This window comes from Eurosta solidaginis, chromosome X, assembly GCF_040869045.1.
Source record: "Eurosta solidaginis isolate ZX-2024a chromosome X, ASM4086904v1, whole genome shotgun sequence".
NCBI lineage: Eukaryota > Metazoa > Arthropoda > Insecta > Diptera > Tephritidae > Eurosta > Eurosta solidaginis.
In genome coordinates this window covers 120169221-120457578 of record NC_090324.1, presented here as the reverse complement: position 1 = coordinate 120457578, position 288358 = coordinate 120169221, and positions in this window count along the sequence as shown.

Here is a 288358-nt window from a genome sequence, read left to right as displayed (position 1 = left end):
ATATCTCAAAAATTTAGGGACTAGTTTGCATACAAACAGACAGACGGACAGACGGACAGACGGACATGGCTAAATCAACTCAGCTCTTCAACCTGATTATTTCGGTTTACTTAATGGTGGGTCTATCTATTTTCCTTTAAGGACTTACAATTTTCGGTTTCGTGACGAAATTAATATACCATTTCATTTTCATGAAAGGTATAAAAATAGGTAGGTAATCTGTGTGAGGATGCAAAGCTTCACGTTTTTTGTGGTCTGCATGTAAAAAGTATGACTACGAATCACGTAATTCAAAAATTTTTTCAGGCAACAATATGTGCAATATACGAAAGTATATGGTGAAGTTTGAAGCTTCAATCTGTTGAATTGGGTAAGATATTACAAAAATTTTCATGAAAGGTATAAAAATAGGTAGGTAATCTGTGTGAGGATGCAAAGCTTTACGTTTTTTGTGGTCTGCATGTAAAAACTATGACTACGAATCACGTATTTCAAAAATATATGACGTAAACGTAACTATTTGATGAAATTTGATGAATTTTGAAGCTTCTAGCCGTAAAAAAGGGGCAAAAATGACAGTTTATATGAAGTATATAATATATATACCACCGATCTCTATGTTTTTTTCAGACAACAATATATGCTATATACGTAAGCATATGGTGAAATTTGAAGCGTCTAGCTGTTAAAAAGGGGCAGAAATTGCGCAAAGTTTCTTAACTGAACAATCGGTTGTATGAGATATATACTATATATACCATCGATCTCAATGATTTTTTCAGACAACAATATATGCTATACACGTAAGCATTTGGTGAAAGTTGAAGCTTCTAGCTGTTAAAATGGGGAAGAAATTGCGCAAAGTTTCTTATCTGAACAATCGGTTGTATGGGATATATACTATATATACCACCGGTATCTATGATTTTCTCAGACAACAATATATGCTATACACGTAAGTATTTAGTGAAATTTGAACATATCTAAACGATTTTTAAGATAAATATAAAATAAAAAATAGGTAGGTAATCTGTGTGAGGATGCAAAGCTTCACGTTTTTTGTGGTCTGCATGTAAAAAGTATGACTACGAATCACGTATTTCAAAAATATATGACGTAAACGTAACTATTTGATGAAATTTGATGAATTTTGAAGCTTCTAGCCGTAAAAAAGGGGCAAAAATGAGAGTTTATATGAAGTATATAATATATATACCACCGATCTCTATGATTTTTTCAGACAACAATATATGCTATATACGTAAGCATTTTGTGAAATTTGAAGCTTCTAGCTGTTAAAACGGGGCAGAAATTGCGCAAAGTTTCTTATCTGAACAATCGGTTGTATGAAATATATACTATATATACAACCGATCTCTATGGTTTTTTCAGACAACATAATATGCTATATACGTAGGCAATCGGTGAAATTTTAAGCTTATAGCTGTTAAAATGGGGTAGAAATTGCGAAAAGTTTCTTATCTGAACAATCGGTTGTGTGAGATATATACTATATATACAACCGATCTCTATGATTTTTTCAGACAACAATATATGCTATATACGTAAGCAATCGGTGAAATTTGAAGCTTATAGCTGTTAAAATAGGGTAGAAATTACGAAAAGTTCCTTATCTGAACAATCGGTTGTGGGGGATATATACTATATATACAACCGATCTCTATGGTTTTTTCAGACAACATAATATGCTATATACGTAGGCAATCGGTGAAATTTTAAGCTTATAGCTGTTAAAATGGGGTAGAAATTGCGAAAAGTTTCTTATCTGAACAATCGGTTGTGTGAGATATATACTATATATACAACCGATCTCTATGGTTTTTTCAGACAACATAATATGCTATATACGTAGGCAATCGGTGAAATTTTAAGCTTATAGCTGTTAAAATGGGGTAGAAATTGCGAAAAGTTTCTTATCTGAACAATCGGTTGTATGAGATATATACTATATATACAACCGATCTCTATGATTTTTTCAGACAACAATATATGCTATATACGTAAGCAATCGGTGAAATTTGAAGCTTATAGCTGTTAAAATAGGGTAGAAATTACGAAAAGTTCCTTATCTGAACAATCGGTTGTGGGGGATATATACTATATATATGACCGATCTCATCAATTTTTTCAGGCAACAATATGTGCAATATACGAAAGTATATGGTGAAGTTTGAAGCTTCAATCTGTTAAATTGGGTAAGATATTACAAAAAACCCCTTTTTCTGAAAAATCGGTTGTATGGAGGATATATGCTATAGTGGTCCGATCCGGTCGGTTCCGACAAATGTCTAATCGGACACCCAAATACACCCGCTCGCCAAATTTTATCAAGATATCTCAAAAATTGAGGGACTAGTTTGCATACAAACAGACAGACGGACAGACGGACAGACGGACATGGCTAAATCAACTCAGCTCTTCAACCTGATTATTTCGGTATACTTAATGGTGGGTCTATCTATTTTCCTTTAAGGACTTACAATTTTCGGTTTCGTGACGAAATTAATATACCATTTCATTTTCATGAAAGGTATAAAAATAGGTAGGTCATCTGTGTGAGGATGCAAAGCTTCACGTTTTTTGTGGTCTGCATGTAAAAAGTATGACTACGAATCACGTATTTCAAAAATATATGACGTAAACGTAACTATTTGATGAAATTTGATGAATTTTGAAGCTTCTAGCCGTAAAAAAGGGGCAAAAATGAGAGTTTATATGAAGTATATAATATATATACCACCGATCTCTATGATTTTTTCAGACAACAATATATGCTATATACGTAAGCATTTTGTGAAATTTGAAGCTTCTAGCTGTTAAAACGGGGCAGAAATTGCGCAAAGTTTCTTATCTGAACAATCGGTTGTATGAGATATATACTATATATACAACCGATCTCTATGATTTTTTCAGACAACAATATATGCTATATACTTAAGCATTTGCTGAAATTTGAAGCTTCTAGCTGTTAAAATGGGGTAGAAATTGCGAAAAGTTTCTTATCTGAACAATCGGTTGTGTGAGATATATACTATATATACAACCGATCTCTATGATTTTTTCAGACAACAATATATGCTATATACGTAAGCAATAGGTGAAATTTTAAGCTTATAGCTGTTAAAATGGGGTAGAAATTGCGAAAAGTTTCTTATCTGAACAATCGGTTGTATGAGATATATACTATATATACAACCGATCTCTATGATTTTTTCAGACAACAATATATGCTATATACGTAAGCAATCGGTGAAATTTGAAGCTTATAGCTGTTAAAATGGGGTAGAAATTACGAAAATTTCCTTATCTGAACAATCGGTTGTGGGGGATATATACTATATATACGACCGATCTCATCAATTTTTTCAGGCAACAATATGTGCAATATACGAAAGTATATGGTGAAGTTTGAAGCTTCAATCTGTTAAATTGGGTAAGATATTACAAAAAACCCCTTTTTCTGAAAAATCGGTTGTATGGAGGATATATGCTATAGTGGTCCGATCCGGTCGGTTCCGACAAATGTCTAATCGGACACCCAAATACACCCGCTCACCAAATTTTATCAAGATATCTCAAAAATTTAGGGACTAGTTTGCATACAAACAGACAGACGGACAGACGGACAGACGGACAGACGGACATGGCTAAATCAACTCAGCTCTTCAACCTGATTATTTCGGTATACTTAATGGTGGGTCTATCTATTTTCCTTTAAGGACTTACAATTTTCGGTTTCGTGACGAAATTAATATACCATTTCATTTTCATGAAAGGTATAAAAATAGGTAGGTAATCTGTGTGAGGATGCAAAGCTTCACGTTTTTTGTGGTCTGCATGTAAAAAGTATGACTACGAATCACGTATTTCAAAAATATATGACGTAAACGTAACTATTTGATGAAATTTGATGAATTTTGAAGCTTCTAGCCGTAAAAAAGGGGCAAAAATGAGAGTTTATATGAAGTATATAATATATATACCACCGATCTCTATGATTTTTTCAGACAACAATATATGGTATATACGTAAGCATTTTGTGAAATTTGAAGCTTCTAGCTGTTAAAACGGGGCAGAAATTGCGCAAAGTTTCTTATCTGAACAATCGGTTGTATGAGATATATACTATATATACAACCGATCTCTATGATTTTTTCAGACAACAATATATGCTATATACTTAAGCATTTGCTGAAATTTGAAGCTTCTAGCTGTTAAAATGGGGTAGAAATTGCGAAAAGTTTCTTATCTGAACAATCGGTTGTGTGAGATATATACTATATATACAACCGATCTCTATGATTTTTTCAGACAACATAATATGCTATATACGTAGGCAATCGGTGAAATTTTAAGCTTATAGCTGTTAAAATGAGGTAGAAATTGCGAAAAGTTTCTTATCTGAACAATCGGTTGTATGAGATATATACTATATATACAACCGATCTCTATGATTTTTTCAGACAACAATATATGCTATATACGTAAGCAATCGCTGAAATTTGAAGCTTATAGCTGTTAAAATAGGGTAGAAATTACGAAAAGTTCCTTATCTGAACAATCGGTTGTGGGGGATATATACTATATATACGACCGATCTCATCAATTTTTTCAGGCAACAATATGTGCAATATACGAAAGTATATGGTGAAGTTTGAAGCTTCAATCTGTTAAATTGGGTAAGATATTACAAAAAACCCCTTTTTCTGAAAAATCGGTTGTATGGAGGATATATGCTATAGTGGTCCCATCCGGTCGGTTCCGACAAATGTCTAATCGGACACCCAAATACACCCGCTCACAAAATTTTATCAAGATATCTCAAAAATTGAGGGACTAGTTTGCATACAAACAGACAGACGGACAGACGGACAGACGGACAGACGGACATGGCTAAATCAACTCAGCTCTTCAACCTGATTATTTCGGTATACTTAATGGTGGGTCTATCTATTTTCCTTTAAGGACTTACAATTTTCGGTTTCATGACGAAATTAATATACCATTTCATTTTCATGAAAGGTATAAAAATGTCATAGTACCTTTAAATCGCGGGCCCCTCAGAAACAACAACACAACACAAGAAACACGACAATATATACTATATACGTAAGCAATTGTTGAAACTTGAAGCTTATGGCTGTTAAAATGGGGTAGAAATTGCGAAACTTTTCTTATCTGAACAATCGGTTGTATGAGATATATACTATATGTACCACCGGCCTTTATGATTTTTTCAGACAACAATATATGCTATACACATAAGCATTTGGTGAAATTTGAACATATCTAAACGATTTTTAAGATAAATATAAAATAAACAAGGAAGGAAGGCTAAGTTCGGGTGTAACCGAACATTACATACTCAGCTGAGAGCTCTGGAGACAAAATAAGGGAAAATCACCGTTTAGGAAAATGAACCTAGGGTAACCCTGGAATGTGTTTGCATGACATGGGTATCAAATGGAAGGTCTTAAAGAGCATTTTAAAAGGGAGTGGGCCATAGTTTTATAGGTGGACGAGTGGGCCATAGTTTTATAGGTGAACGCCATTTCGGGATATCGCCATAAAGGTGGACCAGGGGTGACTCTAGAATGTGTTTGTACGATATGGGTATCAAATCAAAAGCGGTAATGAGTATTTTAATAGGGAATGGGCCTTAGCTCTATAGGTGTACGCCTTTTCGAGATATCGCCATAAAGGTGGATCAGGGGTGACTCTAGAATGCGTTTGTACGATATGGGTATCAAATGAAAGTTGTTAATGAGTATTTTAAAAGGGAGTGGGCCTTTGTTCTATAGGTGGACGCCTTTTGGAGATATCGCCATAAAGGTGGGCCAGGGTGACTAGAATGCGTTTGTACGATATGGGTATCAAATGAAAGGTGTTAATGATTATTTAAAACTTAGTGGGCCTTAGTTCTATATGTGGACGCCTTTTCGAGATATCAATATAAAGGTAGACCAGGGGTGACTCTAGAATGTGTTTGTACGTAATGGGTATCAAATTAAAGGTATTAATGAGGGTTCTAAAAGGGGGTGGCCCTTAGTTGTATATATGACGGCGTATTCGAGATATCAACCAAAATGTGGACCAGGGTGACCCAAAACATCATCTGTTGGGTACCGCTAATTTATTTATATATGTAATAACACGAAGAGTATCGCTGCCAAGATTCCAAGGGCTTTTGATTTCGCCCTGCATAACTTTTTCATTATCTTCTACTTAATATGGTAGGTATCACACCCATTTTACAAAGTTTTTTCTAAGGTTATATCTTGCGTCAATAAACCAATCCAATTACCCTGTTTCATCCCTTTTTTCATATTTGATATAGAATTATGGCATTTTTTTTTCATTTCTCGTAATTTTCGATATCGAAAAAGTGGGCGTGGTTATAGTCCGATTTCGGCCGATATACTAAGATAAATTGAGTTCAGATAAGTACGTGAACTAAGTTTAGTAATGATATATCGATTTTGGCTCAAGTTATCATGTTAACGGCCAAGCGGAAGGACAGGCGGTCGACTGTGTATAAAAACTGGGCGTGGCTTTAACCGATTTCGCCCATTTTCACATAAAACAGTTATCGGCATAGAATCTATGCACCTACCAAATTTCACCAGAATTAAATGAAAAAAGGCGGAGCCACGCCCATTTTGTAATTTTCTTTTATTTTTGTATTTTGTTGCACCATATCATTACTGGAGTTGAATGTTGGCATAATTTAGTTATATACTGTAAAGATATCAAATTTTTTGTTAAAATTTGATTAAAAAAAATTTTTTTTTTAAAAGTGGGCGTTTTCGACATCCGATTTTGCTAATTTTTATCTAGCACACAAATATTAATATGAGTAATGTTTCTGCCAAATTTCATCACGATATCTTCAACGACTGCCCAATTACAGCTTGCAAAACCTTTAAATTGCCTTATTTTAAAAGTGGGCGATGCCACGCCCATTGTCCAAAATTTTACTAATTTTCTATTCTGCTTCAAAAGGTCAACCCACCTACCAAGTTTCATCGCTTTGTCCGTCTTTGGTAATGAATTATCGCACTTTTTCTGTTTTTCGAAATTTTTGATATCGAAAATGTGGGCGTGGTTGCAGTCCGATTTCGTTCATTTTAAATAGCAATCTGAGATGAGCCCCCATGAACCCACATACCAAATTTCATCAAGATACCTCAAAATTTACTCAAGTTATCGTGTTTACGGGCAGACGGACATGGCTAAATCAACTCAGCTCTTCAACCTGATTATTTCGGTATACTTAATGGTGGGTCTATCTATTTTCCTTTAAGGACTTACAATTTTCGGTTTCGTGACGAAATTAATATACCATTTCATTTTCATGAAAGGTATAAAAATAGGTAGGTAATCTGTGTGAGGATGCAAAGCTTCACGTTTTTTGTGGTCTGCATGTAAAAAGTATGACTACGAATCACGTAATTCAAAAATATATGACGTAAACGTAACTATTTGATGAAATTTGATGAATTTTGAAACTTCTAGCCGTAAAAAAGGGGCAAAAATGAGAGTTTATATGAAGTATATAATATATATACCACCGATCTCTATGATTTTTTCAGACAACAATATATGCTATATACGTAAGCATTTTGTGAAATTTGAAGCTTCTAGCTGTTAAAACGGGGCAGAAATTGCGCAAAGTTTCTTATCTGAACAATCGGTTGTGTGAGATATATACTATATATACAACCGATCTCTATGATTTTTTCAGACAACAACATATGCTATATACGTAAGCAATCGGTGAAATTTTAAGCTTATAGCTGTTAAAATGGGGTAGAAATTGCGAAAAGTTTCTTATCTGAACAATCGGTTGTATGAGATATATACTATATATACAACCGATCTCTATGATTTTTTCAGACAACAATATATGCTATATACGTAAGCAATCGGTGAAATTTGAAGCTTATAGCTGTTAAAATGGGGTAGAAATTACGAAAAGTTCCTTATCTGAACAATCGGTTGTGGGGGATATATACTATATATACGACCGATCTCATCAATTTTTTCAGGCAACAATATGTGCAATATACGAAAGTATATGGTGAAGTTTGAAGCTTCAATCTGTTAAATTGTGTAAGATATTACAAAAAACCCCTTTTTCTGAAAAATCGGTTGTATGGAGGATATATGCTATAGTGGTCCGATCCGGTCGGTTCCGACAAATGTCTAATCGGACACCCAAATACACCCGCTCACCAAATTTTATCAAGATATCTCAAAAATTGCATACAAACAGACAGACGGACAGACGGACAGACGGACATGGCTAAATCAACTCAGCTCTTCAACCTGATTATTTCGGTATACTTAATGGTGGGTCTATCTATTTTCCTTTAAGGACTTACAATTTTCGGTTTCGTGACGAAATTAATATACCATTTCATTTTCATGAAAGGTATAAAAATAGGTAGGTAATCTGTGTGAGGATGCAAAGCTTCACGTTTTTTGTGGTCTGCATGTAAAAAGTATGACTACGAATCACGTATTTCAAAAATATATGACGTAAACGTAACTATTTGATGAAATTTGATGAATTTTGAAGCTTCTAGCCGTAAAAAAGGGGCAAAAATGAGAGTTTATATGAAGTATATAATATATATACCACCGATCTCTATGATTTTTTCAGACAACAATATATGCTATATACGTAAGCATTTTGTGAAATTTGAAGCTTCTAGCTGTTAAAACGGGGCAGAAATTGCGCAAAGTTTCTTATCTGAACAATCGGTTGTATGAGATATATACTATATATACAACCGATCTCTATGATTTTTTCAGACAACATAATATGCTATATACGTAGGCAATCGGTGAAATTTTAAGCTTATAGCTGTTAAAATGGGGTAGAAATTGCGAAAAGTTTCTTATCTGAACAATCGGTTGTATGAGATATATACTATATATTCAACCGATCTCTATGATTTTTTCAGACAACAATATATGCTATATACGTAAGCAATCGCTGAAATTTGAAGCTTTTAGCTGTTAAAATAGGGTAGAAATTACGAAAAGTTCCTTATCTGAACAATCGGTTGTGGGGGATATATACTATATATACGACCGATCTCATCAATTTTTTCAGGCAACAATATGTGCAATATACGAAAGTATATGGTGAAGTTTGAAGCTTCAATCTGTTAAATTGGGTAAGATATTACAAAAAACCCCTTTTTCTGAAAAATCGGTTGTATGGAGGATATATGCTATAGTGGTCCCATCCGGTCGATTCCGACAAATGTCTAATCGGACACCCAAATACACCCGCTCACAAAATTTTATCAAGATATCTCAAAAATTGAGGGACTAGTTTGCATACAAACAGACAGACGGACAGACGGACAGACGGACAGACGGACATGGCTAAATCAACTCAGCTCTTCAACCTGATTATTTCGGTATACTTAATGGTGGGTCTATCTATTTTCCTTTAAGGACTTACAATTTTCGGTTTCGTGACGAAATTAATATACCATTTCATTTTCATGAAAGGTATAAAAATGTCATAGTACCTTTAAATCGCGGGCCCCTCAGAAACAACAACACAACACAAGAAACACGACAATATATACTATATACGTAAGCAATTGTTGAAACTTGAAGCTTATGGCTGTTAAAATGGGGTAGAAATTGCGAGACTTTTCTTATCTGAACAATCGGTTGTATGAGATATATACTATATGTACCACCGGCCTTTATGATTTTTTCAGACAACAATATATGCTATACACATAAGCATTTGGTGAAATTTGAACATATCTAAACGATTTTTAAGATAAATATAAAATAAACAAGGAAGGAAGGCTAAGTTCGGGTGTAACCGAACATTACATACTCAGCTGAGAGCTCTGGAGACAAAATAAGGGAAAGTCACCGTTTAGGAAAATGAACCTAGGGTAACCCTGGAATGTGTTTGCATGACATGGGTATCAAATGGAAGGTCTTAAAGAGCATTTTAAAAGGGAGTGGGCCATAGTTTTATAGGTGGACGCCATTTCGGGATATCGCCATAAAGGTGGACCAGGGGTGACTCTAGAATGTGTTTGTACGATATGGGTATCAAATCAAAAGCGGTAATGAGTATTTTAAAAGGGAATGGGCCTTAGCTCTATAGGTGTACGCCTTTTCGAGATATCGCCATAAAGGTGGATCAGGGGTGACTCTAGAATGCGTTTGTACGATATGGGTATCAAATGAAAGTTGTTAATGAGTATTTTAAAAGGGAGTGGGCCTTTGTTCTATAGGTGGACGCCTTTTGGAGATATCGCCATAAAGGTGGGCCAGGGTGACTAGAATGCGTTTGTACGATATGGGTATCAAATGAAAGGTGTTAATGATTATTTAAAACTTAGTGGGCCTTAGTTCTATATGTGGACGCCTTTTCGAGATATCAATATAAAGGTAGACCAGGGGTGACTCTAGAATGTGTTTGTACGTAATGGGTATCAAATTAAAGGTATTAATGAGGGTTCTAAAAGGGGGTGGCCCTTAGTTGTATATATGACGGCGTATTCGAGATATCAACCAAAATGTGGACCAGGGTGACCCAGAACATCATCTGTTGGGTACCGCTAATTTATTTATATATGTAATAACACGAACAGTATCGCTGCCAAGATTCCAAGGGCTTTTGATTTCGCCCTGCATAACTTTTTCATTATCTTCTACTTAATATGGTAGGTATCACACCCATTTTACAAAGTTTTTTCTAAAGTTATATCTTGCGTCAATAAACCAATCCAATTACCCTGTTTCATCCCTTTTTTCATATTTGATATAGAATTATGGCATTTTTTTTTTTCATTTTTCGTAATTTTCGATATCGAAAAAGTGGGCGTGGTTATAGTCCGATTTCGGCCGATATACTAAGATAAATTGAGTTCAGATAACTACGTGAACTAAGTTTAGTAATGATATATCGATTTTGGCTCAAGTTATCATGTTAACGGCCAAGCGGAAGGACAGGCGGTCGACTGTGTATAAAAACTGGGCGTGGCTTCAACCGATTTCGCCCATTTTCACATAAAACAGTTATCGGCATAGAATCTATGCAAATACCAAATTTCACCAGAATTAAATGAAAAAAGGCGGAGCCACGCCCATTTTGTAATTTTCTTTTATTTTTGTATTTTGTTGCACCATATCATTACTGGAGTTGAATGTTGGCATAATTTACTTATATACTGTAAAGATATCAAATTTTTTGTTAAAATTTGATTAAAAAAAATTTTTTTTTTAAAAGTGGGCGTTTTCGACATCCGATTTTGCTAATTTTTATCTAGCACACAAATATTAATATGAGTAACGTTTCTGCCAAATTTCATCACGATATCTTCAACGACTGCCCAATTACAGCTTGCAAAACCTTTAAATTGCCTTATTTTAAAAGTGGGCGATGCCACGCCCATTGTCCAGAATTTTACTAATTTTCTATTCTGCTTCAAAAGGTCAACCCACCTACCAAGTTTCATCGCTTTGTCCGTCTTTGGTAATGAATTATCGCACTTTTTCTGTTTTTCGAAATTTTTGATATCGAAAATGTGGGCGTGGTTGCAGTCCGATTTCGTTCATTTTAAATAGCAATCTGAGATGAGCCCCCATGAACCCACATACCAAATTTCATCAAGATACCTCAAAATTTACTCAAGTTATCGTGTTTACGGACGGATGGACATGGCTAAATTAATTTCTTTTTCGCCCAGATCATTTTGATATATAGAAGTCTATATCTATCTCGATTAGTTTATGCCGTTACGGATTGCCGCTATGCGAACAAAGTTTATATACTCTGTGAGCTCTGCTCAGCTGAGTATAAAAATAGGTAGGTACTTTGTGTGAGGATGCAAAGCTTCACGTTTTTTGTGGTCTGCATGTAAAAACTATGACTACGAATCACGTATTTCAACAATATATGACGTAAGCGTAACTATTTGATGAATTTTGAAACTTCTAGCCGTAAAAATGGGGCGAAAATTACAGTTTATATGGGATATATAGTATATATAACACCAATCTCTATGATTTTTTCAGAAAACAATGTACGCTGTATACGTAAGCATTTGGTGAAATTTGAAGCTTCTAGCTATTAAAATGGGGCAGAAATTGCGCAAAGTTTCTTATCTGAACAATCGGTTGTATGAGATATATACTATGTATACCACCGATCTCTATGATTTTTTCAGACAACAATATATGCTCTACATGTAAAATTGAAGCTCCTAGCTGTTAAAATGGGGCTGAAATTGCGAAAATATATATATGTACTATATATACCACCATATATATACTATATATACCACCATATATATACTATATATACCACCGATCTTTACTATTTTTTTAGACAACAATATATGCCATATACGTAAGCATTCGTTGAAATTTGAAGCCTCTAGCTCCTAAAGTAGGGCAGTAATTACGAATAGTTTCTTATCTGAACAATCGGTTGTGGGGATATATACTATACTAGCAGACCCGACAGACGTTGTTCTGCCCTAAATTTGGCCTACCTGCATACATTTTAAAAAGCTTTTTCGGTCTAGCTCTGCCTTCCCCCTCTTCACTTTTTCCTAATCCTTTTATTCACTCCTCCCTCCGTTTTTTTCGCTTCACCTATCTCCATCTTCGTCTCATTCTATCTCTCTCTCAGTCTATCTCTTTTGTTCCAGTCCCAGTCCCAGACCCACTCCGAGTCTCAGTCCCAGTCCTAGTCCTAATCCCAATCCCAATCCATCGCTGGTCGGAAAAAAGGATCGTAAACACTAATATAGCCAAATTTATATACCAAATTTTAGGAAAATCGAATAGGATGTATGTAAATAGGTATGTCGGTATTATTAATTCGTGTCTTTATTTAGGTTTCGCATGCATATTTATCAGTTTTGCCAGGTTGATGCGAGTAAATCGAATATCACAATGAATATTACTTTAAAGCTCTCAGCAACAGCTTTCATTTGATATCCATAATACACACACATTCTAGGGGTATCCGCGTCCATGTTTTGGCCTATATCTCGAGACTCAAGTCACCCAGCGCTGTAAAGCTTACTCTGTATTAAAGCACACATCAACAGCTTCAATTTGACACCCATAAAGTAAAAACACATTCTAAGTGTATCCGAGTCCATGTTTTGGCCTATATCTCGAGGCCCTAGTCACCCAGGGGCATAAAACTTACTCTGTACTAAAGCACACATCACCAGCTTCAATTTGATATCCATAATGTAAAAACACATCCTAGTCTTACCCTGATCCACGATTTGGCCTATATCTCGATTCCCCAGTCTCTCAGGGGCATGAAAATTACCCTCTACTAAAGCACTCATCAACAGCTTTCATTTGATATCCATATTCTTTGAACACATTCTAGGGGTACCCGGGACACAGTTTTGGCCTATACCTTGAGACCCTGTGCGTCGATCCTGAATTTGCTTTGCTATAGACCTCGCGGAGTCCGAGACCTTTCCAACGAATGCAAAACCGTAGATATCGGTTAGTGCCTTCTGGAGTTATAGCGTCAGGAAGGATAACCCGACTTATTTTTATATTATAGATGAAAACGTATAATCCGCTGGCTAAGTGGGATGAATGTGACCAAACAAATGGGTTTTTGGTGTGTTTTTCAAAATAATTTCACCATACATTGAGCGCTTTTCAGCACCTTCAGGTAAAAATATTATATTGTTATGTGATTGAATATACCATTTTAACTGGTTGTAGTACATACATAAGAATGCAATCTCTTAACCTGAAGGCGAGTTCCCAATTGGTCTATATCTCGAGTCCTTAGGTACCCAGCGAAAAGAAAAGCCTTCTTTTCATTAGCATTTATCAACAATTTACAATGGATACTCATGTGATTCAAACACATCTTAGGGTTACCCGGGTCCACGTTTTTGCCTATATCTCGAGACCCTGGTATCCGATTCTTAAAATTTCAAAACACAAACCATCTACTGAATAGTCAGAACAAAGCCTAAACATTTGGTCTGGATAGATGAGCCCGTTTTTGAGTTATAAAATCACAACGAAAAATGGCATTCATTTTTATATATATAGATATACGACCGATCTCATCAATTTTTTCAGACAACAATATGTACAATATACGAAAGTTTATGGTGGAATTTGAAGCTTCAATCTGATAAATTGGGGAAGATATGACAAAAATCTCCTTTTTCTGAAAAATCGGTTTTATGGAGGGTATATGCTATAGTGGTCCGATCCGGCCGGTTCCGACAAATGTCTAATCGGACACCCAATTACGAATCACGTATTTCAACAATATATGACGTAAACGTAACTACTTGATGAAATTTGATGAATTTTGAAGCTTCTAGCCGTAAAAAAGGGGCACAAATGACAGCTTATATGGGGTATATAATATATATACCACCGATCTCTATGATTTATCAGACAAGAATATATGCTATATACGTAAGCATTTGGTGACATTTGAAGTTTCTAGCTGTTAAAATGGGGCAGAAATTAATCAAAGTTTCTTATCTGAACAATCGGTTGTATGAGATATATACTATGTATACCACCGATCTATATGATTTTTCAGACAACAATATATTCTATACACGTAAGCATTTGGTGAAATTTGAAGCTTCGAGCTGTTAAAATGGGACTGAAATTGCAAAAAAATATATATATATGTACTATATATATATACTATATATATATACTATATATATATACTATATATACCATCATATATATATTATACTACCGGCCCGGTACGTGCTTCGCTACGTATAAAGTGAAATATTAAATCAAACTCATTTATTACAAAAAAAAAAAATATTTTATTATTTATATGAATTATTTCAGGCTTGGCTGATCCATTTATTTTGGTGCAAATGAAAGAATTCAATTCACCATTCTGCCCAACGTTTCGCTGACAAATTTCAGCATCATCAGGGGCAACTCTGTTTATTTTTAAAAAACAAAAGACATATATCAATTATACATTCGCACAAACAGAAGAAATAAATGCACTTGCATTTTCGCAATACTCACTACAATATTAAACAATTATATTAGAGCTTAAAACTAGTACCATCAGTACCACTTCTTGTGGTAGTCTTGTCTAAACTAAATTGCTGTTCATTTTCTTAAGCATAACAAATAAGCTGAAGCTATATTATCGGTGTCCTCTTTTTTGTTTATCGTCTCCTTCCTTCTTTGTAATATTCTTAGACTCTCTAATGTGTATCGCGTTATTTCTCTCTTTTCTTTGTCGATGATTCTGGTGTTGGTAAAGTCAGCTGCGTGGCCACTACTTAAAATGTGTTGAGCTAAGGCTGTGCTTTGTTTTTGCTTCTTTATATCCGATTCATGTTCGGCTAAGCGGACGCCTAATGCTCTTTTTGTTGTTCCGATATACACTTTATCACAGCGTTCGTCGTCGTTGCCTTTGCATTTTATTTCATAAACAACGTTGCTTTGTTGTCGTTTTTCTATTGGGCTTTTCATTTTCGTATAAATGCTGGATATTGTTGCATTCGATTTGTATGCAAGCGTAATATTTTGTTGCTTTAATATTTTCTGATCAAAGTTCTCGCTGAGTTTTGGTATGTATGTGACGCTATAATATTTTTTTGACACATTAGATGTTTCTGGGTTTTGTTGCTTCGTTTTCTGTTCTCCTGTTATTATTTTCTCTTGTGTGATCAGTTCGCGTATCAATTGCACTGGGTAGTTGTTGCTTTTTAATATGTTGTATATTTTTTCTATGTTAGTTTCGTGGAATTTTCTATGGCTTATTGTCAATATTTTACTAATTAAATTTTTCGCTGTGTTGATTTTATATTTCCTAGGTTGGGAAGAGAAATAGTTGATCAGACGTCCAGAGGAGGTGGGTTTAGAGTACCAGTTTAGAATTATATTGTTTTTGTCTCTATGTATACGGACATCAATAAAGGGCATGCTTTCGTTTTCCTCCATTTCTATTGTAAACTTGAGTTTTGGATGATATTTGTTAAGTGTCTCTAGAATCTTGTTCGTGTCGCTTCGTTTTGTTATTGCAAAAATGTCGTCTACATATTTGTTGATAAATTTGATGTCAATATTGTAGTGTAGTTTCAGCTCCGAGATGGTGTTGTCAAGTAGTTCGTCCATAACAATGTCCGCAATGGTTGGGGAGAGGGGATTGCCCATTGGCATTCCAAATGTTTGGAAGTATAATTTGTTATTGCACTTAAAATAATTGTTGTCTTTGAGACAAAAGTCCAGGATTTCTTGGAATCTTTTCTTTGGAATTTTTGTTGTTTCTTGTATTCTGTCCCATTTGTTCATTATAATCTTAGTTGCAAGCATTGTCGGTATATTTGTGAACAGGGAAATGACATCGAATGAGACAAACACTTCATCATCGGACAAACATATATTAGTTAGTCTATCTTTCAATTCATATGCATTTTCCACATTAAATCTTTCTGAAATAAGTGGCTTGAGAATTTCTCCAACATATTTTGACAAATTGTAACAGGGGACCAGGACAGACGAGGCAATGGGACGTAAAGGAACTTGAGGTTTATGAACTTTTGGTAGTCCATAAAGCCTTGGCACGATGGCTGCTGTGCATGTGAGAAGTTGTTTTTCTCTTCTCGTTATGTGTTGTGCTTTGTAAAGCTCATCTACTATTTTATTGTTTTTTCTCTGTAGAGTGTTCGTTGGGTCTACCCGTATGGTTTTGTATGTGTTTTTGTCTTCTAGTAATTCGTTCATCTTGTTTGTGTATTCCGATTCGTACATTGCTACCGTTTTGTTGCCTTTATCAGCATCTGTTATGACAATGTTTTTGTGGGATTTCAAAAACTCCTTTGTGTGGGCGAATGATGCTAAAATGAATTTTTCCGCAGCGTTGTGTTTTATGTTTCTTTTAAAGAGTGTTATTCTGTTACTTAGCATATTTCTTGCCGATTCTTTCTCTTTTTCGTCTTTTATACCTGTGATAACTTGCTCCATTTCAGCTATAGTATGTATTGGTGAGAAACTTGTTTTTGTTGTTGGTAGTGTGAATTTTCTACCAAGAGAGAGTACCCACCTGACTTCGTCGGGAAAGTCGACGGTTGTTTTGTTAACAAACCAATTGTTGTTCTTGTGTATCCCTAACTTCTGCATCTGTTCGTATTTAAGTCTCTCTATTTTTGTCATAAGTGTTGATCGTTTTTCGTTGGCTTTGTTTTGACTTTGGAGGTTCTGTTGATTGGTGAACGCGTCTACCTCGGAGTTTGTTAAAGATGCTTTCAGTTGTTGTAGTGCGTGGTGCAAGTAGTGTTTGGTTGTTTTGATGTTAATGTTTGTCTGACTTATTTCGATGTTTAGAATTTTTGTGAGAAAAACCCGTTTTGAATTTTCCAGTTACTGTTTGATTTTTCCAGATGTTGTTGCTGCCTTTACATTCTTTATGGAATTTGATAAGTAATTTGGGATTAACCCGTATTGCTTGCATTGCAGTAAAAACTTTAACTGTTCGATCTGTTTTGCTAGTTTGTGTTTTTGTTTGCTATAGTGTTTCAGTGTAATGCATGTATTTTGTCCATATTTGTATTTCATGTGTTTGTAGTATTGCTTCATCTTGTTTTCCCTTGTGTCTTTGTTTTTCCTTTTAATTTTGAATTTTAAAAATAAACCGTGTGTAGTGTCGGCAGGCCTTCCGAGAGTAAATTCCTGTAATTTTTTCGATCAGTTCGAATTAAGATTTATATGAATTATTTCAGGCTTGGCTGATCCATTTATTTTGGTGCAAATGAAAGAATTCAATTCACCATTCTGCCCAACGTTTCGCTGACAAATTTCAGCATCATCAGGGGCAACTCTGTTTATTTTAAAAAAACAAAAGACATATATCAATTATACATTCGCACAAACAGAAGAAATAAATGCACTTGCATTTTCGCAATACTCACTACAATATTAAACAATTATATTAGAGCTTAAAACTAGTACCATCAGTACCACTTCTTGTGGTAGTCTTGTCTAAACTAAATTGCTGTTCATTTTCTTAAGCATAACAAATAAGCTGAAGCTATATTATCGGTGTCCTCTTTTTTGTTTATCGCCTCCTTCCTTCTTTGTAATATTCTTAGACTCTCTAATTTGTATCGCGTTATTTCTCTCTTTTCTTTGTCGATGATTCTGGTGTTGGTAAAGTCAGCTGCGTGGCCACTACTTAAAATGTGTTGAGCTAAGGCTGTGCTTTGTTTTTGCTTCTTTATATCCGATTCATGTTCGGCTAAGCGGACGCCTAATGCTCTTTTTTGTTGTTCCGATATACACTTTATCACAGCGTTCGTCGTCGTTGCCTTTGCATTTTATTTCATAAACAACGTTGCTTTGTTGTTGTTTTTCTATTGGGCTTTTCAACACCAGAATCATCGACAAAGAAAAGAGAGAAATAACGCGATACACATTAGAGAGTCTAAGAATATTACAAAGAAGGAAGGAGACGATAAACAAAAAAGGGGACACCGATAATATAGCTTCAGCTTATTTGTTATGCTTAAGAAAATGAACAGCAATTTAGTTTAGACAAGACTACCACAAGAAGTGGTACTGATGGTACTAGTTTTAAGCTCTAATATAATTGTTTAATATTGTAGTGAGTATTGCGAAAATGCAAGTGCATTTATTTCTTCTGTTTGTGCGAATGTATAATTGATATATGTCTTTTGTTTTTTAAAAATAAACAGAGTTGCCCCTAATGATGCTGAAATTTGTCAGCGAAACGTTGGGCAGAATGGTGAATTGAATTCTTTCATTTGCACCAAAATAAATGGATCAGCCAAGCCTGAAATAATTCATATAAATCTTAATTCGAACTGATCGAAAAAATTACAGGAATTTACTCTCGGAAGGCCTGCCGACACTACACACGGTTTATTTTTAAAATTCAAAATTAAGAGGAAAAACAAAAACACAAGGGAAAACAAGATGAAGCAATACTACAAACACATGAAATACAAATATGGACAAAATACATGCATTACACTGAAACACTATAGCAAACAAAAACACAAACTAGCAAAACAGATCGAACAGTTAAAGTTTTTACTGCAATGCAAGCAATACGGGTTAATCCCAAATTACTTATCAAATTCCATAAAGAATGTAAAGGCAGCAACAACATCTGGAAAAATCAAACAGCAACTGGAAAATTCAAAACGGGTTTTTCTCACAAAAATTCTAAACATCGAAATAAGTCAGACAAACATTAACATCAAAACAACCAAACACTACTTGCACCACGCACTACAACAACTGAAAGCATCTTTAACAAACTCCGAGGTAGACGCGTTCACCAATCAACAGAACCTCCAAAGTCAAAACAAAGCCAACGAAAAACGATCAACACTTATGACAAAAATAGAGAGACTTAAATACGAACAGATGCAGAAGTTAGGGATACTCAAGAACAACAATTGGTTTGTTAACAAAACAACCGTCGACTTTCCCGACGAAGTCAGGTGGGTACTCTCTCTTGGTAGAAAATTCACACTACCAACAACAAAAACAAGTTTCTCACCAATACATACTATAGCTGAAATGGAGCAAGTTATCACAGGTATAAAAGACGAAAAAGAGAAAGAATCGGCAAGAAATATGCTAAGTAACAGAATAACACTCTTTAAAAGAAACATAAAACACAACGCTGCGGAAAAATTCATTTTAGCATCATTCGCCCACACAAAGGAGTTTTTGAAATCCCACAAAAACATTGTCATAACAGATGCTGATAAAGGCAACAAAACGGTAGCAATGTACGAATCGGAATACACAAACAAGATGAACGAATTACTAGAAGACAAAAACACATACAAAACCATACGGGTAGACCCAACGAACACTCTACAGAGAAAAAACAATAAAATAGTAGATGAGCTTTACAAAGCACAACACATAACGAGAAGAGGAAAACAACTTCTCACATGCACAGCAGCCATCGCGCCAAGGCTTTATGGACTACCAAAAGTTCATAAACCTCAAGTTCCTTTACGTCCCATTGCCTCGTCTGTCCTGGTCCCCTGTTACAATTTGTCAAAATATGTTGGAGAAATTCTCAAGCCACTTATTTCAGAAAGATTTAATGTGGAAAATGCATATGAATTGAAAGATAGACTAACTAATATATGTTTGTCCGATGATGAAGTGTTTGTCTCATTCGATGTCATTTCCCTGTTCACAAATATACCGACAATGCTTGCAACTAAGATTATAATGAACAAATGGGACAGAATACAAGAAACAACAAAAATTCCAAAGAAAAGATTCCAAGAAATCCTGGACTTTTGTCTCAAAGGCAACAATTATCTTAAGTGCAATAACAAATTATACTTCCAAACATTTGGAATGCCAATGGGCAATCCCCTCTCCCCAACCATTGCGGACATTGTTATGGACGAACTACTTGACAACACCATCTCGGAGCTGAAACAACACTACAATATTGACATCAAATTTATCAACAAATATGTAGACGACATTTTTGCAATAACAAAACGAAGCGACACGAACAAGATTCTAGAGACACTTAACAAATATCATCCAAAACTCAAGTTTACAATAGAAATGGAGGAAAACGAAAGCATCCCCTTTATTGATGTCCGTATACATAGAGACAAAAACAATATAATTCTAAACTGGTACTCTAAACCCACCTCCTCTGGACGTCTGATCAACTATTTCTCTTCCCAACCTAGGAAATATAAAATCAACACAGCGAAAAATTTAATTAGTAAAATATTGACAATAAGCCATAGAAAATTCCACGAAACTAACATAGAAAAAATATACAACATATTAAAAAGCAACAACTACCCAGTGCAATTGATACGCGAACTGATCACACAAGAGAAAATAATAACAGGAGAACAGAAAACGAAGCACCAAAACCCAGAAACATCTAATGTGTCAAAAAAATATTATAGCGTCACATACATACCAAAACTCAGCGAGAACTTTGATCAGAAAATATTAAAGCAACAAAATATTACGCTTGCATACAAATCGAATGCAACAATATCCAGCATTTATACGAAAATGAAAAGCCCAATAGAAAAACAACAACAAAGCAACGTTGTTTATGAAATAAAATGCAAAGGCAACGACGACGAACGCTGTGATAAAGTGTATATCGGAACAACAAAAAGAGCATTAGGCGTCCGCTTAGCCGAACATGAATCGGATATAAAGAAGCAAAAACAAAGCACAGCCTTAGCTCAACACATTTTAAGTAGTGGCCACGCAGCTGACTTTACCAACACCAGAATCATCGACAAAGAAAAGAGAGAAATAACGCGATACACATTAGAGAGTCTAAGAATATTACAAAGAAGGAAGGAGACGATAAACAAAAAAGAGGACACCGATAATATAGCTTCAGCTTATTTGTTATGCTTAAGAAAATGAACAGCAATTTAGTTTAGACAAGACTACCACAAGAAGTGGTACTGATGGTACTAGTTTTAAGCTCTAATATAATTGTTTAATATTGTAGTGAGTATTGCGAAAATGCAAGTGCATTTATTTCTTCTGTTTGTGCGAATGTATAATTGATATATGTCTTTTGTTTTTTAAAAATAAACAGAGTTGCCCATGATGATGCTGAAATTTGTCAGCGAAACGTTGGGCAGAATGGTGAATTGAATTCTTTCATTTGCACCAAAATAAATGGATCAGCCAAGCCTGAAATAATTCATATAAATCTTAAATCGAACTGATCGAAAAAATTACAGGAAAATATTTTATTATTTGCTAGTTTTTTTAAAACTTAATCCAAAACATTTGGATAAACAATATTTTTTGTTTTTCCATTTTGAGCATGAATAAACAAACGGCAGGACGTACCGACTCTGGAACAGGCAACATAAAGTTGGCCATGTGAAAAACATGATTCCTCCAAATTCACACCACAAACGATAAGTCCCTTGGGCTTTGTTGATGGATATCGCAAATGATAAACGAACAGGATATTGTAATCGTTTGAATTCAAATGGCATACCAGTTGGAATCATAAGGATACGCGGTATTAAACAAACTTCTCCTTTTGATTTACCAGTTAAGATCGTAGCTTCAATCAAATTTGACAATAAATTTTCTCTGCCAATCTGGTGCCATTACACAGTTTTGGTGGGTTAATATTTCGCAATAATATAATCAAAGAACCCACTTTCAGATTCAAACAATGCGGTGGCATACCAGCCGGTTCTAATGAATTTAAAAATTCAATTGGATAATTCATTGCCTCATCTTGATTCATAGCACTGTCAATTGATTTATATGTCGTGACTACACCTGGGAGTTTTGCTTTAATTTGAAAATTAATGGCATTGCTATGAATGTTCTTCGGTGCTAAAATGGCACGTTCTCTCAACCAATCATGATATCTGTAATTCTGAAGAATATTTTGAAAACACATTCAATCAATTCATCTATCGATTTCGTAATTGTACAAAATTTATTCGGTACATTGATCAATCCGTGGGTTCTGTAGATGTGTATTTTGCCATCACCAATTTCTAACTGAAAACTCATGGGCAGCTGGATCATTTTGTAGGTGAATACGCATATTAACGTTCAGTGCCAATTTTTGTACATATATCCAAAGAACTGATGACTTCAAACAGGCATTTATTTCATCAGCAGGAGTTGATCGAGGAATGACAGGCAATGTTTGTCGAAAATCCCCTGACAGTAATATCAAAGCACCACCAAAAAGCTGTTGATTACCACGTAAATCTTGCATTGTTCGATTAAATGCTTCTAGTAATTTTTTATTCCCATTGTACACTCATCCCATAAAATAATTGACGTTAATCGCAGAACTTTTGCCATAGCATAATTTCTTGAAATATTGCAAGTTGGAGTTTCAATCATCTGTACATTCAATGGCAATTTTAATGCAGAGTGTGCTGTCCGACCACCTTCTAATAATGTAGCAGCAATTCGCGAAAATGCAAGTGCCAATGCAATTTTCTGTTCCGATCGAATTGTCGCTAAAATCAGTGATATAACGAACGTTTTGCATGTACCACCAGGTGCATCCAAGAAATATAATCCACCTGCATTATTGGAAATGGCTTGCATGATTGTGTCATATACATGTTTTTTCTGAATATTCATTTTGGTTATATTCGATTGTAAAAATAAAAGCAAATCATTAGAATTGAATTCCTGCTCACGTTTCAATTCACGATCAAACAGATCATGCATCTCACGATTTGGTGCGATCATATCCAATTGTACAAATATTTTATTTGCAATCGTTAGACACATATCTTCAATTATTATCAAAGATTCGTTGTACATTTCCAAAGTTATCAACAAATAAGCATTTCTTGCATGATGACGCACACGAATTAAAATATCTTCTGCAATATAATGTTTATATTTGTTCCATAATTCAAGTGGATTTGATGGCATACATGTTGATAATATAATGGCAAATAAAATTCGTAGTATATTTAATAATTTGGGAAAAATTTAAACAACCTGACATCAGGACGGACAAGGCGACAGCTGTTTCGATTATACCTTGTAAATCTCTTCAAAGCTTTTTCTCCCGGGAGTGGGAGTCGAACTCGCACCCCTACGATAGTTGAAATGGTTGTAAACGCATTCAGCTACGTCATGCCTGTTGTGAAGTCTTTCCCAATTGCCTTCTTTATGCATATTTTAATCTTTTACACATTGCATACTTCGTATGCAATTATGTGTTAAAGCTATGCTTGGTACGGCGGTTTTCAAAGAAACTTTGGTTTTTGTTGCTGTTTTCGTTCTATTTATAGAACTACAACGAATTAACCAATTTTGTCTGTTTGTATGATTTTTAATAATCGGGGATTGCCCATATTGCTTTTTTTTTTAAATGTATGAAAACATTTACTTGAAGCAATTTTTTAATTTTATAATTTATTTAATAATTTGGGATCCCAAATTATTAAATAAATTATAAAATTATTAAATAAATTATAAAATTAAAAAATTGCTTCAAATAAATGTTTTCATACATTAAAAAAAAAAAAGCAATATGGGCAATCCCCGATTATTAAAAATCATACAAAATTCGTAGTAGTTGAGGATGAGCCGAAATAGATGCATCATGAAGTGCTGAATCCCAATGTGCATCGTCCTCCAACAAATGCAAAAGTTGGCATGCTTCACGGTATGTTTGACACAAATGACCGTTGACTGTTCTCAATTCTTGAAATAATTTTGGGCCATTCACGTTAACTAATAACAGTCTCAAATAAAAACACTCACCATTGTTTGGATAAAAAAAAAAATAAATGTAAGGCGCGATAACTTCCGAAGAGATCTAAGGCCGAGCTTCTCTTCCAGTTTGCGTCGTGCTCCTCTTGATTTTTCCCTACAAATTGGCCGGACGGGACCTACATGTTTTATGCCGACTCCGAACGGCATCTGCAAGGCAGATGAGTTTTCACTGAGAGCTTTTCATGGCAGAAATACAATCGGAGCGCTTGCCAGACACTGCCGAGGGGCGACCCCGCTAGAAAAATTTTCTTCTAATTGAAAAATCTTATTTCTAAAATTTTGATGTTGCTTTGCCCGGGAGTTGAACCCAGGGCATACGGCGTGATAGGCGGAGCACGCTACCATCACACCACGGTGGCCGCCATTGTTTGGATATACTATATATATTCGACCAATTGCATCTGTTTGGAAAATGCCAGGATGCCCATGAACTGCTGTTCCTTGTTTACGTCTTTGAAATTTTTTCGAAGACATATTTCATGTTTAAAACTGGGGCACTTCAGAATATAACAAATATCGCAAATGTATCAGTTTCGCATAATTTGAAAAAATTTTTTGACGTAGTTGCTGGTGGTTGTGCTGCTCTTTCCAATACATTAGCTACATTAAAATAAACACGTTGGCCATTCTCAAGATGTACAGCCAAGTGAACAACCGTAGGATGTCTTTCAAGCATTGGAAACGACAAAATCCTCCATACAGCTTCATTGCTACCAATAAAGCGCCCCAATTGATACTAAGTAATTTCATCATTTGTATTATCACCAGCAACACCGAAAATTGCCATATCGCTCCCTTTATTTACATATTTGCAAATATATTTAATGGATTTGAGAGAATTACAATATTCTACATTTATATGACCATTGAATATCTTCGATAATAATGGACAATACGGAACCACCCAACAATTATCAACTTCAACTTCCTGGTTATGCATTCTAATGGTTGCCGTTTTGCCATTATCATTAGGTGATCTACGTCGATACAATGGATATCCGTCATTGTCCGTTATTGTGTCTGAAGTAAATTGCCTTGGGTATCGTTTCGAACACTTCCCATCAATCATACATGGTGAATTCACATTTAGTTCACCGCACGGTCCATGTATCATGTTTTCAACGACAACTTGAAATAACTCAGGATCAGCAGTGTGATCAGGAATTTCAGCTGATATAATGTTATCGATTTGATCCGGAGTTATTTTATGTACCAACCAAATTAGTATAAGTGCGTGCGGAAATCCCCCTTTCTGCCATTCGATGGAGTACATATGGCAACGCACCTCCCCAAATACTATAATTTCACAATTAAATCTATAAGTGCTTTACATTTTTGCCGAAAAACACGCGCAGTAATGTCATGACGATCGGTTGTCGACTGTCCTGCAAATAAATTGTTTTTGATGTCATCCCACTGCGGATTACATGTAAATGTAATGAACAGATCCGGTCGACCGTATTTTCGTACATAACACATTGCGTCTTGTGCATATTCGTTCATATTCCGTGGGCTACCAATATACGAAGATGGCAATATAGTTAAACGTCCGATGTCATTAAAATTAGCATAATTCGCCATCGCATCTTGCAAATGAATATATTGTTCAGATCTTAATTTTGCTTAGTTGAAACGTATGAAATTAAGACGTTCTGTTTCTATTTTGGTATACATATCAACGATGTATTTATGATATAGTTTACCACATCTCAAGATATAATTTTGTTCTTGTGGACGAACCATCAATAGATACGAATAAAAATTCATGGCACTAACTTTTTTCTGTACATGTAGACCTGAAAATAAGTGCAAAATGTGGCTTAAGAAATTTATACAAATGATGAAATGTCAACACACTGAAAATATTATTTACCTGTTCGTAGATCAATCATTGGTATATTGATATGGTAGTCATGGTCACCTTTCCAATGCAATATTGGGTATTGTAATGCGTCGTAACTATGATGAAGTTCCGAAACACGTTGCAATTGCTCATTTCTGCGATGAAGTATAATATCACGGGGTTGAAACTGATAACCAAGAATTACAATTGCCACCTCATCAACTGTCGGTGCGTTGAATCGCCTTTCATGCTCTCCAAAAGGTGTTCTATCAGCCCTTATTACGCTTTTGTGATTATCAGATGGCATACGATCGAGAGCAATTTTGAACAATTGATCTAATTCGTTATGCTGATGGAAACACCTTTGTAGCTCACAAATAATTTCTCGTCATGTATTCAAAGCAATTGCACAACGTTGATCCAATTCACGATTTTCATCACCAATAAAATAAATTTGCCAAAATTTATAATAAGCGTCGGGGTATGGCAATAACGAACCAGCTTGATGATAAATTTGGCCCTGAATCTGCAACATGTATGCAATTTTAGGTATATGTTGCATAATAATTTTAAAACTATAGAATACTTTTATGATTCAGATTGATTGGGACAATCCTGTTTAAATATTTACCTTAAACGTCGGCATAAAATTATCTCTAATAATGTTAGTATTTGGTCATTTGAAATGCCGAATTGTTTTGTTGAATATGAATCAAAAAGTGCTTCGAATTTTCAGAAGTCCCAAAAATTAATGAAGACAGTGTTTCGGGCGGAGTTTCTAATGCTGGCAAACTCAACTTGCCATTAGCACAACACATGCCGAACGTTTCACCTGGAAATTTAGCCGCATCACAATATGGACATATTGCGTCCATTATTCCAATATATCCGTACATACTGTAATCAATCTGACTGTTGTAATTAAAAGCAGCACGCATAATTTAAGGTACAACAGATCTATTTCGTGCATTACGTTCACGCTGCGATGCATTAGCTTGTGCTCGTCAATCTGGAGTCTGTGATCGCCTTTGTAATGCCGCAGCATTTGCATGACGCGTTCGGCGACCTATATTTCCTCGTATGGGTCGTGGCATTTTTATTACAATTAAAAAAGAATAAATTAAATTTTAAAAAATTTCTACATTAATAGTGGCACACCATATGTTTTTTCAAATAAGGAAACACACATGCATTCGTGTAACGAATTCACTTCAACAGTTCAAAACTTACCGTTTATTGCTCGGAAATTCGCTTTGCGCTATATTTTTTCTTTTCACAAATTCACACAAACTTCAATAATTATTAAACAAAAACACTATTTGCATTTTTATGTAGTAATTTGCACCGCGGTAATTTCGGACACTACTGAACATATTGGGCTGCTTCGTTTATTCTGCTAACGAATGGTGTTGAGGCCAAAGAAAACGCTCCAGCGATGTTTACACTCCAATGTCATTTATTCTCCTAATTTGAATTTTCTTAATGCTAAGAGCCATGTATTTCTCTATGAAAAAAATGCACCGTAATATTGTTCGATGTCTTTTCAAAGCCTACTTTGTTTGTCGATCTGCCTGCTACATACATACATGTTGATATAAATATAATGCAAGTAAGTTTGTAAGCTAGTTAAGACGAAAGTAAATAAATTTTGAGAGCGAAAGAACGTAGCTAAGTAGGTAAAAATCGTTTTCTAAATGATTAAACTATTATTGATGTATGTATGTTAATATGAAAACGTAATTCGCTGGCTAAGTGGGATGAATCTGACCAAACAAATGGGTTTTTGGTGTATGTTTTCAAAATAATTTCACCATACATTGAGCGCTTTTCAGCGCCTTCAGGTAAAATGATTACATTGTTATGTGATTGAATATACCATTTTAACTGGTTGTAGTACATAAGAATGCAATCTCTTAACCTGAAGGGAGTTCCCAATTGGTCTATATCTCGAGTCCTTAGTTACCCAGCGAAAAGAAAAGCCCTCTTTTCATTAGCATTTATCAACAATTTACAATGGATTCTCATGTGGTTCAAACATATCCTAGGGTTATCCGGGTCCACCTTTTGGTCTATATCTCTAGACCCTAGTCACGGAGGGGCATGAAAAATAATCAATACTATAGCAATCATCAACAGCTCCCATTTGCTACCCATATTGTACAAACACGTCCTAGGGTTACCCGGGTCCACGTTTTTGCCTATATCTCGTGGCCCTGGAATCCGATTCTCAAAATTTCAAAACACATACCATATACTGAATAGTCAGAACAAAGCCTAAAAATTTGGTTTGGATAGGTGAGCCCGTTCTTGATTTATAAAATCACAACGAAAAATGGCATTAATTTTTATATATATAGAAGATATATCACCGATCTCTATGATTTTTTCACACAACAATATATACTATATACGTGAGCAATCGGTGAAATTTGAAGCTTATAGCTGTTAAAATGGGGTAGAAATTACGAAAAGTTTCTTATCTGAACAATCTGTTGTATGAGTATATACTATATATACCACCGATCTCTATGATTTTTTTCAGACAACATTATATGCTATATACGTAAGCTTTTTGTGAAATTTGAAGCTTCTAGCTGTTAAAATGGGGCTGAAATTGCGAAAATATATATATACTATATATATACACTATATATACCACCATATATATGCTATATATACCACCGATCTTTATGATTTTTTCAGACAACAATATATGCTATATACGTAAGCATTCGTTGAAATTTGAAGCCTCTAGCTCTTAAAATAGGGAACTTATTACGAAAAGTTTCTTATCTGAACAATCGGTTTGTGGGGATATATACTATATATACGACCGATCTCATCAATTTTTTCAGACAACAATATGTGCAATATACGAAAGTATATGGTGAAGTTTGAAGCTTAAATCTGATAAATTGAGGAAGATATGACAAAAATCCTCTTTTTCTGAAAAATCGGTTGTATGGAGGATATATGCTATAGTGGTCCGATCCGGCCGCTCACCAAATTTTATCAAGCTATCTCAAAAATTGAGGGACTAGTTTGCATACAAACAGATAGACGGACAGACGGACATGGCGAAATCAACTCAGCTCTTCATCCTGATTAATTCGGTATATTTAATGGTGGGTCTATCTACTTTTCTTTAAGGACTTACAATTTTGGGATTCGTGACGAAATTAATGGTATATTTCATTTTCATGAAAGATATAAAAATAGGTAGGTACTTTGTGTGAGTATGCAAAGTTTCAGGCCTTTTGTTGTCTGCATGTAAAAACTATGACTACGAATCACGTATTTCAACAATATATGACGTAAACGTAAGTATTTGATGAAATTTGTTGAAATTTGAAGCTTCTAGCCGTAAAAAATGGCCAAAAATAACAGTTTATATGGGGTATATAATATATATACCACCGATCTCTATGATTTTTCCAGACAACAATATATGCTACACACGTAAGCATTTGGTGAAATTTGAAGCTTCTAGCTGTTAAAATGGGGTAGAAATTGCGAAAAGTTTCTTATCTGAACAATCCGTTGTATGAGATATACACTATATATACCACCGGTCTCTATGATTTTTTCAGACAACAATATTTGCTATACACGTAAGCATTTTGTGAAATTTGAAGCTTCTAGCTGTTAAAATGGGGTAGAAATTGCGAAAAGTTTCTTATCTGAACAATCGGTTGTATGAGATATATACTATATATACCACCGATCTCTATGATTTGTTCAGACAACAATATATGCTATACGCGTAAGCATTTGGTGAAATTTGAAGCTTCTAGCTGTTAAAATGGGGTAGAAATTGCGAAAAGTTTCTTATCTGAACAATCCGTTGTATGAGATATACACTATATATACCACCGATCTCTATGATTTTTTCAGACAACAACATATGCTATATACGTAAGCAATTGGTGATATTTGAACTTCTACCTGTTAAAATGGGGTAGAAATTGCGAAAATTTCTTATCTGAACAATCGGTTGTATGAGATATATACTATATATACCACCGACCTCTATGATTTTTTCAGACAACAATATATGCTATACATGTAAGCATTTGGTGAAATTTGAACATATCTAAACGATTTTTAAGATAAATATAAAATAAACAAGTAAGGACGGGACTGTCTGCGGCTGTGCCGAAGACTTTATACCTTTTAGCTAAGCGTGGGGCAGTTGAGGGCGAGCAGTTTAATATGAGTTATAAGGGACTAATTTGATGCGCTTGTAGGCGTATGAGTCGTGGCACAGTGGACGACGTACCCGACTCACACGTTTGGGGTTGCGGGTTCAAAGCCCACTGCAAGCAAGCATTTTTTTAAATTTATTATCTTTTTTATTTTATAAATTACTATTTTAATGGACTGTATGTTATTTTACTTTGTTTATGGTTATTTAAAATACGGGACGATGCAAAGCATCGGTACACCTTATTTATGATATCTTTATTTTAATGTATTTGTTTGTTATTTTTAAATTTGTTTAGAGAGAGGTCACTATGTACCTGTTACACCTTGTATTTATTCATTGGGGTGAGTACTGGGGGCTCCAAGGTATTGGCTGCGGGATGAGCCACCTTGTTTTGCTTTGAAAAACCCCTTGTATTTATTCATTGGGGGCGAGCACTGGGGGCTCTGAGGTTTCGCTCTAATGAGCCACCTCATCTTCTATTTGAAGAACCTCTTGTATTTATTCATTGGGGGCGAGCACTGGGGGCTCTGAGGTTTCGCTCTAATGAGCCACCTCATCTTCTATTTGAAGAACCCTTAAAAAATGTGATATGGAGGCGAGCACTGGGCTCTGAGGTATTGGCACCCCATCTTCTTCTCGAAGAACCTCAATTTTAAATTAAAAACTAAAACTATATCTTTAGAATATTTCACTAACAAGGTGAGAATTACAAGCACACTCAATGGCTAATGAAACAAACGAAAGAAAAAAGTCATAGTTTAAGTCGCTTAAACACCTTTCATGAATGGGGCTGAACAATAATCTTATCCCGTTCGTAATCTCCAAATAATCGGATGTATGAGATAAGAAATATATAGTGAACAGATGTACATACCTAAACGATTTTTAAGATAAATATAAAATACAAAATGGCAAAATTATCTGAACGATCGGTTGTATGCGATATATATTATATATAGCTCCGATCAAAATGATTTTTTCATGAAATCTTCTATGATATATTAGAATACATATCACCAAGTTTAACGTTTTTATATTGGAAATTAAGGGAGAAATTGTCAAAAATCTTTCTATCTGAATGATCGGTTGTATGGGATATATACTATATATAGCTCCGGTCAAAGTCATTTTTTCAAAAAATCTTCTATGATATATTAAAATATATATCACCGATTTTCACGTTTCTGTTTTCTAAATTAAGGGAGAAATGGCCAAAAATCTTTCTATATGAACGATCGGTTGTATGGGATATAACTATATATAGCTCCGATCAAAGTGATTTTTCAGGATATCTGCTATGATATATTAGAATATATATCACCGAGCTTCACGTTTATGTTACAGTATTCCGATCCTACCGGATCCGACAAATATCTAATATAATACAAAAATACATCCTTGTGCCAAATTTCATTGGGATATCTCAAAATTTGAGGGACTAGTTTGCGTTCAAACAGGCAGACGGAGGTGCCTGCGCTTCGTCTTACTACACATTACCCTTGATCGTTCCCTCGCACTCTGTTGTTTGGCCAATAAACTACTTTGTAGAGCATGCTCTTGACGGATTGGCTTCACATAATCAGTAACGTTCCGACGTTTCCCAAAATTAGTGGGCCTTGTCATGAAACCACCCTTGCATTCTTGCTGGGAATTTCTTTCGTTCGTTTTAGTTCGTCCATTACGGCTTTTCAATCCCAGTATTTCTCTCGCAGGTACCTTCGGTTTGGATTTGTTTGGCTCTTTCGTTCCATCAACCTTTTCCCGATCTGCTGCCTTTGACTTTTGTGGTTTTTGTCGAATCTCTCTCACTAGCACTCGATTACTGCTGAACCCTTTTTCCAAACTGAAGTTAAGTGGCACATCCTGGTTCTTATAGCGCATAACCCTTCTCCGCATATCGATCCTGATGTCATGGTAAACTAAGAAGTCCACTCCCAATATGCCTTCATCAACAATCTCCGCCACGATGAAATTGTGTAGAACCATGACCTTCCCAACTAAGACTTCACATATCACTTCTCCCTGGACTTGATTATACTCCCCTGTGACCGTACGCAACCTTGCTCCAGGTAACGGTTTTATTCTCCTGTTCACCAAGTCAGATCGGATTAAGGAATGAAATGCACCCGTATCTACAGTCAGTACACGCTCCTTGTCATCCACATTCCCTATGACGGTAAGACAGTTGATTTCATTCCAATTTGCGAGATAGATATCACAGGACATTCAACAGCTGGAGCTAGCTCTCGATCTTTACATCTGGCACGCTCTTGCTCATCTCTTCCAGCTTTGCGTTTACGGCCACCCAAAGTGGAACTACCAGGACGAAGATCGCAATGACGTGCAATGTGACCGGGCTTCCCGCATTTGAAGCATTTGATAACTCTTTCTCTCCACTTTTGCGATCCTTTCAGCGCCTCCAATATTGCGTCTACCCACTCTGGCCTTTCTCCTTCCACATGGCGTGCTTTGAAAACTGGCTTACACAGAAGCGACGCTGTTTCCTGAATCAGAGCATGTGACACCGTTTCTGTGAATATAGATTTTGGGTTTGCGTATGTCGCTCGCTTCGTTCCCACGTCCCGTATGCCATTTATAAAGCTCTGGATTTAAACCTTTCGGTGTATTGCACGGATACGTCCGCATTCCTTAAATGTGTCAGCCTTTAAACATCCGACGCAAACTCTTGCAAAGCTTCACCAGGCCTCTGGAAGCGGTTCAGTAACTCCATTTGGTATATCTGTCTTCTATGCTCAGTTCCGTATCGTCTCTCTAGAGCGCCCATCAATGCTTCATAACAGTTCCGTTCGCCCTCTGGAAAGGTTTGTAAAATTTCAGCTGCAGGCCCTTTCAATGCCATGAACAATGCAGCAACTTTATCTTCAGCATTCCAGTTGTTCACTACTGCGGTCTTCTCAAACTGTAGCTTAAAGGCCTGAAAAGGAACAGAAGCGTCAAAGGATGGTGTCTTTATCTCTGGATTACTCGCTGAAGCAGCCGGACGATTATGTTGCAACTCCTGGATACGTCCTATCAAACCATCCACCTCGGCCTCGAGTTTTTTCTCAAACTGCGTTATTTTCTCGTCCATACGCGCTTCCAATTGTGCAGAGATCTGCGATGATACCTGTGCTGAAATTTGTACCGACATTTCAGATATTTTTGCGTCTTGTGCTTCAATTTTAGATGTTATTTCTGACGATATCTCTGAGATACGTGTCTCATGTGATTCCAGTTGGGTTGCCATATATGTCTTTTGCTCTTCCAGCTGGGATGCCATATATGTCTTCTGCTCTTCCAGTTGTGATGACTTATTTGTGGATCCTTGTGATGACATTTCTGTTATACGCGTTTCTGGTGCTTCAATCTTCGCTGTTATACGGTTCTCCTGCGATTCCAGCTGAGATGACATTTGCCTTTCCTGGGCTTCAATCTTGGACGTTATGGGTGTCTCCTGCGATTCCATATATGTCTCCTGTTCTGCCAGTTGAGATGACACTGTCGATGTTTGAGCAGATATTGTAGCTAAAATCATGTTCAAGCCTGCGCTCGTAACTGTTTGCGATGTTTCATTTTTCTCTTTATTTTTGTTGGCTCCTCGCCATCAAGATGAAAGGCATACTCTTCCACGTTAATTCCCTCTAATTCCAATACCTCTCGTAGCCGTGCCTGAAGTTCGATCTTATTGCCGGTTGCATTCAATCCAACTCCTTCTGCATTTACTGGATCTTCAATTCACTCAACTTTGCCATGTCCAAGTTGTTTTCAAAATCTTCGGAATTTATTCAACAATCCCACTACTTTCACCAATTGTAACGAATTTACTGAAATTCAGCTTATTCCAAATCTTCTGATAACGTTCGAATCGCTAAAATGTTGAATAAATAACTCCAATATTAAGTAATGCAAAAACGCCCTTTATTAAAGTACTTCACAATAACACTTATACTTCGCAACTAGTAGCTTGCTTAAACCAAACTGATTGTCGTGCCTCTACTGTTGCCGCCTTTTATACTCTGTGATTTCTCGTTCGCATACTTCCAAGCGCTTCCATTTCTAGAACTTACTAGTTAGTTATCAGCTATAAAATTACTACGTTTATAGCTTCTCTTATGGGCGTGTATATGTCAGTGATACTTGCACATTTATAATTGCCTACTTTTGGGAGCATCTCAGATAAGATATATGCATGTGTTTGTGCGTCTCTTCTCCGATGCGTGTACATATATGTAGACATAACGATTCATTTATTGATGTGCATACAAGTCACTGCTTAGCATCGGCTTAGAGATGATAGTACCCCTTAGTGTTGCTAATATTCGTCCCAATACTATGTATACCACCGATCTCTATGATTTTTCCACACAACAATATATGCTATACACGTAAGCATTTGGTGAATATTGAAGCTTCTAGCTGTTAAAATGGGGCTGAAATTGCAAAAAAATATATATATATAAAATATATATATATATACTATATATACCATCATATATATATTATATATATCACCGATCTCTGTGATTTTTTCACAAAACAATATATACTATATACGTAAGCAATCAGTTCCATCAAATATCTAATCGGACACCCAAATACACCCGCTCACCAAATTTTATCAAGATATCTCAAAAATTGAGGTACTAGTTTGCATACAAACAGATAGACGGACAGACGGACATGGCGAAATCAAATCAGCTCTTCATCCTGATTATTTCGGTATATTTAATGGTGGGTCTATCTATTTTCCTTTAAGGACTTACAATTTTGGGATTCGTGACGAAATTAATGGTATATTTCATTTTCATGAAAGGTATAAAAATAGGTAGGTAATTTGTGTGAGGATGCAAAGTTTCAGGCCTTTTGTTGTCTGCATGTAAAACTATGACTACGAATCACGTATTTCAACAATATATGACGTAAACGTAAGTTTTTTATGAAATTTGTTGAATTTTAAGCTTCTAGCCGTAAAAAAGAGCCAAAAATAACAGTTTATATGGGGTATATAATATATATACCACCGATCTCTATGATTTTTTCAGACAAAAATATATGCTATACACGTAAGCATTTGGTGAAATTTGAAGCTTCTAGCTGTTAAAATGGGGTAGAAATTGCGAAAAGTTTCTTATCTGAACAATCGGTTGTATGAGATATATACTATATATACCACCGGTCTCTATGATTTTTTCAGACAACAATATATGCTATACACGTAAGCATTTGGTGAAATTTGAAGCTTCTAGCTGTTAAAATGGGGTAGAAATTGCGAAAAGTTTCTTATCTGAACAATCGGTTGTATGAGATATATACTATATATACCACCGATCTCTATGATTTTTCCAGACAACAATATATGCTATACATGTAAGCATTTGGTGAAATTTGAAGCTTCTAGCTGTTAAAGTGGGGTAGAAATTGCGAAAAGTTTCTTATCTGAACAATCGGTTGTATGAGATATATACTATATATACCACCGATCTCTATGATTTTTTCAGACAACAATATATGCTATACACGTAAGCATTTGGTGAAATTTGAAGCTTCTAGCTGTTAAAATGGGGTAGAAATTGCGAAAAGTTTCTTATCTGAACAATCGGTTGTATGAGATATATACTATATATACCGCCGATCTCTATGATTTTTTCAGACAACAATATATGCTATACACATAAGCGTTTGGTGAAATTTGAAGCTTCTAGCTGTTAAATTGGGGTAGAAATTGCGAAAAGTTTCTTATCTGAAGAATCGGTTGTATGAGATATATACTATATATACCACCGATCTCTATGACTTTTTCAGACAACAACATATGCCATATACGTAAGCAATTGGTGAAATTTGAAGCTTCTACCTGTTAAAACGGGGTAGAAATTGCGAAAAGTTTCTTATCTGAACAATCGGTTGTATGAGATATATACTATATATACCACCGGCCTCTATGATTTTTTCAGACAACAATATATGCTATACACGTAAGCATTTGGTGAAATTTGAACATATCTAAAATATTTTTAAGATAAATATAAAATAAACAAGTAAGGACGGGACTGTCTGCGGCTGTGCCGAAGACTTTATACCTTTCATGAATGGGGCTGAACAATAATCTTATCCCGTTCGTAATCTCCAAATAATCGGATGTATAAGATAAGAAATATATAGTGAACAGATGTACATACCTAAACGATTTTTAAAATAAATATAAAATACAAAATGGCAAAAAACCTTATCTGAACGATCGGTTGTATGGGATATATATTATATATAGCTCCGATCAAAATGATTTTTTCATGAAATCTTCTATGATATATTAGAATAAATATCACCAAGTTTAACGTTTTTATATTGGAAATTAAGGGAGAAATTGCCAAAAATCTTTCTATCTGAACGATCGGTTGTATGGGATATATACTATATATAGCTCCGATCAAAGTGATTATTTCAAAAAATTTTCTATGATATATTAAAATATATATCACCGAGTTTCACGTTTCTGCTTTCTAAATAAACGGAGAAATGGCCAAAAATCTTTCTATATGAACGATCGTTTGTATGGGATATAACTTATATAGCTCCGATCAAAGTGATTTTTTCAGCATATCTTCTATGATATATTAGAATATATATCACCGAGCTTCACATTTATGTTATAGTATTCCGATCCTACCGGATCCAACAAATGTCTAATATAATACAAAAATACATCCTTGTGCCAAATTTCATTGGGATATCTCAAAATTTGAGGGACTAGTTTGCATTCAAACAGGCAGACGGAGGTGCCTGCGCTTCGTCTTACTACTCATTACCCTTGATCGTTCCCTCGCACTCTGTTGTTTGGCCAATATACTACTTTGTAGAGCCTTGCATTCTTGCTGGGAATTTCTTTCGTTCGTTTTAGTGCGTCCATTACGGCTTTTCAATCCCAGTGTTTCTCTCGCAGGTACCTTCGGTTTGGATTTGTTTGGCCCATTCGTTCCATCAAACTTTTCCCGATCTGCTGCCTTTGACTTTTGTGGTTTTTGTCGAATCTCTCTCACCAGCACTCGATTACTGCTGAACCCTTTTCCAAACTGAAGTTAAGTGGCGCATCCTGGTTCTCATAGCGCATAACCCTCCTCGGCATATTGATCCTGATGCCATGGTAAACTAAGAAGTCCACTCCCAATATGCCTTCATCAACAATCTCCGCCACGATGAAATTGTGTAGAACCATGACCTTCCCACTTAAGACTTCACATATCACTTCTCCCTGGACTTGATTGTACTGCCCTGTGACCGTACGCAACCTTGCTCCAGGTAACGGTTTTACTCTCCTGTTCACCAAGTCAGATCGGATTAAGGAATGAAATGCACCCGTATCTACAGTCAGTACACGCTCCTTGTCATCCACATTCCCTTTGACGGTAAGACTGCTTGATTTCATTCCAATTTGCGAGATAGATATCACAGGACATTCAACAGCTGGAGCTAGCTCTCGATCTTTACATCTGGCACGCTCTTGCTCATCTCTTCCAGCTTTGCGTTTACGGCCACCCAAAGTGGAACTACCAGGACGAAGATCGCAATGACGTGCAATGTGACAGGGCTTCCCGCATTTGAAGCATTTGATAACTCTTTCACTCCACTTTTGCGATCCTTTCAGCGCCTCCAATATTGCGTCTACCCACTCTGGCCTTTCTCCTTCCACATGGCGTGCTTTGAAAACTGGATTACACAGAAGCGACGCTGTTTCCTGAATCAGAGCATGTGACACCGTTTCTGTGAATGTAGATGTTGGGTTTGCGTATTGTCGCTCTGGATGTTTAACCTTTCGGTGTATTCCACGGGTGCGTCCGCATTCGCTAAATGTGCCAGCCTTTCAATATCCGGCGCAAACTCTTGCAAAGTTTCACCAGGCCTCTGGAAGCGGTTCAGTAACTCCATTTGGTATATCTGTCTCCTATGTTCAGTTCCGTATCGTCCCTCTAGAGCGCCCATCAATGCTTCATAACAGTTCCGTTCGCCCTCTGGAAAGGTTTGTAAAATCTCAGCTGCAGGCCCTTTCAATGTCATGAACAATGCAGCAACTTTATCTTCAGCATTCCAGTTGTTCACTGCTGCGGTCTTCTCAAACTGTAACTTAAAGACCTGGAAAGGAACAGAACCGTCAAAGGATGGTATCTTTACCTTTGGGTTACTCGCTGAAGCATCCGGACGATTAAGTTACGACTCCTGGATACGTCCTCTCAAACCAATTACCTCGGCCTCGAGTTTTTCCTCAAACTGCGTTATTTTCTCGTCCATACGCGCTTCCAATTGTGCAGAGATCTGCGATGATACCTGTGCTGAAATTTGTGCCGACATTTCAGATATTTGTGCGTCTTGTGCTTCAATTTTAAATGTTATTTCTGACGATATCTCTGAGATACGTGTATCGTGTGATTCCAGTTGTGTTGCCATATATGTCTTTTGCTCTTCCAGCTGGGATGCCATATATGTCTTCTGCTCTACCAGTTGTGAGGACTTATTTGTGGATCTTTGTGGTGACATTTCTGTTATACGCGTTTCTGGTGCTTCAATCTTCGCTGTTATACGGTTCTCCTGCGATTCCAGCTGAGATGACATTTGCCTTTCCTGGGCTTCAATCTTGGACGTTATGCGTGTCTCCTGCGATTCCATATATGTCTCCCGTTCTGCCAGTTGAGATGACACTGTCGATGTTTGAGTAGATATTGCAGCTAAAATCATGTTCAAGTCTGTGCTCGTAACTGTCTGCGATGTTTCATTTTTCTCTTCAATTTTTGTTGGCTCCTCGCCATCAAGATGAAAGACATACTCTTCCACGTTAATTCCCTCTAATTCGAATACCTCTCGTTGCCGTGCCTGAAGTTCGATCTTATTGCCGGTTGCATTCAATCCAACTCCTTCTTCAGTTACTGGATCTTCAATTCACTCAACTTTGCCATGTCCAAGTTGTTTTCAAAATCTTCGGAATTTATTCAACAATCCCACTACCTTCACCAATTGTAACGAATTTACTGAAACTCCGCTTATTCCAAATCTTCTGATAACGTTCGAATCGCTAAAATGTTGAATAAATAACTCCAATATTAAATAATGCAAAAATGCCCTTTATTAAATTACTTCACAATAACACTTATACTTCGCAACTAGTAGCTTGCTTAAACCAAACTGATTGTCGTGCCTCTACTGTTGCCGCCTTTACTACTCTGTGATTTCTCGTTCGCATACTTCTAAGCGCTTCCATTTCTAGAACTTACTAGTGAGTTATCAGCTATAAAATTACTACGTTTATAGCTTCTCATATGGGCGTGTATATGTGAGTGATACTTGCACAATTATAATTGCCTACTTTTGGGAGCATCTCAGAGAAGATATATGCATGTGTTTGTGCGTCTCTTCTCCGCTGTGTGTACATATATGTAGACATAATGATTCATTTATTGATGTACATACAAGTCACTGCTTAGCATCGGCTTAGAGATGATAGTACCCCTTAGTGTTGCTAATATTCGTCACAATACTATGTATACCACCGATCTCTGTGATTTTTTCACACAACAATATATGCTATACACGTAAGCATATGGTGAAATTTGAAGCTTCTAGCTGTTAAAATGGGGCCGAAATTGCAAAAAAAAAAATATATATATAAAATATATATATATATACTATATATACCATCATATATATATTATATATATCACCGATCTCTGTGATTTTTTCACACAACTATATATACTATATACGTAAGCAATTGGTGAAATTTGAAGCTTATAGCTATTAAAATGGGGCAGAAATTGCGTAAAGTTTCTTATCTGAACAATCGGTTGTATGAGATATATGCTATATATACCACCGATTTCTATGACAAAAATATATGCTATATACATAAGCATTTGGTGAAATTTTAAGCTTGTAGCTGTTAAAATGGGGCTGAAATTGCGAAAATATATATATACTATATCTTTATATATAAAAATCACGTGTCACTATGTTTGTCCGCGAAGGACTCCTAAACTACTAAACCGATTTTGAATTTGTTTTGCACCCTGTGTGTAGTTTGGTCCAATTTGAAATATAGGATAGGTTATATTTCATATATGTATGTAAAGTTAAATAAGCACGTGCACAAATATATCCATACCAACTGAAAAGAGGTGCACCACTACGTATACGTAATATTTTATCTATATATATAAAATAAAAAGGTGTTAGTTACACTATTTATAACTCAAGAACGGATGACCCGATTTGGCCGAAAATTGGTGGGAAGGTAGCTTTGAACCAGGAGACGGACATATAATACTTTTTATCCCGTTATGGATATGTTCTTGAGATCAAAACATGGATCTGGGTAATCCTGGGATGTGTTTGTAACAGAGTCAGATGGAAAAAGATTATTAAAATATTTTTGGTAATTTTTATAGCCTTATGCGTTTACGTTATGTTAATAATAATGAGCTTAAAGGCCGTGGTTAAATAAAACACAATGTTTAAAATTTCATTGGTTTTTTTAATTTGTCAATATTTCGGCTTCAGTCTGAAGCCATCTTCAGGACTGTAAGTAAACACAAATGTATAAAAAGGGGGCATTCATTTCAGATACATGGTCATTAAAATTTACGTTATGCAACTAGGTATACATATAAACGAGACACAACTTACACTTGTGGTTATTCTTTATCGACTGATCATATGTTCGGAAAACAAAAGTAAAATAAACATCAAAAATGTATACAATTTTAAAGTACAGTAAGTGTAAACTTAAATATGCACAAACAAATATTTAGGGATACAAACAATAGATCAACGAATATGTCGTCATCCAACATTATGATTTGTTGATCCCAAGTATGCTGCTAGCGGAATAATTTCTGTACGCTGCTTTCTTTCATGTGCGCCGTGAGACTTGCATTTTGTGTTGTTGCTTAAGCAATAAATTGCGATATGCATATGCGCATTGGTCTGTGTTACTTTTAAAATTAATTCTCTTATCATTAGGCGTGTTCATAATGTGGAGCATTTCCATGGTGAAGCGCTTATTATATTGTTTCTCTATGTCCAATATAGTAACACTCTGGAAATCGGGATAGTGGCCCGTATCCTTACAGTGGGCCGTTAAGGCCTTTTTATTTTCCGAAGCGTTGTTTCTAAGTTTAATATTGGACTTATGGCCGGAAATCCTTGTCTTTAATTTTAATTTTGTTGTCCCCACATATACCTTCTCGCATAAGTGAGACCCGTCACCGTTGCATGGGATTCTGTATATTAGGTTGGATTTCTCATCCTTTGGAATTCTGTCCTTTGTATTACTGTAAATTTGTTTCAATGTATTGTTGTATGTGAACGCTATTTTGACCTTTTCTTTGTCATATAAATCCGATCTCTTGATCCTCTCTGCTATTCTTGGGACATAGGTTATCGCTTTGTATATTTTGTTATTTGCTTCTTCAGGTTTACGTTCATTACGTGCTCTGGTATAGAAATTTCGGACCAGTTTATTGACCAAGCTACTTGGAAACTCATTATCCTCTAGAGTTTTTTTGATGATCGTGATATTCTTCTTGTGGTACATTCTGTCGCTTATTGTAAGTACCCGTCTTATGAAGCTTTTGGCGGTATTTATTATTGTACTTTTTTCGTGTTTTGAATAATATTTAATTAGTCTTCCCGAAGCTGTGGGTTTTCTGCACCAGTCAATATATAATTTGTTGTTTCTCCTATTGATTAACGTGTCCAAGTACGGTAGTTACCCATCTTTCTCAACCTCTATTGTAAATTTAATGTTTCTGCTGTAGCTGTTGAGTTCAGTGAGAATGTTTCCAATTTGTTCAGTTTTTACAATGGCAAATAAGTCATCTACATACTTTGTAAGTAGGCGTGGTTTGCTAGTAGTTTCATTTTCGAATCTTGTTAGCAGCTCCTCCATGACAATGTCAGCTATGACTGGGAAGGCTGGTGAGCCCATGGGCATTCCTGTACGTTGTTCGTATATTTTTTCATTGTATTTAAAATATCGATTCTCTTTTATGCAAAATTTCACCATTGTGATAAATAGTTCCCTTGTTAAGGATGTATATTCTTTTATGTTTTCCCACTTTGCGGATATGATTTCAATGGCTAAATCAACCGGAATGCTTGGGAACAAGGAGACTACGTCCAAGGAAACAAGGCTTTCATCATCATAAATATATGTGCCATTGACCTTACTTTTAAATTCTGTTGAGTCATCGACATTATATTTAGAAGAACAAGTGATATTTTTGAGTATTCTCACGACATATTTACAGCGTTGTATGACGGGGAGTCGATAGATGAACAAATAGGTCGGAGTGGTATACCTTCTTTATGAATTTTTGGTAATCCATAGATTCTGGGAGTAATAGCATTTTTACACAGTAGCTTGTTCTTTTCTTGGATATCTATGGCACCGCTGTTGAACATCCTTTGAACAATCTCATTGTTTTTGTCTTGTAGCTTGTTCGTCGGATCGCGTTGCAAAACTCTGTAGGTAGAGATGTCGTTCACCAGTGTCTGAATCTTTGTATCGTATTCGTTTTTGTCTATCACCACTGTAGCGTTGCCCTTGTCGGCATTGAGTACAAGTAATTGTTTGTTGTGTTTGAGTAACCGTTTTGTCTCTTCCAGTATTTTGCGTGTGAATTTGTCTCGTGTGGAAATCGTATTGTTTTTTAGATGGTCGTGTATCAGTGTCGTGAAGTTGTTTCTTGCCACTTCTTGTGATTCCTTATCTTTCGCCGTTTGTATAATGTTTTCCCCGTCTGCTATAAACTTAAATAGGGGAAATTTCTTGTTTTCGGTCGAGAGGGCATATTTCGGGCCCAGCGATAACAGCCATTGTATATCATGTGGTATTTCAGTTTGTGTGGTATTTCGGAACCATTGTGGTACCACCCTAATATTGAGTTTTTCCTTCTCTTGTTGTCTTAGTTTTTCGTACTTTTTTGTTTGTCTCTGTTTAATCTTGCTTGTGAGGTTGTCCAACAGTATATTTTCACTTTCGTAGAATTTGGTTGAATGGTGAGAATTAAGAGTGTGATCGATTTCTGTTCTCAGTCTATTTGCCTCCCTTCTGTTTTTTCTTAGGAGGTCATGTTTGATACATATTATCATATTTAAAAGCTTCGCCTGCACTTGATTAATGAATGTGACATCTTTGTTTGTGTACTTCATAAGACGGGTACTTACAATAAGCGACAGAATGTACCACAAGAAGAATATCACTCAAAAAAACTCTAGAGGATAATGAGTTTCCAAGTAGCTTGGTCAATAAACTGGTCCGAAATTTCTATACCAGAGCACGTAATGAACGTAAACCTGAAGAAGCAAATAACAAAATATACAAAACGATAACCTATGTCCCAAGAATAGCAGAGAGGATCAAGAGATCGGATTTATATGACAAAGAAAAGCTCAAAATAGCGTTCACATACAACAATACATTGAAACAAATTTACAATAATACAAAGGACAGAATTCCAAAGGATGAGAAATCCAACCTAATATACAGAATCCCATGCAACGGTGACGGGTCTCACTTATGCGAGAAGGTATATGTGGGGACAACAAAATTAAGATTAAAGACAAGGATTTCCGGCCATAAGTCCAATATTAAACTTAGAAACAACGCTTCGGAAAATAAAACGGCCTTAACGGCCCACTGTAAGGATACGGGCCACTATCCCGATTTCCAGAATGTTACTATATTGGACATAGAGAAACAATATAATAAGCGCTTCACCATGGAAATGCTCCACATTATGAACACGCCTAATGATAAGAGAATTAATTTTAAAAGTGACACAGACCAATGCGCATATGCATATCGCAATTTATTGCTTAAGCAACAACACAAAATGCAAGTCTCACGGCGCACATGAAAGAAAGCAGCGTACAGAAATTATTCCGCTAGCAGCATACTTGGGATCAACAAATCATAATGTTGGATGACGACATATTCGTTGATTTATTGTTTGTATCCCTATATATTTGTTTGTGCATATTTAAGTTTACACTTACTGTACTTTAAAATTGTATACATTTTTGATGTTTATTCTACTTTTGTTTTCCGAACATATGATCAGTCGATAAAGAATAACCACAAGTGTAAGTTGTGTCTCGTTTATTTGTATACCTAGTTGCATAACGTAAATTTTAATGACCATGTATCTGAAATGAATGCCCCCTTTTTATACATTTGTGTTTACTTACAGTCCTGAAGATGGCTTCAGACTGAAGCCGAAATATTGACAAATTAAAAAAACCAATGAAATTTTAAACATTGTGTTTTATTTAACCACGGCCTTTAAGCTCATTATTATTAACATAACGATTATTAAAATATATACAGATAGACCAAATTTAGGGCAGAACAATGTCTGCAGGGTCTGCTAGTATATATACTATATATACCACCATATATATACTATATATACCACCGATCTTTATGATTTTTTCAGACAAAAATATATGCTATATAAGTAAGCATTCGTTGAAATCTGAAGCCTCTAACTCTTAAAATAGGGCAGTAGTTACGAGTAGTTTCTTATCTGAACAATCGGTTGTGGGGATATATACTATATATACGACAGATCTCATCACTTTTTTCAGACAACAATATGTGCAATATAAGAAAGTATACGGTGAAGGTTGAAGCATCAATCTGTTAAATTGAGGAAGATATGACAAAAATCCTCTTTTTCTGAAAAATCGGTTGTATGGAGGATATATGCTATAGTGGTCCGATCCGGCCGGTTCCGACAAATGTTTAATCGGACACCCAAATACACCCGCTCACCAAATTTTATCAAGATATCTCAAAAATTTAGGGACTAGTTTGCATACAAACAGACAGACGGACAGACGGACATGGCTAAAGCAACTCAGCTCTTCATCCTGATTATTTCGGTATACTTAATGGTGGGTCTATCTATTCTCCTTTAAGGACTTACAATTTTGAGATTCGTGCCAAAGTTAATATACCATTTCATTTTCATGAAAGGTACAAAAAGGCTGGTGTTGGGGTGCCTGCAACTGTATTTGTGGATAATAAACTGGCTAACTCTCCCATAGACATTGCTAATTTGTTTGCCGAATTTTTTCAATCCAACTTCACAATTGATGAAGTAGTTTCACCAAACGACCATAATCATTCTAAACATCAGGCAGAATTACAATTTATTTTGCGTTTGAGGAAATTTACAATTTATATGTTTATTAGAGGCGTTTGTATAGTTAGGCGGATGACGATTAACTAACCTAAAAGCGGTCCGTTGCATGCCGTTGGACCGCTTTCTTCTTAACTTAAAGAGAGAGGATGTAAATATGTATTTATCTTTTAGAATATGCAGAGTTAATGAAACGCTAATATAATTTAGTTGTTACAGGGTGCATGAAGGGATTTTTAAAATGCAAATAGATACTTAAGAAGTAAGTATTTAGAGAATGGGTAAGTATTCAAATAAGGGTAAGTATTTATGAAATGTATATACATAATTAAAGAAAGGGTAAGTATATTACAAACTGAAGGTATGTGAGTAACAAAATGTAAGTATTGTATATATTAATATTTGTATACCAATATATGTTGGTCCTGGTACTTGATGGAATTTGATTCATATCTTCAACATGGCGGCCGGCCTGCTGAGCTGAGAGATGTAGGCGCTCCCTGAGATCCTCGGAGGTTCCGCCGACTTTGTTGAAGATTCTTCGCTGATGTAGAGAATTGCTATGGCGGCAGTTCTTCAGATGGGAGTAGGTAGAGTTTAGTAATGTTTCGTGTGACTATACCTGCTTGGGTGCGCACATCTACCGCACGAACCCGTTGAACGGCGCACGCATGGAGTTTGGTGAAGCGACTCAAGCGCCATTCATTTGGGGGATGTGGGTCGCCTTTGATAACGACCATATCTCCTTCGCGAACATTTTATTGGGGATGTATCCATTCAACCTTTGCCATTTTGTGGTGGGAGATACGTTTTCGGCATTTGGTTCTGGCAGTGATGTTAAAGGGGCTCCTCGAAGGAAATGTCCCGCAGTCAGGGCTAGTAAGTCACTTGGGTCCTGGGACATAGCAGAGAGAGGGCGAGAAATAAGCACTGCTTCGATTCGAATGAGGAGAGTGGTGAATTCTTCAAACGAAAACTTGTGATTTCTTGCTACCGTAGTGAAATGTGTCTTGAAGCTTCTGATTGCTTCTTCCCATAGGCCCCCCATGTGTGGAGAGTAATGAGGTATGTATTGCCAAGAGAGACCTTGTACCGCATATCTTTCAACGACATCTACAGCTGCTTCTTTGATAAATATTGCGAGCTCCCTTTGAATAGCTCGTTGAGCACCAATGAATGTCTTTTCATTATAAGACATTACTTTTTGGGGTAATCGCGTCGTCCATCGAAGTGAGGAAAGGCTGCTCTAAAGGGATCAGTTGTTAGGCTTGAGCAGGATTCGAGATGAATCGCCTTTGTAGAGAAACATACGAATACGCAAACGTTCGCTTTGTTGTGGGAAGAGTAAGTGGCATGTTCGGGGGGTAGAGGGGCCATTATTTGTGAACGCATTTGTTGTTTATGTATAGTGCACGTTTTGCAAGGAAATATACATTTTTTCACTTCTTGTTTGTGTCGGGAAATATAGTACTTCTGCTGTATCATGCGGTCATGAGTTGTTTTTCAGCATGTAGCAAAACCTTATGAAGGAAATCTAACAGCAGGGAGCAGAGCTTCGAGTCATCTGGGATTATTATTGGATAGCGTTCGGTATAACTCATATCGGCATTAGCTAAACGACCTTCAAGCCGCAGGATGCCATCATCTAGCATGAGATTTAGGGTCAGCAAGGAGCTTTTATTGCTGATGTGGTTTGAGGCTTCCAGTTGAGCGACATATATCGGCATTAGCTAAACGACCTTCAAGCCGCAGGATGCCATCATCTAGCATGGGTTTTAGGGCCAGCAAGGAGCTTTTATTGCTGATGTGGTTTGAGGCTTCCAGTTGAGTGATTTCTGCTGGGAAATGATGGCGTTGTGTTAAAATGATGTGCCTCATTTTTGCGCGGTACAATTCTCCGTGAGCGAAGACAATCAAATCGGGAACCGGGTGTTTTTGAGTGTGACGAATGAAACGGTACATATACGCTATTACTCTTAGAGAACGCGGGTATGATGAAAACCGCTCGAGTATTTCGCCGTGATTGATGGCATGAAAGGCCTTGATATGCTTCTTCTCCGGGGGGTTGGATTGGAAGGCGTGTATCTTGGCCAGGATGTATTTGGCTTAGAGAGCCAGTAGGGTCCATTTCACCATAACGAGCAGTCAACCAAATCTTGCGGCTTGCATCCTCGGGTTCCTAGGTCTGCGGGATTATCACCACTGGGTGCGTGGCGCCAAGTGTTGTTGCTTACGTTTTGAAGAATTTGGGTGATTCTGTTTGTCACATAGGTTTTCCATGTATGTGGGGGTTTTTCTTGCCAGGCCAACACGATGGAGGAATCTCAGTGTCAGCTCGTGGGGTGGCAACTTCAATTGAGATTGAGTTTGAGCTATTAATTTCGATAGTAACGCGGCTCCGCAGAGTGCAAGTCGTGGCAAAGCTAACTGTTTGCAGGAGTGCAACTTGGGTTTTTGCCACAAAGAGGTGCGTTGAGGCAGAGTTCTCATCGTGCTGCACTCTAGTGTACATACATGCGGTAAATGCTTTTTCGGATCACCAGAGAAATCGTGGATTTGGATGCATTTATCAGGGGAGAATCGGACCATCGAGGAACGTTTATACTGCTTATGGCTTGGAGACTTTTGGAAAGGTGTTCCACTTGTAAAATGATTCCGGACTTCTTCATCCCAGCCTGTTCCCTCTAACCAGAAATGTCGGAGGAGGATTTCGGCTAAGATCATTATTGGCGATAGCCATCCTGCCGGGTCAAAAAGTTCCGCTACGGCTGAGAGTATTTGCCGTTTTGTATTTGACTTAGAATCAGGAATTGGGTCGTATGAGTAAGAAAATGAGTCGGTTAATGCGTTCCATCTTATTCCTAGAGTTTTAGTGGAACTCGTGTCGTGGAATTTGAGGAATTCCGCATCTAAGGCATCAGAGTTTAGGATTACTTCGAGAATTTCTGTTCTGTTTGCAGTAATTTTTTTCAATGGAAAGCCCGCCGTTTTAAGAGCTTCGATAGTTTGAGTTATAGAGTAGAGTGTGGACTGTATTTCATGCCTGCCAGAGAGGACATCATCTACATAGGTTTCTCGTAGTATGATGTTTTTGGCGAGTGGGTATGTTTCTGCGCAATCCTGGGCGATTTGGCGGAGTGTGCGGATTGTGAGATATGAGCGCAGTTAACACCGAGAGTGGCGGTTTTAATTTAAATTCTTCTATCGGCTTGTGTAGGGCTTTTATAAAAAGAATTCTTTGAAAGTCTTGGTCTTCTTCCTTGACCAATATTTTGCGGTACATTTTCTCTATGTCGCCATTGAAAATGAACTTGTAGAGGCGCCAATTGAGAATTATTGACGTAAAGTCGTTTTGGAGAATTGGGCCTGTATATAGTACATCATCCAGAGAGTTTCCTGAATGCGACGTCTTAGAGGCATTGAATACGACACGGACTTTTGTCGTTTCGCTGTCGGGCTTGAGAACAGCGTGATGGGGCAGGTAAAACGAGAAGTATTTACCCTTTTCGATTATTTCCGTAGGAGGGTCGGGTTCCATGTGATAGTGTCCAAGGGCTAATGATTTAGGAAACCGGGCTTAAACGGCAGTTTTACACCATAGCATCCATCCTCCATTCTTGTGGTTGTGGTGATATAAAGGGCCTCACAAAATTAGTCTTCCTCGGTTCTGGAGGGAGTTTTTGGTATTTCTTCCCGTTCCAGAAGCGCTTGAGAAGGCTGCTGAGATCCGGTTCTGTTGCCTCACTGACTTGAGTGGTGAAGGTAGAAACTAGTTCCCGGACTGGTCCGCTGAGTACCCATCCGAATATCGTGTTTTTGCTATAAGGGTTTCTTGGGGGTTTCGTTGTAATCCTTCGAGTAGGATTTGTGGGATTATATCGCTGCCAATAACCGTATCGATTTTTGAGGGGGTCAGGCAGTTAGGGTCAGCGATTTGGAGGGAACGGAATGCATCTAAGCTGACTTTGGATAATTTATTTGTTGGGAGAAATTGAGTGAGGGGGGGAGAAAAATGGCAAAGAGTGATATCGCAAATTTTGTTGGACTTCTGCACTACCATCCGTCCCATACCCGAGATTTCGAAGTGTACATCTTTTGTGGGGAGGGCTAACTGTTTTTGGATTCGGGATGCCAAAAACGTTTTTCGAGAGCCTTGGTCAATAAGCGCACGAATTTTATGGTATTTCCACGTAATATATAGGGACGATTGCCGTGGGGAGTAGGGTTGTTTCGCAGCTCCCGGGGAAATGTGATGACATTGTGTTGGGAGTGGGATCCTGAGGTTCCTGCGCCGCTGCTTAGTTCGCTGCTTGAGCCAAATTTTCCTGAATTGAGGTCCTGACTTGGGCTACGGTTCTTAGGGGTCTTGAGGCGGTCGCTTGAGGTGCGTTTGGTTGGTGTTGAAAATGTAGGAGGGAGTGATGTCTTTTCTGGCAATAAACGCATAAAAATTTGCTCTGACAATCGGTCTTTAGGTTGGAGTATAACAACAATTCTCTCAATAATTATTGTCTCTTAAAAATTTGACCGTGAGTGCTTTAAATTTTAGGCAAAACTTCATTGCATGGTTCGAATTACACAGCTTACAGGAGACTTGCTGTGGTTCTGTGTGGAAGTTATTCGTTCTGTTGCTGTTTGAGAATGTGGAGTTACGGGTAGACTTATTTGTGGACCTAGTGAAAAGTTTGAAGGAATAAGAAGACGTTGCAAGTTAAAGGTTGCGATTTAAATCTTCCACTTTATTGAATAAATTCTTGTCTTTTATACTAATTTGCTTAACCTATACATTAATAAATATCTAAATACTAATAACTAAAAATAAGTACATAGGGAATGGAGAATGCATACATGTCTGTTTGTATACGGTCTTTGTGTACATGTATTTTTGTATGCATAACTCCATACATGTAGTTTTGTACATTTAGCAGCGTCAGCAGATCAGTTTGAGTGTTTCGGTATTTTCCCAAAAGAGGCTTGTATGTTAGTATGTATAATTACAATGCGTTGTATGTTTATATGTATAATTGATTACCTGTGAATGGATATAGAGGTCTCATGTTCGGCATTCCATATCGTCTGGGTTAGTTCAATAATTTATGTTGAGAAAAATATTGTAATATGATTATTACTAAAATATATTTGGAATTTATACAGCGTAATACCGCAAGTGTGTTACAGTCGTTGTGAGGTATAATGGTACCTTACAGTGGGTATGACGTATAATGCTACACTAGGAGTGAAAGTAGGTGTAGATGTTTTCGGTTTACCCGCCCGTAAGTATGGAGTTTCTCTACTACTTCATATCTGGATGTCAGAAATTTGTCCATATCTGTCCAAAGGGGTAACTCTTTTCGGGAAATAAGAGACCGTTCCCATAGAGAGAGAATTTCAGGGGAAAGTTTCGACGAGCATATATACACAAGGATGGGGTCCCAATTAGAGGTTGGGATACCTTGTGCGGCCTGGGTGCATAAACAGTTATTTATTGTAGTTTGCAGTTTTTGTGTCTGCTCACCATTTTCAGAGTATATTTGCTGAAGACTGAAGAGGGTCTTCAGCCGATTATCAGCCAATATTCTTCGGTTTTCGTACCGAGCTTTGAGGGCGTCCCATGCTAGTTGGAAGCTGTCATCTGTTAGGGGGTATTGGTTTTCAAGTTGGCCTGCCTGACCTCTTGTTTTTTGTCGCGGGTGATACAGTTTTTGAGCTTGAGTTGAGCAAATATATCCCTGAATGCCGGCCAATCTTCGTAATATTTCAGTATCACCGTAAAATATTTCAGTATCACAGGGTGGTACTTTGAGGTATACTTGTGATGAGTTATAAGTATTTGTGGGGGACTAGGTTGAGATACTTGAAGGGAGGGTCTCAACAATTGCATGGCGTCCATAAAATGCGACATGCAACTTTCGTAGCCTTCAGAGCACTTTTGATATTTTTGCTCTATTGAGTCGATGGACTCCTTATGGAATGAGGAAAGGGATACATTTTTATAGGAATCTACGAGTGATTCCCATAGTCGTTGGAGTTGTTGAGTTTTTTTTTAGGAGAGATACTGTTTGGTCACCTATCAGGGTTGCAGACCATTTAGAGTAAAAAGCCCTCATCTTATTACTTTCGAAAATGAAAGGCTTGTATCTGATCCGCTTGCGGGGAGAGATTCATTTTTATTTTCCAGTCCCATTTTTCCGCCTTGAGTAATACACGAAATATAATTTATTGGAAAGAGGTAAAAAAATAAATTGTGTATTGGGCGGGGAGTTCACAAATTTATTTTTGATATTTTGACTGTGACTGTGAATAATTTCTCTTTTGCTACACTGCACTACTATAACACCCCTTATGTATCTAACAACAGTGATTGATTTGAGACTGAGCACTGTGGGTGGCGCTTACGTATATGAGTACGAAAAACGGCAGAAAAATTAGACTGGCCCTTTTTTATATATTATTCAACCCGAAAATATTATTTGAGAAAATATTTTAACGAATGTGTACCCCAGCCGGGCTGGCGAAAATCCTTGGGCTGAACCCTCCACGAGGGTACCGGCTGGTAATAGTCACTACTGTACCCCGCTAGGGGAGTGCTAGCCTTAGCTCCTCAATAGCTCTGGCATATGGTAGTGGCTCTTGAACGTGGCCTCAAGGTGGAGGCCGGTGGTGTTATGCGTTGCCGTGCCGATGGTCAACCTGGTTGGGGGCCCCCTCAAATATCTCACTAGCTAACGGAGCCCTCTGGGAACCAAGCCACACCTAGTTGTAATTTAGGACTTACCCCAGGTACAGCGATCTCTGCCTGGGGTGGACGACCTTGTTCTCCGCAAATCGTGGGATTATAAAAACAAAAACAAAAACAATTGTAACGAGGCCGGAACTCATAAAAAGCCGGAAGGGGAAAGACTCATCAAACTGGGAGCTCGTGCGATGCAGGGCCCCTCCACCGGCCGCGGCGCGGCTATTGCGGGTGGTGCGAAAAGACTTCAGGCGGCGCCGGAGTCTTTCACATCGCCCATCGATTCCTCTAGGGGAGCTTTGTGGGCGACGACTGGACCCGCTGCCTCTGTTAGTAATCTTCTCGGTAGGCAGTTTGCTACCAGGGAAGCTGCTAGCACGGGGGAGCGGCTCGACCGCCTGCCTCCGGCTACGCCAACGGCGTACACCCAGGAGAAGGATAGGCCACCTCCCTCACAGATGTGCAGTAGGTATAGGCAGGTGGCTATACGAATCCTGAAAAGGATGGCAAACGTCCCTAATTTGCTCTCTATGGCGTTGCCTGGGGATGTTGATGAGTTAGGGGCGGAAATCGAGTGGGCGAATTCTATAGTGCCCAATTTTAAGAAGTCTACTCCGGTGAAGGAACAGGCCTCCTGTAAGCGCAACCGTTCAATGGAGGTTGGCAGAACGCTCCCAAAAGGTTTAGAGTCAAAGGCCCCTCATTCGCTGATGTTGCTAAAAGTATCATCCTTGTGGATGTCTGTGAATGTAATCCTGAGAAGGAGCAGGTCTTCAAAGACAAATGGGACTGGATAAGGACCTAAATGGCCAATTTTGCAGTCGCCTTGGTAAGGGAGAACCCTGGGTTGGTACCAGGGGCAAGTTAAGTTGGTGGGCTGCGATGATCAGAGGTCAGCCGACTTATATAAAAAGACGGTGGCTAGGTTGGGTGAGTTCTACCCTGGTACGATGCTCAGGGCTGTAGAATTTACGGACATCCCATCTAGGCAGAGAGCTAGGGTCTGGATTCCATCGAAGTCGGATGATCCAGAGGGAGTCCTTGAGGTCATAAGGACTTTCAACCCGGAGCTACCTTGCTCTGGGCAAAGAGTTCTGCAGTTGGAGCATAGCACCAGGGCGACGCGTTTGGCGATACTCCTGCTCTACAAGGAGTCACTCCCTTTTTTGGAGCGCGCGGATGGCGCTATTAAATTTGGTTTTGACACGGTGAAGATCAATGATTTAAAGGCGGCCTATGATCCGGAGTTGGAGATAGAGCCTGAAAAAGTGGAGAGCGAGGAGGAGGAGGATGCAAAACCTAACAGGGTCAGTCCGACGGATGACGCGCTGGGAGGGGACGCGTCTTCGCTCTCCTCGCAAACGATGAACAGACTCAGTGGTTACACTGGAGAGGAGCCAATGTCTGATGAAGACGGCGATTCGACAGTGGTGGAGGTGGTCGGTGCTCAGCTTAGTGCGAGTCCTACCAACAAACCTCCACCACTGTAAAGCAGAATCTGCTGCGCTGCTGCTCCAGTTTTTCAGTGCGGTGGCTGACATAGCCCTTATCCAGGAGCATTGGATAGCAGGGCACAAGATATGCGGGCTGAAGGCAGCAGGATTGACGTTGGTAAGTGGTGCCACTTGTGGGAAACCGAGAGCTTGCATCTTGGTAAGATCTAATATAAATTTTCTTTTTCTTCCCCAGTTTAGCGACGAAGATGCTACAAATTTGATGTTGACGGTCGGTGGTACGGATGTTACACTGTCGTATTTCTACTTCCCCCATGATTTGTCGGATCTAACGGAGTTAGTCTGTAAGATAGCTCGGGAGGCGAAGGATCCACTATTACTAGCGGGAGATGCCAATGCGCACCACGATGCTTGGGGCAGCGAAGAAACGAACGAGAGCGGTGAGTCACTCTTTGATTTTGTTATTTATCATAAGGGTTCGGTACCCACGTTTATTAATAGGAGCAGACAGGAGGTTCTGGACGTCATCCTGATCTCGGGCAGCGGGGAATCCTTGATAAAAAAAAACTGGATGGTGCTTGAAGACCACTCATTTCGGATCATAGATTTGTTCGCATCGACCTTGGCGGGGCGGCGCTCAGAACTGGCTGGCACAGAAATCTAAAAACGCTAATTGGCGTATCTATAGTGAGGACTTTCAAAAGAGGCTCTAAAGATCTATTGTTCATATTCCCCAGAACTCTGCAGTGCTGGATAATATGGTTCACTTATATACGAAGGCTTGCGGCAGGCTCTTAATAAGGCCTGCCCTAGGAAGAAATCTAGGGTTAAAACCAAGCCACCATGGTGGAACGCGGACCTAGAAAATCTGCGCAAGGCTTGTCGGAAAGCATTCAATTTTGCTAAAGCCTCCAGCGAGGCTGAAAAGTGGAATGCATACAAAATGATGCTCAGGGATTATAAGAAACTGCTAAGGTCGTCGAAGAGGACCTCCTCGCGGAAGTTTTGTAGCGAAATGGAGACGGTGTCTAATGGATCCAGGCTCAGATAGGTGCTCTCTGGTGCTCCAGAAAGTGTCACTGGATGCCTGCAAGGATCTGATGGGACATAGACGGATTCGGCAGAGAGATCCCTACGCCTGCTCCTTAGTACGCACTTTTCGGGCGCTAGTGATGAAGAAATGAACTGAAGGGAAACTCATACTGGCGAACCGTTTGAGGGGAAGTTCATTACTATGGGTAAAGTTAAAGGGGCTATAATGTCGTTCAAGCCCTTCAAAGCACCATGGCCGGATGGATTGGCCCCGGTACAACTCCAGCAAACAATCAAGCTGAGCTCTTAGTGGTTGTATAACATCTGCAAAGGAGTTTGTGCTCTTAACCATATTCCACGGGGTTGGAACGATTCAAGGGTCACCTTTATACCAAGAGCTGGAAGGACTGGTCACGCGGCCCCTAAAGACTTCAGACCGATATGTCTGACATTCTTCCAGCTGAAGCCACTCGAGAGGTTAATGGACTCCACATTAAGGGAGTCCTTGGAGAGAAAGTTGTCTACATCCCAGCATGCGTATATGAAAGGTAAGTCCACGGAGACAGCCCTGCATGCAGTTGTCTCCCAGATCAAGAAATCCTTGGCGTTCAAGGAATTCACACTCATAGCTTTCCTCGACATTGAGGGAGCTTTTAACAACGTTACGCCCTCTGCGATAACTGATGCACTAACCGGCTTGGGCCGATTCGGGGCTAGTGAAACTTGTTCAGCAGTTGCTGTTGCGAAGAAAGGTTCCCGCCGACCTATGGGGATACTTTCTCCACTTCTATGGGTTGCCACACTTTATGAGCTCTTGGTTCTTCTTGTGAAGGACGGACGCAGCAAGCTAATCGCATATGCAGTTGACCCCGCGCTGTTAGTCAGCGGGGAGTTTCCGCAGACACTATGCGATCAAATGCAAACTAAGCTGAGATTGGTGGAGGACATGACCAGAAGTAAAGCTCTATCGGTCAATTCAGCCAAAACTGAACTGGTTTTGTTCACTAGGAAATATAAGATTCCTGTGTTGCAGCTGCCGGTGCTAGCGGGTGCGACCCTGACGCTTGAGGACTCTGCCAAATACCTAGGGGTAATTTTGGACAGGAAATTATCCTGGAGAGAAAACGCTCAGGAGTGTGTGACGAAATCAACGGTGGTACTGTACAGCTATAGGGGAGCTGTTGCACGAAGATGGGGACTATCATCGGATATTACCCTGTGGCTCTACACTGCTGTGGTTAGGCCAATCCTTCTATACGGGGCTTTGGTCTGGTGGACGAGCTTAGATACAAAATCGAACCTACGAGTATTCCAGAAGGTACAAAGAAGTGCTCGAGTCTGCGTGGCGGGCGCTCTACACACCACCCCTGGGGAGGCGCTGGATACCCTTTTTAATGTGTTGCCAATAGATTTAATGGCCAAGCAATGTGCGGCCTTTTCTGCTCTACGGCTGCGAGAGTTATCCGGCTGGAGAGATAATGTGGTTGGCCATGCCGCCATCCATAAGAATTTGGATTCGCCTTCGTCGGACTATTGCGCTCCGACTGCATTTTTCGATATGAAGAACGAAGTTGTTATCCCAGATAGGGATTATTGGTCGAAGGAGCCGCCGGACCTGAACGATAGGCTGCAGATTTATACTGACGGCTCCAAACTGGATAAATATGTGGGCAGCCGGGTATTTGCACCTCAACTAGGGTGGAACATATCCTTAAGCCACCCGATCATTGCAGCGTCTTCCAGGCGGAGGTGGCTGCTATAAATGAGGCCGTTGATCACTTGAGGAATGCTGTTCACGGTTATAATAAAATTTGTATTTACTCTGACAGCCAGGCTGCACTAAAAGCGCTTGGATGGGTCACATGTAAGTCCAGGACAGTGGATAAGTCCCGCAAATCTCTTAACGAAATCGCTGAGCAAATTTCCCTCAGTCTTGTATAGGTGCCTGGACACTCGGACACTCGGAAATATCGGGCAATGAGATGGTTGACGAACTTGTAAGAGGGGGCACATCAGTTCTGCTTTCGTCGTCCTGGAAGTGATTGAGCATGCCACCCGCTACCTGTAAGCTCACTTTGAAAGGCATTTTCCTTAGGAAAGCGGATGTGAGATGGAGCGATCTCGTATCCTGCTACCACACTAAGCTCGTGTGGCCTGAATGGGACGCGAGACGAACAAGAAGTCTCCTTCTTCTTAGAAGGGGGACATATCTCTGGTTGTTGGACTTATAAACGGCCACATAGCAATCGGGAAGCATGCACAACGGCTGGATTACCACAGGAGCTGCAAAGACGAAGAAGAGATAGAAACACTCAAGCATTTTCTGTGCGACTGTCCTGCGCTTTGGTGCAAGAGGAAGGAATCTCTGGGATCTTCCTTCTTTGACGACCTGGCTAAGTTGGAACCTAAGAAATTCCTGACATTTGCTGAATCGACCTGTTTGTTTGAGTAGGGGAGAGATCCACGTGGTGTCACAAAGGGACCTTTGGGCCTAAGTGCACTGGTGCTCGCACAAGTGGCCACTCTAACCTAACCTGTACTCGAGCTGGAGACTACTATTAAATTGTTAATATGAGTAAATATTTTATATTTAGGGTTTTATTGGGTCACTCTAGTAATGGTGTTTTATTATACCTTTCCCTGATGAAGGGCTTTTGTACAATGCAAGTAGATATTTAAGAAGTAAATATCTATTTAAAAAATGTGTATATATTCAAATAAAGGTAAGTATTTATGGAATGTATATACATAATTAAAAAAGGGTAAGTATATTACAAATTGAAGGTATGTAAGTATTAAAATGTAAGTATTGTATATATTAATATTTGTGTACATATATATGTTGGTCCTGGTACTTGATGGAATGTAATTAATGCCTTCAACAGTGAGTATGTGTATATATATTTTTTTCTTTCACTTTTTTGACACTTCTCTTATTTTGTAAATTTTTCTTTTACCTTTTCAGCAATAACGCACAATTTTGTTTTGCCGATATAACATTCGGTTTTTTTTTGTAATTCTAAGTACATTCAAACCAACTAGTTGTATACTAGAAGAACACTAGTTTGCCAAAAATATAAACTAGTTAGAGCTCTGTCTTTTTTTTATATTAGCAACTGGCATTTTTAACACGGTGATATCCTACGAAATATCAATTACCAGTCTCTGCATCAGCACTATACTAGTTTGCCAAAAATATAAACTAGTTAGAGCTTTGTCTTTTTTTTTCATATTAGCAACTGGCATTTTTAACACGGTGGGGACCTACGAAATATAAATTCTTTCATATTAGCAACTGACATTTTTAACACGGTGATGCCCTCGAAATATAAATTGCCAGTCTGTGTATCAGCACCATACGGACAGACGGACATGGCTAAATCAGCTCAACACGTCATCCTGATCATTTCAGTGTACTTATTGGTGGGTTTATTTCTTGTCATTTAAGGTCCTTTAAGGAGTTTCATGATAAACTTTATATACCATTTTATTTTCATGAACGGTATAATTCTCAAAACCATATCCATTGAGAGTGCATCAGATTATACCCTACAGTCAAACCAACTAGTTTTATACTAGAAGAGTACTAGTTTGCTAAAAATATAAACTAGTTAGAGCTCTGTCTTTTTTTTCATATTAGCAACTGGCATTTTTAACACGGTGATATCCTACGAAATATCAATTGCCAGTCTCTGCATTAGCATCATACGGACAGACGGACATGGCTAAATCAACCCAACTGGTCATCCTGACCATTTCAGTGTATTGTGGGTCTATCTTTTCTCCTTTAAGGTCCTTTAAATATGTTTATAACTTCACTAACACAGCACTGTATTTATAACAAATAAGGAAGGCTAAGTTCGGGTGTAACCGAACATTACATACTCAGCTGAGAGCTTTGGAGACAAAATAAGGGAAAATCACCATTTAGCAAAATGAACCTAGGGTAAGACTGCAATGTGTTTGGGTGACATGGGTTTGAAATGGAAGGTATTAGAGAGTAGCGTCGGGTACCGCTGATTTATTTATATATGTCATACCACGAACAGTATTCCTTCCGAGATTCCAAGGGCTTTTGATTTCGCCCTGCAGAGCTTTTTAATTTTCTTCTACTTAATATGGTAGGTGTCACACCCATTTTACAAAGTTTTTTCTAAAGTTATATTTTGCGTCAATAAACCAATCCAATTACCATGTTTCATCTCTTTTTTCATATTTGGTACAGAATTATGGCATTTTTTTATTTTTCGTAATTTTCGATATGGCCAGAGCGATTCTCTTGCATGCGGGTCAAGCAGCTCACTACTGCCGGTCGCTTGCGGCCAAGTATCCTCTGGGTAGCCGCTAAACACCCGTTTAGCGGTGAGCTAATGTGAGAAGGCGACAACCTGGCTAGGCCACTCTGACATAATCGGTTTAAGGGCTAGCAGGGGGAGATCGCATCGGCAGCGTCTGTACACCTCTAGGGGCAGCTGCAAGCGGGCTTCTGTCTTGGAGCAAGCGGCTCGCTATATAAACGTGCCAAGTAATATTTTTCACCCCCGATGAGCGGGTTATGCGCTGGGCTTGGGACCCGCCACGTAAAACCATACTCCAATGAAATATAACAACAAGCCTAGGATAAATACACTCTTTATTGATTACAACCATGGCAAACTTTTGAAGGACAATGAATTGAGGGCATGCACCTGGAACGTCCGCTCCCTGAATGGGATTGGTGCAGATGCCCGGCTGGTTGATGTCCTCGTCAAAGCAAAATCTGACATCACCGCCATCCAAGAAATGTGTTGGACGAAGCAAGGAAGAAAGAAGATCAAAAATTGTGACATATATTGGAGTGGCCATGCGAATAAGCGCAGTTTCGGCGTCGGATTCGTGGTGAGAGAGAGACTTTGTCGCCAAGTGCTGGCGTTCACGCCTGTGGACGAGCGTCTCGCCGCTATCCGAATAAAAGCAAAATTTTTTAATATATCATTCATCTGCGCCCATGCGCCGACAGAGGAGAAAGACGATGAGGTGAAAGACACTTTTTATGAACAATTAGAACGCACATACGAGCGCTGCACCCGTCATGATATAAAAGTCGTGCTTGGCGACTTTAACGCCAGGGTGGGCAAAGAAGGTGTTTTTGGCCCTACAGTCGGAAAGTTCAGCCTACACAATGAAACTTCTCCTAACGGACTGAGACTGATTGACTTTGCCGGTGCTCGAAACATGGTAATATCCAGCACGAGGTTCATGCATAAAAAGATACATCAAGCTACATGGCTGTCTCCTGATCGAAATACTCGCAATCAGATCGATCACGTTGTGATAGACGGACGGCATGCCTCCAGTGTTTTAGATGTGCGCACGATCCGAGGACCTAACATCGATTCGGACCATTATCTCGTTGCAGCCAAAATACGCACCCGCCTCAACGCGGCTAAAAACAAGGAACAAAAAACACAAGGAAAGCTAGACGTCGAAAAGCTTCAATCACAACAGACTGCCAATGATTTCGCAACTCGACTCTCACACCTGCTCTCTGAGGGCACAACTCACAATACAGGAGCAAGACCACGAAAAAACAACTGGTATGATGAAGAATGCCGCGTTGCAACCGAAAGAAAAGACGCTGCCGACAGGGCTACGTGAAAAGCGAGCGCGACAAGAGGAGTGTGTGAACGCTATCGTGAGTTAACAAGGGAAGCGAGACGCCTTTTCAGGAAGAAAAAAAGCAGAAGCAGAAAGGCGTGAGTGCGAGGAGCTTGAGCTGCTAGCCACCAGGAATAACGCCCGAAAATTCTACCAAAAAATACGGCGACAGACGGAAGGTTATAAGACCGGGGCAAACTCCTGTAGGAATGAAAACGGCGACCTTGTAACTGATGTCCAGAGAGTACTTAGATTATGGTGGGAACACTTCTCTGCTCTCCTAAATAGAGGAAGCAATTCACCGCGCAGAGATGAAGAACCCGATCCCGCAATCGATGATGATGGAATATATGTCCCCCCGCCCGATTATGACGAAGTTAGAATAGCAATAACCAGATTGAAAAACAACAAGGCCGTGGGCGCTGATGGATTGCCTGCGGAGCTATTCACGTTCGGCGGCGAGGAGTTGGTAACGCGCATGCAGCAGCTTCTTAGCAAAATATGGGCGGACGAAAGCATGCCCGACGGTTGGAATCTAAGTGTTATTTGCCCAGTCCACAAGAAGAGGGATACTGCAAAATGCACCAACTATCGTGGAATCAGCCTTCTTAATATCGCATATAAGGTCCTTTCAAGTGTATTGTGCGAAAGATTGAAGCCCACCGTGAACCGGCTGATTGGACCTTATCAGTGCGGCTTCAGACCTGGTAAATCTACCATCGACCAGATTTTCACAATGCGCCAAATCTTGGAAAAAACCCGTGAAAAGAGAATCGACACACATCACCTCTTCGTCGACTTCAAAGTCGCCTTCGACAGCACGAAAAGGAGCTGCCTATATGCCGCTATGTCTGAATTTGGTTTCCCCGCAAAACTTATACGGCTGTGCAAAATGACGTTGAGCAACACCATCAGCTCAGTCAGAATTGGGAAGGACCTCTCCGAGCCGTTCGAAACTAAACGAGGTTTCAGACAGGGTGACCCCCTATCGTGCGATTTCTTCAATTTGATGCTGGAGAAAATTATACTAGCTGCAGAACTTAACCGCACTGGAACAATATATTATAAAAGCGTGCATTTACTGGCATATGTTGACTACATTGATATCATCGGCCTAAACACCCGCGCTGTTAGTTCTGCTTACTCCAAACTGGAAAAAGAAGCGGTAAAGATGGGTTTTATGGTGAATGAGGACAAAACGAAGTACCTGCTGTCATCGAGCAAAGAGTCAGCGCATATGCGCCTTGGCAACCACGCTACTGTTGGCAGCCATAATTTCGAAATAGTAAAAGACTTCGTTTATTTGGGAACCAGCATCAACACTAGCAACAACATCAGCACTGAAATCCAGCGAAGAATCAATCTTGTCAATAAATGCTACTTTGGACTAGGTAGGCAATTGAAAAGTAAAGTCCTCTCTCGGCGAACGAAAATCATACTCTACAAGTCACTTATCGTACCCGTCCTGATATATGGGGCAGAAGCATGGACCATGACAACAGCAGATGAAGCGGCTTTGGGAGTGTTCGAGAGAAAAGTTCTTCGAAAGATTTATGGACCTCTACGCGTTGGCGATGGCGAGTACCGAAGAAGATTTAATGATGAGCTGTACGAGCTATACGCAGACATCAACATAGTCCAGCGAATTAAAACGCAGCGGCTACGCTGGCTAGGCCATATTATGCGAATGAAAGATGATGCTCCGGCCAAGAAAGTGTTTCTATCGGAACCCGCCTATGGAAGCAGAGGTAGAGGGCGGCCCCCACTCCGTTGGAAGGACCAGGTGGAAAACGATTTAAGCTCCCTTGGTGTGACCAATTGGCGCCGGTTGGCGGAGCGAAGGAGGGACTGGCGCGCCTTGTTGGACGGCCATAACCGTTTAGACGGTTAAGCGCCAATTAAGTAAGTAAGTAAGTAATTTTCGATATCGAAAAAGTGGGCGTGGTCATAGTCTGATTTCGGAAATTTTTTATACTAGGATAAAGTGAGTTCGGATAATTACGTGAACTAAGTTTAGTAAAGATATATCGATTTTTGCTCAATTTATCGTGTTAAGGGCCGAGGGGAAGGACAGACGGTCGACTGTGTATAAAAACTGGGCGTGACGAATTAATTGAAAAAGGGCGTCGCCACGCCCATTTTGAAATATTCTTTTATTTTTGTATTTTGTTGCACCATATCATTACTGGAGTTGAATGTTGACATAATTTACTTATATACTGTAAAGATATTAAATTTTTTGTTAAAATTTGGCTTTAAAAAAATTTTTTTTAAGTGGGCGTGTTCGTCATCTGATTTTGCTAATTTTTATTTAGCACACATACAGTAATAGGAGTAACGTGCCTGCCAAATTTCATAATGATATCTTCAACGACTGCAAAATTATGCTTGCAAAAATTTTAAATTACCTTCTTTTTAAAGTGGGCGGCGACAAGCCCATTGTCCGAAATTTTACTAATTTTCTATTTTGCGTCATAAGATCAACGCACATACCAAGTTTCATCGCTTCATCCATCTTTGGTAATGAATTATCGCCCTTTTTCTGTTTTTCGAAATTTTCGATATCGAAAAAGTGGGCGTGGTTGTAGTCCGATTTCGTTCAGTTTAAATAGCGACCTGAGATGAGCACATAGGAACCTACGTACCAAATTTCATCAAGACACCTGAAAATTTACTCAAGTTATGGTGTTTACGGACGGACGGACAGACGGACGGACGGACATGGCTAAATTAATTTCTTTTTTCGCCCAGATGATTTTGATATATAGAAGTCTATATCTATCTCGATTAGTTCATGCCGTTATGGATTACCGTTATGCGAACAAAGTTAATATACTCTGTGAGCTCTGCTCAGCTGAGTATAAAAAAAGGGCACGAAGGGCACGGAGTTAAATTAAAATATGTACTTTATTCACAATTCAAAACCTTTAAAATCTAAACAAAGGTATAAAAAGTTATTTTAATTATTATTTAAAATGAAATAAAAACTGCACGACGTCGGGCGGGCAATAATTCAAAAAAACGAGGCGGGCACGATCGATGCGTGTGGGCGGGTAGTTTTATTGAAACTAACTATGATAGTGAGCATGGTGGTGGTTACAGGCAAAGCTGTGCGCTTGGCCGCACTGGCCGGGTGTTGTCAGACTGAGGGGGCGGACTTAGTACGAAAATTGGATCATGTCTTCAACATGCTTCCCCCCCCCCCTCCCCCGCCCGACGCGTGGTTGGGATGAGGACGGCATCGACCCTTTCCAGGGCCGCCCGTGCCTCTTCGACTAATTTACGAAGTTTTTCCTCCTTTTGCTAAGCTGATCGGCTTTGTACCGCTCTCTGACGGTTTTGCGCGCGGGTTCGTGGTGTTGTCTTATGTAGCATTATGCGTCATACCCATCTATGTAATACACTTGCGGCATTACGCATCATGAACTTCTATGCCAAATACATTTTAGTAATAATCATATTACAATATTATCCAACATAAATTATTGAACTAACCCAGCGGTTAGCTAAAATCAATGGAATGCCGAATATGAAACCCTTGTCCGTTCACAGCTAATAAATTTTGGTTGTATGTAAATACCAATTATGGGAACTAACCAAAATACTCGCATCGATCTGCTGACGTTGCGAACAGGCACACAAAACTACATGTATGCATAGCATTAACCAAATTACTCGCGTTGATCTGCCAACGTTGCGAGCAAGCATACAAACTTACATGTATGCATAATATTAACAAAATTACTTGCATTGATCTGCTGACGTTGCTAATAACGTATACAAATCTACATGTATGGAGTCATGCATACAAGTCTACATGTATGCAAACCCTGTTTACAAACTTACATGTAGGCATACTCCATTACCAATGTACATATTTTTAAAGAGAAAGAATTTATTTAATAAAGGCAATGATTTTCAGACCATAGAAGTCTTCACTCCTATTTATTCAAAGTAAATATTTCATGGCGATCCTGCCAGTCTAGGTCAATAATTAGCACAACTGCTAAAAGATCTAGCTGGTCAGAAGAGCCTGTTAGTTCGGGAAAATAAATAAAGCTGGATTCGCCTGTAAAGTAAAGCAAAGTAAATATTTCATGGCGATCCTGCCAGGTTGATCTTAATTTAGCTGAAAATTTGCTCATTAAGCAAAATTCGCTAGATCTTGCTGCCGAGAGATCCTGCCCAGTTTTTTTTTTTAAGTTAAAGAAAAAAAAGTTTTATTAAAGAACAAAAGGGAAGCAAAGAAATCGCAGCAATCATAGAAATCAAGCACAAGCAATATTCAAGAAAACTGAGCAGTAAGGAAGTGTTCTGGAGCGATATTTGGAGATACGAATTTATAAAAATAAATACTACAAGGAAATTCAAAATTTTAACCGGCAGCAGGCGAGCATATAAAGAGGTGGAATATCATAAGGAATAAATACTACAAGGAAATTAAAATTTTTAACTGGCATCATGCGAGCATATATAGAGGTGGAATATCATAAGGAATAAATACTAAAAGGAAATTAAAAATTTTAACTGGCAGCATGCGAGCATATATAGAGGTGGAATATAATAAGGAGTAAATATTTCATGGCAATTTTGACAGGCAGCGAAATAGAACCCTCTGAAAACAAGACTGGCAGCAATAGAGAATAAATATAAAAATTAGAAACAAATTGGGCGGCCTTTACGGACGCTAAACCATTAGCTAAAACGAGGGTTTTTGCTTTGGAATTTTTTTTAGAAAAAAAAATAAGACATGTGAAAAAAAAACACATAATGTAAAATTTAAACAAAAGTATGTACAAACAATTTCTTTTGAACTTGAAAAAAAATATATAATATAAAATTTACTTTGTTAAAATTTAAAGAAAAATTTTTCTATAAAAAAAAGAAGTAGCAGGAAAATTAAAATTTCTTATAAAAAAAAGGCTAAAATGCTAAAAATCTTAAATTAAACAAAACTTTGCTTAAGCTTTTATAAAGAAATATATTCAAGTCAATTGGAATGTTTAGGACACTCCTTTAAAATAGTCAGTTAACTTCAGACAGTTTCACCTTTCCTTTGGAGAAATCCTATAGGACATTTTTATAAGGTTTAAAAATAAAATTACTCTGTTAATAATAAATAAAAATGCAAAAAGATTCCTCAGACATTCCTCTCTATTGGTGGGACGAAAATACCCCACACACTAGGGACCTACCCAAAGAATTAGAGGGTTTAAAGAAATTGTGGAAGATAATAGGTATGGAAAGGGAACCCACAATTGAGGACATTATAAAACCCATTACCAGGGTGGAAGAAATAATGCGTATGATGAGGAGAGTGTTCCCCAACAATGCCAAATGTTAAGTAGCATCTGAAAAAAAATATTAAAAGTTCGTTTAATACAAATAGATAAGAATATTTCCAAATATATTATAAACTACACTAAGAAAATTTTTTTTAGAATATTAAAATTTTTTTATATATATAAAAATATTTTTAATCAACAATATACACAAAATAAAAGTTATAAAACAAAATATTTAACTTCTTATTAAAACCAGAAAACTTTCAAAATGTCTTGGTGGACAAAAATAGCCCAAGGCATTATGGTAGCCATAGCTGGCTACGAGGTAGGAAAAGAAAGCTCTGAAACAAGAGATAACAAAATAATCAAGTATGAGCCATCAACTAGGGTAGATACAGAAAATACTCCGAACATCCCAGATGTTTGGTTAGCAATTATAGGTTGTGTATTCATGCTATTGATCATAACAATAGCTATGATGCTCAAAAACTATATGAAGCATAAATTTAGGCAGGTAAACCCGCCACAACTCGTATCTAACCCTTTACCAGTACCAAACCCAAAGCTGAGGAAGAGCCATAAACAATTCAATTATTAACCCTCAAAATGTAGCAAACGACCTTAAAGGCAGCTTCATTAGACCTAATAACAAATCAATAATTTGCATACTTCAAAGTAGTAGTGTTTTGCGGGGCAGTGGACCCGGGGAAGTCGGGCGTGTGTGTTGCAAATAAAAAGAAATAAAACACCGAATTAGTATCAAAACAATAACAATTTATTCACTGTGCAAAGAAGATGTGGTTAATAATTATCAAAGGTTCGGTAAGGTGAAAGTTCAAAACACAAAGGGTGTGCAAGAGTACACTCGCGGTATGTAATGAAGGGGCCTAATTAATTCCAACTCAAAGTATTGGGTAAAGAAAGAATTAATTAAATCGCACGCTTCACTATGCACAAATAATTACTTGCAATATTAATTCACGTAATTTAAAGATGGGAATTAATTTAAGGCACAAAGATGAAAATAATTATTTGCAAATCACTTCAAAATACAACTTCTTACAGCGTACAAAAAATGGTTGGTTTTTATTTTTACTCACCTGGGGCTAGCTGCTGGCTCGTTGACGTTCCAAAATAGAAAGAAAGATTTAAAAACGAAAAAGCTCCGCACCACCTGCCGATAGCCAACTTTCGTCGAGTTTTTCCCCTTTGAAGTTAGCGCTCGGCAGGGGTGGGCCGTTACCGGTAAATAATAATATTGCCAAAAAATGTGCATTAGGGTGGTAGCGAATATTTAGGCTGGTGGCCTAAACATGCCGGCCCCCTTGCGGCGAGCAACTCGAAAGAGCAAAACAAAAAAAAAAAAACTGGTGAGTACGCCAGCAACGTTCCCAAGGCAGGATAAACTAAATAAATTAAAACTATGATATGTATGTATAGTTGGATCGTAAGTACGATCTCCGGCGAACATCCGTGCTCGCAGTAATGCAGCCTCGCTGAACTGTGGATGAAAAAGAAAAGCGTTAGTATTCAAGTACGTGGGGTTGCTTGGTTTAAAATGCACCTTGTGGTATAATTAAAGTTTTTTATAGGGGGTGGTCTCCGGACACGACGAGGCCGAAAATTGTGGCTTGGGTGAGGATCCCGCCGACAGTTGACGTGGGTGTGCCTCCGATCATAATACTGGCGTAGACGTCGGCGCCCAAAGTGAGCAACACTGGGGACGATCGGTAAAATGTCGGATCGGCCAGCTTCATGAACTGGATTGGGCCGCTGCCGACGGGTCCAGATTTGCCGTGGGGTTTAACCTGGCATAGTTCGATATTACGGTGGCTTGGGTCGTGATCTTTCCCGCTACCCCATACTTCCCTCGAAGAACGACGGTGCACCTCGAAAGACGTGCGGTATTGTTACGCTACAGGTGTAGATCCTTGCACAGATTGGCATCGATAATGCTGGTGGGAGCGCAAGCATCTAACAGGGCGCGGACCAGGTGTATACGGCCTCCTGCCTCAATTCGGACTATGGCTGTCGGCGCGATGGCGATCAATGCTCGAGTTATAGTCGGTGATGCTAAATTGTCCCGGAGTCTACCACTCCTGAAGCCAGTGGGGGTTTGTTGTTGCCTCACGAGAGCTCGATGGTTGTTGCGCATCTTATTAGGGGCCGCCCTCCCAGTGAACTGTCGTGACGAGCGGGACGGACGCGGTTCCGCGTCGTCACGCTGGTTACCAGTAGGGCGGTGCGATGGGCGGAAAGGACGTGTCTCCGCGCCATCCCCGGTTTGTAAGCGCGCGAAAGCGCCGTGCAAAAGCGAGCGGTTCTCGGGTCTCTCATGACGAAATGGGGGCCGGAATCGCGGCGTTTCTAAGCTGCCCGATTCGGCTACCTCTGCTGCATTGGCCAGCTTCTCTTCTTCCTCTTCTTCCTCGACTTGCTGGGCCCATGATTTAGTTTGCTCCGTGACATGGATGAAGAAGACCCCGTCCGAGCTCGCATCGTCGTCGTTGTGCTTGCTTTGAGGTGGCGACGGCTGATTCTCGTCCATATGTAGCGTCGTGTGATATGGTTCACTGCAACGTCGGCATCGGTCTTGGCTGGGGCAGATTTCCAGGCGGAGGAACGGGGATAGGCAGTTGGGACAATAGCGGTGGATGAGTATTGCACGTAGTCGCTCCTCATTCGACATACCACGGTAAATTGGGCACAATCGCACTCCGTGCGGTTTGGTGCACAGACGGCAAGCGATGGTGAACGCATTTGGGCGTGCCTCGGTTTTGGAGCGTTTGAATGCAAATCCAGGCATATCTGGAAATTGTAGCGTTTAGTAATATCGCTGCATAGGTTGGTTGGGTGGCTAATTGCCGGAGACCCGGGGTCGATTCTGGCTGAGCTATTGGTTGGCTTACTCGGGATAAGGGTTCATTTGGGATGAATAATCTGGTTAGGTTATTCTGCCGAGGTAGTGACGTGTAGTGGTTGAACCCACTGTTAGGTTTAGTAAACTTTGATTGACATACGCCTAAAATGACCTTGCTCGAGTTATAGTCGGTGCCGCTAAATTGTCCCGGAGTCTACCACTCCTGAAGCCAGTGGGGGTTTGTTGTTGCCTCACGAGAGCTCGATGGTTGTTGCGCATCTTATTAGGGGCCGCCCTCCCAGTGAACTGTCGTGACGAGCGGGACGGACGCGGTTCCGCGTCGTCACGCTGGTTACCAGTAGGGCGGTGCGATGGGCGGAAAGGACGTGTCTCCGCGCCATCCCCGATTTGTAAGCGCGCGAAAGCGCCGTGCATAGGCGAGCGGTTCTCGGGTCTCTCATGACGTAATGGGGGCCGGAATCGCGGCGTTTCTAAGCTGCCCGATTGGGCTACCTCTGCTGCATTGGCCAGCCTCTCTTCTTCCTCTTCTTCCTCGACTTGCTGGGCCCATGATTTAGTTTGCTCCGTGACATGGATGGAGAGGACCCCGTCCGAGCTCGCATCGTCGTCGTTGTGCTTGCTTTGAGGTGGCGACGGCTGATTCTCGTCCATATGTAGCGTCGTGTGATATGGTTCACTGCAACGTCGGCATCGGTCTTGGCTGGGGCAGATTTCCAGGCGGAGGAACGGGGATAGGCAGTTGGGACAATAGCGGTGGATGAGTATTGCACGTAGTCGCTCCTCATTCGACATACCACGGTAAATTGGGCACAATCGCACTCCGTGCGGTTTGGTGCACAGACGGCAAGCGATGGTGAACGCATTTGGGCGTGCCTCGGTTTTGGAGCGTTTGAATGCAAATCCAGGCATGTCTGGAAATTGTAGCGTTTAGTAATATCGCTGCATAGGTTGGTTGGGTGGCTAATTGCCGGAGACCCGGGGTTGATTCTGGCTGACCTATTGGTTGGCTTACTCGGGATAAGGGTTCATTTGGGATGAATAATCTGGTTAGGTTATTCTGCCGAGGTAGTGACGTGTAGTGGTTGAACCCACTGTTAGGTTTAGTAAACTTTGATTGACATACGCCTAAAATGACCTTTCGTTTTGAAAATAGTTTCATCAGAATGAAATTGCTGGTATTGAAAGCCACCAATAGTAAGATTAAGAATTATTAAATATAGACTTAGGCATTTTTTGGTGTTTGCCTAAGGCAGGCAATACGCGACAATATACGGTATATCACGGTAAACTCGTGTGTTGTCACGTATTGCCTGCCTTAGGAAAACACCAAAAAATGCCTAAGTCTATATTTAATAATTCTTAATCTTACTATTGGGAATTAATTTAAGGCACAAAGATGAAAATAATTATTTGCAAATCACTTCAAAATACAACTTCTTACAGCGTACAAAAAAATGGTTGGTTTTTATTTTTACTCACCTGGGGCTAGCTGCTGGCTCGTTGACGTTCCAAAATAGAAAGAAAGATTTAAAAACGAAAAAGGTCCGCACCACCTGCCGATAGCCAACTTTCGTCGAGTTTTTCCCCTTTGAAGTTAGCGCTCGGCGGGGTGGGCCGTTACCGGTAAATAATAATATTGCCAAAAAATGTGCATTAGGGTGGTAGCGAATATTTAGGCTGGTGGCCTAAACAAGTAGTTTCCACGGAAGTTATCAAAATAACATCCTTGAAGTCTGTCAAAGGAAAAGATTTATAAAACAGCCCTAGTAAACTTTGAGTCAGTGGACATATGAAAAAAAAAAACAAAAATTTTACAACCAGCCGATATTAACAACAAAAATGAAGAAAAGTCACAAAGAGAACCTATAAAAATATAAGCGAAGCGCTATATAAATTTGCAGCAATAAGACATGTCGCGCTCGTTTTCATATTAGGATAGAAAAGTGGTAGCGTAGGAAATACAAGAAACCTGATTGTAGATGATAAAATTGACTTAGGACAATTACTAATCACTTATCACACACGTTGTACAAATGCCGCCAATACAGGACTTGGTATTTATAAGAAAAACACAGTTATCCTCAGGGACAAATTGGTGGAAAATGATTGATTATTTACTCGAGTAGGCAAATGTAAAATAATAATTGATAGTTCTCTAAAATCATATAGATGCATTAACAAAGAGGTTGTGCATGTGACAAATCCCGGTATAAAAATAAAAATTAATTCTTCATTAAAGTCATGACGATTCTGTCCTGGTGGCCGCCGCAGAAATCGCATGACAAATAAGATCAAAGAAATTGCTGGAAAATATTAAATTATTGAAAATATAAAAAGAATATTTAACAAGTAAGGAAGGTTAAGTTCGGGTGTAACCGAACATTACATACTCAGTTGAGAGCTATGGTGACAACATAAGGGAAAATAACCATGTAGGAAAATGAACCGAGGGAAACCCTGGAATGTGTTTGTGTGACATGTGTATCAAATGAAAGGCACTAAAGAGTATTTTATGAGGGAGTGGGCCATAGTTCTATAGGTGGACGCCATTTAGGGATATCGCCATAAAGGTGGATCAGGGTTGACTCTAGAATTTATTTGTACGATATGAGTATCAAATGAAAGGTGTTAATGAGTATTTTAAAAGGGAGTAATCCTTAGTTCCATAGGTGGACGCCGTTTCGAGATATCTCCATAAAGGTGGAACAGGGGTGACCATAGAATTTGTTTGTACAATATGGGTATCAAAAGAAAGGTGTTAATGAGTATTTTAAAAGGGAGTGATCCTTAGTTCCATAGGTGAACGCCGTTTCGAGATATCGCCATAAAGGTGGACCAGGGGTGACCCTAGAATTTGTTTGTACGATATGGGTATCAAATTAAAGGTATTAATGAGTGGTTTAAAAGGGAGTGGTATTAGTTGTATAGGTGGTCGCCTTTTCGAGATATCGCCATAAAGGTGGACCAGGGGTGACTCTAGAATGCGTTTGTACAATATGGGTATCAAACGAAAGGTGTTAATGAGTATTTTAAAAGGGAGTGGACCTTAGTTCTATAGGTGGACGCCGTTTCGAAATATCGCCATAAAGGTGGACCAGGGGTGACTCTAGAATGTGTTTCTACAATATGGGTATCAAACGAAAGGTGTTAATGAGTATTTTAAAAGGGAGTGGGCCTTAGTTCTATAGGTGGACGCCTTTTCGAGGTATCGCAATAAAGGTGGACCAGAGGGGACTCTAGACTTTGGTTGTATGATATGGGTATCAAATTAAAGGTATTAATGAGGTTTTTAAAAGGGAGTGGTGGTAGTTGTATAGGTGGCCGCCTTTTCGAGATATCGCCATAAAGGTGGGCCAGGGGTGACTCTAGAATGCGTTTGTACAATATGGGTATCAAACGAAAGGTGTTAATGAGTATTTTTAAAGAGAGTGGGCCTTAGTTCTATAGGTGGACGCCGTTTCGAAATATCGCCATAAAAGTGGACCAGGGGTGACTCTAGAATGTGTTTGTACGATATGGGTATCAAATTAAAGGTATTAATGAGGGTTTTAAAACGGAGTGGTGGTAGTTGTATAGGTGGTCGCCTTTTCCAGATATCGCCATAAAGGTGGACCAGGCGTGACTTTAGAATACGGTTGTACAATATGGGTATCAAACGAAAGGTGTTAATGATTATTTTAAAAGGGAGTGGGCCTTAGTTCTATAGGTGGACGCCTTTTCGAGGTATCGCAATAAAGGTGGACCAGGGGTGAGTCTAGACTTTGTTTGTACGATATGGGTATCAAATGAAAGGTGTTAATGAGTATTTTTAAAAGGGAGTGGGCCTTCGTTCTATAGGTGGTCGCCTTTTCGAGATATCGCCATAAAGGTGGACCAGGGGTGACTCTAGAATATGTTTGTACGATATGGGTATCAAATGAAAGGTGTTAATGAGTATTTTAAAAGAGCGTGGGGCTTAGTTCTATAGGTGGACGCCTTTTCGATATATCGCCATAAAGGTGGACCTGGGGTGACTCTAGAACCTGTTTGTATGATATTAGTATCAAATTAAAGGTATTAATGAGAGTTTTATAAAGGAGTGGTGGTAGTTGTATATGTGAAGGCGTTTTCCAGATATCGACCAAAATGTGGACCAGGGTGACCCAGGACATCATCTGTTGGATACCGCTAATTTATTTATGTATGTAATACCTGCCAAGATTTCAAGGGTTTTTTATTTCGCCCTGCAGAACTTTTTCATTTTCCTCTATTTAATATGGTAGGTGTCACAACCATTTTACAGAGTTTTTTCTAAAGTTATATTTCGCGTCAATAAACCAATCCAATTACCATGTTTCATCCCTCTTTTCGTATTTGGTATAGGATTATGGCATTTTTTTCATTTTTCGTAATTTTCGATATCGAAAAAGTGGGCTAGTCCAGATAGTCGGATTTCGTTCATTTTTTTTACCAAGATAAAGTGAGTTCAGATAAGTACGTGAACTAAGTTCAGTAAAGATATGTCGATTTTTGCTCAAGTTATCGTGTTAACCGCCATGCGGAAGGACAGACGGAAGACTGTGTATAAAAACTGGGCGTGGCTTCAACCGATTTTGCCCATTTTCACAGAAAACAGTTAGCGTCATAAAATCTATGCCCCTACCAAATTTCAAAAGGATTGGTTAATTTTTGTTCGACTTATGGCATTAAAAGTATCCTAGACAAATTAAATGAAAAAGGGTGGAGCCACGCCCATTTTGAAATTTTCTTTTATTTTTGTAATTTGTTGCACCATATCATTACTGGAGTTGAATTTTGACATAATTTACTTATATACTGTAAAGAAATTACATTTTTTGTTAAAATTTTACTTAAAAAAAAAAATTTTTTTTAAAGTGGGCGTGGTGCTTCTCCGATTTTGCTAATTTTTATTAAGCATACATATAGTAATAGGAGTAACGTTCCTGCCAAATTTCATCATAATATCTTCAACGACTGCCAAATTACAGCTTGGAAAAATTTTAAATTACCTTCTTTTAAAAGTGGGCGGTGCCACGCCCATTGTCCAAAATTTTACTAATTTTCTATTCTGCATCATAAGTTTAACGCACCTACCAAGTTTCATCGCTTTATCTGTCTTTGGTAATGAATTATTGCACTTTTTCGGTTTTTCGAAATTTTCGATATCGAAAAAGTGGGCGTGGTTATAGTCCGATATCGTTTATTTTAAATAGCGATCTGAGATGAGTGCTCAGAAACCTGCATACCAAATTTCATCAAGATACCTCAAAATTTACTCAAGTTATCGTGTTAACGGACGGACGGACATGGCTCAATCAAATTTTTTTTCGATCCTGATGATTTTGATATATCGAAGTCTATATCTATCTCGATTCCTTTATACCTGTACAACCAACCGTTATCCAATCAAACTTAATATACCCTGTGAGCTCTGCTCAACTGAGTATAAAAATACGCAAATTTTGTTTTGCACCCACTGTACCTTCCACTACTATCAATACATAGCTACCCCGCTCTTCCATCAGCAACCCATCTATTGTCTATACAATCTATTACAAACTCATCTTATTATGAATGAAAAAAAAAAAAAATGTCAAAGAAAAAAGAATTGAATAATATGCGGAATTAGTTTACTAAATAAAATAAATACATTCATTTATTGCCTAGGTCTCATAAGGTCATATTTTTACATATTAGGAAAATAGTTTACTTTAACCCCAATTGATTAAAAAATATTAATAGGAAAATATTGTTACTCTAACCCTCGGTAAATAGATAAACAATAAAAAATTTTACGGTAAATCATATACATAGAAAATGTCTATAGGAAAATAGTGTAGTATAATTTAGAAAATAATGATAGGAACAATAAAGACAAGGAAATAATAGTCCATACATTCATAACTTAAAGCAAACGTCATTCCAATTTACTCAATTTGTAAAAACATGTCGATTTTTAAGTGAGTCGACGCTCTCAAAGACCGGCTATGCAAAAACTAATTAAAAAATTTTCTATATATAAAAATTTAAAATTTTGAAAAAGGACTTGTACAAAAACAAAAGAAAAAATATATGTAAAATGTAAACATTTTTGAAAAAAAAAGGGGATAAGCATAAAATGTAAACAATAAAAACATCAAGGTCAGCAAATCAGAAGCAAAGCAAACAACCTCTTTCACTACAATATCAAGTAACAGTAAAATATCAAAATCATTAAAAATACGACAAAGAGTCTTATAAAATTGTTCCCAAGACAATTATATAACACTCTTTTTCTAAGGCAGATGGTGTAGCATTATGCGTCATACCCATCTATGTAATACACTTGCGGCATTACGCATCATGAACTTCTATGCCAAATACATTTTAGTAATAATCATATTTCAATATTATCCAACATAAATTATTGAACTAACCCAGCGGTTAGCTAAAATCAATGGAATGCCGAATATGAAACCCTTGTCCGTTCACAGCTAATAAATTTTGCTTATTATTTACATACAACCAATTATGAGAACTAACCAAAATACTCGCATCGATCTGCTGACGTTGCGAACAGGCACACAAACCTACATGTATGCATAGCAATAACCAAATTACTCGCTTTGATCTGCCAACGTTGCGAGCAAGCATACAAACTTACATGTATGCATAATATTAACCAAATTACTTGCATTGATCTGCTGACGTTGCTAATAACGTATACAAATCTACATGTATGGAGTCATGCATACAAATCTACATGTATGCAAACCCTGTATACAAACTTACATGTAGGCATACTCCATTACCAATGTACATATTTTTAGTTTATTAGTATTAAGATAATTACGAATGTATAGAATAAGAAAATAACTATATAAAGAGAAAGAATTTATTTAATAAAGGCAATGATTTTCAGACCATAGAAGTCTTCACTCGTAATTATTCAAAGTAAATATTTCACTTGTCTCGGCGTCGACTATCGTTGTCCTGGCGTCCCGCGTTGTTGTCCTGTCGACCTCGGTGTAGTAACGTGTGGTGGCCGAGGGAGCATTATCTGCAGCTGCTCGGGGGTTCGCACGCCCCCGTGGTGTGAGAAAATGCGAGGCAGTTGAGACAGTGCCGGTGGGGTTTCGCACGCTGGTATCTCTCCTCGGTTTGCATAGTTAAAAATGCCCGGCACTGTCTCAACACATGCCGTTGACTACAGAGGCGACACTTTGGTCCCTCGGTTGTATTGCGGGTCCTGTAAAGACAGGAAAAGAAAAGTACGTATTTCTCAAAAAATGGTTTAGGAAAATACGTGGGTGAGGGTAGCTTATATATCTTTCCAGATCGTTAGGGGCATGAACCAGAGGGTACCAGAAGTAGGGTTAGCACTGCTAGGCAGTTGATAGCACGCACAGTTTTTCAATATTCCGGGTTATTAGTCCGTTTTGGGCTTTGAGTTCAACAACTCGAACATGGTTATCAGATCCAGGGTCTAAACTGATTACCCGCCCCAAACGCTATTAGATCGGGGGTAGTAAATCAGCCTTTACCACGACTAAATCTCCAACTTGAATATTGCGTTGAGGGCATTTCTATTTGTAGCGCTTGTGCACCTCCTCGAGGTACTCGTTCTTCCTTCGTGTGCTGAACTGATGGTGAAGCACTTTCAGAGTCTGCCATTTATTGACCAAGTTGAGATGGTCGGCAGTTGGCTCCGGCAATGATAAGAGTGGCGCGCCACGTAGGAAATGCCCTGGGGTTAGGACTAGGGGATCCATTGAATCTTGGGACATAGAGGAGAGCGGTCGGGAGTTGAGGACCGCCTCTATGCGTATTAAGAGGGTAGTGAGCTCTTCGAAGGCAACCTTCTGGTTTCCTGCCACCTTCGTAAAGTGTATCTTGAAACTTTTCACGGCCACTTCCCATAGACCACCCATATGTGGAGCGAATGGTGGGATGAACTTCCATGAGAATTCGTGAGTTGCATAATTCTCTGCGACGTCTGTAGCAACTTCTTTGAGGAATCTGGTGAATTCCCTTTGTAATACGCACTGTGCGCCAACGAACGTCTTTCCGTTGTCGCAAAATATCTGATGGGGTAGGCCACGGCAGCCAGTGAACCGGGCAAACGCTGCGTTGAAGGCGTTCGTGATAAGATCAGAGCAAACTTTTAAATGAACAGGCTTAGTGGAAAAACAGACGAACACACAAACATAAGCTTTCACATACGAAGCTCGGCGAAGGGAAGAAGTTTTTACCAAAAATGGTTCCGCAACTTCGCCTCCTGTTATATGGAAGGGTAGGGGATATTTTGACCTCTCGGGTGGCAAGGCTGTCATTATCTGCGTTTTCTGCGTTTTCATCTGCTGTTTGTAGATGGTGCATGTTTTGCAGTGGAAGATGAGCTGGTTTACCTTTTGCTTCAAACGTGGAATGTAGTACTGTTGCTGTACCATTCGGATCGTAAGCTGTTTTTCGGCGTGCAGCAGGTTGGAATGGAGGAAGTCCAACAGAAGAGAACAAAAACGAGAGTTTTCGGGTATGATAATTGGGTGCCGCTCATTAAAGCTATATGTGGCATAGGCTAATCTTCCGGAAACACGCACGATTCCGGAGTCATCTAGCATGGGGTTTAATGTCAAAAGAGTGTTCTGTTTATGTAAGGGTCCTGATGTTTGAAGCAGCCTATCGTTTTGAATGATGATTTTGATTTGGGCATCATTCACATATATGCCACGTCTCTACGTGCTGGAGAAAACGAAGAAAAACAGTCGAGTATATCTCTATTTTCTTCCCGCAGGGTCTGGAATACCTCCACAAGTCGTTGTTCAGGGGGGTTTGGGTGGTGAGATATATCCTTTGGCCACGAGCTTGATGGCCTTATAAGCCAATTAGGTCCTTCCCACCATAATGGACATTCGACTAAGTCCTGCGGCTTGCAGCCTCGGGTGCCCAAATCCGCTGGGTTATCGCTGTTGTAAACGTGTCTCCAACTGGCGTTTGTGTTTTTAATAATTTCCGATGTTCTGTTGACGACGTACGTTTTCCAGGTATGGGGTGGTTTTTCTAACCATGCCAGTATGATGGCAGAATCGCACCATAGAACGAGTTCGTATTGGGGTATATTTAGCTCATTCGCAGCTGTTTCACTAATTTGGAGATTAAGACTGCTCCTCAGAGTTCCAACCGTGGCAGATTCACGGTTTGAAAGAGTGATACTCCGAAAGAAATGTCTCATGAAAAATTAACATTTCTGCATTATCATTTTCACATTTCGGCGAAAAATGTCATCTTAACGTTGAAAATGATCGAATCAGCAGGTTTCACGTTAAATTGATATGATAACTATTAAATGAACATTGGAATGTATTACATTGTCATATCAATTTCTCATATTAATAATACATTTTGCCATTTAACATTTAAATGATCAAAACAAGGGATTTCACTTTAAATTGATATGATAACCATTAAATCAAAATTGTCATGTATTACATTGTCATATCAATTTCTGATGTTAATAAAACATTTTGCCATTTAACATTTAAAATGATCAAAACAAGGAGTTTCACCTTAAACTGATATGATAACTATTAAATCAAGATTGTCATGTATTACATTGTCATATCAATTTCTCATGTTAATAAAACATTTCAACATTTAACATTGAAAATTATCAAAGTAACAGCTTTCGCGTCAAATTCATATGAAAACTGTTAAATCAGTCTGTCATGTTCACGGTTGCCATAGCCTGTTTGCATTTGGGACAAAAATTCGTCGCAAAAAAGGGCAAAATTTCAAAAAAAAGGACCAAAATTTGTTTTCATTTATTGGTATAAAAATAATGTAATAATGAACAACTTAAAAGGTACAAAACAACACGGCGTTACAAACAAACAAAAGGTGCTTCAATTAAAATTGATGATAATTACTATTATCACATATAGTCATATTTTTCAGTATTATACACATACATATGGATGTATGTCTATATATTTAAAAACTTAAAGCAAATATATATATGTTTGTTTATTGGTGTGTTCAGTTTATACTTATATTTAAGAATTCATGAGCTTAACACCGGCTTATAATAATTGAATTTCAATTATTATGTTTTCTAAGAGAAACTGAAAAGAAAGAAACATTTACGGGCATATTGCGATGCACCCATTTCAAAAACCGCCAACGTAATCATCATCAGGCAATTTTGTAATGATATCAAAGGTTTCACCGGGAATCGAACCGTGAATCACATGGTGAAACTGCAGTAGCCTTTAACCACTAGGCCATCCTGCTGGTATTTGTTTTCATGCTTAATTCAGTTTTTCTCATTTCTACACTAACAACACAATTGAGACATTCTTTCTCTATATTGATTTGTGTGCCATGTAGATTTGTTTTTGTAAAGTTCTTCTTCGTTGCGAATGAGAAGCTTTTGTAAACTCGGGCTCAGTTTTACATATTTATGTATGTTTGTTTAATGGTGTGTTCAGTTTATACTTATACTAGCAGACCCGTCAGACGTTGTTCTTCCCTAAATTAGGTCTATCTCCATACATTTTAATAAGCTTTTTCCCTTCTAGCTCTCAGCAACAACCTTCATTTGATATCCATATTACACACACATTCTAGGGGTATCCGGGTCCAGGTTTTGCCCATATCTTGAGACCCTAGTCACCCAGCGGTATAAAAATTACTCTGTACTAAAGCACTCATCAACAGCTTCAATTTGATACCCATAATGTAAAAACACATCTTAGTGTTATCCTGATGCACGTTTTGGCCTATATCTCGAGACCCTTCACAAATAGGTATGAAAACTACCCTGTAATAAAGCACTCATCAACAGCTTTCATTTGTTATCCATATTGTATAAACACATTCTAGGGGTACCCAGGACCACGTTTTGGCCTCAATCTCGAGACCCTAGTCACCAATAGGTATGAAAACTACCCTGTACTAAAGCACTCATCAACAGCTTTCATTCGTTATCCATATTCTATAAACACATTCTAGGAGTACCCGCGTCCACGTTTTCGCTTATATCTCGAGACCCTAGTCCACGGTTTGATCTCAAGACCCTATCCAGAACAGGATACAAATTAGCCTATGCCTGTCTCCTGGTTCTAAGCTACCCCTCCACCAATTTTCAGCCAAATATGTTCATCCGTTACTTCCTCTTCAATCACTCTTTTTCTATTAAAAAAAGCGCATCAAAATCCGTTGCGTATTTTTAAAGGTTTAAGCATTCAAAGCGACATAGGGACAGAAAAAGTGACTTTGTTTTATACTATGTATTGATGTACATCCATACATACCTATAAACATACGCCCAAGTTAAATAACGCAGCGAATGCTATATATTTACGTATGGATGTGTCGCATCAAGCCTCACTCAAAAGCAATTAGCGCGGACAGTTCACAGCGAACAAACACACATACGCATTTTTTAGTAAAAATGTTACTTTTGTTTAAACAATTTGGCTGATATAAGAAAGGAATCAAGTAGTTTTTTTTGATGCAGATCGAAGGTAAATATTTCAAAGTTTTACTGAAAAGTAGAGTTTTTGAAATCCATCCATCCGTTTATGAGTTATAGCTGTGTAAACAAAAATTTTATGATTTTTTGCTACATTCTAACAATTTGCCACGCCCCTAAAATATATATCTTCAAATTATATTAACTGTACCATCTCACGTAGGTAAGCTTTCAAATTCAAAAAAACCGTTTTAAAATCGGAGTATTCTGTGTGAAGTTGTGTGCATACTTGGCATTTAGGGACTTTATTTTATAAGATTTACAGATTTAAGAATTCATGAGCTTAACACCGGCTTATAATAATTGAATTTCAATTATTATGTTTTCTAAGAGAAACTGAAAAGAAAAAAACATTTACTGGCATATTGCGATGGACCCATTTCGAAAACCGCCAACGTAATCATCATCAGGCAATTTTGTAATGTTAACATAGGTTTCACCGGGATTCGAACCGTGAATCACATGGTGAAACTGCATTAGCTTTGAACCATTAGGCCATCCTGCTGGTATTTGTTTTCATGCTTAATTCAATTTTTTTCATTTCTACACTAACAACAGAACTGAGATATTTTGTCTGTATATTGATTTGTGTGCCATGTAGATTTGTTTTTGTAAAGTTCTTCTTCGTTGCGAATGAGAAGCTTTGTAAAATTGGGCTCAGTTGTACATATTTATGTATGTTTGTTTAACGGTGTGTTCAGTTTATACTTATATTTAAGAATTCATGAGCTTAACACCGGCTTATAATAATTGAATTTCAATTATTATGTTTTCTAAGAGAAACTGAAAAGAAAGAAACATTTGCTGGCATATTGCGATGGACCCATTTCGAAAACCGCCAACGTTATCATCATCAGGCAATTTTGTAATGTTATCAAAGGTTTCACCGGGATTCAAACCGTGAATCACATGGTGAAACTGCAGTAGCCTTTAACCACTAGGCCATCCTGCTGTTATTTGTTTTCATGCTTAATTCAGTTTTTCTCATTTCTACACTAACAACACAATTGAGAAATTTTGTCTCTATGTTGATTTGTGTGCCATGTAGATTTGTTTTTGTAAAGTTCTTCTTCGTTGCGAATGAGAAGCTTTGTATACTCGGGCTCAGTTGTACATATTTATGTATGTTTGTTTAATGGTATGTTCAATTTATACTTATATTTAAGAATTCATGAGCTTAACACCGGCTTATAATAATTGAATTTCAATTATTATGTTCTCTAAGAGAAACTGAAAAGAAAGAAACATTGACACACAAATCAATATAGAGACAAAATGTCTCAATTTTGTTGTTAGTGTGGAAATGAGAAAAACTGAATTAAGAATGAAAACAAATACCAGCAGGATGGCCTAGTGGTTAAAAGCTACTGCAGTTTCACCATGTGATTCACGGTTCGAATCCCGGTGATACCTTTGATAACATTACAAAATTGCCTGATGATGATTACGTTAGCGGTTTTCGAAATGGGTCCATCGCAATATGCCAGTAAATGTTTCTTTCTTTTCAGTTTCTCTTAGAAAACATAATAATTGAAATTCAATTATTATAAGCCGGTGTTAAGCTCATGAATTCTTAAATAAAACATATATGTTTATAATATATTCTGGGCTACATCGAAAAGAACGTATGTACAAATGCGGGGTGGCAACGGCGCGCACCCACGTATTTGTTAAAGATTAGTTAGGCGAAAAAAAGGGGAAGAAAAATAAAAACACCAAAAAGGTTTCGTATTAATAAAAGGAATTCACAGTGTTTTTTTTTTTTTATTCAATGTGTATAAATACAACAAGTGTTAAGGGAAAAGTTAACAAATGTTGTGAAAAGTTTAAAAATATTAAATATATTTTTGGAAATTGGCAACTTACGTGAGCGTGTGATTACGTGTTCCTTTGCTGGCTGCTGGATTAAAAGAGGACGAGACTCTTTTCCAGATGAGCCGATGAACCCACGATACAGCTCCTTCGTTGGGTTTCCCGGCAACAAAGTTGCTGTACCGCGGGCTCACAGCGGTAAACATCTAAGATACATACGTACTACCACTCACACATGCCTGTGTGTATAGTGATCACAAGAATATGCGGGTGGTAGTAACGAAGAAAAATAAACAAAGAAAGTTATGTTACGAGGGGAGGGGGGGGGGGGGGGGGGAAAGATATATTTAGGCCTGTGGCCTAAACATACCGGCCCCCTTGCCGTAAGCAACAAAGAAAAAAATGAAAAGGAAAAAAAGGAATGACACGTGATCGCACGTCCAGTAAGGCGTTATGTCGATGTGCAGATGCGGACTGCAAGCACTGCACGTCGCACGATGGACTTCGTGTCTCGTTGTCCCGTGAAGAAAAAGAAAAGATGTTATTAAATACACGTACGTGGTTTTAAATTCCGTGCTGTAATTACTTAGTTTTTATGAAACGCTCCTATTTTTGGCAGGCTCTTGAGACTACCAGCCCGAATACGGTCAGTTGGGTCAGGAGACCGCCAACTGTTGTTGTTGGCGTTCCGCTCACCATCAGTTCGGCGTATAGATCAGCGCCGAGTGTAAGACGAACTGGCGTTGAGCGGTAGAACTGCGGATCTGCAAGCCGCATAAATTCAAATGGAACGGCAACCTTTGCATCCATATTGGATGGCGGACTCAACCTATAGTGACCGTTGACCACGGTGGCTTGGGTAGTGACACGAGTCGTTGACCCGAACTTGCCGCGCAGAATAAGTGTGCATTGCCCTGGTCCTTGGCGCTTTAACTGCAAATCCCGTACCAGCTCTGCATCGACGATGGTGCTGGCGGCGCAGGGATCAATGATCCCACGAACCAAGTGTGGGTGCCCACGCGATTCGACGCGTACGATGGCCGTCGGCGCAATGGGCACGAAAGACCGCATGATGGGCGCTGGAGTGGCTGGGAGCAGCCGGCCGGTTCGGAAGCCTTCCGGTGTACCACGCGATAGTGCTTGCATATTTTGGGCGTCAGAATGGTATGGCGTCGATTTATCTCGCCGCTGCTGTCTTCCGCGTTTGTATGACTTGGTCCGGCCTCCTTGGAGTCCAATGTCGCGGTGCCTCCAGTTGTCTCGTTCGTTTCGACGTTTGTTTGCTTTCGCCGCGCTTCTTTCATGCTGTAACAGCGGCCGGAAACTGCGCATCCCATGGTTGACCGTTGACGGTCTTGTTGTCTCCGTTTTACTTCTTTCTTCCTCCGCCTTTTCTCTCTCCTCCTCCATTTCTTCCTCCTCCACCTGCTGAGCCCAGGATTTAGCCGGTCCCGACAGTTTGATTGACAACGCGTCCTCGGACGTGTTGTCGTCGCCATTTGTGGCTGTCTCGTCGCATACCGGCCGACGCTCATCTAAATGAAGCATGGTGTGGTGCTTCTCTTGGCACCTCTTGCAGCGATACTTGCTGCTACACTTGTTTACCCGGTGGAAGGGTGACAGACAGTTCGGACAGTACTTATATAGAAGCACTGCCCGCAACCTCTCTTCTGGAGATTTTTTCCGATATTCGGGACAGATTCGGAGACTATGGTCCCTGCCGCAGAGCTGGCAAGCGACGTCGAAACGCGTTGCGCCTCCCTCTGACTTGGCCAGTAAAGTTTGGTAGCGGGTCATGATCTGAAAGAATATTGATATCATTGATCATGCCCTAATTGAGGTTGGCGGAATGTTGTTTGGGTGGCGTAACCAAAAAAAAGTTATCTATAATATATTATCAAAAAAAAAAAACATTTTATTGAAATAAAATTTAATTTAAATAAAATTAAAGACCATAAGTAAATACTTATGCGCGCAAAGAAACGAAGAAAAAAACGGCTTTAGCACGCATCCATGCGATGTGGCTGGTGCTTTAGTCATTCCACGTCATTTGTTTAGTCATTTTACGGTCCTAGGTTATATTCCTAGTCACATTTGCATGGGCGTGATTAGGTTTTGTGACCAATTTTTTTTTTTTTGTAGGGATTTTATAATTTATTTTATGTCGGTAGATGTCGCCGAAGTAGTCCTAAAGATTTATTTTTGATTTGTGGCGAACTTTGTTTTCACAACAAGTGGCCTGCCACCACACGGAACGTTTCGAAACCTGGCAGAAAAGGTATTACAGAGTTGCACTTCCACCATTCAACATTATTTTACGTGTATTGTCGATAATGTTGAGGTTCGTGGAATTAAGTATTTTAAATCTCGACCAAATGAATGATTGGTCGATATATGTAATACGCGATATGTGTGGCGTGTTGTGCTCGATATGTCGTGCGGCATGTTATGCGTGACGTGTAGTGCGGCGTGTAGTGCACGACGTGTAGTGCGGCGTGTAGTGCACGACGTGTAGTGCGGCATGACAGTCAAGCATTAAATGTAGAGATTTTGACATCTGCTACGCTTTTCCATTTCCTGAATGGAAAAAAAATGTCATTGGTTTAAAACACGCGGTGAGTATAGTTACCGTTCGTATAGTAAAATTTGCTAATTTTCACCTTATTTATTTCTTTTCATTAATCACTTTTGCTTTTGCATTTTCAGGTTAAAATATTGCAATGAACAGTCATGTTACCTTAAAATACTTCATATGCTACTACCGGCGGTGCACTTAATTGCAAATTAAATGAACATTGGTAACTTGGCGAAAGTGGCCCTGTGTTTGATGCCGATTTGGCACGATTTAGACCGATAAACCAAATACGACTTGAAGTATGTGCATAAAGATCTATTAATGGGTAATTCCGCTATGAGCTGTTCCCACGAAAACAAGAAATTCGAAAACGAAATCGTTTTGGCCACGAATTACAATAGTATTTGTATAACAAATGTGAGCAAAGATCCGTCATATTAGATGTAATAAATCGTTTGCCTACCCTTTCATAAGTTGTTTTAACAAAAGTTGTACAAGAACAGTGTCCGGTGAAATTAGTATAATAAAATAGTGATTCAATTAAGCTCACTATATTGTGGAATAATTTCATTTTGCTACATGCAAAGTGCATCATAATCGGCCATATATAGAATCGACAACAAAATAGCAATAACTACATTAGAAAGTATCGACGATCAGCCGACGGTGTTTATAAGTTTGCATTGGCTGCTGCCATTTTTAAGTGCGTATATTGTTGTTAGTGGTCGCCTTGTGTGTTGTTCGTTGTTCGGTAGCTCGACATTTTAAAAAGAGTCAGGTTGAGGAAAAATCAACTTTCTTGAATTGTACTGCAGAAGATGGCTGACCACACCTAAACACCATAACGTAGACGTTTTCAAAAAATGTAGGGGACCATATTAACCTTATATTTATGTTTATGTTTTCAATATCTTTACATACTATTCAATTGAAAGGTGTGCTACTAACTTGACAAAAGCGAAAATCCGTTTTTGTTTTTTGTTTTTTTGGGCTCGGGCGCTGTGTCACAGTGCTACAGGTTTTGGGCGTATGTAAATCTTTGCTGTTGCATTATCGTCCCCACGATTGGTCACTTTGTCATCCTCTTTAACGCCAGTTACAATGGCTATATTACTACCAGCACAAGCACTATCAGGGAGAGCAGAGTTGAGCGTAATCATGCGACATATGCCACTTCCATAGCCATTTGTGACACCCTCGAGAGCAAAGAAAACCTGCGTCAAGAGGTACACTTCGTAGCATTGAGATATATCATTTTAATTGTTTCTTCAATATAACTGAAAAACAGTTTCGATTTTAGGTATCTAATTTATCGCCGGTTATAAGTTCCTATGAACCACATAGAAAACAGAAATCGTTTAGCGCCGAGGAGAGAATCGCAATAACATTAAAGTATTTGGCAACGGGTGAAGTGCATTCATGTCGTAACTATTGCTTCCGTGGCTCGAAACCTGTGATACTAAAAATGAAAACCAATGTATGCCTCAACATATATGAATTACTCAAGAACCTATTCGTATCACTACCAAAGACTGATGAACAATGGCAAAATGTGGCTAACGAATTCCAACGAAATCTCTGTATGCCAAATTGTGCTGGACATCTGGCAATGCAAGAAATCAAGTTCCATTCAACGTCACTTGCGGAGGAACAAATGGACTATATCAAGCGGGTGCTTTCGACGAAATATATGAAAACTCAACAATCAGAAATATGCTTGAAACGTATAAAGTTAAACTTCCAGTGAGTAATGAGGCACAAGATGGCGTAGGACAATCCTATTATTTTGCAAGTAAGTGTGGATTACCATTGAAGCCTTACCTCCTGAGCGGAACAACCGATGTGCCAAATGACTCGCGGGTTATCTATAGTAATATTATGAGTTTGGTTAATAGACATACAATAATAATACATAGTCTTATTAAATGGGGAAAACGTTTAAATTCTGGCGCTCAATGGCGCTGAGTTGTTGAACAATAATCGAGCATATAATCACCAGCTGTTGGTGATTTACGTATAATTCCATCGTATATGCGTTATTCTCATTTGCCGCTGGTTCGTCATAATCTTTAGCAATTATTTAACTGATGCTTTTCGGTATTAAGACGCCAAATAACTGCACAGCTGCATTATATTTCGTGCGCTCATGATTTTCGCATCGAGTTGCCACAAGCGCTGTCGAGTATTACTGGCATACTAGGTAGTTTATTTGATGAGAATTTTCTGATGAGGTTACCTTTCACAATTGGGGGAGAAATATTGCGCTGACAACATGAAAGTTTGCATACAATAATGCAGGTTTCAAAGAGCTTATACGAAAATTTTCATTGACGAACTTTAAGTTGTCGATACACCATTATAAACCTATACGTTAGCACAATTTTTGGCTATATTTTGTATTGTCTTAAGAGGGACGATAAAATTGTGGAAAAGCAGTTTAATAATTCGGCTAACAGCGACTCTATTGGTGGTGGCGTATGGCAGCAAGGCGCAGCGAAATTGAGCTAAGGAGTCTATACTACAACGACTATTTATTCAATGGACGGTTCATTTGGATAAAATAAGGTATTTTACAAATCAATTTTATATATATATTAGGTATACACCTACGCCTATATTCGTAAAAAAAAAATATTCAGAGCAACTTTACATTAGTTTCTTTGTTGTTCAAATAATGATAAAGCGTCTTTCGCAGATATTGCCGAACTTTTCTTTAACTCGCATAATTCCGCCCACTCTTTTGAATGTTTCTTTTTACGATGTGAATACATATGTGCATTTGATTAAAATGTTTGTGGACAGAAACTACAGGTATAACACACCTCTCCAGTATGTGTAGCCATATGCTCTTTAAAATCGGTGAGCGGTTTAAAAGCTTTGTTGTACAATTTGCGTATATGTTTTCTTTGTAGAGAATACGTATATTTGATGTGGCTCTTATGAGCTTGTAATGGTAGCGCTTCGCCTGCCACATCCTGGGTTCACGCCCCGTGCTAAGCAACATCAACTTTTTAGAAACAAGTTTGTTCCATTAGAAGAAAATTTTTCTAAGCGGGGCCGCCCCTCGGCAGTGTTTGGCAAGCAATACCATAGTAAAAATTACTTAAAATTTGATAAGACCCGAATCCTCATATATTTTTTAATCCTTTCCTTAATAGATCGGTTTTAAAACAATTGCACCAAACTACTGAATATGTTCTACGCGACTTTATGACTCAGTGACTGGGTCATATCATTTTTTACAAAGGGAATTTTTTATGAGTAATGCATGTAATCGCACATCACTTTTTATCCAAATAAATATAATTTTAGGGCTTTAATGTGTAACTGTTGTGTACGGTTGGAGGAGCGATCTTGCGTTCTATAGGAGTGGCTTTGCGCTTTGTTGGGGTTAACCTATGTGGTGAAGTCTTAGGCTTAATTTTTGCTGGACTTACTGCACTCTTGGGAATGGTTTTCAATATTTTGTTTTTCGGCTATTTTCTTTTCAAATGACTCAACTAATTCCTTACGTAAAAGTCTTTCCTGTTCCGGTAGACGACATTGCATTTCAAACTTATATAACAGCTTTATTAAAACAGCAACCAGGTATAAAGCAAAGCTGGATAATGAAGGGCTTGTCAGTGATAGTTTGTTTCTGTATCCTTTTAAAAAACATAACTTTAAATACAATATATAACCAAAAGAAGCAAGATCCCTTAAACTTAAACGATTTAAGTTGTGGCCGCAATATGCCAAATATGGTAAACACGCAAAGGAAAAGAACTTTGAGGGATTTCGCAATACGCAGGGAAACCTTTCTTCGGCTGTTATGAATTTCTATAACTCCGAAGAAAATCTCCATGCATATTAGCCAAAATTCCTTTTTGTAGAATCGATATCTGTGTAATTTGACAGAGTTTCGATGGATTTTGGGGGGTGTACTTGCTGCTTAAATTGTATTCTGGGGCAGATAGTTTATCTGCGTTAGGGTGTGTTGGCCTCGTTCGGGGGAACGAGAGCTGGGTTATCGGATGTGTTGGCCTCGTTCAGGATGAACGAGAGCTGGATTATTTGGAATTGAGGAATGTGGACTATTAAAGTTCATTTTCCTCGTCGTTGGGCGGAAGTAGTACCAATTTCGCGATTGGTCTCGTAATCTGTCCTTTAATTGTATTGACGTCAACAACACGTACACGGTTATCGGAACCTGGGTGTGTGTTGACGATTCTCCCCATTCTCCACTCGTTTGGTTGTAGGTTATCTTCTTTTATGACGACTAGGTCCCCGAGTTTTAAGTTGGATTGTGGATGTTTCCATTTATACCGTTTCTGGATCTCGGTGAGATATTCCGATTTCCATCTTTTGCAGAGTGTTTGATGTAGGGCTTTCATTTTTTGCCATCGATTGACGATTGAGGCAGGATTTTCACTACAATCGAGTTCTGGTGGAGCTAAAAGATGTCCACCTACGAGAAAATGGCCTGGAGTAAGCGGCTCCATGTCGGAAGGGTCGTTGGATGAGGGACTTACAGGTCTCGAGTTGAGGCAGGCCTCAATTCGACATAAGAGGGTTGTAAACTCTTCGAAAGTATATTTATGATCAGACGCGATCTTTTTAAAAAGGGTCTTAAAACTTTTTACCCCCGCTTCCCACAAACCTCCCATGTGGGGAGCGCTTGGCGGTATAAAATGCCATTCTAAAGTGTGATGGCTATATTTATTCAAAGTTCCTTCCCTTGCTTCACGCAGAAATACTTTAAACTCGGATCGTAAAGATCGCGAAGCTCCGACAAAGTTCGTACCATTGTCGGAGTAAACGTTTTTCGGACAGCCTCATCGGGATACAAATCTGGCGAAGGCAGCTAGGAAGGACCCGGTACTAAGGTCGTTTGTCGCTTCTAGATGGATGGATTTCGTCGAAAAGCAGACAAACAAGCAAACGTATCCTTTTGAAATTCGACATCCCCTCCCTCTGTAGGATTTTATATCGAATGGTCCCGCGAAATCTACCCCGGTGTTGGTGAAGGCCCTAGAAAAGGTGGTGCGCTCCTTCGGAAGGATCCCCATAAGTTGCATTTGTGTCCGCTTCCTGTAAATAGTACAGACCTTACAGTTGTGGATAACAGACCGTATCATGGCTTTAACGCGTGGGATCCAGTACTGACTGCGGATATGACGTAGCATCAGCTGGTTCCCTCCATGCAGGGCGGTCTCATGAGAGGATTGAACTATAAGTCTGGATAACCTGCAAGTGTAAGGAAGGATGATGGGATGACTTTCGTTATTGGACATGTCTTTGGATGCCCCAGTCCGCCCCCCAGTTCGAATTATGCCTTCTTCGTCTATATATGGATTCAGGGGTAAAATCTCACTCTTGCCATTTATTAGTTTTCCTGACTTCAAATTTGCGTACTCTTCTTGATAATGTTGCCTTTGGCATACTGTTATCAATCTTCGTGTTGTTTTTTCTATTTCGTCAGAGGCTATCGAATGAGAATCCCTTTTAAAGGATGCTTTAGTTGTTGGGTGCGTATTCTGGAAAAACCGAAGAATATAGGATATAACCCGCAAAGCCCTTGGTAAATCGGAAAACCTATCCAGAAGATCAAAGTTGTTTTTGACCGATGTTGCATGAACTTTCACCCCCTTTTCTTCGATATTCGTGTTGTAATCTTCTTCTTGTGTTGGCCACTTTTCGTTGTCTTCTTGTAACCAAGAAGGTCCCTACCACCACAAAGAATTGTCGATTAGATCCGAAGCGAGGAGGCCTCTGCTCGCCAAATCTGCAGGATTTGACGCGGAGTCTACATGCCGCCAACTTTGTCGATGATTTTCGTTATTCGACGTGCCACAAACGTTGACCACGAACATGGTGGTTTTCGGATCCATGCCAGTACTATAGTCGAATCTGTCCAAAGGGTTACTTTAATATTGGAAAGTTGCATATTTTCTATGGCCGACTCTATCATTTCTGCAAGTAGGACTGCGCCGCAGAGTTCCAATCGTGGCGATGATATAGTTTTGACCGGGGCTACTCTCGTCTTGGCCATCAGAAAGTTGGTGAAGACTTGATCCTTCGTTTGTACCCTCAGGAAAACAGTGGCGGCATATGCTTTTTCCGAAGCATCGCTGAATCCGTGTATTTCGACGCTGTCCTTTGGGGTAAAATTAACCCATCGCGGTATGCAGATATCGTTGATTTTTCCGTATTTTTGCATAAATGCGGTCCAACGATCTAGAGTAGTTGGTGATACTTCTTTGTCCCAACGGCACAAAGCAAACATTTTGCATTATAATTTTGGCTACAATTACGACTGGTGCCAGCCAGCCAAGAGGGTCGAAAAGTTTTGCTATCGCAGACAGTATTGACCTTTTTGTTACAGTAGGGTTATTATCAAATGGTTTCGCTGCAAAGTAGAAGTAGTCGAAATGAGCGTTCCATCTGATACCGAGTGCTTTTGCCATGCTGGTGTCTTCAAACTCAAGAAAATCCTCGCTTAATAAGTGTTGCTTTGGTATACCCTGTGGAATTTTCTTGCAGTTGGACGTCCATTTTCGCAATGGGAAACCTGCCGATTGCAATGCCGATGATATTTCGTCCCTTGCCTTGATTGCAATTTCGATGCTGTGTCCACCGGCGAGTACGTCATCAACGTACATGCAATTTCGCAGGATATCTGCTGCCATTGGATGCGATGTCTCCACGTCATCAGCCAGTTGGTGCAGCATTCGAATCGCAAGATACGGAGCACAATTAACACCAAAGGTTACTGTTTTCAATTCGTAAATGTGATTCGCTGATACTTTGTTTGGTCTTCATTGACCCATATTTGGCGATACATTTTCTCTATGTCGCTGTTAAATACGTATTTTAGCAGCCGCCAACGTAGTATAAGAATTGTCAGGTCGGATTGAAGAATCGGACCTGGATATAAGGCATCATTTAGACTTTTGCCATTAGTGGTAGGACAAGATGCATTAAATACGACTCTGACTTTTGTCGTTGTACTTCCCTCCTTTATAACAGCATGGTGAGGTAGGAAGTAACAGTCATTTGAGTCTGGCGAAATATTGCCTATTTGTTTCATGTGCCCTAAAGTTTCATATTCGAATACAACTCTATTGTATTCCGTTTGAAGGACTGGCTTTTTCGCAAGTCGTGTCTCGTTGCGATAGAATAGAGAGCACGCACTTCTTAATGAGGGGCCTAAGCTAAACTCTTTCCTAAAGGGTAAGGAGACTACGTATTTGCCATCGTTGTTCCGAACTGTTGTGGATTTGTATAGCTCCTCGCAATAAGTGTCATCGTTATTGATGCTCTTCTTCTTTGGAATTTCCTCTATCTCCCAGAAAGCCGCCAGTTGTTTGTCTAAAGTGACCTCGTTGAAATATGAAACTAGGGTTTTGTTTGTATCAACCGCATCTGTACGGCCTGTCAAAATCCGGCCGAACACCGTTTCCTGTGCTATTAATGTGTTTAGCACATCTTTCCTAATGCCGCCTAACATAATTTGGGGGTATATGTCTCCGCCCAGAATTAGATCGACTGGCTCATTGACAAAGAATTGTTTGTCAGCCAGTACTAAGTCAGGGAATGCTTGCCTAGTCATTGCGTTTATTTGGCAAGTTGGAAGATTCCCTGTCAATTGTGGTAAAACCAGCATGATTGTATTCATCTCGATTAATGGGTCGGTTGGTGACCGCAGTTTTATGTTGCACGCTTCTTTTACTTGTACAAACATTGTATTATTGATGCCCGAAACTTGGGCATGCAGGTGTTTGGATGGCAGATTAATTCTGCGCTTTAGTTTCTCCGTAATGAATGAACATTCAGATCCCGAGTCTATTAGGGCTCTCGCCGAGTAGTCAACACCATTAAAATGAATATTAACCTGAGCTGTTCCTAGTAATACCCCTTTATTTGTATTAGCAAAACATGAGTTCACATTATTAATCGGAGCATTTTCCTTTCAGCATTGCGTCGTATTTGAGCTTCCCGTGAGGTAGATGCTCCGATAGTGTCTGAAGTATTTGTTGGTTTTGGCTGATTCGAAATATGAAGCAGCGTATGATGTCTTAAATGACATGTGGCACAGTTCATTTGACTGGTGCACTTTGTTACCGAATGGCCAGCAGGAAGGCAGTTTATACATCCACGGCTGCTCTTAACTTGTTCAAACCGTTTATTGGGTGTTAAACGTAAGAACTTTTCACACTTTGAAATTCGATGTGCAGGACTTTTGCACATCTTACACGTAGGTTTGGCTACACTTGCACTTGCCTGATAGGAACCTAATTTTTTAGCCGATGTATCTGTTGTCGAACGAGATACTTGTGGCTTTGAGGTTTTGGAAACTGTATCCCCTCTCAGATCAGTCACGGTTTCTAGGGTTTGGAAACGATTGGATAAGAATCTATCCATATCAGCCCATTTTGAAATTTCCGTTTTGTTTTCAATTGTTTGTTCCCTAGTGCCAGTGTGGTTTCTGGCAGTTTTGTGGAACATAGATATGTTATAATTGCATCCCAATTTGATATGTCTATATGATGACATTGGAGCGCCGAGATGCAATTATTTATTTCACGTTGCAGTTTCTTTATAGAGCTACCGCATTCACTCTCAACTGCTTTCCAACTAAAAAGAATTTTCAATTGGGCGTTTACTAAGACACGTTTATTTTCGTATCTGTCACAAATATTTTTCCACGCTGTTTCGAAACCGTCTTTCGTTAAAGGATATCGCCCAACTATCTCTTTGGCCTCGCCTTGACTGTTTTGGTTTAAATAATATAATTTTTCTACTGCTTCGAGGTTTTTGTTACGTAGTGAACATGTCTCTAAATGAAGGCCAAGAAACGTAATCTCCTTTGAAAATGTCCGTATCACACGGTGGCAGGCGCACGCGATATTCCCTGTCTCCTGAGCTTTCTTCTTTCTTTTAGGCTTTCTCAAGTTTTTCCGAAAGTTCAGCCATCGCTGCCTGGCACTTGAGAAAGCTGAAGTATGCAATTTTGTGCTTCTTTTTGATGGCCGACAGCTCTTTTGCCTCCAGTTCTGAGGAGCTCAAAAGCTCCTCATATGTCTGCTTCGCCTTCTCCCATAGCGATTTCAACTCCTCCCTTTGGACTAAGAGGGTGTGTTTTGTATGGTCTGAAGGGGACATATCATGATAGTCATTTTCAAACTCAGTCACTGCCTCTGCTTGGCGTATATAGGTATCCATTATATTAAATGAAAATTTATTTAAATATTAATTAATTAATTGCCTTTGCAGAGAGTCCTGATTGAAAATGAACTGGAATGCAGGAATGTATTCGAGAGAGATTTCTCGGTGAAGTGGCCTCGAAGCTTGCAAGAAAGCTAGTAGTTTGAGGGAATGAACAAATGCGTGGTGGCAACGGCGCGCACCCACGTATTTGTTAAAGATTAGTGCTAATGCAGCTGTGTTAACAAATTGTGTAAGCCAATAAGTAATGGCTAGTGAAAAAGTGGTGTTAGTGAAACAATATATAAACGCTCGTTATGAACTTTTAGAGAGCCTAACCAAGGACTGTATTAAGACTTTAAAGTGATTAGTGTCTTTATATCACCAAAAATAGATCAGTCAAAACTGATTTTTGTGTTGCCGCAATTGAAAAATAAAAATAATTCAATTTTAAAAAATTGAACCAGAAATAAGCCTTTTGGCCACCCAAACAACAACAACAATATATGTGTATGTAACTAAGTGCACTTTGTACTATAGCACCAAACTAAATTGCAAAGGTTTTGCCCGTGCAAATAAGTGCATGTGAGAAAAAATTTTATTTAATTTAATGTGCGCCTAAATTAAATTTACAGGTTTCTGAATAAGTAACCTTAACAAATGGAATTTTTGTGCTGTGGATTTATGGAAGATTAGTTAGGCGAAAAAAAGGGGAAGAAAAATAAAAACACCAAAAAGTTTCGTATTAATAAAAGGAATTCACAGTGTTTTTTTTTTTTATTCAATGTGTATAAATACAACAAGTGTTAAGGAAAAAGTTAACAAATGTTGTGAAAAGTTTAAAAATATTAAATATATTTTTGGAAATTGTTAAATATGTTTTTGGAAATTGGCAACTTACGTGAGCGTGTGGTTACGTGTTCCTTTGCTGGCTGCTGGATTAAAAGAATTTTTTCAGATAAATCCTGCAAATGTGAAAATAGAAAAGTGGCGCAAAGCGGTGTTTGAGGTTATGTTAACCTTTTAGAGCAGTGTTGTGCTACCTTGAGCTGTGTCCGGAAAATCTTACCGCTGGTGGGGGATTGTTCCGGATAGTCACAAGGCGTGTTGCACAAACTTTATATAACTGCGTTAAGCGCCTTTTGTCCTATTTTTGCACAAAATAATACTTCTCATTTTACGAACAAAAAATCACTTGCACTGTTTAATATAAAGAGTCACTTTGTAATTTGTAATTTTATTTTGAAATTTTATTAAAAGTGAAATTAAAAGAAAACCCTACCTAGAACGGAATATTTTTAAACCACGTACCTTTTATCAAAGTGTTGATCCGGAGTAATCGAATGTGATTTAAATATTGTTGTTGGATGTTTCCGAGGTACCACCAAAAGTGTATCAGTTGTATATATTGGCTGTATCAGTTGTTGTCTTCAATATAAACTCGCCTGTGGCCTAAACATACCGGCCCCCTTGCCGTAAGCAACAAAGAAAAAAAAAGAAAAAAAAGGAGTGCCACGTCATCGCACGTCCAGTAAGACGTTATGTCGATGTGCAGATGCGGACTGCAAGCACTGCACGTCGCACGATGGACTTCGTGTCTCGTTGTCCTGTGAAGAAAAATAAAAGAAGTTATTAAATATACGTACGGGGTTTCTGATTCCGTTCAGTAATTACTTATTTTTATGAAAAGCTCCTATTTTTGGCAGGCTCCTGAGACTACCAGTCCGAATACGGTCGGTTGGGTCAGGAGACCGCCAACTGTTGTTGCTAGCGTTCCGCTCACCATCACTTCGGCGTATAGATCAGCGCCGAGTGTAAGCCGAACTGGCGATGAGCGGTAGAACTGAGGATCCGCAAGCCGCACGAATTTAAAAGGCGCGGCAATCTTCGGGTACATATTAGACGGCGGACTCAAGCGATAGTGGCCTTTGACCACTGCGGCTTAAGTGGTGACGTGCGTCGATGACCCGAACTTGCCGCGCAGAGTAAGGGTGCATTGCCCTGGTCCTTGGCACTCCAATTGGAGATCAAGTACCAGCTCTGCATCGACGATTGTGCTGGTGGCGCAGGGATCAATGATAGCACGAACCAGGTGTAAATGCGAGGCGCGTCTTTTGATTCCACGTTTGATAATTTTTGATAAAAATTAGGTGGTGCACCGTCTTTTAAATTGTTACCATATTAAGTTGTATAGAATCGACGGGATGGCATACAAGATTTCATGTCATACTAAATCGCTCCCGATATGGTCGGGCTAGTACTTTAATGGTTCCCGGAACGTACCCGATCTGCATCCGGCAAAGGACCAACAAAGTAGATAACGGGGAGTGTCCTTATCGCTACAACAACAACACCAACATTATTTACTTTCTGATTTTCATTCATACGTATGTGCATTTTTAAATAATAAAAAAAAATGTTATATTATTCTAATAGATAGCGTCTTCGCCGGGTTGCGATTCAGCTCAGAATATGCCAAAATCAGTGGAAATCTACAACTAAATGCAGATTCACGTGTCATTTGCCAAGGATACAAGGTACTTTACAACCAACATGCTTTGGAATACGGTACCAAACTGGTTGGATGTATTTCCCTACAAAAGGGTGGAACTACGCATCTTGGTTTGCCAGTATTTGCTTCGGTAATTTATATTGATTTGTATTGATTAAAAATTGCAATAGTAGATAATGTAATGTGAATTAAAATTGAATAGGTAGCCGGAGCATAAAAGCCAACTGATTGGCATGCAACTGTTATTTATGTGGCGCCACCGGGAGCTGCTGCTTCTATCCTAGAAGAATTAGAAGCAGAACTGTCTTTGATTGTTTGCATAACCAAAGGTGTGCCATAACATGATATGGTTCGCGTTAAGCACGCTCTCTTAAAGCAAAAAAATTGCGTCTAATAGTCAGGCCCGATTGTCCAGGAATCATCGCACCAGAAAGGGTAAGTAAATTGGCTACCATTTTATATATATAAGCAACATGTGTGAATTTTTTAGTGATAATTTGTCATGCTTTTGTTGATAATCAACTGAAGAATGCAAATACGACAGAGTTCGAAGTTCATGTGAAAACCAATTAATTTTTTTAATTAGCGTTTGGAGAGAAAAATACATATGTATGTATGCATAGAACTGCATAGAAGGGGATGAATTAATTAATTAATATCAGTAGATTTGCAAGATTTTTGTCATTTTCCCTGCATCGCAGTTGTCATTACATTGCATTAAGAGAGGACATCAACACCTTAATACCCACAGCCAGTTAACATTTTTGTAAATTTTGCTCTTTTCATCGCTGTTTCAAAACGTGGAAAATTATATATCGAGCGTTCCATGGAGAATGGTAGATTTTAGCAGACTTTCGCATTGCGGTCATTAATATTCAATCCCTAGAAGGTTTAATGTAGTCATATCAATAGTTTCCGAGATGGTGGGGCTAGTACCACAATGGTGCTTGTTACCAGAACGTAGATTATCTATTTTTATTGAGGATTGCACAGTGACTTGCACATCTCCTTCACAGCACCTCATCCTAGCCGACTTCCTTAATGAACCCCAGCAGTGTTCTTGGCTTGAGGAATTAAATGTGGGGATGCTCTGGCCATGGTGAGCCCATAAACTTAGAACTACGTCTTGAAATTGCTCCGCAATCTAGAAGGATATGGTCCGTCGTCTGCTGATCCATCACAAAATCGGTATGTGTTGTTCGATATTATACCCAGCTTTTGCATGTGACTGTTCAGTCTACAGTGTCTTGTAAGAATACCCGTTAGGGTTCTTAGGTTATCTTTTTGAGAGGCCTATTAATGCCCTATATCGAGTTGTGATGTAACCCCCTAACAGTAACATAGATTTACTCAGGCCTGGCATATTGCGCCAGTGTTCTCTCTTTTCCCTCCCTTCTGCTAATAAATACCCTGTGAGCCAACTGGCAGGAACGGCTCGGGATCGATGGGTCATGCAGTTGCTGCCTCTCTTTCCGTGTTGTCCGCCTGCTGTTGTTGTTGTAGCTGTGCTTCGCCCCATCCAATAGGTGCGACCAATCACAAATTGTCATCAATGTCCTCTAATGGGAGTCCAAAGAAATTTTCTGTTTCAACAGGGGTGGACCATAATGAGAGGAGCGTTAGAGGCGTTTGTTCCACAATACAGTTAAAGAGATGGTTGGTGTCATGTGGGGACACATTACAAGCAGGACAATGTTTTGTATGTCGGGGTTGATTCTGGATAGGTAAGAGTTTAACCTGTTACGGTATCCAGATCGAAGTTGAGAGTGACTACTCGGGTTTCCCTAGGGATAGTGCGTTCCTCCTCTGCTAGTTTTGTTCTTTGAGTACAGGAATCACCGGCATAGAGGTCAAGCGCCTGTTTGTTGAGTTCACTGAAGACATGCTTGTGTTTTTAGCTTCATACGGCTGTGTTCTCAGGTGCCGTATTTCCTCATAATGTAATGCGAGTGATTCCTATCAGCAACAGCAAATATCGGCTGAAAATACCGAATTCCAGCGAAATTAGTTTTTGGAACTGTTTAGAGTTACAGGTGGCGACCGATTTTCTTTTTCATAGGGCCGGATGCATTGTATTTTGCTGCTTCCAATATTACCATTCCCTTTTCGCGCTCCAGTATAGGATATATCATGTAAAAAATAAGAGTAAAACTTTATCTTATTGGAAGCGTTTTAAAATGCTGCAATAAACTTTTTTTTAAAGTATTGAAGTTATTACTACTTTTTATGTGATTAGGAAGTTCATTGAAATATTTCAAGCTCTTATATATATGGCCGTCCTAAAAAGATTCTTTTCCGGCAAATGCAGCAAACCCATTTCTCAGTACCAGGGTCAGGAGAAGGACCCGGATTGGGGTCGATACCTTCCCGGAAGAGGAAAGTATGGCGCAGACCCGCTGCAAGGATCTGCTGGAAGGTTGACAATTTGTGGTAGAGACGCAACAAATTAAACACTGAGTCCGCCTGCTCATTACACTCCACTCCCCTGTGGCCTAGGACACAGGGCAACAGTACTACGTTGTGTGCTCCTAATTGATTCAGCTTTTCTACGCACTGAAGGACCAGTGCTGACTTTAATTTGAACGCCGCAAATGCCTTTAGTGGGGACTGACTGTCTGACTGAGTATGGCAATTGTTTCATTGGGGTATCAGCGCTGAAGGTTCAGCTTAGCGCACTAACTTATGGCGAATACTTCCGCTTGGAAAATGCTCGGATGTGCTTTGAGATGTATTGATAATTTGGCTCTGGGTCCGAAAACTCTGGCTCCAATCCCCTCTGGCGTCTTCGAGCCATCTATGTACCATACGATCTTGAGCAGACTAGTAATATATTGCACCCACCTACACCTATACAGCCGATCCAAGAGACAGAGCAGCCCATTACATATTGGCACAACCGGAGCACTGCTGGACATCCATCCTATATGAAAGCTATGCATTCAAAAGTGTTTGTACCAGTGGCTGGTGCACACCGAACTGGACCAATGTATGATATATTGAGGCCTGCACAAATACCAAGCTATGTTTATGTAAATAATGTTACTGCTAATGTCAATTTGCACGATTGAGCACATAGAGTGCCTACGTTTATACAAGGTGGAACACCACACTACCCACATGCCGATGTAGCCACCGATCAGGTTGTTGTAAGAGATTAATTAAAATATGTTATTCATAAACACTGATTCTTATATTTCCATTATCTCTAAACTGTAGACTAGACTCATGACGGGTATTCGTACTGGACACTGCCTTCTGGCGTCACATGCCTTTAAATTAGGCTTGGTCAGTGATAGCAGATGTAGGAAGTGCGGGTTGGAGAAGGAAATGATCGATTACGTTCTGTGCTCGTGCCCTGCGCTTGCCAGGCTAAGACTCCAGCTGACAGCTGTCAGATCTAGAAGCAGCAAGTGGCTTAAGTTCTAGGAAGCCGCTAACCCGCTGGAGCCATGAGAAGCATGAGTGCATTTTGGGTGTCCCAAGACAAGTTCGGTACCTGCTCCGAATAATTTGTAGCTACCTAAGCGACAAAGTACTCCCTTTTGATACGTATGAGGGACTAATAAAGCACAACACCACGGGCTGTGTCCCTCAGGGATCTGTTCTAGGTCCAACTCTTTGGAATGCGATGTATGACGAGGTGCTATAAATCGACCTTCCCGGAGGCACGGAAATTGTCGGCTATGCAGATGATATTGTCGTAGTAGCAGTGGCCAAGAAACTTGATCTGCTCCAAGCATTATGTAATGACGCCGTGGGAAGAATAAAGGAATGGTTGACGAACATGGGGCTGGAGGTGGTTAGCAATAAGACAGAAGAGGTTCTGATGAGCTCAAAGCGGACTGTGGATGAGTTGGTCCTAACCATAGGAGATTATCAAATAAATTCAAAGCCCTCCTTGAAATATCTAGGAGTAATCATTGACTCAAAACTAACTTTTAGGGAGCACTTCAGGGCGGTGGGGGAGAAAGTTTCTAGAGTTAGTGGAACCCTAACGCGAATAATGCCCAACATCGGCAGCCTACCGCATTACTGCTATACGAATAGCATGTGCTGTTCCGACGACGCGATCCATGTTTTATCCAGGAAAATCCCAGTAGATCTACTCTCAGGTGAAATGGCCGATCTGTATGGCATTGGATTCAGCCGACCATCTGAAGATGCTAAGAAAAGCGCAAGATCACGAACAATAGTTAGATGGCAAGAACGGTGGGAAGATTCGAGAAAAGAGCGCTGGACCTTCATGCTAGTCCTGAATATAGCGGAATGGTACGAGCGAAAACACGGCGAACTAAATTACCATCTCACTCAGATATTGAGCGGGAACGGTGGCTTCAAGGAATATCTACATAAGCGTGGGATAGAGGAGGATCGTTTCTGTCCAGCTGTCCGTCCGAATTGGAAAGCGCAGAACATGTCATGTTTCACTGCCCTCGTTTTCAAGGCGAAAGGCTGTCTGTAAACAGAGTTTTTGGAGAGGAACCTTCCATTAGGAATTTAGTTCCACGAATTTGCGGACAAATAGATTGTTGGATTGCTGTGAGCAAGATGGCCTTTATAGTAATGACGAAATTGATACATGCCGAAAGGGAGCGCAGAGAAATGCGCATACGAAGTAGTGGCGACTAAATCGCCTTTCCCCCTGACGTCATGCCTATCGGCGGTCCAACGGGGTGCGGACACATGAACAGGATTAGCCTGGTTTCATTGGGCCGCTTGAGGGTAGTGCGCTACCACAACGTCCATTAAAAAAGATAAGTTCCGGCGTGCCTGGTGGTGTTGGGTGAGCGGCCAGACACCAGGGTGCAACAAATGCACCTTTCAGGGGAAAATTAGATGTAGCAAACGAGTATATTCTGTATCATATAATCAACTTGGAGCCAACCAAACGTTTTTTTTCCTGTCCAAAACAGAACTGGTGCACGGCACTGATGCTAAAGAAGGATAGGCGTAGTCATATAAATTCGTTCCCGGGTTAGTCGGAGAAAACAATTTTAGCATTAATTTGCCCTTTTGAATTTGAACATCCATTCAAGAACTTCGCATAATAGATTTAACAGTCATCTGTATTTATTTGTTATTGTAGCACATCTTATTTACTTCGTAACATTAATCAATTGTCCCTTGTTATAATTTTATGTTCTCTATGAATGCAACAGCAAAGTATCTTTGGGTACCCCTGCCATCGGAAGATGCATAGGCATGGTGGAGATTCATTTGAAGTTTCTTTACCAGGTCCTGATTCTAGTTATTTGAAATTTCTCTTGTGCCTTTGCCCTCTCAGAAAAGAGCTAATTGTGGAGCCCTATTTATGGAACACTTTTCGGCTTATATTAAAAACTTTTAATCTATTCTTACTGATATGAGTTTCTTTTTCATTCTAGGTAATTTGATTTTGACGATGTGCGGATAGAAATATCCCAAATATTCCAGCTGTGGCTGTAAGAACATACATTTGCTCAAATTAGAAGAAAACTGCACGGTTGAGCACATTCAGTACCTACGTTTATACAAGGAGGAACACCGCACTACTTTCACGGGGATGTAGCCGCCGATCACGTTGTTGTAAGAGCTTATTTTAAATATGTTATTCATAAAAACTGATTTTAATATTTTGTTTTGGTTTTTACTTTAGACTCAACCGGTCATATAAGCGATGTAAGCTATGCCTGTAACTTAAGCGCCTTCAGATGTAATAGTTAACGCGGACGCGGTCACAGGAGTAGTTCACTACGTGGGGGTTTCAGTAATCAAAGACTTTCAATATCGGAAGGTTTTCCAGCACCATAACAACACCAACAATATGTGCAAGCACCCGAATAAATTGTACAACAAACGTTAACAACACATCAGCAGCCAGCCACAACAACAACAATCGCAACAAGTTGAAACTTCCAAACAATTAATGAATAGTGAACCACCAACATATCCGCAATATGCGCATCCATCAACACCAACATATGTCGCCTTCTTTGCAACACAAAATCCAATGCTTCATCCCGCTTCAGCTGCATAACAAGCCACTGGTACACCGTTATATGTTTCACGTATGCAAAATATGTATGCGAATGCACATCAGGTGTGCAATCATAAGTGGTCCATTTGTTTATTCGCCCGAATATCAATATATACCCGGTGAAGATGGCCAAGGCCATTCTGATTCTAATACTGATAAAGGCGAACCATTGGCAGATTTAAAAACTCAAACAAACTACGAAAAATGTTGATGATGGTATTAATTCTAATACGGATAGTGAAGAATTTAAACCTAGGAAAAAAGCTAAACTTGATAAAAACTTAACAGAAGATGACGATGTTTCTAATTCTAATACTAAGGAAGATGAACCTTTGATAAATATGAAGCTTAAAACAGAGTTATCAAAAAATTACGATGATGATAATGATGTTGATGCAAAGTCCAATGTTGAAAATGATGAAAATTATGAAACATAATCTGAAACTAGTATGAGTGTGGACTATAACCTGAAGCAAAACTATCATATCCGGTACGACCAGAATTAGATGTTAAGAAAAGAGCCTACATATAGAGGCTCCTCATGGAACTTGGGGGTGGGGAGGAAGGGATGGCCTGAAGGTTTAATTTGGCCATATAAATCGTTCCCGAGATGGTCGGGCCAGCACCTTAATGGTGCTGTGTTACGGGAGCGTATCGGATCTGTATCCGACAAACGACCATCACATCGATAACACTCCCCAAAGCCTTCGGGGAGTAACTAATCGCTACAACAACAACAACAACATTGGACCATGAGATTTCTCATATGCTCAATAGTCATTATTTAAAATGTAAATTATGCGATTGGAAGACGAAAATACATTCAAGTATGAATTTTCATTTACGTATAATACACGCTGAAACAATTGATGTAACAACGAAAAGTTTAGAATTAACTGTTTGTCCATTCTGTAATCACAATGGTATTTACGCAAATACTTAATACAGGAACATGAGAAATCAGTGGATGAAAGAACATATTTTCTATGTTTAGAATTGGGTGAACAATGTGGAGTCCAAAGAAATTTTCTGTTTCAACAGGGGTGGACCATAATGAGAGGAGTGTTAGAGGCGTTTGTTCCACAATACAGTTAAAGAGATGGTTGGTGTCATGTGGGGACACATTACAAGCAGGACAATGTTTTGTATGTCGGGGTTGATTCTGGATAGGTAAGAGTTTAACCTTTTACGGTATCCAGATCGAAGTTGAGAGTGACTACTCGCGTTTCCCTAGGGATAGTGCGTTCCTCCTCTGCTAGTTTTGTTCTTTGAGTACAGGAATCACCGGCATAGAGGTCCAGCGCCTGTTTGTTGAGTTCACTGAAGACATGCTTGTGTTTTTTAGCTTCATATGGCTGTGTTCTCAGGTGCCGTATTTCCTCATAATGTAATGCGAGTGATTCCGATCAGCAACAGTAAATATCGGCTGAAAATACCGAATTCCAGCGAAATTAGTTTTTGGAACTGTTTAGAGTTACAGGTGGCGACGGATTTTCTTTTTCATAGGGCCGGATGCATTGTATTTTGCTGCTTCCAATATTACCATTCCCTTTTCGCGCTCCAGTATCGGATATATCATGTAAAAAATAAGAGGAGTAAAACTTTATCTTATTGGAAGCGTTTTACAATGCTGCAATAATCTTTTTTTTAAAGTATTGAAGTTATTACTACTTTTTATGAGATTAGGAAGTTCATTGAAATATTTCAAGCTCTTATATATATGGCCGCCCTAAAAAGATTCTTTTCCGGCAAACGCAGCAAACCCATTTCTCAGTACCAGGGTCAGGAGAAGGACCCGGATTGGGGTCGATACCTTCCCGGAAGAGGAAAGTATGGCGCAGACCCGCTGCAAGGATCTGCTGGGAGGTTGACAATTTGTGGGAGAGACGCAACAAATTAAAAGCTGAGTCCGCCTGCTCATTACACTCCATTCCCCTGTGGCCTAGGACACAGGGTAACAGTACTAGGTTGTGTGCTCCTAATTGATTCAGCTTTTCTACGCACTGAAGGACCAGTGCTGACTTTAATTTGAACGCCGCAAATGCCTTTAGTGGGGACTGACTGTCTGACTGAGTATGGCAATTGTTTCATTGGGGATCAGCGCTGAAGGTTCAGCTTAGCGCACTAACTCATGGCGAATACTTCCGCTTGGAAAATGCTCGGATGTGCTTTTAGATGTATTGATAATTTGGCTCTGGGTCCGAAAACTCTGGCTCCAATCCCCTCTGGCGTCTTCGAGCCATCTATGTACCATACGATCTTGAGCAGACTAGTAATACATTGCACCCACCTACACCTATATAGCCGTACCAAGAGACGGAGCAGCCCGTTACATATTGGCACAACCGGAGCACTGCTGGACATCCATCCTATATGAATGCTATGCATTCAAAAGTGTTTGTACCAGTGGCTGGTGCACACCGAACTGGACCAATGTATGCTATATTGAGGCCTGCACAAATACCAAGCTATGTTTATGTAAATAATGTTACTCCTAATGTCAATTTGCACGATTGAGCACATAGAGTGCCTACGTTTATACAAGGTGGAACACCACACTACCTACATGGCGATGTAGCCACCGATCAGGTTGTTGTAAGATATTCGTTAAAATATGTTATTCATAAACACTGATTCTTATATTTTCATTATCACTAAACTGTAGACTAGACTCATGACGGGTATTCTTACTGGACACTGCCTTCTGGCGTCACATGCCTTTAAATTAGGCTTGGTCAGTGATAGCAGATGTAGGAAGTGCTGGTTGGAGAAGGAAATGATCGATTACGTTCTGTGCTCGTGCCCTGCGCTTGCCAGGCTAAGACTCCAGCTGACAGCTGTCAAATCTAGAAGCAGCAAGTGGCTTAAGTTCTAGGAAGCCGCTAACCCGCTGGAGCCATGAGAAGCATGAGTGCATTTTGGGTGTCCCAAGACAAGTTCGGTACCTGCTCCTGTACCTAAGTGACAAAGTACTCCCTTTTGATACGTATGAGGGACTAATAAAGCACAACACCACGGGCTGTGTCCCTCAGGGATCTGTTCTAGGTCCAACTCTTTGGAATTCGATGTATTACGGGGTGCTACAAATCGACCTTCCCGGAGGCACGGAAATTGTCGGCTATGCAGATGATATTGTCGTAGTAGCAGTGGCCAAGAAACTTGATCTGCTCCAAGCATTATGTAATGACGCCGTGGGAAGAATAAAGGAATGGTTGACGAACATGGGGCTGGAGATGGCTAGCAATAAGACAGAAGTGGTTCTGATGAGCTCACAGCGGACTGTGGATGAGTTGGTCCTAACCATAGGAGATTATCAAATAAATTCAAAGCCCTCCTTGAAATATCTAGGAGTAATCATTGACTCAAAACTAACTTTTAGGGAGCACTTCAGGGCGGTGGGGGAGAAAGTTTCTAGAGTTAGTGGAACCCTAACGCGAATAATGATCAACATCGGCAGCCTACCGCATTACTGCTATACGAATAGCATGTGCTGTTCCGACGACGCGATCCATGTTTTATCCAGGAAAATCCCAGTAGATATACTCTCAGGTGAAATGGCCGATCTGTATGGCATTGGATTCAGCCGACCATCTGAAGATGCCAAGGAAAGCGCAAGATCACGAACAATAGTTAGATGGCAAGAACGGTGGGAAGATTCGAGAAAAGAGCGCTGGACCTTCATGCTAGTCCGGAATATAGCGGAATGGTACGAGCGAAAACACGGCGAACTAAATTACCATCTCACACAGATATTGAGCTGGAACGGTGGCTTCAAGGAATATCTACATAAGCGTGGGATAGAGGAGGATCGTTTCTGTCCAGCTGTCAGTCCGAATTGGAAAGCGCAGAACATGTCATGTTTCACTGCCCTCGTTTTCACGGCGAAAGGCTGTCTGTAAACAGAGTTTTTGGAGAGGAACCTTCCATTAGGAATTTAGTTCCACGAATTTGCGGACAAATAGATTGTTGGATTGCTGTGAGCAAGATGGCCTTTATAGTAATGACGAAATTGATACATGACGAAAGGGAGCGCAGAGAAATGCGCATACGAAGTAGTGGCGACTAAATAGCCTTTCCCCCCTGACGTTATGCCTATCGGCGGTCCAACGGGGTGCGGACACATGAACAGGATTAGCCTGGCTTCATTGGGCCGCATGAGGGTAGTGCGCTACCACAACGTCCAATAAAAAAGACAAGTTCCGTCGTGCCTGGTGTTGTTGGGTGAGCGGCCAGACACCAGGGTGCAACAAATGCACCTTTCAGGGGAAAATTAGATGTAGCAAACGAGTATATTCTGTATCATATGATCCACTTGGAGACAACCAAACGTTTATTTTCCTGTTCAAAACAGAACTGGTGCACGGCACTGATGCTAAAGAAGAATAGGCGTAGTCATATCAATTCGTTCCCGGGTTAGTCGGAGAAAGCAGTTTTAGCATTAATTTGCCCTTTTGAATTTGAACACCCATTCAAGAACTTCGCATAATAGATTTAACAGTCATCTGTATTTATTTGTTATTGCAGCACATCTAATTTATTTCGTAACATCAATCAATTGTCCCTTGTTATAATTTTATGTTCTCTATGAATGCAACAGCAAAGTATCTTTGGGTACCCCTGCCATCGGAAGATGCATAGGCATGGTGGAGATTCATTTGAAGTTACTTTACCAGGTCCTGATTCTAGTTATCTGAAATTTCTCTTGTGCCTTTGCCCTCTCAGAAAAGAGCTAATTGTGGAGCCCTATTTATGGAACACTTTTCGGCTTATATTAAAAACTTTTAATCTATTCTTACTGATATGAGTTTCTTTTTCATTCTAGGTAATTTGATTTTGACGATGTGCGGATAGAAATATCCCAAATATTCCAGCTGCGGCTGTAAGAACATACATTTGCTCAAATTAGAAGAAAACTGCACGGTTGAGCACATTCAGTACCTACGTTTATACAAGGAGGAACACCGCACTACTTTCACGGGGATGTAGCCGCCGATCACGTTGTTGTAAGAGCTTATTTTAAATATGTTATTCATAAAAACTGATTTTAATATTTTGGTTTGGTTTTTTACTTTAAACTCAACCAGTCATATAAGCGATGTCAGTTATGCCTGTAACTTAAGCGCCTTCAGATGTAATAGTTAACGCGGACGCGGTCACAGGAGTAGTTCACTACGTGGGGATTTCAGTAATCAAGGACTTTCAATATCGGAAGGTTTTCCAGCACATCAGCAGCCAGCCACAACAACAACAATCGCAACAAGTTGAAACTTCCAAACAATTAATGAATAGTGAACCACCAACATATCCGCAATATGCGCATCCATCAACACCAACATATGTCGCCTTCTTTGCAACACAAAATCCAATGCTTCATCCCGCTTCAGCTGCATAACAAGCCACTGGTACACCGTTATATGTTTCACGTATGCAAAATATGTATGCGAATGCACATCAGGTGTGCAATTATAAGTGGTCCATTTGTTTATTCGCCCGAATATCAATATATACCCGGTGAAGATGGCCAAGGCCATTCTGATTCTAATACTTTAAACTCAACCGGTCATATAAGCGATGTCAGTTATGCCTGTAACTTAAGCGCCTTCAGATGTAATAGTTAACGCGGACGCGGTCACAGGAGTAGTTCACTACGTGGGGATTTCAGTAATCAAGGACTTTCAATATCGGAAGGTTTTCCAGCACATCAGCAGCCAGCCACAACAACAACAATCGCAACAAGTTGAAACTTCCAAACAATTAATGAATAGTGAACCACCAACATATCCGCAATATGCGCATCCATCAACACCAACATATGTCGCCTTCTTTGCAACACAAAATCCAATGCTTCATCCCGCTTCAGCTGCATAACAAGCCACTGGTACACCGTTATATGTTTCACGTATGCAAAATATGTATGCGAATGCACATCAGGTGTGCAATTATAAGTGGTCCATTTGTTTATTCGCCCGAATATCAATATATACCCGGTGAAGATGGCCAAGGCCATTCTGATTCTAATACTGATAAAGGCGAACCATTGGCAGATTTAAAAACTCAAACAAACTACGAAAAATGTTGATGATGGTATTAATTCTAATACGGATAGTGAAGAATTTAAACCTAGGAAAAAAGCTAAACTTGATAAAAACTAAACAGAAGATGACGATGTTTCTAATTCTAATACTAAGGAAGATGAACCTTTGATAAATATGAAGCTTAAAACAGAGTTATCAAAAAATGACGATGATGATAATGATGTTGATGCAAAGTCCAATGTTGAAAATGATGAAAATTATGAAACATAATCTGAAACTAGTATGAGTGTGGACTTTAACCTGAAGCAAAACTATCATATCCGGTACGACCAGAATTAGATGTTAAGAAAAGAGCCTACATATAGAGGCTCAGTATATTTATGGAAAATTTATCATGAGACAATGTCCAATGTATGTATTTCATTTAAATTCAGCACATTGTTGAAAAAAGGATCTAAATTTTATGCATCGTGTAGAGAAACCAGAACATTTACAATCTAAATATAACGAACGTGGTGCAAAATGTAAATTTTGTGATATTCAAGCAGCTACACCAAGCTTCAACAAATTATTGGACCATGAGATTTCTCATATGCTCAATAGTCATTATTTAAAATGTAAATTATGCGATTGGAAGACGAAAATACATTCAAGTATGAATTTTCATTTATGTATACAACACGCTGAAACAATTGATGTAACAACGAAAAGTTTAGAATTAACTGTTTGTCCATTCTGTAATCACAATGGTATTTACGCAAACACTTAATACAGGAACATAAGAAATCAGTGGATGAAAGAACATCTTTTCTATGTTTAGAATGTGGTGAACAATGTGGAGTCCAAAGAAATTTTCTGTTTCAACAGGGGTGGACCATAATGAGAGGAGCGTTAGAGGCATTTGTTCCACAATACAGTTAAAGAGATGGTTGGTGTCATATGGGGACACATTACAAGCAGGACAATGTTTTGTATGTCGGGGTTGACTCTGGATAGGTAAGAGTTTAACCTGTTACGGTATCCAGATCGAAGTTGAGAGTGACTACTCGCGTTTCCCTAGGGATAGTGCGTTCCTCCTCTGCTAGTTTTGTTCTTTGAGTACAGGAATCACCGGCATAGAGGTCCAACGCCTGTTTGTTGAGTTCACTGAAGACATGCTTGTGTTTTTTAGCTTCATACGGCTGTGTTCTCAGGTGCCGTATTTCCTCATAATGTAATGCGAGTGATTCCGATCAGCAACAGTAAATATCGGCTGAAAATACCGAATTCCAGCGAAATTAGTTTTTGGAACTGTTTAGAGTTACAGGTGGCGACCGATTTTCTTTTTCATAGGGCCGGATGCATTGTATTTTGCTGCTTCCAATATTACCATTCCCTTTTCGCGCTCCAGTATCGGATATATCATGTAAAAAATAAGAGGAGTAAAACTTTATCTTATTGGAAGCGTTTTACAATGCTGCAATAAATTTTTTTTTAAAGTATTGAAGTTATTACTACTTTTTATGTGATTAGGAAGTTCATTGAAATATTTCAAGCTCTTATATATATGGCCGTCCTAAAAAGATTCCTTTCCGGCAAACGCAGCAAACCCATTTCTCAGTACCAGGGTCAGGAGAAGGACCCGGATTGGGGTCGATACCTTCCCGGAAGAGGAAAGTATGGCGCAGACCCGCTGCAAGGATCTGCTGGGAGGTTGACAATTTGTGGGAGAGACGCAACAAATTAAACACTGAGTCCGCCTGCTCATTACACTCCACTCCCCTGTGGCCTAGGACACAGGGCAACAGTACTACGTTGTGTGCTCCTAATTGATTCAGCTTTTCTACGCACTGAAAGACCAGTGCTGACTTTAATTTGAACACCGCAAATGCCTTTAGTGGGGACTGACTGTCTGACTGAGTATGGCAATTGTTTCATTGGGGTATCAGCGCTTAAGGTTCAGCTTAGCGCACTAACTTATGGCGAATACTTCCGCTTGGAAAATGCTCGGATGTGCTTTTAGATGTATTGATAATTAGGCTCTGGGTCCGAAAACTCTGGCTCCAATCCCCTCTGGCGTCTTGGAGCCATCTATGTACCATACGATCTTGAGCAGCCTAGTAGTACATTGCACCCACCTACTTCTATACAGCCGTACCAAGAGACGGAGCAGCCCATTACATATTGGCACAACCGGAGCACTGCTGGACATCCATCCTATATGAATGCTATGCATTCAAAAGTGTTTGTACCAGTGGCTGGTGCACACCGAACTTGACCAATGTATTCTATATTGAGGGCTGCACAAATACCAAGCTATGTTTATGTAAATAATGTTACTGCTAATGTCAATTTGCACGATTGAGCACATAGAGTGCCTACGTTTATACAAGGTGAAACACCACACTACCTACATGGCGTTGTAGCCACCGATCAGGTTGTTGTAAGAGATTAATTAAAATATGTTATTCATAAACACTGATTCTTATATTTTCATTATCACTAAACTGTAGACTAGACTCATGGCGGGTATTCTTACTGGACACTGCCTTCTGGCGTCACATGCCTTTAAATTAGTCAGTGATAGCAGATGTAGGATGTGCGGGTTGGAGAAGGAAATGATCGATTACGTTCTGTGCTCGTGCCCTGCGCTTGCCAGGCTAAGACTCCAGCTGACAGCTGTCAGATCTAGAAGCAGCAAGTGGCTTAAGTTCTAGGAAGCCGCTAACCCGCTGGAGTCATGAGAAGCGTGAGTGCATTTTGGGTGTCCCAAAACAAGTTCGGTTTGGTCCTAACCATAGGAGATTATCAAATAAATTCAAAGCCCTCCTTGAAATATCTAGGAGTAATCATTGACTCAAAACTAACTTTTAGGGAGCACTTCAGGGCAGTGGGGGATCCCAGTAGATCTACTCTCAGGTGAAATGGCCGATCTGTATGGCATTGGATTCAGCCGACCATCTGAAGATGCTAAGAAAAGCGCAAGGTCACGAACAATAGTCAGATGGCAAGAACGGTGGGAAGATTCGAGAAAAGAGCGCTGGACCTTCATGCTAGTCCGGAATATAGCGGAATGGTACGAGCGAAAACACGGCGAACTAAATTACCATCTCACACAGATATTGAGCGGGAACGGTGGCTTCAAGGAATATCTACATAAGCGTGGGATAGAGGAGGATCGTTTCTGTCCAGCTGTCCGTCCGAATTGGAAAGCGCAGAACATGTAATGTTTCACTGCCCTCGTTTTCACGGCGAAAGGCTGTCTGTAAACAGAGTTTTTGGAGAGGAACCTTCCATTAGGAATTTAGTTCCACGAATTTGCGGACAAATAGATTGTTGGATTGCTGTGAGCAAGATGGCCTTTATAGTAATGACGAAATTGATACATGCCGAAAGGGAGCGCAGAGAAATGCGCATACGAAGTTGTGGCGACTAAATAGCCTTTCCCCCCTGACGTTATGCCTATCGGCGGTCCAACGGGGTGCGGACACATGAACAGGATTAGCCTGGTTTCATTGGGCCGCTTGAGGGTAGTGCGCTACCACAACGTCCAATAAAAAAGACAAGTTCCGTCGTGCCTGGTGTTGTTGGGTGAGCGGCCAGACACCAGGGTGCAACAAATGCACCTTTCAGGAGGAAATTAGATGTAGCAAACGAGTATATTCTGTATCATATGATCAACTTGGAGACAAGCAAACGTTTATTTTCCTGTCCAAAACAGAACTGGTGCACGGCACTGATGCTAAAGAAGGATAGGCGTAGTCATATAAATTCGTTCCCGGGTTAGTCGGAGAAAACAATTTTGGCATTAATTTGCCCTTTTGAATTTGAACATCCATTCAAGAACTTCGCATAATAGATTTAACAGTCATCTGTATTTATTTGTTATTGTAGCACATCTAATTTATTTCGTAACATCAATCAATTGTCCCTTGTTATAATTTTATGTTCTCTATGAATGCAACAGCAAAGTATCTTTGGGTGCCCCTGCCATCGGAAGATGCATAGGCATGGTGGAGATTCATTTGAAGTTACTTTACCAGGTCCTGATTATAGTTATCTGAAATTTCTCTTGTGCCTTTTCCCTCTCAGAAAAGAGCTAATTGTGGAGCCCTATTTATGGAACACTTTTCGGCTTATATTAAAAACTTTTAATCTATTCTTACTGATATGAGTTTCTTTTTCATTCTAGGTAATTTGATTTTGACGATGAGCGGATAGAAATATCCCAAATATTCCAGCTGTGGCTGTAAGAACATACATTTTCTCAAATTAGAAGAAAACTGCACTGTTGAGCACATTCAGTACCTACGTTTATACAAGGAGGAACACCGCACTACTTTCACGGGGATGTAGCCGCCGATCACGTTGTTGTAAGAGCTTATTTTAAATATGTTATTCATAAAAACTGATTTTAATATGAACAAACTTAGGTCTTTCTTCGCTACACTCTTATAAACAATAAATAGATTTTTGAGGTTTTTCGAAAACGTTATAAAATTCACTGTTCATTTATTATTAATGAGAATGCAAACGTTAACACAATATTAATTTGAAAACCGACATTAATTTGGATATTTAAAATGTACAAAATTTATGCAATATGAATGTAGAATGGAGCGCGTCCGCGGTTGCCGAGTAATAATGCTTGACCGCCTCCAATAAGATCCAGACGGCGGCGAAATTCTTATGCGCAGCCGTGCGCGGCGAGTGGAAAGGCGCAATTTCACAAGAACTGCCATCGTCAGCAACGATCCTTTTTCCAACGAATTAGTCAAGCATTATTACTCGGCAACCGCGGACGCGCTCCATTCTACATTCATATTGCATAAATTTTGTACATTTTAAATATCCAAATTAATGTCGGTTTTCAAATTAATATTGTGTTAACGTTTGCATTCTCATTAATAATAAATGAACAGTGAATTTTATAACGTTTTCGAAAAACCTCAAAAATCTATTTATTGTTTATAAGAGTGTAGCGAAGAAAGACCTAAGTTTGTTCATAATATTTTGTTTCGGTTTTTACTTTAGACTCAACCGGTCATATAAGCGATGTCAGCTATGCCTGTAACTTAAGCGCCTTCAGATGTAATAGTTAACGCGGACGCGGTCACAGGAGTAGTTCACTACGTGGGGATTTCAGTAATCAAGGACTTTCAATATCGGAAGGTTTTCCAGCACCATAACAACACCAACAATATGTGCAAGCACCCGAATAAATTGTACAACAAACGTTAACAACACATCAGCAGCCAGCCACAACAACAACAATCGCAACAAGTTGAAACTTCCAAACAATTAATGACTAGTGAACCACCAACATATCCGCAATATGCGCATCCATCAACACCAACATATGTCGCCTACTTTGCAACACAAAATCCGATGCTTCATCCCGCTTCAGCTGCATAACAAGCCACTGGTACACCATTATATGTTTCACATATGCAACATATGTATACGAATGCACATCAGGTGTGCAATTATAAGTGGTCCATTTGTTTATTCGCCCGAATATCAATATATACCCGGTGAAGATGGCCAAGGCCATTCTGATTCTAATACTGATAAAGGCGAACCATTGGCAGATTTAAAAACTCAAACAAACTACGAAAAATGTTGATGATGGTATTAATTCTAATACAGATAGTGAAGAATTTAACCCTAGGAAAAAAGCTAAACTTGATAAAAACTTAACAGAAGATGACGGTGTTTCTAATTCTAATACTAAGGAGGATGAACCTTTGATAAATATGAAGCTTAAAACAGAGTTATCAAAAAATTACGATGATGATAATGATGTTGATGCAAAGTCGAATGTTGAAAATTATGAAAATTATGAAACATAATCTGAAACTAGTATGAGTGTGGACTTTAACCTGAAGCAAAACTATCATATCCGGTACGACCAGAATTAGATGTTAAGAAAAGAGCCTACATATAGAGGCTCAGTATATTTATGGAAAATTTATCATGAGACAATGTCCAATGTATGTATTTCATTTAAATTCAGCACATTGTTGGAAAAAGCATCTAAATTTTATGCATCGTTTAGAGAAACCAGAACATTTACAATTTAAATATAACGAACGTGGTGCAAAATGTAAATTTTGTGATATTCAAGCAGCTACACCAAGCTTCAACAAATTATTGGACCATGAGATTGCTCATATGCTCAATAGTCATTATTTAAAATGTAAATTATGCGATTGGAAGACGAAAATACATTCAAGTATGAATTTTCATTTACGTATACAACACGCTGAAACAATTGATGTAGCAACGAAAAGTTTAGAATTAACTGTTTGTCCATACTGTAATCACAATGGTATTTACGCAAACACTTAATACAGGAACATGAGAAATCAATGGATGAAAGAACATCTTTTCTATGTTTAGAATGTGGTGAACAATTTACAACAAATACAAGTTTACGCGTACATGTTTATGAAAAGTTTGCACATTGTACACCACAAGATTTGAACGGCAAGATCTTAAGGGTATGCTTACACCTATGTGGCATCTACAAGCTATTTATAATGACTAGTATGGAATGAATCCGGATATGGAAGAAAACGGAGGTGACGAAATGAATCACCATGCTTCTTTGGATTCTGGTGATACTCCTAACATGCTTCCTAATTTCGCTACGTCTGATCTTACTATACCTACCAAACTAATATGACTCTGCAAACTGATGAGCAACATTACCAGCGCAGGAAAAATAAGAACTTCAAAACAAGGTTTCGGAAAGGGCACGACTATAAATAGACGTTAATGTATTTATATAGTTTATAAATATAAAAATGCACATATGTAAAAATTACTAGTATACTAGCACATGATTTTAACTGTATAAACCATTTTAAACATGCACTATTTATTAATTAAATATTATTTAAACAAAAAGGACGCGTTTCATTCATACAAAAAGGGAATTGACAGAAGGTAACCGGTACGGGTAACCGATAGGCCAGTTACCCGTGTTGTTGTTCTTGCATATGTTTTGGTATGCGATAACGAAAACATACCTAATGAAGTAACTTAAAAATGTGAATAACTTCGAGCGAGAAGGAATGTCGAAAACACAATAGGTAAGAGCGAGAAAGCGAGTCACACGTACACTATTTTGAGAGAGCGCATGCGTTACCTTTTTCACGACAGCAATGTAAAAGTCATTAAGGCGATAATTGGTGACCAAGTTATTGGTGACGATTAAGTATTCGATTAGGTAACGGGTACCTGTCTTGTAGGGGAGCTACGATTCATTGTCTACGTATTCCCAGTGCTCAATGTGGCAGCTGCATGGGCGTGTAGTCGATTGTGATTGAATATCGCGAACTCGTTATGGCATGAAATTATTGCGTTTGCGATTGGTGCGCATCTATTTATTAATGTTTGAGTTACTATTTTCTGTTTGGTTGTCTCAAGTACGAATTATCCAGGTGGTATGGCATTACCGCGTCTGCATCGGTTAGAAACAAATCCATCGAATGCATCTGTGCATATAGCGAATTTACAAATTCACGATTCAAAGGATGAGTCGTTAACTTACAAGCCCAATGAGATGAAGCATTATACACACCCATTGGTGGAACCAAAAAGCAAAGATGATTTGCCATTGTGGTCAATGCTTCAACAGGACTTTGAAACCATGGAATTTGTAAATTGTTTTAGTAATATTGGTATAAAGTATAGTTCGTTTGTGCAGACACGCATTAAAACCAACCTACGCCAAGTATTATATCATTAACAATTGGATGTGAAATGATGTAACGTTGTGCAGCTGATTCACCAAAGTGGAAGAAAGCTGCAATTTGCAAGTAGTGCATGATATTCTTTATGTGTGACAAAGTTTCACTCAGTACAATCATCATGACTTTCCCGGCAACAGCGTCGTGCCGCGCACTTTTCTTGGTCCGCTTGTAATATCAATATTATCTACACCGTTTGTCATACTCTTCGAAGCAGTGCATATGAATAAATTTTGGGCGCAATATGTAGTGGGGTTAGTGTTAGCAGCTGTGGGAACTATATCATGGCATAGTTTGAGAAGTGTAATAACCAAACAGCGAGGCGCTGCAGTACGGTTTGGTTTACTATAATAGCGTTGACTCAGCTCTATTTCATATTTTATATGAGCCGTCCATTGCCGAATAGCCTTCTGGTTACAAGATCAAACGAAACATTTTATATTTTGTTCGGGGATCGCCATATTAGTTTTCCGATCAGGACTTTTAATATTCTTGGGGTTGTTGTTATTTTACGATATACTATTTTGAAAAGTTAGGATAGCAAGCGTATTAAAAATAGCATTACCTACAGGAGGTTAAGCAAATTTTGGAACGTGTATGTTGCGCAAACGCGGAGATGCACTTACACAAATCTGCTACACAAAGGGATCTCGATAAAACGTATGATGTAGTTACCGAAAATATTTTCTACAAATACCGTTTACATCAATTACGTACAAAATTTGAGGATTTGGATACAATTGAAACATTTTTTTTTTAACTGAAAATGATGAACCTAAAACGTGAGATAAATTCTGGGTAGATTCCAAGTGCACACAGCTATTACCAGCATCATTTGGAGTGCTTTCCATTATTTCAAAAAACGCTGACATTTTGTAATTGAAGTATGTCCATTATTTTTACATTTTGAAATTGAATAAGCACCACTTTAACGACCCATAGGACTTTCAGCGATAAACACTAGAATTTATGAACATCTTTTCCTAAAAACCCTAAATGTAACTGATTTAATTAGGAATCGAGAAATGTATGCATTGTCCTTTGATACCTTAACTTGCAATCAAGACTTTCTTGCATGCGCTATGCTAAATAAGGAAAGAACACTTTACATTAAACTCAAAACGCGAAGTAATTCTATTATATTCGAACATCTAATTTGTAAAAGCTTCCACTTTAAAGCATTTGAACGGAATTTAAAGTACACGAAGGCGAAATTAGCCATAAACTCAATCCTGATGCCGATTTAAATGGAGATCAAAGTATGAACCCAACTCAAGCGTACATTGCAACAGGAATTTGCTTTAATAATGATCCTACGTCATTGTGGTATGGTTCAATGGTTGTTAAAACAACTTCATTTATGGATGAGGAAGCCAATCAGGTGTGGAATCTGTATTCATATAATAAAGAAAAGGCTTTAGTTCGCCTTAAATCACTTTTAAAGAAACTCAAAAATTGCACGACTTTTCAGGACACCCAAAAGGAAATTGCGTCATTTGCTATTTGGGATACAACCATAAAATGCAAGGGCATGTGGTTAATTTATAAACAATTTACAAATTGTATAAGCGGATATTACACGTAGCAGGTTAACTCGGAAGTAAATTCGACAGTTTTACAGAATACAGAATACACACGATTAACGAGCAGATGCAACGGCCGATATTCTTACATTACTTCCAATTTTCCAGCACTACATCATCGCCAGTTTCAAAAGATGTGAGTATATAAATTTTTGCTTCTTTCTTTTCAGCTTTCTCAAGTTTCTCCGAAAGTTCAGCCATCGCTGCCTGGCCCTTGAGAAAGCTGAAGAGAGGTTTTCTTTTTCGCTTTTAAACGATAGAATAAATATAAAAGTGATAACGCATAATGTTCATCCGATTCGTAAGAATTATCTGCTCTGATGGATTTATTGAAATCATCACTAGGAATATGCTAATTTTCCACATTGGAAAGCATCTTTGTTGCAGTTGCTATATTAATATTGTTGCCTTGTCACTTGTTGAATCAATATTTGACATAGTGGGTAATTCTATTTGTTATGATGATGTGCTGCGGGAGTTATAGTCCTCAACCGCCTATGTGTTCTGGTAATGCCGATCAGAATGCCCATTTAACATTGGACCGGGTTCTAATTCTTGGGCACAACTTGCCAATACATAATATAATATAGGATTTAGGACTGATAAAGGTAATTGCGACCGCCGCGTACACTTGGATGTGGAATTAGTACTGCATGCCTGTGGAAGTGCTTCTTGGTAACCACTTTCTATGATATATTTGTCCCGGGTTTGAGTGTTTGTAAGATTTTTCCAGGTTTTATTTCCGCGACTTAGTATCCATTGTGTGCGACGCGGTTCATCGGACGGTAATTTCAAGAAAGAACCTGCGCTAGATAGGCGCTGGTTGCAGGTCTGTCGTGACACCACTAGGGTAAATATGATTATTGATCGCAGAAATTGCGTTTATCAAATTCGTCAAAAATTCAGAGAGCGAAAAAAAGGTTATTGTTAATTTTTGAGGCTTATCAGCTGCACGTGATCTTGAAATTGATTGCCATGCTACTGCAGGACTCTTCGAAGCCTTTGATCCCGGGAGTGGGATTTGAACCCGCACTCATACGATGGTTGAAGTGTTACAAGCGCATTCAGCCACGTCATGCCGTAGTTGTTGAAAAGTTTTCCCAATTGCCTTCTTTGCATATTTTATTCTTTTACACACTACATACATCGTATGTAATTATGTGTTAAAGTTATGCTTGTTAGTAAGGCGGTTTTCAAAGAAACTTGGTAATGTTGCTGTTTGTGTTCCATTTATGGAACTACAACGAATTACCCAATGTTGTCTATTTGTATGTGAATTAATCGGGGATAGCCCGTATTGCTTTAAATGTATGAACATTTATTTATTTTAATTTTATAATTTATTTAATAATTTGGGAAAAATTTATACAACGTGACATCAGGACGGACAAGGCTCAGTATATATAGGTAGTTAATTTTATTTAACTGTTGCTAAGAAATGTAAATAATACATTTGGATACTCATTAAAGTGATCACAGTTGAGAAAAAATTATTATACATTTAATCCCAAGCGGTTGCGGGTGCAATGTGTCAGATATAGCAAACCCAAAAACCCGTTTAAGGAATTTGGCAATTGGCAAGTTGAATTTTTATGATAATGTGAAAAAAATTGATTCAATTGTATTCTGCGGCAGATAGTGCATCTGCGTTAGGGTATGTTGGCCTCGTTCAGGGGAAAGAGAGCAGGGTTATCGGTGTGTTGGCCTCGTTCGTGGTGAACGAGAGCTGGGTTATTTGGGATAGAGGAATGTGGACTACTAAAATTCATTTTCCTCGTCCTTGGGCGGAAGTAGTACCAGTTTTGCGATTGGTATGGTAATTTGTCATTTAATTGTATTGACGTCAACAACACGTACACGGTTATCGGAACCTGGGTGTGTGTTGACAATTCTCCCCATTCTCCACTCGTTCGGTTGTAGGTTATCCTCCTTTACGACGACTAGGTCCCCGGGTTTTAAGTTGGGCTGTGGATGTTTCCATTTATACCATTTCTGGATCTCGGTGAGATATTCCGATTTCCATCTTTTGCAAAATGTCTGGTGCAAGGCCTTCATTTTTTGCCACCGATTGACGATTGAAGCAGGATTTTCACTATAATCGAGTTCAGGTGGAGCCAAAAAAGATGCCCACCTACGATAAAGTGGCCTGGAGTAAGCGGCTCCAGGTCGGAAGGGTCGTTGGATGAGGGACTGAGGGGCCTAGAGTTGAGGCAGGCCTCAATTCGACATAAGAGGGTAGTAAATTCCTCAAAAGTATATTTATGAACGGACGCGATCTTTTTAAAATGGGTCTTAAAACTTTTTACCACCGCTTCCCACATACCTCCCATGTGAGGAGCGCTTGGCGGTATAAAATGCCATTCTAAAATGTGATGGCTATATTTATTCACTGTTCCGTCCCTTGCTTCACGCAGAAACGCTTTAAACTCGGATCGTAAATATCGCGAAGCTCCGACAAAGTTAGTACCATTGTGGGAGTAAACGTCTTTCGGACAGCCTCGTCTGGATACAAATCTGGCGAAAGCAGCTAGGAAGGACCCGGTACTAAGGTCGTTCCTCGCTTTTAGATGGATCGCATCCTTTTGAAATTCGACATCCCCTCCCTCGGTAGGATTTTATATCGAATGGTCCCGCGAAATCTACCCCAGTGGTGGTTAAGGCCCTAGTAAAGGTGGTGCGCTCTTTCGGAAGGATCCCCATAAGTTGCGTTTGTATCCGCTTCCTGTAAATAGTACAGACCTTACAGTTGTGGATAACCGACCTTATCATGACTTTAAGGCGTGGGATCCAGTACTGAGTGCGGATATGACGTAGCATCAGCTGGTTCTCTCCATGCAGGGTGGTCTCATGAGAGGATTGAACTATAAGTCTGGATAACCTGCAAGTGTAAGGAAGGATAATGGGATGACTTTCGTTATGAGACATATCTTTGGATGCCCCAGTCTGCCCCCCAGTTCGAATGATGCCTTCTTCGTCTATATATGGATTCAGGGGTAAAATCTCACTCTAGCCATTTATTAGTTTTCCTGACTTCAAATTTGCGTACTCTTCTTGATAATGCTGCCTTTGACATATTGTTATCAATATTTGTGTTGTTTTTTCTATTTCGTCCGGTGCTATCGAATAAGAATCCCTTTCAAATGAGACTTTAGTTGTTGGGTACGTATTCTGAAAAAACCGAAGAATATAGGATATAACCCGCAAAGCCCTTGGTAGATCGGAAAACCTATCCAGAATATCAAAGTTATTTTCGACCGATGTTGCATGAACTTTCACCCTCTTTTCTTCGATATTTGTGTTATAATGCTCTTCTTGTGTTGGCCAATTTTCGTTGTCTTCTTGTAGCCAAGAAGGTCCCTGCCACCACAAAGGATTGTCGATTAGATCCCAAACGAGGAGACCTCTGCTCGCCAAATCTGCAGGATTTGACGCGGAGTCTACATGCCGCCAACTTTGTCGATGATTTTCGTTATTCGACGTGCCACAAACGTTGACCACGAACATGGGGGCTTTCGGATCCATGCCAGTACTATAGTCGAATCTGTCCAAAGGGTTACTTTAATATTGGAAAGTTGCATATTTTCTATGGCCGACTCTATGATTTCTGCAGTAGGACTGCACCGCAGAGTTCCAGCCGTCGAACTGCGCAAACGCGGAGATGCACTTACACAAATCTGCTACACAAAGGGATCTCAATATTTCACGTGATCTTGAAACTCATGGCTGTAATTATATACGAAATGAGAATCTGGAGGAAGGGCCAATGATAGCACGCTGTGGCGACATGTGGTCACGTTTTGTCACCAATAGTTTAACATTGCTGAGAATCTTGAAACCAATTTTGAAAACGTATGATGTAGTTACCGAAAATATTTTCTACAAATACCGTTTACATCAATTACGTACAAAATTTGAGGATTTGGATACAATTGAAAATTTTTTTTTTTTTAACTGAAGATGATGAACCTAAAACGTGAGATCAATTCTGGGTAGATTCCAAGTGCACACAGCTATTACCAGCATCATTTGGAGTGCTTTCCATTGTTTCAAAAAACGCTGCAATTTTGTAATTGAAGTATGTCCATTATTTTTACATTTTGAAATTGAATAAGCACCACTTCAACGACCCATAGGACGTTCAGCGATAAACACTAGAATATATGAACATCTTTTCCTAAAAACCATAAATGTAACTGATTTAATTAGGAATCGAGAAATGTATGAATTGTCCTTTGATACCTTAACTTGCAATCAAGACTTTCTTGCATGCGCTATGCTAAATAAGGAAAGAATACTTTACATTGAACTCAAAACGCGAAGTAATTCTATTATATTCGAACATCTAATTTGTAAAAGCTTCAACTATAAAGCATTTGAACGGAATTTAAAGTACACGAAGGCGAAATAAGCCATAAACACAATAGTGATGCCGATTTAAATGGAGATCAAAGTATGAACCCAGCTCAAGCGAACATTGCAACAGGAATTTGCTTTAATAATGATCTTACGTCATTGTGGTATGGTTCAATGGTTGTTAAAACAACTTCATTCACGGATGAGGAAGCCAATCAGGTGTGGAATCTGTATTCATATAATAAAGAAAAGGCTTTCGTTCGCCTTAAATCACTTTTAAAGAAATTCCGAAATTGCACGACTTTTCAGGACACCCAAAAGGAAATTGCGTCATTTGCTATTTGGGATACAACCTTAAAATGCAAGGGCATGTGGTTAATTTATAACCAATTTACAAATTGTATAAGCGGATATTACACGTAGCAGGTTAACTCGGAAGTAAATTCGACAGTTTTACAGAATACAGAATACACACGACTGACGAGCAGATGCAACGGCCGATATTCTTACATTACTTCCAATTTTCCAGCACTACATCATCGCCAGTTTCAAAATATGTGAGTATATAAATTTTTGCTTCTTTCTTTTCAGCTTTCTCAAGTTTCTCCGAAAGTTCAGCCATCGCTGCCTGGCCCTTGAGAAAGCTGAAGAGAGGTTTTCTTTTTCGCATTTAAACGTTAGAATAAATATACAAGTGATAACGCATATTTTTCATCCAATTCGTAAGAATTATCTGCTCTGATAGATTTATTTAAATCATCACTAGGAATATCCTAATTTTCCGCATTGGAAAGCATCTTTGTTGCACTTGCTATATTAATATTGTTGCCTTGTCACTTGTTGAATCATTATTTGACATAGTGGGTAATTCAAGTTGTTATGATGATGTGCTGCCGGAGTTATAGTTCTCAACCGCCTATGTGTTCTGGTAATGCCGATCAGAATGCGCATTTAACATTGGATCGGGTTCTAATTCTTCGGCACAACTTGCCAATACATAATATAATATAGGATTTAGGACTGATAGAGGTAATTGCGACCGCCGCGTACACTTGGATGTGGAATTAGTACCACATGCCTGTGGAAGTGCTTCTTGGTAACCACTTTCTATGATATATTTGTCCCGGGTTTGAGTGTTTGTAAGAATTTTTCGAGGTTTTATTTCCGCGATTTAGTATCCATTGTGTGCGACGCGGTTCATCGGACGGTAATTTCAAGAAAGAACCTGCGCTAGATAGGCGCTGGTTGCAGGTCTGTCGTGACATCACTAGGGTAAATATGATTATTGATCGCAGAAATTGCGTTTATCAAATTCGTGAAAAATTCAGAGAGCGAAAAAAAAGGTTATTGTTAATTTTTGAGGCATATCAGCTGCACGTGATCATGAAATTGATTGCCATGCTACCGCAGGGCTCTTCGAAGCCTTTGATCCCGGGAGTGGGATTTGAACCCGCACTCCTACGATGGTTGCAGTGTTACAAGCGCATTCAGCCTCGTCATGCCGTAGTTGTTGAAAAGTTTTCCCAATTGCCTTCTTTGCATATTTTATTCTTTTACACACTACATACATCGTATGTAATTATGTGTTAAAGTTATGCTTGTTAGTAAGGCGGTTTTCAAACAAACTTGGTAATGTTGTTGTTTGTGTTCCATTTATGGAACTACAACGAATTACCCAATGTTGTCTATTTGTATGTGAATTAATCGGGGATTGCCCGTATTGCTTTAAATGTATGAACATTTATTTCAAGCAATTTTTAATTTTATAATTTATTTAATAATTTGGGAAAAATTTAAACAACGTGACATCAGGACGGACAAGGCTCAGTATACATAGGTAGTTCATTTTATTTAACTGTTGCTAAGAAATGTAAATAATACATTTGGATAATCATTTAAGTGATCACAGTTGAGAAAAAATTATTATAATTATTATGCAATGTGTCAGATATAGCAAACCCAAAAACCCGTTTAAGGAATTTGGCAATAGGCAAGTTGAATTTTTATGATAATGAGAAAAAAAAATGATTCAATTGTATTCTGCGGCAGATAGTGAATCTGCGTTAGGGTATGTTGGCCTCGTTTAGGGGAACGAGAGCAGGGTTATCGGTGTGTTGGCCTCGTTCGGGGTGAACGAGAGCTGGGTTATTTGGGATAGAGGAATGTGGACTATTAAAGTTCATTTTCCTCGTCCTTGGGCGGAAGTAGTACCAGTTTTGCGATTGGTCTGGTAATTTGTCCTTTAATTGTATTGACGTCAACAACACGTACACGGTTATCGCGTTTTGAGTTCAATGTAAGGTGTTCTTTCCTTATTTAGCATAGCGCATGCAAGAAAGTCTTGATTGCAAGTTAAGGTATCAAAGGACAATGCATAAATTTCTCGATTCCTAATTAAATCAGTTACATTTAGGGTTTTTAGGAAAAGATGTTCATAAATTCTAGTGTTTATCGCTGAAGGTCCTATGGGTCGTTGAAGTGGTGCTTATTCAATTTCAAAATGTAAAAATAATGGACATACTTCAATTACAAAATGTCAGCGTTTTTTGAAACAATGGAAAGCACTCCAAATGATGCTGGTAATAGCTGTGTGCACTTGGAATCTACCCAGAATTGATCTCACGTTTTAGGTTCATCATCTTCAGTTAAAAAAAAAAAATGTTTCAATTGTATCCAAATTCTCAAATTTTGTACGTAATTGATGTAAACGGTATTTGTGGAAAACATTTTCTGTAACTACATCATACGTTTTCAAAATTGGTTTCAAGATTCTCAGCAATGATAAACTATTGGTGACAAAACGTGACCACATGTCGCCACAGCGTGCTATCATTGGCCCTTCCTCCAGATTCTCATTTCGTATATAATTACAGCCATGAGTTTCAAGATCACGTGAAATATCGAGATATCTTTGTGTAGCAGATTTGTGTAAGTGCATCTCCGCGTTTGCGCAGTTCCACGGCTTGAACTCTGCGGCGCAGTCCTACTTGCAGAAATCATAGAGTCGGCCATAGAAAATGTGCAACTTTCTAATATTAAAGTAACCCTTTGGACAGATTCGACTATAGCACTGGCATGGATCCGAAAGCCCCCATGTTCGTGGTCAACGTTTGTGGCACATCGAATAACGAAAATCATCGACAAAGTTGGAGACAAAGTATGGCGGCATGTAGACTCCGCGTCAAATCCTGCAGATTTGGCGAGCAGAGGTCTCCTCGCTTCGGATCTAATCGACAATCCTTTGTCGTGGCAGGGACCTTCTTGGCTACAAGAAGACAACGAAAATTGGCCAACACAAGAAGAGCATTATAACAAAAATATCGAAGAAAAGAGGGTGAAAGTTCATGCAACATCGGTCGAAAATAACTTTGATATTCCGGATAGGTTTTCCGATCTACCAAAGGCTTTGCGGGTTATATCCTATATTCTTCGGTTTTTCCAGAATACGCACCCAACAACTAAAGCCTCCTTTAAAAGGGATTCTCATTCGATAGCCCCGGACGAAATAGAAAAAAACATACAAATATTGATAACAATATGCCAAAGGCAACATTATCAAGAAGAGTACGCAAATTTGAAGTCAGGAAAACTAATAAATGGCAAGAGTGAGATTTTACCCCTGAATCCATATATAGACGAAGAAGGCATCATTCGAACTGGGGGCGGACTGGGGCATCCAAAGATATGTCTCATAACGAAAGTCATCCCATTATCCTTCCTTACACTTGCATGTTATCCAGACTTATAATTCAATCCTCTCATGAGACCACCCTGCATGGAGGGAACCAGCTGATGCTACGTCATATCCGCACTCAGTACTGGAAGTAATTCTATTATATTCGAACATCTAATTTGTAAAAGCTTCAACTTTAAAGCATTTGAACGGAATTTAAAGTACACGAAGGCGAAATAAGCCATAAAATCAATCCTGATGCCGATTTAAATGGAGATCAAAGTATGAACCCAACTCAAGCGTACATTGCAACAGGAATTTGCTGTAATAATGATCCTACGTCATTGTGGTATGGTTCAATGGTTGTTAAAACAACTTCATTTACGGATGAGGAAGCCAATCAGGTTGGGAAACTGTGTTCATATAATAAAGAAAAGGCTTTCGTTCGCCTTAAATCACTTTTAAAGAAACTACAAAATTGCACGACTTTTCAGGACATTCAAAAGGAAATTGCGTCATTTGCTATTTGGGATACAACCTTAAAATGCAAGGGCATGTGGTTAATTATAAACAATTTACAAATTGTATAAGCGGATATTACACGTAGCAGGTTAACTCGGAAGTAAATTCGACAGTTTTACAGAATACAGAATACACACGATTGAAGAGCAGATGCAACGACCGATATTCTTACATTAGTTCCAATTTTCCAGCACTACATCATCGCCAGTTTCAAAATATGTGAGTATATAAATTTTTGCTTCTTTCTTTTCAGCTTTCTCAAGTTTCTCCGAAAGTTCAGCCATCGCTGCCTGGCCCTTGAGAAAGCTGATGAGAGGTTTTCTTTTTCGCATTTAAACGTTAAAATAAATATACAAGTTATAACGCATATTTTTCATCCGATTCGTGAGAATTATCTGCTCTGATGGATTTATTGAAATCATCACTAGGAATATCCTAATTTTCCGCATTGGAAAGCATCTTTGTTGCAGTTGCTATATTAATATTGTTGCCTTGTCACTTGTTGAATCATTATTTGACATAGTGGGTAATTCTAGTTGTTATGATGATGTGCTGCCGGAGTTATAGACCTCAACCGCCTATGTGTTCTGGTAATGCCGATCAGAATGCCCATTTAACATTGGATCGCGTTCTAATTCTTCGGCACAACTTGCCAATACATAATATAAAATACGATTTAGGACTGATAGAGGTAATTGCGACCGCCGCGTACACTTGGATGTGGAATTAGTACCACATGCCTGTGGAAGTGCTTCTTGGTAACCACTTTCTATGATATATTTGTCCCGGGTTTGAGTGTTTGTAAGATTTTTCGAGGTTTTATTTCCGCGATTTAGTATCCATTGTGTGCGACGCGGTTCATCGGACGGTAATTTCAAGAAAGAACCTGCGCTAGATAGGCGCTGGTTGCAGGTCTGTCGTGACATCATTATGGTAAATATGATTATTGATCGCAGAAATTGCGTTTATCAAATTCGTGAAAAATTCAGAGAGCGAAAAAAAAAGGTTATTGTTAATTTTTGAGGCTTATCAGCTGCACGTTAACATGAAATTGATTGCCATGCTACCGCAGGACTCTTCGAAGCCTTTGATCCCGGGAGTGGGATTTGAACCCGCACTCCTACGATGGTTGAAGTGTTACAAGCACATTCAGCCACGTCATGCCGTAGTTGTTGAAAAGTTTTCCCAATTGCCTTCTTTGCATATTTTATTCTTTTACAGACTACATATATCGTATGTAATTATGTATTAAAGTTATGCTTGTTAGTAAGGCGGTTTTCAAAGAAACTTGGTAATGTTGCTGTTTGTGTTCCATTTATGGAACTACAACGAATTACCCAATGTTGTCTATTTGTATGTGAATTAATCGGGGATTGCCCGTATTGCTTTAAATGTATGAACATTTATTTCAAGCAATTTTTAATTTTATAATTTATTTAATAATTTGGGAAAAATTTAAACAACGTGACATCAGGACGGACAAGGCTCAGTATACATAGGTAGTTCATTTTATTTAACGGTTGCTAAGAAATGTAAATAATGTATTTGGATACTCATTTAAGTGATCACAGTTGAGAAAAAATATAGCAAACCCAAAAACCCGTTTAAGGAATTTGGCAATAGGCAAGTTGAATTTTTATGATAATGAGAAAAAAAAAATGATTCAATTGTATTCTGCGGCAGATAGTGAATCTGCGGTAGGGTATGTTGGCCTCGTTTAGGGGAACGAGAGCAGGGTTATCGGTGTGTTGGCCTCATTCGGGGTGAACGAGAGCTGGGTTATTTGGGATAGAGGAATGTGGACTATTAAAGTTCATTTTCCTCGTCCTTGGGCGGAAGTAGTACCAGTTTTGCGATTGGTCTGGTAATTTGTCCTTTAATTGTATTGACGTCAACAACACGTACACGGTTATCGGAACCTGGGTGTGTGTTGACGATTCTCCCGATTCTCCACTCGTTCGGTTGTAGGTTATCCTTCTTTACGACGACTAGGTCCCCGGGTTTTAAGTTGGGCTGTGGATGTTTCCACTTATGCCGTTTCTGGATCTCGGTGGGATATTCCGATTTCCATCTTTTGCAAAATGTCTGGTGCAAGACCTTCATTTTTTGCCATCGATTGACGATTGAGGCAGAATTTTCACTACAATCGAGTTCAGGTGGAGCTAAAAGATGCCCACCTACGAGAAAGTGGCCTGAAGAAAGCGGCTCCAGGTCGGAAGGGTTGCTGGATGAGGGACTGAGGGGCCTAGAGTTGAAGCAGGCTTTAATTCGACATAAGAGGGTAGTAAACTCCTCAAAAGTATATTTATGGATGGACTCGATCTTTTTAAAATGGGTCTTAAAACTTTTTCCCCCCTCTTCCCACAAACCTCCCATGTGAGGAGCGCTTGGCTGTATAAAATGCCATTCTGCGAAGCTCAGACATAGTTAGTACCATTGTGGGAGTAAACGTTTTTCGGACAGCCTCATCTGGATACAAATCTGGCGAAGGCAGCTAGGAAGGACCCGGTACTAAGGTCGTTTGTCGCTTCTAGATGGATGGCTTTCATCGAAAAGCTGACGAACAGGCAAACATATCCTTTTGAAATTCGACATCCCCTCCCTCGGTAGGATTTTATATCGAATGGTTCCGCGAAATCTACCCCAGTGTTGGTGAAGGCCTTAGTAAAGGTGGTGCGCTCTTTCGGAAGGATCCCCATATGTTGCGTTTGTGTCCGCTTCCTGTAAATAGTACAGACCTTACAGTTTTGGATAACCGACCTTGTCATGATTTTAACGCGTGGGATCCAGTACTGAGTGCGGATATGACGTAGCATCAGCTGGTTCCCTCCATGCAGGGTGGTCTCATGAGAGGATTGAACTATAAGTCTGGATAACCTGCAAGTGTAAGGAAGGATAATGGGATGACTTTCGTTATGAGACATATTTTTGGATGCCCCAGTCCGCCCTCAGTTCGAATGATGCCTTCTTCGTCTATATATGGATTCAGGGATAAAATCTCACTCTTTCCATTTATTAGTTTTCCTGACTTCAAATTTGCGTACTCTTCTTGATAATGTTGCCTTTGGCATATTGTTATCAATATTTGTGTTGTTTTTTCTATTTCGTCCGGGGCTATCGAATGAGAATCCCTTTTAAAGGAGGCTTTAGTTGTTGGGTGCGTATTCTGGAAAAACCGAAGAATATAGGATATAACCCGCAAAGCCCTTGGTAGATCGGAAAACCTATCCAGAATATCAAAGTTATTTTCGACCGATGTTGCATGAACTTTCACCCTCTTTTCTTCGATATTTTTGTAATAATGCTCTTCTTGTGTTGGCCAATTTTCGTTGTCTTCTTGTAGCCAAGAAGGTCCCTGCCACAATAAAGGATTGTCGATTAGATCCGAAGCGACGAGACATCTGCTCGCCAAATCTGCAGGATTTGACGCGGAGTCTACATGCCGCCATACTTTGTCTCCAACTTTGTCGATGATTTTCGTTATTCGATGTGCCACAAACGTTGACCACGAACATGGGGGCTTTCGGATCCATGCCAGTGCTATAGTCGAATCTGTCCAAAGGGTTACTTTAATATTACAAAGTTGCATATTTTCTATGGCCGACTCTATGATTTCTGCAAGTATGACTTCGCAGCAGAGTTCCAGCCGTGGCAATGATATAGTTTTGACCGTGGCTGCTCTTGTCTTTGCAATTAACAGATTGGTGAATACTCGACTCTTTGTCTGAACCCTCAGGAAAACAGTGGCTGCATATGCTTTTTCCGAAGCATCGCTGAATCCATGTATTTCGCAGCTGTCCTTTGGGGTAAAACGAACCCATCGCGGTATGCGGATATCGTTGATTTTTCCGTATTCTTGCATAAATCCGGTCCAACGATCTAGAGTTGTTTGTGATACTTCTTCGTCCCAACCCGTGCCCCCCAACAAAATATTTTGCATTATAATCTTGGCTACAACTACCACTGGTGCCAGCCAGCCCAGAGGGTCAAAGAGCTTTGCAATCGCAGAAAGTATAGCCCTTTTTATGAAGGCATCGCTGTTTTCAAAAGGTTTAGCAGTAAAATAGAATAGGTCGGAATGCGCGTTCCACTTAATGCCTAGAGCTTTAACCATACTAGTATCTTCAAACTCTAGGAAGTACTCTGTTAATAAATGCTGCTTCGGTATACCCTGCAGAATTTTCTTGCAGTTGGACGTCCATTTTCGCAATGGAAAACCTGCCGATTGCAATGCCGATGATATCTGATCCCTTGCCCTTATCGCAGTTTCGATGCTGTGTCCACCGGCGAGTACGTCATCAACGTACATGCAATTTCGCAAGATATCTGCTGCTATGGGATGCGAGGTCTCCACGTCATCAGCCAGTTGGTGTAGTGTTCGAATCGCAAGGTAGTGAGCGCAATTCACTCCAAATGTTACTGTTCAGTTCATAAAGGTTGATTGGATCCTTGGGGCAGTTGCGAAATACGATTCGCTGGAATTTAATTTGATTTTCGTTAACCGATATTTGGCAGTATATTTTTTCTATGTCGCTGTTAAATACGTATTTGAACAGCCGCCAACGTAGTATAACGATCTTCAGGTCGGATTGAAGAATTGGACCTGGATATAAGGCATCATTTAGACTTTTGCAATTAGTGGTAGGACAAGATGAATTTAATACGACTTTGACTTTTGTCGTTGTACTTCCCTCCTTTATGACAGCATGGTGAGGTAGGAAGCAACACTCATTTGAGTCTGGCGAAATATTACCTATTTGTTTCATGTGCCCTAAGGTTTCATATTCTGATACAACTCTATTGTATTCCGTTTGAAGGACTGGATTTTTCGCAAGTCGTGTCTCGTTGCTATAGAATTGAGAACACGCATTTCTTAATGAGAGGCATAAGTTAAACTCTTTCCTAAAGGGTAAGGAGATTACGTATTTGCCATCGTTGTTCCGAGCTGTTGTGGATTTGTATAGCTCCTCGCAGTAAGTGTCATCGTTATTGATGCTCCTCTTCTTTGGAATTTCCTCTATCTCCCAGAAAGCCGCCAGTTGTCTGTCTAAAATAACCTCGTTAAAATATGAAACTAAGGTTTTATTTGTATCCACCGCATCTGTACGGCTTGTCAAAATCCAGCCGAACACCGTTTCTTGTGCTAGTAATGTGTTCAGCACATCTTTCCTAATGCCGCCTAATATAATTTGGGGGTATATGTTCCTCCCAGAATTAGATCGACTGGCTCATTGACAAAGAATCTTTTGTCAGCCAGTACTAATGTAATGTATTTATTTATTACGGCTTTCCTAAGCCTAACTTAAATATATTTTACATGTTTATAATTGTCTTCTGGACTATGCAATCTAGATTAGTTACATCTATGTCCTACCTTGGTGTACTATGGATGGGAGACCTCCAGATCATGCGAACAAAGCGTTGTGCTTCTGTAGTATGTAGGCATTTTACGCATGTTAGTAAAGCGCGAAGGAAACATCTGCACGGCGATGCACTGAGTTAATCGAGTGATGCGTTTCAGTATGTGCTTCGGCAACCTTTTTTGTATGCGTGCAAGAGCTTGGAAGTGTTGGCGCTACATAGAAGTATAGTTTCGCTGCACTTCTATCGATGCTATGGAAGTCCGCCTGTGCAGCACTAAATTGGTGGTGTTCTGCAATAATTGTACAATTTTTGTTTAAATTTATTGGAATGACATGATTTAATATCATTCAGTAGTTCATTATAGGATTTAAGACCTTTATAATACAGATTACATTTGTCTGCTTCAGTTTTATAAGCCGGCAGATTAAAATCATTTTTATACTCAGTTGAGTAGAGCTCACAGAGTATATTAGCTTTGATTGGATAACGGTTGGTTGTACAGGTATAAAGGAATCGAGATAGATATAGACTATATCAAAATCATCAGTATCGAAAAAAAATTTGATTGAGCCATGTCCGTCCGTCCGTCCGTCTGTCCGTTAACACGATAACTTGAGTAAATTTTGAGGTATCTTGATGAAATTTGGTATGTAGATTCCTGGGCACTCATCTCAGATCGCTATTTAAAATGAACGATATCGTACTATAACCACGCCCACTTTGTCGATATCGAAAATTTCGAAAAACCGAAAAAATGCGATAATTCATTGCCAAAGGCGGCTAAAGCGATGAAACTTGGTAGATGGGTTGACGTTATGACGCAGAATAGAAAATTAGTACGATTTTGGACAATGGGCGTGGCACCGCCTACTTTTACAAGAAGGTAATTAAAAAGTTTTGCAAGCTGTAATTTGGCAGTCGTTGACGATATCATGATGAAATTTGGCAGGAACGTTACTACTATTACTATATATGTGCTAAATAAAAATTAGCAAAACTGGATGAAGAACACGCCCACTTTTTAAATTCAAATTTTAACAAAAAATTTAATATCTTTACTGTATATAAGTAAATTAGGTCAAAATTCAACTCCAGTAATGATATGATGCAACAAAATACAAAAATAAAAGAAAATTTCAAAATGGGTGTGGCTCCGCCCATTTTCATTTAGTTTGTCTAGAATACTTTTAATGCCATAAGTCGCACAAAAATTTGCCAATCCTTCTAAAATTTGGTAGGGGCATAGATTCTATGACGGTAACTGTTCTCTGTGAAAATGGGCGAAATCGGTGAAAGCCACGCCCAGTTTTTATACACAGACCTCCGTCTGTCCTTCCGCTCGGCCGTTAACGATATCGAAAATTACGAAAAATGAAAAAAATGTCATAATTCTATACCAAATACGAAAAAAGAGATGAAACATGGTAACTGGATTGGTTTATTGACGCAAAATATAACTTTGGAAAAAACTTTGTAAAATGGGTGTGACACCTACCATATTAAGTAGAAGAAAATGAAAAAGTTCTACAAGGCGAAATCAACAGCCCTTGGAATCTTGGCAGGACTACTGTTAGTGGTATTGCATATATAAATAAATTAGCAGTACCCGACAGATGATTTTCTGGATCACCTGGTCCACATTTTGGTCGATATCGCGAGAACGCCTTCACATATACATCTAAGGGCCACTCGCTTTTAAAACCCGCATTAATACCTTTAATTTGATATCCATATCGTATCATTCTAGAGTCACCCCTGGCCCACCCTAATGGCGATATCTCGAAAAGGCGTCCACCTATAGACCTAATGTCCACTCCCTCTTAAAATGCTCAGTAACACCTTTCATTTGATACCCATATCGTACAAACATTCTAGAGTCACCCATGGCCCACCCTAATGGCGATATCTCGAAAAGGCGTCCACCTAGAGACCTAATGCCCATATCGTACAAACATTCTAGAGTAACCCCTGGCCCACCCTAATGGCGATATCTCGAAAAGTCGTCCACCTATAGACCCAATGCCCACTCCCTCTTAAAATGCTCAGTAACACCTTTCGTTTGATACCCATATCGTACAAACACATTCTAGAGTCACCCTGGCCCACCCTAATGGCGATATCTCGAAAAGGCGTCCACCTATAGAACTAAGGATTACTCCCTTTTAAAATACTCATTACCACCTTTCATTTGATACACATATCGTACAAACACATTCTAGAGTCACCCTGTCCCACCCTAATGGCGATATCTCGAAAAGGCGTCCACCTATAGACCTCATGCCCACTCCCTCTTCAAACGCTCAGTAACACCTTTCGTTTGATACCCATATCGTACAAACATTCTAGAGTCACCCTTGGTCCACCTTTATGGAAATATCTCGAAAAGGCGTCCACCTATAGAACTAAGGATTACTCCCTTTTAAAATACTCATTACCATCTTTCATTTGATACCCATATCATACAAACACATTCTAGAGTCACCCCTGGCCCACCCTAATGGCGACTTTTCGAAAAGGCGTCCACCTATAGACCTAATGCCCACTCCCTCTTAAAATGCTCAGTAACATTTTTCGTTTGATACCCATATCGTACAAACATTTTAAAGTCACCCCTGGCCCACCCTAATGGCGATATCTCGAAAAGGCGTCCACCTATAGACCTAATGCCCACTCCCTCTTAAAATGCTCAGTAACACCTTTCATTTGATTCCCATATCGTACAAACACATTCTAGAGACACCCCTGGTCCACCTTTATGGCGATATCTCGAAACGGCGTCCACCTATGGAACTAAGGATCACTCCTTTTCAAAATACTCATTAACAGCTTTCATTTGATACCCATATCGTACAAACATATTCTAGAGTCACCCCTGGTCCACCTTTATGGCGATTTCTCGAAAAGGCGTTCACCTATAGAACTAAAGCTCATTCCCTTTTAAAATACCCATTACCACCTTTCATTTGATACCCATATCGTGCAAACACATTCTAGAGTCACTCCTGGTCCACCTTAATGGCGATATCTCGAAAAGGCGTCCACAGATAGACCTAAGGCCCACTCCCTCTTAAAATGCTCAGTAACACCTTTCATTTGATACCCATATCGTACAAACAAATTCTAGAGTCAGCCCTGGTCCACCTTTATGGCGATATCCCTAAATGGCGTCCATCCATAGAACTATGGCCTACTCTCTCTTAAAATACTCTTTAATACCTTCCATTTGATACACATGTCATACAACCACATTCCAGGGTTACCCTAGGTTCATTTTCCTACATGGTGATTTTCCTTATTTTGTCTCCATAGCTCTCAACTGAGTATGTAATGTTCGGTTACATCCGAACTTAGCCTTCCTTACTTGTTATTATGAGTATTTACAGAGTGCATATCTTTTACATATTTTATATTAGTTCTCAAATACGCAGGCAAAGTTTCTTCTATTATGTTTTTAATAAATTTTATGGTATAATTAAAAAATTTGCTGTCTAATGCTAAGCCAATTAAGAGAGCATAGCATGTCTCTGATAGGTGTGTCATACCGTTTTTTGAGAATGAATCTCATAGCGCGGTCCTGTTGCTTTTGTAGCTTGTATATCTGACTATCTCGCAAGATGAAAAATATAGTTGGGCAATAAATAAAATGAGGATCGATTATAGATCTGTAGACCATGACTTTATACCTTCTATTTAAATATTTGCAGGTTCGTTGTGTAAAATATAACTTTTTCGCTATTTTTCCTACCGTATAATCCACGTGCTCGTTGAAATTCACCTTATCATCTATTTTTATTCCCAAGTATTTTATGGTGCTGACTTTTTCAATTAGTTCGTTATTTATATATAAGTTTTGTAGCTCATTGTTTTGAAAATTGTGTCTAGATATAACCATAAACTTCGTTTTATTGACATTCACTTTTAGTCTGTTTACGCATAACCAACCATATACGCTGTTAGGATCTTCTTGCAGCTTAGCATATATTTCAGTAGTATTGTTCCCACTTATCATCAGCAATGTATCATCAGCAAACAATTTTATTTCACAGTGCTTAATGGAGCTAGTTATATCATTAATATATATATTGAACAGTATGGGTGCCGGCACAGACCCTTGAGGTAGACCAACAGGTACTTCCCTTTTATCCGATACGGACGTTCCAATCACTGTTCTTTGGTATCTGTTAATTAGGAAGTCTTGAAACCATTTTAGTTCTATACCAGAAACGCCAATGCAAGAAAGCTTTTTCAGCATTAAGTTTTGGTCGATCGTCTCGAATGCACGCTTTAAATCCAAAAACACAGCTAATATGTGTTTTTTCCTGATTAAGTCTTCTTTCCAGTTAGCTACAACCAAATTCAAAGCACTTTCACATGAATGTTTCTTTCGAAAACCAGATTTTTGAGGTATAATAATTACATTATCTTCTAAATATTTTACCAGCTGATTTTTTACCACTGTTTCTAAAATTTTTTCATCAGATTGTAACGTGTTAATAGGTCTTATCTCCTCAGCTTTGATGGTATTTTTAACTTTTTCTAATGGCACAGCTATAGAAGATTTCCATAAACTAGGAACGAGACCTTTATCTAAGCTCTCATTAACAAGTTGAGAATAGAAAAAACCTGTATACGTTATGGAGTCTTTAACGACTCCTTCCGACACAAGTTTCTTCCCTCCAATTTTATTTTTAAACTTACTAACTATATCAACTATCTCTGAAGTGGATACTTTCTGAAACTTAAAAACATTAGGGCTATTTTGCTCATCAATAGTACCTTCATTACTAAAAGAAGTAGGAATATTCATGCTAATCTCCAATATACTATCAATGAAATAGTCATTCAAAGACTGCGCTATTTTATTTTCCTCTGTGTAGAGTTGGTCGTTTATTTAAATTTTTTTAATACCATTATTTTCTTTAGCCATGCTTATGGAATTTTTCAAGTTTTTCCACATGACCTTACTATCACCAGCACTATGGTTGATTTTGTGTTCCATGTACTTGGCTTTTTTTATCTTAATTAGCCGTTTATATTGGCGTTTCGCACTATAATATTCACTCCATCCTCCAGTGGATAGGCTGATCTTGTAAAGATTTAGCTTACGTTTATTTATTGCCTAGTTTATGCTTGCCTAGTCATTGCGTTTATTTGGCAGGTTGGAAGATTCCCTGTTAATTGTGGTAAAACCAGCATGGTCGTATTGATCTCGATGAATGGGTCTGTTAGTGACCGCAGTTTTATGTTGCACGCTTCTTTTACTTGTGCAGACATTGTTTTATTGATGCCCGAAACTTGGGCATGCATGTGTTTAGTTGGCAGATTTATTCTGCGCTTGAGTTTCTCGGTTATGAATGAGCATTCAGATCCCGAGTCTATTAGGGCTCCCGCCGAATAGTCAACACCATTACAATGAATATTAACCTGAGCTGTCCCTAGTAGTACTCCTTTACTTGTATTTGCGAAACATGACTTCACATTATTAATCGGAGCATTTTATCTTTCAGCATTGCGTCGCATTTGAGCTTCTCGTGACGTAGATGCTCCGATAGTGTCTGAAGTATTTGTTGGTTTTGGCTGATTCGAAATATGAAGCAGCGTATGATGTCTTAAATGACATGTGGCACAGTTAATTTGACTGGTGCACTTTGTTACCGAATGGCCAGCAGAAAGGCAGTTTATACACCCACGGCTGCCCTTAATTTCTTCAAACCGTTTAGTAGGCGTTAAACGTAAGAACTTTTCGCACTTTGCAATTCGATGCGCAGGACTTTTGCACATCTTACACGTAGGATTGGCTACGCTTGCACTTGCCTGATAAGACCTTAATTTTTTAGCAGATGTATCTGTTGTCGAACGAGATACTTGTGGCTTTGAGGTTTTGGAAACTGTATCCTCTCTCAGATCAGTCACGGTTTGTAGGGTTTGGAAACGATTGGATAAGAATCAATCCATATCAGCCCATTTTAAAATTTCCGTTTTGTTTTCAATTGTTTGTTCCCAGAGTGCCAGTGTGGTTTCTGGCAGTTTTGTGGAACATAAATATGTTATAATTGCATCCCAGTTTGATATGTCTATATGATGACATTGGAACGCCGAGATGCAATTATTTATTTCACGTTGCAGTTTCTTTATAGAGTTACCGCATTCACTCTCAACTGCTTCCAAACTGAAAAGAATTTTCAATTGGGCGTTTACTAAGAAACGTTTATTTTCGTATCTGTCACAAAGATTTTTCCACGCTGTTTCGAAACCGTCTTTCGTTAAAGGATATCGCCCAACTATCTCTTTGGCCTCGCCTTGAGTGTTTTGGTTTAAATAATATATTTTTTCTACTGCTTCAAGGTTTTTGTTACGTATATATATAGCAGTGAACATGTCTCTAAACGAAGGCCAAGAAAGGTAATCTCCTTTGAAACGTCCGTATCACACAGTGGAAGGCGCACGCGATATTCCCCATCTCCTGAGCTTTCTTCTTTCTTTTCAGCTGTCTCAAGCTTTTCCGAAAGTTCAGCCATCGCTGCCTGGCACTTGAGAAATCTGAAGTATGTAATTTTGTGCTTCTTTTTAATGGCCGACTGCTCTTTCGCCTCGAGATCTGAGGAGCTCGAGAGTTCTTCATATGTCTGCTTCGCCTTCTCCCATAGCGATTTCAACTCCTCCTTTTGGACTAAAAGGGTGTGTTTTGTATGGTCTGAAGGTGACATGTCATTATAGTCATTTTCAAACTCAGTCACTGCCTCTGCTTGGCGTATATAGGTATACATTATATTAAATAAAGATTTATTGAAATATTAATTAATTAATTGCCTTTGCAGAGAGTATTGAGTGAGAATGAACTGAAACAAAGGACTGTGTTCCAGAGAGATTTCTCGAGGAAGTGGCCCCGAAGCTTGCGAGAAAGCTAGGAATTAATTTAAAGAATGTGCAATTTCGTGGTGGCAACGGCGTACACCCACGTAATTGTTAAAAGAATGCTCTAATACAGATGTGCCAATGACTTGTGTAAGCCAATAAGTACTGGCTAGTGAAAAAGTGGTGTTAGTGAAAATAAAAACGAATCACTCGTTATGGATTTTAAATAGCCTAATAAAGGACTGTATTCAGCTTTTATCTTGTACAGTGATCTTTTATATCTCACCAAAAAAAAAAAGTCTAAAATGATATGTGTATTGCCGCAAGTGGAAATAATAAATTCTTAAATTTTTTGTTGAAAAAAAATTTATGAGAAATAAGCCTATTGGCCACCCAAACAACAACAACAATATGTGCAGTTTAAAAACAAGTGCACTTTGCACTGAAACAACAAAATAAATTGCAGTCGTACTGCCGGTGTAAATAGGCGCAAGTGATTTTTGTGTGGAAAAAATTTAGCTAAATTGACTTGTGCTCGTCAATTAAAAATTACAGATTTTGCTTCGATACGCTTACCAAATCAAAAATTAATAATGTGAAAAATTTTTTGAAAATGAAAATTCTGCAAAAGTGAAAGCTGAAAATTGGCGCTAAGCGGTGTTGAGGTTATGTTAACCTTTTAGAGCCGTGTTGTGCTACCTTGAGCTGTGTCCGGAAAATCTTACCGCTGGTGGGGGATTGTTCCGGATAGTCACAAGGCGTGTTGCACAAACTTTAAATAACTGCGTTAAGCGCTTTTTCCTATTTTTGCACAAAACAAGACTTCTCACTTCACGAAAAAAATCACTTGCACTGTTTGATATAAAGAGTCACTTTGTATTTTGTAATTTTATTTTGAAATTTTATTAAAAGTGAAATTAAAAGAAAACCCTACCTAGCACGGAATATTTTCAACCACGTACCTTTATTGGTTTCGTTGATCCGGAGTAATAGAATCTGATTTTTTTTTTGTGGATGTCGGTGTTGTTGATGTTGGTGTTGCCAAAAGGTTGTTGTGTGCAAACGCTGACGATTATATTATCACGATTGTAAAGGATGTTTAATATTATCTTCCGTGTAATATCGGTCTATATTGCGTTGAAAAAATACGAAATTTTGAATGGTGCTTCTGATTAATTGCCTAGGGAGTGGAGTGGACTGTAATTATGTGACTAGTTCTCTTTACCGGCGTGGTAAGGACCATGCACAAATGCGTGGTGGCAACGGAGCGCACCCACGTATTTATTATAGATTGATTAAGGCGAAAAAAAGGAAGAAACTAAAAAGACCAAAAAGGTTTCGTGTTAATAAAAAAGGGAATTCACAGTGTGTTTTTATTTAATGTATATAAAGGAAACAACAAGTGTTACGAAAATACTTTAACAAGTGTTGTGAATATTCAAGTGTTAAATATATTTGGAAAGTCGGCACTTACGTGGACGGTCGAATCGGTGTTCCTTCGCTGGCTGCTGGATACAAAGAGATCGAGCCCCTTTGCCACATGAGCCGATGAACCCACGATACAGCTCCTTCGTCGGGTTTCCCGGCAACAAAGTTGCTGTACCGCGGGCTCACAGCGGTAAAAGTCTAGGATACATACGTACTACCACTCACAGATGCTTGTGTGTATTAGTGATCACAAGCATATGTGGGTGGTAGTAAACAAAGGAAAATAGAGTAAAGAAAATTATGTTGGGATGGGGGGGGGGGGGGGGGGGGGGGGAGGGATATATTTAGGCCTGTGGCCTAAACAACGATCAAAGTAACAGCTTTCACATCAAATTGATATGAAAAAGGAATATTTATAAAAAAACGCTAGCTCCATAGAAAATCGCTTAAATCGTCGTGTCCCCATTTGAAAAGTATAAAATTGAGAGTGTTGGTTAAAGAACAAGGCGAAGGCATTAAATAAAAGTGAAAATTAGTGATGATTGCTTTTTAATTGGAGAAACCGTTTCGCTGGCAATGAATAACGCTGGGCAGGATATCTTTCTAGAAGAAACACTTGTAAAAATTGGTGAAAATGTAGAGACGCAAGGTGCTCCGTGTGGAAATTTACAACTGGTAAGAAGTGATTTTTTATAAACGACTTGGTTTTTATATGGTTAATTTGAAGGCCATCCATTGTAAATGCTATGCAATGTATGGAGCATAGAGCAGAGCCGTAGCATAATACAGTGATAGCATTCCTTAGGCTATGAATTACGTCCCGTTTTAGAGATGGGCAAATAGCAGAAAAAATGCAGGGACTAAAAAGTTCTATCAATTTTTGTGCTACGGCTCTGCTGCTTACTCTGTTCATGTTCAGAGCCGGAGCAGTAGCAGGGCATATTTTCCGTTGGTACTGCTGCTCTGGAGTACCTTAAAGCTGTAACGACATTGACCATACCATAATTTTTTTTGCCTACACTGTCCAAACTCAATCAGGAGAGGACCCGTGTTCAAAAAGCTTATTGAAAGAGATGAATGTAGAAGCCGCTTATGACAAGTTTTATAGTAATGGTTTATCTTATTTATAATAAAAAGCTTTTCTAACTAATCATGTTTTAACTGACCCAAATAAAGCTTATGGAATTACATATGACCGGTTAAAGTACATATACTGCGACGACTTGGCGTTGGCATTTCCAGGCAACGAAAATATAGGTTATAGAGCAGAACTTAGGGAAAAATTGGGCCTTGGAAACACACGAACGTAATATATTTCCTTAAAAAGTTTTACATAGTATATTGTGTTTTAATATTAAAAATTTTCTGTTTAGAGAAGAATCTCTTTCGACTCTTAGTATGAACTCAAATGTACAAAATTGGCTTGAAAATCAGCCTCTTCACTCACCAGCTAGCAAATCCAATTCGGCGAAAGTTACGGTAAGGGTTGTTTGGAAGCTGTGGATATTCTTTAAATTTAATTTTTTGGCGAATGTAATTGACATTGTGAAAAACTCAAAAAGCGGCCAATCTCTACTAAGCTTGTATCAAATGAAGAAAATATTTGATATGGATGATAGAAAAAGATTGCTTAACATTATTGTGGAATACTTCTTCGCTTCTAATTCACGAAAGTACATTATACCGCGTCAGTATGATATGAATAAATTGGCTGAAGAAATTGTAGAAATTTTTCCGACAGAAATAAGGAAATATATTACATATATCGCAAGGAGGGACGTCGAACCAATGCATCTGGTATTTTATACAATCGCTTCAATAACCTGAATCGCAATAGCTTAAAACTTGAAAGCACCACATCAGAGGAAGATAATGCATCTGATAAGGAAAAACTGCTCCACTAATTACACTGGTTTACAGCCAAAATGCACTAGAGACGCCATTATGAAATTCCTATGTAAAATCACCCCCTGATTCCAAAAATCAAGGTTATTTTTAAATTCATGGTAACGTTTTTGAGATATTTACGAATAACGGTTTAAAAAAAAAAAAAAAACTTGGGTCCACTTAATCATATATATCTCAAGAACGAATTGAGCAATTTCGAAACGGGTTGAAGCTTTTACAATTTGCTTTAAACTGTGCATACAACACTTTTGCTAGGCCCTGCTGATTCAAAGATAACGAAGAATCATTACGGATTTTTTCAATTTTTTTTGTAAAAATATAAAAAAATTTGTACTTTGCGAGGGAGTATCTCGAAATCTCGAAGACCTTTTATTTTTTTGCAGATTTTTTTTCTCTCCAATCTCTGGTTTATTACAAAAAAATGAGCTTTCATTCAACAAAATCGATGAACTAATATAAATGTTGTAAGCATTCAAATAAATATATCCATATAGTAAAACTTAAGTACCCTACAAATAATAGCATATGTAAACATAATTCTGTCTTAACTCTATGATCTTATTTTATAAATGAAAAAGTTATGTGTCTTGTTTTGACGCTTATTTAGATTAGGATCGGTTTCTCTTATGAGAAACCAACAGTAGTCACCAATCATAGCGACATCTCAGAATCCTTGACACCGAATGCCAAACATTTTCATTTGCTGGTGAAACCTTTCGCCGTGGTCGTCACTTTCGTCGCCAAGATTTTGCGGGAAAAATTTAAATGGGAGTGTAGAAAATAAATTTTTAAAGACATATTTACTCCTGAAAGAAAATAAAATAGTATATTAGATAAATACATAAGTGACACTTTAGTATATAATTTTCCTAGGCTGGATTTATCTTTCAATTCAGAACAAATTTTTTGTTTACATTTTTTTCGTTCTTGCTTGTTCGGAACTGGACGATGAATCCAGATTTAGGGCTATATATTCTCATGTAAATTTAAAAATTTTCATAAAAATTTTTTCTTTATGGGGCAGATAGGTTTTAAAGTTAACTGAGAAAACGGTCTTAAATATATTTTTATTTACCAGTTTCCGCATAGTTTTTGATTAAGTCGTTCACTATCATCTCGTAGTTAGGGCTTTTGTGTTTGCCTAAAAAAGAAGTAACGAACTTTTCAAAAGAATCCCACGCTGCTGCCTTCACTGGTGACAATACTTCTTTGAAAAGGTTATTGGTCATCATTTTCTTCATTTGCGGTCCCACAAAAATCCCCTCCTTTATTTTTGCTTCTGAAATCTCTGGAAAGATAGTTTTCAAATGTTGAAGAGCTTGGCCTTCTTTTTCCAAAGCCTTCACAAAGTTTTTGATAAGGCCGAGCTTCATGTGGAGTAGATGTAGAATTATTTTTTCCTTCTTTATAAGTGGGGAGTATTTTATGTTATCCACCCCAACTTGAAACTCGATTCGTTCTGGCCAATCCTTTATGATGTAGTGGTCTTGATGAGCTCGGCTATCCCATTTGCATAGAAAGCAACAGTATTTTGTGTATCCACTTTGTAGGCCACATAGCATTCCAACGACTTTAAGATCGGCACATATTTTCCAATCATGTTTTTCATATTTGATTAATTTGTGCAATTTTTGCATTTGAACAATCGCCACTCTTTTGAATCATATGGTTCACCAAACTGTTTGAGTAAACCAGCAATGTCTTTGCAGTAATAAACACTGTCCTCCTTCGTATAGTACTTGGAAAATTGTTCGTGATGAGTTCTATAATATGTTACGTTAACATCGGATGAAACAAATTTAAACTGTTGCATTCGAGAGGCGTGTAGTTCGGCCTTTTCCTTTGACAATTCCAAATCCCTTATCCAATCATTGAGTTGTGCTTGTGACAAACAGTTTCTTTCGTTTTCCGTTTGAAATCCAGTACAACATGATGTCGCGTAATCAGATACTGCTGTTGACAATGAAACTGGGGCCGGAACAAAAGTTAAATTTGATTCTGGCAATGTAGCTTCCGTTGAATTTAGTTCTGGTAATGACACTGTAGATACGCTCGCATAGGTTACTTTTCTTGACTTTCCAACCCCAAGTACTTTTGTAGTACAAATATAGCAGTCCGTTGAATGGCAAGTTGGTTCCCTCCACTTCATTGGTGTAGTAAATTTCATATGTCGCCTAAATAGATAGTTTCAGAAATTAGTCAGCTATGCATTAAAAGGGAGCAAATTCCTAATTTTTACAACGCACCTTTTTGTTCCGGTTTCCGAAAAAATCAATTCGACTCGACATGTGGTGCACACATTATTCGGTGTCCATGGTTTTTCATTGTTTTTTTTGCTCAATTCCAAAATACTTATAGTACGTAACTTTCAAAGGATTTGAAAACACACGTCGCATCCTTTTAACGATAAATTTACCGCAGATGAAACAGAACATATCTGGATCATTTGTGCACTCAAACTGTCGAGCCCTTTTATTCATATTATATTTTCAAGAAAATGACGGGTTATAAACTGCAATTATAAACTGAACAGTATCTGGGGAGCCTTGCGGATATTATGAAGGAAAATGCAAGCCTACCTAGACAAAAAGGTTCCCTAGTTCTACAAAGAAAACACTACCTCCCTTAAAAATATGCTCTTGCTTGAAATGTACCTGGGTTGGAGAAAAAGACACTAAAAGTTTTTTGTATCTAATAACCCTTCGAAAATCTACCTGCTAACTAACTGATATACGAATACTAACACATATGTACCAGTAAGGTACTTAAGTATTAAATGGATATATTTACTTGAATGCTTATAACTTTTGTATTAGTCCATCGATTTTGTTGAAAGAAAGCTTATTTTTTTGTAATAAAACCGAGCTTAGAGAGAAAAGAGAAATCTGCAAAAAAATGAAGAGTTTTCGGAATCCTTCCTCGCAAAATACATTTTTTTTTATACATTTACAAAAAAAATTGAGAAAATCCGTAATGATTGTTCGTTATCTTTGAATCTGCAGGGTCTAGCAAAAAGTGTTGTATTCACAATTTATATACATTTTTTTGCCTTATAAAAACTTCAAACCCTTTTGGAATTGTTCAATTCGTTCTTGAGATATATATGATTAAGTGAACCCAATTTTGTTTTATTTTTTTTTTTGAAAACCGTTATTCGTAAATATCTCAAAATCTTTACCATAGAATTATTAGAATGGCGTCGCTGGTGCAGAAAAAAACTTGGAATTTGTGATCCAGTGTTACATTTCATTTAAGAATAAAATGAAGTTTATGAGTGGTGACGAAAGCGATGCAATCAATTTATGGAGCGAGACATATAAATACCGCGTTAATGATATACGTCATTTAAAAGACTTGAAATCTATTCTGGAAGAGTGGCCATTCTACAAGCAAGCTACATAATGAAAATTTGTACGTACTAAAAGTTTTTCAAAACACATTAACGTACTTACACTAACACAAGCATATTTTTCATTTAATTTATATATGTAGCTCGATTTCGATTTTCAAAAAATATACCCAGAAGAAAGGTTTCATCTAATTAACAATTGGATAGATGTGCGGAGCCAACTTTGCGAACTTTATAAAGATTTTTTGATTGATAAACATTATGGAGATCTGCGTTATCGACAGTGAGTATCATTACTATATACTTACACTGGCTGTCATAAAGATTTTCACTATTTATTTATAAAAACATGTACGAATATATGTATTAAAACCAATATAAAGTAAAGCTCAATATCTAACCCAATATCTGAGAAAATTCGAATTCGAAACAAAAACCTTCAGTAAAATTTTAAAATTTTTGCCAAGAATTTTTAGAATTTGTCGGAGTATGAAGTTTTGTAGCTCATTGAATTTAAGTATAATAAATTGTTAACCTTAAACCTCTAAAACAATTTCCTGATTTTTGACAAATTTTTAGATAAGTTGAACATTTTCTTCCTTATAAAACAATTACGTTAAAAATTTTGTATCGAAGAAATTTCTCAACCCATCTGACAAATTTTACTGAAGATTTTTGTTTCGATTTCGATTTTTCTCAAATATTGGGTTATATATTGAGCTTTACTTTATATTGGTTTTAATACATATATTCGTACACGTTTTTATAAAGAAAGAGCGAAAATTATTTTGCTTAAGCAAAACAAAGTGAAAACAGCAAAAAAGCCCTTGTGCACATCTTTATGACCGTTAGTGTCCCTTCATATTTATGTATTCACATTTATAAGACACTTCTTAAGCTAAAACATTTTTAACACGCTTTTATTAGCTTGGCCTGTATGTAACGGAATTTTTGAGCTTAGTTTTCACCGGTTTCTAGAAGTCTGATTAATTTGAAACTTTGCATACGTATCAAGGCTCGATGACAATGCATTAATGTGGTGGTGTGGTGACATAAGGTCAATTGGCCTTATTATCCATTTGAATGGCCATAAGTTTGATTGAAACTTTGCACACGTATCAAGGCTCGATGACAATGCATTAATGTGATGGTGTGGTGACATAAGGTCAACGGCCATAAGGTCAATTGGCCTTATTATCACTTTGAATGGCCATAAGTTTGATCGAAACTTTACACACGTATCAAGGCTCGATGACAATGCATTAATGTGATGGTGCGGTCACATAAGGCCAACGGCCATAAGGTCAATTGGCCTTATTACCACTTTGAATGGCCATAAGTTTGATTGAAACTTTGCACGCGTATCAAGGCTCGATGACAATGCATTAATGTGATGGTGTGGTGACATATGGTCAACGGCACAAAGGTCAATTGGCTTATTACCACTTTGAATGGCCATAAGTTTGATTGAAACTTTGCACACGTATCAAGGCTCAATGACAATGCAATGGTGTGATGGTGGGGTGACATAAGGTTAACGGACATAAGGTCAATTGAACTTAAGACCACCCCAAATGGCCATAGATTTGAAACCTTGTACATAATGCGAAGGACGCATACCTTTATTAATTATAAAAGGGGATGCATGGCACATCTACGAAAGAGCATACTGGAGCCCTTTTTAACACGCATTTATTAGCTTGGTCTGTATCTATCTATGTATCTATGTATCCATGTATGTACGTAACGGAATCTGAAGTGGAACCGAGAGCCCCGGTAATGCAGAGCTCCGAACTCCGTTGCACCTTTTGAAGCATTTTAAGATAGATACTTTTAGCTAGTGCAGGCCACCAGACCAAGGCACCATAAAGAAGAATCGGGCCCACAATGGTTGTGTAAATGCAGTAGGTCACTTTGGGGGAGAATCCCCAGGAGGTGCCAAATGCCCTCTTGCAGGTGAACAGCTCTGCTGCTGCCTTCATAGATCGCTCCACTATATGGTCACTCCATAATAGCTTCCTATTCAGAATGACTCCCAAATACTTGATTTGATCGCTAAGCGCTAAGAACGTATCCCCAATTCTTGGCGGTGTAAGATTTGGTACTTTGTACCTCCTCGTGAAGAGGACAAGCTCGGTTTTATCCGGGTTGACTTCCAAACTTGTGGCGGGTTGTAATCCTGGAGCAGCGCCAGGATGTCAGCTGGGTCCGTTGGCGGCACTGAAACCCAAGCTCTGGCCCTTGGTCGTGAGGAGATATCACGCACCTCCCCCTGATCTCTCCAGTTTTTTCGCCTCGCGAAACCTGGCATTGTCACCGACTAAATCTTCCGCGACCTTATTTACAACATGGACGCCCCAAATGTCGACCATATTGAACATCCACGTCGATGGCACTACGCTACCGACTGTCCTACACCCCAAAATCTTGGGTGTGACGTTTGATCAGGATCTACATTTTGGTGCGAACGCAACCGCAATTGTTCCAAGAATTCAGAGCCGTAATAAAATCCTCAAATCCCTTGCTGGCAGTACCTGGGGAAAAGATAAAGAAACGCTCTTGACCACATACAAAGCAATTAGCCAGCCGATTACGTGCTACGCGTCACCCATATGGTCGCCAAGCCTAAAAACCACCCACTGGACAAAACTACAGGCCTGCCAAAATACTGCTCTCAGAATCGCCACGGGCTGTCTTCTTATGTCCCCAGAACACCATCTGCATAATGAGGCGAGAATACTCCCCATCAGGGAGAGAAATGAGATGCTGACCAAACAGTTTCTGTTGAATACCCAGAAACCTGGGCATCCCAACAGACATCTGATCGACGAGCCAGCACCGCCTAAGGGCCTAAGGAGTCATCTCCGTAAGCATTTTGAGGAAATACGGCACCTGAGAACCCAGCCGTATGAAGCGGAAAAACACAAGCAGGTCCTTGGTGAACTCCAAAGACAGGCGTCGGACCTTTATGTCGGGAATTGCCCGGTGAATCCAGTACTTGAAGAAAAATATCCAGAACTCGCAGAAGAGGAACGCATACTCCCCAGGGAAACGCGTGTCACTCTTGCTCAACTTCGTTCTGGATTCTGTAACAGGTTAAACTCTTACCTATCCAGAATCAACCCCGACATACAAAATGTATGCCCTGCTTGCAATGTGTCCCCACATGACACCAACCATCTCTTTAATTGTAATGTGGAACCAACGCCTCTAACACCCCTTTCCTTATGGTCCACCCCTGTTGAAACGGCAAGTTTCCTTGGACTCCCGTTAGAGGATATTGATGACAATTTGTGATCGGTCGCGACTATTAGGTGGGGCGAGCATTGCTACAACAACAACAACAACAACGCACCTCCACTACCTTGAGGCGCGCGCCCGGATATACCACCCCTATCAGCATGACGGCGGCCATATAGAGGTTTACCGACCTGGCGTCGTCACAGGCAATTAGCTTGACATTAGCCTGGAACCACCCTGCATCGGTGTAAGATGGCGGTGGACCAGGGTTGTCTTTCTTAATCTTAACGGCCACCGTAGCGAGCGCAGCCTCGATAAACTTCCACTATTGTTTCGGGATCCTGCCATCTGCGCTGCTCTCGTCTATAATGCCAATGATCTGCCGACCCTTGGAAATTTCAGTGATAAACTTTATCATCAGTGATACGATATACCATGGAAAAAATATAGAAATCATTACGAAAATTCTGAAAGACAACGATTTTCCTTTAGGTCTAATAAGAGGCTATATTCACGACTATTTTATAAAAGCTAACACCAATCAAACCTTTAATGATAAAACTAATAAAATATATAAGACATCCACGCATGTTTCGGGGCTATCAAATAGAATGAAATATTCCAAAATGTATGACCGTGAGAGATTTAAAATAGCATTTACTTATAATAATACCGTCCAGAAAATATTCAGTAATACAAAAAACAAACTAGAAAAATATGACAAATCGGACGTTATATACCGGATTCGTTGCAAAAATGACGGGTACTACGTATGCCCTAAGGTATATGTTGGTACAACTAAGTCCAGACTAAAAACAAGGATTTCCGCCCATAAATCAAATTTAAAAAATCGCGACCACCCTAATGAAAACAAAACAGCTTTAAGTCAGCATTGCAGAGAAACCGGGCACACTCCAGATTTTGAGAACGTAGCAATAATGCAACAGGAGAAGCATTACAACAAAAGATACACACTTGAGATATTGTTTATTATTAACGAACCGAGAGAGAAACGAATGAACTACAAAGCAGATACGGAAAAATGCGCGTCGGCATACCGCCAACTGATCAACAGGAGTAACAGGAGAGCACTATGAGAGTTTCGCCTATTATTTAGTTAGTTTAATGTATTGCTGTTTGTGTAAAAATTTGTTTACCATTACTGTATATTTTTTGGATGTTTACTTTTTCGGTTCTATTGCCTTCATGTACTTATGTTTAATATTGTAAAATTAGTCGACAAGCTACACCCAAGAGTGTAAGTTAATAAATAGGTTTTTATATTATTTATGATTTTAATGTTTCATGTTTGTTTTTTACAGTCTTGAGAATGACCGCAGATTGAGGTCGAAATATCGACTAAATAAAATTTAAAATATATACATATATATAAAATCTATCCGGGTTTTAATCTGAATATATATGTATATGGCCTCGAGCTCGTTAAATATTTAAAATTTAAAAATAAATAATAGTTTAAAAAAACTAAAAAAATACTCTTTTATAGTTAACCGAACTAAAACATAGAAAATAATTTTCCATTAAAAAGAGTTTATATAACATTAGTAGAAGGTCAAATAATCATTTATAGTTAATCACCTCAAAAAAATTATAATAAAATCTAATTTATTAACAGAATAATTTAATTCACAGTAAAAAGCGTGGGGTGCTTGATATTGAATGTTACAATCATCCTATTGGCAACTATCTGAGAGGAAAGATATGAAATGTAGTCAAATGCACCCCACGCTTTTTACTGTGAATCAAATTATTCTTCTTATAACTTAAATTTTATTATAATTTTATTTTGAGTTGATTAATTATAAATGATTGTTTGACCTTCTACTACTGTTATATAAACTCTTTTTAATAGAAAATTATTTTCTATTTTTTAGTTCGGTTATCTATAAAAGCGTGTTTTTTTAGTTTTTTTTAAACTATTATTTATCAAAGCTGCGATAAATCGTCAAACAAAGGCGGTGACTGCTAGCAATTTGTTGAGATTTGAATACTTGGAAAGTAGTGCCGTTAAAAACGAGGCAGAGTCGCTTAATGGCGTTGTGACCAACGACGAAACAATTCCATCACTCTTAGCTGGTTCACGGTGAGTTTGTGTGGGCCATTGGTGAGGTGGCAACTGAAGCTATTTTGGTCCACCCCACCAAGTAGAGAGCTCTATTAAATGTGACGTCATGCAACCACGCGATGCTACGTCTGCAGGATTGCTTGCTGTTGGAACGTATTTCCAAGAGTCAATCGATGTGTAGGCTTGAATTTTGCTTATTCGGTTACTGACATATTGTTTATATTTTCCAGGATTTGATCGGATCCAACTGAGTACAGTTTTTGAATCAGACCAACAATACTTTTCAAGAGACTGTAGCTGAAGCGTTTCAGAAAGTTTGCTTGCAGGCTTGGCTGCCAAGAGACCACCGTTTAATTCCAAGCAAGGAATGGTTATTTCCATTAGGGGAGCTACCTTTGTCTTTGCTGCTAAAATCGAAACTTGAACGTTGCTATGACATGTGTTGATTCTGAGGTATGCTACCGCATCATTTGCAATGTTAGACGCGTCGGAAAATACGTGCAGTTGAAAACTTCCAGACTTGGGTTCTACACCAAGCCACCTGGGAATCCTTAGACGTTCCATTTAACCTGACTCTTTTCTAAATCGTTGGAAAGTTGAAAACTTCCAGACTTGGGTTCTACACCAAGCCACCCGGGAACCTTTAGACGTTCCATTTCACCTAACTCTTTTCTAAATCGTTACCATTCCAGCTGCATTGGGTCGGGGATGGGATCATCCCAGTCTAAACCTGCTAGCCACAGCTTTTGACACATAGCTTTTCCAGTTACAGTTATGGGAGCTAATAGGCCTGGAGGGTCATACATTTTTCCGATGTCTGATAATTGCTGACGTTTGGTGATTTGTGTCGGTGAAGAAATCAAGCTAACTTTGTATGTCAAGGAGCCTGAATCACACAGCCAATAAATACCAAGAGCTTTCGTCTCGCGGTCTAGATTTAGGGTACAGCAAATGGTTTTCTACTAGTCATCTATGCTAAACGCTGAATGAAGTCTGCGGAATTTGAGCTCAATTTACGAAGAACGAACCCACCTCTTTCGAGTAACTGTCGGAGTTGGTGTTGCACTCCCAATGCCGCTTCAACGGTGTCAGCTCCATGCAAGCAGTCGTCGACATAAAACGACTCTCGTAAAACCTTTGACCCCTCCGGGTAATCTTTCCCTTCATCGTCAGCTAATGTTCGCAGTACTTTAATTGCAAGGTATGGTGAGCAGTTCAACCCGTATGTGACGGTTAGCAACCGATATGCTGCTGCCTTACCCTCGTCATTTCACCAGATAATGCGCTGCATGTCAGCGTCTTCTCGACTTACCAGAATCTGGCGATAACACTTATCTATATCTGCCATGAAAACAATGCGATGTAGTCGCCATTGCATAATTATTCGGCTTAAATCGCTTTGCAACTTCGGCCCGTCACGGAGACAGTCATTTAAAGAGATGTGCCCTCCCGGTTTACGGGACGCGTTAAACACGGTACGCAATTTAGTAGTAGAACTTGATTCCTTGTACACGCCATGATGCGGAATATAGCAAACAGCTTTTGGTTCGTCGTTTTCAACTACTTTTTCCATATGCCCTAAAGATAGGTACTCTGTCATGAAGGCCGTGTACAACTGATTCATTTCAGGGTTATTCCTAAGCCTACCTTGCTGAGAATGGAAGAGATTGATAGCGTCAGCTTTCGATCTTGATAATTGTGTAAGATCACAGTCTTCTTTGAATTTGACACCGCCCTAAACTGGTTCTCTGAACTGTGGATTTGAAAAATTCTTCGCAGAATAGTTCGTCTTGTGTCATCGTGGACATAGGTTGAAAATCATCGCATTCACGGAACTTCCACATCTGCTTGACTAAACTGCTTAAGTCATCCGAAATTATTGTAGTACACAGCGTTGTACATAGCTGGGGAGATGCAGAGCTGGGTAAACGCCCATAAACAACCCAACCAAGGTGCGCATTTTGTGCTATAGACGCACAACAGGCGGTGTGCTTAACATCACCTTTTAATAGTAGACCATAGAGGTCTGCGCCAATGATGACGTCTATCGAGCCTGGCTCGAAGAAACAGGGATCTGCGAGTGTAAGGCCTAAAAAGTCCGTGTATGTTTTTGGATTGACTCTCTTTAATGGTGAAAGATTTCCAAACCTTGGCAAAATGAGCGCAGAGCAAGTGACCCTAAACGATGGTTCTGTAGGTGATGTTAAAACGAATGAGGTTATACCTTTTGATTCGCCAACGCTACGACCGCCAACGCCTGTTATGGGAATTTGCATCCGATTCCTACGAAGTCGTAATTGTTGAACGGCATACTCGCTTATAAAGGATGCTTGCGAGCCGTTGTCGAGTAATGCCCGCAGTTTTATGTAATGCCCCGTCAATGACTAAGCTTTTATATACGCCGTAGCTAGCAAAACAGCTGCAACACTGATTTTAGCATGGCTAGAAGTTTGGTTATGGCATTGAACTGGACACATTTGAAGTGCAGCGACGCTACTACGTGGTGACGACAGGCTGTCGTGGAGAAGACTGTGGTGCTTCAGAGAGCACCTAAGGCAAGTATATGATGATTGACATTCGTCCACGGAGTGATTTGTTTTAAGGTAGTTTTTACGTAGCTTGAATTTTAAGACCAGTTCAAGCTTCAATGCTGTTTGTTTCTTCTTAAACTCAGTGCAGTACATTAACGCATGCTTACCTGCACAACATACACAACGTCCGATATTGGTTTGATGAGTACGAACTGTAGCAAGGGCTATTGCCTTACTACTGAATGATGCTTCTTTCGATTTGGTCTTATGAACCGAAGATTCATCCCTGAATACGTTTTTCGAGAAATTGTACCAGTATTTTATATTCGGGTATAACATTCGCAGATTCCAATGATATTTTCCATTCCTTAACTGTTGCAGGATCTAACTTCTCAGTTACAAGTAGGACAAGCCAATTACCTCAATGTTCTGTGGGTCGTCCAAGCTGTTGTAGTGCGAGAACTAATTCGGTGACAGTATCTAATAGTTTTCGCTTGGCAACATATGACTCATAGCTGATTGTCGGAAGTTTGGTGATATTTCGAAGATACGACTTAACGAGGCGACTCTTGTTATCATAACGTTGTTGAAGCATTTCCCAGGCTATTGTAAAATTCTTCTGCTGTACAGTGACACTGCGAATAGCGGCTTCGGCATCACCAAGGAGACTGCCTTTCAAGTAATACATACGTTGTACATCCGATAAATTAGATTCGTTTATAACGCATGTTGTGAACATGTCCTTGAAACTTAACCATTTGTCAAAGGAGCCATCGAACTTGGGCAGCACAATCTTCGGCAGTTTGGACATAGATGTGTTGGTCGACCCACCACATGTAGTATTAAGCATAGCTGATCGAGAATCTTCACAATGATTGCGGTCGAGTTCATCGATTTCATCGTGTATTTCGCCTAGTGTTTCGCAATATGCCGACTCTATAGTTGCTAGCCGAGTTTCATTTAAAATCGTCTTAATTTTTTCTTTTTCCCCATCGGGAATGTCTGCTGAACCCAATTCATCGCGAGCGTCATTGTAGCGCTCCCAATAATCCGATAATAGATTTCGCCTGGCCACCAGGTAACCCTTCGTCCTCTTTTGTTTCGAGACTTTTTTGTTGTTTGCAGCAAAGTTAAGAATTAACCTGGATAGGCCTTCCTCCTTTTTAATAGACATATCTAAATGATTGCGAACATTTGTAGTGGACTTAATTGTTTTACGAGCGTAGCTAACAATTAAACAACTGGCGAGAGACGGTTCCCCGCAAGGGATGCCAAAATGTTAACTTTTATTAGAAAACGGTATAATATTTATATCTGTATCAAGCTAATTTTTACATTTGAATGACTTGAGAGACAACATGTATCTGAATAATAAGAAGCATGTTTTTCGCCTGCTGTCGCTGATGTTCCTTTTGTTACGGTTGTTGGTTTTACATATGCGCATATAGAGCGGAGATCGACCAATCAAAGGCTGCGAACACATCAAAAGCTCTTGTTAACGAAAGACAAAGCATAGCTACCGATGGTAGGTGCACTCTCAGCTTATATTCATGCGTTTTTATTAGGGTTTCTGTGCTGCCTGATTGTATTGATCTTTGACAACCAGTGAGTATGTTCTCGGACATTGTGGACCGTAACCACGTTTTCAACCGGCGAAGTGTCGAAAAACTGCTTTCAGCACAAGCATTGCCAGCTGGAAGCGTGGCCAGAATTTTGATAAGAGCATTTATTGATTGAAACGCATATTCATTGCAATCATTTAAAACTCTTTCAGCTGATAGTGGAATTTATTTTTTGTGTTGCTTATCAGACCAGCGTTCTGGCCACTCTCGTACTCTCCATCTAGATTTATTTTATTTCCTCCAATTATAGATGCGTATCCTTTACCAAGATCTAGAACAAGCTCTTAAGACAATTTTTTTTTTTGCAGTGTATTATCTTTGATGATTCGCGATGGGAATAGCAAATTAAGATTAAAAACTTGCAACGTATCTTTAGGTAATGTACCTTGTAAATCAAGAATGATATGATCAAGAAGAGTTACATATATAAATTGCTTTTCGATAATACTCTTCAGCGTCTGATTAAGTGTAATTCGCTCGATGAATTTGCTTTTTAACAATTCGTTGGAGGACAATATCAAACATTAACCCATCTGCTAAAGCGACTATTTTTTGTAAAGACCCGAAAAACGACTTTCTGTTTCAAGTCTATGGTTTTTTAATGTTCGCAAAGCGTCACTCCGTGGTGTGATGGTAGCGTGCTCCGCCTATCACACCGTATGCCCTGGGTTCAACTCCCGGGCAAAGCAACATCAAAATTTTAGAAATAAGATTTTTCAATTAGAAGAAAATTTTTCTAAGCGGGGTCGCCCCTCGGCAGTGTTTGGCAAGCACTCCGGGTGTATTTCTGCCATGAAAAGCTCTCAGTGAAAACTCATCTGCTTTGCAGATGCCGTTCGGAGTCGGCATAAAACATGTAGGTCCCGTCCGGCCAATTTGTAGGGAAAATCAAGAGGAGCACGACGCAAATTGGAAGATAAGCTCGGCCTTAGATCTCTTCGGAGGTTATCGCGCCTTACATTTATTTTTTTTAAAGCGTCACTCAGTGCTTCAGAAGCTTGATTCAAATCTATTGATGGTGTTTGCAAAAGTAAGCTTAGTGGTCGTGTAACAGAAAGTACATTGCTCAAACAAATCATTGAAATCACGAACTCTGTCTCGCAAATAGATTTCACCATAGAACGGGCCTCAGAACTTGTTGTTGAATCTTGCCAATTAGAAATTTCTTGAAACGAAGCAACAATTAATGTAATATATCGCCCCTGCGCCCCCCTCAAATCCGCTACTGACGACAGCTCTAGAATAGTTGCTCAAATAGCAGACTCAAACAGACCTTGCAACAATACGGACGAAATGACAGAAAGTAAGTTAGGTTAGGGTGGCTGCCCGAGGGCACACTTAGGCCAGTAGTACTAGGCCCGTTGTGATACCACAAAAAACACCGTTACCTTTCCTCTTCGAACCATTTTGAGGACCTGATGAAAGCAACCAGGTCCTTGACGTCATGCTCCATAACCTGACTCATGGTATCAAGAAATGGAGCTCCCAGAAAGCGCTGCTGTGCTCCGCTTAGTGCTGGGCAGTTGCAAATGAGGTGAACCACCGTTTCCTCCTCCTCATCCTCTTTACAAATCCTACAGCAATGACGATAAGGCGCTGCTAGCCTTTCTTCATGCCTACCTATGAGGCAATGACCCGTTAGTGCCTCCACAAGTGTGGAAATTGTATCCCTTCTTAGGTTGTACACGTGACGGGACCTTTTAGGATCCCATTTAGGCCAGGTTTCTTTCCATGTTCGACACCCCGGTGTTTGTAGCAATCTTTTGTCGGCTTGACGGTAGATGTGCTTTTTTAGCATTTGATTTCATGTGGACAGGGGCATACCTAAGCGTTCTTGTCCAGGAAGAACCTGCTTGGTTGTACCCTGCCTAGCGAGTTCATCTGCAATGCAGTTTCCCTCGATATTCCTATGTCCAGGGACCCATGTGAGGTGTACACGGTTCTGTTGAGCCATCTCTTGAAGAGATCGGCGACAGTTTAGTGCTAGTTCAGAATTGAACGAGTTGGAGCCCAGAGATTTATGGCAGCTTGGCTGTCGCTGAAGATAAAAATTTCTTTGCCGACAATGTATGTCCCTATCCTAGCTGCAACTTCTGCCTGGAATACACTGCAGTGGTCGGGTAGTCTGAATGAGAGCTGGAGGTCAAGGTCCCTTGAGTATACTCCACCTCCAACTCTACCGTTTAGCTTGAGTGCTGTTGCTCATAGCAAGGCACTTATCCGGCTCCGTCCAGTGATCCCTGCTGGGTATGTTTATCTTAAAGTTGGTTTCCGCAACTGTTGTGGTCGCACAGCGATCCGTGCTAGGAGGGAGAAAACTGTATTTGTTTAGTATACTTGAGTGTCTTGTGGTCCTGTTGTTCCAACACGACAACTCCCTTAGACGCAGGGCTGACGTTGCCGCTGCTCGATGACCAGCCAGATCGAATGGAAAGATGTCAAGAATGACCTGAAGAGCTTCGCTAGGCGTTTTTCTTAGAGCCCCGCTTATGCTTATCATGCTGGATCTGTGGACTTTACCCAACAAGTTTAGGTTTGACGCCTTGCTCAAGGCTGGCCACCATACGACTACCCCATACAGCAGTATAGGTCTGAGAATCGCGGTATAAATCCATCTGCATATGTTGGGGGTGAGTCCCCATTTTTTGCCAATGGCTCTTTTACACGTATATAATGCAATGTACGCTTTCTTTTGTCGCTGGATAACGTTGTCCTTCCAGTTCAGCTTTTTGTCTAAAACTACGCCTAGAAATTTGGCTTTTTCTGCCAGGCTTAGGCGCACCCCATTTAGTTCTGGTAGGTTCAACGATGGTATTTTGTATCGTTTGGTATATAAGACAAGCTCTACTTTATCGGAGTTGACGCTGAGTCCACATCGGGAAGCCCACAAGGAAACCTCTCGCAATGCTACCTGCATCAAGTCGCATAAAGTTTGAGGGAACTTGCCTCTGTAGATAATCGCTAGGTCATCAGCATATGCCACGACCATCCCGCTCCCCCAACTAGTATCTCTTAATAGCGAGTTTACCGTTAGGTTCCATAGTAAAGGGGAAAGGACATCACCCTGGGGCGTGCCCCTTGCGACAAATCGTGTTATATCAACCTTCCCCAGTGAGGAAAGCACTTTCCTTCCCCTGAGCAGTTGATCAATTAGTCCCACTAGAAAGTAAGTTAAATGTATCGAAAAAATGTCAATCGTTTTTACTAGATTTACATACTAATAGCAACATAAGCAGAAAAAACGCCCTATCGATTCAGGAGTGTGCATCTGCTATAATTTCTAGTGTTGTGGAGCCGTTCAAAAATAAACTTCTTAGATATACTCCTGAAATTGAGAGAAAAGATATTATACAAAATGTTAATTTTTGCGAAAACCAGCTCAAAGACGTTAAAACCAAATATAAGTTCTTAAAAAGCGTTGAACGATCAGACGAATTTTCAAAACCACAGTTTTTTAATATAAACAATGAAATGTGTGAAGTTATATTAAATAATAGACCAACAATAGAAGCAGGTAATGTGTTTGTCTGCATTATGCCGATTAAACTTCAAATCAGAAAATTTTTCGAATTACCATCAGTTCTGGAAATTACTTTAAAAAATATAAATGACCTATTTAATTCATCCTCGATAACGCATTTCATAAACTCAGCGTCATTTAAAGGGAAGTTAAAGTTTTTTGCTGGTACAACTGTAATACCGTTTTTTGTTTACATGGATAGCTTTGAAATTAATAATCCGTTGGGTAGTCATGCAAATGCAGATCAAATTTGTGGTGTTTATTATATATTTCCAACTTTGCCGCAATATCTGTTACCTAATTTAAACTATATATTTGAAGCAGCTTACTTCAAAAGCAAAGAACAATAAAAGTTTGGTAATGAGCCTTTTATGAAACCTCTAATTGATATATTCAAGTCTCTTAAAGAAGGCGGTTTAGAATTTAATTTAAACATGTAAGGAAGGCTAAGTTTATTTATTTATTTATTTATTACGACTCTTAGAGCCTAGATCAACACTTAAAAATATTATTGCATTAATTGACAATATGTACTATGTATGAAATTGAATTTAATTAGTATTTGAATTTGAAACATGAATTTGAATTTGAAACATGTAACTTAAATTCATTCGAATCTTAATATTTATTTTATATTCATTGATTTCGCGTGAGCATATATTCTTTTCTTAAATAAGTTATTATCACAATTCTTAATATTTGCATATATGATTAATAATATTTATAAAATTGATTTTATCACAAGTGGGCGGTGCCACGCCCATTTTCAAAAAAATTTGATTGAGCCATGTCCGTCCGTCCGTCCGTCTGTCTGTCCGTTAACACGATAACTTGAGTAAATATTGAGATATCTTCACTAAATTTGGTACACGAGCTTATCTGGACCGAGAATAAGTTGGTATTGAAAATGAGCGAAATCGGATGATAACCACGCCCACTTTTTATATATATAACATTTTGGAAAACCTGATTATTTAGTAAATAATACACCTAGAATGTTGAAATTTGACATGTGGACTGATATTGAGACTCTTGAATAAAATTTGAAAACAATTTTTTTAATTGGCGTGGCACCGCCCACTTGTGATAAAATCAATTTTACAAATATTATTAATCGTAAATCAAAAATCGGTAAACCTATCGTAACAAAATTCGGCAGAGAGGTTGCCTTTACTATAGGGACTGCTTTGAAGAAAAATTAGCGAAATTGGTTGAGTACCACGCCCACTTTTATATAAAAGATTTTTAAAAGGGTCGTGGACGAATAAAATAAGCTATATCTTTGCAAAAAAGAGCTTTATATCAACAGTATTTCGTTTCCCAAGTAGATTTATAACAATAAATAGGAAAAACTACTAACTTTAAAAAATGGGCCTGGCATTGCCCCTTTTATGACTAAGCAATTTTCTATGTTTCGGGAGCCATAACTCGAAGAAAAATTAACCGATCGTAATAAAATTGGGTACACAAATTTGCCCTATAGCAAGAAATATTTCTAGAACAACTGGACTGGATCGGTTAAAGGCCACGCCCACTTTTATATAAAAGATTTTTAAAAGGGTCGTAGACGAAAATATTAAGCTACTAGCGGCCCGGTAGGTGCTTCGCTACGCATAAAGTGAAATATTAAATCAAACTCATTTATTACAAAAAAAAAAGATATTTTATTTTATGCTAGCTATTTTAAAACTTAATCCAAAACATTTGGATAAACAATATTTTTTGTTTTTCCATTTTGAGCATGAATGAACAAACGGCTGGGGGTACCGACTCTGGAACAGGCAACATAAAGTTGGCCATATGAAAAACATGATTCCTCCAAATTCACACCACAAACGTTAAGTGTTTGCCTTGGGCTTTGTTGATGGACATTGCAAATAATAAACGCACAGGATATTGTAATCGTTTGAATTAAAATGGCATATAAGTTGAAATCATAGGGATACGCGGTATTAAACAAACTTCTCCTTTTGATTTACCAGTTAAGATCGTAGCTTCAATCAAATTTGGCAATAAATTTTTCACTGCCAATCTGTTGCCATTACACAGTTTTGTTGGATTCATATTTCGCAATAATATAATCAAACAACCCACTTTCAGATTCAAACAATGCGGTGGCATACCAGCCGGTTCTAATGAATTTAAAAATTCAATTGGATAATTCATTGCCCCATCTTGATTCATAGCACTGTCAATTGATTTATATGTCGTGACTACACCTGGGAGTTTTGCTTGAATTTGAAAATTAATGGCATTGATATGAATATTCTTCGGTGCTAAAATGGTGCATTCTCTCAACCAATCATGATATCTGTAATTCTGAAGAATATTTTGAAAAACACATTCGATCAATTCATCTATCGGTTTCGTAATTGTACAAAAATTATTCGGTACAGTGATCAATCCGTTGGTTCTGTAGATTTGTATTTTGCCATTACCAATTTCTAACAATTGTTCATTTTGTAGGTGAATACGCATATTAATGTTCAGTGTAAATTTTTGTACATATCTCCAAATAACTGATGACTTCAAACAGGCATTTATTTCATCAGCAGGAGTTGATCGAGGAATGACAGGCAATGTTTGTCGAAAATCCTCTGACAGTAATATCATAGCACCACCAAAAACTGTTGATTACCACGTAAAGCTTGCATTGTTCGATTAAATGCTTCTAGTAATTTTTTATTCTCCATTGTACACTTATCTCATAAAATAATTGACGTTAATCGCAGAACTTTTGCCACAGCAAAATTTCTTGAAATATTGCAAGTTGGAGTTTCAATCACCTGTACATTCAATGGCAATTTTAATGCAGAGTGTGCTGTCCAACCACGTTCTAATAATGTAGCAGCAATTCTCGAAAATGCAAGTGCCAATGCAGTTTTCTGTTCCGATCGAATAGTCGCTAAAATCAGTGATATAACAAACGTTTTGCCTGTACCACCAGGTGCATCCAAGAAATATAATCCACCTGCATTATTGGAAATGGCTTGCACGATTGTGTCATATACATGTTTTTGCTGAATATTCATTATGGTTATATTCGATTGTACAAATAAGCGCAAATCATTAGAGTTGTATTCCTGCTTGTGTTGCAATCCACGGCCAAACAGATCATGCATCTCACGATTTCGTGTGATCATACCCAATTGTACTAATGTTTTATTTGCAATCGTTAGACACATATCTTCAATTATTATCAAAGCTTCGTTGTACATTTCCAAAGTTATCAACAAATCAGGATTTCTTGCATGATGACGCATACCAATTAAAATATCTTCTGCAATATAACGTTTATATTTGTTCCATAATTCAAGTGGATTTGATGGCATACATGTTGATAATATAATGGCAAATAGCATTCGTATTAGTTGAGGATGAGCCAAAATAGATGAATCATGAAGTGTTGAATCCCAATGTGCATCATCCTCAAACAAATGCAAAAGTTGGCATGCTTCACGGTATGTTTGACACAAATGACTGTTGACTGTTGAAATAATTTTGGGCCATTCACGTTAACTAATAACAGTCTCAAATAAAAACACTCAACATTGTTTGGATGTACTGTATATATTCTCCCAATTGCATCTGTTTGGAAAATGCCAGGACGCCCATGAACTGCTGTTCCTTGTTTACGTCTTTGAAATTTTTTCGAAGACACATTCCATGTATATACTGAGGCACTTCAGAATATAACAAAGTTATCGCAAATGTATCAGTTTCGAATAATTTGAAAAAAACTGTTAACGTAGTTGCTGGTGGTTGTGCTGCTCTTTCCAATACATTTGCTACAATAAAATAAACACGTTGGCCATTCTCAAGATGTACAGCCAAGTGAACAACCGCAGGATGTCTTTCGTGCAACGACAAAATGCTCCAGATAGCTTCATTGCTACTAATATAACGCCCCATTTGATACTGAGTAATTTCGTCATTTGTATTATCACCAGCAACACCGAAAATTGCCATATCGCTCCCTTTATTTACATACTTGCAAATATATTTCATGGATTTGACAGAATTACAATATTCCACATTTATATGAGCATTGAATATTTTCGATAATAATGGACAATACGGAACCACCCGACGATTATCAACTTCAACTTCCTGGTTATGCATTCTAATGGTTACGGTTTTTCCATTATCATTAGGTGATCTACGTCGATACAATGGATATCCGTCATTGCCCGTTATTGTGTCTGAAGTAAATTGCCTTGGGTATCGTTTCGAACACTTTTCATCAATCATACATTGTGAATTCACATTTAGTTCACCGCACGGTTCATGTATCATGTTTTTAACGACAACTTGAAATAACTTAGGATCAGCAGTGTGATCAGGAATTTCAGCTGATATAAGGTTATCGATTTGATCCGGAGTTATTTTATGTACCAACGCACCTCCCCAAATATATATAATTTCACAATTAAATCCATAAGTGCTTTACATTTTTGCCGAAAAACACGCGCAGTAATGTCATGACGATCGGTTGTCGACTGCCTTGCAAATAAACTGTTTTTGATGTCATCCCACTGCGCATTACATGTAAATGTAATGAGCATATCCGGTCGACCGTATTTTCGAACATAACACATTGCGTCTTGTGCATATTCGTTCATATTCCGTGGGATACCAATATACGACGATGGCAATATAGTTAAACGTTCGATGTCATTAATATTAGCATCATTCGCTATCGCATCTTGCAAATGAATATATTGTTCAGATCTTAATTTTGCTTGGTTGAAAAGAATAAAATTAAGACGTTCTGTTTCTATTTTGGCATGTATATTACCGATGTACTAATGATATAGTTTACCATATCTCAAAATATAATTTTGTTCTTGTGGACGAACCATCAATGTATACGAATAAAAATTCATGGCACTAACTTTTTTCTGTACATGTAGACCTGAAAATAAGTACAAAATGTGACTTAAGAAATTTATACAAATGACGAAATGTCAACACACTGAAAATATTATTTACCTGTTCGTGGATCAATCATTGGTATATTGATATGGTAGCCATCGTCACCTTTCCAATGCAATATTGGGTATTGTAATGCTTCGTACCTACGATGAAGTTCCGAAACACATTGCAATTGCTCATTTCTGCGATGAAGTATAATATCACGGGATTGAAACTGATAACCAAGAATTACAATTGCAACCTCATCAATTGTCGGTTCATTGAAGCGCCTTTCATGCTCTCCAAAAGGTGTTATATCGTCCCTTATTACGATTTTGTGATTATCGGATAGCATAGGATCGAGAGAAATTTTGAACAATTGAACTAATGCGTTATGCTGATGGAAAAAATTTTGTAGCTCACAAATAGTTTCTCGACTTGTATTCAAAGCAATTTCACAACGTTGATCCAATTCACGATTTTCATCACCAATAAAATAAATTTGCAAAAATTTATAATCAGCGTCGGGGTATGGCAATAACCAACCAGCTTGATGATAAATTTGGTCCGAAATCTGCAACATGCATGCAATTTTAGGTATATGTTGCATAATAATTTTTAAAACTATAGAATACTTTTATGATTCATATTGATTGGGACAATCCTGTTTAAGTATTTACCTTAAACGTCGGTATTCGGCCTGGGTGCGTCGTAAACCGGCAGTGGGTAGGCGCACACAGGTCGATTTCGGAATGGATGGGTCACTCGAAATAAATAAAGAAGAACGCAAAGAGGATTTCCTCGTTATAAAATAATATTTAATTCAAAAGTGAAAGAAAATGTACAATAGGTATAATGTTACCTTAATGTCGAAATTGACGATGGTGATCCTCGGCGATGTGTGCTGGTTGGCGGTCGATCGAAAAAAGGCCGGTTGTCCCATTGATGACAACCGCTAAGCCGTGAAAAATGTCCTCTGGTGTTAATAAGGGGAAAGCCACATACGCCATCACGTGCATGGGTGCTGCACACACACATTCATGTGTATGGAACGCATGCATGTGCATGCAAGCACACAAATGCGGGCGTGAGAGTGTGGGTGGCTGGAAGTGTTATTAAAACATTAGTAAGTGGCGGCGTCAATCAGGTAAAAGTTAGGCATTTGGCCTAAACCTGCCGCCCCCTTGCGGTACGCAGCCTCACAGTCCTCCAAGGATCACCGACCGTAAAGAGGAGGAAAAAATAAAAAACTTATAACTAATTATAACTAACTTAACTTAGCGACGGCAGGTCCGCCGGCTTTGCGGCACACAAGATGGTTTTTATAGTGTGTAAGCTTGGCTGCTGATGCCTCGGCCATTGGCCATTGGTCCCGTCATGGTTAGAGGTTGACGAGCCATATTTGCCTACAGCTAGGGATTGAGAAAATAAGTAAGAAGATATACGTGGCCGTTGACATAAAACTTCATTTATTTCGATAAAGATACTATTTACATGTGTAAACTTTTAATAAGCTAAATAACCCTAAATCACCATTAAGGTATACTCGATCGTGTAGATCCCCGAGAGTACCCACCCGAATATCGTGCTTTGCGCGAGCAGCGATCCGAAGGATGGTGGTAATGTGCCCGGCGTTATGCTTTCGGAGTAAACGTCGCCGCCAAGAACGAGGCGAATTGGTGTGGACGCATAAAAATGGGATCCGCCAGACGAATATGCTCGTATGGAGCCGCGACGCTGGGGTCGACGTTATATGTGGGGCTGACGCGCCTGAAATCATGGGCGCAGACTGCGTGCGTCGCCACCGTCTTGCTCTGCCCATATTTGCCTCTAAATCTAATGAAACAGCCGGTTTCGCCGCCGGCGTGGATCGTCGGCAGTGCTAACTCTCACGCCAGCCTACGGTCGGTCGTTGTGCGGGGGGAACATGCATCAAGGAGTACACGAATGTGGTGCAACTGCCCCTCGGCTTCCACCTTCACTGCAGTTGGCGCCATAGTAGTCATTGGGCGAAGGGTTGGGCCGGCTGTAGTGTGGGGCGGAATGATTCCGTTCCTAAAGGAACTATGTTGTGGTAGCTGGCGTGGCCGAGTGGCCAGTCTACCGTTTCGGTTGTGTTCGTGCGAGTTTCGAATAGCGCGTAACTGTCGCGGCCGCGGGCCAGTCTACGCTCGCGCGTTTTCCGTGGTGCTCTCATGCGTCGTTGCGTGGGTGGGCGGAAAGGCCGTGATCCTGCTCCACTTTCTCTCGTCTTTCGTGCGCTAATAGGGGTCGGAACGGCTGTGGGTACAATCCCCTAGTGTTTGTTCGACCTGTATGGGAGCCCGCCCTACTCCCGGATGGTATCTGTAGATCCTCTTTAAGGGCCGACTCGGACGCATGGAGAGACAGTGCCTCATCCATAGTCCCGTCGTCCACCTGTTGCGCCGTGGGCATCCTTTCATAGCCCTCCTCCTCCTCTTCTAAGACCAGCTGGTTCCAGCTCTTGGGCTGCTCTGGCTCCGTTGAAATGTCTTCCATTGAACCACATCTTCGGCACCTGCCCTTACTCGTGCAGTCTCTAGCGCGATGCATCATCGAAAGACAATTTTGGCAGAAGTTAGCTCTGATAATTTCGCACACCCGTTGCAGCGGGGACTTTTCGCGATAGATAGGACACGACCTGATCGGAAGATGCGCGCTGCATAGATGGCACGGCTTCGGGTAACGAGTGGCTTGGCGGTCGGTCCTCTTGCGTAGCGACGCGTAACGAGTCATTCTGTTCAGAGAATGTGGAAGAAAAAGGAACGGAAACTCAGTTTATTTGTTATGACTGTGTCACGCGTTCGGTGGAGAGTAGGCCCTAATTTTATTATCGATATTTGGGAAATTTTATTAGCGCGTGCGTAGGGGGAAAACATCTGTAGCAGCATAAAAAAAATATTCATATTTGGCGCGCATTATGTGCATGGCCTCTTTCCCCGCACGTTAAGTGCCTGGGCTTTAGTGCCTTATTTGTCTATTTTTTTGTGTCACTCGGTAGCGTTTTAGCTAATCAAGCATACTAGTGCTGCAGAAAAATGAGCATATACTTTATTCGGTACTCACATTTTGGTACCGAGAGAGTGTGTTATGTGGTTGTTTTTGCGTCGTTGTTGTTTGTGTTGTTGCTGCTAAAACCCAACAACTTTCCTGCCCCCACGCAAAAAAAAAAAAACAAGTAAGGACGGGACTGTCTTCGGCTGTGCCGAAGACTTCATACCTTTCATAAATGGGGCTGAACAATAATCTTATGCCGTTCGTAATTCTCCGAATAATCGGATGTATAAGATATGAAATATATAATGAACAGATCTACATACCTAAACGATTTTTAAGATAAATATAAAATAAACGATTTTTAAGATAAATATAAAATAAAAAATAGGTAGTTACTTTGTGTGAGGATGCAAAGTTTCAGGTTTTTTGTGGTCTGCGTGTAAAAACTATGACTACGAATCACGTATTTCAACAATATATGACGTAAACGTAACTATTTGATGAACTTTGAAGCTTCTAGGCGTAAAAAAGGGGCAAAAAAATACAGTTTATATGGGGTATATAATATATATACAACCGATCTCTATGATTTTTTCAGACAACAATATATGCTATATACGTGGGCATTTGGTGAAATTTGAAGCTTCTAGCTGCTAAAAAGGGGCTGAAAATGCGCAAAGTTTCTTATCTGAACAATCGGTTGTATGAGATATATACTATATATACCACCGACCTCAATTATTTTTTCAGACAACAATATATGCTATACACGTAAGCATTTGCTGAAATTTGAAGCTTCTAGCTGTTAAAATGGGGAAGAAATTGCGCAAAGATTCTTATCTCAACAATCGGTTGTATGAGATATATACTATATATACCACCGGTCTCTATGATTTTTTCAGACAACAGTATATGCTATACACGTAAACATTTGGTGAAATTTGAACATATCTAAACAATTTTTAAGATAAATATAAAATAAAAACAAGTAAGGACGGGACTGTCTTCGGCTGTGCCGAAGACTTCATACCTTTCATGAATGGGGCTGAACAGTAACCTTATCCCGTTCGTAATCTCCGAATAATCGGATGTATAAGATAAGAAATATATAGTGAACAGATCTGCATACCTTAACGTTAAAATGGGGAAGAAATTGCGCAAAGATTCTTATCTCAACAATCGGTTGTATGAGATATATACTATATATACCACCGGTCTCTATGATTTTTTCAGACAACAGTATATGCTATACACGTAAACATTTGGTGAAATTTGAACATATCTAAACAATTTTTAAGATAAATATAAAATAAAAACAAGTAAGGACGGGACTGTCTTCGGCTGTGCCGAAGACTTCATACCTTTCATGATTGGGGCTGAACAATAATCTTATGCCGTTCGTAATCTCCGAATATTCGGATGTATAAGATAAGAAATATATTATGAACAGATCTACATACCTAAACGATTTTTAAGATAAATATAAAATAAAAAATAGATAGGTACTTTGTGTGAGGATGCAAAGTTTCAGGTTTTTTGTGGTCTGCGTGTAAAAACTATGACTACGAATCACGTATTTCAACAATATATGACGTAAACGTAACTATTTGATGAAATTTGATGAATTTTGTAGCTTCTAGGCGTAAAAAAGGGCCAAAAATGACAGTTTGTATGAAGTATATAATATATATACCACCGATCTCTATGATTTTTTCAGACAATATATGCTATATGCTTAAGCATTTGGTGAAATTTGAAGCTTCCAGCTGTTAAAATGGGGCCGAAATCGGAAAAAAAGTATATATATACTATATATACCATCATATATATATTATATATATCACCGATCTCTACGAATTTTTTACACAACAATATATACTATATACGTAAGCAATCGATGAAATTTGAAGCTTCTAGCTGTTAAAATGGGGCAGAAATTGCGCAAAGTTTCTTATCTGAACAATCGGTTGTATGAGATATATACAATGTATACCACCGATCTCAATGATTTTTTCAGACAACGATATATGCTATACACGTAAGCATTTGGTGAAATTTGAAGCTTCTAGCTGTTAAAATGGGGAATAAATTGCGCAAAGTTTCTTATCGCAACAATCGGTTGTATGAGATATATTCTATATATACCACCGGTCTCTATGATTTTTTCAGACAACAGTAAATGCTATACACGTAAACATTTGGTGAAATTTGAACATATCTAAACAATTTTTAAGATAAATATAAAATTAAAACAAGTAAGGACGGGACTGTCTTCGGCTGTGCCGAAGACTTTATACCTCTCATGAATGGGGCTGAACAATGCCGTTCGTAATCTCCGAATAATCGGATGTATAAGATAAGAAATATATAATGAACAGATCTACATACCTAAACGATTTTTAAGATAAATATAAAATAAACGATTTTTAAGATAAATATAAAATAAAAAATAGGTAGGTACTTTGTTTGAGGATGCAAAGTTTCAGCTTTTTTGTGGTCTGCGTGTAAAAACTATGACTACGAATCACGTATTTCAACAATATATGACGTAAACGTAACTATTTGATGAAATTTGATGAATTTTGAAGCTTCTAGCCGTAAAAAAGGGGCAAAAAATACAGTTTATATGGGGTATATAATATATATACAACCGATCTCTATGATTTTTTCAGACAACAATATATGCTATATACGTAAGCATTTGGTGAAATTTGAAGCTTCTAGCTGTTAAAATGTGGAAGAAATTGCGCAAAGTTTCTTATCTCAACAATCGGTTGTATGAGATATATACTATATATACCACCGGTCTCTATGATTTTTTCAGACTACAGTATATGCTATACACGTAAACATTTGGTGAAATTTGAGCATATCTAAACAATTTTTAAGATAAATATAAAATAAAAACAAGTAAGGACGGGACTGTCTTCGGCTGTGCCGAAGACTTCATACCTTTCATGAATGGGGCTGAACAGTAACCTTATCCCGTTCGTAATCTCCGAATAATCGGATGTATAAGATAAGAAATATATAGTGAACAGATCTGCATACCTTAACGATTTTTAAGATAAATATAAAATAAAAAACAGGTAGGTACTATGTGTGAGGATGCAAAGTTTCTGGTTTTTTGTGGTCTGCGTGTAAAAACTATGACTGCGAATCACGTATTTCAAAAATATATGACGTAAACGTAACTATTTGATGAAATTTGATGAATTTTGAAGCTTCCAGCCGTAAAAAGGGGGCAAAAATTGAGTTTATATGAAGTATATAATATATATACCACCGATCTCTATGATTTTTTCAGACAACAATGTATGCTATATACGTAAGCATTTTGTGAAATTTGAAGCGTCTAGCTGTTAAAACGGGGCAGAAATTGCGCAAAGTTTCTTATCTGAACAATCGGTTGTATGAGATATATACTATATATACAACCGATCTCTATGATTTTTTCAGACAACAATATATGCTATATACTTAAGCATATGGTGAAATTTGAAGCGTCTAGCTGTTAAAAAGGGTCAGAAATTGCGCAAAGTTTCTTAACTGAACAATCGGTTGTATGAGATATATACTATATATACCATCGATCTCAATGATTTTTTCAGACAACAATATATGCTATACACGTAAGCATTTGGTGAAAGTTGAAGCTTCTAGCCGTAAAAAAGGGGCAAAAATGAGAGTTTATATGAAGTATATAATATATATACCACCGATCTCTATGATTTTTTCAGACAACAATGTATGCTATATACGTAAGCATTTTGTGAAATTTGAAGCTTCTAGCTGTTAAAACGGGGCAGAAATTGCGAAAAGTTTCTTATCTGAACAATCGGTTGTATGAGATATATACTATATATACAACCGATCTCTATGATTTTTTCAGACAACAATATATGCTATATACTTAAGCATTTGGTGAAATTTGAAGATTCTAGCTGTTAAAATGGGGTAGAAATTGCGAAAAGTTTCTTATCTGAACAATCGGTTGTATGAGATATATACTATATATACAACCGATCTCTATGATTTTTTCAGACAACAATATATGCTATATACGTAAGCAATCGGTGAAATTTGAAGCTTATAGCTGTTAAAATTGGGTAGAAGTTACGAAAAGTTTCTTATCTGAACAATCGGTTGTATGAGATATATACTATATATACAACCGATCTCTATGATTTTTTCAGACAACAATATATGCTATATACGTAGGCAATCGGTGAAATTTGAAGCTTATAGCTGTTAAAATGGGGTAGAAATTGCGAAAAGTTTCTTATCTGAACAATCGGTTGTATGAGATATATACTATATATACAACCGATCTCTATGATTTTTTCAGACAACAATATATGCTATATACGTAAGTATTCGGTGAAATTTGAAGCTTCTAGCTGTTAAAATGGGGCTAAAATTTGCGAAAATATATATATATATATTATATATATATACTATATATACCACCATATATATACTATATATACCATCGATCTTTATGATTTTTTCAGACAACAATATATGCTATATACCTAAGCATTCGTTGAAATTTGAAGCCTCTAGCTCTTAAAATGGGGCAGTAATTACGAAAAGTTCCTTATCTGAACAATCGGTTGTGGGGGATATATACTATATATACGACCGATCTCATCAATTTTTTCAGGCAACAATATGTGCAATATACGAAATTATATGGTGAAGTATGTCTAATCGGACACCCAAATACACCCGCTCACCAAATTTTATCAAGATATCTCAAAAATTGAGGGACTAGTTTGCATACAAACAGACGGACAAACGGACAGGCGGACATGGCTAAATCAACTCAGCTCTTCAATCTGATTATTTCGGTATACTTAATGGTGGGTCTATCTATTTTCCTTTAAGGACTTACAATTTTCGGTTTCGTGACGAAATTAATATACCATTTCATTTTCATGAAAGGTATAAAAATAGGTATGTAATCTGTGTGAGGATGCAAAGCTTCACGTTTTTTGTGATCTGCATGTAAAAACTATGACTACGAATCACGTATTTCAAAAATATATGACGTAAACGTAACTATTTGATGAAATTTGATGAATTTTGAAGCTTCTAGCCGTAAAAAAGGGGCAAAAATGACAGTTTATATGAAGTATATAATATATACCACCGATCTCTATGATTTTTTCAGACAACAATGTATGCTATATACGTAAGCATATGGTAAAATTTGAATCGTCTAGCTGTTATAAAGGGGCAGAAATTGCGCAAAGTTTCTTAACTGAACAATCGGTTGTATGAGATATATACTATATATACCATCGATCTCAATGATTTTTTCAGACAACAATATATGCTATATACATAAGCATTTGGTGAAAGTTGAAGCTTCTAGCTGTTAAAATGGGGAAAAATTGCGCAAAGTTTCTTATCTGAACAATCGGTTGTATGGGATATATACTATATATACCACCGGTATCTATGATTTTCTCAGACAACAATATATGCTATACACGTAAGCATTTAGTGAAATTTGAACATATCTAAACGATTTTTAAGATAAATATAAAATAAAAAATAGGTAGGTAATCTGTGTGAGGATGCAAAGCTTCCCGTTTTTTGTGGTCTGCATGTAAAAACTATGACTACGAATCACGTATTTCAAAAATATATGACGTAAACCTAACTATTTGATGAAATTTGTTGAATTTTGAAGCTTCTAGTCGTAAAAAAGGGGCAAAAATGAGAGTTTATATGAAGTATATAATATATATACCACCGATCTCTATGATTTTTTCAGACAACAATATATGCTATATACGTAAGCATTTTGTTAAATTTGAAGCTTCTAGCTGTTAAAACGGCGTCGAAATTGCGCAAAGTTTCTTATCTGAACAATCGGTTGTATGAGATATATACTATATATACAACCGATCTCTATGATTTTTTCAGACAACAATATATGCTATATACGTAAGCAATCGGTGAAATTTGAAGCTTATAGCTGTTAAAATGGGGTAGAAATTGCGAAAAGCTTCTTATCTGAACAATCGGTTGTATGAGATATATACTATATATACAACCGATCTCTATGATTTTTTCAGACAACAATATATGCTATATACGTAAGCAATCGGTGAAATTTGTAGCTTATAGCTGTTAAAATGTGGTAGAAATTGCGAAAAGTTTCTTATCTGAACAATCGGTTGTATGAGATATATACTATATATACAACCGATCTCTATGATTTTTTTAGACAACAATATATGCTATATACGTAAGTATTCGGTGAAATTTGAAGCTTCTAGCTGTTAAAATGGGGCTAAAATATGCGAAAATATATATATATATATACTATATATATATACTATATATACCACCATATATATACTATATATACCACCGATCTTTATGATTTTTTCAGACAACAATATATGCTATATACCTAAGCATTCGTTGAAATTTGAAGCCTCTAGCTCTTAAAATGGGGCAGTAATTACGAAAAGTTCCTTATCTAAACAATCGGTTGTGGGGGATATATACTATATATACGACCGATCTCATTAATTTTTTCAGGCAACAATATGTGCAATATACGAAAGTATATGGTGAAGTTTGAAGCTTCAATCTGTTAAATTGGGTAAGATATTACAAAAATCCTCTTTTTCTGAAAAATCGGTTGTATGGAGGATATATGCTATAGTGGTCCGATCCGGTCGGTTCCGACAAATGTCTAATCGGACACCCAAATACACCCGCTCACCAAATTTTATCAAGATATCTCAAAAATTGAGGGACTAGTTTGCATACAAACAAGCAGACGGACAGACGGACAGACGGACAGACGGACATGGCTAAATCAACTCAGCTCTTCAACCTGATTATTTCGGTATACTTAATGGTGGTCTGTGTGAGGATGCAAAGCTTCACGTTTTTTGTGGTCTGCATGTAAAAACTATGACTACGAATCACGTATTTCAAAAATAATGACGTAAACGTAACTATTTGATGAAATTTGATGAATTTTGAAGCTTCTAGCCGTAAAAAAGGGGAAAAAATGACAGTTTATATCAAGTATATAATATATATACCACCGATCTCTATGATTTTTTCAGACAACAATATATGCTATATACGTAAGCATATGGTAAAATTTGAAGCGTCTAGCTGTTAAAAAGGGGCAGAAAGTGCGCAAAGTTTCTTAACTGAACAATCGGTTGTATGAGATATATACTATATATACCATCGATCTCAATGATTTTTTCAGACAACAATATATGCTATACACGTAAGGATTTGGTGAAAGTTGAAGCTTCTAGCTGTTAAAATGGGGAAGAAATTGCGCAAAGTTTCTTATCTGAACAATCGGTTGTATGGGATATATACTATATATACCACCGGTATCTATGATTTTCTCAGACAACAATATATGCTATACACGTAAGCATTTAGTGAAATTTGAACATATCTAAACGATTTTTAAGATAAATATAAAATAAAAAATAGGTAGGTAATCTGTGTGAGGATGCAAAGCTTCACGTTTTTTGTGGTCTGCATGTAAAAACTATGACTACGAATCACGTATTTCAAAAATATATGACGTAAACCTAACTATTTGATGAAATTTGATGAATTTTGAAGCTTCTAGTCGTAAAAAAGGGGCAAAAATGAGAGTTTATATGAAGTATATAATATATATACCACCGATCTCTATGATTTTTTCAGACAACAATATATGCTATATACGTAAGCATATGGTAAAATTTGAAGCGTCTAGCTGTTAAAAAGGGGCAGAAATTGCGCAAAGTTTCTTATCTGAAAAATCGGTTGTATGAGATATATACTATATATACAACCGATCTCTATGATTTTTTCAGACAACAATATATGCTATATACGTAAGCATTTTGTGAAATTTGAAGCATCTAGCTGTTAAAACGGGGCAGAAATTGCGCAAAGTTTCTTATCTGAACAATCGGTTGTATGAGATATATACTAAATATACGACCGATCTCATCAGTTTTTTCAGGCAACAATATGTGCAATATACGAAATTATATGGTGAAGTATGTCTAATCGGACACCCAAATACACCCGCTCACCAAATTTTATCAAGATATCTCAAAAATTGAGGGACTAGTTTGCATACAAACAGACGGACAAACGGACAGACGGACATGGCTAAATCAACTCAGCTCTTCAACCTGATTATTTCGGTATACTTAATGGTGGGTCTATCTATTTTCCTTTAAGGACTTACAATTTTCGGTTTCGTGACGAAATTAATATACCATTTCATTTTCATGAAAGGTTTAAAAATAGGTAGGTAATCTGTGTGAGGATGCAAAGCTTCACGTTTTTTGTGGTCTGCATGTAAAAACTATGACTACGAATCACGTATTTCGTAACGTAACTATTTAATGAAATTTGATGAATTTTGAAGCTTCTAGCCGTAAAAAAGGGGCAAAAATGAGAGTTTATATGAATTTTATAATATATATACCACCGATCTCTATGATTTTTTCAGACAACAATATATGCTATATACGTAAGTATTTTGTGAAATTTGAAGCTTCTAGCTGTTAAAACGGGGCAGAAATTGCGCAAAGTTTCTTATCTGAACAATCGGTTGTATGAGATATATACTATATATACAACCGATCTCTATGATTTTTTCAGACAACAATATATGCTATATTTTTAAGCATTTGGTGAAATTTGAAGCTTCTAGCTGTTAAAATGGGGTGGAAATTGCGAAAAGTTTCTTATCTGAACAATCGGTTGTATGAGATATATACTATATATACAACCGATCTCTATGTTTTTTCAGACAACAATATATGCTATATACGTAAGCAATCGGTGAAATTTGAAGCTTATAGCTGTTAAAATGGGGTAGAAATTGCGAAAAGTTTCTTATCTGAACAATCGGTTGTATGAGATATATACTATATATACAACCGATCTCTATGATTTTTTCAGACAACAATATATGCTATATACGTAAGCAATCGGTGAAATTTGAAGCTTATAGCTGTTAAAATGGGGTAGAAATTGCGAAAAGTTTCTTATCTGAACAATCGGTTGTATGAGATATATACTATATATACAACCGATCTCTATGATTTTTTCAGACAATAATATATGCTATATACGTAAGTATTCGGTGAAATTTGAAGCTTCTAGCTGTTAAAATGGGGCTAAAATTTGCGAAAATATATATATATATACTATATATACCACCATATATATACTATATATACCACCGATCTTTATGATTTTTTCAGACAACAATATATGCTATATACCTAAGCATTCGTTGAAATTTGAAGCCTCTAGCTCTTAAAATGGGGCAGTAATTACGAAAAGTTCCTTATCTGAACAATTGGTTGTGGGGGATATATACTATATATTCGACCGATCTCATCAATTTTATCAGGCAACAATATGTGCAATATACGAAAGTATATGGTGAAGTTTGAAGCTTCAATCTGTTAAATTGGGTAAGATATTACAAAAATCCTCTTTTTCTGAAAAATCGGTTGTATGGAGGATATATGCTATAGTGGTCCGATCCGGTCGGTTCCGACAAATGTCTAATCGGACACCCAAGTACACCCGCTCACCAAATTTTATCAAGATATCTCAAAAATTGAGGGACTAGTTTGCATACAAACAGACAGACGGACAGACGGACATGGCTAAATCAACTCAGCTCTTCAACCTGATTATTTCGGTATACTTAATGGTGGGTCTATCTATTTTCTTTTAAGGACTTACAATTTTCGGTTTCATAACGAAATTAATATACCATTTCATTTTCATGAAAGGTATAAAAATAGGTAGGTAATCTGTGTGAGGATGCAAAGCTTCACGTTTTTTGTGGTCTGCATGTAAAAACTATGACTACGAATCACGTATTTCAAAAATATATGACGTAAACGTAACTATTTGATGAAATTTGATGAATTTTGAAGCTTCTAGCCGTAAAAAAGGGGTCAAAATGACAGTTTATATGAAGTATATAATATATATACCACCGATCTCTATGATTTTTTCAGACAACAATATATGCTATATACGTAAGCATTTTGTGAAATTTGAAGCTTCTAGCTGTTAAAACGTGGCAGAAATTGCGCAAAGTTTCTTATCTGAACAATCGGTTGTATGAGATATATACTATATATACCACCGATCTCAATGATTTTTTCAGACATCAATATATGCTATACACGTAAGCATTTGGTGAAATTTGAAGCTTCTAGCTGTTAAAATGGGGCCGAAATCGTAAAAAAAAAATATATATACTATATATATATACTATATATACCATCATATATATATTATATATATCACCGATCTCTATGATTTTTTGACACAACAATACATACTATATCCGTAAGCAATCGGTGAAATTTGAAGCTTATAGCTCTTAAAATGGGGTAGAAATTGCGAAAAGTTTCTTATCTGAACAATCGGTTGTATGAGATATATACTATATATACAACCGTTCTCTATGTTTTTTCAGACAACAATATATGCTATATACGTAAGCAATCGGTGAAATTTGAAGTTTATAGCTGTTAAAATGGGGTAAGAATTGCGAAAAGTTTCTTATCTGAACAATCGGTTGTATGAGATATATACTATATATACAACCGATCTCTATGATTTTTTCAGACAACAATATATGCTATATTTTTAAGCATTTGGTGAAATTTGAAGCTTCTAGCTGTTAAAATTGGGTGGAAATTGCGAAAAGTTTCTTATCTGAACAATCGGTTGTATGAGATATATACTATATATACAACCGATCTCTATGTTTTTTCAGACAACAATATATGCTATATACGTAAGCAATCGGTGAAATTTGAAGCTTATAGCTGTTAAAATGGGGTAGAAATTGTGAAAAGTTTCTTATCTGAACAATCGGTTGTATGAGATATATACTATATATACAACCGATCTCTATGATTTTTTCAGACAACAATATATGCTACATGCGTAAGCAATCGGTGAAATTTGAAGCTTATAGCTGTTAAAATGGGGTAGAAATTGCGAAAAGTTTCTTATCTGAACAATCGGTTGTATGAGATATATACTATATATACAACCGATCTCTATGATTTTTTCAGACAACAATATATGCTATATACGTAAGTATTCGGTGAAATTTGAAGCTTCTAGCTGTTAAAATGGGGCTAAAATTTGCGAAAATATATATATATATACTATATATACCACCATATATATACTATATATACCACCGATCTTTATGATTTTTTCAGACAACAATATATGCTATATACCTAAGCATTCGCTGAAATTTGAAGCCTCTAGCTCTTAAAGTGGGGCAGTAATTACGAAAAGTTCCTTATCTGAACAATCGGTTGTGGGGGATATATGCTATATATACGACCGATCTCATCAATTTTATCAGGCAACAATATGTGCAATATACGAAAGTATATGGTGAAGTTTGAAACTTCAATCTGTTAAATTGGGTAAGATATTACAAAAATCCTCTTTTTCTGAAAAATCGGTTGTATGGAGGATATATGCTATAGTGGTCCGATCCGGTCGGTTCCGACAAATGTCTAATCGGACACCCAACTACACCCGCTCACCAAATTTTATCAAGATATCTCAAAAAGTGAGGGACTAGTTTGCATACAAACAGACAGACGGACAGACGGACATGGCTAAATCAACTCAGCTCTTCAACCTGATTATTTCGGTATACTTAATGGTGGGTCTATCTATTTTCCTTTAAGGACTTACAATTTTCGGTTTCATGACGAAATTAATATACCATTTCATTTTCATGAAAGGTATAAAAATAGGTAGGTAATCTGTGTGAGGATGCAAAGCTTCACGTTTTTTGTGGTCTGCATGTAAAAACTACGACTACGAATCACTGATTTCAAAAATATATGACGTAAACGTAACTATTTGATGAAATTTGATGAATTTTGAAGCTTCTAGCCGTAAAAAAGGGGTCAAAATGACAGTTTATATGAAGTATATAATATATATACCACCGATCTCTATGATTTTTTCAGACAACAATATATGCTATATACGTAAGCATTTTGTGAAATTTGAAGCTTCTAGCTGTTAAAACGTGGCAGAAATTGCGCAAAGTTTCTTATCTGAACAATCGGTTGTATGAGATATATACTATGTATACCACCGATCTCAATGATTTTTTCAGACATCAATATATGCTATACACGTAAGCATTTGGTGAAATTTGAAGCTTCTAGCTGTTAAAATGGGGCCGAAATCGTAAAAAAAAATATATATACTATATATATATACTATATATACCATCATATATATATTATATATATCACCGATCTCTATGATTTTTTGACACAACAATACATACTATATCCGTAAGCAATCGGTGAAATTTGAAGCTTATAACTGTTAAAATGGGGTAGAAATTGCGAAAAGTTTCTTATCTGAACAATCGGTTGTATGAGATATATACTATATATACAACCGATCTGTATGATTTTTTCAGACCACAATATATGCTATATACGTAAGCAATCAGTGAAATTTGAAGCTTATAGCTGTTAAAATGGGGTAGAAATTGTTTCTTATCTGAACAATCGGTTGTACGAGATATATACTATATATACCACCGATCTCTATGATTTTTTCAGACAACAATATATGCTATATACGTAAGCAATCGGTGAAATTTGAAGCTTATAGCTGTTAAAATGGGGGTAGAAATTGCGAAAAGTTTCTTATCTGAACAATCGGTTGTATGAGATATATACTATATATACAACCGATCTCTATGATTTTTTCAGACAACAATATATGCTATATACGTAAATATTCGGTGAAATTTGAAACTTGTAGCTGTTAAAATGGGGCTAAAATTTGCGAAAATATATATATATATACTATATATATATACTATATCTACCACCATATATATACTATATATACCACCGATCTTTATGATTTTTTCAGACAACAATATATGCTATATACGTAAGCATTCGTTGAAATTTGAAGCCTCTAGCTCTTAAAATAGGGCAGTAATTACGAAAAGTTCCTTATCTGAACAATCGCTTGTGGGGGATATATACTATATATACGACCGATCTCATAAATTCTTTCAGGCAACAATATGTGCAATATACGAAAGTATATGGTGAAGTTTGAAGCTTTAATATGTTAAATTGGGTAAGATATTACAAAAATCCTCTTTTTCTGAAAAATCGGTTGTATGGAGGATATATGCTATAGTGGTCCGATCCGGTCGGGTCCGACAAATGTCTAATCGGACACCCAAATACACCCGCTCACCAAATTTTATCAAGATATCTCAAAAATTGAGGGACTAGTTTGCATACAAACAGACGGACAAACGGACAGACGGACATGGCTAAATCAACTCAGCTCTTCAACCTGATTATTTCGGTATACTTAATGGTGGGTCTATCTATTTTCCTTTAAGGACTTACAATTTTCGGTTTCGTGACGAAATTAATATACCATTTCATTTTCATGAAAGGTTTAAAAATAGGTAGGTAATCTGTGTGAGGATGCAAAGCTTCACGTTTTTTGTGGTCTGCATGTAAAAACTATGACTACGAATCACGTATTTCGTAACGTAACTATTTAATGAAATTTGATGAATTTTGAAGCTTCTAGCCGTAAAAAAGGGGCAAAAATGAGAGTTTATATGAATTTTATAATATATATACCACCGATCTCTATGATTTTTTCAGACAACAATATATGCTATATACGTAAGTATTTTGTGAAATTTGAAGCTTCTAGCTGTTAAAACGGGGCAGAAATTGCGCAAAGTTTCTTATCTGAACAATCGGTTGTATGAGATATATACTATATATACAACCGATCTCTATGATTTTTTCAGACAACAATATATGCTATATTTTTAAGCATTTGGTGAAATTTGAAGCTTCTAGCTGTTAAAATGGGGTGGAAATTGCGAAAAGTTTCTTATCTGAACAATCGGTTGTATGAGATATATACTATATATACAACCGATCTCTATGTTTTTTCAGACAACAATATATGCTATATACGTAAGCAATCGGTGAAATTTGAAGCTTATAGCTGTTAAAATGGGGTAGAAATTGCGAAAAGTTTCTTATCTGAACAATCGGTTGTATGAGATATATACTATATATACAACCGATCTCTATGATTTTTTCAGACAACAATATATGCTATATACGTAAGCAATCGGTGAAATTTGAAGCTTATAGCTGTTAAAATGGGGTAGAAATTGCGAAAAGTTTCTTATCTGAACAATCGGTTGTATGAGATATATACTATATATACAACCGATCTCTATGATTTTTTCAGACAATAATATATGCTATATACGTAAGTATTCGGTGAAATTTGAAGCTTCTAGCTGTTAAAATGGGGCTAAAATTTGCGAAAATATATATATATATACTATATATACCACCATATATATACTATATATACCACCGATCTTTATGATTTTTTCAGACAACAATATATGCTATATACCTAAGCATTCGTTGAAATTTGAAGCCTCTAGCTCTTAAAATGGGGCAGTAATTACGAAAAGTTCCTTATCTGAACAATTGGTTGTGGGGGATATATACTATATATTCGACCGATCTCATCAATTTTATCAGGCAACAATATGTGCAATATACGAAAGTATATGGTGAAGTTTGAAGCTTCAATCTGTTAAATTGGGTAAGATATTACAAAAATCCTCTTTTTCTGAAAAATCGGTTGTATGGAGGATATATGCTATAGTGGTCCGATCCGGTCGGTTCCGACAAATGTCTAATCGGACACCCAAGTACACCCGCTCACCAAATTTTATCAAGATATCTCAAAAATTGAGGGACTAGTTTGCATACAAACAGACAGACGGACAGACGGACATGGCTAAATCAACTCAGCTCTTCAACCTGATTATTTCGGTATACTTAATGGTGGGTCTATCTATTTTCTTTTAAGGACTTACAATTTTCGGTTTCATAACGAAATTAATATACCATTTCATTTTCATGAAAGGTATAAAAATAGGTAGGTAATCTGTGTGAGGATGCAAAGCTTCACGTTTTTTGTGGTCTGCATGTAAAAACTATGACTACGAATCACGTATTTCAAAAATATATGACGTAAACGTAACTATTTGATGAAATTTGATGAATTTTGAAGCTTCTAGCCGTAAAAAAGGGGTCAAAATGACAGTTTATATGAAGTATATAATATATATACCACCGATCTCTATGATTTTTTCAGACAACAATATATGCTATATACGTAAGCATTTTGTGAAATTTGAAGCTTCTAGCTGTTAAAACGTGGCAGAAATTGCGCAAAGTTTCTTATCTGAACAATCGGTTGTATGAGATATATACTATATATACCACCGATCTCAATGATTTTTTCAGACATCAATATATGCTATACACGTAAGCATTTGGTGAAATTTGAAGCTTCTAGCTGTTAAAATGGGGCCGAAATCGTAAAAAAAAAATATATATACTATATATATATACTATATATACCATCATATATATATTATATATATCACCGATCTCTATGATTTTTTGACACAACAATACATACTATATCCGTAAGCAATCGGTGAAATTTGAAGCTTATAGCTCTTAAAATGGGGTAGAAATTGCGAAAAGTTTCTTATCTGAACAATCGGTTGTATGAGATATATACTATATATACAACCGTTCTCTATGTTTTTTCAGACAACAATATATGCTATATACGTAAGCAATCGGTGAAATTTGAAGTTTATAGCTGTTAAAATGGGGTAAGAATTGCGAAAAGTTTCTTATCTGAACAATCGGTTGTATGAGATATATACTATATATACAACCGATCTCTATGATTTTTTCAGACAACAATATATGCTATATTTTTAAGCATTTGGTGAAATTTGAAGCTTCTAGCTGTTAAAATTGGGTGGAAATTGCGAAAAGTTTCTTATCTGAACAATCGGTTGTATGAGATATATACTATATATACAACCGATCTCTATGTTTTTTCAGACAACAATATATGCTATATACGTAAGCAATCGGTGAAATTTGAAGCTTATAGCTGTTAAAATGGGGTAGAAATTGTGAAAAGTTTCTTATCTGAACAATCGGTTGTATGAGATATATACTATATATACAACCGATCTCTATGATTTTTTCAGACAACAATATATGCTACATGCGTAAGCAATCGGTGAAATTTGAAGCTTATAGCTGTTAAAATGGGGTAGAAATTGCGAAAAGTTTCTTATCTGAACAATCGGTTGTATGAGATATATACTATATATACAACCGATCTCTATGATTTTTTCAGACAACAATATATGCTATATACGTAAGTATTCGGTGAAATTTGAAGCTTCTAGCTGTTAAAATGGGGCTAAAATTTGCGAAAATATATATATATATACTATATATACCACCATATATATACTATATATACCACCGATCTTTATGATTTTTTCAGACAACAATATATGCTATATACCTAAGCATTCGCTGAAATTTGAAGCCTCTAGCTCTTAAAGTGGGGCAGTAATTACGAAAAGTTCCTTATCTGAACAATCGGTTGTGGGGGATATATGCTATATATACGACCGATCTCATCAATTTTATCAGGCAACAATATGTGCAATATACGAAAGTATATGGTGAAGTTTGAAACTTCAATCTGTTAAATTGGGTAAGATATTACAAAAATCCTCTTTTTCTGAAAAATCGGTTGTATGGAGGATATATGCTATAGTGGTCCGATCCGGTCGGTTCCGACAAATGTCTAATCGGACACCCAACTACACCCGCTCACCAAATTTTATCAAGATATCTCAAAAAGTGAGGGACTAGTTTGCATACAAACAGACAGACGGACAGACGGACATGGCTAAATCAACTCAGCTCTTCAACCTGATTATTTCGGTATACTTAATGGTGGGTCTATCTATTTTCCTTTAAGGACTTACAATTTTCGGTTTCATGACGAAATTAATATACCATTTCATTTTCATGAAAGGTATAAAAATAGGTAGGTAATCTGTGTGAGGATGCAAAGCTTCACGTTTTTTGTGGTCTGCATGTAAAAACTACGACTACGAATCACTGATTTCAAAAATATATGACGTAAACGTAACTATTTGATGAAATTTGATGAATTTTGAAGCTTCTAGCCGTAAAAAAGGGGTCAAAATGACAGTTTATATGAAGTATATAATATATATACCACCGATCTCTATGATTTTTTCAGACAACAATATATGCTATATACGTAAGCATTTTGTGAAATTTGAAGCTTCTAGCTGTTAAAACGTGGCAGAAATTGCGCAAAGTTTCTTATCTGAACAATCGGTTGTATGAGATATATACTATGTATACCACCGATCTCAATGATTTTTTCAGACATCAATATATGCTATACACGTAAGCATTTGGTGAAATTTGAAGCTTCTAGCTGTTAAAATGGGGCCGAAATCGTAAAAAAAAATATATATACTATATATATATACTATATATACCATCATATATATATTATATATATCACCGATCTCTATGATTTTTTGACACAACAATACATACTATATCCGTAAGCAATCGGTGAAATTTGAAGCTTATAACTGTTAAAATGGGGTAGAAATTGCGAAAAGTTTCTTATCTGAACAATCGGTTGTATGAGATATATACTATATATACAACCGATCTGTATGATTTTTTCAGACCACAATATATGCTATATACGTAAGCAATCAGTGAAATTTGAAGCTTATAGCTGTTAAAATGGGGTAGAAATTGTTTCTTATCTGAACAATCGGTTGTACGAGATATATACTATATATACCACCGATCTCTATGATTTTTTCAGACAACAATATATGCTATATACGTAAGCAATCGGTGAAATTTGAAGCTTATAGCTGTTAAAATGGGGGTAGAAATTGCGAAAAGTTTCTTATCTGAACAATCGGTTGTATGAGATATATACTATATATACAACCGATCTCTATGATTTTTTCAGACAACAATATATGCTATATACGTAAATATTCGGTGAAATTTGAAACTTGTAGCTGTTAAAATGGGGCTAAAATTTGCGAAAATATATATATATATACTATATATATATACTATATCTACCACCATATATATACTATATATACCACCGATCTTTATGATTTTTTCAGACAACAATATATGCTATATACGTAAGCATTCGTTGAAATTTGAAGCCTCTAGCTCTTAAAATAGGGCAGTAATTACGAAAAGTTCCTTATCTGAACAATCGCTTGTGGGGGATATATACTATATATACGACCGATCTCATAAATTCTTTCAGGCAACAATATGTGCAATATACGAAAGTATATGGTGAAGTTTGAAGCTTTAATATGTTAAATTGGGTAAGATATTACAAAAATCCTCTTTTTCTGAAAAATCGGTTGTATGGAGGATATATGCTATAGTGGTCCGATCCGGTCGGGTCCGACAAATGTCTAATCGGACACCCAAATACACCCGCTCACCAAATTTTATCAAGATATCTCAAAAATTGAGGGACTAGTTCGCATACAAACAGACAGACGGACAGACGGACATGGCTAAATCAACTCAGCTCTTCAACCTGATTATTTCGGTATACTTAATGGTGGGTCTATCTATTTTCCTTTAAGGACTTACAATTTTCGGTTTCGTGACGAAATTAATATACCATTTCATTTTCATGAAAGGTATAATAAACGCGCAAGGTCAACAAGATCACACCAAAAGCAAAAAGGCGAAGATCATTGACTTCAACTTGCCACAACCTACCGCACCAGTCACCAAGGCATAAAAACAGTTACATACAATTGATTGATGAAGATAAACCAAAACCAGGTTTCGGCAATACCAATGACGGCAACACTGCTAGTAGGTTTTTCGAAAATTCTGAGGCTAGTGCTGAGATTACGGGATTGGATGTAACGCTCATCAAAATATTCGACACTCTCCTTCGCGCATTAGCATCTGGGTACAATATAAATATCCAAAAATTTGAAAAATTTGCGGTACAGACTAAAAAACTATAGGTAGATCTCTATCCATGGTTTAATATGCCTGTTACAGTTCATAAATTCTTAGTGCATAGTACTGATATTATAAAATCAGCAATTTTACCTATTGGTCAACTTTCCGAGGAAGCACAGGAAGCCCGTAACAAAGATTTGAGACGATTCAGGGCTGAAAACACACAAAAGCAGTCGCGTGAAGCCACGAATAGAGGATCTTATGAATATGTTGCTTATAACATCGGATTCTTTAGTTAACAGTTTTAGGGAAATACCTAAGAAAAAATTTAAAAGTCTGACTTCAGAACTCTTAAATTTACTGTCCCCCGATAATGTTGAGGAACCATAAATACCCCAGTTGTTTCAAGCTTTCACAGTAGTGTTGCTGATGTTCATGACTATTCCACAAGTGACTCATCCAATGAAAGTGATGATAGCGAATAATAACATAATTATAAAAGATAACCTACCCTATAACTTTTTGTTGGATCAGGTTTTATTCAATTTAAATCTATTGTCTTTTCTACTTTGTATGATACTTTACTTTTAAGTTTTTGTAATAAGTAATTTTCACATAATTAATTTAATTATTTACATTGTTATTATTATTATTGTAATTCACTTTTACATTCCTGACTGGTACTGTAAAATAATTCTGTAAAAATTGTAGTGCCAGGATAAATACTCAAATAAACACAAAATATGTATGTACATATGTACAGTCACTCACATAAATAAGTAGACACCCCTTTTTGGATAATTCTTACAATTTTCACTTTCGCAAATTTATTTTAACTAATTTCCCATAAGAAAATTTGTCACGATCTATAACAAAAACTAAATTATATTTAAATAATTCGTCGAATTTTCATAAAAAATTTAAATTTTTTTTTCCGAATTTTTAGAATTTTTTAGAGTATTGAGATTTGTATTCCATTCAATTTAAATACAATAAAGTAATATTCTTAAGTCCTTTAAATTTTTTTGGATCTATGTCACTTATTCACATGAGTTACTGTATATGAAATAAGCAAATGTATGCATATGAAGTAAAATTTTGGAAAAAAATAAAAAAAAAGAACATATGGCTGAAAAAAATGACTTAGTTGTAATAAATGACTGCATATGAAACGGAAAATCTCATAAAATAATTTTGTCCAGCTAGCTTGTTCTACACGAAACACTGTGCGATGGTTGAGGTATTACAAACGCATTCAGCCACGTCATGCCTTAGTTGGTGTAAACCTTATCCCAATTGCCATCTTTCCATATTTTCTTTATTCATAGTCCATTTTTCGTATGGCATCATTATGTATCGAATTTTCTGCAATTCCCCTTATTTGCAATCTTCTGCTAACTTTCGTATCGCTAAATTGTTGAATAAATAACTCCAATATTGAATAATGGAAAAATGGCCTTAATTAAAGTACTTCACAATAACACTTATACTTTGCAACGAATAGCTTGCTTAATAACCAAACTGATTGATAGCTCAAATGAAACTCACTCTCAAAATAATACTGCTATGGCTCGCTAGATAGCGTCTTAATCGAAACTGCTTGATAGCTCAAATCAAACTGAATTCCAGCGCCTCTACATTTCCTGCCTTTTATACTCTCTGATTTCCACGTTCGCATTTTCTAGGCGCTTCCAGAATCTACTAGTTGCCATCAGCTCTCAAACTTCTCGGCTGTAACTACAATTGCACGATTTTATAGCTTCTCTCACTGCATATTTTCAGGAGTATCTCAGATATATGCATGTGTTTGTGCATTGATTCTCCGCTGCTCGTATACGTACATGGTACATATGTGTAGACGCAATTATTGTTTCGTTTATGTAGATACGTAATGATTGATCTATGGATGTGCATGATATCACTGTTTAGCAGCGGCTTACAGATAGCAGCACCCCTTAGTTTTGCTAATATTCGTAACACTGCCCTCCAACTAAGTCTGATCGAGCCGATTAGACAAATCTGCCAAACTAAACGTTGCCAGCCTTTCCATATGGACCACTTTCATTTTGGTTCGTGGTTTACCGATGCACAGTGTTTCATGTAGAACAAGCTAGCTGGACAAAAAAAAAGTTCTTATTCCAAGAAAAGTGTAATGAGGAATGAAAGAAAACAAACAAAATAACGGGATTTTTGCTTTTTTTTTGATATTTTTGCTCATATATTGATTAATTTGCAAAAATCTTGTTGAATATTAAGCTTCATATTTCTTTTAAATGAACACTTTTATATAATTTTTTTGATGGATTCTAAGCTCGAAGGTAATTAAAATTTTTTAACAGTAATTCTTTCGCAATTAGAGTATTTTCAATATATTTAACATTCTGTTATTAAGAAGAAAAGGTATTTTTTCTCTATATTTTTAACTTTAGGGACAAAAAAGGTACATACATCCGCGGACACCCGGGCTAAATTTTACGTATGTTATAGTCGCAAGTATTCTCTAATAGTCGAAAGAAAAAACCATTGCGAATTCTTTGCACATCTATTTAAAGTTTTTTTTTTTGTAGATTTAGTTATCTCTACATATAAAATAGGATGTATGTACGCACCAGCTCCGACGAGATATTTGAACCTTTAAAGCTGACCTACAAACGGCAAAACCAATTCCCAGGCACAGGGAACAAACGTAGCCATAAAACACACAAAAATAAACGCGCAAGGTCAACAAGAGCACACCAAAAGCATAAAGGCTTCTGACTGACTTCAACCTGCGACAACCTACCGCACCAGTCACCAAGGCATAAAAACAGGTACATACAAAGCAATCCTAATGCAGGTATAACCACACAGGAACGCTACACAAAACAACCCCATTTGGTAACATCTACGCCAATACCTGAATGTAATATAAATACTGCGCAACTGATAACAAATCAGAACGATCAACCACACTTAAGATGGAAGCACAACAATCATCAACTATTCACCCTGTCGGAAAATCAGCAACACAAAGCAGTTTAGTTATAACCGTACCAAGAACGGAGTTTTTTGACATTTGGGTTCAACATTCTAAGGAAACCAGATATAAAGAATTATTGAGTTTTGTTGTACTTAAGTACGATTTAAGCGAAGCAGCCGAGTATTCGATAAAAAGTTTAAGCTTAAAAATATCGGCATATTCGTCGAAGCTGGATCAAAAATGGAACACTTCTGAAAGACATAAGGAGCGATTTTTTAATAAAAACTCGTAGTGGCTTTAGGTTCCAGACTTCACATTTACAATAACGGTCGATTCAAAGTTTCCATCAGACCAACCAACCACTTCTTCAGGTAACCCCGGCCCCTGAAGACGAAAGAAGTACTTTGTTGGCTGCAGTGAAAAAACCAAACGGCATCGAGTGGATGACCTCTTGCAATGTAGAAGTCCTGGTGAGTTACTTTATGCGGCAGAAGTATCAACGCGTATGTCCGGCAACAGAAATGTTGCTAACATTATAAAAAAATCACAGGAAACCACTCAAATATCCGGCAAAAAGATGACACGTGAGCCAGATGCAAGATGCTTGAGCAATGTAGAAGCTTTAGCATACTACGTAGATAGCAAGTCGACGACTCATGGGTACAAAATGACTCGGAAGTGGAGCATCAAGGCAGGCCATAAGGTTTATCCATCATTTTATAGTCTAAGAAAAGCTAAGGCAGAATGCTACCCAAATGAGATTGATGTGGGTGAAACACGTGCGGAAATTGAAGTCCAGTCCGTATTAGATAAAACTGTTGAGCGTTTAGTTTTAGCAAATCAAAAAGTTTTTGTTAGTTTGTTACCTACAAACTTGACGTATACTTTAATCAGCAAGTGGGGTTGCGATAGAAGCTTACATGCAGCTCTGACACTGATGAGTTTTTGTTTATATTTTCTTTCGTTCCTCTTCAATTACAGGATAAATAGGTAACATTGTTTGGCAGAATCCTCGACTTTCTTCTACCATGTATTGTCGTCCAATTAAATTTATTTTTTCTAAAAAAACAAAAGATTTTATTGTTTTGAAACGAACAAAGTTTTAGAGGAGATAAATGCGTTGTTGCCAACAAAGTACATGCTCGAAAAATACGAAGTTTCCACAAATCCCAATATGCTTCTAACAATGATTGACGGAAAAGTTTGCAATGCTTTGACTGAAACTTCTTCCACACAAAAGTGTTATATTTGTGGTGCCACTCCAAAAGATATGAATAATGAGTTACGGGACTTTACGCCTAACCGAGATAATCTTGGTTTTGGTTTGTCTACTCTCCATGCATGGATAAGATGTTTTGAATGCTTGCTTCACATAAGTTATCGCCTCGAAGTAAAAAATGGCAGCTTAGGAATGAGACAGATAAAGAGAGTGTAAAGCTATGTTCCAATGAAATCCAGAATAAATTTAAAAGTGTACTTGGATTGATAGTAGATAAACCAAAACCAGGTTTCGGCAATGCCAATGACGGCAACACTGCTCGTAGGTTTTTCGAAAATTCTGAGGCTAGTGCTGAGATTACGGGATTGGATGTAACGCTCATCAAAAATTCGACACCCTCCTTCGCGCGTTAGCATCTGGGTACAATATAAATATCCAAAGATTTGAAAAATTTGCGGTCGAGACTAAAAAACTAATCATAGATCTCTATTCATGGTTTAATATGCCTGTTACAGTTCATAAAATCTTAGTGCATAGTACTGATATTATAAAATCAGCATTTTTACCTATTGGTCAACTTTCTGAGGAAGCACAGGAAGCCCATAACAAAGATTTGAGACGATTCAGGGATGTTAACACACAAAAGCAGTCGCGTTAAGCCACGAATAGAGATCTTATGAATATGTTGCTTATAACATCGGATCCTTTAGTTAACAGTTTTAGGGAGATACCTAAGAAAAAATTTAAAAGTCTGACTTCAGAAGTCTTAAACTTACTGTCCCCCGATAATGTTGAGGAGCCAATAAATACCCCAGTTGCTTCAAGCTTTCAGAGTAGTGTTGCTGATGCTCATGACTATTCCACAAGTGACTCATCCAATGAAAGTGATGATAGCGAATAATAACATAATTATAAAAGATAACCTACCCTATAACTTTTTGTTGGATCAGGTTTTATTCAATTTAAATCTATTGTCTTTTCTACTTTGTATGATACTTTACTTTTAAGTTTTTGTAATAAGTAATTTTCACATAATTAATTTAATTATTTACATTGTTATTATTATTATTGTAATTCACTTTTACATTCCTGACTGGTACTGTAAAATAATTCTGTAAAAATTGTAGTGCCAGGATAAATACTCAAATAAACACAAAATATGTATGTACATATGTACAGTCACTCACATAAATAAGTAGACACCCCTTTTTGGATAATTCTTACAATTTTCACTTTCGCAAATTTATTTTAACTAATTTCCCATAAGAAAATTTGTCACGATCTATAACAAAAACTAAATTATATTTAAATAATTCGTCGAATTTTCATAAAAAATTTAAATTTTTTTTTCCGAATTTTTAGAATTTTTTAGAGTATTGAGATTTGTATTCCATTCAATTTAAATACAATAAAGTAATATTCTTAAGTCCTTTAAATTTTTTTGGATCTATGTCACTTATTCACATGAGTTACTGTATATGAAATAAGCAAATGTATGCATATGAAGTAAAATTTTGGAAAAAAATAAAAAAAAAGAACATATGGCTGAAAAAAATGACTTAGTTGTAATAAATGACTGCATATGAAACGGAAAATCTCATAAAATAATTTTGTCCAGCTAGCTTGTTCTACACGAAACACTGTGCGATGGTTGAGGTATTACAAACGCATTCAGCCACGTCATGCCTTAGTTGGTGTAAACCTTATCCCAATTGCCTTCTTTCCATATTTTCTTTATTCATAGTCCATTTTTCGTATGGCATCATTATGTATCGAATTTTCTGCAATTCCCCTTATTTGCAATCTTCTGCTAACTTTCGTATCGCTAAATTGTTGAATAAATAACTCCAATATTGAATAATGGAAAAATGGCCTTAATTAAAGTACTTCACAATAACACTTATACTTTGCAACGAATAGCTTGCTTAATAACCAAACTGATTGATAGCTCAAATGAAACTCACTCTCAAAATAATACTGCTATGGCTCGCTAGATAGCGTCTTAATCGAAACTGCTTGATAGCTCAAATCAAACTGAATTCCAGCGCCTCTACATTTCCTGCCTTTTATACTCTCTGATTTCCACGTTCGCATTTTCTAGGCGCTTCCAGAATCTACTAGTTGCCATCAGCTCTCAAACTTCTCGGCTGTAACTACAATTGCACGATTTTATAGCTTCTCTCACTGCATATTTTCAGGAGTATCTCAGATATATGCATGTGTTTGTGCATTGATTCTCCGCTGCTCGTATACGTACATGGTACATATGTGTAGACGCAATTATTGTTTCGTTTATGTAGATACGTAATGATTGATCTATGGATGTGCATGATATCACTGTTTAGCAGCGGCTTACAGATAGCAGCACCCCTTAGTTTTGCTAATATTCGTAACACTGCCCTCCAACTAAGTCTGATCGAGCCGATTAGACAAATCTGCCAAACTAAACGTTGCCAGCCTTTCCATATGGACCACTTTCATTTTGGTTCGTGGTTTACCGATGCACAGTGTTTCATGTAGAACAAGCTAGCTGGACAAAAAAAAAAGTTCTTATTCCAAGAAAAGTGTAATGAGGAATGAAAGAAAACAAACAAAATAACGGGATTTTTGCTTTTTTTTTGATATTTTTGCTCATATATTGATTAATTTGCAAAATTCTTGTTGAATATTAAGCTTCATATTTCTTTTAAATGAACACTTTTATATAATTTTTTTGATGGATTCTAAGCTCGAAGGTAATTAAAATTTTTTAACAGTAATTCTTTCGCAATTAGAGTATTTTCAATATATTTAACATTCTGTTATTAAGAAGAAAAGGTATTTTTTCTCTATATTTTTAACTTTAGGGACAAAAAATGTACATACATCCGCGGACACCCGGGCTAAATTTTACGTATGTTATAGTCGCAAGTATTCTCTAATAGTCGAAAGAAAAAACCATTGCGAATTCTTTGCACATCTATTTAAAGTTTTTTTTTTGTAGATTTAGTTATCTCTACATATAAAATAGGATGTATGTACGTACCAGCTCCGACGAGATATTTGAACCTTTAAAGCTGACCTACAAACGGCAAAATCAATTCCCAGGCACAGAGAACAAACGTAGCCATAAAACACACAAAAATAAACGCGCAAGGCCAACAAGAGCACACCAAAAGCAAAAAGGCTTCTGACTGACTTCAACCTGCGACAACCTACCGCACCAGTCACCAAGGCATAAAAACAGGTACATACAAAGCAATCCTAATGCAGGTATAACCACACAGGAACGCTACACAAGACAACCCCATTTGGTAACATCTACGCCAATACCTGAATGTAATATAAATACTGCGCAACTGTTAACAAATCAGAACGATCAACGACACTTAAGATGGAAGCACAACAATCATCAACTATTCACCCTGTCGGAAAATCAACAACACAAAGCAGTTTAGTTATAACCGTACCAAGAACGGAGTTTTTTTACATTTGGGTTCAACATTCGAAGGAAACCAGATATAAAGAATTATTGAGTTTTGTTGTACTTAAGTACGATTTAAGCGAAGCAGCCGAGTATTCGATAAAAAGTTTAAGCTTAAAAATATCGGCATATTCGTCGAAGCTGGATCAAAAGTGGAACACTTCTGAAAGACATAAGGAGCGATTTTTTAATAAAAACTCGTAGTGGCTTTAGGTTCCAGACTTCACATTTACAATAACGGTCGATTCAAAGTTTCCATCAGACCAACCAACCACTTCTTCAGGTAACCCCGGCCCCTGAAGACGAAAGAAGTACTTTGTTGGCTGCAGTGAAAAAACCAAACGGCATCGAGTGGATGACCTCTTGCAATCTAGAAGTCCTGGTGAGTTACTTTATGCGGCAGAAGTATCAACGCGTATGTCCGGCAACAGAAATGTTGCTAACATTATAAAAAAATTACAGGAAACCACTTAAATATCCGGCAAAAAGATGATACGTGAGCCAGATGCAAGATGCTTGAGCAATGTAGAAGCTTTAGCATACTACGTAGATAGCAAGTCGACGACTCATGGGTACAAAACGACTCGGAAGTGGATCATCAAGGCAGGTTTATCCATCATTTTATAGTCTAAGAAAAGCTAAGGCAGAATGCTATCCAAATTAAATTGATGTGGGTGAAATACGTGCGAAAATTAAAGTCCAGTCCGTATTAGATAAAATTGTTGAGCGTTTATTTTTAGCAAATCAAGAAGTTTTTGTTAGTTTATTACCTACAAACTTGACGTATACTTTAATCAGCAAGTGGGGTTGCCATGGAAGCTGTGGCCATAGCATATATAAGCAAAAGTTTACATGCAGTTCTGACACTGATGAGTTTTTGTTTATATTTTCTTTCGTTCCTCTTCAATTACAGGATGAAAAAGGTAACATTGTTCGACCTTCTTCTACCATGTATTGTCGTCCAATTAAATTTATTTTTTCTAAAGAAATAAAAGATGTAATTGTTTTTGAAACGAACAAAGTTTTAGAGGAGATAAATGCGTTGTTGCCAACAAAGTACATACTCGAAGAATACGAAGTTTCCGTAAATCACAATATGCTTTTAACAATGATTGACGGAAAAGTTTGCAATGCTTTGACTGAAACTTCTTCCTCACAAAAGTGTTATATTTGTGGGGCCACTCCAAAAGATATGAATAATAAGTTACGGGACTTTACGCCCAACCGAGATAATCTTGGTTTAGGTTTGTCTACTTTCCATGCATGGATAAGACGTTTCGAATGCTTGCTTCGCATAATTTATCGCTTCGAAGTAAAGAAATGGCAGCTTAGGTATGAGGCAGATAAAAAGAGTGTAAAACTAAGTTCCAACGAAATCCAGAATAAATTTAAATGTGTACTTGGATTGATAGTAGATAAACCAAAACCAGGTTTCGGCAATACCAATGACGGCAACACTGCTCGTAGGTTTTTCGAAAATTCTGAGGCTAGTGCTGAGATTACGGGATTGGATGTAACGCTCTTCAAAAGATTCGACACTCTCCTTCGCGCTTCAGCATCTGGGTACAATACAAATATCCAAAGATTTGAAAAATTTGCGGTCGAGACTAAAAAACTATACATAGATCTCTATCCATGATTTAATATGCCTGTTACAGTTCATAAATTCTTAGTGCATAGTACTGATATTATATAATCAGCAATTTTACCTATTGGACAACTTTCTGAGGAAGCACAGGAAGCCCATAACAAAGATTTGAGACGATTCAGGGATGATAACATACAAAAGCAGTCGCGTGAAGCCACGAATAGAGATCTTATGAATATGTTGCTTATAACATCGGATCCTTTAGTTAACAGTTTTAGGGAGATACTTAAGAAAAAATTTAAAAGTCTGACTTCAGAAGTCTTAAATTTACTGTCCCCCGATAATGTTGAGGAGTCAATAAATACCCCAGTTGTTTCAAGCTTTCACAGTAGTGTTGCTGATGTTCATGACTATTCCACAAGTGACTCATCCAATGAAAGTGATGATAGCGAATAATAACATAATTATAAAAGATAACCTACCCTATAACTTTTTGTTGGATCAGGTTTTATTCAATTTAAATCTATTGTCTTTTCTACTTTGTATGATACTTTACTTTTAAGTTTTTGTAATAAGTAATTTTCACATAATTAATTTAATTATTTACATTGTTATTATTATTATTGTAATTCACTTTTACATTCGTGACTGGTACTATAAAATAATTTTGTAAAAATTGTAGTGCCAGGATTAATACTCAAATAAATACAAAATATGTATGTACATATGTACAGTCACTCACATAAATAAGTAGACACCGCTTTTTGGACAATTCTTACAATTTTGTCTTTCGCAAATTTATTTTAACTAATTTCACATAATAAAATTTGTCACGATCTATAACAAAAACTAAATTATATTTAAAAAATGTTTGAAAAATTCGACGAATTTTCATAAAAAATTTTATTTTTTTTTCGGAATTGCTAGACTTTTTTAGAGTATTGAGATTTGTAGTCCATTCAATTTAAGTACAATAAAGTATTATTCTTAAGTCCTTTAAATTTTTTTTCTATGTCACTTATTCACATGAGTTACTGTATATGAAATAAGCAAATGTATGCATATGAAGTAAAATTTCGGAAAAAAAATAAAACAAAGAACATATGGCTGAAAAAAATGACGTAGTTGTAATAAATGACTGCATATGAAACGGAAAATCTCATAAAATAATTTTGTCCAGCTAGCTTGTTCTACACGAAACACTGTGTGTTGGTGTAAACATATCAACGGCCAGTGCACGGACTTTACCGCATTGGTAGATTTACAAACTTTTTGACCCATTTTCATTTTCTACTATTTCTATCGCCAAATCCCAAAAATCTACCAACATTTCAATATATTCGCATTGAAACTAAATACTGTGATCATTTGGTAAACATATTGATTTGCCCAGCACATGAAATGTATTGGTGGGTGATATTAACCAAACGAATCAATTTTGAAAAATTCGTGAACAAACTCAAAACAAGAAATAAATTTGTTTCTGAAGTAAATGTAGCAAATGATCACACATCACACATGATCAATTGGCGTTGTCTTTTTTTTTTTTTGTCAATAATTTTCCGAATAACATGCCGAAATCGGTTATTTTGTGGCAGTATTTTTGGTCCACTGGAATATTGTTGTTGTAATTGGACGTTGTGGTAAATTTTCGTGAGTGTTTATAGCTCGAAATACTGGAAAAAGGCAAGTATCATAAGCTATGTATCTACACATTTACATGGATTTTGGTTTTGTTTGCAAAATTTTATTTTTTTTTTTTTGTTGAGAGTGTTATTTCCGTGAAATGTGCTTTGTTTCGTTTTGACAACAAATTATGAATTGTTTTGTACAAATATACACTGTAATTTTGTTTTCTTGGCCAAAATCTACCAACTACTACTATTTTAATTTTTTTGTCTACTACCATTCCCTTTTTAGAAGTCCGCTCACTGGTACCAGCATACCAATGGCAAAGACAAAAGAAAAAAAACGCACATTCATACATACCCGTGTATAGAATGCAAAATTCCTATGAATTGAAACAACGGGAAATGTTTCAAATGATTTTCCGTTCTTTCCTTCTCTACTAGGGCGTGTGGCTGGTCATTTGGTGGTCATTGGGGACAAGAATAATGGTAAGTGAATTGTAATATTTTGAATTAATTTTATTAATGATAAATATTTCCTTTACTTCATCTTATTAATTAATTATTTTAATTTTAGGTTGTTGGCGTGGAGATCCCGGCTATCAATTTGATGTTGTATTAATTTTTTGTTGTTTTTATTGCATGGACTGGCATCGCAAAGGGGTGCTCCAACTGCGGCGTCGGCCGTGCCGTCAGTGATGAACGTGTGGGACATTTAGATGCTACGCCAGTTAAGATAATTCTACAGGTTATATATGGGTTGGGTGTGCTGCGTATGAACAATGAAAGTTAGGGAGGTGTACCCTTTATATTGCGTTGTGGTAAAGCATTGAAAGAACGTAAGGCGGAAGTGCATGTCTTTCATGGCAAGGGTAATCGTAAAATAAAGAAAGTGTCAACTGAAAATGCATTTTAATCCTTCCTTCGAACAGTTCAAAATAGGATGCAAAATGCTGAGTATATTGAGATTGGCGCGAATCGAATGTGTGGTGTCGGGCAACCTTTGTTAAGGATTGCATAAAAAGTTTTCTACGTTTCGCAGACGGCCAAGTGCCAACGTTACAAGGGCGCAGCAGACGCGTTTGCAAGAAGTTAGAACGCCACTACGGGAAGACCTTTATGGCGGGTCGGTGAGTCGAGATGAAATTGAAACAGCACTCTACTTAGGTAAGCGTAATATAGAGATAGAGTAGACTTTATGTTTGAAATTTTGAGATAGCGATAAAGACACTCCCCGATGGTTTTGTGCAGTGTTGTCGATGTTGATGGCGCTTTCCCGTATAGATCCGTCACGTTCCCATAGCACGCACCATTAAGGTACACGCCAGACTACCTGAAGAACCATTCAGTAATACGATATTGAAACTTGTAGGTCATCCTGCCCACCTGCCTTTTATTCCAAGATGATAAAGAGACAGAATTCGCTACGGGTAGGTGAAGGTTGACATCTATGTTGGAGAAGCTATAAACTGCGCTGGAAACCCCCTTGAATGGGTTGCACTTTAATAATTTTGGTATTGTAGTCTCCTCTTACGACGGGTACTGTCTAAGCCCCCTAAGTAGCTGGGAAAAAATTGAGGTGGACACTTTGTTTAGATACTATTCCGATGATAACGTTTACAGTTCACAACTTCCGTGGCCCGTTCCTATTAAAATCAATAAACTTAATTATTACCTTTGTTGACTAAATAATGAATTTTATACTTGTTGAACCTAAACTTTTGATGGAAAATCCGATTTGTCTTCATATGCTCACATTTTCTCAATCATAAGAATTCAGAAAAAATTACAAATATAAAAAACAATTAAAGGCTTTAAGAAGTTTAAATGCTGTTGTTGTAGCAACAGGCGAAGCACTGCTACAACCACAACAACATGATGATCATAAATGCTGTTGGATGTTGTAGTCGTGTATGAACACATCGGTCCAGTTCATTATTGCCAATCAACTGCGGTTCAAATAGCTCATCTTGGAACGTCAGGATGCGTAGGGTTATTATATAATATTTAATTATTTATTAAATATGATGGAAAAATGAATCGTAATCGTGTTTAAGAATATGAATCATAAATGATTATTCAGGAATAATCACATCTATGGTACACTTTCCTCCCGACGATACCTTGATGTTTCGAATAAAAAATACTTTTAAATTTGAACCTTTTCAATCATCTGGGGTATGACATTTGAATATCCTTTTTTTTGATGAGTCTAGCAATGTTCTTAGCGTATTGAGCACATTAAGATTTCTAAAAATCTAAATACTTTAGTAACCGTAATATCTGTGGCAGATGGGTTTTCCATCTGCGTTAGGCTTGCGATGGGCCTCGTTGTGTTCAGCTGTTTTCTGTGGCAGATCGGTTCGCCCTTCTGCGGTAGGCTTTTCTGGTGTCCTCGCTCTGGGTGAGCGAGTGAATTTGGGTTTGCTTTGTAAGATTAAGAATAGAATGGGCTGAGTCCCTTTAGATTCTGGTGCAGATAGCGGATCTGCGTTAGGTTATTGGTTGGCCTCGTTTCGGATGAACGGGAGCTGAGTTTTGTATTTATAATATATAATGGACCGAGTGCCTTTGTTTTATGTGGCAGGTAACCGATCTGCATTAGGGTTGTTGGTGTCCTCGCTCTGGGGAGCGAGTGAATTTGGTTTTCACTTTGTAAGATTAATAATAGAATGGGCCGAGTCCCTTTAGGTTCTGTGGCAGATAGAGGATCTGGGTTAGGTTATTGGTTGGCCTCGTTTCGGGTGAAAGTCTCTGCCCCCCCCCCCCCCTCACTCGATAGGAAGGTGGAATTTGGAAAAGAGGGAGAGGAACGGGGGGATTATTATGAGGAGCTCTTGGGCTTCTCGCAATCCATCTCCTCCGTTGGAAGTTTGATCAAAGGTCGTCTGACTTCACCCTTCTCGGTTATTAGGTCGACAACGTTGTTGTGGCGTACGTTGACGACTCGACCTAACCTCCATTCGTTTGGAGATAAGTTGTACTCTTTGAGGACAGCGAGATCTCCCACGTTTATATTTTGTTTGGGATGCTTCCACTTCACTCGTTTTTGAAGTTCGGATAGATATTCCACCTTCCATCGTTTGCAGAAAGTGTGGTGGCTTTGAGTTTCTGCCACCAATTGATCATCGAAGCAGAGCTCTCACTCGCATCTTGTTCTGGCGGAGCCAGTAGGTGGCTGCCCGTTAGAATATGTCCTGGGGTCAGTGGCTCCAGGTCCGTTGGGTCATTAGATGACGGGCTCACCGGCCGTGAGTTCAGGCATGCCTCGATCCGGCACAAAAGTGTATGGAATTCCTCGAATGTGAATTTGTGTGGTGAGGCTATCTTCTTGAAGTGGTTTTTGAAGCTTTTCACTCCGGCCTCCCACAGCCCTCCCATATGGGGAGCGCCCGCAGGGATGAAGTACCACGTTAGAGACTGGGGGCTGTATTTGTAAATAGTTATATCTCGGGCGTCAGAGATGAAAGCCTTAAACTCCGCTCGAAAAGAGCGTGAAGCTCCGACAAAATTTGTACCGTTGCCGGATTACATGTTCTTTAGACATCCGCATCTAGAGATAAAACGGGCAAATGCCGCTAAAAATGATGGGGTACTGAGGTCTCTAGTGGCCTCCAGATGAATCGCCCGTGTGGAAAACACACAAAGAGGCAAACATAGCCTTTGGATAGGCGACACCCCCTGCCGCGGTAGATTTTGATTCCGAAAGGCCCCGCAAAGTCTACCCCGGTATTGGTGAACGCGCGGGTAAAAGTGGTACCTTCGCAGGGAAGGGTACCCATAAGTTGGGACTGCGCCTGCTTTCGGTGAATAATGCATGTTTTGCAATTGTGTATGATGGCTCTGATGATGGTCTCGGTATCCAATATTGGGTTCGGATAAGACGAAGCATGAGCTGGTTCTCGCCATGAAGGGAATCATGATGAAACATCATGACTGTAAGGCGAGACAGCCTACAATTGTAAGGTAAGACGACCGGATGACGCTCGTTTAATAACAAGTCTTTTGAAGCCCCTAGACGACCCCTTGTTCGAATAATATCATCTTTGTCGAGGTATGGGTTGAGTGACAATATCTCACTCTTTCAATCAATAGGTTCCCTATTTTTCAATTTTAAGTATTCTGTACCATAGAATGGGTTTTGGCATACTTTGGTTAACGATTGAGCCGTTGCTTTCATTTCATCGGCTGAGATTATGCACGACTTTTCGTGGAACGGGGCTTTTGTTCTTGGGTGAGTTCTTTTATAAAATCTCCTAACATAGGATAGAACCTTCAAAGTCCTGGGTAAATTTGAAACTCGGTCGAGAATGTCTATATGATCGACCCTTGTCGTGGCATATGATTGTGCCCTCTTCTCCTCAACGGACGTTTTGTATTCGGTGTCTTGTGCAGGCCAGTGGGAATTGTCTTGTTGCAGCCAAGAAGTTCCCTGCCACCACAACGAACTGTTGACCAAATCTGATTGAATTATTCCTCCGCTTCCCAGATCCGCTGGATTAGATTCCGAGTCCACGTGAAGCCAGTCGTTGCTACCGACCATGCCGATGACCTTAGTGATTCGGTGTGCGACGAATATTGACCAGGAACAGGGCGGCTTTCGTATCCATGTGAGTACGATGGTTGAATACGTCCAGAGGTGAACTTTTGCTGGTCCCAAATGAATGTTTCGGAATATTGATTCCATGATTTCTGCGACCAGCACGGCGCCGCAGATTTCTAAGCGTGGTAGCGAGATGGTTTTCACTGGAGCTACTCTGGTTTTTGCTAAAAGTAAGTGAATGAAAACTTGATGGTCTCTTTTCACGCGTATGTATACCGCTGCCACATATGCTTTCTCGGACGCGTCGCAGAAGCCGTGAATTTCTATGTCGTCTTCCGGTGAAAAATTTACCCACCGCGGTATCCTAATGTTATCCATTTTGCTATAGTGTTGGGTGAAGTTTTCCCACCGTTCTAAGGTAGTTGGGGAGACCGAATCCTCCCACCCGGTGCATTCTAAGCAGATATTCTGCATTAGGATTTTTACCACTATGACCATTCGTGCAAGCCAGCCTAAAGGGTCGAAAAGTTTGGCTATAACGGATAGGATTGCGCATTTGGTGATGTTCTCGCCATTCTCTGAAGCTCCTGCTTTGAAGTAAAACATGTCTGAGTGCGCGTTCCCACGTATTCCGAGTGCCTTCGCCGAGCTAGCCTCTTCCAACGCTAGGAAGTCCTCGCTGAGCATATCCATTTTGGGGATGTCCTGAAGGATTTCCTCACAATATGGTGTCCACTTGCGCAATAGAAAGCCAGCTGAGTGTAATACTTTCTCGAAATATACCCGATGCTATTGGGTGGGTATTTTCTACATCATCCACCAATTGTAGAAGTGACCCTATCGCGAGCTAGGGGGCGCAGTTTACACCAAATGTGATAGTCTTTAGTTCGTAAAGACTGATGGGTTCGTTGGGGGATGTTCGATGCACAATTCTTTGAAATTTGGCGTGAATATCGGCCACCCAAATTTGCCTATACATCTTTTCTATGTCACTATTAAACACAAAGCGGTAAAGTTTCCAACGTAGAATTAAAACGGGCAAGTCTGCTTGGAGTACTGGGCCTGGGTGGAGTATGTCGTTTAGACTAATGCCATGTTCCGTCGGACTTGAACATACTCTTTCCCTAACTCTGGGTTTTTTTGTAAGCGTCCTTCATTTCTGAAGAATTGTGAACATGCGCGCCTCAGGGACGGTCCTAAATTAATATTCGCAGAGTAATCCTGCCTGAATGGCAGTAAAACTGTATATCATCTACTTTCATCACGTTTCGTTGTGTCTTTAAATAATTGTTCACAATACCTTTCTTCTTCATTAAGCATTTTATTTTTGGGGACATTTTCTATCTTCCAGAAAGCTTTTAATTGATTGTCTAACGCAACCTCATTGTAGAATGACATGATGCCCTTCGTTGGACTCGGTGTATTTAGTACATTCTTTTTCAGACCGCTCAGTATAATTTGGGGATATACATCTCCTCCAAGTATGAGGTCTACGTTTTCGTTGACGTAGAACCTCTTGTCTGCCAAAACCAAGTGTGGGAATGCCTGCATAGTCATGGCGTTGATATGGCAGGATGGAAGATTCCCAGTGAGTTTGGCTAGGACTAGAACGGGTGTAGTCATGGTGAAGCAGGCATCCACTGGTGAACGTAATTCAATTTTGGATGCTTCTTTCACCTGAGCTGACACCGCATTTGTGATGCCTGAAACTTGGGCATGCATTTTCCTCGCTGGCAAATTGATTCTACGTTTCAGTATTTCAGTTATAAAGGAACATTCAGACCCTGAATCTATTAATGCCCGCGCGGAGAAGTCTGTACCATTATGGTGAATGTGTACGCGAGCAGTTCCTAATAGCATGCCTGTGTTGGCATTGGCATGACAGGATTTTACATTCTGGCTTGCAGATTGTCGCGCCTGTGCCGATGTTGTTGAGATATTATCCGCATCTTTGAAAGGATTGCGCACAGCAGTTTGCTGAGATTTATCCGCATGCAGGAGCATGTGGTGACGAGAGTGGCATTTGGAACAGTTGTAGGAACTGGTGCACTTCGTCACGGTGTGTCCTGGGGATAAACAATTCAAGCAGCCGCTTGTGGATTTTATAAATTTAATCCTTTCTACCGGGGTTAACTCGCAGAAGCGTGAACAGTTGAGCAATCTGTGCTCAGGGGACTTGCATAATTTACAGATTGATTTTATTGTTTGCTTAGATACTTTTGTTTGAAAAGCACCAAGTCTTTTCGTAGGGGTTTCTGGCGATTGTCGCGACGCGTTTGGTTTTTGGGCTTTCGAAGTGGCATGCTCTGTAAAACCAGACACTGTTTCAAGTGTCTGAAACCGATTAGACAGGAATTTGCCCATTTCCTCCCACTTGGATATGTCCATTTTATGATCTATAATTTGCTCCCATAGAGCCAATGTGCTCTCTGGTAACTTGTTTGAGCAGAGATAAGTCAGGATTGCATCCCAATTGGAAGTGTCAATTTTGTGGCATTTGAGGGACGAAATACAATTATTTATATAATTTTGCAGCTTCTTGATTGAACTGCCGCACTCACTTTCTACCTTTTTTAAGTTAAATAGAATTTGTAGTTGTGTGTTTACTAAGATACGTTTGTTCTCGTATCTTTCACACAAGTTTTTCCAGGCCATCTCGAAACCTTCATTTGTCAGAGGGCATTTTTTAACGATGTCTTTTGCTTCGCCCTGCGTTTTGTTGTTGAGATGGAATAACTTTTCCACCCCTTTCAAGCTAGAATTGTTTATATAAATTGCCGTGAACAAGTCACGAAAAGTTGGCCAAGACAGATAATCCCCTTTAAAAACTTCCGTGCCGCAAGCAGGGAGGCGAATTTTATGCCCATGAGGTTCTTGCTCAGGGTTGACGTTCTTGTCCTCTTTCTTATATTTTTCTGCCTCAGCAGATATAGACGCTAAGCATCGCATGTAGATTGCGTATGCTGCTTTTTGCTTCTTTATTATCGCCATAACGTCATCCCCTGACACCTCATCAGACCCCAGTAGCGAATCAAATGCAGACTTTACCTTCTTCCACAAGAACCGCAACTCTTTCTGCTGTATCGCAAGGGTGTGTTTGCTATGGTCGCTTTCGGGAATAAGGCTGTCATCTGTATCAAACTCTGCGATTAATTCTACTAACCTGATGTACGTTTCCATTGTTTTGATTACGTTTATTAATGAGAAAATTGCCGATTAGAGAAATAGAACTCTTCAGAGTTAAAATACCTGCCCAGCCGTAAATACAAACTATTGAATTTCGAAGTTTTATTATTTATTTTTATATTGCAGACTTTGTCAGAGTAGCGACAACGAAAAGGGTTTGTGTTATAGAATTTTGTCACAGCAGCGACCACAACATAGGGTGTACTTTACAGATTTTTGTCTCAGAGGCAACAACAAAAAAGGGGACCACTCGCCACCTACACAGTTTAATGGTTGAGTTGTAAAAAACAAGGAAAAGTGCGTGCGATATTGTTTTCGGAATTGAAATTAAGCAGAAAAAAAGTGTTTTAAGTGACGTGAGCGCTTGCTTAATTAAATCGTACTTGATTTTGTGTCTGTTATTTACCAATCAACAACAACAAAAATGGCTAAATATCGTGAGGTTGTTTGAAAGTCAGGTTATGTTATCCTCTTCCTTGTGTTGTGTCTGGAAAACCTTACCACTGGTGGGGGATAGACCAGATAATCACAAGGACCGAAATAAAATGAAAAACAAGTGATTTAAATTTTGAACCAAGGAATGAAACAATTGGCGCTCACAAATATAAACTTCACTGTGTACACTTTTTTTGTTTGAACTCAATTTTTAGCGCACAGTACATGTTTTTCTTTATCTTTAAATAATCAGCACTCGAAAACAAAAAAAAAAGTGGCAAAAAATATAAACTTACTTCTTATTTTGTTTTTTGTGTAGAAATTGATTGTTGCAATGGGCTGTGGCAAACCTTTGGCAAATTGTGCTGTGTTTCCGGTGGGTGCAAATATCATGTATTATATGCTCCCAAACTTTTTGTGGTTTTGTTTGTATGTGCTGTGGCAAATAAATTTTTGTGGCAAATCCTTTGGCAAAAATTTCAGTAGTATGTAAATTGTGCTGTGCAGGCAGATAGTCTGGTGAAGTTGACTGTATAATAAAAGTTGCTTTAAGTTCCTTTTTCGGGGATTAAGGACCAATGTTCGGCCTGGGTGCGTCGTAAACCGGCAGTGGGTAGGCGCACACGGGTCGATCTCGGAAATGAACTCAATTCTTCGCGCACAATACGTGTTTTGCTTTATTTTTCAATAACCAGCACTCGAAAACAAAAAAAAAGTGGCAAGAAATATAAACTTACTTCTTATTTTTTTTTTTTGTAGAGAAGTTGATTGTTGCAATGGGCTGTGGCAAACTTTTGGCATATTGTGCTGTGTTTCCGGTGGCTGCAAATATCGTGTATTATATGCTCCCAAACTTTTTGTGGTTTTGTTTGTATGTGCTGTGGCAAATAAATTTGTGTGGCAATCCTTTGGCAAAAATTTCAGTAGTATGTAAATTGTGCTGTGCAGGCAGATAGTCTGGTGCAGTGGACTGTATAACAAAAGGTGCTTTATGTTCCTTTTTCGTGGACCAATGTTCGGCCCGGGTGTGTCGTGAACCGGCAGTGGGTAGGCGCACACGGTCGATCTCGGAATGGATGGGTCACTCGAAATAAATAAAGTAGAACGCAAAGAGGATTTCCTCGTTATAAAATAATATTTAATTCAAAGAAAATATACAATTGGTATAATGTTACCCTAATGTCGAAATTGACGATGGTGATCCTCGGCGATGTGTGCTGGTTGGCGGTCGATCGAAAAAAGGCCGGTTGTCCCGTTGATGACAACAACGCATGCATGTGCATGCATGCACACAATTGCGGGCGTGAGAGTGTGGGTGGCTGGAAGTGTTATTAAAACATTAGGGAGGGGCGCTGTCAATCAGGTATAAGTTAGGCGTTGGGCCTAAACAGTCGGCATAAAATTATCTCTAATAATGTTAGCACCAAAAGAAGTTATTTGAAATGCCGAATTGTATTGTTGAATATGACTCAAAAAGTGCTTCGCATTTTCAGAAGTCCAAAAAATTAATGAAGACAATGGTTCGGGTGGAGTTTCTAATGCTTTGCCATTAGCACAACACATGCCGGGCGTTTCACGTGGAAATTTAGCCGCATCACAACGTGGACATATTTCGTCCATTACTTCAATATATCCGTACATACTGTAATCAATCTGACTGTTGTAATTAGAAGCAGCACGCATAATTTCAGGTACAACAGATCTATTTCGTGTACTACGTTCACGCTGCGATGCATTAGCTTGTGCTCGTTCATCTGTAGTCTGTGATCGCATTTGTAATGCCGCAGCATTTGCATGACGCATTCGGTGACCTACATTTCCTCGCGTGGGTCGTGGCATTTTTTTTCAATTAAAAATGAATAAATTAAATTTAAAAAATGTCTACATTAGTAGTGGTACACCATATGTTTTTTAAAATGAGGAAACACACATGCATTCGTGTAATTCACTTCAACAGTACAAAATTTACCGTTTTTTGCTCGGAAATTCGCTTTGCGCTATATTTCTTCTTTTCACAAATTCACACAAACTTCAATAATTACTAAACAAAAACACTATTTGCATTTTTATGTAATAATTTGCACCGCGGTAATTTCGAACACTACTGAACGTACTGGGCTGCTTCGTTTATTCTGCTAAGGAATGGTGTTAAGGCCAAAGAAAATGCTCCAGCGGTGTTTACACTCCAATGTAATTTATTCTCCTTATTTGAGTTTTCTTAATGCTAAGAGCCAAAGCTCTCCTATCTATACAAAAATTTCAAAATATTCATGTATTTCTCTATGCAAAAAAATGCACCATAATATTGTTCGATGTCTTTTCAAAGCCTACTTTGTTTGTCGATCTGCCTGCTACATACATACATGTTGATATAAATATAATGCAAGTAAGTTTGTAGGAGGGAATAATAAGTAAGCTAGTTAAGACGAAAGTACATAAATTTTGAGAGCGAAAGCGCGCAGCTAAGTAGGTAACAAATCGTTTAGTAAATGATTAAACTATTATTGATGTATGTATGTATGTATGTTAATATGAAAACGTATAATTCGCTGGCTAAGTGTGATGAATCTGACCAAACAAATGGGTTTTTGGTGTGTTTTTCAAAATAATTTCACCATACATTGAGCGCTTCTCAGCGCATTCAGGTAAAAATATTATATTGTTATGTGATTGAGTATACTATTTTAACTGGTTGTAGTACATAAGAATGCAATCTCTTAACCTGAAGGCGAGTTCCCAATTGGTCCATAACTCGAGTCCTTAGTTACCCAGCGAAAAGAAAAGCACTGTTTTCATTAGCATTTATCAACAACTTACAATGGATACTTATGTGGTTCAAACACATCCTAGGGTTGTTCGGGTCCACGTTTTGGTCTATATCTCGAGACCCTAGTCACGGAGGGGCATGAAAAATAATGTATATTATAGCAATCATCAACAGCTCCCTTTTGCTACCCATATTGTACAAACACATCCTAAAGTTATTCGGGTCCACGCTTTGGTTTATATCTCGAGACCCTAGCCACGGAGCGGCATGAAAAATATTCTATACTATAGCATTCATCACCGGCTCTGCGGACGAGTAACCAACCTTTTCCGGCTTACTCGTGGGACCAACATGAACGAAAACACAAATTACCAAACAAAAAAAAAAAAAAAAAAACTCGGACGAAACGACACTGGACGCAAACGACTCTAAAATGGGCATTACGCTGACGAAGGCGGAGACGGCGACGACGATAAGGACAACGACTACGGACATTATTTCTCACAGGGCCCCGTTGCCACATGTGACGGAGTCTGAAGACGAGACGCTTCTCGCCTCCAGTCAGGAGACGATTACCAGCGCTGGCGGTAGTACCATCCACAGTACACCAAAGGCTCAATCAGTATCAACAACAACAGTAAAAAAGTTCCAGATGGGTACCAACCACAGCACCCAGGGACCAGCTTCCAACCCTAAAGAGGCTGGTGGTACCAACCATAGTACACAGGCCTCCAAAGGAAAGAAGAGGAAAAAAATTAAGGAGAGATTAGGCGTAACAGGTACCAGCGAGCGCTGTATACTCTACGGAGAATACAAAGTGGTGAGATCGCAAGCGGTTCTGTTGACGTCGCATCTCTCACATCGGTTGTGGAGGAGTACCAACGCTTCCAAAGGGAGCCTCCGACTCCTCAACAACCTAGACAACCAAGCTCGGCTGGGGACATTTCTCAAAAGAGAAACAGATCCGGCCATGAAAATAGCAGTGAGGCTGTTTCGAAAAAGCCCAAACGGGCGAGCAAGGAACAGACATCCAGGAGACACTTCAGTGAAGTCGCCAGAGACCACCTGCAAGTGGCCATAGTGGATGCTGACAGTCGATCGCCAGCAACAATTCAGCAGAACTGGGTGGAGATCGAGGTCGGACTGTCGAAACTTGCCATGCGGCACGTGCGCGACAACCCGACTGAACCTCTCCCAGTCTTTGACTCCTCCGAGACCCTGAGAGGATACAGGATTTTCAGGTGTGCGGACCACGTCTCGTTGGAATTTCTGACAAGGTGTGTAGCACAAATTAGCGGAGAGGTAAACAACATCCAGCTAAGGCTAATACCTACCTCAGAGGTTCCGAAGAGACCTCGTGCGCGCATTTGGCTTCCCCCCCTGGAGGACTCGGGAGAGGAGTTGCTGGATTGCATCAAGCTTTATAACAGCAACATTCCGGCCATTGCAGAATGGCAGCTAATAAAAGAGGAAACGCCGTCGAAAACAGCAAACCAATCCTGGTGGCCATTTGCGAGGAGTCCCTAGAGGCTCTGGCCAAGGTGGACTACAAATTTGCCTTTGCTTTTCGCATGGCCAAGGTAAAGGTATTCCGCGGCGACTCAAACCCTGCTGAAGACGACCCTGATGAAGTTGAATGGACAGGTAATCTTCTTCAGGGTGTCAATATCAGGGACGGGGATACAGAAGTCTAAGAGTACGCAGATTAATCTGCAGCACTCTAAAAGTGCTACAGATAATCTCAAATTCCTTCTCGGTGCGGAGGACATCCACATCACCTTAATCGAATAGCCCTGGGTCCACAATCAGGAAATCAGGGGGCTAAACATCAGCACACACAATCTTTTCTTCAAAACGGATGCAGGTAAGCCAAGAGTAGGCATTTTAATCAAAAAAGGTATAAATGCTTTTTTATGGTCAAATTACAGCACAGCAGACCTAACAGTGGTAAAGCTAGAGGGCGTTTCCAACCAGGCCATCTACGTGGCCTCGGCCTACATGGCCCATGGCAGGATGGCTCAACCTCCAGAGCTGGTACACCTTATAAATAATAGCGGCGGGTGCAGCATAATTATCGGCTGCGACGCCAATGCAAGAAAAACGATATGGGGCAGCTCCTCAAACAACGAGAGAGGTGAGTCCCTTCAACAATTTATTCTTAATTCTAACCTCAGTATTTGCAACAGCGGCCACAAGCCCGCTTTTATATTCCCTAGTTCAGACAGGTTTCAGGGCTGGGAGGATGTCCTAGATCTAACTTTGACAACCGACGATGACCCGGCGCTAGTGGAAAACTGGAGAGTGTCAGACAAAGCCTCTCTCTCGGACCACCGCTGGATCTTCTTCGACATCAAATTTGGATCTGGCCATACTCACCGCTACAGAAACCCAAGAAGAACAAAGTGGGATAAATTTGTAAGGCTATCTACGCCAGTTTTAGAAATAAGCGAACCTAACATAAACTGCCCGCAAAAGCTCGATGAGCTAGTCGGCAAAGTAGAGCTCGCGTTATCTACCTCTTGCAACAAGTGCACCCCATTTAGTATTCGTAAAAGAAGTCCCCACCCTGGTGGAGCGGGGACCTTAGGAAACTTAGAACGACAGTACGGAAGGAATTTAATGAGTACCTCATAACCAAGGAGTGGCAGCCATATAGGGAGGCGCTCAAAGCATACAAAAAAGCTATAAGGGTAGCGAAGGCTGTGTCCTGGCAATCATTCTGTTCCTCAATAGAGAACACTCGTGAGTCCTCCAGACTGAGTAAAATTCTGTCCAAAGAACACCACAATAATCACCTCGTAAGAAGTGAGGCAGGCCTATCGACAAACCCAGCAGATGACTCCCTGGGCACACTCATCATTACTCACTTCCCTGGATGCGATCTGGCACCAGTAAAAGAATCTCAGAAGGCTTACTGGACAGGATAATAGACAGCGAAAAGATCAGGTTTGCTATAAATGGCTTCTCTCCATTCAAATCTCCCGGTCTTGATGGCATTATCCCGCCAATGCTACAAAAGCTAGGTGATCCAATGATCCTCTGGCTGGAAGTGGTATACAGAGCGAGAACCGCCCTGACCTATATCCCACAAAGCTGCAGAAAAACAAAAGTAATCTTTCTCCCATAAGCGGGCAGACGCACACACGAAAATGCCAAAGACTACAGACCAATAAACCTCACATCCTTCATGCTTAAGGTCCTTGAGAGGCTTCTGGATATATATATTAGATCAATAATAACAGGACCAAACCTGTCAAAGGCACAGCATGTCTACATGAAGGGAAGATCTACAGAGATCGCCCTCCATGTTATTGTTGTTGTTGTTGTAGCAATGATTAGCCCCACCTAACAGTCGCGACCGATCACAAATTGTCATCAATATCCTCTAACGGGAGTCCAAGGAAACTTGCCGTTTCAACAGGGGTGGACCATAAGGAAAGGGGTGTTAGAGGCGTTGGTTCCACATTACAATTAAAGAGATGGTTGGTGTCATGTGGGGACACATTGCAAGCGGGGCATAGATTTTGTATGTCGGGGTTGATTCTGGATAGGTAAGAGTTTAACCTGTTACAGTATCCAGAACGAAGTTGAGCAAGAGTGACACGCGTTTCCCTGGGGAGTATGCGTTCCTCTTCCGCGAGTTTTGCATACTTTTCTTTAAGTACTGGATTCACCGGGTAATTCCCGGCATTAAGGTCCGACGCCTGTTTATGGAGTTCACCAAGGACCTGCTTGTGTTTCTTCGCTTCATACGGCTGGGTTCTCAGGTGCCGTATTTCCTCAAAATGCTTACGGAGATGACTTCTTAAGCCCCTAGGCGGTGCTGGTTCATCAATCAGATGTCTGCTGGGATGCTCAGGTTTCTGGGTATTCAACAGGAACTGTTTTGTAAGCATCTCATTTCTCTCCCTGGTAGGGAGTATTCTCACCTCATTATGCAGATGGTGTTCTGGGGACATAAGAAGACAGCCCGTAGCGATTCTGAGAGCAGTATTTTGGCGGCCTGTAGTTTCTTCCAGTGGGTAATTTTTAGGCTTGGCGACCATATGGGTGACGCGTAGCACGTAATCGGCTGGCTAATTGCTTTGTATGTGGTCATGAGCGTTTCTTTATCTTTTCCCCAGGTACTGCCAGCAAGGGATTTGAGGATTTTGTTACGGCTCTGAATTCTCGGAACAATTGCGGCTGCGTGCTCACCAAAATGTAGATCCTGATCAAACGTCACACCCAAGATTTTGGGGTGTAGGACAGTCGGTAGCGTAGTGCCATCGACGTGGATGTTCAAAATGGTTGACATTTGGGACGTCTATGTTGTAAATAAGGTCGCGGAAGATTTAGTCGGTGATAATGCCAGGTTTCGCGAGGCGAAAAAACTGGAGAGATCAGGGAGGTAGCCGTTTATTTTATTGCATAGCGCATCGATCTTTGGGCCTGGGCCTGTGGCCATTATTGTGCAGTCATCGGCGTAGGAAACGATTGTGACTCCTTCCGGTGGTGAAGGTAGCTTAGATATGTAGAAATTAAACAAAAGTGGGGATAGGACACCACTCTGTGGCACCCCTTGTTTAATTCTCCTTGGTTTTGATGTTTCGTTTCTAAATTGCACCGATGCCTGCCGACCACCCAGATAATTTGCGTTCCACCTTTTAAGACATGGAGGAAGGGTAGCCCCTTCCAGGTCTTGCAGTAACGAGCCATGGTTGACCGCATCAAAAGCTTTTGATAGGTCTAGCGCTACGAGTACTGTTCTATGGTAGAGGTATTGATTTAAACCGCAATTTATCTGGGTGCTAATGGCATTTAGCGCGGTGGTAGTGCTATGGAGTTTTCTGAAGCCATGCTGATGAGAGGCTAGCTGCAGATTTGCTTGGAAATAAGGGAGTAAAATGGCTTCAAGCGTCTTTGCTACTGGCGATAGGAGAGATATCGGACGATACGACTCACCTATGTTAGCTGGTTTCCCAGGCTTTAGTAGGGGGACCACCTTGGCCATTTTCCATTTCTCGGGTATGACAAAGGTGGAAAGAGACAGGTTGAAGACATGCGCTAAATTTTTGAAACCCTCTTTCTCAGGCTTTTAAGCATCGGCATGGCTATGACGTCTGGGCCCACTCTTTAGCGGTGATGGTGATTGGTGACGCGCTGAATTTGTGTTTATGTGCGTGTCTATTGGCTCTCCGTCTATCTTTGTCGACCGTAGGATGCATTATATATTGTCGGCAGAAAGCGCACGCACATTTTTTCGCATCCGACAGCACTTTGTCGCCAAAGGCGATGGAAACTTTGTCTTTGTGCTTAGTCGGATTCGATAGGGACCGCCCTCCATGTGCTAACGTGCTTTGTGGAAAGATCACTACACTACAAACAATTCCCTCTAGCAGCTTTCCTAGATATAGAAGGCGCCTTCAACAACATCGAAACCGGCACAATGCTGGAAAACAGAACCATGCAAGCGGATATGGGCTCATTGACAATGACCCGCAAAGTTGGTAGAGGGTGTAAAGCGGGGTCCTCTCGCCACTACTCTGGGTCATTGCACTGAACGAGATACTACTCGAACTCGACAAGAATGGTGTTAAGGCAGTAGCATATGCAGACGACGTGGTAATTGCAGTCTCGGGGGCTTTTCTCTCCAAGCTAAGCGACATCCTTCAGGGTGCGCTAAGCAGGCTAAATACCTGGGCGGCATCGTGCGGCCTCAACATCAGTCCTAGCAAAACAGAACTGATACTGTTCAGCAACAGAACGAAAATACCAACATTTCGACTGCCCTCACTAGATGGTACGAAACTCTCGCTCTCAACTAGAGTTAAGTACCTAGGCGTCGTAATAGACAACAAGTTAAATTGGAAAACCAATATCGAAAAAAGGGTAGAGAAGGCGTATATCGCATACTACTCTTGCAAGAGAATAGTCAGCAGAAATTGGGGGCTAAAGCCAAAACTCATAATGTGGCTCTACACAGCGGTCATAAGGCCCATCCTGACGTACGGAGCCATAGCATGGTGACCTGCCCTGAACAAGCAATACAACACTAAGAACCTGGAAAAAATACAAAGGGCAGCATGCGCAGGGGTAACAGGTGCACTAAGATCGTGCCCGACGGACGCACTAAATGTTATACTTAACCTGCTGCCACCGGCTCTCCACACCAGATATACAGCGATCAGCACAGCCATCAGGCTAAGGGAGTCTGGGTGCTAGACAGAAAAACGATATGGCCACAGTGACATCCCAACAGGGCTCGCCGATGTGGATTCAACAACAGATTACCTCTCAAAAACACTGATCTTCCACAAAAATTACAAGGTGCAGGTACCCTCTAGAACGGATTGGTCGGCCAACAAAGTTGGCAGGGAGGGGGTCACCTCACTCTACACTGACGGATCCAAAATGGACTGCGGCGTCGGCGCAGGTGTCTCCTCCAACCAACTAAATATCGCAATCCCCATCCGCCTTTCAGATACAGCTAGCATCTTCCAAGCAGCGCTGCAAGGAGCAGAGAGGGCCTGCATCTTCCTGCTGCAGACGGTGAGGTAGTCATATACTCCGACAGTCAAGGGGCGCTAAAAGCTCTAAAATCACCGTACACATCCTCAAAAGCCGTCGATAACTGTAAGAGGGTGCTACGTGAAGCGGCTAACCAGGCAGCTATCACACTCAGCTGTGTACCCGGCCACAGTAACATTGACGGCAACGAAAAAGCGGATGAAATAGCAAAGGTGGGAGCATCGTTAGACATCACATCAATTAAAAGAGACATTCTAACCTACTACTCTACGGACACCTGTAGAACCACCAAACTAATCTGGCCAGAGTACAACCAGAAAAGAACCGATGATCTACTAAATAGGTATAGGCAGGAAATATACAGAATCACGGCCACTATTACAGGGCACTGGCCGTTTGGTCCGCACGCGAATAGAATGGGTATCCCAAACAATGTGAGGTGTAGGAGCTGTAGACAGTATTTAAGCATGCATATTGAGTAGACGTGTTTTTGTAGAGTGCTGCTTTGTTATTAAAAAAGTGTTTTGCCCACCGTTTAAAAGTTTTTAAATAAGACTAAAGCCAATCAAAGTGATAATACCAAGTCGGTTAGTGCAAATCTAAAGCATAATATTGAATTCTTAATCAAAATTCTAAGAAGTTATTTAAAAAAAAATTTTTTAAGTTGAAAATGGATGGGCGCCCGGGTACAAGAGCAAAAACGGCGCGCATTGCTAATTCTTCGCCAACTACTCAGAAAAATATATATCTTGTTGAGAGTTCACCGCCAAATGGATGGATAATACAAATTGAGGAGAGGTTGGAAATGCAAAAAGAGAGCATCATTTCTGAGTTATCTGAGCGTATGCGAAAATCGGAAGAGCACGTCATGCAGCGGTTCAGTGAACTAACGACCGACGTCTCTAACCTAAAGCTATCACTAAAAAACATAGAAGCCCGCGTAGCTAAAGCTAAGTCTGAATGTGTGCAGGTTGAACATCTACGCGATGATATTGAAACAATTAAAGCTAAACTCGAATTGCATGAGCCGTCAGAGAACGAAATAATTCAACAATTAACATCTGAAATGAAATCTCTGCGCGTTAACCTAGAAAATGTGAAAAAACTCTGCTGATATTGTTGTGAGAGGCATTCCAGAAGCAAGTGGTGAGAGTTTAACTGAAATTTTCTTTGGTCTATGTGGCGTTATTGGCATAAATGCTCCACCAGTACGTGCTGCCTACAGAATATCGCACAAAGTAAACAAGAAAAATGGAGCTGCGTTGATTGTTTTCAACTGTGCTCGTCGAACGACCGCACGCTAGTGATGAGTACAATAGCGCGTTTCTGCAAAACAAAAAAAGAGCAATCGCCCTAAGAGAAATCGGTATTAATGTAGATGGTACGATGGAAATTTATGAGAGCCTCACTAAGCACAGCCGTGAGGTCGTTCAATTCGCATCAAAGCTAAAAAGGAATAAATAAATAACATCTGTTTTCTCCATGCGAAGCCAGATATGTATATGTTCGAGTTAACCCCAATAGCAAAGCAATAAAAGTATCCAGCATAAGTGATGTCCAAAAATAGCAGCAGCCAATAACAGTGAACAGGTGTAGAACAAGTAGCGACTTTTCTCAACATATGAATATTCGTTACATACATATTTACACATATACATTTACTATTTCTCAGCATATGAATTTTGTTACATACAAATTTACACATTTACATTTAAACTTTCATTTCACAATGTATGAAAACTTAGACTTAGACAGGAGGGTGCCAAGGAATCGGTTACCCCCTTCCTCTGCGAGTGCCCAGCCCTCGCGAACTTTCGGTCCCGAACTCTAGGCAACTATGTGTTTCCCGACTTAAGGGCGGTGTCAAACTGCCGCATCAAGGACATCAGTAAGATTATAGTTTTAACCAAGTGGTTTTGAGTAAAGCAATACGCAGGGTACATCAGCAAACATATAATTGGTTCCAGGGGAAAGTGCATCAAAATGGCGTCTAGAGCGCTACTTGGGCCCGGATGCATAGCCGGGCAGCACAGCAACCAACCAACCATAGCATTCATCAACAGCTTCCTTTTGATACCCATATTGTACAAACACATCCTAGGGTTACCCGGGTCCACGTTTTGACCTATATCTCGAGACTCTGGTATCCGATTCTTAAAATTTCAAAACACAAACCATCTACTGAATAGTCAAAACCAAGCCTAAAAATTTGGTTTGGATAGGTGAGCCTGTTCTTGAGTTATAAAATAACAACGGAAAATGGCATTAATTTTTATATATATAGATATCTTAGCGAAAAAGAGCTTTGTATCAATAGAATTTTATTTTCTAAATTGAATTATAACATTAAATTGGAAACACCTTTTATGACTAAGCAATTTTCTATGTTTCGGGAGCCATATCTCGAAGAAAAATTAACATATCGGAATGAAATTGTGTACACATATTTTCCTTATAGAAGAAAATATTTCTAGTAAAAATGGACGGAAGCGGTTAAAGACCACGGGAACTTAAATATAAAACAAATTTAAAAGGGTCCTAGACTAGAATAATAAGCTATAACTTAGCAAAAAATAGTTTTGAATCAATGATATTTCACTTATCAAGTTTTATTATAAGGGGAAATGGGGAGACATTTTTTTTTTTAAACGGGCGGTGCCACGTGTTATGTAGGAAAGTAATTTTTCTGAAATGTACAATTGAAGCTCACGCTGAGTATATAATGTTCGGTTACATCCGAACTTAGAGCCTTTACTTGTCGTTATTAAGTTCTTCTTTCCATTCAGCTATAGCCATGTTTAAAGCTGTTTCGCAAGAATGATTCTGTCGTAATCCTGACTGTTGTGGTATAAATATCTTATTATTTTCTAGATATTGAACTTATTGATTTTAACCAACAGCTCTAAAATTTTCTCATCACTGCCCAAAGTATTTATTGGTCTCAGCTCCTCTGCTTTAATAGTATTTGCCACTTTTCCTGTTAGGACTATAGTCGAGGTTTTCCAAATGGTTGGAAATATGCAACTGCTTAAATTTTCATTTATAATTTGAGCATAGAAAAAAACTAAATATGGTATTACGTCTTTCAAAACACCATCTGATAACAATTGACTTTGCCGATGCTCGAAACATGGTCATATCCAGCACGAGATTCATGCATAAAAAGATACATCAAGCTACATGGCTGTCACCTAATCGAAATACTCGCAATCAGATCGACCACGTTGTGATAGACGGACGGCACGCCTCCATTGTTTTAGATGTGCGCACGATCCGAGGACCTAACATCGACTCGGACCATTATACCGATGCAGCCAAAATACGCACCCGCCTCAGCGTGGCTAAAACCAAGGAACAAAAAACACAAGGAAAGCTAGACGTTGAAAAGCGTCAATCACAACAGACTGCCAACTCGACTCTCACACCTGCTCTCTGAGAGCACAACTCATCCTGAAGGAATAAAGAAGCAGTGGCAGCATATCTCCAAAACACTTCGTACTGCCGCCGTGGAAAAAATTGGTTACCGGCGGCCACGAAAAAACAACTGGCATGATGAAGAATGTCGCGTTGCAATCGAAAGAAAAGATGCTGCCTACAGGGCTACGTTAAAAGCGAGCGCGACAAGAGGAGTGCGTGAACGCTATCGTGAGTTGAAAAGGGAAGCGAGACGCCTTTTCAGGAAGAAAAAAGCATAAGCAGAAATAACGCCCGAAAATTTTACCAAAAAATACGGCAACAGACGGAAGGTTTTAAGACCGGGGCAAACTCCTGTAGGAACGAAAACGGCGACATTGTAACTGATGTCCAGAGAGTGCTTAGATTATGGAGGGAACACATCTCTGCTCTCCTAAATGGGGGCAGCAATTCACCACGCAGAGACGAAGAACCCGATCCCGCCATCGATGATGATGGAATATATGTCCCCCCCCCCCACCGAAAAAACTTAACCGCACTGGAACAATGTACTATAAAAGCGTGCAATTACTGGCATATGCCGATGACATTGATATCATCGTCCTAAACATCTGCGCTATTAGTTCTGCTTACTCAAAACTGGAAAAAGAAGCGGTAAAGATGGGTTTGATGGTGAATGAGGACAAAACGAAGTACCTGCTGTCATCGAGCAAAGAGTCAGCGCATACCTGCCTTGGCAACCACGCTACTGTTGGCAGCCATAATTTCGAAATAGTAAAAGACTACGTTTATTTGGGAACCAGCATCATCACTAGCAACAACATCAGCACTGAAATCCAGCGAAGAATCAATCTTGCCAATAAATGCTACTTTGGACTAGGTAGGCAATTGAAAAGTAAAGTCCTCTCTCGGCGAATGAAAATCATACTCTACAAGTCACTTGTCGTACCCGTCCTGCTATATGGGGCAGAAGCAGGGACCATGACATCAGCAGATGAAGCGGCTTTGGGAGTGTTCGAGAGAAAAGTTCTTCGAAAGATTTATGGACCTCTACGCGTTGGCGATGGCGATTACCGAAGAAGATTTAATGATGAGCTGTACGAGCTATACGCAAACATCAACATAGTCCAGCGAATTAAAACGCAGCGGCTGCGCTGGCTAGGCCATGTTATGCGAATGAAAGATGATGATCCGGCCAAGAAAGTGTTTCTATCGGAACCCGCCTATGCAAGCAGAGGTAGAGGGCAGCCCTCACTCCGTTGGAAGGACAAGGTGGAAAACGATTTAAACTCCCTTGGTGAGACCAATTGGCGCCGGTTGGCGGAGCGAAGGAGTGACTGGCGCGCCTTGTTGGAAGGCCAAACTCGTTTAGACGGTTAAGCGCCAATTAAGTAAGTAAGTAATCTGATAACAATTTTTTTCCGCCTCTTTCGGCTTTAAACTTACTGACAAATTCTACGACGTCATCCGTGCTAACTTGGTCAAATTTAAAAACACAATTAGTTGGACTAGGTATATTGGCATCTATATCAAATACTTCTATATTGCTACAAATCTCTTGAATGCTATCTACAAAATATTTATTTAAATTGTTGGCAATTTCCAATTCATTATCATATATTAAACCATTTATTACTATTTTCTTTATTGAGGAAGATGCCTTTCCCTTACTTATTTCCTGTTTCAAATGTTTCCACATCATTTTAATATCATGGCTATTACTATTTATTTTATGTTCCATATGTTTGAATTTTTTAATTTTCACAAGCTCTTTGTTTTTTTTTTATGTTTCTTTAATCCTCCCATTCTCCTGAAGTTTGCGCCAGTTTATACAGTTCAAATTTATATTTATTCATATCGGCTAACTCATTGTCATACCATTTATTCATTAATTTTATTTAAACTACTTTTTCGTAAGTTAGATTTTGCATAACACTCACAATATTGGTATTAATGATCGAAACTTTATTATCCAAACTTGCTCTGTCAAAATTGCTAAAATCACATATGCTCCAATGACGTTTTCTATAGGGCTCCTCATTCTAAATTTAGGGCTTATTTTTATCTTAAATTGTATTGTTTCATGATCGGAAATTTGGAGATCATCTAACTTTTCACACACACTTTTTCTTTAGTATTCTAAAAAAGTAAATCAATTTTTGTTTTGGATACATCGGTGTTATACGAATATCAAAATCAATTGTTTGATATATACAGTATGATTTAAAAAGTTCAACTAACTGTATGCTATATGTTAACATATTATTTAAAATAATATTGAAATCGCCTACAGGAATGTTATTTACAGACAGCTCACTAGTATTACCTAAGACGGTATGTAAGTAGTTTATGAAATCCGCATCGCTTGTGCTCGGTGAGTGATAAACCACACCGATTTGCCATTTTGGTTTAAAATGCTTCAATTTAATAAAAATACACCACATATTTTTGCCTATTGCTTTATTATACTTAATGCTATATTCGATTGAATCAAGCACATATACCAGAACACCACAAGTATGCCAACTATGTGAATCACATCTGACTAGGTTATAAGTTTGTATGCTCAACTCCTGATTGTTGGTTCGATCACTGCTTTTAGCGCTACTTTCGCATGTTTGTTTTTCTTAGCTTTATCTTTTGGTTTAATAACTATCCTATTTTCATTTAGTGCGGCTGCTTGTGCATATGTAATTTTGTTTTTAACATTTGTGTTGCTTGCATTATTGCCCGAAAAAAGTTGGCTTAATTTTTTGTTATTTGTTTCTATTGTTTGCGCCAACTCTACTAATATGTCTTTTCTCATTTGATTTATTTTAATTTCCACATTATGTTCTAAGAGTGAATTGAAATCCGTCATTAGACTTTCAACTGTTTAATTTTATTAAATAATGCTTCTTCAATAATGTCCTTCATTTCTACTTTTCCGAGCCTCATTTGGTCACAATTTTCTATCAAATGTTTGATTTCAACGAATTTGGTGTTTTTATCACATAACGAACATTGATTGCAAAACCACTTTATATTCGCATTTTCACTCAGCAATTTAATTTCTTGTCTTTTCATATTGCTGCATTTTATGCAGAAAACGAACCACAGCCCCCCGAACATGAAATTTAATCGTCTATTTGCACTAATTTTACCATGCACTCTTTGCACTCGGATGGCGACATTTTGCCATCAATTTCTTAATAAATATATTTAAATCACTGTCTTCGCACTTTTTCACTTTAACTTTATATTGATTGTTCATCAGTGGATTTTTTATAACTTTTAAATTAATAATAAGGCTTATAATTCGCATCAATTTAAAAACTGACACGGATCTAACAAAAAAAACGTCTCGGGTGTAACGGAACATTACATACTGAGCTGAGAGATTTGGAGACAAAATAAAGGAAAATCACCATTTAGGAAAATGAACCTTGGATAACCCTGGAATGTGTTTATATGAAATGGGTATCAGATGGAAGGTATTAAAGGGTATTTTAAAAGGAGTGAGCCATAGTTCTATAGGTGGACGACTTTTCGATATAACGCCATAAAGGTGGAACAGGGGTGACTCTAGAACGCGTTTGTACGATATGGGTATCAAATGAAAGGTGTAAATTATTATTTAAAAGCTAGTGGGCCTTAGTTCTATACTAGGACGCCTTTTTGAAATATCGCCATAAGGTTGGGTGACTCTATAATGTGTTTGTATGATATGGGTATCAAATTATAGTTATTAATGAGGGTTTTAAAAGGGAGTAGCCCTTAGTAGTATATGTGAAGTCGTTTTCGAGATGTCGGGTACCGCTAATTTATTTATATATGTAATAAAACGAACAGTATTCCTGCCAAGATTCCAAGGGCTTTTGATTTCGCCCTGCAGAACTTTTTATTTTCATCTACTTAATATGATAGGTGTCATACCCATTTTACAAAGTTACCATGTTTCATCTCTTTTTTCATATTTGGTATAGAATTATGGCATTTTTTTCATTTCTCGAAATTTTCGATATCGAAAAAGTGGGCGTGGTCATAGTCGGATTTCGGCCATTTTTTATACCAAGATAAAGTGAGTTCTGATAAGTACGCGAACTAAGTTTAGTAAAGATATATTGATTTTTGCTCATGTTATCGTGTTAACGGCCGAGCTGGAGGACAGACAGTCGACTGTGTATAAAAACTGGGCATGGCTTCCATCGATTTCACCCATTTTCACAGAAAACAGTTATCGTCATAGAATCTATGCCCATACCAAATTTCACAAGGATTGGTAAATTTGTGTTCGACTTATGGCATTAAAAGTATTCTAGACGAATTAAATGAAAAAGGGCGGAGCCACGCCCATTTTGAAATTTTCTTTTATTTTTGTGTTGCACCATATCATTACTGGAGTTGAATATTGACATAATTTACATATATACTGTAAAGATATTAAATTTTTTGTTAAAATTTGACTTAAAAAAATTTTTTTAAAGGTGGGCGTGTTCGTCATCCGAATTTGCTAATTATACCTTTCATGAAAATGAAATGGTATATTTACTTTGGCACGAATCTCAAAATTTAAGTCCTTAAAAGAAAATAGATTAGACCCACCATTAAGTATATACCTAAATAATCTGGATGAAGAGCTGTGTTAATTTAGCCATGTCCGTCTGTCCTGTTTGTATGTAAACTAGTCCCTCAATTTTTGAGATATCTTGATAAACTTTTTTAACAAAAAGAACATTATCGACATTGATTTAAAATCAACCAATTTATTGCATGCGTGAATATATGCCCCTGTTACGGTATACAACTCAACTTAGTTGGGTTATAATTAGAACAACTCAACTTTCAGACAACTCAACTCCTGTTTGGTATTACGAATTACAACTTATTTCAGTTGACGTTGAATTGAGTTGCCAACTTCAGAAAGTGATGATTTGACAGATAAATGAACAGCTGATCAATTTGTGGCGGAAATTTAAGCATTTGCAAAAGTGTTTTTTGTTATTACAAGATATTATATGATATGAAATCTATTTTAAATGCCGAAAATGTTGGCGATTGACATGTCGCGAATACGGAAAACATTTGCGTGATCATTCCAATCCCTTGGAACTATCAAGCACCAAGTAAGAAAAAGTTTAATTGGCAAATGATGAGCTTAAAATGAAGTTATTTTGCAGATTTGAAAGGAAGCATTTAACTCATTACTAAACAAAATTAAGGACCATTTCCGCAAACGCTTTCGAGGGAAGGTTTTACCCCTATTTTAAAATTATGCGCCACACTCAGATTCCTTGCTGATGGCAGCTATAAAAAATGCTGTGGAAATGATTTTGGTGTTGGACTGGTTTTAGATATTATTGAGGAGCATATTTGTGCGAAGTGAATTAAAACCCAAACAGCAAAAATTGTATTTAACTCTAAAACAGGAATCCCAGGAGTAGTGATTAGTATCATAGGGACTCACGTTCGCATTATTTCACCTATTTGGGCTGCATCCGAACTGCGGCCAGCCTCGTCCAGCTTCGAAATATCGCTCCATAAAGTCAAAAAGTTATTCAATGTTATCCTTCGTTTAAACGTTGTGTTTTCTATAAATTTGTACAAAATTGTTGATTATTGTTTGATTAAAAAAGGTTTAACTACCGGCTTTAATTTTTTTTATTAACGTTTTATGAGCCCGTGCACCAACTAACTCTTATCAAAAGTGGTATCAAAAGATGCGTTTCGATCTCCGTTTTTAGGATTCGAAAGCGGAAATTAAAAATTTTATTTCTGTCGAAAAATATTTACAAAAACCACAAAATGGCCAGAGGGTCCAAAATATGAGGCCCGATCCACAGTTTTTTTTGCACATAACATCTTTCTGCGTTGGCGGTCTTTGGCCGCGATTTGTAAAAATAACCCTGGGTGGGTCCAACGCCTTCCTGCATTAGTGTGTACAAAAAATCTGTCAAAATACAACAACCACATGAAATTAGATTTTATTAGAAATTTATTAGAAATCAAATTTTTAATTTTTTTTTTCGGATTCTTAAATCGGCGGTCGAAACGTGTCTTTTGACTCCAACTTTGAAAATTTTCGTTAAAAATTAGGTGGTGAACCGTCTTGTAAAACGTTACATTTTTTCAAAACAACTGCAAAATTGTATGAGACAACTGCTAGTAATCAGTTGTAAGATTTTGACGTCTTTGACAACTACACCAACACAAGGTTGTAAACGGTAATGCCACAATAAGTTGTTAGACTAGACAACCCAACCGACATTTTTTTTGACAGGTTGAGTAATACGAAATTGCGAAATTTCAACCCAACCAGAGTTGAGTTGTAAACGGTAAAAGGGGCAATAATCAATTCAGGCGTTTGCTCGTTTGCCTCAACCGCGATTACATTCATCGGAATGAAAAGGCAAATATGAAAACTACATGCGTCTGAATATTTGCATGATTCTTCTGCCCTTACGTCACGGCGACAAGCTACATATAAACATACATATAAACATTGTAATATCTACATTTTTTTTCAAAAACACATTTCAAAAATGTAAAATTCAAATTATTTGATAAATGAAAAAATAATAAAAAACATTAGTGTTATTTCCGTGTAGATATGGCTTTTTTAAATACAATTTTTTTCTATTCGATCAGTTTTTCTTTTGAATTTTATATACGTATACGTTAGATCTCATGCATAGGCTCAAAAAGCATGAATTCTACTTATTCCTGAAGGAGGTACTTCGGTTTTCTTTTTTTATCAATTAATCTATGATTAATATTACAGGAATGCGATTCTGTGGCTTTTCGAATGTTCACATATTGTTGAAAATCTTGTGTACGCTTCCAGTAACAACGGCAATGAACGAGAGATCTTTTTTAACTCTTAGGCTGATTAAAAACTATTTGAGAAACACGACAAGTGAAAATCGATTGAATGGCTGTGCATCACTAAGCATCCACTGTGATCAAATTGTTACCGTTGATGAAGTTTTAGATGAAATGGCAATGAAAAGCCGACGCATGCGCTTGAGTTTTTAATGTAACCTTTTTCATATCATATTCTCACGTACTTTAATAAACGTACCTTAATATTAAAGCTAAAGTTAACATTTTTTTTTTTTATTTAACTGAAAAAAAAAATTTTTTTTGACAAATACCGCTTCGTTTTAATACTCACATACATACATACCTTTTTACCTACTCAGCAAGCGCACAGTGGCGCCTTTTGGGTTTTTCCTTTGCAAAAATCGTAACTTTTGAACCGATGAAGACATTTAAAAAATTTTAAATGCAAATGAAAGCTAAATATTTGAAGTTTTATTGTGTGGAACCTCAGTATGTCACATATACAGGGTGCTTCAAAAAAATTCGTCAAAGTCGAAAATTTTTATAAAAATGCAAAAACAAAATGTTTTTAGTTAAAAATAAAAAAATAAAATAAGATTTGTCTTATAATGACGTATTTAAGCATTAAATAAGATAAACTAATGATTTTGATAAGATAGCGTGGCACTGCCCACTTATGATAAAAAGTTGTATCTAAGTAGTCACGTAATCAGTAACTACCAAAATCGACAGACGTATTGTTTCTTTTAAATGGCAATACTCTTATAAAACTCAAATGTCCTTTTTCGGTGCCACAATAACAAGGTGCTTCAAAATTCATCGTAAAATTTTACATGTTTTTTTCTTTTAATTTACAAGCCAAATATGTATTCTATTAATAACTAAAAGTTATTGAAAGTGGTTCAATGAAATTTTATTTGATCTAAAGATTAAACAGCCAACGAATTTTTGAAAAGGGGAGGGGCACTGCAAATTTATGCTAAGAAGTTTGATCTTAGTAACCACTTCACCAATTTGTACCAAACTGGATTGACGTATTGATTTCTATAAAAATTTAATACTCGTTTGAAGACGAAATGCCTAAGCTTTAAAATAAATTTGATAAACTTTTTGAGAAATGCAATAACGAAAAGTATATATTTATAAATTACTAAATTAATTAATTCTTTTATTTGAAATAAAAAATTAACTTGTACATAGATATCTAATTTTTCAATAAAGTAACAAAATTGATTAGTAAATCTCTTTTTCATTGTTGTGATAAGAAGTGAGAAACTTATTTTATATTAACATAGTCATCGTCACTGGAACATATATCTAACAAAGCAACCATTTCTGAGCTATACGCATCTGTAAGAACTTTTTGTGTTCTTACATACCTTATAGATGATATGACTGGATCAGAAGAGATAGCTAACATGTTGAAAAGCTCTTCGTTTTGCCTAACTCGTGCAGGTGTTCATACATCTATATCTTTTGTAGTCCTTGTTCTTAAATTCTTGAGCTTCTTCAGACAATTCTCCTAATGGTAGGCACTGGTACTCTATTAAATCTTTTCCATGTGCTAAAATTTTATGTACCCTTGGTGTAAGTTTCTTCTCAGGATAATTTTGATGCAGCAACTCTGTAGTTTTAGATGCATATTCTCCAAATTTGGGTCCATTAACTGGTTCATGGCAGTTTAAAATATTTTAAAATTACTCCCAATCTTTTCACAATATCTCTATCAACTCCTGTTATGTGAGCAGTAACTCCATCGTTTTCAAAAAATCTTCTTGAGGAGTTACCATCATTAGTATTTCTTTATCCATACTTTGGACAGTCAACTCTAAGGCCAATCTCTTTAAAGAATGCATCCTGATTTATTATTTTTTCTCCTGTTTTGTTTCTCCTTACATGTTGTATTGTCGTCGAAAACTTCTCCTTGTTGTGGTAGTGTATAAGCCAGCTTCAAAACAAATTCCATACATCTTATCCTAGCATGCAAAGGAGATATTCCATACTCATAATTTAGTTCATCAGTTATTGAATCATCAAGATTTTCAAAGTTCTTTTGGCTCTTCTTACAAATTGGACATTTCATTGTAGATGTCGTATTTGTTATTAAGTTCAAAACTTTTCCATCAACCATTGTTAAAAGAAAGTCATGCTTTATTGTAATGACATTTGCCTCTTCAATTTCAATTACTGTTGGTTCTAATTTGGCAATTTGATTTTTTATATCACTCACTGTAGCTTTTATGAGTTCCGAAGACTCCTTCTCTTATTTAAATAATATCGGGCGGCACAATATAGTTGATGACGGACGTGGATTTTTCCAATAATCTGAAGCTTCATCTTTTAGTCGTAATGGAACAATAGAAGCATATACATATTACTATCTGTAATTGTTTCATCGTCTACATTTATTCTTTGCTTATGTGCGCTTTGTCCTGATGATCCATCACAGCCCTACTTAGTTATCAATGCTAGCTCCTTTGACAGTGATTTAAATTTTTCTTCAGTAAAACTTTGAAGGAGTCGTGTAGACGTATGATCCATTAGGTTTTGTAGCTCAATTTCAGCTGATACTTCGGTTATTTTGGGACTTAGAGGAACTGCTTCTTTCTTGGCTTGAGTAATTGGTTTGTGTCCAGGTAAAATACCGGCATTACGTTGCAATAATAACTTACGCAATGCAATATATTTTTCTTCGTTAAACCGAGATCTATAAACAGCACCAAAGCTTCTTCGGGAGTGTATTTCGTAGGTAGCGCATTTGGTGGTGTGGGAATGCTGTTTTTGATCCTAATCAGTCGCACTGGACTTGCTACCGCAACTGCTTCTGTTATAAGAGACTTCACGTTTTCTTCGTCTTTTTTATATTTAATAGCCAGTGCTTCTGAAAGTTGAGTCGTGGCCATAGCTTTTGTGGTATCAGACAGCTTCCTTTTCCTTGTGTAGGTAGAACACTCTAATATAGGTTATGTTGGTCTCCCTCTAGTTGGATTGGTGGAAGTGCTAGGCGTTTCTTCGTCCAAAAAAGTTTTGTCAGCTAGCCATTTTTTATAAGCTTTTATTTACTTTCACTTTTGTTGTCTGTAATGGAATCTTGCAAGTTAAATTTGATACACTTCCCGGTGTCCGATTGAGCTGAAATTTTGCACACATGTATAACTCCGATGACAATGCAATATTACTTTGTTAGAATTCGATAAATTAATCGATAATACAGTTATCGGTAAAGATTTGTATTTACTTTGGCATAACAGCCTAAGTCCCATACAAACACGCCGGTACCTATCCGTGGATTGTGATATTTGGACGTGGTGAATCACGTGTCACGCGTGGTGAATCTCATCGCTTGCGAAAAGCGGAGACACAACCCTCTGTTGTATTTCTGTGTATAACCAACATAGCTGAATTTTTAAGGCTGTTTAACCCTGTAATCTTTTCTGTAATTTATTTTGCTTTTGGAAAAATTACCTATTTGAAAAAAGCTGGCTGAAAAATATTGGCATAACAGCTTAAGTTAAATCAAGAATGGAAAATCTTTGGAAAATTTGAGCAGATGTGGCAATTTCGCGCGTCCGTTGAACGAAATATTGGCAATCTGCTGATCATCGCTAAGAAATTAGCGACATTCCATCAACTAAGCAGCACTTTAGCAATACTACTGTTATTATTTGGCCGCTCAAACACACAAATATTAATTGTGCATTAAATCTAAAATATACAAATACACCATAATAATTTACACGGCCAAAGCCATAATAATTCACACGGGTCATCAATTCTTTCTCTGATTCAAAATCTGAACTACCAGCGCTACCGTCAACAGCTCAGTGTCATCACTGCCAGTAGCGCCAATAACACCAAACTCGTGCCTGACACACAAAAGTCGTTTCACTCAATAGCGCAAGTAAAATGTACTACGCACTCACTACTAAGAAGCGTCAAAAATTCGCTTGGAGTAATTTCGTCAATTAGCTACCTTTGAGCTGGCACCCCATTGGCGCTGGCGCCATGCAATTTACATCACTAAAATTGCGCGAATGCCCAGGCTCATGACTTCAATACTTATATTTACAATGCTTTAAACTTTAAATACACCTCTGAAGTTGCTGCGCATAAAATGTGTACTAATAAATTCCAATACGCATTATACGCAGATGTAACTGATATATGTGTTTTTGTTTCACCCCCTATACTTATATTTAAAGCTTTTATAAGAACAAGCTTCTATTACTTGTTAATAAAACGAACTAAAAAGTAAAAAATAAAATTAAAGAAAAAAACACTTTTTTAAAAATAAGCTTTTATTATTTTGGTTAATAAAATTAACTAAAAAGTAAACAATAAATTGACTCTAAAGAAATATAACACTTTATAAGTTCATTGTAAGCTTAAACGATAATTAGGCTTTTTCGTCTGCGACAAAAAAATTCTATATTGTACATAATTATATATTTTTAACATTAAAACTTTACACCTAAATTATTAAATCTTACAGTTTATATCACAGTCCTAATTGTTCTAATAAAAGCGTGTTACATTGCGATAGCAAGAAAAGGAGATCCTAAATGTTCTTAATTATACCATCAAAATTTAACACGTTTTTTATTAGAACAATTAGAACTGTGATATAAACTGTAAGATTTAATAATTTAGGTGTAAAGTTTTAATGTTAAAAATATATAATTATGTACAATATAGAATTTTTTTGTCGCAGACGAAAAAGCCCAATTATCGTTTAAGCTTACAATGAACTTATAAAGTGTTATATTTCTTTAGAGTCAATTTATTGTTTACTTTTTAGTTAATTTTATTAACCAAAATAAAAAAAGCTTATTTTTAAAAAAGTTTTTTTTTCTTTAATTTTATTAATGCTTACTTAGAAATTTTGAATTGTTACGTTAGACGTCCCTCCATTTTCTTTCTATCATAATGTATTGTAAACCAATTTTTTCTTCCAGGCTTTCCTTTTCTTTAATGCTTGTTTCACTCGCTAATTCTCTCACAATAGCCTCAACGAAGTCCCGTCTTGACTTTGTAGAGTTAAACACCGCAAATAGTTTCGAGTTTTCTAGATACATATTAGAATTGGTACGTTGCTGCATTGTATGATGGATAGATTTATATACCTACTCAAATTATTAAAATGAATTTCAGGTATACAATTCGTAACTAAAAAAGTTTATGTTGTTAACAAGTTCCAATAACAGAAATGACCTTACGGCCGTACTGAATTATATATACCTGCTTAGGCGCGTATGTATGCCCAAGGTTGCTTAACTTTATTTGATGTAAAAGGTGAAGTTGCAGCTGGACGCAGGTAGACTTTATGAATTTAGGTAACTGAATATTTCACAAATAACTACTGTTAATTTGACGGAGCACATATTTTAACATTTTTATTTCCATCAAAGTTTAAAAAAGGGCCTAAAAATAGGCATTTCGAAAAACAGGTATATCCGCCAAATTTAAAAAAAAAAACAACTTTTTTTGTTTCAATCCTAAATTAAATTGGCTTTAATTGTTATACAAGAAAACGACAACCGGCCGCCTTATTTACTCACAAAACCATTTTAAATACAACGAAAAAGAAGAAAAATTTAAAATTTTTCCCAACGTTGAAAATTGGTCAACTTTGAGCGGCTCTACCTGGTAAACTATAATTTTCTGCGTTCTCTGTTAGAAACATGTATTAGATTTAGCGAACGCTTTCATGATTTTTTTGATTTTTGCCATGCTTTTACGGCAGAGGCGCCACTGTGAAGCGGTTTAGCGGACGACCAAAAAACTGATGGTAGTCAGTTGTCGTTGAGCGCGCGCACATAATTGTACTCCTTTCGATCTTTATTAAAGTGTAATTTTGAAAATCGAAAATTAAGCAAATAAAAGCTAGTAATTTAATAATACAAGTTTCTGGTGTTTTTCTTAATAAATCGCATAGGAGTTAAAGTGTTTCAATAAAAAGAAGGACGCAGTAAAGCTTGATACGCGACCGAATAATTTTCGTGTCATGTAAATATACTGTAATGAATTTACTTGCAAATCCTCTTATTTGCAATCCTCCGCTAAGTTCGTATCGCTAAACTGTTGAATAAATAACTCCAATATTGAATAATGGAAAAATGGCCTTTATTCAAGTACTTCACAATAACACTTGTACTTTGCAACGAACAGCTTACTTAATAACCAAACTGATTGACAGCTCAAATGAAACTCTACTATTCAAAATAATACTGCTATAGCTCGCTAGATAGCGCTTAATCCAAATCTCAAATCAAACTGAATTACTTCTTACTCGCTTGCCCCGCTTTTATAGTTTACGCTGCATTCTTCTAGGCTCTTCGATTTCCAGAACTTACTAGTTGTTTCGGCTATAAAATCGCCAGCCACAACTACGTGCACAAATTATTGCTCTCTCTTGTGACAACTCAGATAAGATATATGCATGTGTTTGTAGTTTACAGTCTCCCGCACACACATAAGCGTATAAGTAAATTCATCGGTGTGTGACATCTCATCTCTCGCCGCCTTGTATGTAAATGTTGCTCGTCGGAATGTGTACATATGTGTAGACGTAATTATTGATTCGTTTATGTAGATACATAATGATTGAATTATTGATGTGAATTCACGTCACTGCTTAGCATCGGCCTGGAGATGGCAGCACTCCTCAGTTTTGCTAATATTCGTAACAATACTTTACATTTTTAATAAAATAAACTGCAATTGAAGGAAGTGGTTACACAACAACAAGGCCAGCCGTGGGACTTAAGGTATGCATATACGTGAAAACTTAAGCATGGTCCTTCGAGCCGGATTTGAACCAGCAACCTATGGATACTTATATACATATATAAACGACGTATATAACCCTTTGCCTACCCTTGAATGCCCCTGCAAAGAAATTATGAAAAAAACCCTTTATTTACCTCAACGAAGTTATTTACTTACCCGTACATAGCTCATATTCTCCGATAGTTTTTCACATCATCCTAGCCCAGCAACAGCCTATGTAATTTTTTGCATACTTATGTATGCATGCATTTACCCAATACTTAATTTTCGATCCGATAATATTCGCCTGACGACACTTTGCCTAATTAGCTTCAAAAAAAATCAAAAACAAAAGAAAAACCATTTACTTACATATTTTTACTTGTACTCAGAAGCGCTGAGACATCCATTAAACTCCATAATTCGTATACATGTTAACATAATAAATGTTAACTCCTACATAAATATGTAAACACTTGTCAGCAACAATAAATCGGTACACCGGAAATGCAACTCCACTTTCACAATGTTTTCCATACCTGAAGCCAGACGCATCGTCAGCAAAAAGCTTATTTTCAATTGTGACGGGAGTCAATTGCACCGTCAGCAAAAAGCTTATTTTCGATGGGAGCGGAAGTCTTCACACGCGCAGCCCAAATTGGCAAATTTGGAGAATTAGCAAAACAACAACAGCAAGTGGCCAGCGCAAGTTAGCTTAGCTGTTAAGTAAATTAAATTCTAAAAGTTAGTCTTAGTTTTGAAATCATTAATAAAAGGTCGGTTGACCAAAAAAAATTATATTTTTTTCGCTCCTTCAATAAGGAATGCATTAACTGGCGCCCAACGTTTAGGGGCCTTTGTTGTCGAGTTCGCGTTCGTGTTAAAGTAAAATGAATCGTAACAAATTCCGAAAAAATCCAAACCGTTCAAATAAAACAAAAACGCCAGAATTAAACTACACGCGCAACAACAGGGCCCTCGGCAGGAAAACACCCAAAATCGTGCCGGAAAACCAATAATTATACAAGAGGAAAAGAGGCCCCCAGTACCGGCCAGCAGGACCGAAAACAGGGCTCTGGGATGTTAGCACGCCATTTTGGAGTTTTATAACAAAACATATGCCAAATAATTGGTCACTAATTGGTCAGCAGGTTTCAGTAATTGGTCAGCATTAGAAAAAATTGTATAAACATTTTAAAATTTCCATCATCGGGTGTGGGATGTTAGCACCCCATCGGTGGATTTACGAATCGAAAGGTATGCCAAATAATTGGTCACGAATTGGTCAAAATTGGTCAGCGGGTCCCACTAATTGGTCAGCCATCGAAAATTTTTTATGGTCAAAGTCGAAAATTTTTATAAAAATGCAAAAACAAAATGTTTTTAGTAGAAAATAAAAAAATAAAATAAGATTTGTCTTATAATGACGTATTTAAGCATTAAATAAGGTAAACTAATGATTTTGATAAGATAGCGTGGCACTGCCCACTTATGATAAAAAGTTGTATCTAAGTAGTCACGTAATCAATAACTACCAAAACCGATAGACGTATTGTTTGTTTTAAATGGCAATACTCTTATAAAACTCAAATGTCCGTTTTCAGTGCCACAATAACAAGGTGCTTCAAAATTCATCGTAAAATTTTACATGTTTTTATACTCAGTTGAGCAGAGCTCACAGAGTATATTAACTTTGATTGGATAACGGTTGGTTGTACAGGTATAAAGGAATCGAGATAGATATAGGCTTCCATATATCAAAATCATCAGTATCGAAAAAAAATTTGATTGAGCCATGTCCGTCCGTCCGTCTGCCCGTTAACACGATAACTTGAGTAAATTTTGAGGTATCTTGATGAAATTTGGTATGTAGATTCCTGGGCACTTATCTCAGATCGCTATTTAAAATGAACGATATCGGACTATAACCACGCCCACTTTTTCGATATCGAAAATTTCGAAAAACCGAAAAAATGCGATAATTCATTGCCAAAGACGCTTAAAGCGATGAAACTTGGTAGATGGGTTGATGTTATGGCGCGAAATATAAAATTAGTAAGATTTTGGACAATGGGCGTGGCACCGCCAACTTTTACAAGAAGGTAATTTAAAAGTTTTGCAAGCTGTAATTTGGCATTCGTTGAAGATATCATGATGAAATTTGGCAGGAACGTTACTCTTATTACTATATGTATGCTTAATAAAAATTAGCAAAATCGGAGAACGACCACGTCCACTTTAACAAAAAAATTTTCTAAAGTCAAATTTTAAAAGAAAAATTAATATCTTTACAATATATAAGTAAATTATGTCAAAATTCTACTCCAGTAATGATATGATGCAACAAAATACAAAAATAAAAGAAAATTTCAAAATGGGCGTGGCTCCGCCCATTTTCATTTAGTTTGTCTAGAATACTTTTAATGCCATAAGTCGAACAAAAATTTACCAATCCTGCTCAAATTTGGTAGGGGCATAGATTCTATGACGGTAACTGTTCTCTGTGAAAATGGGCGAAATCGGTGGAAGCCACGCCCAGTTTTTATACACAGTCCACCGTCTGTTCCTTCCACTCGGCCCGTTAACACACATAACTTGAGCAAAAAACCGATATCTCTTTACTAAACTTAGCCCACGTACTTATCTGAACTCACTTTATCTTGGTGTGTAAAAAATGGCCGAAATCCGACCATAACCACGCCCACTTTATCGATATCGAAAAATTACGAAAAAATTAAAAAAATGGCCATAATTCTATACCAAATACGAAAAAAGGGATGAAACATGGTAACTGGATTGGTTTATTGACGCAAAATATAACTTTGAAAAAAAACTTTGTAAAATGGGTGTGACACCTACCATATTAAATAGAAGAAAATGAAAAAAGTTCTACAAGGGCGAAATCAACAGCCCTTGGAATCTTGGCAGGAATACTGTTAGTGGTATTGCATATATAAATAAATTAGCAGTACCCGACATATGATTTTCTGGATCACCTGGTCCACATTTTGCATATCGCGAGAAACGCCTTCACATATACATCTAAGGGCCACTCGCTTGTAAAACCCTCATTAATACCTTTAATTTGATATCCATATCGTACAAACACATTCTAGAGTCACCCCTGGCCCACCCTAATGGCGATATCTTGAAAGGGCGTCCATCTATAGACCAAATGCCCACTCCCTCTTAAAAAGCTCAGTAACACCTTTCGTTTGATACCCATATCGTACAAACATTATAGAGTCACCCCTGGCCCACCCTAATAGCGATATCTCGAAAAGGCGTCCACCTATAGACCTAATGTCCACTCCCTCTTAAAATGCTCAGTAACACCTTTCGTTTGATACCCATATCGTACAAACATTCTAGAGTCACCCCTGGCCCACCCTAATGGCGATATCTCGAAAAGGCGTCCACCTATAGACCTAATGCCCACTCCCTCTTAAAATGATCAGTAACACCTTTCGTTTGATACCCATATCGTACAAACATTCTAGAGTCACCCCTAGCCCACCCTAATGGCGATATCTCGAAAAGGCGTCCACCTATAGACCTAAAGCCCACTCCCTCTTAAAATGCTCAGTAACACCTTTCGTTTGATACCCATATCGTACAAAGATTCTAGAGTCACCCTTGGTCCACCTTTATGGCGATATCTCGAAAAGGCGTCCACCTATAGAACTAAGGATTACTCCCTTTTAAAATACTCATTACCACCTTTCATTTGATACCCATATCGTACAAACACATTCTAGAGTCACCCTGGCCCACCCTAATGGCGATATCTCGAAAAGGCGTCCTCCTATAGACCTAATGCCCACTCCCTCTTAAAATGCTCAGTAACACCTTTCGTTTGATACCCATATCGTACAAACATTCTAGAGTCACCCTTGGTCCACCTTTATGGCGATATCTCGAAAAGGCGTCCACCTATAGAACTTATGATTACTCCCTTTTAAAATATTCATTACCATCTTTCATTTGATACCCATATCATACAAACACATTCTAGAGTCACCCCTGGCCCACCCTAATGGCGACATTTCGAAAAGACGTCCACCTATAGACCTAATGCCCACTCCCTGTTAAAATGCTCAGTAACACTTTTCGTTTGATACCCATATCGTACAAACATTCTAGAGTCACCCCTGGCCCACCCTAATGGCGATATCTCGAAAAGGCGTCCACCTATAGACTTAATGCCCACTCCCACTTAAAATGCTCAGTAACACCTTTCATTTGATTCCCATATCGTACAAACACATTCTAGAGACACCCCTGGTCCACCTTTATGGCGATATCTCGAAACGGCGTCCACCTATGGAACTAAGGATCACTCCTTTTCAAAATACTCATTAACAGCTTTCATTTGATACCCATATCGTACAAACATATTCTAGAGTCACCCCTGGTCCACCTTTAAGGCGATTTCTCGAAAAGGCGTTCACCTATAGAACTAAAGCCCATTCCCTTTTAAAATACTCATTACCACCTTTCATTTGATAACCATATCGTACAAACCCATTCTAGAGTCACCCCTGGTCCACCTTAATGGCGATATCTCGAAAAGGCGTCCACCGATAGACCTAAGGCCCACTCCCTCTTAAAATGCTCAGTAACACCTTTCATTTGATACCCATATCGTACAAACAAATTCTAGAGTCAGCCCTGGTCCACCTTTATGGCGATGTCCCTAAATGGCGTCCATCCATAGAACTATGGCATACTCTCTCCTAAAATACTCTTTAATACCTTCCATCTGATACACATGTCATACAACCACATTCCAGTGTTACCCTAGGTTCATTTTCCTACATGGTGATTTTCCTTATTTTGTCTCCATAGCTCTCAACTGAGTATGTAATGTTCGGTTACACCCGAACTTAGCCTTCCTTACTTGTTTTTTTTAATTTACAAGCCAAATATGTATTTTATTAATAACTAAAAGTTATTGAAAGTGGATCAATGAAATTTTATTTGATCTAAAGATTAAACAGCCAACGAATTTTGGAAAAGGGGAGTGGCACTGCCAATTTATGCTAAGAAGTTTGATCTTAGTAAACACTTTACCAATTTGTACCCAACTGGATTGACGTATTGATTTCTATAAAAATTTAATACTCGTTTGAAGACGAAATGCCTAAGCTTTAAAATAAATTTGATAAACTTTTTGAAAAATGCAATAACGAAAAGTACATATTTATATATTACTAAATTAATTAATTCTTTTATTTGAAATAAAAAATTAACTTGTACATAGATATCTTATTTTTCAATAAAGTAACAAAATTGATTAGTAAATCTCTTTTTCATTGTTGTTATAAGAAGTGAGAAATTTATTTTATATTAACGTAGTCATCGTCACTGGAACATATATCTACAAAGCAACAATTTCTGAGCTATACGCATCTGTAAGAACTTTTTGTGTTCTTACATACCTCATAGATGATATGACTGGATCAGAAGAGATAGCTAACATGTTGAAAAGCTCTTCGTTTTGCCTAACTCGTGCAGGTGTTCATACATCTATATCTTTTGTAGTCCTTGTTCTTAAATTCTTGAGCTTCTTCAGACAATTCTCCTAATGGTAAGCACTGGTACTCTATTAAATCTTTTCCATGTGCTAAAATTTTATGTACCGTTGGTGTAAGTTTCTTCTCAGGATACTTTTGATGCAGCAACTCTGTAGTTTTAGATGCATATTCTCCAAATTTGGGTCCATTAACTGGTTCATGGCAGTTTAAAATATTTTAAAATTACTCCCAATCTTTTCACAATATCTCTATCAACTCCTGTTATGCGAGCAGTAACTCCATAGTTTCCAAAAAATCTTCTTGAGGAGTTACCATCATTAGTATTTCCGTATCCATACTTTGGACAGTCAACTCTAAGGCCAATCTCTTTATAGAATGCATCCTGAATTATTTTTTTTCTCCTGTTTTGTTTATCCTTACATGTTGTATTGTCGTCGAAAACTTCTCCTTGTTGTGGTAGTGTATAAGACAGTCAACTCTAAGGCCAATCTCTTTATAGAATGCATCCTGAATTTTTTTTTTCTCCTGTTTTGTTTCTCCTTACATGTTGTATTGTCGTCGAAAACTTCTCTTTGTTGTGGTAGTGTATAAGCCAGCTTCGAAACAAATTCCATACATCTTATCCTAGCATGCAAAGGAGATATTCCATACTCATAATTTAGTTCATCAGTTATTGAATCATCAAGATTTTCAAAGTCCTTTTGGCTCTTCTTACAAATTGGACATTTCATTGTAGATGTCGTATCTGTTATTAAGTTCAAAACTTTTCCATCGACCATTGTTAAAAGAAAGTCATGCTTTATTGTAATGACATTTGCCTTTTCAATTTCAATTATTGTTGGTTCTAATTTGGCAATTTGATTTTTTATATCACTCACTGTAGCTTTTATGAGTTCCGAAGACTCCTTCTCTTATTTAAATAATATCGGGCGGCACAATATAGTTGATGACGGACGTGGATTTTTCCAATAATCTGAAGCTTCATCTTTTAGTCGTAATGGAACAATAGAAGCATAAACATATTACTATCTGTAATTGTTTCATCGTCTACATTTATGCTTTGCTTATATGCGCTTTGTCCTGATGATCCATCACATCCTACTTAGTTATCAATGCTAGTTCCTTTGACAGTAATTTAAACTTTTCTTCAGTAAAAGTTTGAAGGAGTCGTGTAGACGTATGATCCATTAGGTTTTGTAGCTCAATTTCAGCTGATACTTCGGTTATTTTGGGACTTAGAGGAACTGCTTCTTTCTTGGCTTCAGTAATTGTTTTGTATCCAGGTATACCGAGATCTATAAACAGCACCAAAGCTTCTTCGGGAGTGTATTTCGTAGGTAGCGCATTTGGTGGTGTGGGAATGCTGTTTTTGATCCTCATCAGTCGCACTGGACTTGCTACCGCAACTGCTTCTGTTATAAGAGATTTCACGTTTTCTTCGTCTTTTTTATATTTAATAGACAGTGCTTCTGAAAGATGAGTCGTGGCCATAGCTTTTGTGGTATCAGACAGCTTCCTTTTCCTTGTGTAGGTAGAACACTCTTCTATGGGTTTTGTTGGTCTCCCTCTAGATGGATTGGTGGAAGTGCTAGGCGTTTCTTCGTCCAAAAAAGTTTTGTCAGCTAGCCACTTTTAATGCTTACTTAGAAATTTTGAATTGTTACGATAGACGTCCCTCTATTTTCTTTCTAAGATAGTGTATTGTAAACCAATTTTTTCTTCCAGGCTTTCCTTTTCTTTAATGCTTGTTTCACTCGCTAATTCTCTCATAATAGCCTCAACAAAGTCCCGTCTTGATTTTGTAGATTTAAACACTACAAATAGTTTCGAGTTTTCTAGATACATATTAGACATGGCTTCGAGTGTATCTGACTAAATATTAAACTGTGAACTATATTTAAATATACTATTCACTTTATTTAAGTAAACAGAATACTTAGTTCCTTAATCTCCAAAAGACGAATGATAATGTGCATTGTATGATGGATAGCTTTATATACCTACTCAAATTATTAAAATGAATTTCAGGTATACAATTCGTAACTAAAAAAATGTATGTTGTTAACAAGTTCCAATAACAGAAATGACCTTACGGCCGTACTGAATTATATATACCTGCTCAGGCGCGTATGATTGCCCAAGATTGTTTAACTTTATTTGATGTAAAAAGTGAAGTTGCAGCTGGACGCAGGTAGACTTTATGAATTTAGGTAACGGATTTTTCACAAATAACTACTGTTAATTTGACGGAGCACATATTTTAACATTTTTTTTTCCATTAGAGTTTTAAAAAGGGCCTAAAAATAGGCATTTCGAAAAACAGGTATATCCGCCAAATTAAAAAAAAAAACAACTTTTTTTGTTTCAATCCTAAATTAAATTGGCTTTAATTGTTATACAAGAAAACGACAACCGGCCGCCTTATTTACTCACAAAACCATTTTAAATACAACGAAAAAGAAGAAAAATTTCAAATTTTTCCCAATGTTGAAAATTGGTCAACTTTGAGCGGATCTACCTGGTAAACTATAATTTTCTGCGAAAAAACAGTTGTATATTCTTCCCTGGAAAATTCTCTATTAGAAACATGTATTAGATTTAGCGAACGCTTTCATGATATTTTTGATTTTTGCCATGCTTTTACGGCAGAGGCGCCACTGTGAAGCGGTTTAGCGGACGACCAAAAAACTGATGGTAGTCAGTTGTCGTTGAGCGCGCGCACATAATTGTACTCCTTTCGATCTTTATTAAAGTGTAATTTTGAAAACCGAAAATTAATCAAATAAAAGCTAGTAATTTAATAATACAAGTTTCTGGTGTTTTTCTTAATAAATCGCATCGGAGTTAAAGTGTTTCAATAAAAAGAAGGACGCAGTAAAGCTTGATACGCGACCGAATAATTTTCGTGTCTTGTAAATATACTTTACATTTTTAATAAAATAAACTGCAATTGAAGGAAGTGGTAGCACAACAACAAGGCCAGCCGTGGGACTTAAGGTATGCATATACGTGAAAACTTAAACATGGTCCTTCGAGCCGGATTTGAACCAGCAACCTATGGATACTTATATACATATATAAACGACGTATATAACCCTTTGCCTACCCTTGAATGCCCCTGCAAAGAAATTATGAAAAAAACCCTTTATTTACCTCAACGAAGTTATTTACTTACCCGTACATAGCTCATATTCTCCGTTAGTTTTTCACATCATCCTAGCCCAGCAACAGCCTATCTAATTTTTTGCATACTTATGTATGCAGGCATTTACCCAATACTTAATTTTCGATCCGATAATATTCGCCTGACGACACTTTGCCTAATTAGCTTCAAAAAAAATCAAAAACAAAAAAAAACCATTTACTTACATATTTTTACTTGTACTCAGAAGCGCTGAGACATCCATTAAACTCCATAATTTGTATACATGTTAACATAATAAATGTTAACTCCTACATAAATATGTAAACACTTGTCAGCAACAATAAATCGGTACACCGGAAATGCAACTCCACTTTCACAATGTTTCCCATACCTGAAGCCAGACGCATCGTCAGCAAAAATCTTATTTTCAATTGTGACGGGAGTCAATTGCACCGTCAGCAAAAAGCCTATTTTCGATGGGAGCGGAAGTCTTCACACGCGCAGCCCAAATTGGCAAATTTGGAGAATTAGCAAAACAACAACAGCAAGTGGCCAGTGCAAGTTAGCTTAGATGTTAAGTAAATTAAATTGTAAAAGTTAGTCTTAGTTTTGAACTCATTAATAAAAGGTCGGTTGACCAAAAAAATTATATTTTTTCGCTCCTTCAACAAGGAATGCATTAACTGGCGCCCAACGTTTAGGGGCCTTTGTTGTAGAGTTCGCGTTCGTGTTAAAGTAAAGTTAATCGTAACAAACTCCGAAAAAATCCAAACCGTTCAAATAAAACAAAAACGCCAGGACTAAACTACACGCGCAACAACAGGGCCCTCGGCAGGAAAACACCCAAAATCGTGCGGAAAACCAATAATTATACAAGAGGAAAAGAGGCCCCCAGTACCGCCCAGCAGGGCCGAAAACAGGGCTCTGGGATGTTAGCACGCCATTTCTAGAGTTTTATAACAAAACGTATGCCAAATAATTGGTCACTAATTGGTCATAATTGGTCAGCAGGTTTCAGTAATTGGTCAGCATTAGAAAAAATTTTATAGACATTTTAAAATTTCCATGGTCGGGTGTGTGATGTTAGCACCCCATCCGTGGATTTACGAATCGAAAGGTATGCCAAATAATTGGTCACTAATTGGTCAAAATTGGTCAGCGGGTCCCACTAATTGGTCAGCCATAGAAAATTTTTTTCGAAAATTTTTATAAAAATGCAAAAACAAAATGTTTTTAGTAAAAAATAAAAAAATAAAATAAGATTTGTCTTATAATGACGTATTTAAACATTAAATAAGATAAACTAATGATTTTGATAAGATAGCGTGGCACTTCCCACTTATGATAAAAAGTTGTATCTAAGTAGTCACGTAATCAATAACTACCAAAATCGATAGACTTATTGTTTCTTTTAAATGGCAATACTCTTATAAAACTCAAATGTCCGTTTTCAGTGCCACAATAACAAGGTGCTTCAAAATTCAGCGTAAAATTGTCCATGTTTTTTTTTTTTTAATTTACAAATATGTATTTTATTAATAACTAAAAGTTATTGAAAGTGGTTCAATGAAATTTTATTTGATCTAAAGATTAAACAGCCAACCCATTTTGGAAAAGGGGAGTGGCACTGCCAATCTTAGTATCCACTTTACCAATTTGTATCAAACTGGATTGACGTATTGATTTCTATAAAAATTTAATACTCGTTTGAAGACGAAATGCCAATGCAATATATTTTTCTTCGTTAAACCGAGATCTATAAACAGCACCAAAGCTTCTTCGGGAGTGTATTTCGTAAGTAGCGCATTTGGTGGTGTGGGAATGCTGTTTTTGATCCTCATCAGTCGCACTGGACTTGCTACCGCAACTGCTTCTGTTATAAGAGATTTCACGTTTTCTTCGTCTTTTTTATATTTAATAGACAGTGCTTCTGAAAGATGAGTCGTGGCCATAGCTTTTGTGGTATCAGACAGCTTCCTTTTCCTTGTGTAGGTAGAACACTCTTCTATGGGTTTTGTTGGTCTCCCTCTAGATGGATTGGTGGAAGTGCTAGGCGTTTCTTCGTCCAAAAAAGTTTTGTCAGCTAGCCACTTTTAATGCTTACTTAGAAATTTTGAATTGTTACGATAGACGTCCCTCTATTTTCTTTCTATGATAATGTATTGTAAACCAATTTTTTCTTCCAGGCTTTCCTTTTCTTTAATGCTTGTTTCACTCGCTAATTCTCTCATAATAGCCTCAACAAAGTCCCGTCTTGATTTTGTAGATTTAAACACTGCAAATAGTTTCGAGTTTTCTAGATACATATTAGACATGGCTTCGAGTGTATCTGACTAAATATTAAACTGTGAACTATATTTAAATATATTATTCACTTTATTTAAGTAAACAGAATACTTAATTCCTTAATCTCCAAAAGACGAATGATAATGTGCATTGTATGATGGATAGCTTTATATACCTACTCAAATTATTAAAATGAATTTCAGGTATACAATTCGTAACTAAAAAAATGTATGTTGTTAACAAGTTCCAATAACAGAAATGACCTTACGGCCGTACTGAATTATATATACCTGCTCAGGCGCGTATGCATGCCCAAGATTGTTTAACTTTATTTGATGTAAAAAGTGAAGTTGCAGCTGGACGCAGGTAGACTTTATGAATTTAGGTAACGGATTTTTCACAAATAACTACTGTTAATTTGACGGAGCACATATTTTAACATTTTTTTTCCATCAGAGTTTTAAAAAGGGCCTAAAAATATGCATTTCGAAAGACAGGTATATTCGCCAAATTAAAAAAAAAACAACTTTTTTTGTTTCAATCCTAAATTAAATTGGCTTTAATTGTTATACAAGAAAACGAAAACGGCCGCCTTATTTACTCACAAAACCATTTTAATTACAACGAAAAAGAAGAAAAATTTCAAATTTTTCCCAATGTTGAAAATTGGTCAACTTTGAGCGGCTCTACCTGGTAAACTATAATTTTCTGCGAAAAAACAGTTGTATATTCTTCCCTGGAAAATTCTCTATTAGAAACATGTATTAGATTTAGCGAACGCTTTCATGATATTTTTGATTTTTGCCATGCTTTTACGGCAAAGGCGCCACTGTGAAGCGGTTTAGCGGACGACCAAAAAACTGATGGTAGTCAGTTGTCGTTGAGCGCGCGCACATAATTGTACTCCTTTCGATCTTTATTAAAGTGTAATTTTGAAAACCGAAAATTAAGCAAATAAAAGCTAGTAATTTAATAATACAATTTTCTGGTGTTTTTCTTAATAAATCGCATCGGAGTTAAAGTGTTTCAATAAAAAGAAGGACGCAGTAAAGCTTGATACGCGATCGAATAATTTTCGTGTCTTGTAAATATACTTTACATTTTTAATAAAATAAACTGCAATTGAAGGAAGTGGTAGCACAACAACAAGGCCAGCCGTGGGACTTAAGGTATGCATATACGTGAAAACTTAAACATGGTCCTTCGAGCCGGATTTGAACCAGCAACCTATGGATACTTATATACATATTTAAACGACGTATATAACCCTTTGCCTACCCTTGAATGCCCCTGCAAAGAAATTATTAAAAAACCCTTTATTTACCTCAACGAAGTTATTTACTTACCCGTACATATCTCATATTCTCCGTTAGTTTTTCACATCATCCTAGCCCAGCAACAGCCTATCTAATTTTTTGCATACTTATGTATGCAGGCATTTACCCAATACTTAATTTTCGATCCGATAATATTCGCCTGACGACACTTTGCCTAATTAGCTTCAAAAAAAATCAAAAAAAAAAACCATTTACTTACATATTTTTACTTGTACTCAGAAGCGCTGAGACATCCATTAAACTCCATAATTTGTATACATGTTAACATAATAAATGTTAACTCCTACATAAATATGTAATCACTTGTCAGCAACAATAAATCGGTACACCGGAAATGCAACTCCACTTTCACAATGTTTCCCATACCTGAAGCCAGACGCATCGTCAGCAAAAATCTTATTTTCAATTGTGACGGGAGTCAATTGCACCGTCAGCAAAAAGCTTATTTTCGATGGGAGCGGAAGTCTTCACACGCGCAGCCCAAATTGGCAAATTTGGAGAATTAGCAAAACAACAACAGCAAGTGGCCAGTGCAAGTTAGCTTAGCTGTTAAGTAAATTAAATTGTAAAAGTTAGTCTTAGTTTTGAACTCATTAATAAAAGATCGTTTGACCAAAAAAATTATATTTTTTTCGCCCCTTCAACAAGGAATGCATTAACTGGCGCCCAACGTTTAGGGGCCTTTGTTGTAGAGTTCGCGTTCGTGTTAAAGTAAAGTGAATCGTAACAAATTCCGAAAAAATCCAAACCGTTCAAATAAAACAAAAACGCCAGGACTAAACTACACGCGCAACAACAGGTCCCTCGGCAGGAAAACACCCAAAATCGTGCGGAAAACCAATAATTATACAAGAGGAAAAGAGGCCCCCAGTACCGCCCAGCAGGACCGAAAACAGGGCTCTGGGATGTTAGCACGCCATTTTGGAGTTTTATAACAAAACATATGCCAAATAATTGGTCACTAATTGGTCATAGTTGGTCAGCAGGTTTCAGTAATTGGTCAGCATTAGAAAAAATTTTATAGACATTTTAAAATTTCCATGGTCGGGTGTGTGATGTTAGCACCCCATCCGTGGATTTACGAATCGAAAGGTATGCCAAATAATTGGTCACTAATTGGTCAAAATTGGTCAGCGGGTCCCACTAATTGGTCAGCCATAGAAAATTTTTTTCGAAAATTTTTATAAAAATGCAAAAACAAAATGTTTTTAGTAAAAAATAAAAAAATAAAATAAGATTTGTCTTATAATGACGTATTTAAACATTAAATAAGATAAACTAATGATTTTGATAAGATAGCGTGGCACTTCCCACTTATGATAAAAAGTTGTATCTAAGTAGTCACGTAATCAATAACTACCAAAATCGATAGACGTATTGTTTCTTTTAAATGGCAATACTCTTATAAAACTCAAATGTCCGTTTTCAGTGCCACAATAACAAGGTGCTTCAAAATTCATCGTAAAATTGTCCATGCTTTTTTTTTTTAATTTACAAATATGTATTTTATTAATAACTAAATGTTATTGAAAGTGGTTCAATGAAATTTTATTTGATCTAAAGATTAAACAGCTAACCAATTTTGGAAAGGGGAGTGGCACTGCCAATTTATGCTAAGAAGTTTGATCTTAGTATCCACTTTACCAATTTGTATCAAACTGGATTGACGTATTGATTTCTATAAAAATTTAATACTCGTTTGAAGACGAAATGCCTAAGCTTTAAAATAAATTTGATAAACTTTTTGAGAAATGCAATAACGAAAAGTATATATTTATAAATTACTAAATTAATTAATTCTTTTATTTGAAATAAAAAATTAACTTGTACATAGATATCTTATTTTTCAATAAAGTAACAAAATTGATTAGTAAATCTCTTTTTCATTGTTGTGATAAGAAGTAAGAAACTTATTTTATATTAACATAGTCATCGTCACTGGAACATATATCTAACAAAGCAACCATTTCTGAGCTATACGCATCTGTAAGAACTTTTTGTGTTCTTACATACCTCATAGATGATATGACTGGATCAGAAGAGATAGCTAACATATTGAAAAGGTCTTCGTTTTGCCTAACTCATGATACTATTCAGGTGTTCATACATCTATATCTTTTGTAGTCCTTGTTCTTAAATTCTTGAGCTTCTTCAGACAATTCTCCTAATGGTAAGCACTGGTACTCTATTAAATCTTTTCCATGTGCTAAAATTTTATGTACCGTTGGTGTAAGTTTCTTCTCAGGATACTTTTGATGCAGCGACTCTGAAGTTTTAGATGCATATTCTCCAAATTTGGGTCCATTAACTGGTTCATGGCAGTTTAAAATATTTAAAATTACTCCCAATCTTTTCACAATATCTCTATCAACTCCTGTTATGCGAGCAGTAACTCCATCGTTTTCAAAAAATCTTCTTGAGGAGTTACCATCATTAGTATTTCCGTATCCATACTTTGGACAGTCAACTCTAAGGCCAATCTCTTTATAGAATGCATCCTGAATTATTTTTTTTTCTCCTGTTTAGTTTCTCCTTACATGTTGTATTGTCGTCGAAAACTTCTCCTTGTTGTGGTAGTGTATAAGCCAGCTTCGAAACAAATTCCATACATCCTATCCTAGCATGCAAAGGAGATATTCCATACTCATAATTTAGTTCATCAGTTATTGAATCATCAAGATTTTCAAAGTCCTTTTGGCTCTTCTTACAAATTGGACATTTCATTGTAGATGTCGTATTTGTTATTAAGTTCAAAACTTTTCCATCGACAATTGTTAAAAGAAAGTCATGCTTTATTGTAATGACATTCGCCTCTTCAATTTCAATTATTGTTGGTTCTAATTTGCCAATTTGATTTTTTATATCACTCACTGTAGCTTTTATGAGTTCCGAAGACTCCTTCTCTTATTTAAATAATATCGGGCGGCACAATATAGTTGATGACGGACGTGGATTTTTCGAATAATCTGAAGCTTCATCTTTTAGTCGTAATGGAACAATAGAAGCATAAACATATTACTATCTGTAATTGTTTCATCGTCTACATTTATTCTTTGTTTATATGCGCATTGTCCTGATGATCCATCACAGCCCTACTTAGTTATCAATGCTAGCTCCTTTGACAGTGATTTCAACTTTTCTTCAGTAAAACTTTGAAGGAGTCGTGTAGACGTATGATCCATTAGGTTTTGTAGCTGAATTTCAGTTGATACTTCGGTTATTTTGGGACTTAGAGGAACTGCTTCTTTCTTGACTTGAGTAATTGTTTTGTATCCAGGTAAAATATCGGCATTACGTTGCAATAATGACTTACGCAATGCAATATTTTTTTTCTTCGTTAAACCGAGATCTATAAACAGCACCAAAGCTTCTTCGGGAGTGTATTTCGTAGGTAGCACATTTGGTGGTGTGGGAATGCTCATCAGTCGCACTGGACTTGCTACCGCAACTGCTTCTGTTATAAGAGACTTTACGTTTTCTTCGTCTTTTTTATATTTAATAGCCAGTGCTTCTGAAAGATGAGTCGTGGCCATAGCTTTTGTGGTATCAGACAGCTTCTTTTTCCTTGCGTAGGTAGAACACTCTTCTATGGGTTTTGTTGGTCTCCCTCTAGTTGGATTGGTGGAAGTGCTAGGCGTTTCTTCGTCCAAAAAAGTTTTGTCAGGTAGCCACTTTTAATGCTTAATTAGAAATTTTGAATTGTTACGATAGACGTCCCTCCATTTTCTTTCTGTCATAATGTATTGTAAACCAATTTTTTCTTCCAGGCTTTCCTTTTCTTTAATGCTTGTTTCACTCGCTAATTCTCTCATAATAGCCTCAACGAAGTCCCGTCTTGACTTTGTAGATTTAAACACCGCAAATAGTTTTTAGTTTTTAGTTTTAGAATTGGCTTCGAGTGTATCTGACTAAATATTAAACTGTGAACTACTTTTAAAAATACTATTCACTTTATTTAAGTAAACAGAATACTTAATTCCTTAATCTCCAAAAGACGAATGATAATGTGCATTGTATGATGGATAGCTTTGAATACCTACTCAAATTATTAAAATGAATTTCAGGTATACAATTCGTAACTGAAAAAATGTATGTTGTTCACAAGTTCCAATAACAAAAATGACCTTACGGCCGTACTGAATTATATATACCTGCTCAGGTGCGTATGTATGCCCAAGGGTGTTTAACTTTATTTGATGTAAAAAGTGAAGTTGCAGCTGGACGCAGGTAGAATTTATTAATTTAGGTAACTGAATATTTCACAAATAACTACTGTTAATTTGACGGAGCACATATTTAAAATTTTTTTTTCCATCAAAGTTTTAAAAAGGGCCTAAAAATAGGCATTTCGAAAAACAGGTATATCCGCCAAATTTTAACAAATAAAACCACTTTTTTTGGTTTCAATCCAAAATTAAATTGGCTTTAATTGTTATACAAGAAAACGACAACCGGCCGCCTTATTTACTTACAAAACCATTTTAAATACAACGAAAAAGAACAAAATTTTCAAATTTTACCCAATGTTGAGAATTGGTCAACTTTGAGCGGCTCTACCTGGTAAACTATAATTTTCTGCAAAAAAACAGTTGTATATTCTATCTATTCTATTTATCGGACGACCAAAAAACTTATGGTAGTCAGTTGTCGTTGAGCGCTCGCACATAATTGTACTCCTTTCGATCTTTATTAAAGTGTAATTTCGAAAACCGAAAATTAAGCAAATAAAAGCTAGTAATTTACTAATACAAGTTTCTGGTGTTTTTCTTAATAAATCGCATCGGAGTTAAAGTGTATGAATAAAAAGAAGGACGCAGTAAAGCTTGATACGCGACAGAATAATTTTCGTGTCTTGTAAATATACTTTACATTTTTAATAAAATAAACTACAATTGAAGGAAGTGGTAACACAACAACAAGGCCAGCCGTGGGACTTAAGGTATGCATATACGTGAAAACTTAAACATGGTCCTTCGAGCCGGATTTGAACCAGCAACCTATGGATACTTATATACATATATAAACGACGTATATAACCCTTTGCCTACCCTTGAATGCCATTGCAAAGAAATTATTAAAAACCCTTAATTTACCTCAACGAAGTTATTTACTTACCCGTATATAGCTCATATTCTCCTTTAGTTTTTCACATCATCCTAGCCCAGCAACAGCCTATGTAATTTTTTGCATACTTATGTATGCAGGCATTTACCCAATACTTAATTTTCGATCCGATAATATTCGCCTGACGACACTTTGCCTAATTAACTTCAAAAAAAAATCAAAAACAAAAAAAAACCATTTACTTACATATTTTTATTTGTACTCAGAAGCGCTGAGACATCCGTTAAACTCCATAATTTGTATACATGTTAACATAATAAATATTAACTCCTACATAAATATGTAAAACCTTGTCAGCAACAATAAATCGGTACACCGAAAATGCAACTCCACTTTCACAATGTTTTCCATACTTGAAGCCAGACGCATCGTCAGCAAAAAGCTTATTTTCAATTGTGACGGGAGTCAATTGCACCGTCAGCAAAAAGCTTATTTTCGATGGGAGCGGAAGTCTTCACACGCGCAGCCCAAATTGGCAAATTTGGAGAATTAGCAAAACAACAACAGCAAGTGGCCAGTGCAAGTTAGCTTAGCTGTTAAGTAAATAAAATTGTAAAAGTTAGTCTTAGTTTTGAACTCATTAATAAAAGGTCGGTTGACCAAAAAAATTATATTTTTTTCGCTCCTTCAATAAGGAATGCATTAACTGGCGCCCAACGTTTAGGGGCCTTTCTTGTCGAGTTTGCGTTCGTGTTAAAATAAAGTGAATCGCAACAAATTCCGAAAAAATCCAAACCGTTGAAATAAAACAAAAACGCCAGGAATTAACTACACGCGCGACGACAGGACCCTCGGCAGGAAAACACCCAAAATCGTGCCGGAAAACCAATAATTATACAAGAGGAAAAGTGGCCCCCAGTACCGGCCAGCAGGACCGAAAATAGGGCTCTGGGATATTAGCACCCCATTTCTGGAATTTTATAACAAAACATATGCCAAATAATTGGTCACTAATTGGTCATAATTGGTCAGGAAGTTTCAGTAATTGGTCAGAATTAGAAAAAATTTTATAGACATTTTAAAATTTCCATGGTCGGGTGTGGGATGTTAGCACCCCATCGGTGGATTTACGAATCGAAAGGTACGCCAAATAATTGGTCACTAATTGGTCATAATTGATAAGCGGGTCTCACTAATTGGTCAGCCACAGAAAATTTTTTATGGCCATTTAAAGTTTTCCAAGGGAAAAACAATTTTCCTGTCTAAACACCCTGTATACATAAATTTTTCAAAAAAAAAGTATGCCAATTAATTGGCCACTAATTGGTCATGATTGGTCAGCAGGTTTCGTTAATTGGTCAGCCATAGAGACTTTTTAATTAATTTGTAAAGTTTTCTTTGTTATCGGATGTTACCCTGTTATCGGATGTTAGAACACCATCGGTGGATTTTCAAATCGAAAAGTATGCCAAATAATTGGTCACTAATTGGTCATAATTGTTCAGCGGGTCCCACTAATTGGTCAGCCATAAAAAATTTTTTATGGCCATTTAAAATTTTCCAAGGGAAAACAATTTTCCTGTCTAAACACCCTGTATACATAAATTTTCCAAAAGAAAATTATGCCAATTAATTGGTCACAAATTGGTCATAATTGGTCAGCAGGTTTCGTTAATTGGTCAGCCATAGGAACTTTTTATTAATTTTTAAGGTTTTCTTAGTTATCGGATGTTAACCTGTTATCGGATGTTAGCACCCCATCGGTGTTTTTTCAAATCGAAAAGTATGCCCAATAATTGGTCACTAATTGGTAATAATTGGTCAGCGGGTCCCACTAATTGGTCAGCCATAGACAATTTTTTATGGTCAAAGTCGAAAATTTTTATAAAAATGCAAAAACAAAATGTTTTTAGTAAAAAATAAAAAAATAAAATAAGATTTGTCTTATAATGACGCATTTAAGCATTAAATAAGATAAACTAATTATTTTGATAAGATAGCGTGGCACTGCCCACTTGTGATAAAAAGTTGTATCTAAGTAGTCACGTAATCAATAACAACCAAAATCGATAGACGTATTGTTTCTTTTAAATGGCAATACTCTTATAAAACTCAAATGTCCGTTTTCGGTGACACAATAACAAGGTGCTTCAAAATTCATCGTAAAATTTTACATGTTTTTTTTTTTAATTTACAAGCCAAATATGTATTTTATTAATAACTAAAAGTTATTGAAAGTGCCAACGAATTTTGGAAAAGGGGAGTGGCACTGCCAATTTATGCTAAGGAGTTTGATCTTAGTAACCACTTTACCAATTTGTACCAAACTGGATTGACGTATTGATTTCTATAAAAATTTAATACTCGTTTGAAGACGAAATGCCTAAGCTTTAAAATAAATTTGATAAACTTTTTGAGAAATGCAATAACGAAAAGTATATATTTATAAATTGCTAAATTAATTAATTCTTTTATTTGAAATAAAAAATTAACTTGTACATAGATATCTTATTTTTCAATAAAGTAACAAAATTGATTAGTAAATCTCTTTTTCATTGTTGTGATAAGAAGTGAGAAACTTATTTTATATTAACATAGTCATCGTCACTGGAACATATATCTAACAAAGCAACCATTTCTGAGCTATACGCATCTGTAAGAACTTTTTGTGTTCTTACATACCTCATAGATGGTATGACTGGATCAGAAGAGATAGCTAACATGTTGAAAAGGTCTTCGTTTTGCCTAACTCGTGATACTTTGCAGGTGTTCATACATCTATATCTTTTGTAGTCCTTGTTCTTAAATTCTTGAGCTTCTTCAGACAATTCTCCTAATGGTAAGCACTGGTCCTCTATTAAATCTTTTCCATGTGCTAAAATTTTATGTACCGTTGGTGTAAGTTTCTTCTCATGATACTTTTGATGCAACAACTCTGTAGTTTTAGATGCATATTCTCCAAATTTGGGTCCATTAACTGGTTCATGGCAGTTTAAAATATTTAAAATTTCCCCAATCTTTTCACAATATCTCTATCAACTCCTGTTATGCGAGCAGTAACTTCATCGTTTTCAAAAAATCTTCTTGAGGAGTTACCATCATTAGTATTTCCGTATCCATACTTTGGACAGTCAACTCTAAGGCGAATCTCTTTATAGAATGCATCCTGAATAATTTTTTTTGTCTCCTGTTTTATTTCTCCTTACATGTTGTATTGTCGTCGAAAACTTCTCCTTGTTGTGGTAGTTTATAAGCCAGCTTCAAAACAAATTCCATACATCTTATCCCAGCATGCAAAGGAGATATTCTATACTCATAATTTAGTTCATCAGTTATTGAATCATCAAGATTTTCAAAGTCCTTTTGGCTCTTCTTACAAATTGAACATTTCATTGTAGATGTCGTATTTGTTATTAAGTTCAAAACTTTTCCATCGACCATTGTTAAAAAAAAGTCATATGCTTTATTGTAATGACATTCGCCTCTTCAATTTCAATTATTGTTGGTTCTAATTTGGCAATTTGATTTTTTATATCACTCACTGTAGCTTTTATGAGTTCCGAAGACTCCTTCTCTTATTTAAATAATATCGGGCGGCACAATATAGTTGATGACGGACGTGGATTTTTCCAATAATCTGAAGCTTCATCTTTTAGTCGTAATGGAACAATAGAAGCATAAACATATTACTATCTGTAATTGTTTCATCGTCTACATTTATTCTTTGTTTATATGCGCTTTGTCCTGATGATCCATCACAGCCCTACTTAGTTATCAATGCTAGCTCCTTTGACAGTGATTTCAACTTTCCTTCAGTAGGTTTTGTAGCTCAATTTCAGCTGATACTTCGGTTATTTTGGGACTTAGAGGAACTGCTTCTTTCTTGGCTTGAGTAATTGTTTTGTATCCAGGTAAAATACCGGCATTACGTTACAATAATGACTTGTGCAATGCAATATATTTTTCTTCGTTAAACCGAGATCTATAGACAGCACCAAAGCTTCTTCGTGAGTGTATTTCGTAGGTAGCGCATTTGGTGGTGTGGGAATGCTGTTTTTGATCCTCATCAGTCGCACTGGACTTGCTACCGCAACTGCTTCTGTTATAAGAGACTTCACGTTTTCTTCGTCTTTTTTATATTTAGTAGCCAGTGCTTCTGAAAGATGAGTCGTGGCCATAGATTTTGTGGTATCAGACAGCTTCCTTTTCCTTGTGTAGGTAGAACACTCTTCTATGGGTTTTGTTGGTCTCCCTCTGGTTGGATTTATGGAAGTGCTAAGCGTTTCTTCGTCCAAAAAAGTTTTGTCAGCTAGCCACTTTTAATGCTTACTTAGAAATTTTTAATTGTTACGATAGACGTCCCTCCATTTTCTTTCTATCATAATGTATTGTAAACCAATTTTTTCTTCCAGGCTTTCCTTTTCTTTAATGCTTGTTTCACTCGCTAATTCTCTCATAATAGCCTCAACGAAGTCCCGTCTTGACTTTGTAGATTTAAACACCGCAAATAGTTTCGAGTTTTCTAGATACATATTAGAATTAGCTTCGAGTGTATCTGACTAAAAATTAAACTGTGAACTAACTATATTTAATAATACTATTCACTTTATTTATTAAACAGAATACTTAATTCCTTAATCTCCAAAAGACGAATGATAATGTGCATTGGATGATGGATAGCTTCCTACTCAAATTATTAAAATGAATTTCAGGTATACAATTCGTAACTAAAAAAATATATGTTGTTAACAAGTTCCAATAACAAAAATGATCTTACGGCCGTACTGAATTATATATACCTGCTCAGGCGCGTATGTATGCCCAAGGTTGTTTAACTTTATTTGATGTAAAAAGTGAAGTTGCAGCTGGACGCAGGTAGACTTTATGAATTTAGGTAACTGAATATTTCACAAATAACCACTGTTAATTTGACGGAGCACATATTTTAACATTTTTTTTTCCATCAACATTTTAAAAAGGGCCTAAAAATAGGCATTTCGAAAAACAGGTATATCCGCCAAATTTTAACAAAAAAAAACAACTTTTTTTTTTATCTCAATCCTAAGTTAAATTGGCTCTAATTGTTATACAAGAAAACGACAACCGGCCGCCTTATTTACTCACAAAACCATTTTAAATACAACGAAAAAGAAGAAAAATTTCAAATTTTTCCCAATGTTGAAAATTGGTCAACTTTGAGCGGCTCTACCTGGGAAACTATAATTTTCTGCGAAAAAACAGTTGTATATTCTTCCCTGTAAAATTCTCTATTAGAAACATGTATTAGATTTAGCGAACGCTTTCATGATATTTTTGATTTTTGCCATGCTTTTACGGCAGAAGCGCCACTGTGAAGCGGTTTAGCGGACGACCAAAAAACTGATGGTAGTCAGTTGTCGTTGAGCGCGCGCACATAATTGTACTCCTTTCGATCTTTATTAAAGTGTAATTTTGAAAACCGAAAATTAAGCAAATAAAAGCTAGTAATTTAATAATACAAGTTTCTGGTGTTTTTCTTAATAAATCGCATCGGAGTTAAAGTGTTTCAATAAAAAGAAGGACGCAGTAAAGCTTGATACGCGACCGAATAATTTTCGTGTCTTGTAAATATACTTTACATTTTTAATAAAATAAACTGCAATTGAAGGAAGTGGTAACACTTCACACTTTACTTAAATAAAGTGAATAGTATTTTTAAAAATAGTTCACAGTTTAATATTTAGTCAGATACACTCGAAGCCAATTCTAATATGTATCTAGAAAACTCGAAACTATTTGCGGTGTTTAAATCTACAAAGTCAAGACGGGACTTCGTTGAGGCTATTATGAGAGAATTAGCGAGTGAAACAAGCATTAAAGAAAAGGAAAGCTTGGAAGAAAAATTGGTTTACAGTACATTATGATAGAAAGAAAATGGAGGGACGTCTATCGTACCAATTCAAAATTTCTAAGTAAGCATTAAAAGTGGCTAGCTGACAAAACTTTTTTGGACGAAGAAACGCCTAGCACTTCACCAATCCAACTAGAGGGAGACCAACAAAGCCCATATTAGAGTGTTCTACCTACACAAGGAAAAGGAAGCTGTCTGATACCACAAAATCTATGGCCACGACTCATCTTTCAGAAGCACTGGCTATTAAATATAAAAAAGACGAAGAAAACGTGAAGTCTCTTATAACAGAAGCAGTTGCGGTAGCAACTCCAGTGCGACTGATGAGGATCAAAAACAGCATTCCCACACCACCAAATGCGCTACCTACGAAATACACTCCCGAAGAAGCTTTGGCGCTGTTTATAGATCTCGGTTAACGAAGAAAAATATATTGCATTGCGCAAGTCATTATTGCAACGTAATGCCGGTAATCAGCTGAAATTGAGCTACAAAACCTAATGGATCATACGTCTACACGACTCCTTCAAAGTTTTACTGAAGAAAAGTTGAAATCACTGTCAAAGGAGCTAGCATTGATAACTAAGTAGGGCTGTGATGGATCATCAGGACAAAGCGCATATACACAAAGAATAAATGTAGACGATGAAACAATTACAGATAGTAATATGTTTATGCTTCTGTTTTTCCATTACGACTCCAAACCGGTGTTGGACCCACCCAGGGTAACTCTTTATACGCAGAAACGTGTTCTGCACAAAAATACTATGGATACCACCCCCGGTTTCGGAGGGACCCGCGGGTCATTTTTCGGTTTTTCGTTAATATCTTAATTAAAGTTTTTATTTTCCGCCTTCGGATTATTATTTTCGAGGTCAATACGCGTCTTTTGACACCTCTCTCGATATTTTTGGACGCGTCTTCGCAGTCGACCCCTCAACTAGACTATTACCAAATTATGAAACCTATATGTCATATTTTACAATGTTCTTATATGATATAAGCCTTAGTCGCTTTTATGGCTTATACAAAAATGTTTAAAGTAAACAACAATAATGCATGTCAAAATACAAAATATGGGTAACCCGAAAGTCTTCCTTTGTCTAACAATCTCAGAAAAGAAACAAAGAGCAGAAAAATGGGTGTGAAATATTGTTCAATTATATTTAGTATGATACCCACCCAGTTTTCATTGGAATTTTGATTGTATTTATTTTGTAACATTTTTAACAATAGTTTTACTTGCTTAATGTTTATATATGAATGTTTGTTTTTGAGATTAAGCTAAAGGTATTTAATTTGGTGCTGTAAGCACGTTTTGTGTTGTATACGTCTATAACATATGATTGTTATATTTAATTTGGAAGTATAAAAATATATTTTAAATAAAAAAACTACTTTAATAACCCGTTTAGGCGTAAGTCGTATCATTTCTACCATAGCAGCTTTTCGTTATATGTAAACAAAGTTGTATTTAAGCTTTACGCCATCTGCGCGCATTTTTCGACTGTGATGCCACGTAAGTTAAAAATTATTGTTAAGAAAGCATTATGGAATAGCCAAGTTTTTAGTGCAACCGGAAAAAGTTGTTGAAAAAGCTAACCGCATTTTCTTTATGGTTAGGGGTTAAAGAATTCACATACTATTGAGAAATTATAAAGAATAAGTGAACATTCAACTGGCATAATTTTTTTGGAAATTCTATGTGTACAGGGTTTCTAGACAGGAAAATTGTATTTACCTTGAAAATCTCTAAATCGCCATAAAAGATTGTCTATGGCTGACCAATTAACGTAACCTGCTGAACAATTATGACCAATTAGTGACCAATTAATTGGCATATTTTTTTTTTTTTAGAAAATATATGTATACAGAGTGTATAGACTGGAAAATGGTTTTTACCTTGGAAAACTTTTAAACGGCCATAAAAAAGTTCCTATGGCTGACCAATTAGTGGGACCCGCTGACCAATTATGACCAATTAGTGACCAATTATTTGGCATACTTTTCGATTTGAAAATCCGCCGATGGGGTACCAACATCCGATAACACGATAACATCCGATAACAAAGAAAATTTTATAAATTAATTAAAAAGTTCCTATGGCTGGCCAATTAACGAAACCTACTGACCCATTATGATCAGTTAGTGATCAATTAATTGGCATACTTTTTTTTTAGAAAATATATGTATACAGCGTGTATAGACTGGAAAATTGTTTTTACCTTGGAAAACTTTTAAACGGCCATAAGAAAGTTCCTATGGCTGACCAATTAGTGGGACCCGCTGACCAATTATGACCAATTAGGGACCAATTATTTGGCATACTTTTCGATTTGAAAATCCGCCGATGGGGTACCAACATCCGATAACACGATAACATCCGATAACAAAGAAAATTTTATAAATTAATTAAAAAGTTCCTATGGCTGGCCAATTAACGAAACCTGCTGACCCATTATGATCAGTTAGTGACCAATTAATTGGCATACTTTTTTTTTAGAAAATCTATGTATACAGGGTGTATAGACTGGAAAATTGTTTTTATCTTGGAAAATTTTAAATGGCCATAAAAAATTTCCTATGGCTGACCAATTAGTAGGACCCGCTGACCAATTATGACCAATTAGTGAACAATTCTTTGGCATACTTTTCGATTTGAAAATCCACCGATGGGGTGCTAACATCCGATAACACGATAACATCCGATAACAAAGAAAATTTTAAAAATTAATTAAAAAGTTCCTATGGCTGGCCAATTAACGAAACCTGCTGACCAATTATGATCAGTTAGTGACCAATTAATTGGCATAATTAGTATTGGAAAATTTATGTATACAGGGTGTCTAGACGGGAAAAATATTTTTCCCTTGGAAAATTTTAAATGCCCATTAAAAATTTCCTATGGCTGACCAACTAGTGGGACCCGCTGACCAGTTATGACCAATTAGTGACCGATTATTTGGCATACTTTTCGATTTGAAAATCCATCGATAGGGTGCTAACATCCGATAACACGATAACATCCGATAACAAAGAAAATTTTAAAAATTAATTAAAAAGTTCCTATGGCTGACCAATTAAGGAAACCTGCTGACCAATTATGACGAATTAGTAAACAATTAATTGGCATAATTTTTTTTGGAAAATTTATGTATACAGGGTGTCTAGACAGGAAAATTGTTTTTCCTTGGAAAACTTTAAATGGCCTTAAAGAATTTGCTATGGCTGACCAATTAGTGGAACCCACTGACCAATTAGTGCCCAATTATTTGGAATATTTTTCGATTTGAAAATCCACCGATGGGGTGCTAACATCCGATAACACGATAACGTCCGATAACAAAGAAAATTTTAAAAATTAATTAAAAATTTCCTATGGCTGACCAATAAACGAAACTTGCTCACCAATTATGATCAATTAGTGACCAATTAATTGGCATACTTTTTTTTTTAGAAAATCTAGGTATACAGGGTGTATAGACTGGAAAATTGATTTTTCTTTGGAAAATTTTAAATGGCCATAAAAATTTCCTATGGCTGACCAATTAGCGGGACCCGCTGAACAATTATGACCAATTATTTGGCATACTTTTCGATTTGAAAATCCACCGATGGGGGTGCTAACATCCGATAACACGATAACATCCGATAACAAAGAAAATTTTAAAAATTAATTAAAAAGTTCCAATGGCTGACCAATTAAGGAAACCTGCTGACCAATTATGATCAAATATTGACTAATTAATTAGCAAAAATTTTTTTGGGAAATTTATCTATACAGGGTGTCTAGACAGGAAAATTTTTTTTCCTTGGAAAATTTTAAATGGTCATAAAAAATTGTCTATCGCTGACCAATTAGTGGAACCCACTGACCAATTATGAACAATTAGTGACGAACTATTTGGCATACTTTTCGATTTGAAAATCCACCGATGGGGTGCTAACATCCGATAACAAAGAAAACTTTAAAAATTAATTAAAAAGTTCCTATGGCTGACCAATTAACGAAACCTGCTGACCAATTATGACCAACTAGTAGCCAATTAATTGGCATAATTTTTTTGGAAAATTTATGTATACAGGGTGTCTAGACAGGGAAATTGTTTTTCCTTGTCGAAACCTGGCTTAATCCAGACTTTTATGATTATGAATTTTTTGACTCTAAATTATTCAACGTTTTTTGCAAGGACCGGGATGCTGATAAAACAGGCCGTTCTTTGGAAGGCGGTATACTAATTGCTGTGCATCGTAGCTTGAGATCCTTTGAAATCAAGCTAAATAATCCTGATACTATCCTGATCAAATTTTTATTATTGGATCGTATATGGCCCCTGGCAGTACGTCTGATATTTATAAAGCACATACTGATAACATTGTAAATATTGTGCAAAGTAAGTTAGCGGGAAATCACCTATGCGTTCTTGGCGAATTCAATCTTCCCAATGTAGCATGGTGTGGAAGCTACTCTAGACTTGATTTAATACCAACTAATATTACATCGGCGACTGAATCTTATTGTATCGACAATATCTTAAGTCTTGAGTAGTTAGTTTTACTAACAAGCTTAATAGAATTCTTGATCTCGCCTTCGTTAGTACAAATATCAATACAACAATATCCGAATGTTCTTTTCCTATTTCACCTGCTGATCGACATCATGTTCCGTTGTGTCTGAAGGTCGAAGTTTACGAGTTTGTTGCGTTTAAATTAGACAACAAAATATCCTTTAAGTTTCAGTCCTGCGACTGCCTAAAACTTAATGCCTGTTTCCTAAACACTTGTTGGGACGCTCTGTTTTCTGGGCGGAATATTAATGGTTGTTACACTATTTTTACGTCACATATCTTGGTTATTTGCTCGAAGAATATACCAATTATTAAAAAGAGGACTTATAAACTTCCGTGGTATACTCATGGTCTGAAAAGGCTAAAGAATCAGCGAAATAAGTGGCACAAAAAACTCCTGAAATCCAAGGATCAAATCCATTTTGGACTTTATACCCAACTATCTAAGAAGTTTAACTGCCTTAAAAACTTCTGTACAATAAATATATACTTGGGGTTGAATCAAACATTAACTCTAATCCCAAAAATTTCTGGCATGTTATCAAATCTAAAAAAAATAGTGGTGGGGTGCCTGCTGCTGTTTGCCTGGGCAATAAGCTTGCTACCTCCACCGTAGACATTGTAAACTTATTTGCCAATTTTTTTTCAATCCAACTTCACAGTTGATGAGGTTGTTTTACCAAACTATGTTTGTCATTCTGACCATGAATCCGCCTTGAATTTCAGTGACCTACGGCTTACCACAATCGACGTTATTAACGGTATCAATAGTCTGAAAAACTCTACTCAGACTGATCGCGATGGTCTTAGTACCGCCCTCCTCAAAAATTGTCCTGCTATTGTAGCCCCACTATTGGCCATGTTTAACCAATCGCTAAGTTCTGGTGTCTTTGCAGATGCCTGGAAACTTGCATACATTTCCCCAATTTTCAAAAATGGTAAAAAGAATGATGCTTTTAACTATAGGCTAATATCTAAGCTATCTATCATTTCTAAACTTTTCGAGGGAATTGTTAAGGATAAAATGTATTTTGCCGCAAAAAATTTGTTACTACCAAACCAGCATAGCTTTGTTGTAGGAAGGTCTACCGTCACAAACTTAGCCTTGTTTAGTGAATATTGCATTGATGCGTTCTCTTCAAGCCATCAAGTCGGTTGCATTTATACCGACTTCTCTAAAGCTTTTGACAAGGTATCTCACAATATGCTACTACGTAAACTCGCTTCCCTCGGTTTTCACTCTGTATTTCTCAAGTGGTTGTATTCCTACCTAAGTAACAGACGCTGCATGGTCTCTATTGAGGGTGTATCTTCCAACTCGGTTACTGCCACCTCTGGGGTACCCCAAGGGAGCATCTTAGGTCCTCTTCTTTTCATTTTATTCATCAGTGATATAGGAAATTGTTTTGTGTCATCGGAGTTCTTACTTTACGCTGATGACTTAAAAGTTTTATCCAGTATTAAAAATAGTGATGACGCTCAGCGTCTGCAAGAAGACTTAGATAGATTAGCAATTTGGTGCTGTAATTCGTGTCTATCTCTCAATCTCAAAAAGTGCTTTCATATCACATTTTCCAAAATTCGCAATGTTTTGCCAACGATATATACGATCTCGGGTACTCCCCTCCACTTCCTTGATGAGATTAAAGATTTAGGGGTCACCTTTGACTCCTCTTTCTCTTTCAGTAACCATAATAACTATGTAATTTCAAGCGTTTATGCTTCCTTAGGTTTCGTGAGGCGTAATAGCACCAACTTCTCAGATCCCTATACCTTGAAATTGCTATACTCATCGTTTGTTCGTTCCAAACTGGAATATGCTGCATTTATTTGGAGACCTTATCACAAGTTTGCAATCGACAGGATTGAGCGAGTACAAAAGATATTCCTAAAATTTTGCCTAAGATCCTTACATTTCTCAGACCCAGTCCCTGCTTATCATTCCCGCTTGCTGCTAATTAATTTGAAACCATTAGAGCTCAGAAGGTCAACCCTTTCCTTGTCTTTCATTTTCGGAGTTGTTAATGGAGATATTGATTGCTCCTCTTTACTGCACGCGATTCATTTTCTTATTCCAACGAGGTCTCTTCGTTCTCATAACCCCTTTTACATTAAACATAAGTCTACTAACTATGCGATAAATGCTCCATTGTCGCGCTCTCTACGTGAACTTAATGAGATCTCGAATTCTATTATGCTTGATTTCTCTTATCCAAAGTCAATTTTTCTTAATTTAATTAACTCTGTTTTGTAGCTAGGCTTAGTTATTCGTGTATGTCAGTAAGAACCATTGTTGTTTTTGACTTTTCGAAAAAATAAATAAATAAATAAATAAATAAATAAATTAGTGAACAATTCTTTGGCATACTTTTCGATTTGAAAATCCACCGATGGGGTGCTAACATCCGATAACAGGGTAACATCCGATAACAAAGAAAAATTTAAAAATTAATTAAAAATTTCCTATGGCTGACCAATTAACGAAACCTGCTGACCAATTATAAAAAATTAGTGACCAATTGATTTGGATAATTTTTTTTAGAAAATCTATGTATACAGGGTGTATAGACTGGAAAATTGTTTTTCCCTTGGAAAATTTTAAATGGCCATAAAAAATTTCCTATGGCTGACCAATAAAGGAAACCTGCTGGCCAATTATGACCAAATATTGACTAATTAATTAGCATAATTTTTTTTGGGAAATTTATCTATACAGGGTGTCTAGACAGGAAAATTGTTTTTCCTTGGAAAATTATAATGGTCATAAACAATTTTCTATCGCTGACCAATTAGTGGAACCCACTGACCAATTATGAACAATTAGTGACCAACTATTTGGCATACTTTTCGATTTGAAAATCGAAATTTTAAGGAAACCTGCTGATCAATTATGACCAAATAGTGACTAATTAATTAGCAAAATTTTTTTTGGGAAATTTATCTATACAGGGTGTCTAGACAGGAAAATTGTTTTTCCTTGGAAAATTTTAAATGGTCATAAAAAATTGTCTATCGCTGACCAATTAGTGGAACCCACTGACCAATTATGAACAATTAGTGACCAACTATTTGGCATACTTTTCGATTTGAAAATCCACCGATGGGGTGCTAACATCCAATATCAAAGAAAACTTTAAAAATTAATTAAAAAGTTCCTATGGCTGACCAATTAACGAAACCTGCTGACCAATTATGACCAAATAGTGGCCAATTAAGTGGCATAATTTTTTTGGAAAATTTATGTATACAGGGTGTCTAGACAGGAAAATTGTTTTTCCTTGGAAAACTTTGAATGGCCATAAAAAATTGCCTATGGCTGGCCAATTAGTGGAACCCACTGACCAATTCTGACCAATTAGTGGCCAATAATTTGGCATACTTTTCGATTTAAAAATCCACCGATGCTAACATCTGATAACACGATAACATCCGATAACAAAGAAAATTTTATTTATTAATTAAAAAGTTCCTATGGCTGACAAATTAAGGAAACCTGCTGACCAATTAGTGACCAATTAATTCCCATAATTATTTTTGTAAAACTTATGTATACAGGGTGTCTAGACAGGAAAATTGTTTTTCCTTGGAAAACTTTAAATGGCCATAAAAAATTTTCTATAGCTGACAAATTAGTGGGACCCTCTGACCAATTATGACCAATTAGTGAACAATTATTTGGCATACTTTTCGATTTGTAAATCCACCGATGGGGTGCTAACATCGGATAACACGATAACATCCGATAACAAAAAAAATTTTATTTATTAATTAAAAAGTTCCTACGGATGACAAATTAAGGAAACCTGCTGATCAATTAGTGACCAATTAATTGGCATAATTAGTATTGGAAAATTTATGAATACAGGGTGTCTAGACAGGAAAAATATCTTTCTCTTGGAAAGCTTTAAATGGCCATAAAAAATTTCCTCTGGCTGACCAATTAGTGTGACCCGCTGACCAATTATGACCAATTAGTGACCAATTATTTGGCATATGTTTTGTTATAAAATTCCAGAAATGGAGTGCTAACATCCCAGAACCCAATTAGTGACCGATTAATTGACATAATTTTTTTGGAAAATTTATGTATACAGGGTGTCTAGACAGGAAAATCGTTTTTCCTTGGAAAATTTTGAAAATCCATAAAAAAATGTCTATGGCTGACCAATTAGTGGAACCCACTGACCAATTCTGACCAATTAGTGGCCAATTATTTGGCATACTTTTCGATTTGAAAATCCACCGATGGGGTGCTAACATCGGATAACACGATAACATCCGATAACAAAGAAAATTTTATTAATTAATTTAAAAGTTCCTATGGCTGGCAAATTAAGGAAACCTGCTGGCCAATTAAGACCAATTAGTGACCAATTAATTGGCATAATTTTTTTTTGGAAAATTTATTTATACAGGTTGTTTAGACAGGAAAATTATTTTTCCCTTGGAAAACTTTAAATGGCCATAAAACATTTTCTATGGCTGACCAATTAGTGGTACCCGCTGACCAATTATGACCAGTTAGTGAACAATTATTTGGCATACTTTTCGATTTGAAAATCCACCAACAAGATAACATCCGATAACAAAGAAAATTTTAAAAATTAATTAAAAAGTTCCTATGGCTGACCAATTAACGAAACCTGCTGACCAATTAGTGGCCAAAAAAGTGGTATAATTTTTTTTGGAAAATTTATGTATACAGGGTGGTTAGACAGGAAAATTGTTTTTCCCTTGGAAAATTTTAAATGACCATAAAAAATTTTCTATGGCTGACCAATTAGTGGGACCCGTTGACCAATTATGACCAATTAGTGAACAATTATTTGGCATACCATTCGATTCGCAAATCCACCGATGGGGTGCTAACATCCCACACCCGACCATGGAAATTTTTAAATATCCATTAAATTTTTTCTAATGCTGACCAATTACTGAAACCTGCTGACCAATTATGACCAATTATTTGGCATAAGTTTTGTTATAAAATTCCAGAAATAGGGTGCTAACATCCCAGAGCCTGAGCATCTGCTGTGAGAATGCCCAGCACACTGTCGAAGCAGAATAAAGTTTCTTGGAAAGCCCTTTTTCGAAAGCCTCCCAGAACTCAAGGATGTTAGGCCGGGAGAGCTTCTCAAATTTATAAACTCCACGGGATGGATATAGGGGGACGGGTTTTCCCTGAGGCGCGTGAAAATATTTATTAGTCTTCTTACAACACCCTTTCATTGGTTAACTCACGGGTTTGTGGTATCAAAACGGCGCATAGAGCGGTAATTTGAGTCAATTGGGACTCGCCACTCCAACCAACATCACTATTGTGGTGATTGTCTTGTTGCTGGAGAAGTACACCACTGGCCTGCGATCAGCTGTTGGTGGCATATGCCCATTTACCATATGATGGTTGTATTGTTGCCGCCTGCCATCAGCTGTTGGTTGTTGGTTATGCTATATAGGCATAGTTTCAGGCGCAAATAAGAAAGAGGTACAAAGAGGTTATATTATTGTTACACTACGTTACAGTACACACATTTATATATTTATCGGTCAATAAATCAAACAATTGAATAATTATACTGACCAAAAAGCAAACACTTAACTAAAGGATATAGGCGCAAAGTCAGAACAAAATAAGTCTAAAATTGTGAGGACCCCAAAACCGAGGGTTTTGTACCATCACAACATATACATACATATACATTTTTCTTAACATACATTTTGTAATACAATATTTAAATTTTGAATCTATTACTTATACATTTTTATGAGGTATCCGAAATGTACATATATATTAATGAATTATACGCCAAAATATATATTACCGTATATTGAATTGGTAATTACTGGATTCAATTATAAATTAGACTTGCGCACCTTTGCACGCAAGCCAAATATTTACATTTCCAATTGTTTTTGTTTTATCGGCCTATTGATAAAGAAATCAAGGTTCGAAACGAGCTCAAGGCCAGAGCAATAAATTTTTGTAATGATTATTGTTTTTTTAATTTTTCTATAATTGAAAAATTGTATTTTGTTTTTGGAATAGTAAGTAGAAAATTTTTTTTCAGACAACCTGCCATGGCTGCGCAGATAGATCCATTTCGAAGGGTGCTAAGCCCTCATCATCAGTACCCTTTAGGCACGCTGCGCTAACAATTTAGCTATACAGCGGTGTTTGGTTTGACTGATAAATTGCTACTTCTATTCCTCTTTACCAATTATATTTGATCAGCGTTGCGCCATCTCTTGCAAGACACTGATAATGCTGGATTTGTTTATTGTCAATTACTTTGTTTGACATTTCCCAAGTGCTCTTGGTTTTATTAACAATCGTTTTGGTTTTATCGGCCTGATAAAGGATTCAGGGTTCGAAACGGGCTCAAGGCCAGAACAATAATTTTTTGTAATGATTATTGTTTTCTTAATTTTTCTATAATTGAAACATTTTATTTTGTTTTTTGAATAGTAAGTAGACAATTTTTCAGAAAACCGGCCATAGCTGCGCAGATAAATCCATCTCGAAAGGTGCTAAGCCCTCATCATCAGTATGCTTTAGGCACGCTGCGCTAATCATTTAGCTATACAGCGTTGGTTTGTTTGACTGATACATTGCTACTTCTATTCCTTCTTACTAACTATATTTATTCAGCGTTGCGCTACCTGTTGCAAATCACTGATAATACTTTATATTTATTGTCAATTACTTTGTTTGACATTCCCAAGTGCTCATGGCCTTGAGCTCGAACCGAACCTTGAATCATTTATCAATAGGCCGATAAAAACAAAAACAATTGTTAATAAACCATGATTATGATGTGGCTGAATGCGTTTGTAACACTTCAACCATCTTAGGAGTGCGGGTTCAAATCCCACTCCCGGTAGAAAAGGCTTTGAAGAGATTTACAAGGTATAATCGAAACAGCTATCGCCTTGTCCGTCCTAATGTCACGTTGTTTAAATTTTTCCCAAATTGTTAAAGAAATTATAAATTAAAAATTGCTTCAAATAAATGTTTTCATACATTTAAAGCAATAGGGGTAATCCCCGCTTAAAAACTCATACAAATAGACAACATTGGTTAATTCGTTGTAGTTCTATAAATAGAACAAAAACAATACCAAGTTTCTTTGAAAAACCGCCTTACCAACGCATAATTTTACCATATTGTTACGAATATTAGCAAAACTAAAGGGTGCTGCTATCTCTAAGCCGATGCTAAACAGTTCTATCATGCACATCCATAGATCAATCATTATGTATCTACATAAACGAAACAATAATTGCGTCTACACATATGTACCATGTACGTATACGAGCAGCGGAGAATCAATGCAAAAACACATGCATATATCTGAGATACTCCTGAAAGTATGCAATGAGAGAAGCTATAAAATCGTGCACTCGTGGTTACAGCTGAGAATTTTTGAGAGCTGATGGCAACTAGTAGATTCTAGAAGCGCCTAGAAGATGCGAACGTTGAAATTAGAGAGTATAAAAGGCAGCAAATGTTGAGGCGCTGCAATTCAGTTTGATTTGAGCTATCAAGCAGTTTCGATTAAGACGCTATCTAGCGAGCCATAGCAGTATTATTTTGAGAGTGACTTTCATTTGAGCTATCAATCTGTTTGGTTATTAAGCAAGCTATTCGTTGCAAAGTATAAGTGTTATTGTGAAGTACTTTAATAAAGGCCATTTTTCTATTATTCAATATTGGAGTTATTTATTCAACAATTTAGCGATACGAACGTTAGCAGAAGATTGCAAATAAGGGGAATTGCATTAAATACGTTACAATTGGTGTCAGAAGAGGAATTGTTGAATAAATTCCAGAGGACAACAAGGACATGGCAAAGTTCAGTGAATTGAAGATCCAGCAACTAAAGAAGGAGTTGGAGAGCCGTGGATTGAATACAAGCGGCGTTAAACTCGAACTTCAGGCACGGCTACGAGAGGCAGTGGAAGCAGAAGGAATTAATGTGGACGAGTATGTCTTTTATCCTGATGGGGACGAGACAACAACAAAAATTTAAGAGAAAAATGAAACACAGCACACAATGGCGAACACAGACCTGAACATGATATTGGCTGCAATATCGGCACAAATGTCCGAAACGTCATCACAAATATCTACCAATATATCATCACAATTGGAATCGCAGGAGACACGTATAACATCCAAGATGGAATCTCAACTGGAAGAATAGAAAACATATATGGCATCACAATTGGAAATATAGGAGACACGCATTTCAGAAATGTCGTCACAAATGTCATCCCAACTGGAATCGCAGGAGACATCGCATCACATCAAAGATTGAAGCACAATTGGATGAACAGAAAATATACATGGCGTCACAAATTGCAGGGCAATTAAAAGAGCAAGAGGCACGCATAACATTACAACTCGAAGCCCAGGAAGAGCGTATCTCAACGAAGCTGGAGGCACAGGAATCAAAAGTCTCATCGCAGCTGGAGGCTTTTAGTGAACGACAAGATAAAACGGAGGCCGAGACGGATGCTTTGAAAGATCGTATACAGGAGTTGCAACTAAATGGTCCAGCAGTTTCAGCGAGTAATCCAAAGGTAAAAACACCATCCTTTGACGGTTCTGTTCCTTTCCAGGTGTTTTTTGGGCAGTGTGGACCCGGGGAAGTCGGGCGTGTGCGTTGCAAATAAAAGAAAATAAATACCGAATTAGTAAATCGTAACCACAAGTTTGTTTACAAAATATAAGTTTATTGAAAATGTATAAGAACTTAGCGACGAGCTACAATATGGTTATGAAAGTGAAACACTCACAAACTTCCTGGTCACAGGAAAATTAATTACTTCACAAGATAAATAGCTCTAATATGCAGTCGCGCAATTGCAAAGAAATTAATCGAACTGCAAAATGCACTTAACACGTTCAAATTTATGCAAGGGATTACTTGCAAATCGCAAATTGAAAATTAAAACTTACGTGACAATGGCAAGGAGTTAAATTATACAAAATAAATTCCCTTGGCAGTTCACAATTTAGAACACAATTTAAAGTTTAAGGTATACACTCGAAAAAAGTAGGAAACTCACCTGGGGCTAGCTGCTGGCTCTTGAACGTTCCAAATTAGAAAAGAAAGATTTAAAAACGAAAAAGGTTCGCACCACCTGCCGATAGCTAACTTTCGTCGAGTTTTTCCCCTTTGAAATTAGCGCTCGGCAGGGGTGGGCCGTTACCGGTAAATAATAATATTGCCAAAAAATGTGCATTAGGGTAGTAGCGAATATTTAGGCTGGTGGCCTAAACACCAGGTCTTCAAGCTACAGTTTGAGAAAACCGCAGCAGTGAACAACTGGAATGCGGAAGATAAATTCGCTCCACTGTTCGTGGCATTGAAAGGGCCTGCAGCGTATATCTTACAGACGATTCCAGAGCACGAACGGAACAGTTATGAAGCATGGATGGCTGCTGTAGTACGTTATGGAAGCGAGCATAGAAAACAGATATTCCAAATTGAGTTGCAAAACCGCTACCAAAAAGCTAATGAGACATTGCAGGAGTTTGCTTCAGATATTGAAAGATTGGCTCATCTTGCAAATGCGGACGCACCCGTGGAATACACTGAAAGGGTAAAAATCCAGAGCTTCATAAATGGCATACGAGATGTGGAAACGAAGCGGGCTACATATGCGAATCCAAAACTAACATTTGCTGAAACGGTATCGCATGCACTGACTCAGGAAACAGCCTCACTTTTGAGTAAGCCAGCGTACAAAGCTCATCGCTTCGAAGTGGAAAGGCCAGACTGGGTAAAGGCGCAATTTTGGAAGCATTGAAGGGTACGCAGCAGAAGAATAATGATGCGGTCAAATGCTTTAACTGTGGAAAGCCAGGGAATATTGCGCGTTATTGCAACACAAACCTTAACAGTTCCAACAATGTGGGTGGTCGTAAACGCCGAGCAGAAGGCGATGAGCAAATCTCCAAGACCACTCAATCGTTAAACTAAATCGAGTCAGCCGCAAAGGGCGACAGCTGGCTCCCGAAATTGAATGCCCCATAATCTCTATCTCACAAATTGGAAGAAGGTCAAGCAATCTTACTGTTGGAGGACATGTGGATGGAAAGGAACGTTTACTGACTGTAGATACGGGTGCATCCCATTCCATTATTCGAGCGGATTTAGTCAACAAGAAGATAAGATCATTGCATGATGCAAGATTGCGTACAGCCACTGGAGAAGACATCACAGTTCTAGGAGAAGTATCATGTGAAGTCGCAATTGGGAACGTCACGGTAGTACACAATTTTGTAGTCGCAGAGATTGTTGATGAAATCATAATTGGAGTGGACTTCTTAATCGACCAGGGCATCAAGATCGACATGCAAAGCAAGACCATGCGATATAAGAACATGGATGTACCACTTAATTTCGGCTACGAGAGAGGCTACAGCAGTAAACGAGTGCTGGTGGAAGAGTGTCAGCAAATACCACCAAAATCCGAAGCAGTCATCTGGGCAAAGGTTGATGCAGATTGTGGGACAAACAAATTGTGGGTTGTCGAAGCAGCAAACAAATCAGCACCGAACATGCTTGTAGGAAAAACCCTGGCTATGACAAAACAAGATGGACGTATTCCGGTAAGAGTACTCAATGAGTTCAAGTCACCACTCAAACTGACCATAGGAGCTATTTTGGGAAGATGCCAAGAGGCTGAAGTAATTATTAACTGTGAACAGCTCCAGGAACACGTTTCATCTAGTAATACTGATCTTTCAAACGACATCACGGCATGGACGGAGGGGCTAGAGGAAGATTATCAGAGTAAGGCAAAGCAACTGCTCTTCAAGTACGCAAACATATTTGACCAGGATGGTTCCAAACCAGGCCGCACCAATGTTGTGAAACATCAAATTGACACTGCAGACGCGAGGCCGATACGTCAAGCTCCACGTGGCGTTCCATTGGCAAGGCGGGAAGTTGTGAGTAAAATTATACAAGAAATGAGCGACAGTGGCGTCATCGAACCATCAGCTAGTCCCTGGAGCTCACCGGTAGTACTTGTAAAGAAGAAGGATGGAAAAATGAGGTTTTGCGTGGACTACCGGAAGTTGAATGACGTTACGAAAAATGATAGCTACCCATTGCCAAGAATTGACGACACTCTGGACTCGCTCCCTGGTACGAAAAAAAAAGGGGCTACTGGCAAGTGGAAGTGAAGGAGGAAGACAAAGAGAAAACAGCCTTCAGCGTCGGAGATGGTCTTTGGCAATTTACAGTAATGCCCTTTGGACTATGTAATGCACCAGCTACTTTCGAGAGACTCATCGATCAGGTATTGAAAGGACTACATTGGAAAACATGTTTGGTGTACCTGGACGACATCATCGTATTGGGCAAGAACTTTGATGAACATCTTAAAAACTTAGATGAAGTTTTCCAGAGAATAGCTGGCGCTGGTCTGAAATTAAGTCCCAAAAAGTGTGCGCTGTTTAAAAAGGAAGTAAATTATTTGGGTCACAAGGTAACGACAGAAGGTATCCGTACAGCAAATGAAAAGATAGAGGCAGCAAAGGATTGGCCAAGACCACAGAATCTGCATGAATTGAGAAGTTTCCTTGGGCTGTGCACATATTACCGCCGATTTGTGCCAAATTTTGCCAGCGTAGCCCATAGTCTCCACGAGCTAACAAGAAAAAATAAAGCTTTTGAATGGAAGAAGGAGCAAGAAGTAGCTTTCCAAACATTTAAAGAGCGTTTGTGCACTGCCCCAATGTTGGCATATCCGATTCCAGGAGCAACGTAGGAGGTAGTTGCATATTACAGCCGTTCGATTGGAAAACCAGAGAGGAACTACTGCGTTACGCGGAGAGAGCTGTTGGCATTGGTAGAGTGCTTTAAACATTTTCACAAATACCTCTACGGCCAGCGATTCCGTGTCAGGGCAGATCACGCACCTTAAAATGGCTTCTGCAGTTCCGTAATCCGGAAGGACAATTGGCACGGTGGATCTAGCGACCACAAAGCTATGACTTTTCCATTGAGCATCGAAAAGGTAGTACCCATGGATATGCCGATGCAATGTCACGAAGACCATGTAGTTTGGAATGCAAGCACTGCTCAAAAGCCGAGGCTAAAGAAGACATTATAGATATCCGGCTAATGACTAAAACATGTACAGATGAATGGGACAAGGAACAGCAAGTGTCAGAAAGTGTCAGCTAGAAGATACAGATCTGTCACGTGTTATGCAAGGGCTCGAACGAAACGAAAGACCAAACAGAGAAGAGATGTCAGCAGAGAGTCCCATTGCGAAGGCATATTGGGCACAGTGGAACAGTTTAGAATTGATATCCGGTTGCCTTCATCGAGTATGGGAGAGTGAGGATGGTAAATGCAAGGAGTAACTGATAGCTGTTCCCAGAAAGAGGATTCCTGACGTGCTCAGCGAGCTGCATAATGGTCCAAGCGGAGGTCATCTTGGAATCACAAAGACGCTCGAGAAGATTAAACAGAGATTCTATTGGGTTGGTTGCCGTCAGTCGGTCACTGAGTGGATTGCGAACTGCGAGGTTTGCAGCAGAGCGAAGGGCTCAGAACCCGAAGTCATGGCCAGATGAAGCAATATAGGTCAGGTGCGCCATTTGAAAATATCGCTATGGATGTCGCCGGTCCATTTCCTACTAGCAACGGCGGAAACAAATATGTACTGGTAGTTATGGATTATTTCAGCAAATGGCCAGAGGTATACCCAATCCCAAATCAAAAAGCGGAAACGGTAGCAGAAGTGTTTATAAACAATTGGGTTGTAAGGTATGGTGTACCAATGGAGTAACATTCTGACCAAGGCAGGAATTTCGAATCAGCTGTGTTTCAGGAAATGTGTAAATAATTGGGCATTCGAAAAACACGGACAACTGCATTGCAACCTCAATCCGATGGACTATGGTTCAAAATCGAAATATTGAGGAATTAAAGCCAATTATCGACTTTTGATTTTCCCAAAAAAAAAATAATTACCTTTTATTACACATTACTGTAGTAAATAAAAAATTAAAAAAATAATGTCAGCTGGCTACCACTTGTTTGTCAGAAAGCTTTCAAAGTCTTGGTTTTGATTTTTGTATTCCTAAAAAAGGATTTATTCAAATTATATAAAAATCTCAAGTGGTGATAAAAAGCTAACGAATTTGAATAAAGTGTGTTTATAAAATGGAAAATATTAATAAAGGTATGTAAAATCAGGAACAACAAACTTTTCTGAAACAATAATAATCTTTAATATATTTTTGAGTTTAAATAAGCCGTGTTGTGTTTTGATTTTTGTGAGTTTTTTCTGTGTTAAATAGAATATAACTAAGTTGGATCAAATAGGATCAATATAAATTATATAGGTAATTTCAGCTAATAGTGTCCTCTTTAATGCAAATGTTATTTTATCTGCAAAAGTTTGCAAGCGAGGCTACAATTTTTCAGAGCAAGGTATAGTCAAAAATGGCGAAATTTTCAAAGTTTGGATTGTAATAAAAAAGATTTTGTTGCGGTGTTCGATTGCGTTGTTGGGAGATTGAAAAACAGCTATGGGGAGGAAGAAATTGAATCAATAAAAAACAAGGTTAAAATTGTTTGTAGAAACGCCAATAGAAGGTGGAAGAAAAACAGTCGAAGTGGTTAGAGTGCGAGGCAGAACTTCTCAAAACCGTTACTGCAAAGCCTCGAGGCCGACCAAAACTCCAATATGATATGGTTTGCGAAAGGCAGAAAAGAAAAATACCGCCTACAGTGTCATTAGAACAAGAACACAAATCAAATTCATTGCTTCCTGCTGCTTCGATTTCGGCGAAACACTCGAAAGAAAAATATATTCATTATGTTTTCAATGCAGTGAACAAATCTCCTTGTAGGCCAAGTAAGACAAAAAAATTAATTGATTCGAAGGATGTGCATCCAATACCTTTGTCTCCTGGGGATGCTATGACTTTTCTCTTTGAGAATAATTTCACAAAACAACAATATAACAACATTCGACAACTTAGCAAGTCTCGTAATTGCGATATTTATCCCCACTATAATACGTTGTTGGAATATAAGTCACAATGCCAACCGAATGGAATACAAATAACAGAAACTACAGCAGTTGTTCCATTACAAAATTTACTCAACCATACCGTCAAACGAATTTTGTTACTCCAAGAAGACGTTCTGCTCAAGTTTAAAGGAGATAATACACTAACTTTAATTTTAAGCTACTGGTTTGATGGCTCTAGTGGACATAGCCAATTTAAGCAAAATTTTTTGAAAATACTCACGAGTCATTCGAACAATCGTTGTTTCTGACGTCAATAATTCCCTAAAATTAGTAAAATGAGTCAAATGATACAAGATTTGATATAAACTATAGTCTTAACATGACTCTTATCGATGGAAAAGTTTTAAACGTTTTAACTGATACGAAATCTACCCAAATTTGTGCAATATGCGGTGCTGGACCAAAAATGTCAATGTCAGTTAAGGACTTGAAATCTCCATGTTTTGAACCTAGATCGGATAGTTTGCAGTACGGTATAAGTCCATTGCATGCATGGATTCGTTTTGAATTAATCCTTCATCTTTCTTACATACTTGATCCGAAAATATGGCAAGTAAGAAGCAAAGAACATAAAGAGCAAATAGAAAAAAAGAAGAGGGAAATTCAAAAACATTTCTGGGACGAAATGGGTCTATATGTCGACAAACCCAAGACAAACGGAAGTGGTAATACCAACGACGGTAACACAGCGAGAAGGGCATTCTCAAACACAGAATTGTTTGCTTCACATACTAAAATAGATTTAAGTTTTTTAAAACGCTTACATATAATACTCGTAGCAATATCGTGTGAATACGAAGTAAATACCCAGCTATTTCAGAGCTACTGTGAGGAAACAGCAAACTTGTATTTTCAGCTTTACGATTGGAATCCGATGACACCAACACTTCATAAACAGTTAGTGCACTCTTCGCAAATATTGGAGTTTGCGATATTGGAGTAGGCGAAAACGCGTCGGAAGCGCGTAACAAAATTTATAAAAGTGATCGTATCGGACATGCCAGGAAAGATTTAAGAGTGCACAATATGGAGGATGTTTTCGGCAGAGCTATGGACTCTTCTGATCCACTATTATCTTCGTTACGGAAAAACAATAAAGCCAAACAAAAATTTTCTCCTCCACCTGCAGTAGTCTCCCTTTTAAAAATGCCTGACATCTCTAATGAATGTGAATTACTTTCCACCTCAAAAGCGGCACTAAGCGAGACTCACTACGAATCTGAGGAGGACCTTTATGAATCTCTTTATTCACTCGAACTTAAAACTGATCATTCTTTTGATAATTGTAACGGTAAGATTTTAAAAACACATTTCAAATAAACAAACTTTAAAGTAATATAATTTCAGATATAGATGTTCCTGATGCAGTGTCGCACTTCTTTTAGGTTTTGATTTTGCGTTTTTTCGAGTTCAATAAATATTGTTTATATCGAAATATATAAAAAACTATCCTGCTTGAAATTAAATTTAGATTTATGGTTTCCACTTTGTATGGCAGCAGTAGTGAAAAATGGGCGTGGCCCGCCCATTTTTCCCACAAGACGTTATTTTCATTATAAATACCCCATGCAAAATTTTAGACCGATAGCTTAACCCCAACTATTTTATTCCTCAAAAATTCAATTTTGAACCAATGTGCGATGGTATGGTAGAACGATTCAATAGAACATTGGAGGAGCACTCAAGGAAAGTAGTAAACAAGTACCATAAAGAGTGGAATACCCGCATACCATTATTCTTGATGGCTTACCGATCAGCAGTGCATGAGACAACGGGCCAAACCCCTGCAAAAGTAATTTTTGGCAATGACCTTAGACTGCCAGCTGATTTGATGTTTGGGATAGATGCCAATGCGGAGAGAAATGTCAGGAAATCCACTAGTGATTTGGAAGAGGAGCTAAGAGAAATACATGATCTGATAAGGAAACGAACAAAGATTATGAGTGACAAGATGAAACCAAGATACGATAAAGCGATTAATTTGAAAGGTTTTCAGGAAGGAGATTTGGTGCTGTTATACAACCCACAACGTAAAAAAGGTTTGCCCCCGAAATTGCAGTGTAATTGGGAAGGCCCATACAAAGTTGTAAAACGGATCAACGATGTAGTAGACCGCATACAAACCATCGCACAGTGTTTCGTGTAGAACAAGCTAGCTGGACAAAATTATTTTATGAGATTTTCCGTTTCATATGCAGTCATTTATTACAGCTACGTCATTTTTTTCAGCCATATGTTCTTTTTTTATTTTTTCCAAAATTTTACTTCATATGCATACGTTTGCTTATTTCATATACAGTAACTCATGTGAATAAGTGACATAGATCCAAAAAAATTTAAAAGACTTAAGAATATTACCTTATTGTACTTATATTGAATGGACTAAAAATCTCAATACTCTAAAAATTTCTAAAAATTCGGAAAAAGAATTAAAATTTTTTATGAAAATTCGTCGAATTTTTGAAAAATTTTTCGAATATAATTTAGTTTTTTTTATAGATCGTGACAAATTTTCTTATGGAAAATTAGTTAAAATATGAAAATTCGTCGAATTTTTCAAACATTTTTTAAATATAATTTAGTTTTTGTTATAGATCGTGACAAATTTTCTTATGGGAAATTAGTTAAAATAAATTTGCGAAAGCGAAAATTGTAAGAATTATCCAAAAAGGGGTGTCTACTTATTTATGTGAGTGACTGTACATAAGTACATACATATTTTGTATTTATTTGAAAGCTTGAAACAACTGGGGTATTTATTGACTCCTCAACATTATCGGGGGACAGTAAATTTAAGACTTCTGAAGTCAGACTTTTAAATTTTTTCTTAGGTATCTCCCTAAAACTGTTAACTAAAGGATCCGATGTTATAAACAACATATTCATAAGATCCCCATTCGTGGCTTCACGCGACTGCTTTTGTGTGTTATCATACCTGAATCGTCTCAAATCTTTGTTACGGGCTTCCTGTGCTTCCTCAGAAAGAGTTGACCAATAGGTAAAATTGCTGATTATATAATATCAGTACTATGCACTAAGATTTTATGAACTGTAACAGGCATATTAAACCATGGATAGGAATCTATGTATAGTTTTTTAGTCTCGACCGCAAATTTTTCAAATCTTTGGATATTTGTATTGTACCCAGATGCTGAAGCGCGAAGGAGAGTTCGAATCATTTGATGAGCGTTACATCCAATCCCGTAATCTCAGCACTAGCCTCAGAATTTTCGAAAAACCTACGAGCAGTGTTGCCGTCATTGGTATTGCCGAAACCTGGTTTTGGTTTATCTACTATCAATCCAAGTACACTTTTAAATTTATTCTGGATTTCGTTGGAACGTAGTTTTACACTCTCTTTATCTGCCTCATACCTAAGCTGCCATTTCTTTACTTCGAGGCGATAACTTATGCGAAGCAAGCATTCGAAACGTCTTATCCATGCATGGAGAGTAGACAAACCAAAACCAAGATTATCTCGGTTGGGCGTAAAGTCCCGTAACTTATTATTCATATCTTTTGGAGTGGCCCCACAAATATAACACTTTTGTGAGGAAGAAGTTTCAGTCAAAGCATTGCAAACTTTTCCGTCGATCATTGTTAGAAGCATATTGTGATTTTCCGAATTTCCGAAAAGGCGTCCACCTATAGAATTAAGGCCCACTCCCTTTTAAAACACTTATTAACACCTTTCGTTTGATACCCATATTGTACAAACGCATTCTAGAGTCACCCCTGGTCCACTTTTATAACGATATTCCGAAAAGGCGTCCACCTATAGAACTATGGCCCACTCCGTTTTAAAACACTTATTAACACCTTTCGTTTGATACCCATATTGTACAAACGCATTCTAGAGTCACCCCTGGTCCACTTTTATAACGATATTCCGAAAAGGCGTCCACCTATAGAACTAAGACCCACTCCGTTTTAAAACACTTATTAACACCTTTCGTTTGATACCCATATTGTACAAACGCATTCTAGAGTCACCCCTGGTCCACTTTTATAACGATATTCCGAAAAGGCGTCCACCTATAGAACTAAGGACCACGCCCTTTTAAAATACTCATTAACACCTATCATTGGATACCCATATCGTACAAACAAATTCTAGAGTCACCCCTGGTCCACCTTTATGGCGATATCTCGAAAAGGCGTCCACCTAAAGAACTAAGGCCCACGCCCTTTTAAAATACACATTAACACCTTTCATTTGATACTCATATCGTACAAACAAATTCTAGAGTCAACCCAGATCCATCTTTATGGCGATATCTCGAAACGGCGTCCATCTATAGAACTTAGGCCCACGCCCTTTTAAAATACTCATTAATACCTTTCATTTGATACCCATATCGTACAAAATAAATTCTAGAGTCACCCCTGGTCCACCTTTATGGCGATATCTCGAAACGGCGTCCATCTATAGAACTTAGGTCCACGCCCTTTTAAAATACTCATTAATACCTTTCATTTGATAACCATATCGTACAAAATAAATTCTAGAGTCACCCCTGGTCCACCTTTACGGCGATATCTCGAAAAGGCGTCCACCTATAGAACCTAGGCCCACTCCCTTTTAAAATTATCATTAACACATTTCATTTGATACCCATATCGTACAAACAAATGCTAGAGTCAGGCCTGGTCCACCTTTATGGCGATATCCCTAAATGGCGTCCATCTATAGAACTATGGTCCACTTCCTCTTAAAATTCTCTTTAATACCTTCCATTTGATACACATGTCATACAAACACATTCCAGGTTTACCCTAGGTTCTTTTTACAACATGGTGATTTTCCCTTACTTTGTCTCCACATCTCTCAACTGAGTATGTGATGTTCGGTTACACCCGAACTTAGCCTTCCTTACTTGTTTATTTATAGGATGTACGACGAGAAATTCATATTTTGCGAAAAATTCTGGTATTGTGGCCCCACATTGGCCCCAATGAGAGCTCGCTGTCCGGGATTTTACATGTCGCGGCCCATTAAATCCCATCTTAATTAAATTGCTATTATTTTCAATGTAGATTATTTGTATTTCAAGTATACATATAAACATTTTCCTTTTTCATATCGCTCATTTACTTCAATAGTGTCATAACTAACAGCGACAGGGATGCGACAGGGATGCATACTCTCCCCGCTCTTGTTTATCTTGGCATTAGACGAGATTATGAGGAACGCAGAAAATGGTGGACACGGTGTACAGTGGACGCCTTTCACTCAGCTAGGGGATTTAGAATATGCAGACGATGTCTGTCTGCTAAGCCACAGAAGTACTGACCTTCAACACAATTTAGAAGCTGTCAACACACATGCAAAGGAGGCCGGACTAAGCATCAATACAGCGAAAACCAAAGTCATAAGATGCGGCTATAGTATTTCATCAAGGCCATTGACGCTTACGGTTGACGAAAATGAAATCGAAGGTGTAGAGTCCGTTGTTTATCTTGGTAGTATTGTCTCAAATAAGAGCGGTGCAGATGAGGACGTTCAGTCTCGCATAAACAAAGCAAGAATGGTTTTTGGGCAACTGGCAAACGTGTGGAGGTCCAGCCAAATATCTTTAAAAACGAAGCTTCGACTGTTTAATTCGAATGTTAAATCAGTACTGTTTTATGCTTGCGAGACGTGGAAAAGCTCAACTTCAATTCAGAAACGTCTACAAGTTTTTATTAATAAATGTCTGCGCCGAATCCTGAAAATTCGATGGCCGGAAAGAATTTCAAATGACGACTTATGGTCTAGAACAAATCAACCTAAGGCTACCACAGAAATAACCAAGCGTAAATGGTCGTGGATTGGTCACACTCTCAGAAGACCTCCAGTAAATATAGCCAGACAAGCATTGCGATGGAATCCACAAGGAAGCCGACGACCTGGTGCACCTGCGAAAACTTGGCGCAGAACTGTGGATAAAGAACTCGAAGACGCAGAATATACGTGGAATGACATCACAAGAACTGCACCTAACAGAATAAGATTTAAGTCGGTGGTCGAGGCCCTATGCTCCAATAGGAGTTGAGGAGGATGATGATGATGATGATGTCATAACTAAAAAAACATGAATTTTGAATTAATAACATATAAACGTACCTAATATTAAAAAAAACCTTTGTGATCAGTTAAAAATTTACCACGTGCTATAAAAATGAAAATATGCCTTTATATGCGCAACATATGGCAGTTGAAATCTTTGAATGGCTCTCCTGGAAAATTGTGTTTTTTTTTTTTGGTTATAAGACTATAGAAGTAAATGAGCGATATATCTTACATATTATATATGTATGTGGCTAGATGAGCAAATATATTGTGTACAAAAGCATACATATTTATGTGAAAATTTTGTTGCGAGATTATACTAATTGAATATGAATTTAAAATGAAAACAAACATAATGTGTAACAAAGTTTTTTTATAATAAATGTAAAAATGTTCAAGCATTGGTGCATATTGCAAATTATTTAAGCAGACGTGTTATGCAGCTTATTTCAGTTTTCGTTTCTTTGCCGCCATCATTTTGCTCTGTTTTCCATTGCCTCCAGTTTCATATCTTCCAAATCTTCTTGTATGCCAATTTTCTTGCTAATATATTCCCCGCGCTGAACCTGAGCAAAATTTGACTCCATTGCCGCATCGTCTTCATCATTTAAGTCGCGATACCTATTTATATTAAGGAAAAGAAAACAGATTTTATGAATATAATTATTAAACATTTGCTGAAATTCTGGGAGGCCATAAAACGGACTTTGTTTTTTCAGGCATTCAAGAAATCGAGATAAGTCAATTTTTAAAAAGTGAGTATAGTCTGTTTTGGCTCATACATGAACCAAATCGAATGTTAGTGAACCGAATCCCAATCAGGGCGTAAGTTTTTGAACAACAAAGTACTAATGGATTTTATAGGGATTTATGCTAGAGTGGCAATCCTGGTACGAATATAAATCCAGATGGTATTATTGGAGCCAACAGTTGTGTTTGTGATGGCATATTGTTTTTATACCTTCCATTTCCGAATCATCATCCTCGATACGCAGTCCTGTTGCGAGTCAAATAAAATATCGACTGCTTTTCTTAAAAAAAAGGTGTACTTACTTTTATTTGGTGGTGGCTTTTTAATATCTTTGCTACGCTGCATATCTAGAGGTGGAAACTGTCGCGGATTTTGCATATCTTGTGGAAATTGTTTTGAACATCATTTGGTGGAAATTGTCGTGGCTTAACCGATGTTGTATCACGAGGTGGAAATTCCATGGTGGCCGACTTGGTGCAAATCCTTTATCCTCCCTGACGTTTTTTACCTAGAATAAAGACAATGCTTTATTAAATTTTATTTATTTAAAGGTATTCATATAATTTTGGTAAAAGTCTAGTTGAGGGGTCAACTGCTAATACGTTACCAAAAATATCGAGAGAGCTATCAAACGACGAGTCTTGACATCAGTATTAATAATCCGAAGGAACATCTTTCTGCGTTGGCAGCCTTCGGCCGCACTTATAAAGAATTACCCTGGGTGGGTCCAACACCAGTTTGGAGACCAAAACTATATCCGCACAAAACACTTAGGTTCACAATTTCTTTTGTGGGTACAGCAACATTACAACAACCACATGAAAATCGCCAACTTCAACTGCAAATATCTCCGCACAGAGATACAATTTTTATTCTGATTATTGTTCTCGAGATTAATACGCGTTTTTTGACACCACTCTCGATATTTTTTGATGCGTATTAGACTTTTACCAAAATTTTTACCTTTTGAATATATTTTGCATAGAAGCATTGGCCTTTGTTGAAACATATCCATAACCATCCTGACCAGTCATGGGACCCGCAGTATTATCCCCATCAACTGCATCTTCTAATACAGACTTGTTTGCAGATTTTGTGACTTTAAGCATTTTCTTTATCTTATTTTAATTGTAGGTAAACGGATCCAAGTATAAATGTATTCCAAGAATGTGGTATTCAAACCCAAGTAATTGTAGGTAAAATTATATTAAATTTCACTTTTACACAATGTACAATGTAGAAACGTTGGAATAAATGTTTGAAATTTCGTGTATGTATGTGAGCATATTTACATACCAGGGTTGCTTCAAAAAGTTGTACGCTAAAAATTTAGAAACTTTGTAAACTCAAAGATTTGTATTCTGTATAAAAAGTTTTGACAAAATAACTTTTTTAATTCTTATGTTTAGGGGGATAGCGACTAAAGAAAGCGCCGCACAGTGTTTCGTGTAGAACAAGCTAGCTGGACAAAATTATTTTATGAGATTTTCCGTTTCATATGCAGTCATTTATTACAACTACGTAATTTTTTCAGCCATATGTTCTTTTTTTATTTTTTTCCAAAAGTTTACTTCATATGCATACATTTGCTTATTTCATATACAGTAACTCATGTGAATAAGTGACATAGATCCAAAAAAAATTTAAAGGACTTAAGAATATTACTTTATTGTACTTAAATTGAATGAAATAAAAATCTCAATACTCTAAAAAATTCTAAAAATTCGGAAAAAAATTAAAATTTTTTATGAAAATTCGTCGAATTTTTCAAACATTTTTTGAATATAATTTAGTTTTTGTTATAGATTGTGACAAATTTTCTTATGGGAAATTAGTTAAAATATGAAAATTCTTCGAATTTTTCAAACATTTTTTAAATATAATTTAGTTTTGTTATAGATCGTGACAAATTATGGGAAATTAGTTAAAATAAATTTGCAAAAGCGAAAATTGTAAGAATTGTCCAAAAAGGGGTGTCTACTTATTTATTTGAGTGACTGTACATATGTACATACATATTTTCTATTTATTTGAGTATTTATCCTGGCACTACAATTTTTACAAAATTATTTTATAGTACCAGTCAGGAATGTAAAAGTGAATTACAATAATAATAATAACAATGTAAATAATTAAATCAATTATGAGAGAATTACTTACTACAAAAACTTAAAAGTAAAATATCATACAAAGTAGAAAAGACAATAGATTTAAATTAAATAAAACCTGATCCAACAAAAAGTTATAGGGTAAGTTATCTTTTATAATTATGTTATTATTCGCTATCATCACTTTCATTCGAATAGCCATGAATTGAAATTGTGGAATAGTCATGAGCATCAGCAACACTACTGTGAAAGCTTGAAACAACTGGGGTATTTATTGACTCCTCAACATTATCGGGGGACAGTAAATTTAAGACTTCTGAAGTCAGACTTTTAAATTTTTTCTTAAGTATCTCCCTAAAACTGTTAACTAAAGGATCCGATGTTATAAGCAACATATTCATAAGATCTCTATTCGTGGCTTCACGCGACTGCTTTTGTATGTTATCATCCCTGAATCGTCTCAAATCTTTGTTATGGGCTTCCTGTGCTTCCTCAGAAAGTTGTCCAATAGGTAAAATTGCTGATTATATAATATCAGTACTATGCACTAAGAATTTATGAACTGTAACAGGCATATTAAATCATGGATAGAGATCTATGTATAGTTTTTTAGTCTCGACCGCAAATTTTTCAAATCTTTGGATATTTGTATTGTACCCAGATGCTGAAGCGCGAAGGAGAGTGTCGAATCTTTTGAAGAGCGTTACATCCAATCCCGTAATCTCAGCACTAGCCTCAGAATTTTCGAAAAACCTACGAGCAGTGTTGCCGTCATTGGTATTGCCGAAACCTGGTCTTGGTTTATCTACTATCAATCCAAGTACACTTTTAAATTTATTCTGGATTTCGTTGGAACTTAGTTTTACACTCTTTTTATCTGCCTCATACCTAAGCTGCCATTTCTTTACTTCGAAGCGATAAATTATGCGAAGCAAGCATTCGAAACGTCTTATCCATGCATGGAAAGTAGACAAACCTAAACCAAGATTATCTCGGTTGGGCGTAAAGTCCCGTAACTTATTATTCATATCTTTTGGAGTGGCCCCACAAATATAACACTTTTGTGAGGAAGAAGTTTCAGTCAAAGCATTGCAAACTTTTCCGTCAATCATTGTTAAAAGCATATTGTGATTTACGGAAACTTCGTATTCTTCGAGTATGTACTTTGTTGGCAACAACGCATTTATCTCCTCTAAAACTTTGTTCGTTTCAAAAACAATAACATCTTTTATTTCTTTAGAAAAAATAAATTTAATTGGACGACAATACATGGTAGAAGAAGGTCGAACAATGTTACCTTTTTCATCCTGTAATTGAAGAGGAACGAAAGAAAATATAAACAAAAACTCATCAGTGTCAGAACTGCATGTAAACTTTTGCTTATATATGCTATGGCCACAGCTTCCATGGCAACCCCACTTGCTGATTAAAATATACGTCAAGTTTGTAGGTAATAAACTAACAAAAACTTCTTGATTTGCTAAAAATAAACGCTCAACAATTTTATCTAATACGGACTGGACTTTAATTTTCGCACGTATTTCACCCACATCAATTTAATTTGGATAGCATTCTGCCTTAGCTTTTTTTAGACTATAAAATGATGGATAAACCTGCCTTGATGATCCACTTCCGAGTCGTTTTGTACCCATGAGTCGTCGACTTGCTATCTACGTAGTATGCTAAAGCTTCTACATTGCTCAAGCATCTTGCATCTGGCTCACGTATCATCTTTTTGCTGGATATTTAAGTGGTTTCCTGTAATTTTTTTATAATGTTAGCAACATTTCTGTTGCCGGACATACGCGTTGATACTTCTGCCGCATAAAGTAACTCACCAGGACTTCTAGATTGCAAGAGGTCATCCACTCGATGCCGTTTGGTTTTTTCACTGCAGCCAACAAAGTACTTCTTTCGTCTTCAGGGGCCGGGGTTACCTGAAGAAGTGGTTGGTTGGTCTGATGGAAACTTTGAATCGACCGTTATTGTAAATGTGAAGTCTGGAACCTAAAGCCACTACGAGTTTATATTAAAAAATCGCTCCTTATGTCTTTCAGAAGTGTTCCACTTTTGATCCAGCTTCGACGAATATGCCGATATTTTTAAGCTTAAACTTTTTATCGAATACTCGGCTGCTTCGCTTAAATCGTACTTAAGTACAACAAAACTCAATAATTCTTTATATCTGGTTTCCTTCGAATGTTGAACCCAAATGTAAAAAAACTCCGTTCTTGGTACGGTTATAACTAAACTGCTTTGTGTTGTTGATTTTCCGACAGGGTGAATAGTTGATGATTGTTGTGCTTCCATCTTAAGTGTCGTTCATCGTTCTGATTTGTTAACAGTTGCGCAGTATTTATATTACATTCAGGTATTGGCGTAGATGTTACCAAATGGGGTTGTCTTGTGTAGCGTTCCTGTGTGGTTATACCTGCATTAGGATTGCTTTGTATGTACCTGTTTTTATGCCTTGGTGACTGGTGCGGTAGGTTGTCGCAGGTTGAAGTCAGTCAGAAGCCTTTTTGCTTTTGGTGTGCTCTTGTTGGCCTTGCGCGTTTATTTTTGTGTGTTTTATGGCTACGTTTGTTCTCTGTGCCTGGGAATTGGTTTTGCCGTTTGTAGGTCAGCTTTAAAGGTTCAAATATCTCGTCGGAGCTGGTACGTACATACATCCTATTTTATATGTAGAGATAACTAAATCTACAAAAAAAAAACTTTAAATAGATGTGCAAAGAATTCGCAATGGTTTTTTCTTTCGACTATTAGAGAATACTTGCGACTATAACATACGTAAAATTTAGCCCGGGTGTCCGCGGATGTATGTACATTTTTTGTCCCTAAAGTTAAAAATATAGAGAAAAAATACCTTTTCTTCTTAATAACAGAATGTTAAATATATTGAAAATACTCTAATTGCGAAAGAATTACTGTTAAAAAATTTTAATTACCTTCGAGCTTAGAATCCATCAAAAAAATTATATAAAAGTGTTCATTTAAAAGAAATATGAAGCTTAATATTCAACAAGAATTTTGCAAATTAATCAATATATGAGCAAAAATATCAAAAAAAAAGCAAAAATCCCGTTATTTTGTTTGTTTTCTTTCATTCCTCATTACACTTTTCTTGGAATAAGAACTTTTTTTTTTGTCCAGCTAGCTTGTTCTACATGAAACACTGTGCATCGGTAAACCACGAACCAAAATGAAAGTGGTCCATATGGAAAGGCTGGCAACGTTTAGTTTGGCAGATTTGTCTAATCGGCTCGATCAGACTTAGTTGGAGGGCAGTGTTACGAATATTAGCAAAACTAAGGGGTGCTGCTATCTGTAAGCCGCTGCTAAACAGTGATATCATGCACATCCATAGATCAATCATTACGTATCTACATAAACGAAACAATAATTGCGTCTACACATATGTACCATGTACGTATACGAGCAGCGGAGAATCAATGCACAAACACATGCATATATCTGAGATACTCCTGAAAATATGCAGTGAGAGAAGCTATAAAATCGTGCAATTGTAGTTACAGCTGAGAAGTTTGAGAGCTGATGGCAACTAGTAGATTCTGGAAGCACCTAGAAAATGCGAACGTTGAAATCAGAGAGTATAAAAGGCAGCAAATGTAGAGGCGCTGGAATTCAGTTTGATTTGAGCTATCAAGCAGTTTCGATTAAGACGCTATCTAGCGAGCCATAGCAGTATTATTTTGAGAGTGAGTTTCATTTGAGCTATCAATCAGTTTGGTTATTAAGCAAGCTATTCGTTGCAAAGTATAAGTGTTATTGTGAAGTACTTTAATTAAGGCCATTTTTCCATTATTCAATATTGGAGTTATTTATTCAACAATTTAGCGATACGAAAGTTAGCAGAAGATTGCAAATAAGGGGAATTGCAGAAAATTCGATACATAATGATGCCATACGAAAAATGGACTATGAATAAAGAAAATATGGAAAGAAGGCAATTGGGATAAGGTTTACAACAACTAAGGCATGACGTGGCTGAATGCGTTTGTAATACCTCAACCATCGCACAGTGTTTCGTGTAGAACAAGCTAGCTGGACAAAATTATTTTATGAGATTTTCCGTTTCATATGCAGTCATTTATTACAACTAAGTCATTTTTTTCAGCCATATGTTCTTTTTTTTTATTTTTTTCCAAAATTTTACTTCATATGCATACCTTTGCTTATTTCATATACAGTAACTCATGTGAATAAGTGACATAGATCCAAAAAAATTTAAAGGACTTAAGAACATTACTTTATTGTATTTAAATTGAATGGAATACAAATCTCAATACTCTAAAAAATTCTAAAAATTCGGAAAAAAAATTTAAATTTTTTATGAAAATTCGTCGAATTATTTAAATATAATTTAGTTTTTGTTATAGATCGTGACAAATTTTCTTATGGGAAATTAGTTAAAATAAATTTGCGAAAGCGAAAATTGTAAGAATTATCCAAAAAGGGGTGTCTACTTATTTATGTGAGTGACTGTACATATGTACATACATATTTTGTGTTTATTTGAGTATTTATCCTGGCACTACAATTTTTACAGAATTATTTTACAGTACCAGTCAGGAATGTAAAAGTGAATTACAATAAATAATAATAATTAAATTAATTATGTGAAAATTACTTATTACAAAAACTTAAAAGTAAAGTATCATACAAAGTAGAAAAGACAATAGATTTAAATTGAATAAAACCTGATCCAACAAAAAGTTATAGGGTAGGTTATCTTTTATAATTATGTTATTATTCGCTATCATCACTTTCATTGGATGAGTCACTTGTGGAATAGTCATGAACATCAGCAACACTACTGTGAAAGCTTGAAACAACTGGGGTATTTATGGTTCCTCAACATTATCGGGGGACAGTAAATTTAAGAGTTCTGAAGTCAGACTTTTAAATTTTTTCTTAGGTATTTCCCTAAAACTGTTAACTAAAGAATCCGATGTTATAAGCAACATATTCATAAGATCCTCTATTCGTGGCTTCACGCGACTGCTTTTGTGTGTTTTCAGCCCTGAATCGTCTCAAATCTTTGTTACGGGCTTCCTGTGCTTCCTCGGAAAGTTGACCAATAGGTAAAATTGCTGATTTTATAATATCAGTACTATGCACTAAGAATTTATGAACTGTAACAGGCATATTAAACCATGGATAGAGATCTACCTATAGTTTTTTAGTCTGTACCGCAAATTTTTAAAATTTTTGGATATTTATGTTGTACCCAGATGCTAATGTGTGAAGGAGACTGTCGAATATTTTAATGAGCGTTACATCCAATCCCGTAATCTCAGCACTAGCCTCAGAATTTTCGAAAAACCTACGAGCAGTGTTGCCGTCATTGGTATTGCCGAAACCTGGTTTTGGTTTATCTTCATCAATCAATTGTATGTAACTGTTTTTATGCCTTGGTGACTGGTGCGGTAGGTTGTGGCAAGTTGAAGTCAATGATCTTCGCCTTTTTGCTTTTGGTGTGATCTTGTTGACCTTGCGCGTTTATTATACCTTTCATGAAAATGAAATGGTATATTAATTTCGTCACGAAACCGAAAATTGTAAGTCCTTAAAGGAAAATAGATAGACCCACCATTAAGTATACCGAAATAATCAGGTTGAAGAGCTGAGTTGATTTAGCCATGTCCGTCTGTCCGTCTGTCCGGCTGTCTGTTTGTATGCAAACTAGTCCCTCAATTTTTGAGATATCTTGATAAAATTTGGTGAGCGGGTGTATTTGGGTGTCCGATTAGACATTTGTTGGACCCGACCGGATCGGACCACTATAGCATATATCCTCCATACAACCGATTTTTCAGAAAAAGAGGATTTTTGTAATATCTTACCCAATTTAACAGATTGAAGCTTCAAACTTCACCATATACTTTCGTATATTGCACATATTGTTGCCTGAAAGAATTTATGAGATCGGTCGTATATATAGTATATATCCCCCACAACCGATTGTTCAGATAAGGAACTTTTCGTAATTACTGCCCTATTTTAAGACCTAGAGGCTTCAAATTTCAACGAATGCTTACGTATATAGCATATATTGTTGTCGGAAAAAATCATAAAGATCGGTGGTATATATAGTATATATCTCGTACAACCGATTGTTCAGATAAGAAACAATTTCTACCCCATTTTAACAGCTATAAGCTTCAAATTTCACCGATTGCTTACGTATATAGCATATATTGTTGTCTGAAAAAATCATAGAGATCGGTGGTATATATAGTATATATCTCGTACAACCGATTGTTCAGATAAGAAACAATTTCTACCCCATTTTAACAGCTATAAGCTTCAAATTTCACTGATTGCTTACGTATATAGCATATATTGTTGTCTGAAAAAATCATACAGATCGGTTGTATATATAGTATATATCTCATACAACCGATTGTTCAGATAAGAAACTTTTCGCAATTTCTACCCCATTTTAACAGTTATAAGCTTCAAATTTCACCGATTGGTTACGTATATAGTATGTATTGTTGTGTCAAAAAATCATAGAGATCGGTGATATATATAATATATATATGATGGTATATATAGTATATATATAGTATATATATATTTTTTTACGATTTCGGCCCTATTTTAACAGCTTGAAGCTTCAAATTTCACCAAATGCTTACGTGTATAGCATATATTGATGTCTGAGAAAATCATAGATACCGGTGGTATATATAGTATATATCCCATACAACCGATTGGTCAGATAAGAAACTTTGCGCAATTTCTTCCCCATTTTAACAGCTAGAAGCTTCAAATTTCACCAAATGCTTACGTGTATAGCATATATTGTTGTCTGAAAAAATCATTGAGATCGGTGGTATATATATTATATACCCCATATAAACTCTAATTTTTGCCCCCTTTTTACGGCTAGAAGCTTCAAAATTCATCAAATTTCATCAAACAGTTACGTTTACGTCATATATTGTTGAAATACGTGATTCGTAGTCATAGTTTTTACACGCAGACCACAAAAAACCTGAAGCTTTGCATCCTCACACAGATTACCTACCTATTTTTTATTTTATATTTATCTTAAAAATAGTTTAGATATGTTCAAATTTCACCAAATGCTTACGTGTATAGCATATATTGTTGTCTGAGAAAATCATAGATACCGGTGGTATATATAGTATATATCCCATACAACCGATTGTTCAGATAAGAAACTTTGCGCAATTTCTTCCCCATTTTAACAGCTAGAAGCTTCAAATTTCACCAAA